At 38.2% G+C, this 288,358-nt stretch overlaps 3 protein-coding genes and 2 pseudogenes across 9 annotated transcripts; 4 read left to right on the forward strand and 1 right to left on the reverse strand.

Moving 5' to 3' along the window:
* The first annotated feature begins 5,075 nt into the window (after positions 1-5,075).
* NAT8 (N-acetyltransferase 8 (putative)) lies at positions 5,076-6,796 on the forward strand. Its single transcript, XM_007198681.2, is given in 6 exon segments — positions 5,076-5,393; positions 5,395-5,449; positions 5,452-5,560; positions 5,562-5,709; positions 5,711-5,730; positions 5,732-6,796. Coding segments are annotated over 6 exon segments (696 nt in total). The 5' UTR covers positions 5,076-5,249; the 3' UTR covers positions 5,952-6,796.
* Positions 6,797-6,902: 106 nt separating this feature from the next.
* On the reverse strand, positions 6,903-242,784 carry ALMS1 (ALMS1 centrosome and basal body associated protein). 7 transcript variants are annotated; one of them, XM_057558483.1, is made up of 24 exons: positions 242,438-242,779; positions 223,898-224,023; positions 215,900-216,095; positions 212,299-212,416; positions 209,398-211,172; positions 209,026-209,144; positions 208,770-208,919; positions 203,525-203,684; positions 175,547-180,031; positions 174,376-174,509; positions 124,776-126,619; positions 101,528-101,769; positions 95,654-95,779; positions 82,798-82,968; positions 74,442-74,579; positions 72,320-72,490; positions 53,800-54,962; positions 20,562-20,679; positions 18,620-18,823; positions 17,944-18,173; positions 16,701-16,884; positions 14,482-14,545; positions 8,398-8,497; positions 6,903-7,151 (listed from the first exon to the last, which is right to left on the reverse strand). In XM_057558483.1, exons 1-24 carry the CDS (start codon positions 242,735-242,737, stop codon positions 7,107-7,109), a joined length of 12,363 nt encoding a protein of 4,120 aa, XP_057414466.1. In that variant the 5' UTR covers positions 242,738-242,779; the 3' UTR covers positions 6,903-7,106. The 7 variants fall into 7 exon arrangements, 5 of the variants coding, with proteins under 5 accessions (XP_057414466.1, XP_057414465.1, XP_057414468.1 ...); XM_057558482.1 differs by lacking the exon at positions 6,903-7,151 and adding an exon at positions 7,160-7,604; XM_057558485.1 differs by lacking the exons at positions 6,903-7,151; positions 8,398-8,497 and adding an exon at positions 8,504-8,698.
* Positions 77,479-78,732, forward strand: LOC130709409 (eIF5-mimic protein 2-like; annotated as a pseudogene).
* On the forward strand, positions 88,889-89,401 carry LOC130709410 (mitochondrial import inner membrane translocase subunit Tim8 A-like). Its single transcript, XM_057558487.1, has one exon. The coding sequence runs from the start codon at positions 88,944-88,946 to the stop codon at positions 89,235-89,237; it is 294 nt and encodes a 97-aa protein (XP_057414470.1). The 5' UTR covers positions 88,889-88,943; the 3' UTR covers positions 89,238-89,401.
* On the forward strand, positions 144,919-148,606 carry LOC103019243 (charged multivesicular body protein 5-like; annotated as a pseudogene).
* Positions 242,785-288,358: the final 45,574 nt, after the last annotated feature.

Below are 288,358 nucleotides of genomic sequence, written 5' to 3' on the forward strand. Positions count from 1 at the left end.
GTTTTGATTTGCATTTCTCTAATGATTAATGATGTTGAGCATTCTTTCATGTGTCTGTTGGCAATCTGTATATCTTCTTTGGAGAAATGTCTATTTAGGTCTTCTGCCTATTTTTGGATTGGGTTGTTTGTTTTTTTGTTATTGAGCTGCATGAGCTGCTTGTAAATCTTGGAGATTAATCCTTTGTCAGTTGCTTCATTTGCAAATATTTTCTCCCATTCTGAGGGTTGTCTTTTGGTCTTGTTTATGGTTTCCTTTGCTGTGCAAAAGCTTTTAATTTTCATTAGGTCCCATTTATTTGTGTTTTTATTTCCATTTCTCTAGGAGCTGGGTCAAAAAGGATCTTGCTGTGATTTATGTCATAGAGTGTTCTGCCTATGTTTTCCTCTAAGAGTTTGATAGTGTCTGGCCTTACATTTAGGTCTTTAATCCATTTTGAGTTTATTTTTGTGTATGGTGTTAGGGAGTGTTCTAATTTCATACTTTTACATGTAGCTGTCCAGTTTTCCCAGCACCACTTATTGAAGAGGCTGTCTTTTCTCCACTGTATATGCTTGCCTCCTTTATCAAAGATAAGGTGACCATATGTGCGTGGTTTATCTCTGGGCTTTCTATCCTGTTCCATTGATCTATGTTTCTGTTTTTGTGCCAGTACCAAACTGTCTTGATTACTGTAGCTTTGTAGTATAGTCTGAAGTCAGGGAGCCTGATTCCCCCAGCTCCATTTTTCGTTCTCAAGATTGCTTTGGCTATTCGGGGTCTTTTGTGTTTCTATACAAATTGTGAAATTTTTTTGTTCTAGTTCTGTGAAAAATGCCAGTGGTAGTTTGATAGGGATTGCATTGAATCTGTAGATTGCTTTGGGTAGTAGAGTCATTTTCACAATGTTGATTCTTCCAATCCAAGAACATGGTATATCTCTCCATCTATTTGTATCATCTTTAATTTCTTTCATCAGTGTCTTATAATTTTCTGCATACAGGTCTTTTGTCTCTTTAGGTAGGTTTATTCCTAGATATTTTATTATTTTTGTTGCAATGGTAAACGGGAGTGTTTTCTTAATTTCACTTTCAGATTTTTCATCATTAGTGTATAGGAATGCAAGAGATTTCTGTGCATTAATTTTGTATCCTGCTACTTTACCAAATTCATTGATTAGCTCTAGTAGTTTTCTGGTAGCATCTTTAGGATCCTCTATGTATAGTATCATGTCATCTGCAAACAGTGACAGCTTTACTTCTTCTTTTCCGATTTGGATTCCTTTTATTTCTTTTTCTTCTCTGATTGCTGTGGCTAAAACTTCCAAAACTACGTTGAATAATAGTGGTGAGAGTGGGCAACCTTGTCTTGTTCCTGATCTTAGTGGAAATGGTTTCAGTTTTTCACCATTGAGGACGATGTTGGCTGTGGGTTTGTCATATATGGCCTTTATTATGTGGAGGAAAGTTCCCTCTATGCCTACTTTCTGCAGGGCTTTTATCATAAATGGGTGTTGAATTTTGTCAAAAGCTTTCTCTGCATCTATTGAGATGATCATATGGTTTTTCTCCTTCAATTTGTTAATATGGTGTATCATGTTTATTGATTTGCATATATTGAAGAATCCTTGCATTCCTGGAATAAACCCACTTGGTCATGGTATATGATCCTTTTAATGTGCTGTTGGATTCTGTTTGCTAGTATTTTGTTGAGGATTTTTGCATCTATGTTCATCAGTGATATTGGCCTGTAGTTTTCTTTCTTTGTGACATCTTTGTCTGGTTTTGGTATCAGGGTGATGGTGGCCTCATAGAATGAGCTGGGGAGTGTTCCTCCCTCTGTAATATTTTGGAAGAGTTTGAGAAGGATAGGTGTTAGCTCTTCTCTAAATGTTTGGTAGAATTCGCCTGTGAAGCCATCTGGTCCTGGGCTTTTGTTTGTTGGAAGATTTTTAATCACAGTTTCAATTTCAGTGCTTGTGATTGGTCTGTTCATATTTTCTATTTCTTCCTGGTTCAGTCTCGGCAGGTTGTGCATTTCTAAGAATCTGTCCATTTCTTCCAGATTGTCCATTTTATTGGCATAGAGTTGCTTGTAGTAATCTCTCATGATCGTTTGTATTTCTGCAGTGTCAGTGGTTACTTCTCGGTTTTCATTTCTAATTCTATTGATTTGAGTGTTCTCCCTTTTTTTCTTGATGAGTCTGGCTACTGGTTTATCAATTTTGTTTATCTTCTCAAAGAACCAGCTTTTAGTTTTATTGATCTTTGCTATTGTCTCCTTCATTTCTTTTTCATTTATTTCTGATCTGATCTTTATGATTTCTTTCCTTCTGTTAGCTTTGGGATTTTTTTGTTCTTTGTTCTCTAATTGCTTTAGGTGCAAGGTTAGGTTGTTTATTCGAGATGTTTCCTGTTTCTTGATGTAGGCCAAGCCTCAGTTTCATCATCTGCATGCAGGGCCAAGAGTCTGGAATGTGCTGAGACTTCCAGACTTCATTTCTTACACAGAGAATTACCCATAATTCCTCTATCCAGAGACAAATGCTGCCAATGTTTGGTGTAACCATTCAGACTTTTCTCTCTGCATGCTTGTGTGTATAAATTATTTTTGTTATATTTTTCCAAAAATGAATGAAAACATACTGTTTTATAACCTTTATAGCTTGGTGCTATATTTTTTTTTTTTTTTTTTTTAATGAGGATCTTGAATCAGATGCGTATGTTTTTGATTGATTGATTGATTGATTGATTTTGGCTGTGTTGGGTCTTCGTTTCTGTGCGAGGGCTTTCTCCAGTTGTGGCAAGCGGGGGCCACTCTTCATCGCGATGCGCGGGCCTCTCACCGCCGCGGCCTCTCTCGCCGCGGAGCACAGGCTCCAGACGCGCAGGCTCAGCAGTTGTGGCTCACGGGCCCAGCCGCTCCGCGGCATGTGGGATCTTCCCAGGCCAGGGCTCGAACCCGTGTCCCCTGCATTAGCAGGCAGACTCTCAACCACTGCGCCACCAGGGAAGCCCTGGTGCTATATTTTGACAATTATTTTTCATGTCAATAAATCCTCCTCATTATTCATGGCTATGAGGAAGGTTGAAAAGCCTGAATGTAAACCAAGGCCATTGGGTGTTGAGGAAGCCACAGAAGCCGGTGAGAATACAGGAAAGAGAGGGCAGGGACAGATCAAGGACCTCTGGCCCCTCAGCTTGACTATTAGGTTTCTGACTGGTTATTATTAGATAGACTCATTAGGGATACTCAGCTGTATTTTGGAGCCTTCTATTCTCTTTTGATTCTTAGTTCAAGTTTTGCTTAACATTTAAAAAAAAAAGTGTACTGAAAACAATGTAACATACCCATGGCTCACCACCCTGCCTTCATGTTAGTTAAACCCTTGTGGCCTTTTTGCGTGCCAAAGATCTGGAGCCTCAGCAGTCTCCATCACCAGCCCTGGATTCCAGCTGCCAGGATGGCACCTTTGGGGTGGTTATGATCTTTCTCTCCAAGTCTGGTCTCTCTCCAGCATCTTCCTAGATGCTCTTGCCAGAAATCTGGCTGTCATCGCTGACAACTTCTTCATCCTCAGATCATCAACTCCTGCCATTTCTGCCCCCAAGGTGCACCTCCAAGTGGGCCAGGTCACACCCATGGCCCAACTCTGCTCTAAGTCACTGCTTTCTCTCGTAGGACCCCTGCTAGCCTAGATGGCTCCTTTGTGAACATAGAACAAGGCACCCCCTTCACAAAGACACAACCTATTGGAAACACAGTTCAGTGAGCAGTGACACCTTTGACCAAATAAGAAAGAGGTGCCTTTTCTTTGGTCAGACGCAGCTCTGTGCCAGGGCTCATGGATTTTAGTTCCCACTAGCCTTCTTGGACGAGGTGCTCTTTTACAGTGAGCAGCCTGCATATCTGTATCTGGAGGCCCTTCTTTTGCCTGGACTGCTGTGCTAGCTTCTGGGGGCAGGGGGATATATGCTTCCATTCCTGGCTCTTCCAATCCATTTTCCACATGTAGCCAGAGTAATAGACACACACCACACACATACACACCCCCCACCTCTGGTTATGTTACTCCCCAGCTAAAAGCATAGCAATGGCCTCCTGGTGTTCTTGGAATAGAGTCCAAACTTCTTAACCTAGATGATAGGCCCTGCATGGCCAGGTCCCTGCTGCCCTCATCTGGCTGTGAAGCACCTCGTATGCTGAGCCAGGGGACTTGGACTCTGGTCTGTGATGACAGAGCACAGGGTGAGGGGCAAATTCCCCAGGGTCATAGCAGCTGTGTGGAGGGGCTGAGGGTGGACATCAGAGAGCACCAAGGTGCTTGGTGGACTGCCATGGTATGGGGTGTAGGCCGTCCACAAGGGCAAGGACTCCTGAGCTGTTCCAGACCCTGCGTACCCACTCCAGGCTAATTCCCCAGTGATCAGAGAATGGACTCCCTGCTCCATCATAGCCCAGCTACTTGAGCCTGGGATTTATGATTAACAATATCCAGGAGCTGGCCAATGAGGTGCCATCCAGGACCTGGTCCCTGGAAGTGGAGCATGCCCTTGCAGTCTCTCCTGGATGCCAGTTGGAGGCTGAGGGCAGAGGCTGCCCTGGACACTCAAGGCTCTTGTGATAGCAGCTGAGAGGCCATGGGTGGAAGGACAGTGTTCTTAGGTGTAGCCTGGAGCTCTGGACCCTCCTCTGGCTCTCAAGGCTGGTCTATTTTTGGTGTTTGGCTCTTATGCCACCTCAACAGCCTGAAAATTTGCAAGCTAGTGGGAAGAAGCCTTTGTTGAAACCTGTACTTGGAAACACAGGACTACTGCAGTGTATGGTCCCTGGGAGAGGGACACACGCTTGGCTGCTGCATGGTGCCACCCCAACGTATGGAGAAGCTGAGAGAGCCAGGGAAAGGGGAAAGAGGGGGAGGGGAGGGGGCTTATAACCAGAGATTTGTATGTGTTATTTTATTAAATCCTCTACACAACTTCAGAAGGCAGGCTCTTAGAGAAGATTATGTAGCATGCCCAAGGTCATGCATGGAGACAGGATCAAATGCAGACCTTTCTGACTCTACACCTTCTCCCAGTGGTTGTGGCCTATTTCCTCTTGGGTAGAAGCAGAAAGACACATCCTTGAGCAGGGTCATCCCCGGTTCTGGTGGGTGGGAGGATAAGCCACTCACATGGCCTCTTCTCTCTCCCCCAGGGCTGCCAGGAAGTCACACAGGGACTCCTACCTCTCTCTTGAACTTTGAGATCCAGACACAGAAGTCTTCCATGGCTCCTTATCAAATCCACAAATACCAGGAAAATTATTGCAAATGGGTCGTGGGCTTGTTCTCCAAGGTGATGACCGAGCACCTTCCCACCACCTTCCACCACATCCTAAAGCTGCCCTGAACCCTTGTGCGCTTGCTTGCGGGGGCCCCTTGCCCTATTCCTGGTCTCTGGCTCCTGGGTCCTGGCCTTCGTGGCCAGCCCCCCCTCCTTGCTGCCCTGAGGTTTCTTGCCAAATACCCCTGGATCCAGTTTGAGATCATGTCTTTGCACACAGACATGTCTGACATCACCAAATCCTACTTCAGTGAGTGGCTCCTGCTTCTGGGTGGTTGAGTCTGAGGGGCAGGTGATGGGTATGGTGGGAGCGCTGCCTGTTAAGAAGCCCGCCCTGTGGAACGAGCAGTTGCAGCTGCTTCACCTACGTGTGGCCTTGGAGCACCGTGGTCAGGGGATAAGTAAAAGCCCTGGTCAGGACTGTCCGAGTCTGCGTGGGACCAGGGCTACAGCGAAGTGGTCCTCAGCACCAGCACACTGCAGTACTCTGCCCTGGCCCTTTAAAAGCGCCTCGGCTTCTGGAAGATGGGCTAGTTTTTCTTCTCCACAAGCTATAGGCTAGTTGCTGTCCCTGCAATTCAATTTATCTACCGTCTCCCCTCTGCTCAGGTCTCTCAGGCACTGGAGCAAGGAGGGGGCCTATGATCCGTTTCGTTGTGGATTAGTTAGGAGGGATCGGCTCTGCTGCAGTAATAAGCAAACCCTGAAGTCTCACTGTGACAGCACAGTAAAAGCTTACTGCTTGTTCACATTGGAACCCAATGGCCTGGGTGGTGGGGGGGCTCTGCTCCATTCAGTTTTGGGGGTTGCTACTGTTTCATTTATCTAGTGCCACGAGAATGTTGCATAAAAAACCACCACAAAATAATGATAAACATTTTTTTAGCTCATGAGTCTGTGGGTCGGCAGCTTGGGCTGAGCTCGGCTGGGCCGCCCCTTAGATCTCCAGGTGTCATGCTCTGCCTCTTCAGTGAGAGGAAATGCAAAGTCATGTGGAAAGGGCGTGGAGAAGGAGTGTGAGAAGAATCCACGTGAGAAGGATCAGGGCCAATGATGCCATCAATCTGCTATGGCCCCCAAGGTCTCTCCTGAAGGGGAAGAAGGCAGCCAGGGACAGAGTGTGGGATTTGACATGGACTAGACCTAGAAGTGGCACAACCCACATCCCACTGGCCAGGGCCAGGTCATGATTTAAATCAAGCTTCTGTTGCCTCTTGAGTTGTGTCTACTAAAGGCTAATGGCTCCAAAGGAAGCTGGAATGAGGCTAGGAGGTAGCTCTGGACCCAAGGCACCTGTGTCTGCTGAGAGTCTCTGGGCCCACCTGATGGTTACCCTAACCAGACACTGTCTGACACCAAGTCAACAAAAGGGCTCTCACCGTGTTATGCTGCATTTCTTTTCCTTGATTGGTGCTTTTAGATGGAAGTTCCCCACACACCTCAGGGAGACACTGCATAGCTCCCTGCACCTCTACAGATGGGAAATAAATAACCCTCTGCTGCTTGCTTTACTATGAGTCAATCAGAAGTCATTTTCTATAAAAACACATACAAAAAGGGACTTACTCTTGCCTAGAATTAAGATAATACCATTGTAACAAACATCCCTGTGGGCAAGGCCACTGTGGAGAAAGTATTGCTCCTAATCATTCTACCCAAGACTCTTTAGAAGGTTACTACTTCTAAATTACACATGGACAACAAGGTAAGTTTTATTAAACCAGACTCATAAAAGTAAGGATTGTGCTCCTCCAGGCTGATAAAATATATTTCCAAGGCTCTGAGGAAAATACTCTTATGTCAGTTCCAAGGAACTTTTCTCCCCAAGAGTTGATTGGTCACTTTCTGTGGAAGAAAAGAAAGGCAGGAAAGAAGTTAGATACTCTTGCCACTAGAGGCAGACAGCCACTCCTCACCCCAGACATGCTGCTGAAGAGACCAGTGTTGTTCTCCCCAAATCTTGTTTATCTTCCCCAGCTACAGAAACTATGGTAATTATACAAAAAATACTTCCTTAAGTGTTTAGGGAAGATGATCTGTAGTCTATTATAGTCTATACAGAAATATAATATTAATATAATCCTAACAGACTAATCCATCCATCAGTTCACAAACACACAAGAACAATAAGAGGCCTGGCCTTGTGATGCTGACACACCAGACAGGTCATGTAGTGCCTGGGGCGTCCCCACTTGAGGGAGCCCAGCCTGAGCTGCGGTATGCGCTCCAGAAGCAGCTCTCCAATCCCACATCGGTCTGGTATGAACTCGTCTCTTGGTTTCTGACTTTCAGAGTCCTCTGGGGGTGAAGTGAGGGGGTTGGGAAAGAAATGAGAACACTGGAGGATCTGGACCTTCAGGCATAGTAGCCCATCTGCTTTCTCAAGGAATTAATTGGTAGCAAGTCCCCTGGCCTGTGAGGTTCTGGGACTTGCAGTACCACTGATTCTACTGGGGCTGTGGGCAGGAAATGGTACTGGCTTCAAGGCTCTGAGTACCCAAACTGCCAACTTGTATGCTACACTTGGACATTTTCCAATTTATTTAAAAAGTTCTAGTGGTATATGATTCACCCATAAGGGGCATAAAAGTATCATTTGGGACTCTGGATGAAAACTCATCAGTTCTGAAAGATGTGGGCATTTCCAGCATGGCATCTAAACTGACACCCAAGTATGAAATTTGGTTTCATTCCAAATGTATGCCTGGAAGGTGCCTTATTTATTTATTTATTAAACAATTTTAAAACATTAAAACAATTTTTTTTTTGGCCGTGCCGTGCGGCATGTGGGATCTTAGTTCTCTGGCCAGGGATCAAACCTGTGCCCCCTGCAGTGGAAGCATTGAGTCTTAACCACTGGACCACCACAGAAGTCCCTGGAAGATGCCTTTTTTAGATTTGCCTTTCTAGATTTTCAGATTTGAAGTCTAGTTACAGGTGCTTTTATCTTCTAAATTTTAGTAGTGGTACAATGCATTATGAGCTTAAGTTCACTCTCCAAATGTGGTTAATTCAAACAGGTCAGATGTGTTTTTCTCAATTTCTCTTTCCCCTGATAAATCTCATCAATCCTGCTCTAGGACTGACTGACCTTTTTATATAGCTGGGCTCGCAGCCGGTATGACTTATATTCCGATCTCCTCTTTTCCTCTTCTCTCTTTTTCTGTACCTCTGGAAGCTGTTCGTAAACCCTTAGAAATGGCACCGATGGAAAGACAGAAAGCAGTGAGGTCACCTGACCACAGAGGCACACGATCACTCCTCCCCACAGCTCCGTAAGCTCTACTGCTCTCCAGGCACTCAGTCCCTCAGATGGGCTGTGGGCCTGTTGTGTGCCCAGCTTCCTGTTAGACACTTAGACACAAAGAACCCTGGCCTGGAGTGCTCATGATCTGAAAAGGGATACAGATAAAAACATAACAAAATCCTGCTAATAGTGGTTACTTATGGGAAAGAAGTGGAATAAGGGGTGGAGATGAACTTCTTTTCACTCTATATGGAAAAATGTATGGTTTCAATATAAGATAATGACTTTGTATTACTACCATATTTTTAAGCATGAAAAATAATGCAAAAGAAAATAATCATCATATCTACAAAATGCTACATAGAGTTATAGGAAAAGAAACAAAACTTATTCTGATTGAAGGAGGTCAAGGAAGACCAGAGAGGAGACTAAGCTTGAGGTAGGTCTTGAAGAATAGTTAGGAGCAGAAAGGGGAGGTGGGGAGAAGGGAGTGTTGGTAAGAATGGAGTCAAGGCTTCACGGAGAGAGTGTAGGGGAACAGGAGGGAAGCAGATGGGGTGAAGGTCTCCTAGTCATGTGAAAACCTTGGGCTCTGTCCTATCGGGGACTGGATGCCACTGATTTTAAGTAGGGAGGAACATGATCAAACATGCATTTGATAAATACACTCGAACTGGAAATAATGTAAATCTCCAACAAAAAAAGGACAGTTAAATTATGGGCTATAATAAAATTATTACAAAGCATAAAATGTTTCAAATAGTTTTTATGCTATGGGAAAATGTTCACAATACAATGTTAAGCAAAATAAAGCAGGCTACAAACCTGTATATATAGTATGATAAACAATCTGGGGAGAAAGAAGTGTGTTAACACAGGTCTCTGCAAAATCCCCATAGAAACAGGACTAGGGTTAGTTATGTTTAGATGGAAGAATTATGAGTGACATTTGTTTTCTTCTTTCTAATTTTTTCTATATTTTCCGAAGTTTTCTATAATCTGAAAAAAAAAATCATTGCTAATGATGTAGAGGCTCTGTGGGAAAGAGATTAGAGAAGATAAAGAGCAGAAGTGGGAGAAGAGCAGTCCTCCGAGAGCAGAGGCCAAGCCCGCAGCAAGGCAGCGAGGAGAATGGGCTGCAGAGCAATCGTGAAGGCGAGTCTCCGGGATGCACTAGCCGGCTGCATGTGCAGTGTGGGGTCACGGAGCTGGAGGCAATAGCTCCCCAGCTTTTCTAGCGGGTGAGTGGGTGGCCCAAGTAAGTGTGGGAGAGGAAAATGGGTAGTTCCACTTTGGACACAGTGAGGATAATCACTAACTGAAAACACAAAAGTGGAGGTCAGGAAAGAGACCAAAGAAGAACAAACATATATTTTAAAAAGTCACTGTTGATGAAAACCACACTGAGATAGCACATCAAATCTATTAGAATGGCTATTATCAAAAAAATAAGAGATAACAAATGCTGGTGAGGAGGCGGAGAATGTGCTCTGTTGGGGGGAATGTAAACTGGTGCAGCCATTATGGAAAACAGTGTGGAGGTTCCTCAAAACATTAAAAATAGAACTGCTGTATGATCCAGCAATCCCACTGAAGGAGATGAAATCATGATCTCAAAAAGATATCTGCACCCCCACGTTCATTGCAGCACTATTTATAATAGTGAAGACATGGAAACAACATACGTGTCCATCGACGGATGAATGGATAAAGAAAATGTGATATATATATCTACATATAATGGAATACATATAATGGAAAATGTGATATATATACATATATATACATATAATGGAATCACCATAAAAAAAGAAAAAAATCCTGCCATTTGCAACAACATGTATGGACCGTGAAGGCAATGTGCTAAATGAAATAAGTCAGACAGAGAAAGACAAAACTGTATGATCTCACTTATACGTGGAATCTAAAAACATCAAACTCATAGAAACAGAGAACAGAATGGTGGTTGCCAGGAGCTGAGGGATGGGGGAGTGGAGAGATGCTGGTCAAAGAGTATAAACTTGCAGTTTTAGGATGAATAAGCTCTGGGGAGCGAATATGCAGCACAGTGACTGTAGTTAACAACACTGCATTGTATACTTGAAAGTTGCTATGACAGTAGAGCTTTAATGTTCTCACTATAACAACAACAAGAAAAATAAAATGGTAATTATGTGAGGTGAAGGATGTGCTAACTAACTTTATTGTGGTAAACATTTTGCAATACAAATGCATGTCAAATCATCACATTACATAGCTTAAACTTATACAATGTTAAATGTCAATTATATCACAGTAAAGCTGGAAAAAAAGTCACGGTTAGAGAAGGGATAACAAAGGCCATTGGAAAAAAGACGAGTTATCCCAAGGAGAACATGTGATGTGAAGAGAAAATCTGCTTGGGCCAGGAAATGTTGTATTCTAGGGCTGGAAAGCTGGGAGTCGGGCTAATCAGAGTAGCCAGAAATTGCATTTTGTAAATGGATCCTTGAAAGCAATTACTACATACTATTGGAACTGTCTGTCTGCTCATGGTCTGGAGTCAACTATCTTTCATTTGTAGTACCTAGTCACATACCCAAATATATGCATTAATAAGTTAGTGAAAACACTTCTATTAAAGGACACATTGGAAGAAACACTTCAAGTTACGAGAGTCAGGTTCTCTCTTCTCCAAATCTCTTCTCTTACCAGAAACGTTTAAACACCTTTGGTAGAGGTAGGTGATGGGAAAAGATGATGAGTAACACAGAGATCCAGAGCTCCAAGTCCTCCACATGATACAGTTGAAGGAGTGCTGGGTGGGGAGCCTGCTGCCGGACTCTAACCCCAGCTCTGGCCCTGACTTGCTGGCAACCTCTCTCTGGGTTACAGTTTCCTAAAAGTTAAAGGTAGACTAGATGATCTTTAAGATCCCATTCAACTCTATGATTCTCACATGGAAGTAGATGGCTTCTTTGAAAGGGGGCCATATCAGAAATAAAATGGAACAGAAGTACTCTAATGAAAATGTATCAATTTAAAACCTGTCTCTTCCTAGAAGATGGGTATTTAATCCACCCCTACAACTATACTTACATTTTAAAGCACAGATACCTTTCAGAAGATGCCCTACCTCTTGCAGGCGAGCTTCATAGTCCCATATAGCAAGGACTCCTCTTGCTGAGGTTAGAGTGCTATTAGCTGCCACACAATGAACACTATGTAACTGCCATTAATTAAATTTTGTGACATTCAGAATGAAGCAATAATTCTCAACGTTTTTGGACTTTCGACACCTTTATACTCCTAAAAATTGAGGGCAATTTTGGTGCGTGTGGATTTTATCTATTGATACTTACTGTATTAGAAATTAAAACATTTAAAAAGAATTTAAAAAATACTTATTTCACAACCTAAGTGTCCATCAACAGATAATGGATAAAGAAGGTGTGGTATGTATATACAATGGAATACTACTCAGCCATAAAAAGAATGAAATTCTGCCATTTGCAACAACATGGATGGACCTAGAAGGTATTATGCTTAGTGAAACAAGTCAGACAGAGAAAGACAAATACTGTATTACATCACTGATGTGTGGAGTCCAGAAAATAAAACAAATGAATGCATATAACAAACCAGAAACAGACTCACAGATACAGAGAACAAACCACTGGTTACTAGTGGGGAGAAGGAAGGAGGGAGGGGCAAAATAGGGGTATAGGATTAGGAGATACAAACTATGTATAAAATAAATAAGCAACAAGGATATATTGTATAGCACAGGGAAATATAGCCATTAGTTTGTAATAATTTTAAATGGAGTATAACCTATAAAAATATTGAATCACTATGTTTTATGCCTGAAACTAATATAATATTGTAAGTCAACTATACTTCAATAAAAAAAACTTGTTTCTTAATTTATTAAAAAAAATAAGCCTGTTACATGCTAACATATAAAATAAATATACTTTCCAAAACAAAAATAAGAAGAGTGGCATGTTATACATATTTTGCAAATCTCTTTAATGTCTGGTTTCATAGAAGACAGCTGAATTCTTATATTTGCTTCTGTATTAAGTTTGCTGTTATATGTTGTTCTGGTTAAAGGGTACATTAACAAAAATCCAGTTTACACACATATGTAATTGGAAAAGAAAAGAGTATTTTAATATTCTTTTCAGATAATTGCTGATTTTCTTTTTTTTTTGGCTGCTCAGCTTTCGGGATGCAGGATCTTAGTTTCCCAACCAGGGACTGAAACTGTGCCCTCAGCAGTGAAAGCGCCAAGTCTTAACCACTGGACCACCAGGGAATTCCCTGATTTTCTTGATACTATACCAAATCTTGACAAGTGGTAGTTTAAATGTTGACATATTTACTTATATAATATGAAAAATATTACAATTATTTATGTCACTGCTGATCTCATCAGAAAAGTCTAAGTACTGGGAGATAGTCAATCTCAGAGTGGTAGACACAAGTTTTCTAGAATTCTATTCTTTGCTTGAAAGCTCAAATTTTCTCTTTGGCAATAAATACTGTCAGCTGTTTTCCTGGAGAAGTGACAGATTCACTTCCTCATTTTCAAGAAAATATCTGTCATATACCCAATTTGGAATAATTAGTTTATCAGTCATTCTTTCAAGTAAAAGCTATGTTCCATGAAAAAGGTAGCTAGTTCAGCTCACTACACAAACCAAGGCTTTTCCTTGAACCAATCATCGTATCTTGATATGCAGCAGAAGTGCTTTATGTGTACTTCCATTACACTGCTGCCATGTGGCTGTGAAGAATAAAATGCCAACTAGACTAGCACAGTTTGGTCCACTGTCTCAAATAGTGCTAAGGCATCAGCAGTTTCAGTCCTCCCTTCATTACTTTTGCATCATCTGTACAAATGTCAATATAGATAAAAAGACACATAATATCCTAGTATTATTTCGAAATTTGTTTTGACCTGGCAAATCCCCTGAAAGGGTCTCAGCAGCTTCCAGAGGCCCACGGACCACACTTGGAGAACCACTTGATTAAAGCATCCCTTTGAAATACCTATAAGGAAATGGTTTACTAAATGGAGAGTAAAAAGATTTCAAGAGGAATGCTTTAATTACCTAAGATAAATTGTTTTCAAGCACTATGCCAACTATAAAACTGTTCTTATTAAAGGAAGTCTCCAGTGAACCCCTAAGAGGTAACCAACCATTAACTTAGTTATTCTATGGCAGTCTCATGAGCAATATATGCATATCTCTAATTAATTAATTGCTAATGAATGCAAAGGCACGAAATTTAAAAAGGTAAAAAATTAGTCTTTTTCCAACCTCTGTACCCCAGTCACTCAGTTCCTTGTCCCAAAGGCAACAACTATTACCAATTTTTTGTGTATCCTTCCAGAGATAGTCTATGCATGTACAAGTATATGCATCTATGTAAGCACAAATACTTTTTTATTAAAGACTATAAATGGTGGCAGTGTACACATGCTTCTGAAACTTGATTTTTTTTTTTTAAGCCTAATTTACTGTGTCTTGGAAACCATTCCCCTATCTCTCATTGTACTGGATACAATTCCTAGTAAAAGGATTGCCTAGATGTAAGGTCTCAGATATTTACTTTTATTTAAAAATATTTTTTATTTATATTTGTTTCTAACAAACACAAGCCTGATTAAGGCAAGCAAATTAGTGGCGATTCTTTGTATTTTTTATATATGAGGCATCCATACCATGATCTGCTATTTTTCATTTCATTTTTAGTGCCATAAGTGAGAAACTATTTTTATAACTAATTTTCTCATAATGTATTGTTTTTTGGTTTTTTTTTACCTCTCATAATGCTTTAACTAGAGCATAATGCCTTTATTCTGGGGCCAAGCTATAGCTCCTGACCATTTGGTGGCCTGATTTATACTTTTATAGTTACTTATTCTTTTGGCCTTACCATTTAGACCGCTGAATCATTTCCTTCTTTCCAACAGGCCTTTTCTTTTGGGCAACCAGGAAGCCTAAGCAAAAGAAGAACAGGTTTTTTTAATGGATTGTGTCTTTTTTTTTTTTTAATTGAGGTATAGTTGATTTACAATATTACATAAGTTTCAGGTGTACAACATAGTGATTCACAATTTTTAAAGGTTATACTCCATTTATAGTTATTATAAAATATTGGCTATACTCCCTATGCTGTACAATATGTCCTTGTAGCTTATTTATTTTATCTCTGAATCCCCTACCCCTATCTTAGCCCTCCCCCCTTCCCTCTCCCCATTGGTAACCACTAGTTTGTTCTCAATATCTGTGAGTCTATTTCTTTTTGTTATATTTACTGGTTTGTTGTATTTTTTAGATTCCACATGTAAGTGATATAATACAGTATTTGTCTTTCTCTGTCTGACTTATTTCACTAAGCATAATACCCTCCAGGTTAATCCATGCTGTTGCAAGTGGCAAAATTTCATTCTTTTTTATGGCTGAGTAGCAGTGGTGTCACCCATACCAGCCCCTAAAAACTGAAGGACCTGTGACTTGATTTCTCTCTCTGTTTCCATACCAGCCCCTGAGAGCTGAAGGACACTTGCCCTGATTTATCTTTGTGTTTGTTTCAAAAGTACCTGGCATTTGGGAGAGATGTTTTGCAGCTGTACTTTGAGAGATACATGCTTTGAGAGATATATAGTGGTGAACTCCCCCAAACCGGTTCTGACTTGACCATAAGAACAAGCGTGCACAGATGAAACCTGGAAGTGTCCAAAAGTTACCTTTGCTTCATTACCATGCTATGATCTCTGCTCAAAGGGGGCATTTGTACTCTGCTAGGCACAATCTGTGCCATGTGCGAAGGACCATGGAAGATTGTGCATGCCTTGGCTGCCCCCGGCTGCCCCTGAAAATCTCCACCCCTTTCCTTAAGCTCTAATGATCTATCTGCCTCCTAACCCTTAAAATCCCTTACTCTGCTCCCTTCAGGGAGAAAGTATCTTTAGAACATGAGCTCTCCTTTCTCCATTCCTTGATCAATGAATAAAGTCTATGCTCTGCTATGTTGAACCTGGTCTCATTCAATTGACATTTGTGACTCTAGGCAGAGGACCCATTGAGGGGTCCCCGACACTTAGGGGATCAGTAACGGGATAGTGTCTTAATAAGGAAGGGTGTGTTGCTCAAGAACTGTGAGAGGGAGCTGCTAGGACTTTGCGACCCTACCCTGAGCTGGCAGTGCTGGGTGGTGAGTAATGGCCAAGGCCAAGGCCAGGGTTAGACTATGATGACTATGATAGCAGCCTGAGGCTTCTGAAGACACAACACTGTGGCACAGACTAGACAGTGTGCATTGAAACACTGACCAGTTTACAGGTAAGGCTGTGATGAAAGCATTAGGTAGTACTTTATAGTTTTCACAGATTTCACATATTATTTTATTGAGATCTTACATCTAGCATAATTGTTAAGAGAACAGACTCTAGCGCCAGCCCACCAGGGTTCAAATCCCAGTTTAACAGGTGTGTAAATCTTGGGCAAGGTACTTAATCTCTCTTTGGCCCAGTTTTCTCATCTGTGAAACAGGGATATTAACAGTATCACCTCAGAGAGGTTCTGTAAGCATTAAACAAGAACAATGTCTGGGCAAAACATAAGGGCTATATAAGTATTTATTATTATTATTATTATTATTGCTACCCTATGAGGAAGGCAAGCCTGGAATCAGCCCCAAGCCCCTCAAAACATTGTACTTTTGGAACTAACTTGCTCATGGTGACAGAGCTGGTTTTTAAAAACACCATTCTTGGGAATTCCCTGGCGGTACAGTGGTTAGGATTCCGTGCTTTCACTGCTGAGGGCCCGGGTTCAATCCCTGGTCAGGGAACTAAGATTCCACAAGCCACGTGGCGCCCCCAAAACAAAAACAAACCCAAACACCATTCTCACTGCACACTCTCATTTTTAAAGTGTAGTGACAGGGCAAGAGTAACTGGGCTTATTTGGATTGTGAAGGTGCTGAGAGCTAAATTGGGCAGGTTCTGCTACCTAAGGAGATTTGAGTCTCAACAAGCAAAAGGTCACTTTCTGGCCTGTAACTAGCCTGGCACTGAGCGGTGCTGCCTTGCATGAAGCAGACCTTGCCCTCTCTACCAAGTAATAGGAAAGTGAACAGGAAGAGTATACCTCTCTTAGGGAGCAGGTGCGTGGCGTCCCGGTGGCCCTGCCATCCTCGCACAGTGTTGAACAGTGCCTCCCGTTCACTCTGTAACATGTTCTGCAGCTTCCTCTCCTGGACTATAAACTTCAGGCGCTTTATCCGTTCCCCAGAGCGGGAGATGAAGTCAGGTCTGTGAAGTTGCAGTGATTCCTGAGGAGGAGAAAAAGCCCCCAACCTCACATTAATGCCGTAGGCTTTTCTCCAAGGGCCTAGAAAAAACAGTACCTGCCTAACAGGTTTGGAAAGCCTGTTTGTAACTTATAGAAAATATCTAGAGTTGAAGAATTATCTAACAACTCCCTGTGTGGGAAAGCTCCAGTAGGAAAATCAGAGGGATCAAAGAAATGCCTTTGGAATAAGTCAAGAACTAAGACTGTGGCAATTACAGCTCTCCCCAGTGTTGATGGGATAAAGCTTGGCCCATTGTGCTATTTTTAATTTCCCTTCAAAGAAATACATCATTAAAAAAAAAATTTTCTGTACTTCCCTGGTGGCGCAGTGGTTAAGAATCCACCTGCCAATGCAGGGGACACAGGTTCGATCCCTGGTCTGGGAAGATCCTACAGGCCGCGGAGCCACTAAGCCCTCGTGCCACAACTACTGAAGCCTGCGCGCCTAGAGCCTGTGCTCCGCAACAAGAGAAGCCACCGTAATGAGAAGCCTGTGCACCACAAGGAAGAGTAGCCCCCACTCGCCGTAACTAGAGGAAGCCTGCGTGCAGCAATGAAGAACCAATGCGGCCAAAAATAAAATAAATAAATAAATAAATAAATTTAAAAAACAAAACAAAAACATTTTCTTTAGCTCCCCAGGTACTTATAAAGAAGAGAGCCGGTGCCTTTAAAACCCTGTGTTAAGCAGAAATAGGAGTTATGTAAATGCAGGAACAAATATAAGGCTGCCGCAAACATGAGGCCACTACTGCACTCCACGTGCTGGTATCTGTCTACAAACCCAATGAGCAGCTACACAACATCCTCCCCTCTGTTGCCTTGCCCCCAGATACTGAGGGTGATGCACGATTTATAACGGCTAACAGTAAGGCAGCCTTTGATTAATGAGTGTGAGAACAGATGAACTGTGGAGGTGCTAGAAACGAGGATCACTTGACTGCACTTCAGAAAGCCAAGTCACAGGTTTAACTCTTTTGTATCCTGCCCCTTCCTCCTCCTTAAACCTATGGCTAAAATTAACTCAATGTCATTGTACCTGTAGGGTTGCTCTCACAAATGGCTTCAGTGGATCTCTGCCTGGGCCTGCTAGTGAACTGCGGCTGTCCGTGTGCTGTCCTTGCCAGTTCTGTTCCTGTAGTGGCTCCCTCCCAGGTGTGGTGTTGGTTACTGGTGCAAAGCAGGAGGCACCAGGGCCATGAAACTCGGGCAGGTTTTCCTTCTTAGGACCAGACTTCACATTTTCCACAGGAACAAACCATGAAACGCCTATAGGAATTATTTTTAAGAAAAAAAAAAAGATTTTTCACTGTTTTCATCAGAGACGTGCATAATATAGGCTCTCAGGGACTCAGCTGTCAGAGGCCACCAGGATGCCCTGGAGTCTGCTTAACTGCAGGTGGGACTCAGTAATTGTAGTGTTGGATGCAGTCAGCCCTCTGTATCCATGTACACGGAATCCTTGGATTCAGGGGGCAGTACTGTGCCATTTTATATAAAGGACTTGAGCATCCATGGATTTTGGTATTCATGAGTGGTCCCGGAACCAATCCCCTGCAGATACGGAGGGATGACTGTACTTTGAAAATTTGCCAAGGTGGTGCTGGGGAAAGATAGGGTCAACATTAAGTCATTTAGAAGCAAAGAATCTTAGCTTTGCAAAAGACTTGAAATTCACTAGTTTTTCTACTAAGAAAGCAGAATTAGAAACTGACCTTCCCAGCAGCTCTGCTTATTCTTCCTTAACTTTCTGTCCCCAAGATAATTGGTAAGGAGTCTTTTCTCTTCTATCTTTTCTTCTGACCAAGAAGTCACATCACTGTCCTCTTCTACTCTAGCCTCGCTAGAACTTGGAGTTGGGAAAGTCATTCCAACATCTCGAGTGTGTTTTCTGACACCATTCACAATCTCCAAGGTACCTAAGGGGAAAGATCACAGCTATCTCTGGGAAGAGCCTTGAGACTTGGTTGGCAGGTATATTCAAGTCAGTAAATGAAAACAACTTAAAAAAAAAATTAATCATTTATTTTCTATTCTGCAAAGAAAAGGAATTGAGAAGATAATTTTCATATCTAAATCTGGTAAAATAGGGAATTCCTGGCTGTCCTGTGGTTAGGACTCCACACTTCCACTGCAGGGGGCACAGGTTCGATCCCTGGTTGGGGAACTAAGATCCCACGTGCCGCGCAGTGTGGCAAAAAAAAATAAGTAAATAAAATAAATAAATAAATCTGGTAAAATATTCAAAACAATCGAGACACATTTTTAACAAGTATCGTTATGTAAAAATATTTGTTGAAGATAGTGCTCTGAATGAATGCAAAAGACAATGCAAGCAGAGTTGAAAGGTGATATAAACTGTTTTGTAATCATATTATTGTACTTACTACATCAAGCCTCTTCAAAGTTTTATTGTAATTTCGGTATGTGAGATTTTATATTTCCTTATTTTTTAGAACAAGTTTGAGTTGTATTTTCTCTTATTGTCATCAGAAAGTATTCTAACTATGATAGGTAATATACATGTTTTTCTTATTATGATACCTGAATAAGGAAGGGTAGTTTCACTATTATCATTAGAGTTGGATTTTTTTATTCCACTTCAGTAAATGAAAAAAATTTAAGCCTTCAAAATCGCAGGCTACTGCTTCCTCTTGGGTGGGGTGAAGGGGTATGAGGGAGAGAGAAGAAGAGAGGGAAGACGAGGGTAGAGATAGAGAGATGGAGGGTGTGTGTGTCTGTGACAGAGAGAGAGAGGGAGAGAGCGTTTTCATTTGTCAGTTTAGATATTAGAGGGAAAGAACTACTAATATGGATTCAATGGGAAAAGGATTTCAGTTCTGGTCCCAAGTGAGAGGGACAGTAAGTGCTTATAGTCCTACTGGCAGTTACCCAGGTAAGGAAGAGGTTAACAGATGTAAAGACATGACTCGAAGGGAAAAATAATCAAGGGGCAAGTTTATTTCTGTGTTATAAAGTCAAAAGATATAGGAAGTCATAAAGTGAAAAGCCTCCTTCCCACTCTTGTTCTCCATTCATTAAGTTTATAACCCTGTGATTCCAGAGAATTTTTTGCACACATTCAAGCAATTCTCTTCCTCCCTTTATTTTTTAAATACATGTAGTAGCATGCTATACACTATTTTGTACCTTGCTTTTTCTTTTTAACTATATATCTTGGAGATCTTGACCTATTACTAGCAAGAGCTTCCTCATCCCATGTAGGCCTTCATTATATGGATATACAATAACTTATTTAACAATTTGGCTACTGATGGACATCTAAGTTGATTTTACTTTTCTGCTTATAATAAACAATACTCCAGTGGTTAATTTTGTACACTTGCCATTTTACACATATGCACTGTATATTTATAGGCTAAACTCCTAAAGTAAAAGTGCTGGGTCAAAGTAATTTTGATAGAAACTGCCAAATAGGGGTTGTACTCCCAACTTATATTCCTACTAGAATGTACCTATTTCCTTACAGGCTTGCCCACAAACTTACTATCAAACTTAGATTTTTGTCAATCTGATAGGTGACAAATGGCATTTAAGTATAGTTTTAATCTTCATTTCTTTTATTGTGAGGTTAAGTATCTTACCATAGTTTTAAGTGCTTCCTGTATTTCAATGGAAATGTTTAAATTAATTTACCTGCTTGTATGCCCTTATTTAACATATGTACATTTTGCTTGTTGCCAAGGGTAGAGCTCGAGCTCCAGAAACTGCTGGTAGAAGACGAAACAGAGTCAGAAGAAATATGGTCTGTCACCTGGAAAAACAAGAGATCCTGTCATCATTACCTGTAGTCAATGGCGCAGTTACCCAAAGGATAAGAAAATACTATCACCAAGATCCCTTTCTAATTCAGTTCAAACTGTTGAGATGAGGTTGCCAGGAAGCTTGTGGCAATGTGAACATGCTACTGCACACTTCGGGATGGGGAGGGGATGCTGCTGCAGTTGGACGCGGGCCTGAGCTGTTTTAAGAAGGCAGGACAGACTGGCTATGTTCCCAGGACTTGAAAAAACTCTGAAGAGGATGCGAGACAAAGATTAGCCTGGTGTGCCTTCACAGTGAAATTCTGAGTTGACACCAGCATAAAATTTTGATGAGAGATAAAGAAGGCAGGGGATAACTAAAGAGAGTGAGTGATGAACTGCAGAGAGTGCTTTCCAATAAGATCCGACTTAGAAACTTAAAGGGTAAATGCCAAAGACCTGAGAGGCGCCATGAGAAGTCCTGAATGAGTGGAATACTGCAAAAAGCACTTAAAGATTTGAGCCCAAAAGGTTGTTTTTAGCAAGTAGAGCAATAAAGGGAGTTGATGGTGGAGTGTTAGTGGATGACAAAAAGATTACCAAAATATAGTCGAACAAATATGATATAAAATAGTATTTCTTAAACTTGTTCATCAGAACAATCTCCTGAGGAAGGGTCCTAACCCAGAACAATGAATTGGAGTTTCTAGGTGAGGGCTCTGGGCATCTACATTTTGAATAAATGTCAGGTGCTTGTCTACTTAAGCACATTTGGTAGAGTAAATTGAAGCCCAAGTCAGGAAAGGAAACAGAGTATCTGCTTCCCTGAACTAGATAAACTATATTTCAGGGTCTTCAGGGAATTTGCAACAGATCCTGGAGGAGACGGGGCTGGCTAAGTTACATGTCTGGGGACAGGAAATACTTCAATTTTCAAAAAGATAAGCAATGCAAACTGTGGGGTTTAATAATGATGACCTGTAAAATTCTAGCATGGATCACAAATTTGATAATTTGCAAGCATTTGGAGGTTAAAGAAAAGATGAGAAAATTTTAGCCAAGGTTCATTAAGGCTGGCAGAACAAGCCCTGCCAGGTTAGCCTTGTTTTTCCTAGTAGACATGGTCACAACTAGATTTGAATAAAACAACAAACTTTCTCATTACATACTTGAGGGCAAGATGGAGGTATAGGGGTTGAAGGATAAGTTGGTGGAACCAGCTTTCCCATATAATGCACATCTGGGAGGGCCGAAAGGGCTGTCAAGATCCCAAATAATAACAGGAATGATAGGCCAAATCAAACAAGGGATAATTGTAAGGCCCTACACATCAGGCAGGAGGAATAGCAGCAACTCCGATGCAGTAGAAAAAGCTCTGAGTCGGGTGTCCAAAGACCTAAACCAGTCTCAGATCTCCCCTTTACTAGCTGTCTCTACTTGAGCAAACCATAATCTCTGTGCCAGTTTCCCCATCTAGAAAAGGGAACACCTAAATTTCTGAAATTATAGAACTGTTACAAAGAACAAATGATTTAGATTAAAAAATGTAAAAAGCTACTAATATAAAACTATGAGACTATGATGCTGTTAAATCAGTATGTATGAAAGGGTGGTGAGGAAGATCTGACTGGCAATATACTATAATTTTTCTGCAGCTGTTTTAAAAAAAAGAGAGAGAGAACACTTTATGCACTAAAATGGACTTTCAATATAGACTGTCAAGTACAAAAAACAAAGATTGCTGCCATTTTTGTGAAAAGGGAAGAAAACATATGCAGTTACTTTTTTATGTATAAAATATCTGTGAAAGAACAGAACCCAGATTGGAAAGGAAGAAGTAAAACTTTCTATTTGCAGATGACATGATGCTATCAGTAGAAAATACTAAGGAATCCGAAGTATTAGAACTAATAAATAAGTTTAGCCAGACTGGAGAATACAAGATCAACAAGATAAAAAATCAATTGTATTTCTATATTCTAGCAATGTGCAATCTGAAAATAAAATTAAGGAAACAAAATCAGGGAATAAATTTAACAACATAAGTGCAAGGCTTGCACACTGAAAATTATAAAACATTGGTGGGAGAAATTAAAGGTTTAAATAAATGGTGAGACATTCCACATATGTAATTTAAAAATGGACAAAAGATTTGAATAGACATTTCACCAAAGAAGATATAACAGTGGCCAATAAACATATGAAAAGATGTTCAACATTATCAGTCATTAGGGAAATACAAATTAAAATCACAATGAGATACTACTTAACACCCACTAGGATGGCTATAATAAGAAAGATGGGCAGTACTAAGTGTTGACAAGGAAGTGGAGAAACTGGAACCTTCACAAACTGCTGCTGAGAATGTAAAATGGTACAGCTACTTTGGAAAACACTTTGGCATTTTCTTAAAAGCTAAACATAAACTTACCATATGACCCAGCAATTCCAGTCCTACATATATATGCAAAAGAAATGAAAACATATGTCCACACAAAAACTTTTACAAAAATGTTCATAGCACCATGATTCACATTATCCGAAAAAATAAAAAAATCAAACAATCCAAATGTCCAACAACTGGCAACTGGATAAACAAAATGTGGTAGAGCCATACAATGGAATACTAACCAGCAATAAAAAGGAGTACTGGTACACACTATAACAAGGATGAATCTTGAAAACATCATGCTAAGAAGCTAGATGCAAAAGACTAGATATTATATAATTCTATTTACATGAAATGTGCAGAAAAGGAAAAAGGCAGATTGGAGGTTGTCTGGGGCTGGGAATGTGGATTGATTGCAAACAGGTATAAGGGACATTTCTGGGTAACAGAAGTGTTCTAAAACTGCATTATGGTGGTGATTGCACAGCTCTGTAAATTTACTAAAAATAATTGAATTGTATACTTAAAATGGATGTATTTTATGGTATGTAAATTAAACTTCTATAAAGTGTTTTAAAAATCTCTGTAAAGATATGCAAGAACAAGTCACACTGAGTAGCTCTGGAAAGGAAAGATGGGTGCCTGGGAAACGGGAGAGGGAAGACACTTTATCAAATACTCCCTTATATATTTTTAATTTTGTACCATGTATTATCAGTTTAAGAAATGAGAATAAACAAAACAAAAACTTATAAGGAAGAGTGTGGTAATAAAGGTTTAATGGCTTTGGTGAGTTCAATAGGAGTAAAACATATGTTAGGCCATAGAAATGTTCTAGCTTACAGAAAGGAAGATGATAAATCCTCTGTCACCACCTGAAGCACAACATGCTTAGTTCAAAGGGACATGCTTAAAAACAGGATGTCAACAAATAGGCCCAGAAGCTGTCAACTTAGGAAAGGGGAGTAGAAAGGATGACCTGTGAGAAATGGTTCAAAGAGTGAAGACCTGAGGGAAAATACTTCAGGGAAGGAAGTGGGGACCTGAGAGGTAGAAGATGAGGTCTCTTTTGTGCCTTCAGAGAGCAGAACTGGAAGCAGAGCCAGGAAATCTAGTACAGGCAGATTCTGGATCTTTTTAAGTTTTAAAACCTTTGCCAGCTGGAGCCTTAGACAAATGAAACAAGTTGCCAATGAGCGGCAAGTGAGTGGTGGAGCTGTTGAAGCAGAGGCTGGAGCACCCTGTGGAGCAGAGGCAGCGGAAGTGTTGACGGTCCCTTCCGAGAACGAGTCTGAGAACCTCTGGCACTTCCAGAGGACATGGTATGCACCGCTGGGTGTAAAGCACACACGTTTACATCTGATTAAATGAGGAGCCTTGGTGTGTGTGTTTCTGCTTCTAGTTTCAATCTTTCTGATTAAGTTCATTCCTGCCTATAAAACGGTAAACATTTAAAAATAGAAAATACTCTAAAAATAAATTCTTTCTCAACAAAATGTATCTAGTTAGCCCTCTAGAATGCTGAAAATCAAAAGGACAGACGACAACAAGTGTTTTCAAGGATGTGGAGAAATGGGAACCTTCACACATTGCTGCTAGGAATGCAAAATGGTAACAATACTTTGCATAACAGTCTGGTAGTTCCTCAAATGGTTAAATATAGAGTTAACCGTATTATCCAGAGTATATCCTTTTGTAGGCATATGCCCAAAAGAAATGTAAAATACGTCCACACAAAAACTTGTACATGGATGTTCACAGCAGCTTTGTTAATAGTAGCCAAGCAGTGGAAGAAATCCAAATGTCCAGTAACTGATGAATAGATAAGTGAAATACGTATATTCATACAATGGAATATTATTTGGCCATAAAAAGCAAAGAATACATGTTACAATGTAGATGAACTCTGAAAATATTAAGTGAAAGAAGCCAGTCACAAAAGATCACATATTGTATGACTCCATTTACATGAAATGTCCAGAATAAAGAAATCTATAGCGACAGAAAGCAGCTTAGTAACCACAGCCGGGGCAGGGGCTGGGGCAGGGGTGGGAGATTGGGAGAAATGAGTGACTGCTAATGTATATAGGGTGCTTATGGTAGGTGTTGAAAATGTCTTAAAATTAAATTGGGGTGATGGTTGCACAACTCTGTGAATATACCAAAACACACTTAACAGTACACTTTAAATAGGTGACTTTTATGGTATGTTAAAGATCTCAAGAAAGCTATAACAATGTGTTTATTCATGTACGCAAACTGAAATACATGTCGATTATGAAGACTTATTTGGAGAAAAAAGCTGCTCGTGCTCTCTGTTCTTATATCTTCTGTTACTGAATCAGGGGTACAAGAACAATGGAAGGTGATCAACAGCGTCATTTCCATTTAACAGTGGACAGTCCGAACAAAAATGTGGGCGCTGGGTATTGTACGTTTGGTGCAGCGCTACACACACTACGGCTAGCGCTAAGTGCAAACCGTCAGAACCGTGCCGTCACGCTACTTTGACTTCCACAGATTCAATCAATAACCACAATTCACAGGTCTGCACTGTGTGTGACAATTTGTGCTGAGGACCCACCATGGGATAGAACATAGAATTGTTGCTGAATTCATTTACAGATGCTGTCGGTAAACCACAACAATCCACTTTCCTTAGTCCGTGGGAGAGTCTCAGGCATTTCCTCTAATGATCTCATCATCCCTTAGCACCCGGATGTGAATCAACCCACTCAGTTCTCTGCAACTGGGCTTACACATAAAGATTGAAGTGACTACAAGTCAACTCACATTATCAGCTACCATGGTTTAAGCTTTCTGTTGCAGAGAGTCTTAAAAGGAGATACACACTGGCTGGCTTCTTCTGTTATAATTTCTATTATTGTGAGAGTAAACTCACCTGTTCTTGCCTTATTACAACTTGGGAAAAAGTAACTGCCACCATCTCAGAGATGTTTCAGGCTTTTTGTAGTACTTTTTAGTTTAATTAAAATCTAGGTGAAATTCATTCCCGTATTCATTGATCAGACAAACCATCATAGAGACCCAGGGGAAAAAAAAAAAAGCTTTTCAATTAAATAATGACTTCTTAGGTGGAAACTGAGCTTAGGAAAACATCTCTAATATAGGAAAAAGGCTGTATTTTCTTACATCACCTTATACAGCTATTCTTCATGTATGAAGATTGTTATTGCTGACCTTCTGCCGGCAAGGTGCCTGCTGAAAGATGCTTTTCTTTCAGAAAAATGGGTTTATGCTAATTTATTTATAACCACTAAAGTTTAGGACCAGAGATACACATTGATAAGACAGAGTCAAAATTAGAAATACAGTCGATGGCACCAAAAGACAGTCTTTTCTTGTGAAAAGTTTTTAGATACGCACAGTTCAAACTGGCAACTGGCGTTTCAGAACGAAAACTTACTAGCTCGTCTGCCCCCAAAATAACATTTTGACGTAGATTTAATTCTGAAAGGCAAGATTAGAACTTCTAAAAGCAGGAACTAAGGTGATAACTGTCTATTAGTCACCATCAGAAAATCAGAACTGGTCAATTATTTCCGCAAGTATGGTAGATGATAACTCTAATATATCCTCCCACTCAAATCAAAAATGCATTGCGCCTGCAGAATGGTCCTCAGAAAATTTCTTTTCATACATGAATGAGTAAAGATTGCAGAGACATAACGAATCTGAATAATGCCAAAATTCAAAGTATGGCCATGAGACTGTATAGTTAAAATGTAATGGAAGTACTTGTCATTAGAACCGAGGTCAAGAAACTAACAGGATGGTAAGGTTTCCCAGATAATGGCTGGGTTTGCGGTAGAAAAGAAAGAAAATCAAGAGCTAAAGTCCTCAATTAATATACAGGAAAAACTGGAAGGTTAGCAAATGATCATTAAAATCTTGTAGAGGGTCGTAGAGCTAGATGACATAAGTCCCAAAAGATTTTCTATCAGGTTTGAAAAATTATGGTGTGGAAGTGACCTCTCACTCTCTTTTCTTCTCTGCATTCTCTGAAATCTTTCCTCTTAGCTTTAGTATTTATGAGGATTATGATCACCTTTTTTACATGGATGGCTCTAAAATCTTTATTCCACTCATGACATACTCATGAGGTCATATGTATCTATGTTTTTAGATATTTTCACTTGGATGTTTTGATCTAATTTCAAGTTTAATAAATAAAACTCCTTCATATTTCAGTCAGAATTAGTTTCCTCTTCCAATCTCTCCATTTTGATAAGGTGTTTGCATAGTATTTTAGTTGCTTTGGGTAGAAATTTCAAAAGAACCACAGCTATTAATTACCAAGTCCAAGTGATGAGAGTCCAGCTTAGTTTCTTCTCATAAATTAATTGATGAATATCACTTTCTTATTTAAAAATCTCTACTGACAATTAGCTAAACATTTGGCAATAAAATTATATCTAGACACACAAAATAAATTCCATGTGGATTAAGTGTTTAAATGCATTGCCCTCCACCCTAAATAAGTATTAAAAAAAAAAAGAGAATACTTTTTTATAATCTTATGGTTGGGGACATCTTTCTTAGCGTGGAAAAAATAAATAAAGAAGTTGAATACACAACGCTATTACACTATTAATACAATATAAATAATGCTCAAGAATTAATAAGAAAAATTCTTCAGAGAAAAATGGGCAAAGGATATAAGCAGCTAATTCTCAAAACAAGAAATATAAAGAGCAATCTCTGAAACCTAATGTTTAAAAAATGCAATTTAAAGCAATGAGTTTTTTCACACATCAGAGTAGCAAATATTAAAAAGACTGATACTACCCATAGTTGGCAAAAGAATGAAGAAACACATCCTCTCATACTTTTGGTGGGCATATATATTTGTACAAAATTCCTGGAGGGCACATAGTTAGAGGTGGGGAGGTCTACAGATTACTGACACTCTCTTAAATTTCTATTATTAATGATCTACTTAGGATTTAAAACTTCTTGGTCAATTCTGTTAATTTATATTTTCTTAAAAAATCACCCATCTAATTTAGGTTTTAAAATATATCAGCCTAAAGTTGCATACAGTAATCTTTTTTTAAAAAAATCACTTTTTTGACTGTGGTTATACCCTTCCATACTATTAGTGTTGATCCTTTTCCTCATGGTCAGAATAACCAGAGATTTGGTCTATTTTTTTTTTTTTTGAAAGAACCAGATCTTGGTTAAATCGATCAATTCTGGGGACTGATTTATAGAATGCTTATTTCAATTATTTCCCAGTTGAGTTTGTTGAACTAAAATATCATTGAAGGCTATATATTTTCCTCTAAATATAGATTTAGTCACATCCCGTAAGTTTTGGATATGTGCTTTTACTGTCATTAATGAAAAAAAATTCTATAATCTCAATTTTGAGTTCTCCTATAGCCCAAAAGTTTAGAATGTTTTAAAATGTTTATTTCAGGAAAAAGTTATAGTTGTTAAATTCCAACGTTATTGTATTGTGGTTAGAGAATATAAGCTTAGTTAGAAATGTTCTACTTTGGGGATTTATCAACATTTTGCCTAAATGTACAGTTAATTTTTGTAAATATTCCATGGGCATTTGGAACAACTGTGGATGCTGTGTTTTGGGAATAAAGTTTAATATAGATACTTTAAATCAAACTTCTTAATATTGCTATTAAAATCTTCCATATCTTTTATATGTCAAAATCTGATAAAAACAATGAAAAGGGCTTCCCTGGTGGCGCAGTGGTTGAGAAGCTGCCTGCTAATGCAGGGGACACGGGTTCGAGCCCTGGTCTGGGAAGATCCCACATGCCACGGAGCAGCTGGGCCCGTGAGCCACAATTGCTGAGCCTGCGCGTCTGGAGCCTGTGCCCCGCGACGGGAGGGGCCGCGATAGAGAAAGGCCCGCGCACCGCGATGAAGAGCGGTCCCCGCACCGCGATGAAGAGTGGCCCCCGCTTGCCGCAATTGGAGAAAGCCCTCGCACGAACCGAAGACCCAACACAGCCAAAAATAAATAAATAAATAAATAAATAAATAAATAAGAAAAATCCTTTAAAAAAAAAAAACAATTAAAATATCCCATTCTTGTACTTTTGTCACGTTGTATATTGTAATTATGTCTGGATGAACATATGAATGCACTCTAGTTGAAAGCACAGCAGTAATTTTGGAAGTCTCTGAAAGACTCTTTCTTCCCTTGGAAATTGCAGAGTGGAGATAGGGTAGATTCTCAAGACAAGTAACATTTAATTAGAAATGACCCCAAAACCCTACCTTTCCATGGTATAGAAACTTGTATTTCTAATCTGGAAAAACTATAAATTATTGGCAGAAAGGTGGAAGTATAGGAATTTTCATGCATTGCAGGTAGGAATATAGACTGGAAATTAATTTGGTACTAATGTAGAAAATTAAGTATACATATAGCTTATGATCCAAGATTTCCACTTCTGGGTCTGTGCAACAAAGGTAGTCTCACAAGGTCCATAAGGCAATATGGACAAGGATGTGCACTGCTGGTGTTTTGCCTTGTTGGGAATTGACGGCGACCTGGGTGTCCATTACAGGGAAAGTGCACAGGTAAATTGGTAGATGCACTCCATGGAGTACTATGCAGTGATCAGAAAGCTGAATTAGATGTGTGTATAGCAATGTGATGAATCTTAAAAGTACAAGCTTAGTGAAAATAACAAAAATAATGATATACCTTTTATATAAGTTGAAAATACATGACAAACACAGAATACATATTTTGTAAGAACTCTTGTAAGCCAAAAGATATTTACATAACAAGGCCAGTTCCGATGGGAGGACAGGAATAAGGATGGGATATGGGAATAAAATTTTAAAAAGAGAGGCCATGGATGCCTTAGGGACCAGGAGAAGATGGTGGAAGAGTAAGATGCGGAGATCACCTTCCTCCCCACAGATACATCAGAAATACATCTACACGTGGAACTGCTCCTATAGAACACCTACTGAATGCTGGCAGAAGACCTCAAACCTCCCAAAAGGCAAGAAACTCCCCATGTACCTGGGTAGGGCAAAAGAAAAAAGAAAAAAAAGAGACAAAAGAATAGGGACGGGACCTGCACCAGTGGGAGGGAGCTGTGAAGGAGGAAAGGTCTCCACACACTAGGAAGCCCCTTCACGGGTGGAGACTGCAGGTGGCGGAGGGGGGAAGCTTCGGAGCCACGGAGGAGAGCGCAGCAACAGGGGTGTGGAGGGCAAAGCGGAGATTCCCGCACAGAGGATCGGTGCCGACCAGCACTCACCAGCCCGAGAGGCTTGTCTGCTCACCCGCCGGGAAGGGCGGTGGCTGGGAGCTGAGGCTCGGGCTTCAGTCGGTCGGATTGCAGGGAGAGGACTGGGGTTGGCAGCGTGAACACAGCCTGAAGGGGTTAGCGCACCACAGCTAGCTGAGAGGGAGTCTGGGAAAAAGTCTGGAGCTGCCGAAGAGACAAGAGACTTTTTCTTCCCTCTTTCTTTTCTGGTGCACAAGGAGAGGGGATTAAGAGCACTGCTTAAAGGAGCTCCAGAGACAGGCGCGAGCTGTGGCTATCAGCTCGGACCCCAGAGACGGGCATGAGACGCTAAGGCTGCTGCTGCCGCCACCAAGAAGCCTGTGTGCCAGCACAGGTCACTATCTACACCCCCCCCCTCCCGGAAGCCTGTGCAGCCCGCCACTGCCAGGATCCCGCGATCCAGGGACAACTTCCCTGGGAGAACACACGGCGCCTCAGACTGGTGCAACATCACACCGGCCTCTGCCGCCGCAGGCTCGCCCCGCATCCGTACCCCTCCCTCCCCACAGCATGAGTGAGCCAGAGCCCCTGAAGCAGCTGCTCCTTTAACCCCGTCCTGTCTGAGCGAAGAACAGACGGCCTCAGGCAACCTACACGCAGAGGCCGGTCCAAATCCAAAGCTGAAGCCCAGGAGCTGTGCGAACAAAGAAGAGAAAGGGAAATCTCTCCCAGCAGCCTCAGGAGCAGCGGATTAAATCTCCACAATCAACTTGATGTACCCTGCATCTGTGGAATACCTGAATAGACAACGAATCATCCCAAATTGAGGAGGTGAACTTTGGGAGCAAGATATATTATTTTTCCCCCTTTTCCTCTTTTTGTGAGTGTGTATGTGTATGCTTCTGTGTGAGATTTTGTCTGTATAGCTTTGCTTTCACCATTTGTCCTAGGATTCTGTCTGTCCATTCTTCTTTTCTTTTTACTTTAAAATTTTTTTTCATAATAATTATTTTTTATTTTATATTTTAATAACTATTTTATTTTATCCTACTTTGATTTGATTTTATTTTATCCTCTTTCTCTTTCTTTCTTTCTCCCTTCCTTCCTTCCTTTTTTCTTTCTTTTTCTCTTTCTTCCTTTCTTTCTCTCTTTCCTTTCTTTCTTTCTTTCTTTTTTTCTCTCTTTTATTCTGAGCCGTGTGGATGAAAGGCTCTTGCTGCTCCAGCCAGGAGTCAGTGCTGTGCCTCTGAGGTGGGAGAGCCAACTTCAGGACACTGGTACACAAGAGAACTCCCAGCTCCACATAATATCAAACGGCGAAAATCTCCCAGAGATCTCCATCTCAACACCAAGACCCAGCTTCATTCAACGACCAGCAAGCTACAGTGCAGGACACCCTATGCCAAACAACTAGCAAGACAGGAACACAGCCCCATCCATTAGCAGAGAGGCTGCCTAAAATCATAATAAGGCCACAGACACCCCAAAACACACCACCAGACGTGGACGTGCCCACCAGAAAGACAAGATCCAGCCTCATCCACCAGAACACAGGCACTAGTCCCCTCCACCAGGAAGCCTACACAACCCACTGAAGCAACCTTAGCCACTGGGGACAGACACCAAAAACAACGGGAACTACGAACCTGCAGCCTGCAAAAAGGAAACCTCAAACACAGTAAGATAAGTAAAATGAGAAGACAGAAAAACACACAGAAGATGAAGGAGCAGGGTAAAAACCCACCAGACGTAACAAATGAAGAGGAAATAGGCAGTCTACCTGAAAAAGAATTCAGAATAATGATAGTAAAGATGATCCAAAATCTTGGCAATAGAATAGAGAAAATGCAAGAAACGTTTAACAAGGACCTAGAAGAACTAAAGAGGAAACAAGCAATGATGAACACAATAAATGAAATTAAAAATACTCTAGGAGGGATCAATAGCAGAATAACTGAGGCAGAAGAACGGATAAGTGACCTGGAAGATAAAATAGTGGAAATAACTACTGCAGAGCAGAAAAAAGAAAAAAGGATGAAAAGAACTGAGGACAGTCTCAGAGACCTCTGGGACAACATTAAATGCACCAATATTCGAATTATAGGGGTCCCAGAAGAAGAAGAGAAAAAGAAAGGGACTGAGAAAATATTTGAAGAGATTATAGTTGAAAACTTCCCTAATATGGGAAAGGAAATAGTTAATCAAGTCCAGGAAGCACAGAGAATCCCATAGAGGATAAATCCAAGAAGAAACACGCCAAGACACATATTAATCAAACTAGCAAAAATTAAATACAAAGAAAACATATTAAAAGCAGCAAGGGAAAAACAACAAATAACACACAAGGGAATCCCCATAAGGTTAACAGCTGATCTTTCAGCAGAAACTCTGCAAGCCAGAAGGGAGTGGCAGGATATACTTAAAGTCATGAAGGAGAAAAACCTACAACCAAGGTTACTCTACCCAGCAAGGATCTCATTCAGATTTGATGGAGAAATTAAAACCTTTACAGAAAAGCAAAAGCTGAGAGAGTTCAGCACCACCAAACCAGCTTTACAACAAATGCTAAAGGAACTTCTCTAGGCAAAAAACACAAGAGAAGGAAAATACCTACAATAACAAACACAAAATATCTAAGAAAATGGGAATAGGAACATACATATCGATTATTACCTTAAATGTAAATGGATTAAATGCTCCCACCAAAAGACACAGACTGGCTGAATGGATACAAAAGCAAGATCCATATATATGCTGTCTACAAGAGACCCACTTCAGACCTAGAGACACATACAGACTGAAAGTGAGGGGATGGAAAAAGATATTCCATGCAAATGGAAATCAAAAGAAAGCTGGAGTAGCAATTCTCATATCAGACAAAATAGACTTTAAAATAAAGACTATTACAAGAGACAAAGAAGGACACTATATAATGATCAAGGGGTCGATCCAAGAGGAAAGTATAACAATTGTAAATATTTATGCACCCAACATAGGAGCACCTCAATACATAAGGCAAATACCAACAGCCATAAAAGGGGAAATAGACAGTAACACAACCATAGTAGGGGACTTTAACACCCCACTTTCACCAATGGACAGATCATCCAAAATGAAAATAAATAAGGAAACACGAGCTTTAAATGATACATTAAACAAGATGGACTTGATTGATATTTATAGGACATTCCACCCAAAAACAACAGAATACACATTTTTCTCAAGTGCTCATGGAACATTCTCCAGGATAGATCATATCTTGGGTCACAAATCAAGCCTTGGTAAATTTAAGAAAATTGAAATCGTATCAAGTATCTTTTCCGACCACAACGCTATGAGACTAGATATCAATTACAGGAAAAGATCTGTAAAAAATACAAACACATGGAGGCTACACAATACACTACTTAATAACGAAGTGATCACTGAAGAAATCAAAGAGGAAATCAAAAAATACCTAGAAACAAATGACAATGGAGACACGACGACCCAAAACCTATGGGATGCAGCAAAAGCAGTGCTAAGAGGGAAGTTTATAGCAATACAAGCCTACATCAAGAAACAGGAAACATCTCGAATAAACAACCTAACCTTGCATCTAAAGCAATTAGAGAAAGAAGAACAAAAAACCCCCAAAGCTAGCAGAAGGAAAGAAATCATAAAGATCAGATCAGAAATAAATGAAAAAGAAATGAAGGAAACAATAGCAAAAATCAATGAAACTAAAAGCTGGTTCTTCGAGAACATACACAAAATTGATAAACCATTAGCCAGACTCATCAAGAGAAAAAGGGAGAAGACTCAAATCAATAGAATTAGAAATGAAAAAGGAGAAGTAACCACTGACACTGCAGAAATACAAACGATCATGAGAGATTACTACAAGCAACTCTATGCCAATAAAATGGACAACCTGGAAGAAATGGACAGATTCTTAGAAATGCATAACCTACCGAGACTGAACCAGGAAGAAATAGAAAATATGAACAGACCAATCACAAGCACTGAAATTGAAACTGTGATTAAAAATCTTCCAACAAACAAAAGCCCAGGACCAGATGGCTTCACACGCGAATTCTATCAAACATTTAGAGAAGAGCTAACACCTATCCTTCTCAAACTCTTCCAAAATATTGCAGAGGGAGGAACACTCCCCAACTCATTCTACGAGGCCACCATCACCCTGATACCAAAACCAGACAAAGATGTCACAAAGAAAGAAAACTACAGGCCAATATCACTGATGAGCATAGATGCAAAATTCCTCAACAAAATACTAGCAAACAGAATCCAACAGCACATTAAAAGGATTATACACCATGATCAAGTGGGGTTTATTCCAGGAATGCAAGGATTCTTCAATATATGCAAATCAATCAACGTGATACATCATATTAACAAATTGAAGGAGAAAAACCATATGATCATCTCAATAGATGCAGAGAAAGCTTTCGACAAAATTCAACACCCATTTATGATAAAAGTCCTGCAGAAAGTAGGCATAGAGGGAACTTTCCTCAACATAATAAAGGCCATATATGACAAACCCACAGCCAACATTGTCCTCAATGGTGAAAAACTGAAACCATTTCCACTAAGATCAGGAACAAGACAAGGTTGCCCACTCTCACCACTATTATTCAACATAGTTTTGGAAGTGTTAGCCACAGCAATCAGAGAAGAAAAAGAAATAAAAGGAATCCAAATCGGAAAAGAAGAAGTAAAGCTGTCACTGTTTGCAGATGACATGATACTATACATAGAGAATCCTAAAACTGCCACCGGAAAACTACTAGAGCTAATCAATGAATTTGGTAAAGTAGCAGGATACAAAATTAATGCACAGAAATCTCTTGCATTCCTATACACTAATGATGAAAAATCTGAAAGTGAAATTAAGAAAACACTCCCGTTTACCATTGCAACAAAAAGAATAAAATATCTAGGAATAAACCTACCTAAGGAGATAAAAGACCTGTACGCAGAAAATTATAAGACACTGATGAAAGAAATTAAAGATGATACAAATAGATGGAGAGATATACCGTGTTCTTGGATTGGAAGAATCAACATTGTGAAAATGACTCTACTACCCAAAGCAATCTACAGATTCAATGCAATCCCTATCAAACTACCACTGGCATTTTTCACAGAACTAGAACAAAAAATTTCACAATTTGTATAGAAACACAAAAGACACCGAATAGCCAAAGCAATCTTGAGAATGAAAAATGGAGCTGGAGGAATCAGGCTCCCTAACTTCAGACTATACTACAAAGCTACAGTAATCAAGACAGTATGGTACTGGCACAAAAACAGAAATATAGATCAATGGAACAGGATAGAAAGCCCAGAGATAAACCCACGCACATATGGACACCTTATCTTTGATAAAGGAGGCAAAAATATATACAGTGGAGAAAAGACAGCCTCTTCAATAAGTGGTGCTGAGAAAACTGGACACGTATATGTAAAAGTATGAAATTAGAACACTCCCTGACACCATACACAAAAATAAACTCCAAATGGATTAAAGACCTAAATGTAAGGCCAGACACTATCAAACTCTTAGAGGAAAACATAGGCAGAACACTCTACAACATAAATCACAGCAAGATCCTTTTTGACCCAGCTCCTAGAGAAATGGAAATAAAAACACAAATAAACAAATGGGACCTAATGAAACTTAAAAGCTTTTGCACAGCAAAGGAAACCATAAACAAGACCAAAAGACAACCCTCAGAATGGGAGAAAATATTTGCAAATGAAGCAACTGACAGTGGATTAATCTCCAAGATTTACAAGCAGCTCATGCAGCTCAATAACAAAAAAACAAACAACCCAATCCAAAAATGGGCAGAAGACCTAAACAGACATTTCTCCAAAGAAGATATACAGATTGCCAACAAACACATGAAAGAATGCTCAACATCATTAATCATTAGAGAAATGCAAATCAAAACTACAATGAGATATCATCTCACACCAGTCGGAATGGCCATCAAAAAATGTAGAAACAATAAATGCTGGAGAGGGTGTGGTGAAAAGGGAACACTCTTGCACTGTTGGTGGGAATGCAAATTGATACAGCCGCTATGGAGAACAGTATGGAGGTTCCTTAAAAAACTAAAAATAGAATTACCATACGACCCAGCAATCCTACTACTGGGCATATACCCTGAGAAAACCATAATTCAAAAAAAGTCATGTACCAAAATGTTCATTGCAGCTCTATTTACAATAGCCAGGACATGGAAGCAACCTAAGTGTCCATCGACAGATGAATGGATAAAGAAGATGTGGCACATATATACAATGGAATATTACTCAGCCATAAAAAGAAACGAAATTGAGTTATTTGTAGTGAGGTGGATAGACCTACAGTCTGTCATACAGAGTGAAGTAAGTCAGAAAGAGAAAAACAAATACAGTATGTTAACACATATATATGGAATCTAAGAAAGAAAAAAAAAACGGTCATGAAGAACCTAGGGGTAAGACAGGAATAAATACACAGACCTACTAGAGAATGGACTTGAGGATATGGGGAGGGGGAAGGGTAAGCTGTGACAAAGTGAGAGAGTGGCATGGACATATATACATTACCAAACGTAAAATAGGTAGCTAGTGGGAAGCAGCCGCATAGCACAGGGAGATCAGCTCGGTGCTTTGTGACCACATAGAGGGGTGGGATAGGGAGGGTGGGAGGGAGGGAGACGCAAGAGGGAAGAGAAATGGGAACATATGTATATGTATAACTAATTCACTTTGTTATAAAGCAGAAACTAACACACCATTGTAAAGCAATTATACTCCAATAAAGATGTTAAAAAAATAAATAAATAAAAATAAAAAGAGTGGCCATGAACCTAGGAGTATACTTAACTCAACTCTTGGCAGCTGAAGTTTAAAAAATTTTTTTAACTTTATCTTGGCATAGAAACTGCATAGTAATTCTATTCTTTCACTCTGCTTCTAGAAGGATTTGTTATGACTAGTTTGGATGTTCAAACAGGTACTTTAGGCAGAAACTAGAACACAATGAAAAGCTTGAGAATTCTCTCTTCCAGCTCATAACTAACGTTGTATGTTTGATCAGTCTGGCTGAGGTCACTTTTTAATTAATGTCACAAAGAAATTTTTATGGTTTCATATTAGAAAAGATGTGCTTCTTGTTTTAAAAAAAACATGAAAAATTAAAAAGAAAAAATGTATAATCCCGTAATCTTCAAATAATCTGCTAATATTTAATTTTGTTCCAGTCATATAAATACATGTAAGTATTATATCTTGCTTTTTACCTCTTAGCATATAATGAAATTTATCCTTGGGTTCCAAGATACTGCTTTTGACCGTTGTTTGTCTCCATATATGTGTGATTGTGAAGAGTGATACGAAATTAGCCTGTTTTATAAAAATGTAAGAAACACTGGTAAACATTTAATTAAATATACTAAAGCTCTCATTTTATTCTCTCATGGAGGTCTCTTTGTTTCGTAGCTAGTTTGTGTTGTTCATTTGCCCCACTGCTGAAAACGTGGGCAACTGGAAATAATGAGAGGTCAAAAATACAGAGAAATCATTCATCTTCAGCTTTTTCTCCATAAACAAAAACTGATAAATATGACTTCTTTTGTACTGACAGTAGTAAAGTATCCCTTTTCTTTGATCCCAATATACACCCAGACATTGAGAGAAAAAGATGGGAAAGGGAGGGGAAAAGAAAGAAAAAACAGGGAGAGAGAGAAAGAGCACAGAGACAAACACAGCAAGAACATGAGAGAAAGAGAGGAGAAAAGGAGTAACCAGAAAAACAAGAGATACATAGCAGAGACAGTGAGACAAGAGACAGCATGGGGTGGGGTGGAGGAGAGCACAAGTGCACAGAATGCGGTTGCACAGAGGCAGAGAGAAAGAACACAGAAGCAGACAGGGTGCAAAGACACTGTAATAAGAGTAAAGCATGAACTATAGAGCCTGGGGACAGCCTGCATAGACACAGCAGAGAGAGGCACAGAAAGAATAAGGCAAAGAAAGAGTAGGTGTAATCAAAGGAAGAAGGGAAGAACAAGCAGGCAGTAGCACTTATTCCCTTATATTCACTCTAAACCCCTCAAATGTACATGACCTGGGTACACATGTTCAGGGAAAAAAAGCATTAGCATATCTAAGGAAACCTGGGTTAAAGATAAGATAGGCAGTTCAAAAAAGAAGAAATACGGTCAATAAACACACAAAAGAAACTAAAAACTCCGTGTGATTAAAGAAATATGGATCAGGATAGATACCACATTTCTGGCCTATGTGGCAAATATTAACAAGAATGCTATTGGCAGGTATTGACCAAAATATTATTACACATTACTGGTGAACAAATAATTGAATCAACATTTCAGAAGGACAATTTAGTAGTGTGGATTAAACATTTTTAATGTGCATACTTGGTAACCCAGAAATTCCGTGTTTAGAAATGTTTCTCAAGGAAATTGAAAAATTCAAAAAGATGTAACAAGACTACCCATCGAAGTGCAGACTATGATAAAGAAAAATTCAAAAAAAAACTTAAATATCTGTCATTAGGGACTAACTATTATATTTATACAATGGAACCCATAAAGCTATTAAAAATGACTACATAAATCTTTAATTACTGCATAGAAAGATGTCTATGATATACTAAGTGCAGAGCTTCAAAACAATATACATAGTATGATTTCATTTTTTTGGACTGTTGTTTCTCTCCATGTACGAACATGATTGTGAAGACTGATATGAAATCATCCTGTTTTATAAAAGTGTAGGAAACACTGGTAAACATTTAATTAAACATTAATAAAGCTTTCATTTTATGCTCTCATGGAGTTCTTCATTTGATATTTAGCTTCATTAGATTGCAGACCTAATAAAATATATCCAAGATAGGCAGTAGGTATGCGAATCATAAAATATAAACCTGGAAGCTTATCTATAATGTTAATCACGACTATTTCAGGATGGTGAGAATTATGGGTGATTTCCAAGGTCTTTATATTTTATGTATTATCTAAACTCTTTATATTTAGTTATCTTTTTACTTTTATACTCAAAAGTAGTAAAATATCTTTTTTGACAAAAGTATTTAGTAATAAAGAGAAGAGAGAGACGTAAAGTGGTAGAAGCATCAACCACAGGCAAGCCCTCCACTCCCCAGTCCGTGATAAGGAGAGACATAAGCATGGTTCTAGCTGAGAGGAAGGAGCCTACAGAAAAGGAAGAAATCGAATATAAAAGAGAGAGAAAACAAAACTGAGAAAACAGATAATGGATTTTAGAAAATATGACAGCACAGAGACCTTAATGAACCTTTTCTTTCATAACTGAAAGACACAAACAAAAAGCATCAAAAAGTAAAAAAACAGGGTTTCCCTGAAGGCGCAGTGGTTGAGAATCTGCCTGCCAAGACAGGGGACATGGCTTCGAGCCCTGGTCAGGGAAGATCCCACATGCCGTGGAGCAAATAATCCTGTGTGCCACAGCTACTGAGCCTGTGCTCTAGAGCCCACGAGCCATAACTACTGAGCCCATGTGCCACAACTACTGAAGCCCACATGCCTAGAGCCCGTGCTCTACAACGAGAAGCCACCACAATGAGAAGCCTGCGCACCACAACGAAGAGTAGCCCCCGCTCGCCACAACCAGAGAAAGCCCATGCACAAAGACCCAACGCAGCCAAAATAAATAAATAAATAAATAAACAAATTTATTTAAAAAGTAAAAAAATATTCAGAATCTAGGGAACAGACTCAACTCACACTACAAAATTCCAGAAATAATATCTAAAGAAACAACTGGGAATAAATATAAGGAGCCACCACAAAGCTCTCCCTACACAAAGGACCATACAGAAGGGTAAAAGGTGAGTCAACAATTCAAAATATCCCACTGGTATCTCAGAAAAGGGACTGAGGTAATAAGTGGCCCAGGAGAAAGATAAATGTCCCAATTGGAGACACGTTCCCTGTGAAAAAATAGCTCCTTATGTCCTTGCCAGAATGGTTTACTGTATGCCTGCTCTGGCCAGGAAGAAGTCAGAAAAAGGGATGGGAAATAACCTTTTAAGTCTAAATATCTTAGTTTTATTACTAATATTTGCTAGAAAAAAATAAGGCCTCAGCCATATCACTGCCCACACAACAATGCTATGAAAGCAGCTGCCAGGTGACTTTACAGTAGTGTAATAGCAAAACCCCAAGGGCATGTCCTATACAACAAGATACTTTCCTCACCTCCACACTTGATAAGGTGGCCATCAATTTATGAGTTTCAAAACAATGGCAGAGAAAAATGTCACCTACTGTAGCTGTCCAGAGTCCTAGAATCAATTACTATCTTTCTGCCTTTCCCAAACTCTGAGGGGCAAAAGAAATACAAGCCATACACAATGAGCCTTCAAGTTCATGTCCTAGGAAGGGGACTCAAGCAGTATCTTGTAAATAGGTAATAAGGTTGTCAAATGTGATCAAATAAATGGTTGTGATCAAATAAATGGTTTCCACAGAACTGTTTTGAGATAAAGGTCATCTGAAAACAAAAGAGAAGGCTTTATGAAAATATTCTATAGCATTAAAGTGGAAGAAAGGGGGCTTCCCTGGTGGCGCAGTGGTTAAGAATCCGCCTGCCAATGTAGGGAACACAGGTTCAAGCCCTGGTCCGGGAAGATCCCATATGCTGCAGGGCAACAAAGCCAGGGTGCCACAATTACTGAGCCTGTGCTCTAGAGCCCGCGATCCACAAGTACTGAGCTCACGCGCCACAACTACTGAAGCCTGCGTGCCTAGAGCCCATGCGCCACAACAAGAGGAGCCATGGCAATGAGAAGCTCACGCACCACAATGAAGAGTAGCCCCTGCTCACCGCAACTAGAGAAAGCCCGGGTGCAGCAATGAAGACCCAATGCAGCCAAAACTAAATAAATAAAATAAATAAATTTATAAAGAAAAAAGTGGAAGAAAGGAAGGAAAAAAAGAAGGGAAAGAATTTATTTTGCCAGAAGGTTTACCCATTTTAGTCAATAAAGAATTTGTACTCTCACTCTAGACAAAAATTTTAAAAGAACATGGACTTAATGAAATGGATCCAAGATAAGCTAGGACAATACAGGGAGACTAAAAGGTAGCTGACAAATTAACACACTTCATCCAAAAATTAGTGAATGTCTGCCATGTGTTGGAAAACCAAGGACAGGTACCAAAGGAAAAAAACTGACAGAAATGAAGGGAGACATAGACAATTCAATAGTAATAGCTGGAGACTGCAACAGTACACTTTCAAAATGGATAGAAAAACTCGACAGACCAATAAGGAAATAGAAGGCTTGAACAACACTATAATCCAACTAGACCTAAAGACGTATACATAATACTCCAACCAACAGAAGCAGAATACACATTCTTCTGAGGGCAAGTATAATGTTCTCCAGGAGAGACCATATGCTAGGCCATAAACCAAGTCACAATACATTTACAAATTATACAAAGTATGTTTTCTGACCACAATGGAATGAAACTAGAAATCAATAAGGAAATTTGGGATTTTAAAAAATACAGAGAAATTAAACGACACACTCTTAACTACCAATGTTCAAAGAAGAAATCACAAGGGCAATTAGAAAATACTTTGAGATGAATGAAAATGAAAGCAAAACATACCAAAACTTATGGGATGCAGTGAAGGCAGAGCTTACAGATATTTGTATCTGTAAATGTCCATATTAAAAGAAGAAAGATTTCTAAACTATAACCTCACCTTCAACCTTAAGAAACCAGAAAAAAGAAGACCAAATAAAACCCAAAGCAGGCAAAATGAAGGAAATTATATAGATTAGAATGAAAATAAATGAATCAGAGAATCAAAAAAAGCTAAAAATCAAAGAAATCAAAAGTTGGTTCTTTGAAACGGTCAACAAAAATGGACAAATCTTTAGCTAGAACTCACCAAAGGAAAAAAGGGGAAAACTCAAATCATTTACATTAAGAATGAACCAGGGGATGTTACTACCAATCACACAGAAATTAAAAAGGATCATAAGGGAATATTATGAAAAATCACATGTCAACAAATTAGGTAACCTAGATGAAATAGACAAATTCCTAGAAAAACAACCTAGCAAAACTGACTCAAGCAAAAATAGAAAATCTGAACAGACCTATAATAAGGACAGAGGCTGAGTTAGTAATCAGAAAACACCCCCCAAAGAAAAGCCCAGGCCCAAACTGGTGAATTCTAAAAAACATTTAAAGTAGAATTAACAACAACCATTCACAAACTCAAAAAACAACATCATCATCAAAACAAAATGAGAAGAAGGATCACTTCCCAATTCTTTGTATAAGGAGAGTATTACCCTGATAAAAAAGGCAAAGATACAGTAAAACTACAGACCAATACCCCTTATGAATATAGAAGGAAAATCCTCAACAAAATACTAGCAAACTGAATCCAGCAACACAGAAGAGGGATTATACATCAAAACCAAGAGGAATTTATCCCAGGAAGGCAAAGTTGGTTGAATATATGATTATCAATCAACGTAACACACCATCTTCATAAAGAAAACATAGGATCATTTCATTATACATAGAAAAAGCATATGGCAAAACCCAAAACCCTTCCATAATAAAAACACTCGGGCTTCCCTGGTGGCGCAGTGGTTGAGAATCTGCCTGCCAATGCAGGGGAAACGGGTTCGAGCCCTGGTCCGGGAAGATCCCACATGCCGCGGAGCAATTAAGCCCGTGCTCCACAACTACTGAGCCTGGGCTCTAGAGCCCGTGAGCCGCAACTATTGAGCCCACATGCCACAACTACTGAAGCCCACGTGCCTAGAGCCCGTGCTCCACAACAAGAGAAGCTGCCGCAATAAGAAGCCCACGCACCGCAAGGAGAAGTAGCCCCGCTCGCCACAACTAGAGAAAAGCCCGCGATCAGCAGCGAAGACCCAATGCAGCCAAAAATAAATAAATAAAATAAATAAATTTAAAAAAAAATAAATAAATAAAATAAAAACACTCAACAAAACAGGAATAGAAGAGAACTTCCTCAACCTGATAAAGGGCATTTATAAAAAAACTCACAGGGGCTTCCCTGGTGGCGCAGTGGTTGAGAATCTGCCTGCTAATGCAGAGGAAATGGGTTCGATCCCTGGTCTGGGAAGATCCCACATGCCGCGGAGCAACTGGGCCCGTGAGGCACAACTACTGAGCCTGCGCGTCTGGAGCCTGTGCTCCGCAACAAGAGAGGCCACGATAGTGAGAGGCCCGCGCACCGCGATGAAGAGTGGCCCCCGCTTGCCACAACTAGAGAAAGCCCTAGCACAGAAACAAAGACCCAACATAGGAATCAATCAATCAATCAATAAATAAATCTTAAAAAAAAAAAAAAAACTCACAGCTAACATCATGCTTAATGACCAGAAAGATTTCTCCTTAAAATCAGGAACAAGACAAGGATATTCATTCGTAACACTTCGATTCAACACAGTACTGGAGGTTCTAGCAAGGGCAACTAGGCAAGAAAAAGAGATAAATGACATGACATTGGAAAGAAGAAGGAAAACTATCTCTATTTGTAAATGACACAATATTTTATACAGAAAACACTAAGGAACACACAAACACAAATTACTCAAACTTATAAGCAAGTTCAGCAAAGTTGCAGGAACCAAAATAAATACAAAAATCAGTAATATTCCTGTACCACAAGGAAAATTCCCAAAATGAACTTAAGAAAACAATACTAGTTACAATGGTATCAAAAAGAATAAAATACTCAGGGATACTTTTAACAACAGAAGTGCCAACCTACAAAGAAGTGGAACCCATAAACATCGTTGAAGAAATTAAAGATGACCTAAATAAATGGAAAAACACCCCAGTTCATGGATTAGAAGATTTAATATCGTTATGACAGCAGTACTCCCTAAATTTTTCTACAGTTTCAATGCAATCCCTACCCAAGATTCAAGTTGTCTTTTCTTTTTTTTCTTTTTGGCAGAAATTGACAAGCTGATCTGAATATTCCTATGACCTGAGAATAGATAAAACAATCTTCAAAAAGAAAAAACAAAGTTGGAGGATTTACACTAATTAGACAGTGTGGTAGTGGCAGACAGACTGACATATAGATCCATAAAATAGGGTTTATAGTCTAGAATAAACCCTTACATTTATAATCAATTGCTTTTTTTTCATTTTTTAAATTTATTATTATTTTTCTGATTTTTATTTTCTTATGATCAATTGATTTTTGCCAAGGGTGCCCAGACAATTCAATGGAAGAAAGGGTAGTCTTTGCAACAAATGGTACTAAGACACTGGATATCTACAGGCAAAAGAATAAAACTGTACTACCTCAACGCCACATACAAAAGTTAACTAAAAAATGATCATAGAACTAAAAGTAAGAACTAAAATTATAAAACTTTTAGAAGAAAAAAAAGAGTCAATATTTTGTAACCTTGGGTTAGACAATAGTTTTAGATATGACATGAAAAGCACAAGTGACAAAAGAAGAAACAGACAAATTGTACTTTGTGAAAATTAAAACTTTTGTACCACAAATAAAATCATCAAGAAAGTGAAAAGAACGGCACAGAATGAAAGAACATGTTTGCAAAACATATCCTAATAAGGGACTTGTATTCAGAATAGACAAAGAAACACAATTCAGTAATAAAATGACAAATAAGCCAATTTTAAAATGGGCAAAGGATCGGAATAGACATTTCTCTAAAGGTAAACAAATGGCCAATAAGCATATGAAAAGATGTTCAACATCTTAGTCATTAGCGAAATGCAAATTAAAATCATTAAAAAGTGAGATACCTCTTCACACCCATTAAGATAGCTATTATCAAAAGACAGACAACAAGTGTTGATCAGGATGTAGACAAACTGAAATTTGATCCAGGTGGGAATATAAAATGGTGCAGCCACTTTGAAAAACACTTTGGCAGTTACTCAGAAGCTTAAACAGTTACCATATGATCCAGCAATTCTACTCCTAGGTATATACGTAAGAAAACTGAAGGAACATGTCCACACAAAAACCTGTACATTAATGTTTATAGCAGCATTTTTCATCATGGCCAAAAAAGCAAAACAATCCACATGTCCAACAACTCATGAATAAACATGTTGTATATGTATTTGAAATACTGTTTGTTACTGTTCATAACAAACAACAAGTACTGATTCCTGCTACAAAATGGATGAACCTTGAAAATATTAAGTAAAAGAAGCCAGACACAAAAGGCCACACATTGCATGATTTGCTTATATAAAATGTGCCCAATGGGCAAATCCATAGATACAGAAAGTAGATTAATGGTTGAAGGCTAGGAAATGACTGTGAAGGGGCACAGGGTTTCTTTTTGGTATGACAAAAAGTTCTGGAATTAGTGGTGACAGTTGTATAACCTCCTCTGAATATACTAAAAACCACGGAATTGTATACTTTACAAGAATGAATTGTAAGGTATGTAAATTTTATTTTTAAAAAATCAATAGAGATTGACCAACACTGAGACATACCCTGGGAAAGTAAGAAAACTTAGATTTTAAAAACCTAACAACAATCCAGGATCAAATAGGGAAAAATTATTAGGGTTGCCTCTGGCACAGAAATATTAAATGTATGTGCCCAGAAACAGGGAGCAAATCTGACTGAGTTTTGAATTAAAGATTATTATTCAAAAGTTTTATACCCAAACAAATTGTTATTCCTATACAAAGGTTACAGAATGATAATCTCAAATTTATAAGAACTGAAGAGATGCTCACTCCTGAACAACTGTTGAAAAATCTAGCTAAACAATAAAATTATTTAAATTAATAAACTCACAGTTACACTGAAAAGACTCATGATACTGACCCTCTTTAAAAAACACATAAAATGGTGATTTTGCTTATAACATGGAAGAAAAATGTTATACTTCTTAAAAATAAAGCTAATCAATACAGTAGTAATACTACCATAATGAACTGAGACAACATTCACAAAATATAATGAATATTGTTATTTTGGGGGAAGTGTGTGTAGGTGGGGAGTGGGGAGAAGTAGGGCAAGTGCAACCAGTTTCTTAATTTTTCATATAATGGAGTCAATAGATGCTATTTCATATCTGGGTGATACATTGAGACAGTGGCTTAAGCATATTTGTTAATTACATGGCTGTTAAGTTAGCAAAAAAACAACTCAAAGAAAATAATATAGCAATAAAAAAAATTGAAAACAATAAGAAATCATTAAAAATGATAAGAAACCCTGAAGAACCAAAATAATTTTGAAAAAGAACAACAAAGTTGGAGGATTCACACTTCCTGATTTCGAAACAGTAATACAATAATAGTGTGGAACTGGCATAAAGATAAATAGATCAATGGACTAGAACAGAGAGCCCAGAAATAAACCTTTGTGCCACATGGTCAAATGATCTCTGACCCTTGACAAGGGGCCAAGACCATTCAACAGGAAAACAGCAGTCTCCTTAACAAATGGTGCTGGGAAAACTGGACATCCACATGCTCTTAAGAAGAATGAAATGGGGGGGGAAAAAAAAGAATGAAGTTGGAGCCTTATCTTACATCATATACAAAAATTACCTCAAAATGGAATAAAGACTTAAAACCATAACATTCTTGGAAGAACACACAGGGGAAAAGCTTCATGGCATTGGACTTGGTAATGACTTCTTAGATATGACACCAAAAGCACAGGCAGCAAAAGTAAAACTCGACAATTGAGACTACATCAATATTAAAAATTTCTGGGCATCAAAGGACACAATCAACAAAGGTGAGAAGGCAGCCCACTGATTGGGAGAAAAATTTATAAATCATATATCTGATAAGACGTTAATACTCAGAATATGTAAAGAACTTCTACAACTCAATGACCAAAAAATAACGCGATTCAAGAATGGGCAAAGTGGGCTTCCCTGGTGGCGCAGTGGTTCAGAATCTGCATGCCAGCGCAGGGGACATGGGTTCAAGCCCTGGTCTGGGAAGGTCCCACATGCCACGGAGCAACTAGGCCCATGAGCCACAACTACTGAGCTTGCGCGTCTGGAGGCTGTGCTCCGCAAGAAAACAGGCCGTGATAGTGAGAGGCCCACGCACCGCGATGAAGAGTGGCCCCTGCTCGCTGCAACTAGAGAAAGCCCTCGCACAGAAACGAAGACCCAACACACCCAAAAATAAATAAGTAAATTAAATTTAAAAAAAAAAAAAAAAAAGGAATGGGCAAAGTACTTGAATAGACATTTTTCCAAAGATGATATACAAATGGCCAAGAAGTATATAAAAAGATGCTCAATATAATCATGAAAGAAATGCAAATCAAAAACATATCACTTCATACACATTAGGATGCCACTATAAAAAAAAACAGAAAATAACAAGTGTTGACAAAGATGTGGAAAAAGTGGAACCATTGTGTGCTGTTGGTGGGACTGTAAAATGGGCAGCTGCTGTGGAAAACAGTAGGGTGGTTCCTCAAATAATTAAAAATAGAACTACCATATAATCCAGCCTTTCCACTTCTCGATATGTAACCCCCAAAATTGAAAGCAGGATCTTGAATGGATATTTGTACACTCATGTTCATAGCAGCATTATTCACAATGGCCTAAAGGTGGAAGCAACACAAGTATCTATTAATGGATGGATGAATGAATGAACAAACAAAATGTGGTATATACATACAGTGCAGTATCATTCAGTCTTAAAAAAAAGACAATCCTGTCAGATGGTACAACACTGATGAGCCTTGAGGACATTATACTAAGTGAAATAAACTTGTTACTTAAAGACAAATACTGTATTCCACTTACATGAGGTACCTAGAGTAGTCAAATTCTCAGAATGGTGGTTGCTAGCGGCTTGAGCATAAGGTGGAATGGGGAGTTGCTATTTGAGTCAGTGTAGAAATTCAGTTTTGCAAGATGAAAAGAGTTCTAGAGATGGGTGACAATGATGTCTGCACAACAATATGAATGTATTTAATACCATTAAACTACACCATGCACAAAAATAAATTCAAAATGGATTAAAGACTTAAATGTAAGAACTGAAACCAACACCAAAAAAAAAGACAAAACTTCTTGAAGAAAACATAGGCACTAAGCTCTTTGACACTGATCTTAGTAATTTTTTTTTGGATATGGCTCCTCAGGCAAGGGAAACAGAACCAAAAATAAACAAATGGGACTACATCAAACTAAAGAGCTTTTCCATGGTGAAGTGAACTATCATCTACTGAATGGGAGAAGATATCTGCAAGCAATCTATCTGATAAGGGGTTAATACCCAGAATATACAAAGAACTCATACAACTCAACATCAGAAACCCAAACAACCTGATTTTAAACAATGGGCAAAGGATCTGAATAGACATTTTTGCAAAGAAGACATACAGATGGCCAAGAGGCACATGAAAAGATGCTCAACATCACTAATCATCAGGGAAATGAAAATCAAAACCACAATGAGAGGGGCTTCCCTGGTGGCGCAGTGGTTGAGAATCTGCCTGCCAATGCAGGGGACACGGGTTCGAGCCCTGGTCTGGGAAGATCCCACATACCGCGGAGCAACTGGGCCCGTGGGCCACAATTACTGAGCCTGTGCATCTGGAGCCTGTGCTCCGCAACAAGAGAGAATGCAATAGTGGGAGGCCCGTGCAACACGATGAAGAGTGGCCCCCGCTTCCCACAACTAGAGAAAGCCCTCGCACAGAAACGAAGACCCAACACAGCCATAAATAAATTAATTAATTAATTTTAAAAAAAAACAAAAAGAAAAACCACAATGAGATATCACCTCACACCTGTGAGAATGGCTATTAGCAAAATACAACAAGTACTGGCAAGGATGAAGAGAAAAGGAAACACTTGTGCACCGTTGGTGGGAATGTAAATTGGTGCAGCCACTATGGAAAACAGTTTGGAGGCTCCTCACAAAATAAAAAACAGAACTATCACATGATCCAACAATTAACATATGGGTATTTTTCTGAAGAAAACAAAAACACTAATTCGAAAAGATATATACACCCCTATGTTCACTGCAGCATTACTTACAATAGCCAAGATATGGAAGCAACCTAAATGCCCATGGATAAAGAAAATGTGGTGTATATATTTATGAAATGGAATATTGCTCAGCCATAAAAAGAATGAAATCTTGCCATTTGCAACAACATGGATGGACCTAGAGGGTATTATGCTAAGTGAAATCTAAAAACCAAAACAAACAAACATAACGAAACAGAAACAGAGTTACAGATAGAAAACAAACAGGTGGTTGTCAGAGGGGAGGTGGTGAAGGGAGGAAAGAAATAGGTGAGGGAGATTAAGAAGTACAAACTTCCAGTTGTAAAATAAATGAGTCACGGGTATTAAGTGTACAGTGTGGAGAATACAGTCAATAACTATGTAATATCTTTGCATAGTGACATATCGTAACTAGACTTACCGTGGTGTTTGAAATGTATAGAAATATCAAATCACTATTTTGTGCACAGGAACTAACATAATGTTATAGATTAATTATACTTCAGAAACAAAATAACAAACTCATAGAAAGAGATCAGATTTGTGGTTAACAGAGGCAATGGGTGGGGGGAGGGAGTGGGACTTGGTTGAGGGCAGTCAAACTTCCAGTTATAAGGTAAACAACTCTTAGGGATGTAATGTACAACACGATAAATAAAACTAACACTGCTGTATATTATATAAGAAAGTGATTAAGAGAGTAAATCCTAAGAGTTCTCATCACAAGGAAAATATTTTTTTCTATGTCTTTAATTTTGTATCTGTATGAGATAGATGTTCACTAAACTTACTGTGATAATCATTTCCTGATGTATGTAAGTCAAATCATTATGTTGTACTCAAACAAACAGTGTTGTATGTCAATTAAATCAATAAAACTGGAAGAAAGAGAAATAAACTAGAATTACAAAGAAAAAATGGTTAAGATGATAAATTTTTTATGCATATATTATCACAATTAAAAATAATAAAGAAAAAGAAAGAAAACACGAGAATCAAATACTTAGGAATAAATTTAGACAAGAAGGTATAACACTTGTACGTTGGCAACTACCAGGCCTTACTGGAAGAAATTAAAGACCTAAATAAATTGAAAAACATCCTGTGTTCATGGGCTGGAAGACAATGTTGTTAAGATGGCAATACACCCCAAAGCAAGCTACATATTCAATGCAATTAATATAAAATTCCCAACAACCTTTTCAGCAGAAATGAAAAAAAGCTGATCCTAAAATTCATATGGAGACACAAGGGCCCTGATTGGCCAAAACAGTCTTTAAAAAGAACAAAGTTGGAAGACTCATACTTCTCAATTTAAAAATTAGTACAAAGCTACAGTAACCAGATCAGTGCAGTAATGGCATATAGATCGGCATATAGATCAATGGGACAGAACTGAGAGCCTAGAAATAAACCCTCACATCTATGGTCAACTGATTTTTGACAAGGGTGCCAAGACCATTCAATGCAGAAAGAACAGTCTCAACAGCTGATTTTGGGACAATTCCATGTGGAAAGAATGTTTGACCCCTACCTCATACCATATAAATAAATTAACTCAATATATATCCAAGATGCAAATGAAAGAACTAAAAGTATAAAATTCTTGAAAGAAAATATATGGACAAATCTTCATGACTTTGGATTTGGCAATGGTTTCTTAAATATGACACCAAAAGCACAAGCAACAAAAGAAAAAATAGGTACACTGGGGCTTCATTGAAAGTAAACTGCTGTGCTTCAAAAAACAGTAGTAAGTGAGTGAAAACACAACCCAGAGAGTGGAAGCAAATATTTGCAAATTACACATCTGATAAGATTCCACAATCCAGAATATATAAAGAACTCTTACAACTCAAAAACAAAAAGGCCAAGCAACTTAATTAAAAAGTGGGCAGGGACTTCCCTGGTGGCGCAGTGGTTAAGAATCCACCTGACAACGCAGGGTTCAAGCCCTGGTCCAGGAAGATCCCACATGCCACGGAGCAACTAAGCCCAGGTGCCACACTACTGAGCCTGCGCTCTAGAGCCCACGAGCCACAACTACTGAGCCAGCAAGCCACAACTACTGAAGCCCATGCACCTAGGGCCCGAGCTCTGCAACGAGAGACGCCACTGCAATGAGAAGCCCACACGCCACAACGAAGAGTAGCCCCCGCTCACCACAACTAGAGAAAGCCTATGCACAGCAACGAAGACCAAATGCAGCCAAAAATTAATTAATTAATTAATTAATTAATTAAATTTTAAAAATGGCCAACAAGCACATAAAAAGATACTTAACATCATTAGTCATTATGCAAAGGGAAAGGCAAAACAAACCACAATCAAAATGACAATGAGTGTGAGATACCACTTTGTACCTACTGGGATGGCAAAAAAATTTTAAAAAGTAAATAGAGTGTTGGTGAATGTGGAGAAATTGGAACCCTTAGAAATTGTTGCTGGGAATGTAAAATGGTGTGGCCACTGTGAAAAACAGTTTGACGGTTCCTAAATAAGCTTAAAATAAAATTACCAAATGACCCAGCATTTTCAACTCTTAAATGTATACCCAAAAGAACTGTATGTAGGTGTTCAAATAAAAACTTGTACACAAATGTTCACATCAGGTCTATTCACAATAGCCAAAAGGTAGAAACAACCTAAATGTCCATGAATGGATGAACAGATAAATAAAATATGTCTAAACATATAATATTATTCAGCCATAAAAAGCAATGAAGTACTGACAGATGTTAGGACATGGATAAATCTCAGAAAGATTATTCTAGAGTCAAAGAAGACTGACACAAAGGCCACATATGATATGATTCTAATTAAATGAAATAACCAGAATAGGCAAGTTCACAGAGACAAAAAGTAGATTAGTGATTGACAGGGGTTGGTAGGAAGGAGGAATAGAGAGTAACTGCTTAATGGGTATGAGGTTTCCACTAGGGTGATGAAAAAGCACTGGAACTAGATAGTGGTGATAGTTGTAAAACACTGTGAATATACTCAGCGCCACTGAACTGCATACTTTAAAATGATAAAACTGTAAACTGTGTTATGAATATGTATTTTAGTACACACACCAAAAAACCCTCTATCTGCATCCTTTCCCCCTACCTCCTCTATGGAACAAAAAGCCTCAATCTGTGTCTGTCCCAATTTTTGGCTTACTTTAAAAAAGAGTCTTATTGTACTATTTATATGTGTAATTACTGTCATTTAATATCTACCAAAAACTCAATTGAGAAATAATATTTATGGTTAAATGTCTGAATGTTTTGTGCCTTCTTTCAGCTAAACTAGTGGTCTCCAAATTGTTTTGATCGTGGGGTCCCACTGATAAAATATTTTTGAGTACAAATTACTAAAGTAGATATTTATTTATAAATTATATATTATTGCTGTACTCATACACTGTAAAACATACACAAAAATATAAATTTTAAAAGGTTCATACTCCAATGAACCATTTTGCAAGTATCCCTATTTGGAGAGCACCTCTCCAAATCAATTTTATCTTGGGTTAAAGTAATGGTCTGCATTTACTGACCCCTTGAAATCTGCCTTTATGGAATTCCCTAAACTAAGGCCATATTAGCCTTATATGATTGTTGTTACTGAGAATGTACTGTAAGGACGCCGTTGAGGATTTTGTTACACCACAACGCCTTCTTTATGAGGACAGACGAGAGAAATTTAAGAAGTCTTAGTACCAGAAATATCTGTAATGCTTTTGAAAATTTCGCTTGCTTTTATATTAGAGTTACGTAAGTGATCACAAAATTCTAGCAACACTAATTGCTAGAAAACATAAAGCAAAATTTGTGGCTCATTTTTAGCAACCATATCCACAAGGTATCAACTTGCCTTCCCGTCACTCTTAATTCTTCATGTATTTATTTTTCAAATCATGTTGTAGCTCACCCCTCCCTGGCTTCAGTCTAATTTTCCATCATTCCAATTCTTCATTTACTTAAAAAACAATCATATCATATTACTTATATATGTATGTGTCTGTGTGTGTGTGTGTGTGTGTGTGTGCTTAAAAGCACCTCAAAATTTCTTAAAAGACAGGGAGAAATGAATAAACAAAAACCAAAAGGCAAAAAAAACAGGCAATATTGTTCAGAATGGAGGTCATTCTAAACTTGAAGCTCCCCTGTACCAAAGGTATAGACTTTGCAGATTTTGAAGCATTTAGCAGCAAAGCCTTTCATCCAAAGGGTAATTCGTAAATGAGTGTTGATGAAAAGAATGACAACTGAAACAGTACTGTACTACACTTTCTCACTCTTTTCCAGCTGGTAAGAAATGTTATAATGAGGAAAGGGCAACTGGCTTTTTTTCCCCTGTGTGCAAAGTTTAACTAAAAAGTCCATGAAAAATGCAGTCACATTGCCAGATGGAATTTGTAGCCATGTACCTGGATGTGTTTCCTTCTGGTGTGCTCTGAAGTAATTTGGGGATAACCTGTATTCAATGGTTTCTTGTTTTTCTCGCTCCGCTTCTCAAGGTATCTCCTCTGATGGTCGGTGATGCTGCTGTCTAGTTTAATTCGCCTGGGTGACAAACAAACTCTTTCATGGCCAAAAGCATGGATCAGTCGGGCAGTATCAATGGTGGAAATAGAGCTGCTCCTCTCATGCAGAGTCAGTTCCTTATCTGTTTGGGTCAATATATCTGATTCCACAGAAGTGGTGGTGGAAAGGATGTTGGTGGCAGTATCTGTGAGCAGCTCACTCTCCTCTGAGTGTCTAGAATCTGAAGAAGTGTTATTTATATAATGAAAACCTGGCTGTTTTCTCAGAATATATTTATCAAATTTAATCTGTTCAATTTTAATCTGATTGGACCTCCTAGCTTGATGAGTAGAAAGAACCTTGTTTTTTTTAAGATCGCCTGTGTTTTTATGGCATTTCTCCAGGCTTTTATACCGTTTCTTTTTCTGAAGCTTGTTGTTCTGCTGTTGCCGTCTACCACTCCATTCCTTAACATCTTGTTCCCCCTTGCTATCATCCTGTGTACTTTCTGAGGGCTGGAGAGAATGTGTGATGGGACGCTGAAGAAGTTTAGCCAAACGATCAAGTCGCTCCACCAAGGAAAGTTCCTTCTTGGCACTGAACTCAGGAGGTTTCTGTTGCCTCTGTCGCTCCTGATACCTGTTCCAGAGTTCATTTAAATTCACAGTGTGCTGAGTTGTTAACTCTGGGGTGGCCTTACGATCCCTTTTTAGGTCATTAACTTGTTTGTCATATTTTGGAAAATCTCTAGCCTGACTTTTAGTAGTATGCTGTACTTCTTTGTTTTCCAAGTTTACATTGATACTGAGGCTCTCTATTGTGGTATAATCTGACTTTGTCTTTGCCACATTTTGATAAGAGGAAGGAAGACAAGTGTGTTCTCTTTGTTTGTCTGGATGATGCTGAAAGGAATCTTTCCAAGAATGCCTCAGGAAAACTCTTCTTCCTAAGGATTCATGGCAAAAATCTTGATCACTTGGTAGGTGCACTGGATGATGAAAGTAAAACTTAGCTGACCTGAAGACAGAATGGGTGGTATTTTCAAATTCTGAATGACATCTGGACTCTGAAAAGGCGAAAAAAAAAAAAGATTTTGAAGGACTTTCAAAATATTTGTATTGCCTTTAGAAGTGGTATTCACATTTAATTCTTTAGATACAAAACAAAGACTGAAGAAAAGAATGGTCTATATAAAGATTCAGAAAATTCACTGCCTGGACAAAGGACTCATGCCTTGTGCCTAGTGGCCAGATTGGCATGGTAATAGTTTAAGAGACTCAGGATCAAAAGACCCAGATTCTGGGCTGGATTCTGCCACAGACTGGCTGTATGACCTTGAGGAGGGCATTTAGGTTCTTGGGATTGTAACAGCAGCTGCTATGTATTACTGCTTGCTATGTGTGGGGTATTATGATATATGCTCTATATCTGTTTTTTTCCCTTTTTGTGAACCATCTTCACACCACCTTAATTTTTGGTATTGTGGTAAAATACACCTAATATAAATTACCATCTTCCATCTTCACATTTTGACAGTCATTCTATATCAAAATAGGCATTTTAAGATGTAGAACATCTTAACAACTATAAACCGTAATTGTAAACATTAATTCAGTTTCCATATACATTTTTAGAATTCTAAGTCATGGAAGAAACAGACATACACATGAAACAAAGTATCACTTGTAACTACGGGATCCATTTTACCTTCTCTATAGATTATTGGTAATCAGAATTTTCACTAAATACTCTGGGAATCCCTAAGAAAATTTCCCCAAAATATAGTGGGATACATGGAATCTGCTTTTTTTTTTTAAATTAATTTTTTAATTTATTATTTATTTATTATTATTATTTTTGGCTGTGTTGGGTCTTCGTTTCTGTGTGAGGGCTTTCTCCAGTTGCAGCGAGTGGGGGCCACTCTTCATCGCGGTGCGCGGGCCTCTCACTATCGCGGCCTCTCTTGTTGCGGAGCACAGGCTCCAGATGTGCAGGCTCAGTAGTTGTGGCTCACGGGCCCAGTTGCTCCGCGGCATGTGGGATCTTCCCAGACCAGGGCTCGAACCCGTGTCCCCTGCATTGGCAGGCAGATTCTCAACCACTGTGCCACCAGGGAAGCCCTGGAATCTGCTTTTATATCTAAAGTATAAAAAGACTCTCAAACCTCCCAATGAACAAAAGTCCAGGACCAGGTGGCTTCACTGCTGAATTCTACCAAACATTTAAGGAAGAATTAATATGAAAGATTCTCAAACTCTTCCAATAAACAGAACAGGAGAGAACACTTCCAAACTTATTTTATAAGGCCCACATTACCCTGTTATCCAGACATTACCTAGATACCAAGTGTAGATACACTACAAGAAAATTACAAGCCAATATCCCTGATGAACATAGATGCAAAAATAAAAATCAAACAAAACATTAGCACACCAAATTCAATAATATATTAAAAGGATTATACAATATGATCAAGTGGGATTTATTCCAGGGATGCAAGGATGGTTCAACATCTACAAATCAATCAATGTGGTACATGACACTAACCAAATAAACAATAAAAATCATATAATCAATAGATGTAGAAAAAGCATTTGAGAAAACTCAAAATCCATTCATGATAAAAACTCTCAACAAAGTAGGTATACAGGAAACATAGCTCAACGACCATTTCTGACAAGACCAAAGCGAACATACTCAATGGTGAAAAATGGAAAGCATTTCCTCTAAGATCAGGAACAAGACAAGGATATCCACTGGCATCACGTTTATTGAACACAGTATTGGAAGTTCTAGCCAGAGCAATTAGGCAAGAAAAAGAAACAAAAGGCACCCAAATCAGAAGAGAAGCAAAATTGTCACTATGTGAAAATGACATGATTTTATACAGAGAAAATCCTAAAGCCTCCACCAAAAAAACTGTTACAACTAATACATTCAGTAAAGTTGCAGTATACAAAAGTATTTAACAGACAAAAATCTGTTGCATTTCTATACATTAATAATAAACTACCAGAAAAAGAATTTAAAACAATCCTGTTCATAATTGCATCAAAAGAATAAAAGGCCTAGGAATAAATTTAACCAAGGAGGTAAAAGACCTGTATACTGAAAACATTGATGAAAAAATCTGAAAAAGACATGAAAAAATGGGAAAATATTCTGTGCTCACAGATTGGAAGAACTAATATTGTTAAAATGTCCACACTACTCAAAACAATCTACAGATTCAATGCAATCCCTATCAAAATTCCAATGGCATTTTCCACAAAAATAGAACAATCCTATAATTTGTATGTAACCACAAAAGACTCCAAATAGCCAAAGCAATCTTAAAAAAGTAGAAGAAAACTGTAGGCATCACACTCCCTGATTTCAAACTATAATACAAAGCTACTGTAATCAAAATGGTATAGTACTGGCATAAAAACAGACATGTAGATCAATGGAACAGAATAGAGAGACCAGAAATAAACTCTCACATATAAGGCCAATTACCTTATGACAAAGCAGCCAAGAATATACGATGGGGAAAGGATAGTCTCTTCAATAATGGTAATGGGAAAACTCGATAGCCACATACAAAAGAATGAAACTGAAGCGTTATCTGACACCATACACAAAAATCAATTCTAAATGGATTGAAGATTTAAATGTAAGGTCTGAAACCATAAAATTCCTAGAAGAAAACATAGGCAGTAAGAGCTTTGACACTGTTGTTAGCAATAATTTTTTGAATTTGACACCAAAAGCAAAGACAACAAAAGCAAAAGTAAATAGTAGGAGTACATCCAACTGAAAGGCTTATGCACAGCAAAAGAAACCATCAGACTACTGAATGGAAGAAGATATTTGCAAATGATATATCTGACAAGGGGTTAACATTCAAAATAGACAAAGAATTCAACTCAAATAAAAACAAACAAACAACCCAATTAAAAAATGGGCACAGGATCTTAATAGACATTTTCGTAAAGAAGACATACGAATGGCTAACAAATACAGGAAAAGAAGCTCAGCATCAATAATCATCAGGGAAATGCAAACCAAAACCACAATAAGATATCACCTCACACCTGTTAGAATGGCTATCATCCAAAAGACAAGAAATAACAACCACTAATGAGGATATGGAGCTTAAGGTTCCTTTTTCTGTGCACTGTTAGTGAGAATGAATTGGTGTTGCCACTATGGAAATCAGTATGGAGGTTACCCAAAGAGTTAAAAATGGAACTACCATATGATCCAGCAATTCTGCTTCTGGGTCTATACAAAAAAACAATTGAAAGCTTGGTCTTGGAGAGATATTCGTACATCTGTGTTCACTGCAGCATTATTTAAAATAGCCAAGACATGGAAACAACCTAAGTGTCCACTGATGGATGAATAGATAAAGAAAATGTGGTATGGGGGGTGGGAGGAATTGGGAGATTGGGACTGACATATATACACTATTGATACTATGTATAAAATAGATAACTAATGAGAACCTACTGTATATAGTACAGGGAATTATACTCAATGCTCTGTGGTGACCTAAATGGGACGGAAATCCAAAAAAGAGGGGCTATATGTATACGTACAGCTGATTGTACACTTTGCTGTACAGTAGAAACTAATACAACACTGTAAAGCAACTATACTCCAATAAAAATTAAAACAAAACAAAAAGAAAATGTGGTATAGAGGAAAGTGGGCAAGATGGTAGAGTAAAAAGACCTTGAGCTCACCTCCTCTCACAAGCACACCAAAAACACAACTATCCGCAGAACAACCATTAGAAAACACACACACACACACACAAAACTGGAACCCACCAGAAAAGATCTCCTACACCAAAAGACATAAAGAAGGAACCGCAACAAAACTGGTAGTAGGGGCAGACTCACGATATAATCAAATCCCATAACCCCTATGTAGGCAACCTGAAAACTGGAGAGTAAATATATTACAGAGGTTCTCCCAGCCAAAAATCTATAACAGATACACACATACACAAACAAGGAATCTAAACATAATACTGAAGACAGTCATCAAATCACAAGAGAAGAGAACAAAAGAAGGGGGAAAAAAAGACCTACAGAAACAATCCAAAACAATTAACAAAATGACAGTAAGAACATACATATCGATAATTACCTTAAACATAAACAGACTGAATGCTCCAACCAAAAGACACAAACTGGCTGAATGGATACACAAACAAGACCCGTGTATATGCTGCCTACAAGAGACTCACTACAGATCTAGAGACACATACAGACTAAAAGTGAGGGGATGGAAAAGGTAGTCCACACAAATGAAAATCAAAAGAAAGCCAGAGTAGCAATATTTATATTAGATGAAATCAACTTTAAAATGAAAACTGTCACAGGAGACAAAGAAGGACACTACAGAATGATCAAGGGATCAATCCAAGAAGAAGATATAACAACTGTAAATATATATGCACCCAACATAGGAGCACCTGAATACATAAGGCAAAATATTAACAGACATAAAAGGAGAAATCAACAGCAGCACAATAATAGTAAGGGACTTTAACACCCGACTTAACGTCAATGGGCAGATCATCCAGAGAGAAAATCAATAGGGAAACACAGGCCTTAAATAACACATTAGACCAAAGGGACTTAACTGATATTTTTAGAGCATTCCACCCAAAAGCAGCAGAATACACATTCTTTTCAAGTGCACGTGGAACATTCTCCAGGATAGATCACATGTTAGGCCACAAAACAAGCCTTGGTAAATTTAAGAAAACTGAAATCATATCAAGCTTCTTTTCCAACCACAACTCTATGGAACTAGAAATCACCTACAAGAAAAAAACCCTGCAAAAACCACAAACACGTGGAGGCTAAACAATATGCTACTAAACAACCAATGGATCACTGAAGAAATCAAAGAGAAAATAAAAAACTACCTAGAGACAAATGAAAACGAAAGCACGATGACCCAAGACCTATGGGATACAGACAGAGCAGTTCTAAGAGGGAAGTTTATAGTGATACAGGCTTACCTCAGGAAACAAGAAAAATCTCAAATTAACAACCTAAACTTACATCTAAAGCAAGTAGAGAAAGAAGAATAAATAAAAACCAAAGTTAGTAGAAGGAAAGAAATCATAAATATCAGAGCAGAAATAAATGGAATAGAATAGGAAAGATCAATGAAACTAAAAGCTGGCTCTTTGAAAATATAAGCAAAATTGATAAACCTTTAGGAAGACTCAACAAGAAAAAAAGGGAGAGGGCCCCAATCAATAAAATCAGAAATGAAAAAGGAGAAGCTACAACCGACACCACAGAAATACAAAGGATCATAAGAGACTACTATGAGCAACTACACGCCAATAAAACGGACAACCTAGAAGGAATTGATGAATTCTTAAAAAGGTACAACCTCCCAAGACTGAATCAGGAAGACACAGAAAATATGAACAGACCAATTACCAGAACTGAAATTGAATCAGCAATTTAAAAATTCCCAACAAAGAAAAGTCCAGGACCAAATGGCTTCACAGGAGAATTTTACCAAACATTTAGAAGAGTTAACACCCATTCTTCTGAAACCGTCCCAAAAATTTGCAGAGGAAGGAACACTTCTGAACTCATTCTAGGAGGCCACCATCACCCTGATACCAAAACCAGACAAAGATATTACACAAAAGAAAACTACAGACCAATACCACTGATGAACATAGATGCAAAAATCCTCAACAAAATACTAGCAAACCGAATCCACTAATAAATTAACAGGATCATACACCATGATCACGTGGGATTCATCCCAGGGATGCAAGGATTTTTCAATATCTGCAAATCAATCAGTGTGATACACCACATTAACAAACTGAAGAATAAAAACCATATGATCGGGCTTCCCTGGTGGCACCGTGGTTAAGAATCCACCTGCCATTGCAGGGGACACGGATTCGAGCCCTGGTCTGGGAAGATCCCACATTCTGCGAAGCAACTAAGCCCGTGTGCCACAACTACTGAGCCTGTGCTCTAGAGCCTGTGAGCCACAACTACTGAGCCCGCGTGCTACAACTACTGAAGCCTGTGCGCCTAGAGCCCGTGCTCTGCAACAAAGAGAAGGCACCGCAACGAGAAGCCCACACACCGCAACAAAGAGTAGCTCCCGCTCGTTGCAACTAGAGAAAGCCCACGCGCAGTAATGAATACCCAACACAGTCAAAAATAAATAAATAAAATAAATTTATTTTAAAAAAAACCATATGATCCTCTCAATAGATGCAGAAAAAGCTTTTGACAAATTTCAACACATATTTATGATAAAAACTCTCTAGAAAGTGGGCACAGAGAGAACATACCTCAACACAATAAAGGCCATATATGACAAACCCACAGCTAACATTATACTCAATGGTGAAAAGCTGAAAGCATTTCCCCTAAGATCAGGAATAAGACAAGGATGTCCACTCTGGCCACTTTTATTCAACATAGTTTTGGAAGTCCTAGTCATGGCAAGCAGAGAAGAAAAAGAAATATAACGAATCCAAATTGGAAAAGCAGAAGTAAAACTGTCAGTTTTTACAGATGACACGATACTATAAAATCCTAAAGATGCTACCAGAGTACTACTAGAGCTCATCAGTGAATTCGCTAAAGTTTCAGGATATGAAATTAATACACAGAAATCTGCTGCATTTCTACATACTAACAACGAAAGATAAGAAAGACAAATTAGGGATTAACCAAGATGGCGGATAGAAGGACATGCTCTCACTCCCTCTTGCGAGAGCACCACAATCACAACTGGATGCTGGACAATCATCGACAGGAAGACACCGGACTTCACCAAGGAGGATACCCCACGTGCAAGGACAGAGGAGAAGCCACAGTGAGACGGTACGAGGGGCGCAATCAGAGTAAAATCAAATCCCATAACTGCTGGGTGGGTGACTCACAGATTGGCGAGCACTTATACCACAGAAGTCCACCCACTGGAGTGAACGTTCTGATCCCCACGTCAGGCTTCCCAACCTGGGGGTGCGGCAATGGGAGGAGGAATTACTAGAGAATCAGACTTTGAAGCCTAGTGGGAATTGACTGCAGGACTTCGACAGGACGGGGGGAAACAGAGACCCCACTCTTGGAGGGCACACACAAAATAGTGTGTGCATCGGGACCCAGGGGAAGGAGCAGTGACCCTGGGGGAGACTGAACCAGACATACCTGCTGGTGTTGGGGGGTCTCCTGCAGAGGTGGGGGCTGGCTCTGTTTCACCGTGGGGACAAGGACACTGGCAGCAGAGGTTCTGGGAAGTACTCCTTGGCGTGAGCCCTCCCAGAGTCTGCCATTAGCCCCACGAAAGAGCCCGGGTAGGCTCCAGTGTTGGGTTGCCTCAGGCAAAACAACCAACAGGGAGGGAACCCAGCCCCACCCATCAACAGTCAAGTGGATTAAAGTTTTATGGAGCTCTGACCGACACAGCAACAGTCAGCTCTACCCACCTCCAGAGCCTCCCATCAAGCCTCTTAGATAGCCTCAACCACCAGAGGGCAGACAGCAGAAGCAAGAAAAACTACAGTCCTTCAGCCTGTGGAACAGAAACCATATTTGCAGAAAGATAGACAAGATGAAAAGGCAGAGGGCTATATACCAGATGAAGGAACAAGAAAAAAACCCCAGAAAAACAACTAAATGAAGTGGAGATAGGCAACCTTTCAGAAAAAGAATTCAGAATAATGATAGTGAAGATGATCCAGGACCTCGGAATAAGAATGGAGGCAAAGATTGAGAAGATGCAAGAAATGATTAACAAAGACCTAGAAGAATTAAAGAACAAACAAACAGAGATGAACAATGCAATAACTGAAATGAAAACTACACTAGAAGGAATCAATAGTAGAATAACTGAGGCAGAAGAATGGATAAGTGACCTGGAAGACAGAATGGTGGAATTCACTGCTGCGGAACAGATTAAGAAAAAAGAATGAAAAAAATGAAGACAGCCTAAGAGACCTCTGGGACAACATTAAACGCAACAACATTCACATTATAGGGATCCCAGAAGGAGAAGAGAGAGAGAAAGGACCAGAGAAAATATCTGAAGAGATTATAGTCCAAAACTTCCCTAATATGGGAAAGGAAATAGCCACCCAAATCCAGGAAGCGCAGAGAGTCCCATACAGGATAAACCCAAAGAGAAGCATGCCGAGACACATAGTAATCAAAGTGGCAAAAATTAAAGACAAAGAAAAATTATTGAAAGCAGCAAGGGAAAAACGACAAATAACATACAAGGGAAATCCCATAAGGTTAACAGCGGATTTCTCAGCAGAAACTCTGCAAGCCAGAAGGGAGTGGCATGATATACTTAAAGTGATGAAAGGGAAGAACCTACAACCAAGATTACTCTACCCGGCAAGGATCTCATTTAGATTTGATGGAGAAATCAAAAGCTTTACAGACAAGCAAAAGCTAAGAGAATTCAGCACCACCAAACCAGCTCTACAACAAATGCTAAAGGAACTTCTCTAAGTGGGAAACACAAGAGAAGAAAAGGACCTACAAAAACAGACCCAAAACAATTAAGAAAATGGTCATAGGAACATACATATTGATAATTACCTTAAACGCGAATGGATTAAATGCTCCAGCCAAAAGACACAGGCTTGATGAATGGATACAAAAACAAGACCCATATATATGCTGTCTACAAGAGACCCACTTTAGACCTAGGGACACATACAGACTGAAAGTGAGGGGATGGAAAAAGATATTCCATGCAAATGGAAATCAAAAGAAAGCTGGAGTAGCTATACTCATATCAGATAAAATAGACTTTAAAATAAAGAATGTTACAAGAGACAAGGAAGGACACTACATAATGATCAAGGGATCAATCCAAGAAGAAGATAAAACAATTATAAATATATATGCACCCAACATAGGAGCACCTCAATACATAAGGCAACTGCTAACAGCTATAAAAGAGGAAATCGACAGTAACACAATAATAGTGGGGGACTCTAACACCTCACTTACACCAATCGACAGATCATCCAAAATGAAAATAAATAAGGAAACAGAAGCTTTAAATGACACAATAGACCAGATAGATTTAATTGATATTTATAGGACATTCCATCCAAAAACAGCAGATTACACGTTCTTCTCAAGTGCGCACAGAACATTCTCCCGGATAGATCACATCTTGGGTCACAAATCAAGACTCAGTAAATTTAAGAAAATTGAAATCATATCAAGCATCTTTTCTGACCACAACGCTATGAGATAAGAAATGAATTACAGGGGAAAAAACATAAAAAACACAAACACATGGAGGCTAAATAACCAAGCGATCACTGAAGAAATCAAAGAGGAAATCAAAAAATACTTAGAGACAAATAACAATGAAAACACGACGACCCAAAACCTATGGGATGCAGCAAAGGCAGTTCTAAGAGGGAAGTTTATAGCTATACAAGCCTACCTAAAGAAACAAGAAAAATCTCAAGTAAACAATCTAACCTTACACCTAAAATAAACTAGAGAAAGAAGAACAAACAAAACCCAAAGTTAGCAGAAGGAAAGAAATCATAAAGATCAGAGCAGAAATAAATGAAATAGAAACAAAGAAAACAATAGCAAAGATCAATAAAACTAAAAGCTGGTTCTTTGAGAAGATAAACAAAATTGATAAGCCATTAGCCAGACTCATCAAGAAAGAGAGAGAGAGGACTCAAATCAATAAAATCAGAAATGAAAAAGGAGAAGTTACAACAGACACCGCAGAAATACAAAGCATCCTAAGAGACTACTACAAGCAACTCTATGCCAATAAAATGGACAACCTGGGAGAAATGGACAAATTCTTAGAAAGGTATAACCTTCCAAGACTGAACCAGGAAGAAACAGAAAATATGAACAGACCAATCACAAGTAATGAAATTGAAACTGTGATTAAAAATCTTCCAACAAACAAAAGTCCAGGACCAGATGGCTTCACATGTGAATTCTATCAAACATTTAGAGAAGAGCTAACACCTCTCCTTCTCAAACTCTTCCAAAAAATTGCAGAGGAAGGAACACTCCAAAACTCATTCTATGAGGCCACCATCACCCTGATACCAAAACCAGACAAAGACACTACAAAAAAAGAAAATTACAGACCAATATCACTGATGAATATAGATGCAAAAATCCTCAACAAAATACTAGCAAACAGAATCCAACAACACATTAAAAGGATCATACACCATGATCAAGTGGGATTTATCCCAGGGATGCAAGGATTCTTCAATATACGCAAATCAATCAATGTGATACACCATATTAACAAATTGAAGAATAAAAACCATATGACCATCTCAGTAGATGCAGAAAAAGCTTTTGACAAAATTCAACACCCATTTATGATAAAAACTCTCCAGAAAGTGGGCATAGAGGGAACCTACCTCAACATGATAAAGGCCATATATGATAAACCCACAGCAAACATCATTCTCAATGGTGAAAAACTGAAAGCATTTCCTCTAAGATCAGGAACGAGACAAGGATGTCCACTCTCACCACTATTATTCAACATAGTTCTGGAAGTCCTAGCCATGGCAATCAGAGAAGAAAAAGAAATAAAAGGAATACAAATTGGAAAAGAAGAAGTAAAACTGTCACTGTTTGCAGAGGACATGATACTATACATAGAGAATCCTAAAACTGCCACCAGAAAACTTCTAAAGCTAATTAACGAATATGGTAAAGTTGCAGGATACAAAATTAATGCACAGAAACCTCTTGCATTCCTATACACTAATGATGAAAAATCTGAAAGAGAAATTATGCAAACACTCCCATTTACCACTGCAACAAAAAGAATAAAATACCTAGGAATAAACCTACCTAGGGAGACAAAAGACCTGTATGCAGAAAACTATAAGACACTGATGAAAGAAATTAAAGATGATACCAACAGATGGAGAGATATACCATGTTCTTGGATTGGAAGAATCAACATTGTGAAAATGAGTATACTACCCAAAGCAATCTACAGATTCAATGCAATCCCTATCAAATTACCAATGACATTTTTTACGGAGCTAGAACAAATCATCTTAAAATTTGTATGGAGACACAAACGACCCCGAATAGCCAGAGTAGTCTTGAGGAAAAAAAACGGAGCTGGAGGAATCAGACACCCTGACTTCAGACTATACTACAAAGCTACAGTAATCAAGACAATATGGTACTAGCACAAAAACAGAAACATAGATCAATGGAACAAGATAGAAAGCCCAGAGATAAACCCACCCACCTATGGTCAACTAATCTATGACAAAGGAGGCAAAGATATACAATGGAGAAAAGACAGTCTCTTCAGTAAGTAGTGCTGGGAAAACTGGACAGCTACACGCAAAAGAATGAAATTAGAATACTCCCTAACACCATACACAAAAATAAACTCAAAATGGATTAGAGACCTAAATGTAAGACTGGACACTATAAAACACTTAAGAGGAAAACATAGGAAGAACACTCTTTGACATAAATCACAGCAAGATCTTTTTTGATCCACCTCCTAGAGTAATGGAAATAAAAACAAAAATAAACAAATGGGACCTAATGAAACTTCAAAGCTTTTGCACAGCAAAGGAAACCATAAACAAGACGAAAAGACAACCCTCAGAATGGGAGAAAAAATTTGCAAACAAATCAACGGACAAAGGATTAATCTCCAAAATATATAAACAGCTCATGCAGCTCAATATTAAACAAACACCGCAATCCAAAAATGGGCAGAGGACCTAAACAGACATTTCTCCAAAGAAGACATACAGACGGCCACGAAGCACATGAAAAGATGCTCAACATCACTAATTATTAGAGAAATGCAAATCAAAACTACAATGAGGTATCACCTCACTCCTGTTAGAATGGGCATCATCAGAAAATCTACAAACAACAAATGCTGGAGAGGGTGTGGAGAAAAGGGAACCCTCTTGCACTGTTGGTGGGAATGTAAATTGATACAGCCACTATGGAGAACAATATGGAGGTTCCTTAAAAAACTAAAAATAGAATTACCATATGACTCAGCAATCCCACTACTGGGCATACACCCAGAGAAAACCGTAATTCAAAAAGACACATGCACCCGAATGTTCATTACAGCACTATTTACAATAGCCAGGTCATGGAAGCAACATAAATGCCCATCAACAGACGAATGGATAAAGAAGTTGTGGTACATATATACAATGGAATATTACTCAGCCATAAAAAGCAATGAAATTGAGTCATTTGTTGAGACGTGGATGGATCTAGAGACTGTCATACAGAGTGAAGTAAGTCAGAAAGGGAAAAACAAATATCATATATTAACGCATGTATGTGGAACCTAGAAAAATGGTACAGATGAGCCGGTTTGCAGGGCAGAAGTTGAGACACAGATGTAGAGAAAAGACATATGGACACCAAGGGGGGAAAACTGCAGTGGGGTGGGGATGGTGGTGTGCTGAATTGAGAGATTGGGATTGAAATGTATACACTGATGTGTATAAAATTGATGACTAATAAGAACCTGCAGTATAAACAAAGAAACAAACAAAACAACTAATACTAAACTTTCATTGGGTTATTTGTATGGAAATATGTTAATATAAATGTTTCAGACATTACATGAAATTTCTAAAAATCTTATATGTTCTGGTATAATGTTATGTCATAATCCTAGTTATTACTTTAAAATGTATATCTCAGAAATAACTAATTTTCTTGTCAACTGCATTATTATGAACTTTCATCAAATCTTTAACCGTGGTCATTTTTAAGTCTTTTGTCATTTACAGACAGTTCTGGGTGTACTCTGATGCTTTTGTAAATATGTTCCTATAAAAGGGTTTCATCTTCAGGAAATTCATGGAAAAGACTCTGACAAGTACAGGTTTCTGGTAACTGACTGTAATGCTGAACTGAATGAATAAGCATTTTTCAGAACTCTAATGAAAAACTGATGAGCTCATAAAAGTGCTAACAAAAGATCAAGATGAAAAAAAAAATTAATTACATGGGACTGAGTGAACTGATGAGGATGAGTATAATTTTTGTGACTTTCTGTTTGAATTTAAAAAAAGAAAAAATCCCACAAGGACTCAGAGGCAAAGAATATACAAATCAATTTTCACTGCAAAGTAAAGGAGCTGTTACAGTGGAGGATTACTGGACTGAATGTCAATATTATGACATAGTATGAGTGTGTTTCATGTTTGGTAATTGCAATCATTGTTGCTTTTGTTGTGGTCATCCATGTACAATGCTTGGTGTCAGTCTATTTATCTCTTGTAAAAATAAAATACAGTGTGTGTGTGAGTGAAAAAAAAAAAAAAAGAAAGACAAATTAAGCAAACAATCCCATTCACCATTTAGAACTAATAAACGAGTTCAGCATGGTGGCAGGATAAAAGTTAAATATTAAAAAAATCAATTGTATTACTATATACTTGCAATTAACAAACTGAAAATGAAATTAAGAAAACCATCCTGGGGGAATTCTCTGGCAGTCCAGTGGTTAGGACTCTGCAATTCCACTGCAAGGGGGCATAAGTTAGATCCCAGGTTGGGGAACTAAGATCCCTCAAGTCAAGCAGCACAGACAAAAACGAAAACAAAAACTAAAACAAAAGCAAAAGAAAACCATTCTGTTCACAACAGCCTCAAAAAAATTAAAATCTTAATGTAAATTTAACATAAGAGCAAAACTTCTACTCTGAAAGCTACAAAAAATTACTGCAAGAAATTAAAGAATATCTAAATAAATATCTAAATAAATAAATAAATATCTAAATAAATAAATATCTATCTAAATCAAACATCCCAAGTCCATGGACTTACTGTTAAGAAAGCAATTCTCACCAAACTGATAACAGATTCAACACAATCCCTATCAGAATCCTAGCTGATTTCTTAGTAGAAATTTTGAGTATATGGAATTGTCAAGGACCCAGAATAGCCAAGACAATCATGAAAAATAAGGTAATGTTGGAGGACTCATACTTCCCAATTTTAACTCACAGAATGGGAGAATATATCAAAATCAAAATTTTGATAAGAATGTGTATCTAGAATACATAGAACTCTTAAAACTCAATAAAAAAGAGACATAACCCAAATAAAAACCAGGCCAGGATCTGAATACACATTTCTCCAAGGATAACACACAACTGGCCAATAAGCACACAGAAAGATGTTCAACGTCATAATCATGAGGCAAATGCAAATCAAAAGCAAAATGAGATACAAATTCACATCCACTAGAATAGATCCAATGAAAAAGTCAGATAATAAGTGTTGCTGAGTTTGTAGAGAAATTGAAATCCTCATACATTGCTCCTGGGAATGTAAAATGGTGCAGCCACTTTGGCAAACAGTCTGACAACTCCTCAGATGATGAAATATAAAGTTATCACATGATCTAGGAACTCCATTCCTGGGTACATACCCAAGACAAATGAAAACATACTGTCCATATAAAAACCTGTACATGAAGAGAAAAGCATTTATATTTTATAAATATAAAATCATTATTTTATAAAAGCATTATTCATAGTAGCCAAAAGGTGGAAACAACCAAATATCCATCAACAAACAGATAAACAAAATGTGATACATACATACGATGAAATATTATTGAGCCATTAGAAGGAATAAAATAATGATACAAGCCCTAACTTGGATGAACCTGAAAACATCATGATGAGTTAAGAGAAGCCAGTCACAGAAGTCCAGACATTAAATGATTCCATTTGTATTAAGGTCTAGAATAGGAAAATTTATAATAGAGACAAAGTAGATCAGTGGTTGCCTTAGGGCTTGGGGGGAGGTGGGTGATGAGGAAATAGAGGGGTGATAGCTAAGGGGTATAGGGTTTCTTTCTGAGGTGATAAAAATGTTCTAAAGTCAACTGTGTTGATGGTTGCACGTATCTGTGAATAGGATAAAAATCATTAAATGGTACACTTTAAGTGGGAGAATTATATATGTGCATTACATATCAAAAAAGCTGTTTGAAAAAAAATGTTCTATGAGCATTTGAAAGGTTTTTTTTTAAAAGCATACAAACATTTATACACATCAACCTCATTATTTCCAGATGTTTCTCTAAATCTGCTTTTTTTTTTTCTACTTTCATTTCTATGGTCTGTCATGGGCTAAGTATGTGTGTTCAAGCTCTCTAGTGTTCTGTATTATCCATTTCTCCTTGAGGGTCCTCTAGGGCAGCAGTCCCCAACCTTTTTGCCACCAGGGACTGGTGTCATGGAAGACAATTTTTCCACAGACGGGGATGGGGGGTGGGGGGATGGTTCAGGCGGTAACGTGAGGAATTGGGAGCGATAGGGAGCTGCAGATGAAGTTTCTCTCGCTCGCCCGCCCGCCGCTCACCTCTGTGCGGCCTGGGCTAGAGTATGCTTCTGCAGGTTATATTTCCATCTTTCTTTTCTGAGCTATGTCTCCTAGACTACCCACTGCAGAGTTGCAATGTTGTTTTTTCACCTTACACATTCTTTTTTGTGTGTGATAAACACAGAAGGTTAAATTTACCATCTTAACCAATTTTTAAGCATACAGTTCAGCAGCGTTAAGTATGTTCACACTGTTGCACAACAGATCTCTAGAACATCTTCATCTTGCAACATTGAAACTCTATACCCAATAAACATTAATTCTCCCTCCTTTCTCTCCCAGGCCGTTGGCAGCCACTTTTCTACTTTGTTTCTATGATTTTCACTATTTCAGATACTTCATGCAGGTGGAATATACAGTATTTATCTTTTTGTGACTGGCTTACTTCACTCAGCACAAGGTCCTTGAGATTCATGTATATTATAGCATGTGACAGGATTTTCTTTTTTTAAGGCTGCATAACATTCTATTATATATATATCACATTATATTTATCCATTCATCTGCTGATGGACATATCTTGATTACTCTGAGTAATGCTGCAATGAACATGGGTGTGCAGATATCTCTGAGATCCTGCTTTGAATCCTTTGGATATACACCCAGAAGTGGGATTGCTGTATCATATCGTCATTCTATTTTTAATTTTTTAGGAACCTCCATACTGTTTTCCATAATGGCTGTGCCATTTTATATTTCCACCAGCAGTGCACAAGGGATCCAATTTCTCTGCATCCTTGCCAACAATTGTTATTTTCTGTTCTTTTGATACTACCCATCCTAATAGGTGTGCAGTAGTATCTCATTGTGGTTTTGATTTGCATTTCTCTGATGATTAGTGACATTAAGCATCTTTTCACATACTTGTTGGCCATTCATACATACTCCCTGGAGAATTGTCTATTCGAGTCCTTTACCCACTTTTAAATTGGGTTTCTTTGTTGTTAACTTTTAGAAGTTCCATATATAATCTGGATATTGATCACTTATCATGATTTGCAAATATTTTCTCCTATTCCACAGGTCGTCTTTTAACTCTGTTGATTGTGTCCTTTGAAGCAGAGTTTTAAATTCTGATATAGTATAATTTATTTATTTTTGCTTTTGTTGCCTATACTTTTGGTGTCATATCCAAGAAATCATTGCCAAATCCAATGTCATGAAGCTTTTCCCCCATGTTTTCTCCTAAGAGTTTTATAATTTTAGCTCTTCTGTTTGGATCTTTGATCCATTTTGAGTTAATTTTGTATATGGTAAAAGGTAATGGTCCAAATTAATTCTTCTGCATGTGGATATCGTTTTCCAACACCATTTGTTGAAGAGACTATTCTTTTCCCACTGTGTAGTCTTGGTGGCCTTATGGAAAATCATCCATCTAATAATACATTCTTGATGTAAGCAGCTGCACGAGGACTATTTTCAAAATACAGTATCGCTAGATTAGCTTCTTGACTCCTTTCTTTTCTTATCTGGATACTGTTCTATATTCCTCTAAGACATAAAGTTTGACAGCGAGGTAGTAACAGCTTGTGTCCTATACACTTTTCTTTTATGTTATTAGAAAAAGGGGGCCATGGGTAAACATAAATAGATTTGATCTTGGGTCTTTTTTATTGTAATTTTTAAAAGTTTGTATTGAGGTGCTTTCTGTCTTTGTCACAGTCATCTGGAATGCCTTAAGCTTTCCCCTGTTTCAGTGTTGAGACATGATACTTCACTTATAATACTATCAGCCTTGGGTATTTAATTGTAACTTGGTTTCTAAATTGCCAGTGTCTTTTCCCAGAAGTAACAATTATCTTAAAATAAATACATACATCCACACAAAGAAGCACTGAAGTGATATGCGTAAGAAAGTAAAAAATAAAAAAATGGAAATCTGTTTAAATTGTGAGACTATAGTCTCATCAGAATTAAGTGGAAACACGCAGACACAGGCGTTTGTGTGTGCATGCTCTCTCTCTCTCACACCCCCTACCCCACTCCCCATTACCTGCAATATCTATTTGCAAGGATTTCTTCTCTTCGGGCCAGGCTTCCTTAGGAACTGTCCTCTTACTGTGGATCTCCCCTTTCTGTTTAATGGCTTTAGTGTCTGCTAGATTATCAATCTTCGTGTCTTGTAGTTGAGCTGACTGCTCTGAAGCAGCAGCAGCCCTGGAACCTAAGAGAGGGAAATCAAGATTCAGACAGGAAGCTGACAAAAATTATTTTAAAATACCTCTCAAGCATCTACTAGTGTGAGAAGAGAGTTACACTGGATAAACAGTGAGATGGATGCAGGACAGGAATAAAGACGCAGACGTAGAGAACAGACGTGAGGACACGGGGAGGGGGAAGGGGAAGCTGGGACGAAGTGAGAGAGTGGCATGGACTCATATACTACCAAATGTAAAATAGATAGTTAGTGGGAAGCAGCCGCATAGCACAGGGAGATCAGCTCAGTGCGGTGTGACCACCTAGAGGGGTGGGATAGGGAGGGTGGGAGGGAGACGCAAGAGGGAGGAGATATGGGGATATATGTATATGTATAGCTGATTCACTTTGTTATAAAGCAGAAACTAACACACCATTGTCAAGCAATTATACTCCAATAAAGATGTTTAAAACAAACCAAAAAACTGAGATGGAAAGAGAAAAGCATTTTGGGCAAAGGTGAATACATATGAAAAAAATGGAATCAGGAAAGCAACGGAACATCTAAGAAACAGTGCAAGTATATAATTTATTAGATTATAGAATTTGTAAGGAAAAGAGAAAAATTAGCATTTGAAAGGTTCTTTGGGAGCCCATTCTACTGTTCTGAAAGACTAGGCTTAATAAGTTTAGTTTTCATTCTTTTTCTTTAATAAATGTATTTATTTATTTATTTATTTGGTTGCATTGGGTGCTCATTGCTGCGCGCGGGCTTTCTGTAGTTGCGGCGAGCGGGGCTACTCTTCATTGTGGTGCGCGGGCTTCTCACTGCGGTGGCTTCTCTTGCTGCGGAGCACAGGAGGGCTCGAACCCGTGTCCCCTGCATTGGCAGGCGGATTCTTAACCATTGCACCACCAGTGAAGTCCTAGGTTTTATTTTCAAGGGCAATGAAAACTTTCTGATGAGGAGATTAACATGATCAAAACTTTTTCTGAAGCATTCGTTTAAAAACAGCAAAAAAGCCGGTAAATTTTCGAATACAGTATTGCCCAGAATACAATATAACTTCTGAAAAAGAAGCAATACACAAAAAAAGAGAAGTGGCTAATTATAGTCCAAACTATGTTTTTATTTATACTTGTGGCAGACTACCAGCTGTCCTCCGAAATCCATTTTCCTTTTCCTCTAAAATAGAACCTGACTTAGCTGGGCATACCATCATAGAGATTACATTTCCCAGCCTCCCTGGCAACATAGGTTGGTGTGACCGTGTGAATAAGTCTGGCCAATAGGATGGAAGGGGAATGGTACATTTAACTTTTGAGAAGTATTTAAAGGAAGAAATACACTTTTTTCTTTTTCCTTTTTTTTCCTTTCTGCTGGCTGGAATACGTGTCTGATAACTACAGCATGAGAATGGAGGCTAAAATGTTGAAGCAACAGGAGAGAAAGAGCTTTGTTCCCTGATACTCTTTTCTGTCTTCTTTAAGCCAATGTCATTTTGTTTTTGTTTTCATCTCTCAGAGCCAAAACTATCCTAAACTAAACACACTTTTACAGGCATTTTTAATCAGCACGGTCATACCAAAGTAAATTAACTGGGTAGGTAGTTAGGAAGTAAACAAGCTAAATTCCTGAAGAACAAAGGCCTATGTAAAACAATTTTATTAGAGAATTAGCATCTCATGGCAACTAATATTTTTATCAGTAGAGTTTTAAAAAGTCCATTATGTGAATTTCTGGCAATGAGATTAATTTGTGTACAATATTCACAAAGTTCTCCAAAAATATCTCAAAGAGCTTTAAAAATGTTAGTTTTACCTGCCAGTGTATATCAAAAGTTGCAGCTAACATCCTATTTAACATATGAAGAAGATGGAGGGTTGAAGAGAGCAAGAATATATAATACTTTTCTATTTATATTCATTTTAGAAGGCCAGAATAGAACAATAGGCAGATAATTCTACAGTTCCACTACCTGTAGTGTCTTTCTGCAAGGATTCTTTTTCTTCAGATCGAGCAGCCTCGGTCACTGCCCTTTTACTGTAGATCTCCTTTTTCTGGTTTTTGTCTGAGAGGTCCTCATCCCCAGTGATGAGTACTTGAACTTGAGCATCTGGAATAATGATGTCATTTGATCCCAGGGAGAAGGAAAAGATAACACAAGCAAGTAATCCACCCACTCCACCCCAAACAAAAACAATCCACCCACTCCACCCCAAACAAAAACAAAAACAAAAACCTCTTTATATATTAGGAAAAAAAGCATCTCTTAGGCTCAACCATGTAAAAGCTGTGACAGTTTTAAGGACTTTATAACATATGACAGTTTTGGGGGGTTTGGAAAGTTTTCCATATTCTTCTGTGTACAATCACTTTAAACAAAATCTGTTCTTTGCTGATTTGATGCAACAGCTAAAAAAAAAAAAAATCCAGATCAGGTATCTTTCAAAGTAGTAAAGTACATCTGAACAAGCCTATTCAAAATTTTTGTCACTTAGGGGGCAAATTTTGATATTTCGTATAATCCTAGAAAAGCATCTATATCATCTAGATTTTATATATTATACTCATATAATTTTTAAAAATCTCCTGAGGTTAAATTTGTCAAATGCTTTCTATTTTCTTTCTGTTTTTCTTGGTCATACTTGCTAGAGATTTATCTACCTTATTGGTCTTTTAAAATCAGCTCTTTTCTTTTTTATTGTATGAGAAAACTCAAGTGCAAAATACTAATGTTGGTAAATAAATTAAAAATCACCAATACAACAACTAGGATACAGTTATCAAGCAGTTAATATGGTTATGTTTTTTACAATGGATTGACAAGAGATTCACTTCCTATCTCCAAGCATGAATATTTTTCAACAGAGCAGTCAGAAAGGCACTACAGATTACTAAAAACAACATAATGAACACCAATGTGTCTACTATAGAGCTTAAGAAATAAGATAAAACATTACAGATATAATGATAATGATACCCTGTGTAAAGCCTCAATGATACCATTCTCTCTTTTCAGCAGCAACCTTAAGCTCAATTTAGAGTTCGTCAATCTCAAGGATGTTCTTGAACTTTTTACTATACAGTGCTGCATGTATTAGTCAACAAGGTACTGGATTGTTTTGCATGTCTTTAAACTTTATATAAAGGGTATAATACTCTGTGTACCTTTAAGTAACTTGCCTTTTACACTCAGTATTACGATTGGGGGATTTACTCTTAGTGACTCTAATTAACTCATTCTCAGTGTTATGTAGAATTCTATGGAATTAATATATCAATTTTCACCTGTTGATAAACTTTAGGCTATTTCTAATTTTTTAATATTGAAAAGCATTACAATGAACATTACTATAAAATTTCTTGGTAGGCTGTATGAGTTTCAAATATCTTCTCTCAGTCTGTGTCTTGTCTTTGAATTATTTATGATGTCTTTCAGTGCACAAAATTTTTCATTTTAATAATGCCACTTATTTTCTTTTTCCTTCATGACCTGTGCTCTGTGTGTCTTCTTTAAGAAATCATTATTTCATGGTCAAAGGATAGTCATCTAAATTCTAAAAGCTTAAATACATTTAATATCATTTGGACTACTTTTTTGTTTAGTGTACAGCAGGGATCTATCTGATTTTATTTTTTCTTACATATATAATCAATGGCCCAAACACTATTGAATAGTTCATCCTTTCTCCAGGATTGTTATGTCATCTGTGTTATATATTAGTTTCCACATTCATGGGTGTGTTTCTGGGTCAACATGTTGTTCCACTTTTCTTTGTTTATTCCTTTGCAAGTGAGGTCTTAAATATATATATTTTATATATATATAAATTATATATATGTATATACATAAACACACACACACACATATAAGTCTTTTGACGTCCGGTATGGCAAGTTCTCTTACCTTATTCTTTAAATATACTTTTTTTTTTTTTTTTAATTTATTTATTATTTATTTTTGGCTGTGCTGGGTCTTCGTTTCTGTGCGAGGGCTTTCTCTAGTTGCAGCGAATGGGGGCCACTCTTCATCGCGATGCGCGGGCCTCTCACTATCGCGGCCTCTCTTGTTGCGGAGCACAGGCTCCAGACGCGCAGGCTCAGCAATTGTGGCTCACGGGCCCAGTCGCTCCGCGGCATGTGGGATCCTCCCAGACCAGGGCTCGAATCCGTGTCCCCTGCACTGGCAGGCAGACTCTCAACCACTGCGCCACCAGGGAAGCCCTAAATATACTTTTTGATTTTCCAAAAAATTTTGGAATCAGCCTGTCAAGTTCCATGAAAAATTCTACTGGAATTTTGAGTAGCGATTCATTGAATTTATTTAAGTCTTCCTTAATATATTTCAATGAAGCTTTATCATTTTCTCTACATTAGTTTTACATGTCATTTGTTAGATTCATTTCTAAGTACTTATTTTTTGTTGTTTTTCAAAAAAGTATCTTAAAAAAATCTTTTGCATTATGTATCAGAAGACATGTATCAAAAAATGCACAGAGAACTCAGTGAACTTTTCACTTTTGGTAAAAAGTGAACAGGTACCAGGTTAAAAAAAAAAAAATCTGCCTAGAACGCTACATGCTCTCCCCTCATTCTTTCAATCTCCCCCAGGCTGAGCATAACACCCCATTTTAAATGCAACAAATTACTTATATTTCTGAACTTTATATAAATGGAATAATACAGCACATAGCCTTTATGTCTTGCTTTCTTCTCTTACATTATATCTGTAAGATTCGTTAAGTGTTAAAACATATATTTGTCTTTTACTCAGTCTCATTTACTGGTTACTATTCAACAGTGTTAATATGCTACAATTCACTCATACTACTGGAAAAATAATGGCATAATAAATATAAAAATAATGGCATCTGGGTAATTGCCAGTTTGGAGCTATTACGAAAACTGCTGTAAAGAATATTCATGTGGCAGAGGAGACACCACCACCGCAGTTGCCGCCAACTCCGGGATTTCTGGCTCTTTTCTCTTCGCCTTAAATTCGGGTGTCTTTTATGAATAATCAAAAGCAGCAAAAGGCAACGCTATCAGGCCAGGGTTTTAAAACCAGAAAAAGAGATGAAAAAGAGGTTTGACTCTACTCAGTTTCAAGACTGCATTATTCAAGGCTTAACTGAAACTGGTACTGATTTGGAAGCAGTAGCAAAGTTTCTTGATGCTTCTGGAGCAAAACTTGATTACTGCCGATATGCAGAAACACTCTTTGACATTCTGGTGGCCGGTGGAATGCTGGCCCCAGGTGGTACACTGGCAGATGACATGATGCATACAGATGTCTGTGTGTTCGCAGCACAAGAAGACCTAGAGACCATGTAAGCATTTGCTCAGGTTTTTAACAAGTTAATCAGGTGCTACAAATACCTGGAGAAAGGTTTTGAAGATGAAGTTAAAAAGCTGCTGCTGTTCTTAAAGGGTTTTTCAGAGTCGGAGAGGAACAAGCTGGCTATGTTGACCAGTGTTCTTCTGGCTAATGGAACACTTAATGCATCCATTCTTAATAGCCTTTATAATGAGAATTTGGTTAAAGAAGGGGTTTCAGCAGCTTTTGCTGTAAAGCTCTTTAAATCATGGATAAATGAAAAAGATATCAATGCAGTAGCTCCAAGTCTTCGGAAAGTGAGCATGGATAACAGACTGATGGAACTTTTTCCTGCCAATAAACAAAGCATTGAACACTTCACAAAGTATTTTACTGAGGCAGGCTTGAAGGAGCTTTCACAGTATGTTTGGAATCAGCAAACCATAGGAGCTCGTAAGGAACTCCAGAAAGAACTTCGAGAACAGATGTCCCGTGGTGATCCATTTAAGGATAAAATTTTGTATGTCAAGGAGGAGATGAAAAAAACATCCCAGAACCAGTTGTCATCGGAATAGTATGGTCCAGTGTAATGAGCACCGTGGAATGGAACAAAAAAGAGGAGCTTGTAGCAGAGCAAGCCATCAAGCGCTTGAAGCAATACAGCCCTCTCCTTGCTGCCTTTACAACTCAAGGTCAGTCTGAGCTGACTCCGTTACTGAAGATTCAGGAGTATTGCTATGACAACATTCATTTCATGAAAGCCTTCCAGAAAATAGTGCTGCTTTTTTATAAAGCTGAAGTTCTGAGTGAAGAACCCATTCTGAAGTGGTATAAAGATGCACATGCTGCCAAGGGGAAACGTGTCTTCCTTGAGCAAATGAAAAAGTTTGGAGAGTGGCTCAAAAATGCTGAAGAAGAATCTGAGTCTGAAGCTGAAGAGGGTGACTGAATTTGAAACTACATCCTCAGTAAAGCAAACAGGAGTTGTAGATAAAATGTCATGTCTCATGTGTCCTGGTTCTTACATCTTCCTACCTCCCTATATCAAGCATGATATAAGGGCTTTCATGGCAAAGTTCATTTTAACTGTTTCTATGGTTACTGGAAATGTTGGATTTAGTTTCTAAAACCATGTTGTAGAACTAGTCTATCTGGGAGAATCCTTCTTTGTCTCTTCCAGCTTCTAGTGAACCCTAGTGCTCCCTGGCTTTGGACAGCATAACTCCAATCTCTGCTGTCTTCACATGGCCTCCTCTTCTCTCTTTTTTTTTTTTTAATTAATTAATTAATTAATTAATTTATTTATTTTTGGCTGTGTTGGGTCTTCATTTCTGTGCAAGGGCTTTCTCTAGTTGCGGTGAGTGGGGGCCACTCTTCATCGCGGTGCGCAGGCCTCTCACTGTCGCGGCCTCTCTTGTTGCGGAGCACAAGCTCCAGATGCGCAGGCTCAGTAGTTGTGGCTCACGGGCCCAGTTGCTCCGCGGCATGTGGGATCTTCCCAGACCAAGACTTGAACCCGTGTCCCCTGCATTGGCAGGCAGATTCTCAACCACCGCGCCAGCAGGGAAGCCCTCCTCTTTTTATAAGTACACTAAACATTGGATTTAAGGCCCACCCTAGGATGATGTAACCTAGAGATCTTTAACTAGTGACATCTGCAAAGACCCTATTTCCAAATAACATCACATTCTGAAGTTTCCTGTGGACATGAATTTTGGGGGGATTACTACTTAACCCATAAAACAGATTTTTGTTTCAGTTTGTTATTCCATGTTTTTATTGTTTTTATTGTTGAGTTCTAATTTAGCTACACTGTAGTCAAAGAAACTGTTCTGTTTGAACATCAATTCTTCAAAACCAACAGCTTCATCAATTTTTCTAAGTGTTCCGTGTGTTCTTTAAAACATGAAAAGTTCTCTGTAGTACGTCAAATTTTAAATTCCATTTTTAAATCTTGTCTACTTTAATTTTCTTTCCTGGTCTCTCAGTTTCTGATACATAGGTACTGTTGGGTTTACCTATATTTTCCATCATTTTTCCTGCATAGAAGTTTGAGTAAAAGAAAATAAAGTCAAATTTTATCTCATTGGTATATTTGAGCCTTTTGTTCTTACGTGGTAAACTCATAATATATATTAACATTTTTTGGCCTGGAATTTTATTTTGTCAATATTAACATTGCTCATGAGCTTTATTTTAGTTAGTATTTGCCAAATATATCATTTGCCATCTCTTCCATGTTTTGGGAGGTAAGGCAAAATAAACTATAATCTAATCAAAAAACAGTTCCAGTAAACTTGTAACAGAAATCAACAGTTTTCAAATACCACCAATTTATTTAGCCATTTTTTCTAGTATCACTATCCTTGTTTGCAAATAACATGCTTTACATTGCTGTATCCTTTTTAGTTCCAGAAATTATTTTTTGATTTCCTTCTATGATCAATATGGATTTACCTTTTATAGAACTTTCCTGTCACACCCATATTCCCTCAATCTATCTTCTGAAAAGTTTTAGCCCTATATTAATGTTCATTGTTTATACATTATGTAAATAGTAGTCATGATGATGAAATCAATATTCAGTGATTGTGTTATGTTTCTATTATTCACAGTTAAACCAACTAGTATACTGTAATCACATTTATTTTCTTTTACAAAGTTTTGCTTTTACTGAGGAGTTAATAATTGCCTATTTTTGCATGTGCTATCTTTCTATATACCAATCCCTACATCATCCTCATAAATGTAAAGAGAATTGAAAATCTCTTCTAAATACAGTCAACTACATAAGGTATTCTATCAACTTGACCTTTTTCTTGCAGTCCTCAATCTGAACTTGTTCTAGATCTTCTGTACCACCACTGCAATGGCAATTCCTTTCCCCTCTCTCTTATGTTGTCCCCATTTCCTCCATCCCATGTTTTCCTTTAACAAATATTAAATCTACTCCTTCGTTTTATTTAGTGAAATAGTTTTCCCTCAGAATTTCAAGGCATTACTCCTTTGGTTTCTAGTTCCATGTATTATTTTTGAAAAGCTTAATGTCAGTCTAATTTGCATTTCTTTATATGGTACCTGTTTTCTTCCTGGAAGCTTTCAGAATCTCTTTCCTTGCCAGTGTTTCAAAATTTCAAGGTCGTGTGCGTTCGTGTGGATTTTTACGTACATGACAGTTCCTATTAACGTGGAAATTCATATCCTTCAGTTTTGGAATTTATTCCTATATTAGTCCTTTGAGTCCTTCTTTTCTATCTTCTCTATTATCTCTATGGAACACCTGTTTTTTGATGTTGACCCTTTGGGGCCAATCTTGAATTTTTTTTCTTTTCCCTTCTTTTTATGTTCTGTTTCCTAACAGATTTTCCCACTTTTATATTCCAATCCTTCTACTGAGATTGTTACTTCTGATATATTTAATGGGCTCACTTAGCTATAATACAAAAGTCACTATTCAATTTTCCCCAGCAGGTATCTTCCCCCTATTCTTCTTAATCCTTTAAAGTGAGAGGCTCTGAGGCTGGGCTTCTCTGACGGTGAAATAGGAGGACTTTTCCTTAGGATGCAAAGTCTGGAAATAGACCAACAATAATAGTAGCAGTAGACCCCCATAACAAGTGGGAGGTTATAGGGGGCCCTCAGTTAACAAGGCCCAGCTTTATTTCACACACATCATCCTTACCAAATGCAAACTAGAGGTGAGTTATATTTGGTAAGTTCATTGTGCAGACTTCTGATGGAGTTCCCTTAGTCTATCACTTTGTTCCCTGTCAATTTTTCCATATCCACCTCCTTCTCAATTGTCTGACAGTGGGATCACAGGGTTATCTGTATGTACCAAATTGCCACTAGTATATGAGTTTTTATTTATGAACTATACTTTGCAAAAATATTTGCCTTTCTATTTACTTGGCAGCCTCCATGTTAACTGGCAGATGTGCTTCTTTTATCTTATTTCAAAAGACTTCAAAATGCTTTTCAGTGCAACAAAAAGTTATCTGGAAGAATAAATGTGTGCACTTTAGCAAGCAGCCTTTCATTCGGTTTCCTCATAAAAGCATTAACAACATCACATGAAGTCATTAACACTATGCCAAAACTGGAACATAGAGCCAGCCTATGTTTGAATACTGCCCCAGGATCAGTAGGTCCTATTTGCCTAATAGCTATGCGCAGGAATAAAAAAACTGTAAATGCAACAAAGCAACACACGCAAGTATACATGTAGAATTTTCAGTGGCTCCGGGAATTTTCATTTAATAAATACTACTGTGCATGAGTTAAAGAAGCACAATGTCAGGGATGCAAAGGGAAAAACAAATCATGCAGACTCCTAAAGATTAAAAGCTTTTATAAAACAGTGGGGCCTATATCTAGGGGCAAGGATGAAAACTCAAATACCCACAGTCACCAGACTGACAAGGTAGATGTATGAAGTGGATTGAGTCTGAGACTCGTGGGGACTGAAGCAAACAGGAGAATGTATGTCCTCTCTGCAGAGGACAACCATGCCTCAGGGTCAACGATAACTGCCATGGAGGAATACAAGTTGAGTGCAACTACATATTCTGACTTCTCAAGGGAAGCCCAAAATCTTAATTTAAGATGTTGGCAGCAAAAGTTTTAAAAATTTAAAACACCATGTGAGCCATACAGTTTACTGCAGAATCCAACCTATGAGATATTAGTTTGTACCATCTGACAGATAAATTCATGAGGCATTTTAATCCAGATTTTCTATGAATTTTAGTCTTTAAAACATACTTAAATGGATATTATTTCATTTCAAAAGTTGCAATATATTTCCCATAGTGAAAATAAAGTCTACAGTTTTCAAAAATCTAAAGCATTTTAAAAGATTTTATATTTTCCTTCTTGCACATATCCAATAAAACAGCTAGGAGAAAAGTTTGCATTAACAAAGCAGAAAAAAAAAGAAAGCCTGGACAATCCTCTCATTTAAGATGAACAGGAAAAAAAAAGGCCACAGAATACACAAAGCCAATCCAGTCACCTGCATTATCTTTCTGAAAGGGTTTTTTCCCCATTGACAAGGATGCCTTAGTTACCACCCTCTTACTGTAGATCCCCTCTTTATGTTTAATGTTAACAGTGTCTGCCACGTCCTCATCCCTTGTGCCTAGCACCTGAGCCGGGAAATCTGGAGCAATGGCATCATTGGATCCTACAGAAAAATGGAAAAGTAGTGCAGTTAACACAAGTACAGATTGAAGAAAGACGAAAACTTTACCTCTTAAACCACTTCTATAAAAAAGGCACTACCATGGGAGTGTTACAGGGTAATCAGAAGGAGACATGAGTCAAACTGAAGCTGTCAGAAATGTACAATATTGCAACAATATACTGGAGAAGCAAGTGACATAAGAGGAGACATATAAATTAGAAGGGAGACAATTTCCAGCTCAGGAACGTTTTCAGAGGAGGAGAAAATAGTTTGTACCTTGGAAAGTACGTAGGCTTTTTGAAATATGGAGAGGAAGAAACAAAGGCATTCTAGGTAGAGGTTACAGCATTAGCAAAGACCAGGAAGCAGGAAAACAGATTAAGCAAAACAATCAGACACTTCTGTGGTCAGACTGTATTATGTACTACATTAAAGAGAGTGGTAGGAGATATTAAAAAGGAATTGTTTGGGACAAAATTCAGCAGGGCATGGAATCCTAAGCTAAAGGGGTAAAGAGTGTAAATTTTACTGTACATGAAATGCAACATCATTAAGGATTTTTTAATAAAGGGAACTGCAATCAGTTACATTGTAGGAAGCTTAATCTGACAATAATACAAAAGACAAAACATTGTAAGGAAAATTTTATGTCATAAAGTAATACAAGATTTGAAAGTAACTTTATTTTCTTTAAAATATATTTCAATATTCTTAAATCCACTAATATAGGAACTGATAAGAGAAGTTTATCCATGTCACATATAAGAGGCAAAAGAATATCTCTGGACAAACAAGAGTTTATAGTAACTACAGAATTATCTTCTGCAAAGGTGCTTTTCTTTCTTAACTGGTACTCCATACTTCATGCATTTTCTAAGCACCTAAAATGTGTATGGCAATAAAAGCTGGGTAAGTATCAGTTCATTTGTACAGTATAAGTATAAATAAGTCATGAGTTCTATTTCAGGACAGATTGCAAGGATCCTATTAAGCCTTCTGGGTCATATGTACACTGAGCTTTTCTTTGCTTCCGTGGCATCACGTTCTTTTATTTGCTCCCTACCTCTCTGGTAGATCCTTAGTGTCCTTTCTTCTACCAAATCTCTCAATGCTGGAGTTCCTCAAGGTTTCAGAACTGGGTTCTCTTCTCTTCCTGGATGAACTCATTGATCATCAATGTATGGAACACTATATGTGGATGACCAAGAAATAGATATCTCTAGCTGGAACCTGTTTTCTGAGCTTCAGATTCTAGCATTCAGGACACAGCTAGCCTCTAAAGCATTTGGAGGAAAAATTAGAAAACGATGTCCCTTCCTCATAAAAAAAAAATTTGCTTTATATATTATGATACAACACAAACAACTATACGTGAGGATCTCTTCACCACCTCCCTTTATCCTCCAAGAGAGGTGATTATGTCAGGTTCAGAGTTAGGCAAGGAAGAATAATTAAGTTCCTGAGAGCAGTGCATGGATGTACAAGAGAATCGACCTCCTTGGAGCTGAGAGGCAGTTGAAAGAGAGTGTAGCCACACATATATGTCTATACCATTGAATGTATGTGTACTTATTTTCCTGCATCTGTGCACAGCTGCAGAACGTGTGCAGATTTACGTTTCGGGCAGGAAGAGAGTTAACGTTATTACTCCAGAACGCTAACAGGAGATTTGGAATCTTCACACCTGGGTGTTTTCATAAAAAATGGCATATGTTTATGACGTGAACAGAGCCACCTTCTAGATAGTGCCCTTGCATAAAACTTAACTGTAAACTGACTTTGTTTACATTCAACTGCAGCTTTAACATCTCCACATGGATGTAGAACAGAAATCTCATTTTTAACATGTCCAAAGTAGATATTTTGACCATCTTCTCCAAATCTGCTTCTTCCTCAGGTTTCTCCATCTCAGTAAATGGCACCTTTATTTACCCAGTTGCTTATTCTAGAAAACTAGAAATTGTTTTTTTTTCACCTCCTTCTCCCTCACTCTCCATATTCTATTACCAAGTCCAGGAAGAACTATTTCCTAAAAATAAGTTGAATGTGTCCACTTCTCTCCATCTCTGTCATCATCACTCTAATCCTAGGTGCTACCATCTCTGACACTAATTACTGCAACAGCCTTCAGCTAACTGGTATCCTCACTTCCACTTCTTGACCCTCCCTTCCTTCACCTGGGCTCCCTGCCTTTCCATCCACAAGCTATTCTCCATATAGCAGCCTGAAAAAAATGTACAAATGTAAATCAAACCACAGCTGCCTACTAGAAGAAAGTTCAAGTGCCTTAATATGGCTTACACAACCCTGGATGATCTTGAACCTATCTATCTTTAACCATATCTAGCCACAGCTCTGCTCTACCCACACTGCCTTCTTCTCACTTGGCAAATGCATCCAACTTTCCTGTTTCTGGAGCTCCTCCCATTCTGTTCCCTTCCGCCAGCACACTCTCACTCCCCACTCTCTGCCTGCCTAACTTACCTATATCCATCCTCTAGATCTCAGCTCAGAAGTTTCTTCTTTGGAAAGGCCTTCATGGGCTCCTAAAGCTAAACTGGATCCTTTTACTCTCTTAAAACTCTTCTTTATTTTCCTAACTCGTCATTTGTAATTATGTACTTATTTGTATCTATTTGTTAATATGTGTCTCCCCACTTGAACATGATCATAGGGGGCATGTTTATTTTATTTTGCACAGCCGTATAAATGTAGCACCTAGCATAGTATCTGCCAAAAACACAGTAAGAACTTTAATACTTTTTTGGTTGAAGAAAAAATGAACATAAGCTGAAAGTTTCTGTGACCTTAAAAAAAAAATAACCAGGTCATTGCAGAAAGTTCAGAAAAGTAAGCAGAAAACAAACCAAAAAACTCGAGCATACTTTGGTTATAGATCCTTCTAAATGAATATATAGTGGGATCAAAATGTATATAGTTTCAATATCTTTTTTTCCCACCCAAATAGAGATATATTTTGTTTAACTGGAATTTAAAGTCAGCATAAAAAGTGAAAAAACATGCAGGGTCAAAATCATCCTTGAAGGTTGAAATTGATATCCTGCCTGCTCAATAAATCCATCAGAGTCCACTTTTTCCCCCTGGCTTGTAACAGATCACTGTGCCTGCATCTAAGCACCTGATGAAGTACCTGACTTGCGTTTAGAGACCACATTGTACTAAAAACACTTAAACTCTAGAACCATACTCAGGGAAGCAAGTTAAAAGATGCTTAAACTATAAAAGTCAAATGAGGACACTGAACTTCGAGAACTGAGGTTTCCCACCTCTCATTTCAAACTCTCTCATGCTAATATGCTGATAAGAGTGTGGAGGGTACAACACACTTGTACTCTTAAGGTTCATTCTCCTCTTCTCTTTTTGTTAAATACATGTAATTGAACTTGTTTAAATGCATGTATGACACAATGCCAATGTACGCCAAAATTACTTATCATAAAGACATTTCATCGTAATCTATTCATCTGACTTATTTATGCTATCTTAAAGTTTCTTGTTTCCTGTTTGTTTGTTTGGTTTTTTTTTTGGCTGCGTTGGGTCTTCGTTGCTATGTGTGGGCTTTCTCTAGTTGCGGCAAGCCGCGGCTACTCTTCCTTGTGGTGCACGGGCTTCTCATTGCAGTGGCTTCTCTTGTTGCGGAGCATGGGCTCTAGGCTCGCGGGCTTCAGTAGTCGTGGCATGCGGGCTCCGTAGTTGTGGTGCATGGACTTAGCTCCTCCACGGCATGTGGGATCTTCCTGGACCAGGGCTTGAACCCGTGTCCCCTGCGACGGCAGGCAGATTCTTAACCACTGCGCCACCACGGAAGCCCCTCTTGTTTCCTGTTCTTGTTCTATGTTATTTTGCTTATTTTATATACTCAACAATAATTTGGAAGACAGATAATCTAGTTTTAAAATTCTTTTAGAGTTTTTTGTTTTGGTAGCTTTTTTCCATTGTGGTAAAATATACATAAAATTTACCATTTTAAACATTTTTAAGTATACAAGTTAAGGCATTAAGTATATTCACATTGTTGTGCAACTATCACACCATCCATCCCCAGAATTAACTCATTTTCCCAAATGGAAACTCTGTACCTATTAAACAATAGCTCCCTTTTCCTACTCCTCCAACCCTTTTGTGACTGGCTTGTATTACTTAGCACAATGCCTTCAAAGTCCATCCACAGTGTAGCATGTGTCAGAAATTCACTCCTTTTTAAGGCTGAATAATATTCTATTGTATGTATGTATCACATTGTATTGATCCATTCATCAGGTGGTAGACATCTGGATTGTTCTCACCCTTTGGCTATTGTTAATAATGCTGCTATGAACCTGGGTGTTCAAAATCTGTTCAAATCCCTGCTTTCGATTCTTTTGGGTATATACTTAGAAGAAGAATTGCTAGATCATAGAGTAATTCTATGTTTCATTTTTTGAGGAACCACTACACTGTTTTCCACGGTGGCTATACCGTTTTACATTCCCATCAGCAATACACAAGAGTTCCAATTTCACCATATCCCTGCCAACCCTTGCTCTTTTTTACTTCATAAAAGCCATCCTAATGGGTATGAAGTGGTATCTCTTTGTAGTTTTTATTTACATTTCCTTCATGACTAATGATGTAAAACATCTTTTCACGTTCTTTTTGGCCATCTGTATCTTTCCTGGAGAAATGTCTCTTCAGATTCTGGACTCATTTAAAAATTAGATTGCTTTTTGCTGTTGTTGACCTGTAAGAGTCCTTCATATATTATGGATAGTCATCTTTCATCAGATATATGAATTGCACATGTTTTTCCCAATTCTGTGTGCAACCTTTTTACTATGTTGATGGTGTTCTTTTTTTTGGTGCACACAAGTTTTAAATTTTAATCAAGTCAAATTTATTTTTTATGAAAACTTCTTTAACCTATCTGATCACCAAGTCATGAATAAAATGACACCTCTTTAGTCAAAAAGACAAAAAATACAATTGTTTTTTTCTTTTCATGCCTTTCATTCCAAAATTAACTTTTGGCATTTTTTTTTCCACCTTGTAACTAAATTTGCTATTTAGATGAGTGTTGTGTCAAACTGACTTCAAAGTTCACCACTGATCACTTTCAGCATTGCTTCATTTCTCTGTAATGAATTCTTCATTTTGATTCATCTCTTCAGCTGGGTGAGTCTTCAAGTGAATTTTTCAAGAAGGTACAGAGGTTGAATATACTTTCTAGCTGCTGTGTACTTGTGAAAATGTCTTTTCATTGTCATAGTGCTTAATGAAAATGCACTGGGTCCATAAATCCTTGAATTATATAATTTTCCCAATAAATACAGATTTGGTTCCATTATTTTTACATTTAGTATTTTAAATAAGCCTGATATCAGACTAAATTTTCTTCTCTTAACTTTTTTTTAAATTGTATATTTATGGGATTTTCTTCTATTTATTTTGACTCAAAAATCTTTTTCTGATATGTGTCTCAGTCTCTGATTTTTCCCTGGATTTTTATGGCAACTTTCAATCTGCATACAGTGTTCCCCTTTTCAGGAGAAGGATGTTTTATTCAATTAAGTGTTTGAATATTACTTTCTTCCTCAGCTACAGATATAATTCTTGGTTTGGTTTACTTAGCTATGTTTCTTATGTCTCTCATCATCTTTCACAGCATTTTCATTTTCTTCTTCTTTTTCCTCTGTAATTTTGCAGACTCTCAGATTTGTCCTCATCACTAATTTAACTTCCTTCATGTTAATTCCACCCTTTCTTGCCTGCAAAATGTATTTTAAATGTTACCAAATCTTTACAGTATTAGGTAGTCTTTTCCTTCATATGTTCATTCCTGCCCACCCCCCCCCACACACTTTTTTTCTAAATTGAGACAAAACATGAAATTCACCAATTAAGGGTTCCGCCGTGGAGACACGTGAAGGTCGGTGAGTTGGTGCGGAGTTTGTCTCGGCACGCGTGGCCGCGCTGGGATGGCGTCCTCCTCGTCTTCCTCCGCAGCGGGTTTGGGCTCGGTCGACCCGCAGCTGCAGCATTTCATCGAGGTAGAGACTCAGAAGCAGCGCTTCCAGCAGCTGGTGCACCAGATGACGGAACTTTGTTGGGAAAAGTGCATGGACAAGCCTGGGCCAAAGTTGGACAGTCGGGCTGAGGCCTGTTTTGTGAACTGCATTGAGTGCTTCATTGATACAAGCCAATTCATCTTGAATCGACTGGAACAGACCCAGAAATCCAAGCCAGTCTTCTCAGAAAGCCTTTCTGACTGACCTGAGTATTACCTCTCTGGAAAAGGAAGGTAGTTCAAGAAATGAAGAGCAGTTGATGGGATGGTTGAAGAAAAGGCTGTGGGGGGATCGGCTCCCACCTTTGTCACTCTTGGGACATCCTGTCATCTGAGAATGAACAAAGACCAATTTTTGTGTGTGGGGGTGGTTTGAGGGTCAAATGTGTTTGGGGTTGTGTTTTTTAATGCTAATCTTGGGAAAACAATTGACAGATGAATGGAAAACTCTATTAGGTGTATGTTGCTGTATGTGGGACGATGCTTTCCTCATAGTCCCATTAACTGCTTCCTATAATTTTAATAGTGGAACTGCTCTATAATTTGATATGTGGGACCACATAGGTAATAATCTGTTATTTGCGTGGATTCCTTTCAGATTTCTGGAGAGATCGATATACATCTTTGTGTCTCTCAGAAAGGGCAGCAGTGGGGGAAAGAGCAATTTGGTACTTGACTGTAGGCCTCCTTATCTAGTGTTTGATTATCAGTGCTGGAAAAAAAAGGTATGGAGTATTCATACAGTACATTTCACCTTTCTAGATTATCTCCCTCCCTTATACTGTGGTTCACTTAAATATCTATATATAAAGTACAGTCTTGAGCTACAGGTAGCCTGAGAGTCCAGAGGCCTTTAGTTAAAGGAATCTAGCCAGCGAACATAATTCTCATACTAAACTGCCACAAGAAAGAAGTTAACTTACCCTGTATGTCAGGGTCCAAAAAAATTTAAAGATGTGCCTAAATGAAAAAATAAGTTATAAAGATTTAGGCCAGTCAAAAACTAACAGCAGTTTCAGGTAGAGGTGCATGCCTAATGTAAACCAGCATAGTTTCCATTTACTGCATTCTTTTAATCACTGAAATAAAAACTCCTACAAGATTCAAAAAAAAAAAAATTCACTGATTAAAGTAAGTGTACAATTCACTAGTTCTTAGTATTTTCACAACCAATATTGCTATCTAATTCCAGAACATTTTTGTCATGCCCCCACAAAGAAATCTTGTATATGTTAGCTGTTACTCCCTATTTTCCCCTCCCCAACATCCCCTGGCATCCACTAATCTACTTTCTGTCTACATGGATTTGCTCATTCTGGACATTTCATATACATGGAATTATACAATATATGACCTTTTGCTATTGGCTTGAAATATTTCTCCCTTTAATAGTGTCAGTTTTTCGTACTTCCCTGGTGGTACAGTGGTTAAGAATCCGCCTGCCAATGCAGGGGGCACGGGCTCGAGCCCTGGTCTGGGAACATCCCACATGCCGCAGAGCAACTAAGCCCGTGTGCCAAAACTACTGAGCCTGCACTCTAGAGCCCAAGAGCCACAACTACTGAAGCCCATGCACTTAGAGCCCGTGCTCCTCAACAAGAGAAGCCACCACAATGAGAAGCCCGCGCACCACAACAGAGTAGCCCCTGCTCGCCACAGCTAGAGAAAACCCGCGCACGACAACGAAGACCCAACGCAGCCAAAAATACAAATACAAATAAATAAATAAATAAATTTATTTATTTAAAAAAATAGTGTCAGGTTTTTTCATTTTAATTCTGTTAGTTTTTCTTTATGTATTTGGGACTTGCTTATACTGCATTTGTCTTTTAAGTCATATAGGAGAAAAACTAAATTACAAACAAAAACACATTTATACTGTCTTTTGTATTTACTTATGTAGTTACCTTTAGTACTTTTTTCATGTGGATTTAAGTTACTGTCTGGTGTTCACCATTTCATCTTGAAAAAAATCTCTTTAGTATTTTCTGTGGGTCAGTTTGCTAGCAGTGGAGTCTTTCAACTGTTGTTTATCTGAGAATGTCTTCATCTCTCCTTCATTTCTGAAGGGTAGTTTTGCTAGGTACAGAATACTTGGTAGGCAGGTTTTTTTCCTCAGCTCTTTGCATATGTCATTGCAATGCCTTCTGGCCTCTATGGTTTCTGATGAAAAATCAGCAATTAGTCTTATTGAAGATTCTTTGTACATGATAACTCCGCTCTTGCTGCTTTAACACTGTCTTTGTCATTTGATGGTTTATGATGTATCTAGATGTGGCTCTCTTTGACTGTATCATGCTTGGACTTCCTTGAGCTTTTGGGATGTGCAGGTTAACAGCAGTCATCAAATTTGTGAAATTTTAGGCCATTATTTCTCCAAATACTCCTTCAGTCTCTTTTTCTGTCTCTTCATGTGGAACTCCCATTATGTGTATAATAGGATGCTTGAAGGTGTCCCATCGGACTCTGAGATTCTGTTAATTTCTCTTCATTCTTTTTTCTTTCTGTTTCTCACACTGGATAATCTCAATTGGCCTATCTTCAAGTTCACTGACTCATACTTCTGCCTGTTCAAATCTGATACTGAGCTGTCTCCAGTCAATTTTTTATTTCAGTTATTGTACTTTTCAACTACAGATCTTCTGTTTGGTTCTTTTTTGTAATTTCTCTATCGATATTCTCTATTTGGTAAGACACTGTTCTTATACTTCTTTAGACATGGTTTCATTTAGTTCTTTGAACATATTTTAAATAGCTATTTTAACATCTTCATTTACTAAGTCCAATGTCTGAGATTCCTCACAGACAGTTTCTAAACTATTTTTCTTTTGTATGGTCCATGTATTTTTTTTTTTACTTTGAATTTCCATATCTTGTAACTTTTTGTTGAAAACTGGACATCTTAAAAAATATAATGTGACAACCCTGGAAATCAGAGTCTACTACCTCCCTAGGGTTTCCTGCTGTTGCTTTATGTGGTTTTTTTAAAAGTAACTTTTCTGAACAAATTCTATAAAGTCTACTGAAGCTGCCACTCAACTAGCTTAGTGGTCAGCTAACGCCTAGATGGAGATATCCTTAAACATCTAGAAACAATAAATCTCCCACTCTTTGCCGAGGGACTATGTGCACATAGCCATCAACGCTGAGGGCAGGGAGTTATCAATTCTGCCTTAGCCTTCCCTTTCTTCTTGCCCAGAGCCTCAAGGGCAGCCAAAGGTAAAGGGTAGGCCCCTCTCAGATCTTTCCTGAGCATGCACTCAGGCCTGTGCACACTTGTGGTCTTCTAGAGTCCTAGGAATATATCAATGCTTTTCAAAATATCTATGGACATCTCATCCTCAGTTTTTCCGTTAAAGCTTTTGGTTAGTCTATTGTTTGTCTCAAGTGTTATCCACTGCCTCATGCATTGTGACATTAAAACACTTGCCTGGGGACTTCCCTGGTGGTCTAGGGGGTAAGACTCCGAGCTCCCAATGCAGGGGCCCCGGGATCGATCCCTGATCAGGGAACTAGGTCCTGCAACTAAGGAATCCACATGCCGCAACGAAGATCCTGAGTGGTGCACCTAAGACCCGGCGCAGCCAAAATAAATAAATTAAATAAATAAATATTTAAGAAACTAAAATAAAACACTTACCTGTAAGTGTTTTTTGACAAACACCTCACACATAGACACAGAGGCTCATACGCACTGGATAGCTCTGAGTAAGGTCAAATAAAGATAAGCCTTTTGAGTGGAGTCTTCCAGAGAGCCATCAGACAGGTCAAATACTGACAATTCTTTGGGAATGAAATTGTGAAAGAGGTCCAGCTCTGTTCTGCTCCCTCCAGTCCTGGGAATGCAGGCTGGTATTTTTCAAGGTTATCACTGAGCTGAGTGTGGCAATGAGAATAGGGCAAGGTAAAATGCCACAAGCTTACTATTCTTATCAAGGTTCAGCCATTTTTCTTGAATAAATGCTTACTACAAAAGCTACAAGCCTTTGGTTAATTTCCAGAGTTTTGGAAAAGTTTTCCATAAAGTTTTGCCAAAATTCTGTTGCTTTTATCACAGGGCAAAATGTTGGAGGTCTTTACTCCACCATTTTTTTCTGCTATTAACTCCTCAGTTTTTTTTAAAAATCCCAGCCAGTTCTCTCCCCATGGCTTTTTGCTCCTATTGACAGTAAGTATAAGTATATAAAGTATTTAAATGTCTTAAATGAATATCAAAATAACATCTATATTATATATTGGTATGAGATATAAAATGGCTTACAAAAAAAAAGACATAGTACCTATCTTCACAGAACTTACTGTCAGATATAAATGAAATCCTGTTACTACTTCAGAGTGTTAATTGACCTAATGCGTAAATCTCTAACATCTATCTCTTTCTTGGCGAGGTTACCTTTGCCTTGTTTTTTCGTTTTTGTTTTGTTTTTAATTTATTTATTTTTATTTTTGCCTGTGTAGGGTCTTCGGTGCTGTGCATGGGCTTTCTCTAGTTGCAGCGAGCGGGGGCTACTCTTCGTTGCAGTGCGCGGGCTTATCATTGCAGTGGCTTCTCTTTTTGCGGTGCACAGGCTCTAGACGTGCGTGCTCCAGTAGTTGTGGCTCGCAGGCTCTAAAGAGCAGGCTCAGTAGTTGTGACGCACGGGCTTAGTTGCTCTGTGGCATGTGGGATCTTCCCAGACCAGGGCTGGAACCCGTGTCCTCTGCATTGGCAGGCAGATTCTTAACCACTGCACCACCAGGGAAGTCCCTTTGTTTTTGTTTTTAAAAGAATTTTATGAGTGCAATTGTTGACTCATTCTCAACTGAGGAGAAATTATTTGGTCTAAATATCTGCAATGGTTTATGACTTTCCCTTGGCCCCAAACTCTAGTTGGATCTTTCTAATATCTATAGAATCACAACATACTAATAGACAATATCTATCAGAACAATTCCTAGACTTTCATCTAGATCAGCTGTACTGGTCTAAGAAACTATTATTTTCTACTGTCAACTCCCTCACTCTCAGAATAGATGCAGAACATGATAAATGACAACCTCAACTCTATATAGCTAACAGATCTCTTTTTGTCTAATTGATGCATTCAGTACTTTATTTATACGGACAGTATTTCTCAGGATACAATGTACCATCCCTGAGTCATTTCCTCTTCCCACTGCTGTCCAATTTTTCTCAAAGTTAATATCTCCAAAGGGAAGAGTTAGGATGTAAATGAATAGAAGTACACAGGAGGCCTCAAAAAATATTGGAACACCTGATTAGACTTCTATTGGTACATTCTGTCTTCTGAACTAGGGGGCTGAAAGTGAAACTGAGATAAAAGATTTTCCTACCTACAATCAATTAAGTAAGCTTGTTTTATGTCTGGTAGCCATTAAGTGTGTTTTTAAAATCATAGCCATGCGGGTAGTGAAAATTTCTTCCAGTTCCTGGTTATAGGCTTCATAATCAATCCTAACATATGAGCATTTTGTGGTTCTTCTTTTCAGTGACATCACAGTGGGAAATCAGGAGCAATTATAGCAGGGGCTTTAACTCAGTTACCATTAGATACTAGTTGGGTCCTCTTAAAATTAACAGAAAATCTGCGTAAGACCAGGGACAACTACTTTCTTTTCAATTTCTACACCTATAAAGATGTCTATTGACAAATCATGAACAATTTATATCTAAACTGAACCAAGTCAACTCCTGTGGACCAATCAATATGTTATCCCAACAATCAAAACCCCACACCATACCAACTCAATATCCTTATCTTATAATTTTCCACAGAAAATATTTATTCAGTTCCTCCACGGGATGCTATTCATTTTCTAAATCTGCAGTTCTATTGTAGTGATCTCACAGGGGTGCTGTGGGATATTTTAAAATTCTAGGGAAACAGTGATATGTAATATCTGGTGTACAGGACAAAAACTAATAGCTAAAGATAGTTTAAAGTTTCAACATTAGATACTGCTACATTCCTTTCAATGCTGCTGTCTGTATCTCTGCAGAGTTGGATTTTTGACAGTTTCTGTACCAAAAGCAATAAATGAGGGTGGTTGTGTCCAATTTCATCTCAAGGTTTGAGAAACTGTGCCCTAATAGCCACACATATCTCATTAGCAAGTAATTATGCATATTTATGAACAAAGTAAAATGTTTTCTTTCAAACACAAAACCAAAAATATTTTTGTTTATTAAGTTGTAAGATCAAAACAGTAAGTACTTTTATACCCTAATAACATAATAGCTTAGTATCTGAAAAAATACTTCATGTATTTATATGCTGCTGATGATTTATATCCCTATGATGATGAGAAAAGAAATCACCCAAACACTAGGGTGACCGTGAACAGAGAAAACTTGGAAACCTTTGTCCTAGATGGAGTCCACTAACCCAAACAAGTAACTGTTCATACAATTTTCTTCAAATATTTATCAAATGTTTGAGTGTACACAATACATCTGACCAAATAGCTCACCTATCTGAACCAGAGACTGAGTCATGAAAAGCTCCATGTTTCACTTAAAGATTAAATAGCACTGTGCTTTCAAATGTCACCCAGAATTAAACAGCCAATCCACAAATAAAATTTCAAAAAATAAAATTTTGAATAATTTCTGCATAATACCTGAGTGTGAGCTCTCAATGGTGGTGTCTGACTTGGAATCCAGAGATGAAGGAATTTGTCTTAATTGGGGAACATAGTACATCTTCGTACTACCAGAAGGCTTATATGGCAACAGTAAAGGCTGGCCTAAGGAGATAAAGATCAGAATAATTAATAAGAAAACATTGATTAATTAGCTGAACAAATATTAAGTACCATTAATGTGCCAAGCAGTGGTCAAGATTCTTGGAATATATCAGTAAACTAGCATTCTAAAAGAGGGAGATATACAGTAAACAATTAGCATACTAAATAAGTAAATCATCTAGTATTTTTATAAATTATTAGTGACATAAAAAATTAAGAAAATACTGGGACTTCCCTGGTGGTGCAGTGGGTTAAGAATCTGCCTGCCAATGCAGGGGACACGGGTTCGATACCTGGTCTGGGAAGATCTCACATGCTGTGGAGCAACTAAGCCTGTGCGCCACAACTACTGAGCCTGCGTGCCACAACTACCAAGCCCGTGTGCCACAACTACTGAAGCCCGTCCTCCCTAGAGCCTGAGCGTCACAACTACTGAGCCCATGTGCCGCAACTACTGAAGCCCACGCACTCTAGGGCCCTTGTGTTGCGACTACTGAGCCCTCGTGCTGCAAGTACTGAAAACCTGCGCACCTAGAGCCCGTGCTCCACAACAGGAGAAGCCACCACAATAAGCCCATGCACCACAACGAAGAGTAGCCCCCACTCGCCACAGCTAGAGAAAGCCCGCGTGCAGCAACAAAGACCGAAAACAGCCACTCCCCCCCGAAAAATCAGAAAATGCTGAGGAAGATTAGAAGTATTTGGGAAATTGCAGCAGGATGCAGTTTAAATAGAGTGGTAAGGGTAGGTAGGATTCACTGAGAAGACGACTTCTTAGCAATCTATTCCATATTTAGATGGCTCTAACTAAGAAACACTTTATCTTATATTGAACCCAAACCTGGTCGTTGTTAACCCCTACTACTGATCTTTGGAGGTTCTCCCGCCAGAGTCATAGAAAGTAAATCTAATTCTCTTCTATGTGGCAGATTTTCAAAATAAGTTTTCCATTATAAAAGTATAAATTCTCAATATTAAAAAAATACACAGAAATAAAAAAGACAAAGTCTTACCACTCAAAGATAACTATTATTAATATTTTAATGTATTTCTATGGGTCTTTCCTCTGTATTTCTTATTTGTTTACATAGTTGTGTATAGTATGTATAATGTGGAATTCAGTTTTTCTATTTTACATTGATAATAAAATATTCATTTTATTTCCTATCTTCACACTTTTTATCATTCTACTACACATTAAGTGTATTTAACCCTTCTCATAATGTTAAAAATTTAGGCTAAATTAAATTTTCAATAATAAAGAATTCTCTAAAGACTTCCTGTTTATAGCATACCCATTATCCTCTGCTGCCCCATCTCACATGAATTTTCTGATTTCAGAGTGAAAAATTGCCATTTATAGTTTCTTTTTTTTAAATACTAACTGCTAAAATTCTTTCTAAAATGTCTGTGACATAGTAGTAATTTGATTATTATAGAAAATGAAATCTTTTTCTTTTCCTTATTTTTTTTTTTGCTTCGTTGGGTCTTCATTGCTGCATGCGGGCTTTCTCTAGTTGCGGCGAGGGGGGCTACTCTTCATTGTGGTGTGCGAGCTTCTCACTCTTCTCACTGCAGTGGTTTCTCTTGTTGTGGAGCACAGGCCCTAGGCACGCAGGCTTCAGTAGTTGCGGTGCACGGGCTTAGTTGCTCTGAGGCATGTGGGATCTTCCCGGACCAGGGCTTGAACCCGTGTCCCCTGCACTGGCAGGCGGATTCTTAACCACTGTGCAACCAGGGAAGTCCCTGAAAGCTTTTTCTATATACTGTTTTCCTTCCATGATATGGCAGAAACTCTCTCTCTGTAACAGCATTTTGATATTTAGCTGGGTACACACTGCTCATCTGTACCCTGTATTTCCCAATCTCCCTTGCAGACACATATGGACATATGACTAAGTCTGGGCCCAAAGGTCAAGGGTGAGAATAATGTCTGCAACTTCCAGGCATCCCATTAAAACACTCCACTGGCTGCTGCTAAAATTTATCCTCCCCATTACTCTTCTTGTCCAGTATTTTCTTTATTATTCTTCCTGAAAAAATTTAAGATCAATTAAACAAGTTCAAAAGAACAATTCCATTAGAATTTTGAGTAGAATTACATTAGAGTTTAAATTCATTTGGGAATAAATGACATCTTCAAATATTCAATTTTCCCATTCAGAAATATCCCATCCCTCCTTTTAGTCTACTGTCCTTTTCTATGCCTACACAAAGGATTAGTATTGCCATCACATGAGTCTGATAAAATTCTTGTTTAGGTTACTCCTCAGTATTCATGGGGTTGTACTGCTCATTCAAATAGAATTTGGTAGATAGCTACCACTTCTCCTGATTAAACACAACAGCTTCTTCAGTTTATCCTTATGGACCATGGTCTTCTCTTGCATCCTGTAATCACCTCTAGATGGACTCCTAGTTGCCCATGTCTAGTTTATAAAAATCAAAATACTCTAGACAGAGTCTGATAGTCCCAGAGTCGAATGAGATCTCCTTCATTCTGGACGCATTAACAACTTTTATATTACTTAGAATTGTGTTACCATCCTTGACCACTCCATCATTCTGATGATTTGACATGGAATCCATATTACTAGTACCCTGCTTCCAACCAAGGAACTGACTTCATAGGGAAGGAAATGAGACAAAAGGCTGACGCCTAAAGGGAGTCACTGTTCTCCTCACAAGCCTGATCACCCACAGCTATCGTAAACTCAAAAAAAAAAAAGCGAGTGAACAATTTACTGATAACTGTCATGGCACAAGCTGGGAGGCATCACTTTCTGAGGCTGGAATGCTAGCTTACCGAATACAGCATGTGCTCAGAACCACATGTGGCACTTGCCTATCCCACAGACAGAATGCATGTATTTAGGAACAAAGGCAGAAGCCTTTAAAATCTTTTGCTTTCTATCTCTGTGACTCTGCTTTGTTTGATGGAAGATCTTAGAAATAAGGGAGGGGCACTTCTACCAGGAGACAGGAGCCATCTAGTCATTTTACATTCTTTATGTCACTGAAACAATACAGGGAATAGGATGCCACAGTGTTAACTAAAACTACAATTGACCTTAACTATCAGGGAGAAATAAGGTTACCTTAAAAGAAGAAAGTCAGTAGGAGTATGGCTTACACCTAGGGGACCACTTTACCAAGCCTGGTCATAGAAATTAACAAAAAATGACCTTAAACCTATGCAGGGCTAGCAAAGCCTTAGACTACTTAGGAATACTTGTACCAACCTATCAGGCAAAACCCCAGCCAATGAGAACCTGGCTGAATTCAAGGAGAATGAAGAAATGTATAGAGGCTGGAAGAATTTAAATAACAGGAAAAATAGGCTGTAGCCTCTACTTCTCTTTGGACGTTGCTGTAGTCATTATTGTTAGAATATTGACTTAGTAGTTTTCTTCCTCCACCAGTGTATATAAAGCTTGGTGGTGATGGTTAAATTTACCATTTAGTTCAAAGTTTGTAGAAAATGGACAACAACAATTGGGCAGAATTACAATGGACCCAGAGCAAGAATGGCTACCATGTGGAGATGGAGAATTCAGAGGCAAGATAAGTGGCTTTTTGAAATTCTCAACAACTTTATGTTTGGATGCAGAAGTCTTAGTTACTTTGGACTGCCTATCTCTGGGGGAAGAAGCGACTATTCAGCAAATAATGGTTGTTCCTGGGAGAGAAAAAAAGGACTGCAGAAGGGTAAAGAAGAAAGTCCAACCATAAAATTTATTTCTTCAAAAAACTTGCAAATGGAACTAAATATAAACATATAGCATATTACTCTTCATTTGTTAATTCAGAGCAGTGGACACATAGTCATAAATTCAACATGCTATTCTGTATACTTTTAAAATATTTTTTAAAATTTTACTTCTGAATCCACAGAGTTAAAAATATTTTATTATTAAACCAAATAATATTTATCTTTTAAAGGAGTCCTTTCTACCAAGTACCTGTATGTAAAGGTAAAACCATGAACTGTGGGCTCTATATAGACTGATCTACCATTGATGTCAGAAGAGGTATAGAATACTTTCACAGTTGGATTTCCTCTCCTGTGCTCTGCCACCAACATGAAAACAGCATAGCCCACAGTAGCCTGGGTTTCAGTACAAGGCATGTGGAACAGAACCAAACCATTTTTGCATCTTGATGCCAAACTCCAACTGACTCATAAGCCCATGAGTGAGGAAAGCAAATGTCTGTTGTTATAAAGCACTGAGATTTTCGAGGTTCTTATACAGTATCACGGTGGCAATAGGTAACTGACACATTAAAGGCGTTCTGTGTGATATTGATTAGACTATACATTTGGGGGGCATAATTTTATTTCACAATAAAAATGTATAAGAAATATAACCATCTCGGGCTTCCCTGATAGCGCAGTGGTTAAGAATCCACCTGCCAATGCAGGGGACACGGGTGCCAGCCCTGGTCCGGGAAGATCCTACATGCCACGGAGCAACTAAGCCCATGTGCCACAACTACTGAGCCTGCGCTCTAGAGCTCGCGAGCCACAACTACTGAGCCCATGCGCCACAACTACTGAAGCCCACACGCCTAGAGCCCGTGCTCCGCCACAAGAGAATCCGCTGCAATGAGGAGCCCGTGCACCGCAATGAAGAGTAGCCCCAGCTCGCCGCAACTAGAGAAAGGATGCGCGTAGCCATGAAGACCCAACACAGCCAAAAATAAAATAAATAAAATTTAAAAAAAAAAGGAAAAGAAATATAACCATTTCAACATATAAATGTATTTATTCAAATTAAATTCAGTGCAATTTAAATGTGGAACTAAGCAATTTTCTTTATACATTTAGGCATATTCCATTTATACCTACAGACAGATAAACTTTTTGCACAAGTAGGAAAACTTAAAATATATTTTGAATAGATTTGTACAAACTGTTGAATACTTTAAAATTAGTTATTTAAAGTTCCCACCCTCATTTGGAGGTAGAATGGGAACTTAACTTTCCAGTTACTGGTCTGAAAAAGAAAATATCTTGCTATAATTTTGAATGTTATATAGTATAAGCACAATAAAAATATCACTGTCATGATAGCATAGGAACACTCTAAATGTAGACCTTATGGTAGAGATTGCTAGCTGTTCACCAAAACTCATTTCTTCTTCATCCTGGAAAGCACAGCTAAACTATTCCTAGTCAGTGGAAAGTGATGTGGGCCACACCTAGGCCTAGTCCATAAAAGCCTCCCAACATGTGCTCCTCCATGCTTTTCGTCCCTTCCAGTTGACTATGATGATGAATCCAAGGTTCCATGTTTTAAAGAAAGCAGAGTCACAGTCAACCTGGGTCCCTGCTCAACGTTTCTTGAGCAAGAAATAGACTGGTATTGTGTTTGCTATCTGTTCATTGTATCATGCAAAACAATAGTAAAAGAAAACAATGCCAAATAATTATCTTCCTCCCTAAAATTGAACCTCTATAGTTTTCAAGTTTTCGTGAACTACTTGCATTCTTATGACAAGTATTATGAGTTGAAAATACATCAACCACAAGTAGCATGAGTTTCACATAGGTTGTTAACTTCACTAGAAATTGAAGTAAAAACATAATAAATTATATTCTTTTCATAGCTATGTAAATAAAAGATGATATAATCACGTACAACCTAATGCTTAAAATTAAAATTAGGTTTTCTAACTAGAAAGACCCAATCAAGAAATTTCTTAATTACACACAAAAGTTGGTAATATGACCTAAAATTCTCTTACCATCTGTGCCATGAAGAACAGTAATCTGTTGGACTGAAGATGATGAAGCAAACTTGACAGGAACTTTGCCCGACTTCTGTGTACTGAGCTCTGGAATATCATGTCCACGATCTTCAGCATTAACAAAAATCTCAGATGAAAACATGGCTTTTCCTGGACTTTCTGTTGTTATCTGAGTGACTGCATCAGATGATAATTTTCCAGAGAAGGGAGAAAACGGGGTCTTAATCTCCTTTGGTGATCTGAACAAAAAAGAGAAAGCACACAGCAGGTCATATCCTTGGCTTATCAAATACTGTAATTTCTTTCCAGTGGCTTCAATATTTTTTGGAGATACATCCAACTCAAATGGTTAAGTTATTTCTGCAGTACCCTTTGCTTTTTTACATACTTATTACAGGGTGATCATGCATGAGTTTACTTTTACTTATTTTAAAATCTACTTTTATTTTGGATTTAGAATGCTATTATATAAGGAAAGGGTACTTTTCAGTTGAAGTGGAAAGATATCCATTAAAAAATAATTACTGGAAGTCCACTATAAATTAGGGGACTATGCTAAATGCACAGAGTGTACAAAAATAAAAAAGACACAAAGACTTTCCTCAAGAAGTTTATATGTCAGTGGGGGAACCAGAGGTTTTTAAGGTTGTAATTATGTATATAGATTATAAAGAATCCATATTAAAATATAATGGAGTAAATAAATGAGTGTATAAATACATAAATAGGAGGGAGGGAGAAGACAAATCTTGCCAACAGAAGAATTCCATATGTAGGTAACCTCCCCCCCGGCATCCATCTCCTCCCCAAGGAGGTGGAGGTGAAGCTTAATCTTCCCCTTAAGTCCAGACCTGGGCTGGTCTTAATGATTGAATTCCAAAGAGAGTATAAAATGGGAGAAAAAGTAACTTTACAGTGGAGAAACCAAGCAAACACCATGTTATGCAAGTGATGATGTTTCACATCACCAGTGATGTCACGGAGACACTACATACTCTCTGTTATGATGTGATGAGAAGGTTACTTCGCTTCTGTGGTATTCTTTGCCAAAACCTATAACTCCAGTCTAATCATGAGAAAAACATCAGCCAAACCCAGACTGAGAACAATTCTACAAAATATCAGACAAATATTCCTCAAGACTGTCAAAATCATGAAAAACAAGGAAGGAATGAGGAATTGTCATAGACCAGAGAAGACTAAGGAGACATGACAACTAACTAAGTGGAATGTGATATACTGGATTGGGTCCTAGAACAGAAAAAGGTCATTAACGGGAAAACTGGTGAAATCCAAAAAAAGTCTGAAGTTTAGTTAATAGTAATGTATAAATGTTAGCAATAGGAAAAACTGGGAGAGAGGTAAAGGGAACTGTATTATGTTTATATCTTTTCTGCAGATTTGAAATTATTTGAAAATAAAAAAGGTCATTTTTAAAAAATGGAGTAATACTGTATTGTATTATATCATAGAAGAAGAAGACCTTTTAAAAGGTCTTTTAAACCTCCACCCTCTATATACTATTCACTAATTAAAAGGACAATTATGAGAAAAGACAATAGGCCCATCTCCCTTATGTATATAGAAGCAAAAATGATAAACAAAATGTTAGACAATCAAATGTAGCGTGTGTGAGTGTGTGTGTGTGTGTGTGTGAATTCCTACCAAGCTGTTTACTCCAGAAATGCAAGGGGAGTTAACATTCAAATATCAATAAATGTCATGTACCACATCAATAAAATAAAGGAGAAAATGTATATGATCATATCAGTATAGTCAGATAAAGCATTTGATAAAATTGAGTAATTATGTATGATTAAAAACTCATAGCAAAGGGAAACTACAAAAAACTTTAGAGCCACCATCCTATTTATAGTGAAATGTGGAGAATGTCCACTCTTAAGATTAGGAACAAAATAAGAATGCCAACTCTAACCTTTTCTATTCAACCTTTTAGTAAAAGTATTAAATGGCATTAGCAGTAAGGCAGGAAAAAGAAATCAGAAATATAAGGCTAAGAAAGGAAGAAATAATACTGTCACTTTCCATATTTGATATAATTAAGGATACAGAAAATCCAAAACCATCTACAGATAACTTATTAGAATATCAGTTAGTTTTTAGAAGAGTTGCCAGATAAGAGACCAAAGATTAAAAAATTCCACTAACATTTTTCTGTGTCTGAAAAGTTATAAAATTAAAAACTAAAAAATATGCCATCTACATTATCATCAAAACATCATATACCTAATAGTAAGTATAATAAAAAATGTAAGAACCCTAAACAGAAAACTATTAATATATCATAGAGAGAAATTAAAGGTGATCTAAATAGGATTTCTACTTTGAGGCAGGATGTATAGGCATACCTCACTTTATTGCACTTCACTTTATTGTACCTTGCAGATAATGCTTTTTTTTTTTTTTTTTTTTTTTTTTTTTACAAATTGAAGGTTTGTGGCAACCCTGTGTCAAGCAGGTCTACTGGTGGTGCCATTTTCCAACAGCATTTGCTCACTTCGTGTCTCTAGGTCACGTTTTGGTAAGTCTCACAATCTTTCAAACTTTTTCATTATTATACTTGTTACATGATCTGTGATCAGTGATCTTTGATGTTACTATTGCAAAAAGATTACAGCTTGCTGAAGGCTCAGATGATGGGTAGTATTTTTAAAGTCTATTTCCAAATTAAGATATGTACTTATTTTAGACATAATGCTATTGCACACTTAATAGACTACAGTATAGCATAAACATAACTTTTACATGCACTGGGAAACCAAACAACTCGTGTGACTTGCTTTCTTAGGATATTCTCCTTATTGTGGTGTCTGGGACCAAAGCCATATCTCCATAATAATATGCCTGCACTAGGTAGGCACAGGCCATCACTCCTGCTGCAACAAGCAAACAAACTTGAATAAAAGATCATCGAGCTAAGGAAGCAATCAAGAAACAATATCAACTAATATGCTAGAGAGGGACATTTAGAGATTTGGAGCAGGCGTTTGGTGTAGGGAGACATACTCCACTGGAAAAGAGAAATCACCATACCTTTTGATGAACTCATTTGCTGGCATGATGGAGTGAAATCTAGCAGAATGTCAAGCCGATTTCCCCCACAGGACATTTCCTTAGTGTCAGGGTGGTATAGGATGATGGGGGACTGAGCCAAGAAAGCAGAGTGAAATTTCCTGCACAGTCATGGCACTAACAAACCAAATCCCGCTAGATAAAGGGGCCTGTGACAATCATTAGGTCTCCTCTTCAAGACATTTGCCAGTTTTTGAACCTATATAAAGCAGGAAGCTAAATACCTAATGCCTGAGGGAGAGAACTTTCCAAAGTGAGGAATTAGAGACCTACCAGACTCACAGTAAAAACCCAGAAGTGCCATCCCCAAGAAGGGGGCTGAGTCAGAAAAAGTGAAATCATCTGCAATGTTTCAGTGTTTATGAGACAAATTTTCATCGAGGAAGTGTAATGGCAACAAATACATAGCTGGTCTCTCCTTACATTTGCCATACTCTGAAGCTGTGAGAACTGAGAGCCTAAAGAGCTGAATTCAAACATCTGAAAGACTGAAGTCAATAACTGACTGCATTTATTGAAGAATCAAAGACCTGTCAGGCTTACAGCAAAAATCCAGGGAGGCCACAAATTAGGAAATATCATAGGTAGGATGAGACAACTAAAGCTCCAACCCAGTTCTGACCTAGTAAAATTCCTGAAATGACTGAAATGATCAGCCACTCTGATTAACAGAGAAAGGGGTAAATCTTCTCTGGTGCAAAGTAATAGCATCTTCAGTCTCTATGAAGTTTTTATTCACCATGTCCAGCACACAATCAAAAATTATGAAATTCCTGAAGCAGGAAAAAGTGACTAAAAATTAAGACAAAAAAAAAAAACCAAGAAAAATTGATTTAGAGGGAATTCAGATTCTGGAGTTAGCACAGAACTTTAAAATGACTATATTGAGAGTAAAAGATGGGGATTAATAGATTAAAATATGGAGAATCTCAATAGAAAATTGGAATCAATTTTAAAAAATCAAATACAGATAAATGAAAAATAAGAAAACTGATCCCCAGCAGACCTTAGGGAATACTAGAAGAAATTCTTTTAGGTTGAAGTAAAATGGCCCAACATAGAACAGAACTGCAGGAAAGAACAAAGAGCACTTAAAGTGTGTGTGCGTGTTTAATATATACATGTACATATACCCAGGTACATACACCTTTATATTTATATGTTGTTTTACAAATAAATGACAATAATAATGTCTTGTAGGGATGTAGAACAGAAATATACAACAAAAGCACAAACAGCAGGAGGGGGCAAATGGAGTTAAACTGTTGTAAGATGCTTCATTTTTCATAAAGTGGTAAGAATACTAATTTAAGGTTAATTGTAAAGTCAAGAAGTATAATCTCTAGAATAATCACTAAAAGAATCATAGAGAAAAAGTATAACAAAAAAATCCAGTGAAGAAGATAACATGAAATCAAGATAATTGATTAAAATAATAAAGGACAAGAGTAATAGAAAACAGCAAAGTGGCAAAACTTAAAGTCAACCACCTCAATGATTACATTAAATATAAATGAACTAAATATCCCAATTAAAAGACAAAAGTGGACAAGATGAATAAGACCCAACTATATGCTATTCACAAGAGACACACTTTAACATAAGGTCATAGGTACACTAAGTTAAAAGAATGGAAAAAGATACCCCAAGCAAACACTAATCAAAAATAAGCTTCCCCTTATCTTTCTCTTCCTCCTGGCTTTTTATTCTCTCCTTTTACCTTTCCCTTCCTGAACAACTGAATCTTAAAACCATTAGGTGGACTTTCGTAGCAGGTGGGGCAACAGTGGCCCAGAGTAAGGTATAAAAGCCTCATCGGGGTGAGGAGGGTGCCCATGTGAAAGAGTAGCTTTAGCATGTAGTATCACAATCCAATCAGGGCAAAGAGAATCTGGGGAGGTGTGGCTTGTTATGCAATATCAGAGGAGGATGAGGAGGGTTTCCATGAAGAAGAAGGCCCAGCTTGGCATGTGAACTTACTGCCCAGCCAGAATGAGGAAGGTGTCTCTACAGTGGAGCAGCCTAACATAAAGTGGCAGAACTAAAACAGAGTAGAGAAAATAATCTTCACAGACAGGCAGCCTGGGCTGGTAAGTCAGATCCCCTGCAGAATGAGAAGGGTGTCATCCAGGGCTTGGGAGTAGCCCGGTTTGGTGAGTCAGAGCTCAAGCAAGGTAAGAGCAATATCTACCATACAGGATAAGGGGAGGTAATCTGACCTGAGATGTCACACACAGCCTGGGTGATGAGGGTGTCCAACAGGGTAGCGAGGCATCTTGAGTCAGATCCTAAACAGGATGAGGGCATCCAAGCAGAGAGGAGGCCCAATGTGAGATATCAAAAGCCTAAGCAGGATGAGGAAGATGCTCCTGTGAGGAAGTAGTCCATCTCGGGGAGTTAGAGTCTAAGTGAGGTGAGGAGGGTGCCCACGTACATGGGGTGAGCATTCTGATGGGAGGAAGTCAAAAACCAAGTTGGGGGATGTTATCTATGTTTAGGGGTAGTCTAGAATGGAGTGTCAAACCCCAGCAGGGTAAGAAGAACATCCACACAAAAAGGTACTCTGAATGGAGAGTCAGAATCCAAGTAGTGAGTGAGGGCAATCCGAGCTGGGGAGAGGATGGCAGGAATGACGGGAGATTAGTTACACAATGGCAGATTAAGCAAATAAATAAATATAAAAAGCACATAAGAAGTGAGGGTTCTCACTACTGGATAAGGGAGTTACAAACACAGAAAGAGAAAAAAAAGTATAATAAAACTGAATTAGAATTGTATACATGGGTGTGAGCTTATGGTTTTTAATATATAGAGACAGATACAGAAATAAATGTAAATGAGTGTGTATGTGTGTGTGTATTTATGTATGTATGTATATACGTATGTACATAAATCCACTAAGAAGGCTGGGAGCAGCCCGATAGCAATGCTCAAATCTTGGCTTCTAAATATCACTTTCCACTAAAAGAAAGCAGGTTCCTTGGAGAAATGGCGAATTTCAGAGCTGGGGAAGAAAAAGTTATGAGCCTGAAGTATCTTGTTGTGCCAGAAGGCAAAGACATGCGCAAAAGATGACAAGAACATGTAAAAATGATACAGAAACCAGCTTGAAGGAGCTGCCACCGGTCAGTGAATCAGTGACATTTTGAGCATGAAAACAAATTACAATAGTAACACTGAATATAAGAAAACATAACTTTGTATAAGATCTCATATCCAACAAAAAACTTTTATACAGAATAGATTAAAACTCTCTAAATTCAACAGTAAAAAAAAAAATGCAGTTAGAAAATAGCAAAACTTAAACACACACTTCATCAAAGATAATATACAGAGGACAAACACATGAAAAAATGTTCATCCTCATTAGTCATTTAGAGAAATGCAGATTCAAACAACAATGAGATATCCCTATATACTTATTAGGATGGCTAAAATAAAAAATACTGACAATAACAAAAGCTGACAAGGATGTGAAGAAACTGGATCTCTCATATATTGCCAGTAGAAATGCAAAATGGTACAACCACCCTGGAAAACAGTTTGGCAGATTCTTAAAAAATAAACATATACTTACTATACAGCCCAACAATCACACTCTTGGGCATTTATCCTAGAGCAGTTTCTCAACCTTGGCACTACTAAAATTGAACCAAATAATTCTTTGTTGTGGCGGACTGACTACTCTGTGCATTCCAAGGTATTCAGCAGCATCCCTGACGGCAACAGCAAAATTCCTTCCTAGTTGTGACAATCAAAAATGACTTCAGATGTTGCTACTGTCCCCAGGGGGCCAAACTCACCCCTGGTTGAGAATCACTGTCTGAGAGAAATAGAAACTTCATTTGTGTAAAAAAAAAAGTATATGAATGTTCACAGCGGCTTTATTAATAAAAGTCAAAAGTTGGAAACAACCCAAATGTCCTTCAACAGGGAAATGGTTAAATAAACTGGTATGTATCCATACAATGGAATGCTACTTAGCAATTAAAAAAAAAAAACTATTGATATACACAACAACTTGGATGGATCTCCAGGTCATCATGTTAAGTAAAAAGAGCTAATCTCAAAGGTTACATGTTATATGATTCAATTTACAAAACATTCACAAAATGACAAAACCATATAGTAGGAAAACAGATCACTAGTTTCCAGGATTTAAAGAATGCAGAGGGCAGGGGAGAGGAGTGTGACTACAGAGGGGCAGGCATAAGGGAATTTCTTTGTGGTGACAGAATATTTCTGTATCTTGATTATAGTAGTGGTTATGTGAAATCACAATGTGATTAAATTTCACAGAATTACACACACATGCATTCAAAAAAACCTGAGTGCATGCAAAACTTGGTGAAATCTGGTTAAGTTCTGTAGTTTAGTTAATTATATTGTGCCCATGTCAATTTCCTAATGTCATTTTGATAATGTACTACAGTTATATAAGACATTACCAATGGGAAAGCTGAGCGATAGATACCTGGGACTCTCTGGACTATTTTTGTAATCTCTTGTTAAGTCTATGTATTTTTAAAATAAAGAGTGAAGAAAAGATAGTAATAAATCATAACCCACTGAATGAAAGCATGATTCTGTACAGATATAAATAAACTAAAAGTCTGCTGAGGATTGAGATACTTACATAATTTCAAAGTTCCTCCCCATAAAACACTTAGTTACAAAGTGGAAAACAGTAACTTTCCAGTGGAGGAACCTAGCCCACAACCTTATTAAGTAGTTAAAGTGATCACTGCCAGCAGTGGGACAAATAGAAGTTGTATGACAGCTGCTAAGATGTTACAAGAAGAATTCAATGTCAATTCTGTGATACCCCTACCAAAAATATCTCACCTGAACTTAATCATGAAGAAACATCAGAGAAACCCAAACTGAAAAACACTCTACAAAGTAGCTGACCTGTAATCTTCAAAAGTGTCAAGGTAATGAAAGTGAAGGAAAGACTGAAGAACTGTTCCAGATTAAAGGAAATTAAAGAGTCATGACAACTAAAGCAACATGTGATTTTGAATTGCTCCTTTTTGTTCTAAAAAAATCTTACTGGGACAATTGGAAAAACCGGAATAGTGTCTATAACACAGTGATATTAATTTCCTGATTTTCACAGCTTTACTGGTTATGTAGGAGTATGTTTTTTTCATAGGAAACGATGAGAGTGATGGGGCAGTAAGTCAATAACTTACTACCACATAGCTAAGGAGAAAAAAGGAAGCATTAACATGCTGTTCTCAAACGCTGATTAAACAAGCAGACAAAAATTCAGTAAAAATGAAGATTTCAACATAACAGCTGACCAAATGGACCAAAGTAACATACACAGAATATCACAAGAAGCAATGGCAGAATACACATTTCTTTCAATTGCACACTGATCAAAATAAAAATATATCATATCATAAAGCAGTTCTAAAAAAATTTAAGTATACTGAAATCATTCAGAATATAATCTCAATGACCAAAAAGAATTAACTAACAATAAAAAATCATTTATATGTTCTTATATAATTGGAAATTAAGAAACACATCTCTACATAGCCATGGATCAAAGAAAAAGTTATGATATGAGAAAATATTTTGTACAAAGATGATGATGAAAAACTACATAAAAATCTGTGTACACTAGAAAAGCTAAAAATTAATGAATATGTAAAAAAAAGTATCCTCAGAAAGACAGAAAAAGTTAAGCTAAACTCCCAAAAAAAAAAAGATAAAGCAGCAATTAATGAAACAGAAAAAACACATCAGAGGATCATAAAAACCCAAACTGCTAAAGCCCTAGCAAGAGTGACCACATAAAAAAAGGATAAAACACAAATTACTAATATCAGACATAAGAAAGCTAATATCACTGGAGATTCAGAAATTGAAAGGATATGAGGATATTGTGAAAATAACTCATGCCAACAATTTCTGACAACTTATTTAACTGAAGAATACTTTCCAAACTGACACGAGAAAAAAAAAATCTGCACAGTCAAATCTACTAAAGAAATTGAATCTATAATAAAAACTCCAGGCCAAAATGGTGAATTCTACCAAATATCTAAGAAAGAAATAGTACCAATCTTATACAAACTCTTTCAGAGTGTCCCGATATACTTATGAGGTCAGCCCAATGCTCACACCAAACTCAGACAAAGATATTGCAAGAGAAGAAAATTTTAGGTGAATATACCCCATGAACACAAATGTACAATTCCTAACAAAATATTAATTAGGTAGATTGTATCTGGCAAGAAGGAAAATACATAAATTAGGAATACATATGATATTCCTATTCATATGATATCAATACATATGATATCCTATATCCTATTATTCTACAATAACTACTGCAATAGAGTCTGACACAATTTTTGATGTTTGATTACTGACTTCTTTTTAAGCCTCACCTTTTGCTCCACATCTGGAAAGGCTGATAAGAAAGCCTGAGTATGACTGCCTCCTCCTTTGGCACCAGCAGAAAATTTAAACTGCCCATATATAGACTTTTTTCTCAGTTCCACCCTACAAAGCCCTCTCTGCTGTGCCCAAGCCAGCCTGGACCTGCTTGTGCCCACCCAACTCTTCCCAGGGGTCCCCTGTGTGAGTAATAAACTTCCTCTCAAATTCTCTGGGTTTGAGGAGTGTCCTAAGCCTAGGTATCTGAACCAAATTTGGGGTGGGAGTCCATCCCACTTCTGCAGGATGGCCACAACCACTAAAAAATAAACAAAGATGTATATTAAAGCAGCCAGTAAGGAGAATAAAATGGAATAATAAAAGATAAATGATTAATACAAAAGAAGGCAAGAAAGAACAAAAACCATATGGTACTAATTGAAAGCAAAATGTAATATGGTAGATTTGAATCAAATAATACCATTCTGACACAAACTCAGAAAATGAGAAAGAGCTTTTTTTCTTAAGAGCCACTGTAACTCTGCTATCAGGACACTCCAAGAAGATTATAGACCAATATTAGCAAGTTGAATTCAGCAATAAATATAAAAAGGGACAATATATCATAATCAAGTGGGATTTATCCCAGTAAGAATAATATTTGAAATCTAATCAATATAATTCACATCAACAGAAAGGAGAAAACAAGTATGATCATAATACAGCAGGAAAAAGCATGTAGCAAAACTCAACACCCACTCACAGAACTCACAGCAAACTAAGAATATAAGAGGGCATCCTTAATCTCATAAAATACATCTAATAAAAATCTACAGCTAACATCAAATTTGATGAAACACTAAATCCACTCCCCCACCCACACAAAGATGGGGAATAAGGTAAGATGACTGCTCTTACTACTTCTGTTTAATATTATACTGAATGTCCTAACCAGTGCATTAGGCAAAAAAATAAAGACATGAAGATTGGAAAGGAAGAAGTAAAACTGCTGTTCATTCCCTGGCAACATGAGTGTCTATGAAGAATAGACATTAAAGTTGAGGATATCACCAAATTTAAACAAAGCACTCCCTAAATCTTAGGGAAGTTACTGGACACAAATTGAGGACAAATAGGTATGCCTCAACTTAACCACCAGAAGTATTACCTTGCCTAAATTCCCTATGGTCACTGCACACAAATTGCCTAAATTATCCTAGAGTAAGCAAGGAAGCTCTGACCCAGTGAGTAAGAAATTAAAATTAAAATTAACTTGTTGGCATTGATAAACTGGTTTGACAACAGCATTTGTATATACAAGCAACAAATAACTAGAAAATACAAAATCTAAAATACCATATACAAAAGTATCATAAAACAAAATAATGAGGAATAAATTTAATGAAAAATGTGCAAGCCTACACACTGAAAATTACAACATCTTACTGAGAGACATTACATAAGTTGGGGGAAAAAACATGTTCATTCATGGGGAGACTCCATATTACTAAGATGTCAATCATTCACAAAATGATCTATAGATTCAAAGCAACATTGAACAAAATCTCAGGAGGCTTTTTTGGAGAAACTGAGAAGACTATTCTAAAATTTATACGGAAATGCACAGAACCTAAAATAGAAAAAATATTGTTGAAAATAAAAACAAGGCTGGAGGACATAACCTGATTTCAAGACTTATTATAAAGCTAAAGCTATTATAAATCTACAGTAATCAAAACATCATGGTATGGGTGTAAAGACAGACAGTTCAAAGGAACAGAGTAGAAACTCTTAAAAATAAACCCACATGTAAAAGGCCGATTGATTTTCGACAAAGGTGCCAACTATGTTCAAAAAGGAACTAATCGGGGCTTCCCTGGTGGCGCAGTGGTTGGGAATCCGCCTGCCAATGCGGGGGACACAGGTTCGAGCCCTGGTCCGGGAGGATCCCACATGCCACGGAGCAATTAAGCCCGTGCGCCACGACTACTGAGCCTGTGCTCTAGAGTCTGCGAGCCACAACTACTGAGCCTGAGAGCCACAACGACTGAAGCCTGCATGCCTAGAGCCTGTGCTCCACAAGAGAAGCCACTGCAATGAATAGCCCTCACACCGCAACGAAGAGTAGCCCCCGCTCGCTGCAACTAGAGAAAACCAGCGCACAGCAACGGAAGACCCAACGCAGCCAATAAAATAAATAAATAAATAAATAAATAAATAAATAAATAAATAAACAAAAACAAACAAACAAAAAGGAACTAATCATTATTTCAAAGACGGTGCTGGAATATCCAGTGAAAGAAAATGATCCTAAACTGTGTAAATTACAGTATATACAGAAATTAATTTGATATAGATCACAGACTTAAAAAATAAAGCTAAAACTATAATTCAAGATGAAAATATAGGAGAAAATTTTCCTAACTCTGGGTTAGGCAATATTTTTAGACAAGACACAAAACAGTACTAACCATAAAAAAAAAATTTAGAATGTCCATCAACTGATGAACACACACACACACACACACACACACTATGAAATACTACTCAGCCATAAAAAAGAATGAAATTTTGCCATTTGCAACAAAATGGATGGACTTGGAGAGTGTCATGCTAAGTGAAATTTAAGTCAGAGAGAGAAAAACAAATCCTGTATGATATCAATTACATGTGGAATCTAAAAAATACAACAAACTACTGAATATAACAAAAAAGAAACAGAGTAACAGATACAGAGAACAACCTAGTGGTTACCAGTGGGGAGAGGGAAGGGGGAGGGGCAATATAGGGGTAGGGGATTAAGAGGTACAAACTATTATGCATAAATTAAGCTACATAAGCTGTATATATTGTACAACACAAGGAATATGGCCAATATTTTATAATAACTATAAATGGAGTATAACCTTTAAAAATTGTGAATCACTATATTGTACACTTGTAACCTATACAATATTGCACATCAACTATACTTCCAATAGAAAAATTAACAAACTGGATTTCATAAAAATTAAAACTTTTTCTTCATCAAAAGACACCAGTAAGAAAATGAAAATCAAACCACAGACTGTGAGAAAATATTTGCAATACACAGAGGATCTGTATCTTGAATATATTAAAAATTCTTAAAGTCATGAGACAATCCAATGGAAAAATTAAACAGACACTTCATAAAGACATAAAAATGGCCAAGAAGCACAGAAGCAATGCTCAGCATCATGAGTCATCAGGGAAAAACAAATTAAAACCACAATAACATACCATTTCACATCCACATTTAGAATGGCTAAAATTAAAAATAACTGGAGGGACTTCCCTGGTGGCGCAGTGGTTAAGAATCTGCCTGCCAATGTAGGGGACACAGGTTTGAGCCCTTTTCTGGGAAGATCCCACATGCTGTGAAGCAACTAAGCCCATGCGCCACAACTACTGAGCCTGTGCTCTATAGCCCACGAGCCACTACTGAGCCCACGTGCCACAATTACTGAGGCCCGCGCACTTAGAGCCCGTGCTCTGCAACTAGGGAAGCCACTGCAATGAGAAGTCCACGCACCACAACGAAGAGTAGCCCCCACTCGCCGCAACTAGAGAAAGCCCACGCACAGCAACAAAGACCCAATGCAGCCAAAAATTAATTAATTAATTAATTTTTAAAAAACCTTGGAAATACCAAGTGTTGCAATGGAACTTGCATATGCTGTTAATGAGAACGAAAAATGGTACATTCAGCTCCAGTTTGGGGTAATCAGTCATAACCCATTCTGTCTCTCCCGCTAAGTGCAGCTATAAAACCTAGACAAACTACATGGAGCAGCTATTAGAAGACTCTTGAAAAATAGGAGCAGGCAAATTGGTGAAGACCAGCAACATCTGAAGTACCATTAAATTGGTGATGAGTTAGTTTATCATTGTTTCCTTTAGTATCCAATGACCTGAACTCAATAATAGAGTCTGACACTTAGAAGTGGACATTAGCACGGACAGAAAGACCTCCAGAAGAAGCCCTCTATTCAGGCATGAGGAGTGGAAGCAGAAATAGTGTGAAAAATCCCTGTTTTTCTTTTCTCCCTTTCTAGTAATCTCAAGCAATCAAGTAATCTCATGGAGGCAGTGGTACAGCAGTAACAGGGACCAGAAGAAGTTTAAAATTCTGAGGGAGGGAAACCCTCCTCTTTTACCAGAGAAGGTGTGGTCTCAAGAGGGTGAGGTGAACCTGTGTTGATTTTTTTTTTTTCCTCTTTACTGAGCCACCTGGCACTGACAGAAAGTAGCCACAGGAAGCACATAAAAGAGAGGGGTAAATTAAGCCCTTGCCTTCTGTTCTGAGGACCAAAAAAGGGGAGCTCAAGGGGAAACATATAGAGGAAAGCACCTATTATAATGGTTAAAATATACTGACAATACCACAAGTTGGCAAGGATGGAGAGTAACTGAAACACCTGTACATTCCTAGTGGAAATACAAAGATACAGCCACCCTGGAAAAACAGTTTAGCATAGTTTAGTTCTAAACAGTTCTTGTAAAGTTAAACACACACATATACCACATGAAACAGCAGCTCTAACTGTAATCACCCCAAAGTGGAAACAACCCAAATATCCTTCAAAGAGTGAATGTATCGATAAACTGTACTTTTTAAAACTTTTTATTGCTTTATGCTTGTAATAAAGCATTAAAAAGTAAAAAACTGATTCATAAAATGAGATGGATAAATCTTAAATATACTTTGTAAAGTAAAAGAAGCCAAACCGGGCTTCCCTGGTGGCGCAGTGGTTGAGAGTCTGCCTGCCAATGCAGGGGACACAGGTTCGAGCCCTGGTCTGGGAAGATCCCACATGCTGCGGAGCAACTGGGCCCGTGAGCCACAATTACTGAGCCTGCACGTCTGGAGCCTGTGCTCCGCAACAAGAGAGGCCGCGATAGTGAGAGGTCCGAGGCCGTGCACCGCGATGAAGAGTGGCCCCCACTTGCCGCAACTAGAGAAAGCCCTCGCACAGAAACGAAGACCCAACACAGCCATAAATAAATAAATTAATTAATTAATTAAAAAAAAAAAAGAAGCCAAACCCAAAGGGCTAATATATATTTCATGACTTCATTTACATGACACTCTGGAAAGGTAAAACTTGGAAGAAAACAGACCAGGAATTACCAGGGGTCAGGTGAGGGACTGTCTATAAAGGGATGGCATGTGAGAATTTTTGGACTGACAGAAATGCTTTGTATGGAACTGTGATGTGGATTTATCAAAACTGATAGAACTATACACCACAAAAAGTAAATTTTACAGTATGTAAATTTTTAAAAAATTAACCAAGATATTGGGGCAAAATGGAATATAGGATGTAAGAAATGAATCTAACTGTATTATAAATGAATCACATCCTCATGCTGAAGGGTATAAGGAAGAAAAAAGCTAACCCAGGAAACAGCAACAATGTCTGGACTGGATACTGTACATAAAACCTGTACTCTAGTTGGAAAATTTGTTTCTCACCTGGGTATGGGATAAGAATTCTGAAACTTTATTTATATACTAGGGTAAATATACTGTAAATAGTGAGAGCCATGTTTATCACCATTGGAGAAAGAAGTTATAAATAAAGAAAGGGAAAAGGCTAGAATCAACCCTGTGGTTTTGGACTAGTTGGAGGTATCAACATCAACTTGTGGTTTAAAAAAAAAATACATACACATACATATATATACATATATACACACATAATAGAGATGGAAATGAATATAGGTGTACATATATGCATGAGTTAACACCTATAATCTTTAGTTTTATTCACTCAGAGGGGCAAGAAGCAGTGTCATCCTAGTAGCAATGAGCAAACCTCATTGGTTTCTAAACACCACTTTCCATTGTTGAAAGTGGGGTACTGAAGTCCTCGACTATTACTGTACTGTTGTTTACTTCTCCCTTTAGATGTTAGTATTTGCTTAATATATTTAAGTGCTTTGATGTTGGGGGTGTTTGTGTGTGTATGTGTACTGTGTGTGTATGTGTGTGTGTGTGTGTGTGTGTGTGTGTATGACTGCTATATCATCTTGATGAATTGACCCCTTTATTATTATATAATGACCTCCCCTTTGCCTATTGTTACTATTTTGTCTGCTACAAGTATAACCACCCCTGCTCTCTTTTGGTTTCTACTTGTAAAGAGTATCTTTTTTCCTTCACTTTGAGCTCATATGTCCTTAAAGCTAAAGTGAGTCTCCTGTAGGCAGCACATAGTTGGGTCTTGATTTTGTATCCATCAAGTCTTTTGATTGGAGAATTCAATTCATTTACATTTAGAGTAATTATTGATAGGTAAGGTCTTACTTATACCATCTTATTGTTTTCTGGCTGTTCTGTAGTTTTCTTGTTCTTTCTTCCTCTCTTGCTGCCTTCCTTTGTGAACTGGTGATTTTCCGTAGTAATATTTTCTGATTGCCTTCTCTTTGGTGAATCTACTATACATTTTTGCTTTGTGGTTACCCCAAGGCTCACATAAACATCTTACAGATAACAATATATTTTATAGTATAACAACTTAACTTCAATCACATACAAAATCACTACCCTTTTACGTTTTTAAACACCCCACTTTTCAACAATGGATAGATCACCCAGATAGCAAAATCAACAAGGAAACATTGGACTTGAAGCATACTTTAGACTAAATGGACTTAACAGACACATACAGAACATTCAGCAGCTGAATACATTCTTATCAAACATACACAGAACGTTCTCCAAGTTAGATCACATATAGGCTGCAAAACAAATCTTAGCAAATTTAACAAGATTTAAATCATACCAAGTACCTTTGCTGACCACAATGATATGAAACTAGAAATCAATACTGGGGGGAAGCAGGAAATTCTACAAATATGTGGAAATTAAACAACACAGTACTGAATACAACTATGTCTAAAAAAATCAAAAGGGAAAGCAAAAAATATCTTGAAACAAATGAAAATGTGAACACAACATATCAAAACCTATGAGACAAAAGCAGTTCTAAGAAGGACATTTATAGTGCTAAACGCCTTTATTAAGAAAAAAGAAAGGCCTCAGATAAATAACTTTACATCTCAAGGAATGAGAAAAACAACAGACTAGCCCAAAGTCAGCAGAAGAAAGGAAAATAACAAAGATCAGAGCAGAAATAAATGAAATAGAGACCAGAAAAATAGAAAAGGTCAATAAGATTAAGAACTAGATTTTTGAAGATAAACAAAATTGACAAACCTTTAGCTAGACTAAGAAAAAGAGAGAGGACTCAAATACATAAAATCAGAAATGAAAGAGAAGACAAAGCAACTGATACCACAAAAATATATAGGATCATAAGAGACTATTATGAACAATGATGTCAACAAATTGGATAACCTGGCAGAGATGGAAAAATTGCCAGAAACATACAACTTACCAAGACTGAATCATGAAGAAAGAGAAAATATAAACAGACCCATGGAGTAAGGAGATAGAATCGGTAATCAAATTTTCTCAACAGAGAAAAGTCCAGGGCCAGATGGTTTAAGTGGTGAATTCTAATAAACATTTCAAGAAGAATTAACACCAATCCTTCTCAAACTTGTCCAAAAATTGAAGAGGGAGGAACATTTGCAAACTCATTTTATGAGGTCATCATATTACCATGATGATCCAAAGCTAGATGAAGACACTACAAGAAAACTACAGACCAACAGATGATGAATACAGACATAAAATTTCTCAACAAAATATTAGCAAACCGAATTCAACAGCACATAGAAGAATTATACACCATGATCAATTGGGATTTATCCCTAGGATGTAAGGATAGTTCAACATATACGAATCAATAAATATGATATGCTTCTTTAATAGAATAAAAGATAAAAATCATATGATTATCTCAATAGATACAGAAAAAGCATTTGATAAAATACAACATCCTTCAATGATAAAAACTCTCAACAAATTGAGTATAGAAGAAACATCCCTCAACATAATAAAGGTCATGTATGACAAACCCTCAGCCAACATCACACTCAATGGTGAAAGGTTGACGATTTCCCTCTAATATCAGGAACAAGGTAAGAGTACCCACTGTCACCACTTTTACTCAACATAGGACTGGAAGTCATAAGCAGAGCAATCAGGCAAGAAAAAGAAATAAAAGGCATCCAATCAGAAAGGAAGAAGTAAGTTGTCTTTGTTTGTACATGATATGATCTAACATCTAATAGAAAATCCTAAAGATTCCACCAAAAACTGTTAGAAATAATCAATGAATTCAGTAAAGTTGCAGGATGCAAAAATCAACATACAAAAATCAGTTGTTTCTATACACTAACAACAAAATATCTGAAAAGAACTAAAGAAAACAATCCCATTCACAACAGCATCAAATCAATAAATACCTAGAAATAAATTTAACCAAGGAGCTAAAACATCTGTTCACTGAAAACTAAAAGACTTTGATGAAGGAAACTGAGGAAGATGCAAACAAATGGAAAGACACATGAAATGTGTTCATGAACCAGAAGAATAAATATTGTTTAAACATCCATACTACTCAAAGCCATTGATAGAGTCAATGCAATCCCTACCAAAATTCCAATGCCATTTTTCATAAAAAGAGGAAAAACAATTCTAAAATTTATATGGAACCACAAAAGACTCTGAATTGCCAAAGCAATTCTGAGAAAGAACAAAACTGGAGGCATCATACTTCCTGATTTCAAACTATACTACAAAGCTATAGTGATCAGAACAGTATGGTGCTGGCACAAAAATAGACACATAGATCAATGGAACAGAACAGAGAACCCAGAAATAACCCCCCACATATACAGTCAACTAATATTTTACAAGGGAGCCAAGAATACTCAGTAGGGGAAGGATAGTCTCTTCAATAAGAGGTGCTGGGGAAACTAGATAACCACATGCCAAAAAAATGAAATTGGACTCCTACTTTTACCACTCAAAAATTAATGCGAAATGGGTTAACAACTTAAACGTAAGACCTGAAGCCATAAGCTTCTAGGAAAAAACATAGGGAAAAACTCCTTGACATTGGTCTCACCAGTGATTTTTTTTGGATGTGACACCAAAAGCACAAGCTACAAAAGCAAAAATTACTAAGTAGGACTCCATCAAACCCCAAATTCTCTGTACAGCAAAACAGTCAACAAAATAAAAAGGTAACCTACAGAAGAGGAGAAAATATCTGCAAACCATATATCTGATAACTGATTAATATCCAAAATATATAAAGAACTCATAAAACTGAATAACAAAAAAACAATCTGATTTAAAAATGGGCAGAGGAACTAGAATTGAATAGACATTTTTCCAAAGAAGATATACAAATGACCAACAGGTAGATGAAAAGGTGCTCAACATCACTATTTATCAGGGAAATGCAAATCAAAACAGCAATGAGATCACCTCACACCTGTCAAAAAGTCTATTATCAAAAAGACAACAAATAACAAGTGTTGATAGGGATGTAGAGAAAACAGAACCCTTATGCACTGTTGATGGGAATATAAATTAGTGCTGCCACAATGGAAAACAGTAGGGAGGTTCTTTAAAAAATTAAAAATAGAACTACCATATAGTCCAGCAATCTCATCTCTGGGTATACATCCAAAGGAAATGGAAACAGGTATCTGCACTCCCATATTTGTTGCAGCATTATTTACAATAGCCATGGTATGGAAACAACCAGATCTTGTGTCCATCAATGGATAAATGGATAAAGAAGACATGGTGTAGGGACTTCCCTGGTGGTGCAGTCATTAAGACTCCACACTCCCAATGCAAGGGGCCCAAGTTCGATCCCTGGTCAGGGAACTAGATCCCACATGCATGACGCAACTAAGAGTTCGCATGCCACAACTAAGGAGCCCGTGAGCTGCAACTAAGACCCGGCGCAATAAAATGAAATGAAATGAAATGAAAGACATCGTGTATATATACACAAAGGGATATTATTTAGCTGTTAGAGAGAAGGAAATCCTGTCATTTACAACAACAACATAGATGGACCTTGAGATCATCATGCTAAGTGAAATAAACCAGACAGGGAAAGAGATATACTGTATGATACCATTTACATGTGGAACCTAAAAAAGCCAAACTTGTGGAAACAGAGTAGAATGTTGTTTACCAGGGGCTGGAGGGTGGGGGAAAAAGTGAGGTACTGGTCAAAGGGTACAAACTTCCAATTAGAAGATAAATAAGTTCTGGGGATCTATGCACAGCATTGTGATGACAGTTAACAATAATGTATTATATAGTTGAAAGTTGTTGAGAGTAGATATTAAATTTTCTTACCACAAAAACAGTAATGATAATTATGTGATGTGATGGAGGTGTTAGCTAATGCCATGATGGTAATTATTTTGCAATATAAGTGTATCAAATCAAAACACTGTAAACCTTAAACTTAAACAATGTTATGTCAATTTTATCTAATAAAGCTAGGGAAAAAAAATCTTATTCTCAAAAAAAAAAAAAAAAACGAGGGTTCTTTGGGGAAATAGTTGATTTCAGGGCTGTGGCAAGGTACAGGAGCCAACATGAAAGTGTTCTCAATAGCTAAAACTAAAACAATTTGAGTAGTATTGGATTGTAATCCAAAGAATGAAATAATTACCCCTGAGTTCATAGTAATGTACATGGAAAACTAAAGGAATAAATAAATGGGGGAGGAACAACAGCTCTTGCTTACAGAAGAATTCCAATTAATAAATGTAGAAGGAATAAAGGAAATATGAAAACTCCATTAGAATACCAGAGTAATAATTGCTACAAGCAAGATCCACTGAAGGATGCTTAAAATTAGTGGTCAAAGTTTAAGCAGAAACAGGACATTTGCATAGTCTATCAGTATCTCCCTTAAATATTTAGTATCAAAAAAAAATTTAGTATCTACAAAGGAAAAACATTAAGTTTACAGTGGAGAATCTTGGTAGATACTACTTTAGCCAAGTGATCAAGGTTAACATCACTAGTCATGCATATCAACTTAATGTGCTCCCTGATGAAATGCACTGAAAGTGTATAACCTCAATCTAATCTTGAGACAACATCAGACAAAGCCAAATGGAAAAGACTTTCTCCAAAATAACTAATTCTCTTCAAAGTGTGAAGGTTATGAAAAACAAGGAAAGTCTGAGAAACTGACACAGATTGGAGATTAAGGACACAACTACATGCAAGGTGAGATTATGGGATGGATCTGAAACAAAAAAGGTTCATTTGTGGAAAAACCAGGTGAAATCCAAACTGGTCTATACATTTAATTATAATTTTATATGAAGGAGAATTTCTTAGTTTTGGTAAATGTTTTATGGTTATGATATTAAGGTAAGATGTTAACATAAGGGGAAGCTTTAGCAAAGGGTATACTGGCAACCTCTAAAATATGCCCCCAATGGGACTTCCCTGGCAGTCCAGTGGTTAAGATTCCACGCTCCCAATGCAGGGGGCAAGGGTTCAATCCCTGCGGGGAACTAAGATCCCATCCCGCATGCCACACGGCGTGGCCAAAAAAAAAAAAAAAATCCCCCCAATGATCTCTGCCTCCTGGTATTCATGCACTTGTGTAATCCCTAACCCTTGAGGGTTGGCTGGAAATAGTGATTCATTTCTTTCTAGTAGAATGTGGCAGATGTGGTGAGATTCACTTCCAAGGTTAGGTTACAAAGTAAAGACTGTGGGTTTTGTCTTCAGCACCTTTTCCTGCACTCTCAATTGCTCACTCTGAGAAAAGCTTTGCTGTCATAGCTGCCATATGGAAAGAAGAAACTGATTATTTCTGGCCAATAACTGTGTGAGTGAGCTTGGAAGGACATTCTCTTAGTCAAGCCTTGAGATGGGACCACAGCTGTAGCCAATACCTAGTTTGCAACCTTGTGAGAGACCCTAAGCCAGAAGCACCCAGCTAAGCCATGCCTAGATCTCTGACCCACAGAAACTTTGGGATAATATTTATTGTTTTAAGCTGCTACATTTCAGGGTAATAGGTTACACTGCAATAAATAACACAGGAACTCTACTATTTTTTGCAGCTCCTCTGTAAGTCTAAAATTATCTCAAAATAAAAAAGTTTAATACATATATAAATGTTTTATGCATATATATATAGATAGATATAGATATATAGATAAGTGTGTATATGTATATACAGTTTGAATTATTTACGGACTCTGGAGTCAGACAAACCTAGGTTCAAATGCCACCTCCAACACTTAATGGCCATGTGATCTTGGGCAAAACATTTAATTTCTCTAAGTATTAGGTTTTTAAAATCTATAAATTGAGGTAATAATATCTACCTCTGGATGATTATACTAAGTATAAAATGATATACACATTGACTACAAGGCCTGGCATTTAGTACATTCTGAACAAACAGCATTATTATTAGTTCATATTTAAAATCATCTATAATTTTCTTCTCATTCAAGGAATTCAGCTCCAATAACTTGGCATTTTATCACTTAGAAGAGTTTAAGTATTGTATGTAAACTTGTCAATCTTTTAATTTCTAAACATTTTTCACACACAGTACTGATCTCTATAACACTCTACTATTTATAATAGTACTGAAATCAGAGATTGACCTTGTTTTTTCCTGCCCCAATCCAATTCTCAACCACTAATTTTTCAAGCTGTAATGGACCTTTAAGCTTTCCAACCCTTTCCTTCCATCAATCATCTATATATGAGTGCCAAAGATATTAAATGACTTGTCCAAGAGGACAGTTGATAGAATAGTTTAAGTAGGGTTTAGGATTTGGGAGAGATAGTACCACGTGGTGAACAAGCTCTTGCTTAGACTGAACATACTGCATTATTTGAGACAATGAGGTTTGCTGAAAAGGTAGCAATGTCAGTGTCTCAGTTTCCCAGAGGGCAAATAAGGATACCACCACCTACCTCATAGGGTTATCACAAGTATTAAATGAGATAACATATTTAAGTCCCTCACTGCCATGACTACCACATGCGGATGTCGATTAAACATTTTTTCCCTCTTTCTAAGGCCAGTGCTCTCCACTATGAAATACTACCTTCTCAACTGGTGGAAACATTAAACACAGACGGTAATTCGTTTAGCCATATGGTAAAAGACTCATTAATGTAAAACTGAATCAATGACAGTCTTAAAATCAATCTGAATAGTATAAATCTAATGCATTTATCCCTGAATTGGGTTTCCATTCCTACAATCATTGTGAAGTAATAAGGCATCACATCAGGAACCACATTAGGTTGATGTGCATTACTGGTGATGTTAACCTTGACAACTTGGCTGAAGTGATGTCTGCCAGGAAATTTCACTTTTTTTCATTCTAAGTACTAAATATTTGAGGGGAATCATGAAATGGAAACAAAGAGAGAGGGGGAGAGGGAGCAAAGCCTGGTCTTCAGCATATTTCCAATGTAATAAATAAGGAATTAGTAAATTGTACTATGTACTATGATTGTACAATGATCAAAGATTCTTCTTAGAGTAATTCAGTGTTTTAAAATACTTGATGTCAAGTCGTTTCCCAAAAGCTCTTTGAGAGTATAAATACATTACTCTCAGGTGTTTTCTCTTAGTTAGGTGTTTATTCCTTGAAAGAATTCTAGCTTAGGCAGATACAACCTCCCCTAAGAGAAATCATACTGCCTCTCCCCCAAGAACTTACATTTGCTTAAGTATTTTAAACCCTCTATCATAAATTCCATCAGCTTGCTTGTCATCACAATGAGACTCACCGAACTGCAGATACCGGAGTCCCTTCTGGATTGGAATATCCTTCCAAATCTGAAATGTTCACTTGTGTTTGCCTTGAGGTTACTATCTGGCTATTCTGAAAAGGTATGGTTTTCAAGTCCTGAGAAATAATATTACTATCTGGAAGAGGAGACTGTACGACTTGGAAGTCCAGTGAAGATTTAGGTCCTAGAAAACCTAAAGATTCTTGATCCTGTGCTACAGGTTTACTGGTCAATAATTTGGAGGTTGGTTCCAATGATTCTGAAGATACAGTCTGTAGGCCAGAGTTAAACTCACTATTCATCCTTGTTTTAGAGGCAGGATCCAATGAATGAAATCTTTTATCTAAGGTTCCACTGTCCAACCTGGAAGGAGTCTTGGGACAAAGAGTTATACGAACACAAGAAAGTGCTTTTGTATTTGAAGGTGGAGTAGATGCAGATGTTACTACTGTACATTGATTTCGGGCTGATGGGGAGGCCACATCACTGAATTTGGCTTCAACATTTATCATATCAGAAATGTGTAATTTAGGCTTATGTTCATTATTCTTTTCTACTATACAATCCTGACCTTGAGGAAGGGGAGAATGGTGTTTTCCCATGTGGTGATCTACATCTGGGGCTTTGCTTTGCTCAAAGAGCTGACGTTGTTCAAGAAAAATGGGAGAAGGAAGGTCTGAAGCTATATAATCCTGACTTTGAGGAAGGGGAGAGTGGTTTTCTCTCAACTGATTATCTTTATGTTGGGTCTTGCTTTGTTTAAAGAGTTCTCGTTTTTCAAGAAAAATACGACAAGGGAGATTTGGAGCTACATAATCCTGATGTTGAGGAGGGGGAGAATTGTGTTTTCTCACATGGTGATCTGCATGTGAGGCTTTGCTTTGTTCAAAGAGCTCTTGTTCAAGAAAAATGTTCAAAGGAAGATCTGGAGTTATAGTTACATTCTTCTCTTTTACTCCTAGTGTGGAACTTGGTCTGCCCATGCTAATGACAGTATCGTCATCAGAAAAATGAACTTCCTTGAAATTGCTATCATTTGCACTGGTACTGGGCTTAGAATGACTGCCTTTAAAATCTGATCTTTCTAAGGGTTTTTCTTCTTGGTGAGAATGTTCAACAGATAATTTTTGGCTTTCCCTACTATTTTCTGCTAAAATAGTCACAGCTTTATCTGGTGACTGACTAATGATTTTAAATGATGAAGGGGAAGAGGTTTTCTCTTTTAGATCTCTAGGAGGATTTTGCTCTTCAGTGATATGAGAATTAACTACCCCCACAGATGCTCCAGTACACTGGCTACCTTCAGTAACACCAACCTTAAGAAAAGAGGAATCTGAAAAGCATTTAGAATGTCGGTGAGATGAGAAAGTGATGGAGGTAGTAAACTTTTTCATGGGTTCTGGGGGCAGCATTTGTGATGAAGACTGACAATCCATTTCTTCAGGTGGCATACAAGCAGGTTCTACTAATTCTGACAGCCAAGGGTCCAACTTTTCACGGAATGGCATTCGAAGACCCTTGCTAATTTTCAAGTCATCACCTATAAAGTTTTGAAATGGGGAATGACTTTGTAACTGCAATGAATTCCAAACTTTGAAATGGGAGTTGTTCTGGTCCAGTGACTTGGCAAGGTTGATGTGCCTGGTTGTCCATGATGATGGGCTCCGTTGCCCTCTGATCATTTCTGAGGGTTCAGCAGATCTGAAAACACAAGGGTGGCTGTCCAATTGTGGAAGTTCAGCTGTTAGAGTCCTGAAACATCCTTTTTCATGGCTCTCAATAATAATGTGACTACATACAGCTTCTGGCTTGCATCCTATTCCCTGTGGACTCTGTAAACCCTAGAAGATATAAACAAGTTCTTACTTGACGTAGTCCAAATAGTTATATAAAAATTAGATTCCTATCTAGGCTAAGATCTGACCATGAAGGTGATGTTGATCTTTTATAATGAAACAGGTAAGAACACAACAAGAAAAAGACAGCTAACTATAGAATAAAATGGCTCATGATAAGTAAGACCACACAGTTAATTTCTTCTAAAAATTTTCACTGAAGCAACAAAAGCAAAGACTACTACTCACCTTTTTTGTTCTAGTAACAGAGGTCCCTTACCCCAACTTCTGCTGGTCACATGACTACCAGCAGAGGCATTTCCAGTTTCTTCTGCAGCCAGATGTGACCATGTGACTAGGTGTAGGCCAATGGGATGTGAGCAAAAGCAGTAAGTACAACTTCTGGTTCCTGTCCTTAAAAAAATCAAGTTCCTGACCTCTATGTTTCCCTACCACAACCATCATTACCATCACCATTACCTTTGCCAACTGAAAATGGTGATGTCTAGAACAACCTTGGGAAGCCAAATGTAAGGATGGCTCAGCTGCCCACCCAGTTTGGTTCCTCAGAAGACCTCAAGAAGCAGAGCTTTCTTTCCTACCCTGGATATGAGAGAAAAATACAGTTCTACCTTATTTGAGCCATTGTATTTGAGTCTCTTTGTTACAGAAGCTTGGCCTACAACCTAATATTTACCATTAACAATAGGAAAAAGAACTAGTACCTCTTTCTGGGGTATAGAATCAGTGCCTAACGATAAATATAACATTTCTTTGAGATTTCTGTGTTTTACCTATAAAGTTATAACCTGGCATTCTATTTAATTTTAGTGCCACATTTGATTTCATATAAAAATATTTTAAATTATGGTGCCATTTCTCACGTAATGGAGGAGATGTACTTTTCCCTATTCCTCCTGCTAAGCACAACTAAAAATCCTGGATATTATATATACAACAAACTTAAAAAGAATCTGAAAGGTGTAGAGAAAAAGGCAGACTGGCTAGGGACCTTGGGACCTGAGGAGTAACAAGGTAGTGAGATCCCTGGGTTTTCTTTTTACTTCAAATATCCCAGACTTGGAGGTGAAGACAGCAACCCATGAACAAAGAGCACAGAAGAGCACAAAGAGCACAAAAGCTCTAACAAAAACCTGCTCTCATGAGCTATAAAACAAGCAAAGGTAAAGTTTAGCAAGACACAAAACTTTTAGACAATAACCGCTCTCTTCCAGCCAAACATCACAGAAAAACACTGTGGCCTCACCCACACTCACACCAGCAAAAGCCAAGTGAGGAGCTTGAGATCTATCCTTTCAAAACTCTAATAAGGAACCCCAACATCCAGGCCAATGTGGAATTAGAGATGGTCAAGCAAGATCCTAGAACTATTTTCACCCCTGATGGCTAGTAATGAGCTACCCCTCCCTGTGATGTCAGTAGAGACGACATGGGGAGACAGCTTTCATTCCCACTTAGCAGTAATGAGGTGCCTCTCTCTCTCCCAGCTGCAGACTGGAAGAAAAGATTTGCAAATCTCATATCCAATAAAAAACTTACAAAGAACTCTCAAAATTGAGGAGTAAAAAAAAAAAAAAATTTTAAACAATCCAGTCCCCCAAAAGGGGCAAAAACATATACATTTCACTGAACAGGACAGAGATGGGAAATAAGGGCATGCAAAGATGTTCAACACCATTAATCATTAAGGAAATGGAAATTAAAACCACAATGAAATATCACAACACACCTATCAGAGAATGGCTAAAATAAAAAATAATGACAGGACTTCCCTGGTGGCGCAGTGATTAAGAATCCGCCTGCCAATGCAGGGGACACAGGTTCCAGCCCTGGTCTGGGAAGATCCCACATGCCGTGCAGCAGCTAAGCCCGTGCACCACAACTACTGAGCCTGTGCTCCACAGCCCATGAGCCTAGAGCCCACGCTCTGCAATGAGAAGCCACCACAATGAGAAGCCCACGCACCACAACGAAGAGTAGCCCCTGCTTGCTGCAACTAGAGAAAGCCTGTGCAGCAACAAAGAACGAACGCAGCCAAAACATAAATAATAAAAATAGAATAAATTAAAAAAAAATAATGACAACATCAAATGCTGGTGTGGCTGTGGAGTAATGAGATCACTCACACATTACCGGTGGGAATGTAAAATGGTACAAACGTCAAATGGTACAAATGGTGTGGAAGTTTCTCAAAAATTTAAAACATACAATTACCATATGACCCAGCAATAGTAATAAAGACCTATGTTCATCAAAAACCTGCAGAGGAATGTTTATAGCAGCTTTATTTGTAATAGCGAACAACTAGAAAACTACCAAGTTGTCATTCAACAGGTACATATTTAAACAAATTGTAGTACATCCATACCATGGAATACTACACATCAGTAAAAATGAACATACTGTTGATATTGAATATTCTGCAGAGAATTATGCTGAGTGAAAAAAAAGCCAATACTAAATGACTGCACACTGTATGATTTCACTTATACGAGTCTTAAAAATGACAAAATTATAGAAATAGAAACTAGATTAATGGTTGCCAGGGGTTAAAAAAGGAATGGGAATAAGAGAGAAGTGGATGTAGCTATTACAAGGCAACATAAGGGACCCTTGCAGTGGTGTAAACATTAAGTAGCCTGACCGTATCAATGTCATTATCCTGGTGTGATATATTGTTACAGATTTGCAAGATGTCATCATTGTTGGAAACTAGGTAAATGGGAAAAGCAATCTTTCTATATTATTTCTTACTACTTTATGAGAATCTACAATTACTTCAAAGTAAAATGTTTAAATTTTTAAAAAGCCAACAAACTAATTAAACACCACTGAACAAAAAACACTTTAAAAATGTGATATTTATTCCATGGCTTCTTATTACCCTGACACTGCCTGACATATCACTGGGAAATAAATATTTCAATTGGAAATAAATACTCCAATGACTACGAATCATAAACTTAGTCCAGCCTCTTAAAACAGGGCATGATTAGATTTATATTCACCCCAAAAGATGTTTCTTCCTCCTTTCCAATAATCCGTATCTTACAATTTTTGGAACACTCCAAACCCTACAGCCTTCCATCACCTCTTTCAAGCTTTATAATAATTATAAACAGCTTTCAAATAACTTTTCCATTTAAAAAATTCTTATAGCTTTGGTATTTGGCAAATAAATTTTAGTATTTTCATATAACCTTTTCCAGATAAGCCGTAAAAACTTATGTTATATACCAACAATGTATCACATGTTAAAAGCTACCATTTAGCTCAACAAAATCCAACACTCTTTAATGATAAACTCACTCAGTAAACTATAAATGAAAGGGACTTCCTCAAACAGATGAATGGCATTTACAAAAGATGCACAGCTAACATTATACTAAATAGTGAAAGATCAGATGCTTTTTCCTTAGGATAAGACCAACACAAGTATGTCCATACTTCCTCTTATCATCTGGAGGTTCTAGCCAGGGCAATCTAGAAAGCAATTTAAAGAAATCCAGAAAGGAGAGGAAGAAGTATCTCTATTTGCAGATGACATGATCTTCTACACAGAAAATAGCAAGGAAATCATACAAGAACCAACTAGGACTAATAACCAAGTTCATTAAAGTTTAGGATGTGAGCTCAACAGACAAAAATCAACTGCATTTCCATACACAGTGAACAAACCAAAAATGAAATAGAACAATTCCATTCACAATAGCATAAAAAAGAATAAAATACTTAAGAATATATTAATCAAAATAAATAAATAAAACTAGTACACCACAAAACATTATTGAAAGAAATTATAGAAGATCAGAATAAATGGAAAACTGGCCCAATGGATTGGAAGACTTAATATTGTTAAGATGGCAATATTCCCGTATTGATCTACAGATTCAAGGCAATTCCTAACAAAATGCCAACTGGCTTTTTTTCTTTGCAAAAATTGACAAGCAGATCCCAAAGTTCATACAGAAATTCAAGGGACCCACTGTAGCCAAACCCATCTGGAAAATGATGAACAAAGCTGGAGGATTCAAGTTCTGATTTCAAAACTTATCACACAGCTACAGTAATCAAAACAGGGTGGTACTGGCACAGGAACAGATATATAGATCAAGAGAATAGAACTGACAGTCCAGAAATAAACACTAACATTTATGATGAATTGACAAAAAGGCCAAGAAAATTCATAGGGAAAGAATAGTCTTTTCAGCAAACATTGCTGGGACAACTAAACAACCATGTGTAAAAGAATGAATCTGCACTCCATACATTAATAAATGCCTCTAAGGGGACAGGCAACAAAAATAAAAATATATACATGTAGTTGTCCAGTTTTCCCAGCACGACTTATTGAAGAGACTGCCTTTTCTCCATTGTATATGTTTGCCTCCTTTGTCATAGATTAGGTGGCCATAGCTGCATGGGTTTATTTCTGGACTTTCTAGAAAATCAATAATTCCACTGACCTATATTTCTGTTTTTGTGCCAGTACCATACTGTTTTGATTACTGTAGCTCTGTTGTATAGTCTGAAGTCAGGGAGCCTAATTCCTCTAGCTCTGTTCTTCTTTCTCAAGATTGCTTCCGCTATTTGGGGTCTTTTGTGTTTCCACAAAAAGTGTAAAATTTTTTGTTCTAATTCTGTGAAAAATGTCCCTGGTAATTTGATAGGGATTGCATTGAATCAGAACACTCCCTAACACCATACACAAAAATAAACTCAAAATACTTATTTGCAAAGCAGAAATAGAGTCACAGATGTAGACAACAAACATATAGCTACCAAGGAGGGAAGGGGGAGGTGGGATGAACTGGGAGATTGGGACTGACATAAAAACACTACTATGTATAAAACTGATAACTAATGAGAACCTACTGTATAGCACAGGGAACTCTACTCAATGCTCTGTGGTCACCTAAATGGGACGGAAATCTAAAAATGAGTGGATATATGTATACGTATAGCTGATTCACTTTGCTGTACAACAAGAAACTAACACAACATTGTAAAGCAGCTATACTCCAATAAAAATTAATTAAAAAAAACCATACAGGTGCATATAATCAGTGAAAGACCCTTCTCCTCAAAGAAAACTAATGTTAATACTTCATTGTTTTCGTTTTTTTTAAAATTTTATTTATTTATGGCTGTGCTGGGTCTTCGTTTCTGTGCGAGGGCTTTCTCTAGTTGCGGGAAGTGGGGGCCACTCTTCATCGCGGTGCGCGGGCCTCTCACTATCGCGGCCTCTCTTGTTGTGGAGCACAGGCTCCAGATGCGCAGGCTCAGCAATTGTGGCTCACGGGCCTAGCCGCTCTGCAGCATGTGGGATCTTCCCAGACCAGGGCTCGAACCCGTGTCCACTGCATTGGCAGGCAGATTCTCAACCACTGTGCCACCAGGGAAGCCCGCTTTTGTTGTTTTTTTAAAGAGAGAAATCCTAATTACATAAGCACTGGTTTGGTTATTTTTCAGTAAATTTGAAATATTGAAGATCTCTAGATTGAAATAAAGAGAGGTAAAATTTGAATCTTTCATATATAATTATTTTAGTTTTAACAAGGAAATTTACAAATTTGAGCTTAAATTGATCACAGCATTCAATGGTAAAGGGTTTCACAGGAACTCAGATTAACTCTTTTGATTCACTTCAGTAGGAAAAATAAAAACTGGAAAATAAAAAAATAAATTAAAAAAAGTAAAAATATATAAATTAGACATCAAAACTTAAAACTCTGTATCAAAATACACAACCAAGAGAGCTAAAAGGCAACCTACAGAATGGGGGAAAGTATGTGCAAATCATATATCTGATAAAGGGTTAATATCTAGAATATGTAAAGAATTCTTACAACTCAAACAAAAAAACAACCCAATTCAAAAATGGGTAGAGGTCTTGAATAGACATTTTTCCAAAGAAGATATACACCTGGTCAACAAGTCCATGAAGAGATGTTCAAATCAATAATCATCAGCAAAATGCAAATCAAAAGCACAATAAGTTGTCACTTCATACCTGGCATAGCCATTATTAAAAAAAAACACACACACAGAAAATATTAAGTGTTGGTGAGAATGTGAAAAAATTTAAATCCTTATGCACTATTTATTGATGGTAATGTAAAATGGTATGGCTGCTATCAAAAACTGTATGGCAGTTCCACAAAAACATAAAAATAGAATGACCACATGATCTAGCAATTCCACTTCTGGGTCTATACCAAAAGAATTTAAAAGCAGGATCTCAAGGAGATATATTTATATGCTCATATTCACAGCAGCACTATTCACAATAGCCAAAAGGTGGAAGCAACTCAAGTGGCACTGATGGATGAACGGATAAACAAATGTGGTACATACATATGATGGAATATTATTCAGCCTTAAAAAGGAAACTCTAACACATGCTACAACATGGATGAACTTTGAGGACACAATTTAAGCAAAATAAGTCGGTCACAAAAAGAAAAATACTGTATGATCCCACTTTTATGGAGCTACCTAAAGGAGTCAAATTCAGAGACAAATTACAATGGTGGTTGCTAGGGGTTGGAGAAGAGGGGGGGATAGGAGATTGTGGTTTAATGGATATAGAGTTTCAGTTTAATAAAAAAAGAGTCCTGAAGATTGGATGACAACAATGTTAATACAGTTAACACCATTCAACTGCAGAGCTAAAAATGGTTAAGATGATAAATTTTGTTATGTATTATTTTAGCACAATTTTTAAAAACAAAAATAAAAATAATTTAAAATTGCCTCAAAGGGGATCACAGACCTAGATATAAGAACTAAAACTAAATCTCTTTGAAGATAATGATAAATTTTTGTGACTCTGGGTTATGCCATGATTTCTTAATATGACACCAAAAGCACAAGCAATAAAAGAGAAGTATAATTTGGACTTTGTCAAAATAAAAAGCTTGTGGGACTTCCCTGGTGGCGCAGTGGTTAAGAATCCGCCTGCCAATGTAGGGGACACAGGTTCGAGCCCTGGTCCTGGAAGATTCCACATGCCGTGGAGCAACTAAGCTCGTGCGCCACAACTACTGAGCCTGAGCTCTAAAGCCCGTGAGCCACAACTACTGAGCCTGCGTACCACAACTACTGAAGTCTGCCCACCACAACTACTGAAGTCTGCGCACCTAGAGGCTGTGCTCCACAACAAGAGAAGCCATCGCAATGAGAAGCCCGCACCTTGCAAAGAAGAGTAGCCTCCATTTGCCGCAACTAGAGAAAGCCCGCGTGCAGCAATGAAGACCCAACACAGCCAAAGATAAATAAATAAATTTATAAAAAAATTAAAAACTTGTGCTTCAAAGGTCACCATCAAGAAAGTGAAATGACAGTATAAAGAATCAGAGAAAATACGTACAAGTAATATATCTGATAAGAATCTAATATTCAGAATATACAAAGAAGTCTTACAATTCAACAGTAAAAAGACAATTAAATTTTAAAATGGGCAAAAGCTCTGAATAGAGGTGTTTCTGCAAAGAAGATAAATGACAAATAACCACATGAAAAGACATTCAGTATCATTAATCATTAGGAAAATAAATTAAAAACAAGATGAGACACTACTTCAAACCCATCAGAATAACTATAATCAAAAAGGTAGAAAATAGTGACATTGAAAAGGTTTTCTAGTATGAGAAACTACAACCCTCATAACTGTTGGTGGGAATGTAAAATGGTACAGTTACTTTTGAAAAACAGTTTGGCAGTTCCTTAAGATGTTAAACACAGAGTTATCGTATGTCCTAGCAATTCCACTTCTAGGTATATATAGCCAAGAGATAGGAAAACATGTCCATTCAAAAACTTGTACACTTATGTTTATAGCAGCACTATTCACAATGGCCAAAAAGTGGAACAACATGTCTATCAACTGGTGAATGGATAAATAAAATACAATATATCTATACAATGGTATATTATTTGGCAATCAAAAGTACTGAAGTACTGATTCATGCTACTATGCAACATGGATGAATCTTGAAAATATTATGCTAAGTAACAAAGAAGGCAGTCACAAAAGATCACATATTAAATGATTCCATTTATATGAAACGTCCAGAATAGGCAAATCCATAAGGAGAGAAAGTAGATTATTCGTTGTCTAGGGCTAAGGGAATGGAGGTGGAGGGGTAGAATGGTAAAAATGTTCTAAAATTTAGTTATTGGCCAATTCTGTAAATAAAGTAAAAATGATTGAATTATATATTTTAAATGGGTGAATGTTACTGTATATAAATTGTAGTGAGATAAAGCTGTTACAAAAGTACTTTTAGCTGATATGTCCTTTATGAATTTCCAGACTATTTCTTAATTAAAATTTTCACCTAACAGAGCTACTTGAGTTTTGTCAGATTATTCACTCATTGCTCAGCTTAATATCACAAGTCACAGACCTCATGTAACAAACCAGAAAGGAAATAATAGTTCCTCCTTGTCACATAAAACAAACAAAACACACACATGCACATGTGCACGCACACACACAGCCACACATACACAGTCATCTAGCACTAAAAGTAAAAATCTACTCTCTACAAAGAAATGAAACATGGATTACTATTTCATGCAAAACTCCCTTGAGGTAATACCCTCGCAGTCCAGTGGTTAGGACTCCGTGCTCTCACTGCTGAGGGCCCTGGTTCAATCACTGCTCGGGGAGCTGAGATCCCACAAGCCACACGGTGCAGACAAATTAATTAATTAATTAATTAATTAATAAGGAAGTAAGTAAAGCTTTTAAAAAAATTAAAATTATTTTAAAAACTCCCTTGAAAATCAATAAATTTATGGAAACAAATGTTTTAAAAATAAATAAGGGTTATTATAAGCTTGAATGTAAAATTTTAGAAAAATCTATAAACTATCACGTAATTACTTGACAGGATTAATTTTCTAGATTGTTCATAATTTTATATGTTAGGACTTCAAAGTCAAAACTTAAAAAAAAAACAAAAACTACAACAGTTAAAGCAATTTCTACTTGCATTAGAACCAATGAGTATGCTAAGTCTTCTTTTAAAATGTTTTCTGGAAAAACTTGAAAATCTTGCTATACATTTAAAATCAACCCTAAACCTACTGGGATGAGAACTTCATTATTTATATTCAAAACAACAGTAAGTCTAAGCAACAATACTTTGTATGCGTGTGGATATTTTACAGCTCTGTAAAATACATTCTTCCGGAAGAATGTTTAATGTAAAAACAAGCACAACATACACAAAAGATCAGAGACAATATAAAAATATATTAGTCAACTTATATGCAAATGTTTTATAGAGGTAAAATTCACATAACATGAAGCTAACCATTTTAACGCGTATAACTTGTTAGCATTTAGACCACCTCTATCCAGTACATAACCATCACCTCTATCTAGTTCCAAAAGTTTTATCAACCCAAAATGAAACCCATATCCATTATGCAGCTACCCCTTCTCCCCTCTCTGCTCAACATTTGCCAACTATTAATAAGCTTTCTGTTTCTGTTAATTTAACTATTCTGGATATTTCATATAAATGGAATAATATGTGACCTTTCATATCTGGATTCTTTCACTCAGCATAATGCTTTCAAGGTTCACCTATACTATAGCATGTATCAGAAATTCATTGCTATTTATGGCTGAATAATATTCCATTGTATTGGATATACCACACATTCTTTATCTATTCATTAATTGATGGACATTTAGCTATTTCCAACTTTTGGCTTTTATGAACAGTGCTATTATGAAAACTTATGTACAATTTTTTGTTTGAACACCTGTTTTCAAATCTTTTGGGTATACACCTAGTAGTGGAATTACTGGGTCATTATTATTATTATTCCACACTATTATTATTTGTTACTCTACGTTTAACTATTTGAGGAGCCGCAAAACACAGTGACTGCACTATTTTACACCCCCACCAGCAATGCACAAGGGTTCCAATTTCTCCATATCCTTGCCAAGACTTTTTATTTTCCATTTTTAAAATGGAAACAGGTGGAGAGATATACCATGTTCTTGGATTGGAAGAATCAATATTGTGAAAATGACTATACTACCCAAAGCAATCTACAGATTCAATGCAATCCCTACCAAATTACCAATGGTATTTTTTACGGAACTAGAACAAATCATCTTAAAATTTGTATGGAGACACAAAAGACCCCGAATAGCCAAACCAGTCTTGGGGGAAAAAAAACGGAGCTGGAGGAATCAGACACCCTGACTTCAGACTATACTACAAAGCTACAGTAATCAAGACAATATGGTACTGGCACAAAAACAGAAACATAGATCAATGGAACAAGATAGAAAGCCCAGAGATTAACCCATGCACCTATGGTCAACTAATCTATGACAAAGGAGGCAAAGATATACAATGGAGAAAAGACAGTCTCTTCAATAAGTGGTGCTGGGAAAACTGGACAGCTACATGTAAAAGAATGAAATCAGAACACTCCCTAACACCATACACAAAAATAAACTCAAAATGGATGGGCAGAAGACCTAAATAGACATTTCTCCAAAGAAGACATACAGATGGCCAACAAGCACATGAAAAGATGCTCAACATCACTAATTATTAGAGAATGCAAGTCAAAACTACAATGAGGTATCACCTCACTCCTGTTAGAATGGGCATCATCAGAAAATCTACAAACAACAAATGCTGGAGAGGGTGTGGAGAAAAGGGAACCCTCTTGCACTGTTGGTGGGAATGTAAATTGATACAGCCACTATGGAGAACAGTATGGAGGCTCCTTAAAAAACTAAAAATAGATTTATCATATGATCCAGCAATCCCACTACTGGGCATATACCCAGAGAAAACCATAATTCAAAAAGATACATGCACCCCAATGTTCATTGCAGCACTATTTACAATAGCCAGGTCATGGAAGCAACCTAAATGCCCATCGACAGAAGAATGGTTAAAGAAGCTGTGGTACATATATACAATGGAATATTACTCAGCCATAAAAAGGAACGAAATTGAGTCATTTGCTGAGACGTGGATGGATCTAGAGACTGTCATACAGAGTGAAGTAAGTCAGAAAGAGAAAAACAAATATCGTATATTAACGCATGTATGTGGAACCTAGAAAAATGGTACAGATGAGCCGGTTTGCAGGGCAGAAGTTGAGACACAGATGTAGAGAACAGACATATGGACACCAAGGGGGGAAAACTGCGGTGAGGTGGGGATGGTGGTGTGCTGAATTGGGCGATTGGGATTGACATGTATACACTGATGTGTATAAAATTGATGACTAATAAGAACCTGCAGTATAGAACAAACAAACAAACAAACAAAACAACTAATACAAAAAAATAATAATAATAAAGCTATCCTAGTAGGTTTGAAGTGGTACCACTGTTCTTTATTTCTTCACATGGCTTTGAGTTGCTGTCTAGTGTCCTTTCATTTCACCTGGATGACTGACTTCCTGTAGCATTTTTTGCATGCCAAACTTCCTAAGTTAACATTTATCTGGTCTTAAATTCTCATATATATTTTTTTTTAATTGGAAATACATTTTTTAATTAATTTATTTTTGGCTGCGTTGGGTCTTCGTTGCTGTGCGTGGCCTTTCTTTTTAGTTGCAGTGAGCAGGGGCTACTCTTCATTGCCGTGTGCGGGCCTCTCATTGTGGTGGCCTCTCTCGTCTTGGAGCACCGGCTCTAGGTGCGCAGGCTCTAGAGCGCAGGCTCAGTAGTTGTGGCGCATGGGCCTAGCTGCTCTGCAGCATGTGGGATCTTCCTGAACCAGGGCTCGAACCCATGTCCCCTGCATCAGCAGGCGGATTCCTAACCACTGTGCCACCAGGGAAGCCCCTCTCATATATTTTTAAAGATAGTTTTGCCAGATGTAGAATTCTTGGTTGGCAGTTTTTTCCTTCAGCACTTTAAATATATCATCCCACTTCCTTTAGTTCTCTTAGGTTTCTTAAGAGAAGTTGACTGCTAATCTTATTGAAGATCCCTTGTAAGTGATGAGTTGCTTCTCTATTGTTTCTTTCAAGATTTCCTGTCTTTGGTTTTCAACAATTTGACTATTCACTTGACCCCTGAACAACACGAGTCTTGAACTATGCAGGTCCACTCATACATGGATTTTTTTTTCAATAAATATGTACTACAGCACTAAACGATCTGCAGTTGGTTAAATTGGAGGATACAGAACCATGGATATGGAGGGATGACTGTAAAGTTATATGTGAATTTTCAGCTGCACTGGCAGGGGTTGGGGGAGGGGGGGTCAGAGTCCCTAACCTCCGCATTGTTCAAGGACCAACTGTAATGTGTCTCAGTGTGGAACTCTTTCAGTTTTTCCTGCCTGAAGTTCATTAAGCTTCTTGGATGTATATATGCATGTTTTCCATCAAATTTGGAAAGTTTTCAACAATTACTTCATCAAGTATTATTTCTGTCCATTTCTCTTTTCTCTCACCCTAGGACTTCCATTATACACATGTTGGTATGCTGGTGGTACCTCATGGCTCTGTTAATTTTTCTTCATTCTTTTCTCCTTCTGGGCTTTCAAACTTGACAATCTCAACTGACCTATTTTCAAGTTCACTGATTCTTTGTTTGACCTGCTCAAATGTGTCCTTCTAGTTGGACTTTTCATTTCAGTTATTGTACTTTCAGCTCCAGAATTTGAATTTGGATCTTTTTTCTAATTGCTATCCCTTTTTTGACATCTCTATTTGGTGAGACATCCTTTCCTTGGTTTTCTTTAGATTGTTGACCATGGCTTTCTTTAGCTCTTTGAGAACATTTAAGACAGCTGATCTAAAATCTTTTTCTTATTATTCCTGGGCTTCCTCACGGGCAGTTTATTAATTACAGTTGACCTTTGAACAACTTGGATTTGAACTGTGAGGGTCCACTTGTATGTGGATATTTTGCAATAGTAAATACTACAGTACATCGTGGTTTGTGGTTGGTTGAATCCACATAACGGGGAAAAAATATCACAGAAATGGAGAACCGAATACGTTATATGTGACTTAATCCCTGTGTAGTGTTACTGTAAACTGTATTTCTCCTCCTGACAAGAGCCATATCTTGTTTCTTTAAGTGTTTCATAATTTGTTGAAAACTGGACATATCAAATATAGTCTGGCAACTCTGGATACCAGATTCTGCCCCCTACCTGGAGTTTGGTGTTGCTGCTTGTTGTGGGTTATTGTTTGGCTCTTTGATACTTTTCTAAACTACTTTTGTAAAAAGTTTGTATTCTTTGTTGTGCGTGGCACTGAAGTCTGTGTTCTCTTAGCTTAACTGTCAGCTCTTATTTTGACAGTTTCCTTAAACACCTGCAGCCAAAAAAGTAAAAGAAAACAGAAAACAACCTCTCCCAATCTGTTCTGATTTTCTCTATGTTGAAGCATTCCAACACTTAGTTTAGCCAGGTCCTTCAACCTTCACTTACAGCTTGTGCAATGCAAAGCCTGAAAGGTCGGCCAGAGGTGAAAGCTTAAGGTCTTCTTAGGCCTTTGCTGAGAATAAGTCGAGCTCTGGGCATGCACATGGCCTCCTCAATTCCCCAGTATAAGCAGGACCTTTAAAAAGTCCTATTCCCCATGTATCTCCTTTCTCAGCTGCTTCCTTCCCAAGCTTTTCAGTGTGCCTATTGTTTATCCTGACTGTTATCCCTAGACCCAGGCTGCTGCAGCCGATGCTTTGGCCATTAAATGCTTTTGTCAAACACTGGCAGGGAAGCTGCCTCAGCCTTGGGAAAGCTTTTAGTTGAGTAAAGCAAAGGGAAGTTCCTGCACTAGTCCTTCAGGGAGCTGTCAGACAGGTTGAAACACTCAATAACAATTTTTTAAGAATAAGGTTTGTATTGTGCCCTCTCTAACTATTAACCTGCGTTAGGAGTGTGGTCTGTCATCATTGAAGCTACGGTTTAAGATACCTCAGCCAATGCTCTCCTACTATAGTACAACAGCTCTTTACTTTAGTAATCATTCCCTATTTTTTTTTTTTTAAGTTCTGACCAGATTCCAGAGATCTACAAAAGTTGGTTCTAACAGATTTTGCCAGCTTATTAGTTCTTTTTGTGCAGAAATGGAGCCCTGGAGTTCCCTACTCGACCGTTTATGGTAACATCACTCACAAATGTTTTATATGTATAAAAAAAGTATATGACTTTTGACTATGCTGATTGCTAATTTCAATACATATTCTTTATTATACTGAGGCATTATTGCTCTACTCTAATTTAGAGAAGTATTTTTAATTGGGAACAGATTTTTACTTTTTATTTTTATTCCCAAATACCTTTTTGGAACCTACTGAAATAACTACAGTTTTCCTGCTAATGTAAAATGTATGTTTATAAATTACCTAAGACTGAACTATCTGCTTTGCTGGCTTATGCTCTACCTGTTCATGATACATTATTTTAAAAAATATGATACTGAATACCAAATACTAATATTTATTTAAACATTTTTCATCTATTTGACACATTACATTCTTTTTTTAATATGTATATTGTGTTAAGAACACTTAATATGAGATCTGTCCTGTTGACAAAGGGTCTACTTTTTTAAGTGCATCACGTTGGGGAATAGGTCTCTCTCTAGGATTTATTTATCTTACATAACTGAAACTGTACACTAATTTCCTACTTCCTACTCATCACAGCCCTGGCAATCACCATTCTACTCTGTTTTTATGAATTTGGCTATTTTAGAAACCCCATATAAGTAGAATCATGCAGTTGTCCTTCTGTAACTGGCTTACTTCACTTAGCATAACATCCTCCATATTAATCCATGTTGTTGCATATGGCAGGATTTTCTTCTTTTTAAAGGCTGACTAATATTCCATTATACATATTTACCACATTTTCTTCATCTACGCATCCATCAATAAACATATAGGTTATTTCCATATCTTGACTATTGCGAAATCTTGACTACTGTGAATAATGTTGCAAAGAACAAGGGAGTGCAGATATCTCTTCGAGATCCTGATTTCAATTCTTTTAGATATCTACCCAGAAGTAGGATTATTATATGATATAGTAATTCTATTTGTAACTTTTTGAAAAACCTCCATACTGTTTTCTATAGTGGCTGCACAATTTTACATTTCTTTCAACAATGTACAAGGGTTTCAACTTCTCCACATCCTCTCCAACCCTTGTTATCTTTTGGTTTTTTTTTTTTAAACAAATTTATTTTATTTATTTATTTTTGTCTGTGCTGAGTCTTGGTTGCTGTGCACGGGCTTTCTCTAGTTGTGGTGAGGGGGGGTACTCTTCATTGCGATGCATGGGCTTCTCATTGTGGTGGCTTCTCTTGTTGCGGAGCATGGGCTCTAGGCACGCGGGCTTCAGTAGTTGTGGAACGTGGGCTCAGTAGTTGTGGCTCACAGGCTCTAGAGTGCAGGCTCAGTAGTTGTGGCACATGGGCTTAGTTGCTCCACAGCATGTGGGATCTTCCCGGACCAGGGCTCGAACCCATGTTCCCTGCATTGGCAGGCAGATTCTTAACCACTGTGCCTCCAGGGAAGCCCTCTTTTGGCTTTTTGATAGTAGCCATCTTGATGCATCTGAGGTGATATCTCCTTGTGGTTTTCATTTGCATTTCCCTTTTGATTAGCGATGTTGAGTATATTTTTATGTACTTGCTGGAGAGCTGGATATCTTTGGAGAAATGTCCATTCAAGTCCTTTGCCCATTTTTTAATCAGGTTGGGTTTTTTTTTTTTTGGCTATTGTGGTATAGGAGTTCCCTGTGGATTTTGGGTATTAACCTCTTTATCAGATACATGGTTTGCAAATATTTTCTCCCATTTCATAGTTTGCCTATTCAGTCTATTGATTGTTTCTTTGCTGTGCAAAAGCTTTTCAATTTGATATAGTCCCAGCTGTCCATTATTGCTTTTGTTGTCTATGCTATACCCATAACATGTTTTATGTAGTCTCATGATAGCCACAAAGAAAATACCACAAAAGATAAGAAGAGAAACAAAGAAAACAGTCTAAGCATATCCCTACAAAAAAATTTTACAAATCACAAAGGAAGACAGATTGTTATCATGGGGAAATCTGATGCTTTCATCTCACAGGACAATATAATTTACATTTTCCCCAACATTTTTGAGTCCCCTTACAGATTTTAAAATGTCAATCATCTTGCCTTCCAATACTCACCTGCAACCTGATTGGGGATGGGTGGTTAGCTATGACCCACCCTGGTCAGAGATAGTCCTGGCCCATTAGAGGAACACAGACCCACTAGATTACTGCTGGACCACACTTATCCACTTGATATGCAAATTCTGCTGAAATTCCAATGTACAGTGAGTGCCTTTAGTGGATGGCTCCTTTCTCCTAACTATACCTCCCCACAGGAAGTAGAAATAACTAACCTTGGACCCAGTGAAAGAATGGTGTGGATGGAACTTCAAAAGGGGGGAAAAGGCACTCAGGTTGACACCAGCAACGTTAGAAGATGACATCATAGTGATACAATCACAGCACCTGGCCCTACCTCACTGTGGACGAGGCTGCCAATGAGATATTGACCTACGAGAGCCCAATAACAAATCATCACATGGGGCACACAGCAGGCAGGCACAAAACTATAAAATGTAGATGCCTGCTACTGTTGTCCCTACTCTGTGCCATCTGGGTCATGGGGCTTTCTCCATGACCCCAAAGAGGCAACACCAGAAAGTTACTGGAAGACCACAGCACTCACCCACAACTGAACCCCAGGATGGGGGGATGGTGTATGTTGGAAGTCAGCCCTAGAGGGGCTGGGCCCAAAATGTCACCAGGTATAGATATTAGCTGGACAATTCAAGCCCTCTATCTTAAATGGGACCAAGAGCACAAATGCTTAATTGCCACCAGCCATTACACTGCCCTAATTTCAACCCTAATTGGCTGATAAGATTATGCAGTTCAGACCCATCTCTGGTAATACAAGACTAAACATTAAATTGTCATGAACATATAACTAAATATTCTTGGGCCTCTAATCTTTACTATTTATGATGGAGATTTCCTATGCCTATGAGAACGGCACTGCTTAATCACTTGCGAGGGGCACACCCAAAGACCCTTAAAGTTTACTGAGAATTTGAGATACCAACAGACACTCCCAATGGTGCAAGCAAACCTTAATCAGAGCATCCCAAATCCATGCAACGCTATTAGACCCCTTGGCCCCTCAGTTCCCCTCCTGGGTGGCTGGAGAGCCACCCACTCTAGAATGGCTCCCTTCACCTGCAACAACACTGCTGGTGACAATGCCCCAGCCCATGACAGCACGGGACACAACTTCATCACGAATGCCACCTCCGCAACCTTCCACTATAGAAGAGGTGACACCCAGGAAGACATGGCAGCTGATGATGGCAAGCATTCCCCAGGACTTGGTTGCTGAATGGAATGCTTATCTAAATTCCCTGCTGATGACCCACTTCAGTGGCATTTTGTAGAGTTAAATATTATTTACCCCAAGGTCCCCTTGCTTATTATTATTATGCTTGCTGCTCAAGTGTCCGGTAGCACTATGACTGCCAGGCTGCTCTCCACTGCACCTTTAAATTTTGGTAGGCCAAGGTACGTGTTGAGTCTCATAACCTTACAGAGGTCTGATTAAATGCTTCATTTAATTGCCTGCCCTCACTACACACACTAGATTGTTCCACATTATGTGACCTACTGAGGGTTAGTGAATTTAAATTCTGTTGGGAGGACCCCTCCCTGGCTACAGATGCTACAACCACCAGAGGACCTCCCCAACCCCCCCCACACATACACCCTCCACAACTGCAGCCAGAGCCATCTCCCTACACCACCCCGAGGGAGTCCCTTCCCACTGTCAGCACTCAGGGCTCCACAATCTTCTCATTCAAACCCTCCCACAGTCTTAGTATTTTTATGCAATGGGCAGAAACCAGTGCTCATTTTTTGGGCTGCTGTAATTGCTGAACATATTATCAAACTCAACAAAGGCTTCTTCCTGAGTTAGTGGCCTACCTGGCTAATTTCTTGACTCTGCCCCCATTTGCCCAACAGAGGTATCCCATGCATCCCTGTGGCTTACCCAGCTACTCTCTACAGTGCTCAACAGCTCCCATGCAACACTTTGCAATACCATATGTAGCATCTGGCAGGAGCCCCCACATGCCCATATGCCCTTTATAATCTCCCATATCTGTCCAGGCACTAACACACTCCACCTGTGACACCACATGGATGAATACGACCTATACCTCTCATCCCAAGAAGCACAATCCCCATGGTCTTAGACATCCCCAATCCAACAGTCAGTGTCCGCTGTGGGTCTAGTACCCAAGAGCCAGCATATATACATGATTCCCCATATATGCACTTCTCCTTTCCTCAGCCTCCAATGCATTTGCCTCCTCCTGTCTGTTCATACCAAGGTACTTTAGTCTCGCTGGGACTACCCTTACAAATCACTGAATAGGATCCCCAAACTGTATCTCTTTATGCCACCTCATGTAAAAAATGTGCAGTACTCATCCCCAATATGTTGGGAGTAGGGCTGCGACGATCCTGCATGGGACTGGGTTAGGCACCACCACAATAGGCATGCAACAACAAATTATTAAGGCAAACATAAAACTGTCAGCTACCCTGGCTAAACACACTGGGCTGTTACATGAAAGCCCAGCCTTAATGCAACAACAACATGATTCTTTAGTGCAGATGGTTTTGGATAACCATTTAGGTTACTAATGGCCAAGGAAGGGGGAACTGTAAAGGGTACCTCTTGCCGCATGTATATTAATAATTCTGGACAAATTCTGGTAATTTACAAAAGATGGCCCAACAGGTACAAGTATTCCATAATCTCACCCAAGTTTTAAATCAAATACCTACCTTAATCTTATCCATGGGCTTTCATTTATTTTCTTGTCTGGACCCCCAAAAATGAGAGGAGATGGTTACAGACAGGATTTCAAACTACCATTTGCCTATTGATATTGCTGAGTGGCATTTTTGCTTTGTTCAGATGTTTCATGTGCTGGGTGACCAAAATCCCGCCAGTGGCTTTTAAAATCTCCACCATCTAAACAGTGCCCATGACTTTCCCTAAAGACTAATGCCTAGGCATCACAGAGTCAATTGTGATGAGAAAACAGCTACTCTGAGTTGTTACCTAAGCATTTTACAGTATGACAACCCTGCTCACACCCAGAGTCTAGATAGTTAGATAAGGACCTGAGCTTAGGATTCCTGCCACAAGCTCCTGCTTGCTTTTTCTCAGGGAACCTTTTAAAATAACCACTTAGAGTTGAATTTCGAAGAAGGTAGCAAAATCTGCCCCAAACACTTTACAAGTAATAGGTGCTTGCTACTCTGCTCTCTATCTCCTGTTCACTTGTGACCTGGGACGGAGGACTGCCCTTCCCAGGCTCTTGCACACCCCACCCCCACTTCTGGGATCGTAAGTAATAAATCTTGTGACTTTCCTTCCTTGTGTGAGTGTACTGACATTGTGCCTTCAATCAAAATGACCCAGTGTTTGCACTTCCCCAAAGTGAAAGCTCAGATGCTAAGAGAACAGTATGCCAACCCCATGTGGATGGCTTGTGCCTACTCATTCAGCAAGTCATAATGTTCTTAATATTAAGAATATTCTTAATTTAATATACAAGCTACAGGCCCCACAACACAACATACTTACAAAGCAAAAAAACTACCTGAAGAGAAAAGCAAGCACCGAAACCAGATATGGCAAAGATGCTGGAATTATAAAATAGGAATATAAAACAACTATGATTAATGTGCTAAGGGCTCTAATGGATAAAGTGGAAAGCATGCAAGAACAAAGGGACAACGTAAGCAGAGAGATGAAAACCCTAAAAAACAACAAACAACAGATGGTAGAGATCAAAAACACTGTAACAGAAATGAAGAATGCCTTTGATGGGCTTATTAGTAGACTGGACATGGTCAAGACAAGAAACTTTAAGCTAAAGATATCTCAATAGAAACCTCTGAAACTGAAAAGCAAAAAGAACAAGGACTGGAGGAAAAAAAAAAAGCAGAACAGAACATCAAACAACTCTGGGAAAGCTCCAAAAGGTGTAATATATGAGAATGAAAATACCAGAGAAAGAAAAGGACAGAAGAAATATCTGAAGCAATCATGACTAAGAATTTTCCCGAAATTAATGTCAGACAACAAACTGCAGATTCAGGAAGTTCAGAGAACATCAAAGTAGAATAAATGTCAAGGAAAAAACACTATGCCTAAGTATAACATTTTCAAAGTACAAAAAATCAAAGATTAAGAAGAGATCCTGGGGCTTCCCTGGTGGCGCAGTGGTTGAGAATCTGCCTGCCAATGCAGGAGACACGGGTTCGAGCCCTGGTCTGGGAGGATCCCACATGCCGCAGAGCAACTGGGCCCGTGAGCCACAATTGCTGAGCCTGCGCGTCTGGAGCCTGTGCTCCGCAACGGGAGAGGCCGCAACAGTGAGATGTCTGCGCACCGCGATGAAGAGTGGCCCCCGCTCACCGCAACTAGGGGGAGCCCTGGCACACAAACGAAGACCCAACACAGCCAAAAATAAATAAATAAATAAATATAAAAAAAAAAAAAAGAAGAGATCCTGGTTCCATTTCTGGTTTTGCTCCAGTGTTTGGGTTGTCTTCGTGGCCGCCCAAGATAAACCGATTCTTCGGGAAAGCGAAACCCAAGGCTCCGCCGCCCAGCTTGACTGACTGCATTGGCACACAGGGCAGAATCTATTGACAAGAAGATGCTTTCTCGGCTGGATGCTGAACTAGTGAAGTATAAGGATCAGACCAAGAAGATGAGAGAGGGTCCTGCAAAGAATATGGTCAAGCAGAAAGCCTTGCGGGTTCTAAAGCAAAACCGGATGTATGAGCAGCAGTGGGACAATCTTGCCCAACAGTCATTTAACATGGAACAAGCCAATTACACCATCCAGTCATTGAAGGACACCGAGACCACGGTTGATGCTATGAAACTGGGTGTAAAGGAAATGAAGAAAGCATACAAGCAAGTGAAAATCGACCAGATTGAGGATCTACAAGACCAGCTAGAAGATATGATGGAAGATGCAAATGAAATCCAAGAAGCACTGAGTCGTAGTTACGGCACCCCAGAAATAGATGAAGATGACCTAGAAGCAGAGTTGGATGCACTGGGCGATGAGCTTCTGGCTGATGAAGACAGTTCTTATTTGGATGAAGCAGCAGCTGCACCTGCAATTCCAGAAGGTGTTCCCACTGACACAAAGAATAAGGATGGAGTCTTGGTGGATGAATTCGGATTGCCACAGTTCCCTGCTTCATAGACTTGCATCATTCAAGTACATCATGTAAAATAAACACATATTCTGGGACTAGGAAATATTTATCTTTCCAAGTTTGCCATAACAGATCTAGGTTTCTTTCCTTTCTTTGGAGGAAAAGTTAATTACATTGCTTTCATTTTTTTTCCGTTAAGAGACTCATTGCTTGAAGGAAGCTTTCTTCATACTAAATTTTTATTCCTTTTCTCTTATGAAAGACTAACTTACTTAAAATTATCATTGGGTATGTATAATTTCATTCCTTAATAATAATTTTGAGATAAAACCAAGGAAATGGGAATCTTTAAGTTCTATGACAGCATATCTCCACAATCTCAAATTGACCCGATAAATTGATGACAAAGACGAGATTAGTGGGACTGTCCATATTATGATTCAAAACCATTTTCTCTTGTGGTATTATAGGTTGGTTAAAGTGATGGTCTTTTTTGGTGAGTTTTGTTGTGTCTTGTGAGTAAATCTTTACTGTGTCCAATATTGGGATGGAATTATCACTACTGTATCATGGGTGGCTATTTTGATTCTGTGGTTCATTCAGTATTACAGTGGACTTGTAATCAATAATGAATATTTCTTGATATTTAATGTATAGGACATTTATTTATACTCAATAAATATTTCTCAAAAGGGAAAAAAAAAAAGTCCTGAAAAAAGCCAGAGGGAAAAAAAAATCTAAAGAGAAACAGACAATTGCTTCCAACTTCTCCACAGAAACCATACAAGCAAGAAGAAATAGAGTGAAATACTTAAAGTGTTGAGAGAAAAATCCCTCCAAATTAGAATTCTATACCCTACCTATGAAATTATCTTTTAAACTGATAAAGAAACACATTCTCAGACAAACAAAAATTGAGGGAATTTGTTACCAGTTGGTCTGCCATGCAATAAATGTTAACAGAAGCACTCTAGAGGAGAAAATATAGTTCAGAAACTCAGATCTACATAATGATAGGGAGAGCATCAAAGAAGAAACAAGTGAAGGTTAAAAAAAAAAACAACACTTTTTTACCCTTATCTCTAATTGGTCTTAATAGTTTTTTCAACAAATTTCTCACGCATCTTTTCTGACCACAATGGCATGAAACCAGGAATCAACCACAGAAAAAAAAAACAAGAAAAAAACAATTACATGGAGACTAAAAAAATATGCTGCTAAAAAAACAATGGGTCGGGCTTCCCAGGTGGCGCAGTGGTTAAGAATCTGCCTGCCAATGCAGGGGACACGGGTTCGAGCCCTGGTCTGGGAAGATCCCACATGCCACGGAGCAACGGGGCCCGTGAGCCACAACTACTGAGCCTGCGCGTCTGGAGCCTGTGCTCCGCAATAAGAGAGGCCGCGATAGTGAGAGGCCCGTGCACCGCGATGAAGAGTGGCCCCCACTTGCCACAACTTGAGAAAGCCCTCGCACAGAAACGAAGACCCAGCACAGCCAAAAATAAATAAAATAAAATTTAAAAAAAAAAAAAAACAAAAAACAATGGGTCAACAATGAAATCAAAGAGGAAATCAAAAATACCTCAAGACAAATGACCATGAAAACACAACTATACAAAATCTATGGTATGCAGCAAAAGTAGTCCGAAGAGGGAAGTTCATAGCGATACAGGCCTTACTCAAAAAACAAGAAAAATCTCAAATAAAAAACCTAAAATTTAGAAAAAGAAAAACATGGACTTCCCTGGTGGTCCAGTGGGTAAGACTCATTGCTCCCAACGCAGGGGGCCCGGGTTCGATACTTGCTTGGGGAACTAGATCCTGCATTCATGCCACAACTAAGAGTTTGCATGCTGCAGCTAAGAAGTCCGCATGTCACAACTAAGAGTCTGCATGCCGAAACGAAGATCCTGCAAGCCGCAAATAAGACCTGGTGCAGCCAAAATAAATTAATTAATTAATAAATATTAACAAAAAAGAAAAGAAAATCATCATTTTTTTAAAAAAAGAACAAACAAAACCTAAAGTCAGCAGAAGGAAGCAAATGATAAAGATCAGAAGGCAATAAATAAAATAAAGATTTTAAAATATATTAAAGAATCAATAAAAGCAACAGCTGGGTTTTTGAAAGGATAAACAAAATCAATAAACCTCTAGCCAGGCTCACCAAGAAGAAAAGAGGACCCAAATAAACAAAATAAGAAATGAAAGAGGAGAAAAAAACAACCAACATCACAGAAATACAAAATATCATAAGAAAATACCATGAACAGTTATATGACAAGATGGACAACCTAGAAGAAGTGGAAAAGTTTCTAGAAACATACAGACTGCCAAAACTGAATCAAGAAGAAACAGATAATTTGAACAGAACAATCACTAAAAGTGAAATACAATCTGTAATTTAAAAAAAAATCCCTACAAACAAAAGTTAAGGACCAAATGCCTTCAGTGGGGAATTCTACCAAACATACAAAGAAGAACTTACACCTATACTTCTCAAACTCTTCCAAAAGATCGAAGAGGAGGGAATACTCCCAAAGTCACTCTGTGAAGCCATCATCACCCTGACAACCAAAACCAGTCAAAGACACTACCAAAAAAGAAAACTACAGGCCAATATCTTTGATAAATATAGATGCGAAAATCCTCAACAAAATATTAGCAAACCAAATTCAACAACACATAAAAAGAATCATACACCATGATCAAGTCGGATTCATCCCAGGGTCACAAGGATGGTTCAACATACACAAATCAATCAATGTGATACACCATATCAACAAAAGAAAAGACAAAAACCACATGATCATCTAAACAGATGCAGAAATAGCATTTGATAAAATTCAACATCCATTCATGATAAAAAACTCTCACCAAAGTCGGTATAAAGGGAACAAATCTCAACATAATAAAAGCCATTTATGACAAACCCACAGCCAATATATATAATACTCAACGGTGAAAACCTGAAAGCCTTCCTGCTAAATTCTGGAACAAAACAAAGATGCCTACTCTCACCACTTCTATTCAACATTAATATTGGAAGCCCTAACTCCAGCAATCGGACAAGAAAAAGAAATTAAAAGTTTCCAAATTGAAAGGGAAGAGGTAAAATTGTCATTGAATGCAGATGAAATGATAGTCTATACAGAAAACCCTAACGATTCCACATGAAAACTATTAACTATTAGAACTAATAAAGGAATTCAGCAAGGCAGCAGGATACAAGATTAATATATAGAAATCTGTTGCATTTCTTTAGCTAAGAAATAACAAAAAGAGAAAGTTAAAAAAGCAATCACATTTAAAACTGTATCAAACAAAGAAACAAAAAAACCTAGTAATAAAATGTAACCAAGGAGATGACAGACCTATATGTTGAGAACTATAAAACACTGATAAAGATAATAGAAGATGATTCAAAGAAATGAAATATCTCATAGTCTTTAATTGGAAGAATTAATACTGTTAAAATGGCCATATAACCCAAAGCAATCTATAGATTTAATGTGATCCCTATCAAATTACCTGACATTTTTCACAGAACTAGGACAAATTATCCTAAGATTTATATGGAATCACAAAAGATCTAGAATTGCCAAAGTAATGCTGAGGAAAAAGAACAAAGTTGGAGGCATAATCCTCCCAACTTCAGACAAAACTACAAAGCTACAGTAATCAAAACATATATATCAACAGAACAGAACAGAGAGCCCATAAATAAGCCCAGGAACCTACAGTCAATTAATCTTCGACAATGGAGGCAAGAATATACAATGGGGAAAAGACAGTCTCTTCAGCAAGTGGTGCGGGGAAAGCTGGATAGCCTCATATTAGTCAATAAAGTTAGAACACTCCCTCACACCATATACAAAAATAAACTCAAAATGACTTAAAGACTTAAATATAACACATGACACCATTAAACTAGAAGAGAACATAGTCAAAACATTCCCTGACATAAATCACAGAAATATTTTCTTAGATCAGGCTCCCAAGGCAAAAGAAATAAAAGCAAATGCAAACAAGTGGGACCTAATGAAACTTAGAAGCTTTCGCACAGCAAAGGAAACCATAACAAAACAAAGACAACCTACAGACTGGGAGAAAATATTTGTAAATGATGAGACCAACAAGGGATTAATTTCCAAAACATACAAACAACCAATAAAACTCAATATCAAACAAACAAACAACCCAATCAAAAACTGTGTAGAAGACCTAAATAGACATTTCTACAAAGAAGACATATAGATAGCCAACAGGCACATGAAAAGATACTCAACATCACTATCATTAGAGAAATGCAAATCAAAACTACAATGAGGGCTTCCCTGGTGGCGCAGTGGTCAAGAATCTGCCTTGCCAATGCAGGGGACATGGGTTCGAGCCCTGGTCCGGGAAGATTCCCACATGCTGCAGGTTCGAGCCATGGTCCAGGAAGATTCCCACATGCCACAGAGCAACTAAGCCTGTGCACCACAACTACTGAGCCTGTGCTCTAGAGCCCGCGAGCCACAATTACTGAGCCCATGCACCACAAATACTGAAGCCCGTGCACCTAGAGCCCGTGGTCTGCAACAAGAGAAGCCACTCCAATGAGAAGCCCGTGCGCTGCAACGAAGAGTAGCCCCCACTCGCCGCAACTACAGAAAGCCCACGTGCAGCAACAAAGACCCAATGTAGCCAAAAATAAATTTAAAAAAATAAAGATTCTCTACCATTAAAAAAAACAAAGAAACAAAAAACTACAATGACCTCACACCAGTCAGAATGGCCATCATCAAAAAATCTACAAATAATAAATGCTGGAGAGGGTGTAGAGAAAAGGAAACCCTCCTACACTGCTGGTGGGAATTTAAATTGGTGCAGCCACTATGGAAAACAGTATGGACATTACTTTAAAAATAGAGTTACCGGGGCTTCCCTGGTGGCGCAGTGGTTAGGAATCCACCTGCCAAGGCAGGGGACATGGGTTCAAGCCCTGATCTGGGAAGATCCCACATGCTGCGGAGCAACTAAGCCCGTGCACCACAACCACTGAGCCTGTGCTATACAGCCTGCAAGCCACAACTACTGAGCTTGTGCGCCACAACTACTGAAGTCCATGTGCCTAGAGCTTGTGCTCTGCACGCAACAAGAGAAGCCACTGCAATGAGAAGCCCGCGCACCGCAATGAAGAGTAGCCCCCGCTCACCGCAGCTGGAGAGAGCCCGTGTGCAGCAACGAAGACCCAATGCAGCCAAAAATAAATAAATTAAATAAATTAATTTAAAAATAAATAAGTAAATAAAAAATAAATTTAAAAAATAAAATAGAGTTACCACATGATCCAAAAATCCCACTCCTGGGCATATATCTAGGAAAGACAAAAATTCTAATTCAAAAAGATACATGCACCCCAACGTTCATAGCAGCACTATTTACAATAGCCAAGACATGGAAGCAACCTAAATGTCCATCAACAGACGAAAGGATACAGAAGATGTGGCATATACATACAATGGAACACTACTCAGCTATAAAAAGAAAAATGAAATAATGCCATTTGCAGCAACATGGATGGACCTAGAGATTATCATACTAAGTGAAATCAGACACAGAAAGACAAATATTATGACATCACTTACATGTGGAATCTAAACAATAATACACATGAACTTATTTACAAAACAGAAACAGACTCACAAATGTAGAAAACAAACTTATGGTTTCCAAAGGGGAAAGGAAGGGAGGAGGGATAAATTAGGAGAATAGGATTAACAGATACACACCACTTAAACTGATACAGCCACTATGGAGAACAGTGTGGAGGTTCCTTAAGAAACTAAAAACAGAACTACCATATGACCCAGCAATCCCACTACTGGGCATATACCCTGAGAAAACCATAATTCAAAAAGAGTCATGTACCAAAATGTTCATTGCAGCTCTACTTACAATAGCCAGGACATGGAAGCAACCTAAGTGTCCATCAACAGATGAATGGATAAAGAAGATGTGGCACATATATACAATGGAATATTACTCAGCCATTAAAAGGAACGAAACTGAGTTATTTGTAGTGAGGTGGATGGACCTAGAGACTGTCATACAGAGTGAAGTAAGTCAGAAAGAGAAAAACAAATACCGCATGCTAACACATATATATGGAATCTAAAAAAAAGAAAAAAAAAAGATCAGAAGAACCTAGGGGCAAGACGGGAGTAAAGATGCAGATCTACTAGAGAATGGACTTGAGGATATGGGGAGGGGGAAGGGTAAGCTGGGACAAAGTGAGACAGTGGCATGGACATACATACACTACCAAATGTAAAATAGCTAGCTAGTGGGAAGCAGACGCATAGCACAGGGAGATCAGCTTGGTGCTTTGTGACCATCTAGAGGGGTGGGATAGGGAGGGTGGGAGGGAGGAAGATGCAAGAGGGAAGAGATATGGGAACATATGTATATGTATAACTGATTCACTTTGTTATAAAGCAGAAACTAACACACCATTGTAAAGCAATTATACTCCAATAAAGAGGTTAAAAAAAATTTCAAAAAATAAAAATAATAATAATAAAAAGATACACACCACTATATATAAAATAGATAAACAACAAGGGTTTACTGTATATAGCACAGGGAATTATATTCAATATCTTATAATAACCCATAATGAGAAAGATTCTGAAAAATAATCTATAATGGGAAAGAATTATGAATATGTATGAATTACTTTGCTGTATACCTAAAACTAACACAATATTGTAAATCAACGATTATAAAAAAATTTTTTTGGAACTATCGTTCCAGTCTACTGCCTGTTTATTTTTTCCTGCTTTTGTCAATAAAGTTTTATAACAAAACAGCCACATTAAAAAAAAAATAAATTGACGTCTTCATTATATACTACTCAAAAATGATTAAGTGACCTTTAAAATTCTTTTGTAGCTGGGAGAAAAAAAGATATATATATACAGGTTGTGCATGTGTATGTGTATGTATGAAATGAATGGCAGCAATGATATAAGAAATAGGAAGGAAGAATTGGGATTATTTTGGTATTAGAAGGTGCTCAATACTATCTGTGAAGTGGTGTAGTGTTATTTGAAAGTAGACCTAGATTGGGTGCAAATGTATTTTACAAATTCTAGAGATTGGTTCAAGATGGTGGAGTAGAAGGACGTGCACTCACCTCCTCTTTCGAGAGCACAGAAATCACAACTAGCTGCTGAACGGCCATTGACAGGAAGACGCTGGAACCCACCAAGGAGGATACCCCATATCCAAAGACAAAGGAAAAGCCGCAATGAGACAGTAGGAGTGGCGCAATCACGATAAAATCAAATCCAATACCCACAGGGTGGTCAACCCACAAACTGGAGAACCATTATACCACAGAAGTCCGCCCACTAGAGTGAAGGTTCTGAGCCCCATGTCCAGATTCCCAGCCTGGGGGTCCGGCAACAGGACTGGGAATCCCCAGGGAATATGGTTTTGAAGGCCAGCGAGATTTGACTGCAGGACTTCCACAGGACTGGGGGAAACAGAGACTCCACTCCTAGAGGGCACACACAGAGTCCTGTGCGCACCAGGACCCAGGGGAAAGGAGCAGTGACCCCACAGGAGTTGGAACCAAACCTACCTGCTAGTGTTGGAGGGTCTCTTGCAGAGGCAGGGGGCAGCTGTGGCTCACCATGGGGACAGGAGCATTGGCAGCAGTGGTTCTGGGAAGCACCCATTGGCATGAGCCCTCCTGGAGGCTGCCATTGGTCCCACCATACAGCCTGTAGGCTCCAGTGCTGGGTCACCTCAGCCAACAACTAAGAGTAAGGGAACACAGCCCCACCCATCAGCAGACGACCAGGTTAAAGTTTTACTGAGAATGGCTCTCCCCACCAGAGCAAGACCCAGTTCAATCACCAGTCCCTCCCAACAGGAAGCTTGCACAAGCCTCTTAGATAGCCTCATCCACCAGAGGTCACACAGCAGAAGCAAGAAGAACTACAGTCCTGCAGCCTGCAGAATGAAAACCGCAATCACAGAAAGTTAGACGAAATGAAAATGCAGAGGATTATGTTGCAGATGAAGGAACAAGATAAAACCCCAGAAATATAACTAAATGAACTGGAGATAAGCAACCTTCCAGAAAAAAGAATTCAGAATAATGATAGTGAAGATGATCCAGGATCTCGGAAAACAAATTCTAGGACAAATACTAAAAAAAATTTAAAAAGAGAAAAAACTATAACATATATGCTAAGAAATGAGAGAAAATGTAATCACATAAATACTCAACAAAAACCATAAAAGGCATCCACCAGAGGGCAGATAGCAGAAGCAAGAACTACAATCCTGCAGCCTGTGGAATGGAAACAACAATCACAGAAAGTTAGTCAAAATGAGACGGCAGAGGAATTTGTGAAAGGACAAGATGAAACCCCAGAAGAAAAACTAAGTGAAGTGGAGATAGCCAACCTACCAGAAAAAGAATTTAGAATAATGATAGTGAAGATGATCCAAGATATGGGAAAAAGAATGGAGGCAAGGATAGAGAAGATGCAAGAAATGTTTAATAGAGACCTAGAAAAACTAAAGAACAAACAGGGATTAATAATACGAGAACTGAAATGAAAAATACAGAAGGATTCAATAGCAGAATTAAGTGAGGAGAAGAACGGATAAGTGACCTAGAAGATAGAATGGTGGAAATCACTGCCACGGAAAAGAATAAAGAAAAAAGAATGAAAAGAAATGAAGACAGTCTAAGAGACCTCTGGGACCAACATTAAACACACCAACATTCGCATTATAGGGGTCCCAGAAGGAGAAGAAAGGGAGAAGGGCCCTGAGAAAACACTTGAAGAGATAATAGCTGAAAACTTCCCTAACATGGGAAAGGAAACAGTCACCCAAGTTCAGGAAGTGCAGAGAGTCCCAGGTAGGATACACCCAAGGAGGAACACACCGAGACACATAGTAATCAAATAGACAAAAATTAAAGACAAAGTTATTAAAAGCAACAAGAGAAAACTGACAAATAACATACAAGGGAACTCCCAAAAGGTTATCAGCTGATTTCTCAGCTGAAACTCTGCTGGCCAGAAGGGAGTAGCACGATATATTTAAAGTGATGAAAAGGAAGAACCTACACCAAGAATACTCTACCCAGTGAGGCTCTCATTGGGATTTCATGGAGACATCAAAAGCATTACAGACAAGCAAAAGCTAAGAGAATTCAGCACCACCAGACCAGCTTCGCAACAAATGCTAAAGGAACTTCTGTAGGCGAGAAAGAGAGCAGCAACTTAAAACAATCTTGTACATATACAGACGCCTATATCAAAACCCCATGGGAACAGCAAACCCAAAAACTACAATAGATACACACAAAAAAGAAAAAACAACTCAAACACAACACTAAAGATGGTCATCAAACAAGAAGACAAGGGAAGAAAAAAGACCTCCAGAAACAAGCACAAAACAATTAACAAAATGGCAATAGGAACATGCATATTCATAATTACCTTACATGTAAATGGATTAAATCCTCCAACCAAAAGACACAGACCTGCTAAATGGATACAAAAACAAGACCCGTATATTTGCTGTCTACAAGAGACCAACTTCAGACCTAGGGACACATACACATTGAAAGTGAGGGGATGGAAAAAGGTATTCCACGCAAATGGAAATCAAAAGAAAGCTGGAATGGCAATACTCATATCAGACAAAATAGACTTGAAAACAAAGACTGTTATAAGAGACAAAGAAGGACACTACATAATGATCAAGGGATCAACCCAAGAAGAAGAAGATATAACAACTGTAAATATAAATGCACCCAACATAGGAGCCCCTCAATATATTGAATATAAGGCAAATACTAACAGCCATAAAGGGAGACATCGACAGTAACACAATAATAGTGTGGGACTTTAACACCCCACTTTCATCAATGGACAGATCATCCAGACAGAAAATCAATAAGGAAACACAGGCCTTAAATGACACATTAGATCAGATGGACTTAATTGATATTTATAGAGCATTCCAGCCCAAACCAGCAGAATAAACATTCTTCTCATGTGCACACAGAACATACTCCAGGATTGACCACATGCTGGGCCACAAAGCAAGCCTCGGTAAATGTAAGAAAACTGAAATCATATCAAGCATCTTTTCTGACCACAACACTATAAGATTAGAAATAAACCACAAGAAAAAAAAAGCTGTAAAAAACACAAACACATGGAGGCTGAACAATATGCTATACTAAACAACCAATGGATCACTGAAGAAATCTAAGAGGAAATCAAAAAATACCTGGAGAAAAATGAAAACAAAAGCACAATGATCCAAAATCTATGGAATGTAGCAAAAGCAGTTCTAAGAGAAAAGTTTATAGCAAAACAATCTTACCTCAGGAAACAAGAAAAATGTAAAATAAACGACCTAACCTTACACCTAAAGCAACTAGAGAAAGAAGAACAAAGAAAACCTAAGTCAGTAGAAGGATATCATAAAGATCAGAGCAGAAATAAATGAAATAGAGATGAAGAAAACAATAGCAAAGATCAATGAAACTAAAAGCTGGCTCTTTGAAAAGATAAACAAAATTGATAAACCTATAGCCAGACTCATTAAGAAAAAAAGGGAGAGAAGCAAGAAAAACTACAATCCTGCAGCCTGTGGACCAAAAACCACAGTTACAGAAAGATAGACAAGATGAAAAGGCAGAGGGCTATGTACCAGATGAAGGAACAAGAAAAAAACCCAGAAAAACAACTAAATGAAGTGGAGATAGGCCACCTTCCAGAAAAAGAATTCAGAATAATGATAGTGAAGATGATCCAGGACCTCGGAATAAGAATGGAGGCAAAGATTGAGAAGATGCAAGAAATGATTAACAAAGACCTAGAAGAATTAAAGAACAAACAGAGATGACCAATACAATAACTGAAATGAAAACTACACTAGAAGGAATCAATAGCACAATAACTGAGGCAGAAGAACGGATAAGTGACCTGGAAGACAGAATGGTGGAATTCACTGCTGCGGAACAGACTAAAGAAAAAAGAATGAAAAGAAATGAAGACAGCCTAAGAGACCTCTGGGACAACATTAAACGCAACAACATTCGCATTATAGGGGTCCCAGAAGGAGAAGAGAGAGAGAAAGGACCCGAGAAAATATTTGAAGAGATTATAGTCGAAAACTTCCCTAACATGGGAAAGGAAATAGCCACCCAAGTCCAGGAAGCGCAGAGAGTCCCATACAGGATAAACCCAAGGAGAAACACGCCGAGACACATAGTAATCAAAATGGCAAAAATTAAAGACAAAGAAAAATTATTGAAAGCAGCAAGGGAAAAACGACAAATAACATACAAGGGAACTCCCATAAGGTTAACAGCGGATTTCTCAGCAGAAACTCTGCAAGCCAGAAGGGAGTGGCATGATATACTTAAAGTGATGAAAGGGAAGAACCTACAACCAAGATTACTCTACCCGGCAAGGATCTCATTTAGATTTGATGGAGAAATCAAAAGCTTTAGAGACAAGCAAAAGCTAAGAGAATTCAGCACCACCAAACCAGCTCTACAACAAATGCTAAAGGAACTTCTCTAAGTGGGAAACACAAGAGAAGAAAAGGACCTACAAAAACAAACCCAAAACAATTAAGAAAATGGTCATAGGAACATACGTATCGATAATTACCTTAAATGTGAATGGATTAAATGCCCCAACCAAAAGACATAGACTGGCTGAATGGATACAAAAACAAGACCCATATATATGCTGTCTACAAGAGACCCACTTTAGACCTAGGGACACATACAGACTGAAAGTGAGGGGATGGAAAAAGATATTCCATGCAAATGGAAATCAAAAGAAAGCTGGAGTAGCTATACTCATATCAGATAAAATAGACTTTAAAATAAAGAATGTTACAAGAGACAAGGAAGGACACTACATAATGATCAAGGGATCAATCCAAGAAGATATAACAATTATAAATATATATGCACCCAACATAGGAGCACCTCAATACATAAGGCAACTGCTAACAGCTATAAAAGAGGAAATTGACAGTAACACAATAATAGTGGGGGACTTTAACACCTCACTTACACCAATGGACAGATCATCCAAAATGAAAATAAATAAGGAAACAGGAGCTTTAAATGATACAATAGACCAGATAGATTTAATTGATATTTATAGGACATTCCATCCAAAAACAGCAGATTACATGTTCTTCTCAAGTGCGCACGGAACATTCTCCAGGATAGATCACATCTTGGGTCACAAATCAAGCCTCAGTAAATTTAAGAAAATTGAAATCATATCAAGCATCTTTTCTGACCACAACGCTATGAGATTAGAAATGAATTACAGGGAAAAAAACGTAAAAAAGACAAACACATGGAGGCTAAACAATACGTTACTAAATAACCAAGAGATCACTGAAGAAATCAAAGAGGAAATAAAAAAATACCTAGAGACAAATGACAATGAAAACACGACGACCCAAAACCTATGGGATGCAGCGAAAGCAGTTCTAAGAGGGAAGTTTATAGCTATACAAGCCTACCTAAATAAACAAGAAAAATCTCAAGTAAACAATCTAACCTTACACCTAAAGAAACTAGAGAAAGAAGAACAAACAAAACCCAAAGTTAGCGGAAGGAAAGAAATCATAAAGATCAGAGCAGAAATAAATGAAATAGAAACAAAGAAAACAGTAGCAAAGATCAATAAAACTAAAAGTTGGTTCTTTGAGAAGATAAACAAAATTGATAAGCCATTAGCCAGACTCATCAAGAAAAAGAGGGAGAGGACTCAAATCAATAAAATCAGAAATGAAAAAGGAGAAGTTACAACAGACACCGCAGAAATACAAAGCATCCTAACAGACTACTACAAGCAACTTTATGCCAATAAAATGGACAACCTGGAAGAAATGGACAAATTTTTAGAAAGGTATAACCTTCCAAGACTGAACCAGGAAGAAACAGAAAATATGAACAGACCAATCACAAGTAATGAAATTGAAACTGTGATTAAAAATCTTCCAACAAACAAAAGTCCAGGACCAGATGGCTTCACAGGTGAATTCTATCAAACATTTAGAGAAGAGCTAACACCTATCCTTCTCAAACTCTTCCAAAAAATTGCAGAGGAAGGAACACTCCCAAACTCGTTCTATGAGGCCACCATCACCCTGATACCAAAACCAGACAAAGATACTACACAAAAAGAAAATTGCAGACCAATATCACTGATGAACATAGATGCAAAAATCCTCAACTACTAGCAAACAGAATCCAACAACACATTAAAAGGATCATACACCACGATCAAGTGGGATTTATCCCAGGGATGCAAGGATTCTTCAATATATGGAAATCAGTCAATGGGATACACCATATTAACAAATTGAAGAATAAAAACCATATGATCATCTCAATAGATGCAGAAAAAGCTTTTGACAAAATTCAACACCCATTTCTGATAAAAACTCTCCAGAAAGTTGGCATAGAGGGAACCTACCTCAACATAATAAAGGCCATATATGACAAACCCACAGCAAACATCATTCTCAATGGTGAAAAACTGAAAGCATTTCCTCTAAGATCAGGAATGAGACAAGGATGTCCACTCTCACCACTATTATTCAACATAGTTCTGGAAGTCCTAGCCACGGCAATCAGAGAAGAAAAAGAAATAAAAGGAATACAAATTGGAAAAGAAGAAGTAAAACGGTCACTGTTTGCGGATGACATGATACTATACATAGAGAATCCTAAAACTGCCACCAGAAAACTGCTAGAGCTAATTAATGAATATGGTAAAGTTGCAGGATACAAAATGAATGCACAGAAATCTCTTGCATTCCTATACACTAATGATGAAAAATCTGAAAGTGAAATTAAGAAAACACTCCCGTTTACCATTGCAACAAAAAGAATAAAATATCTAGGAATAAACCTACCTAAGGAGATAAAAGACCTGTACACAGAAAATTATAAGACACTGATGAAAGAAATTAAAGATGATACCAACAGATGGAGAGATATACCATGTTCTTGGATTCGAAGAATCAACATTGTGAAAATGAGTATACTACCCAAAGCAATCTACAGATTCAATGCAATCCCTATCAAATTACCAATGACATTTTTTACGGAGCTAGAACAAATCATCTTAAAATTTGTATGGAGACACAAAAGACCCCGAATAGCCAAAGCAGTCTTGAGGGAAAAAAATGGAGCTGGAGGAATCAGACTCCCTGACTTCAGACTATACTACAAAGCTACAGTAATCAAGACAATATGGTACTGGCACAAAAACAGAAACATAGATCAATGGAACAAGATAGAAAGCCCAGAGATTAACCCACACGCCTATGGTCAACTAATCTATGACAAAGGAGGCAAAGATATACAATGGAGAAAAGACAGTCTCTTCAGTAAGTGGTGCTGGGAAAACTGGACAGCTACATGCAAAAGAATGAAATTAGAACACTCCCTAACACCATACACAAAAATAAACTCAAAATGGATTAGACCTAAATGTAAGACTGGACACTATAAAACTCTTAGAGGAAAACATAGGAAGAACACTCTGACATAAATCACAGCAAGATCTTTTTTGATCCACCTCCTAGAGTAATGGAAATAAAAACAAAAATAAACAAATGGGACCTAATGAAACTTCAAAGCTTTTGCACAGCAAAGGAAACCATAAACAAGACGAAAAGACAACCCTCGGAATGGGAGAAAATATTTGCAAACGAATCAACGGACAAAGGATTAATCTCCAAAATATATAAACAGCTCATTCAGCTCAATATTAAAGAAACAAACACCCCAATCCAAAAATGGGCAGAAGACCTAAATAGACATTTCTCCAAAGAAGACATACAGATGGCCACGAAGCACATGAAAAGATGCTCAACATCACTAATTATTAGAGAAATGCAAATCAAAACTACAATGAGGTATCACCTCACTCCTGTTAGAATGGGCATCATCAGAAAATCTACAAACAACAAATGCTGGAGAGGGTGTGGAGAAAAGGGAACCCTCTTGCACTGTTGGTGGGCATGTAAATTGATACAGCCACTATGGAGAACAGTATGGAGGTTCCTTAAAAAACTAAAAATAGAATTACCATATGACCCAGCAATCCCACTACTGGGCATATACCCAGAGAAAACCATAATTCAAAAAGACACATGCACCCGAATGTTCATTGCAGCACTATTTACAATAGCCAGGTCATGGAAGCAACATAAATGCCCATCGATAGACGAATGGGTAAAGAAGTTGTGGTACATATATACAATGGAATATTACTCAGCCATAAAAAGGAACGAAATTGAGTCATTTGTTTAGAAGTGGATGGATCTAGAGACTGTCATACAGTGAAGTAAGTCAGAAAGAGAAAAACAAATATCGTATATTAATGCATGTATGTGGAACCTAGAAAAATGGTACAGATGAGCCGGTTTGCAGGGCAGAAGTTGAGACACAGATGTAGAGAATGGACATATGGACACCAAGGGGGGAAAACTGCGGTGGGGTGGGGATGGTGGTGTGCTGAATTGGGGGATTGGGATTGACATGTATACACTGATGTGTATAAAAGTGATGCCTAATAAGAACCTGCAGTATAAAAAAACAAACAAACAAAACAACTAATACTAAACTTTCACTGGGTTATTTGTATGGAAATATGTTAATATAAATGTTTCAGACTTTAAAAAAAAAAAGGAAAAAAGGGAGAGGACACAAATCAATACAATTAGAAATGAAAAAGGAGAAGTTACAACTGACACCACAGAAATACAAAGGATCATAAGAGATTATTACAAGCAACTGTATGCCAATAAAATGCACAACCTGGAAGAAATGGACAAATTCTTAGAAAGATACAATCTCCCAAGACTGAACCAGGAAGAAATAGAAAATATGAACAGACCAATCACAAGTACTGAAATTGAAACTGTGATTTAAAAACTCCCAAAAAAACAAATGTCCAAGACCAAATGGCTTCAAAAGCGAATTCTATCAAACATTTAGAGAAGAGCTAACACCTATCCTTTTGAAACTGTTCCAAAAATTTGCAGAGGAAGGAAAACTCCCAAACTCATTCTATGAGGTCACCATCACCATGATACCAAAACCAAAGATACCACAAAAAAAGAAAATTACAGGCCAATATCACGGGTGAACACCAGAGGCAAAACTCCTCAACAAAATACTAGCAATCCAAATCCAGTAATACATTAAAAGGATCATACATCATGATCAAGTGGGATTTATCCCAGAGATGCAAGGATTTTTCAATATTACAAATTAATCAGTATGGCACACCACATCAACAAATTGAAGAATAAAAGCCATATGATCATCTCAATAGATGCAGAAAAAGCTTTTGACAAAATTCAACACCGATTTATGATAAAAGCTCTCCTGAAAGTGAGCATAGAGGGAATCTACCTCAACATAATAAGGGCTATATACGACAAATCTACAGCTAACATCATACTCAATGGTGTAAAGCTGAAAGCATTTCCTCTAAGATCAGGAAAAAGACAAGGATGTCCACTCTTGCCACTTTTATTCAACATCGTTTTGGAAGTCCTAGTTACAGCAATCAGAGAAAACAAAGAAATAAAAGGAATCCAATTGGAAAAGAAGTTGTTAAACCGTCACTGTTTGCAGATGACATGATACTATACATAGAAAATCCTAAAGACGCTACCAGAAAACTACTAGAGCTCATCAATGAATTTGGTAAAGCTGCAGGTCACAAAATTAATGCACAGAAATCTGTTGCATTTCTATACACTAATAATGAAAGATCAGAAAGAGAAATTAAAGAAACAATCCCATTTACCATCGCATCAAAAAGAATGAAATACCTAGGAATAAACCTACCTAGGGAGACAAAAGACCTGTACTCCAAAAACTATAAGACACTGATGAAAGAAATCAGACACAACACAAACAGGTTGAAAGATACACCATGTTCTTGGATTGGAAGAATCAATATTGTCAAAATGACTATACTACCCAAGGTGGTCTACAGATTCAATGCAACCCCTATCAAATTACCAATGGTCATTTTCACAGAACTAGAACAAAAAATCTTAAAATTTGTATGGAGACACAAAAGACCCCAAATAGCCAAATCAATCTTGTGAAAGAAAAATGGAGCTAGAGGAATCAGGCTCCCTGACTTCAGACTACACTACAAAGCTATAGTCACCAAAACAGTATGGGACTGTCACAAAAATAGGAATATAGATCAATGAAACAGTATAGAAAGCCCAGAAATAAACCGACGCACCTATGGTCAATTAATCTATGACAACGGAGGCAAGACTATAAAATGGAGGAAAGACAGTCTCTTCAATAAATGGTGCTGGGAAAACTGGACAGCTGCATGTAAAGAAAAATGAAATTAGAAAATTCTTTAACACCATACACAACTCTTAGAGGAAAACATAGGCAGAACACTCTCTGACATAAATCACAGCTATATCTTTTTCAATAAATCACAGCAATATCTTTTTCAATCTGTCTCCCAGAGTAATGGAAATAAAAACAAAAATAAACAAATGAGACCTAATTAAACTCAAAAGCTTTTGCACAGCAAAGGAAACCATAAACAAAACGAAAACACAACCCACAGAATGGGAGAAAGTACTTCCAAAAGATGCAACCAACAAGGGATTAGTCTCCAAAATTTACAAACAGCTCATGCGGCTTAATAACATAAAAACAAACAACCCAATCAAAAAATCGGCAGAAGACCTAATAGACATTTCTCCAAAGAATACATACAGATGACCAAGAGGCACATGAAAATTGGTCAACATCGGTAATTATTAGAGAAATGCAAATCAAAACCATTGATGCAATGAGATATCACCTCACACCAGTCAGAGTGGCTATCATCAAAAAATCCACAAACAATAAATGCTGGAGAGGGTGTGAAGAGAAAGGAACCCTCCTACACTGTTGGTGGAAATGTAAATTGGTACAGCTACTGTGGAGAACAGTATGGAGGTTCCTTAAAAAGCTAAAAGTAGAGCTATCGTATGATCCTGCAATCCCACTCCTGGGCATATATTCAGAGAAAAGCATGATCCGAAAGGATACATGCATCCCAATGTTCACTGCAGCGCCGTTCACAATAGCCAAGACATGGAAGCAACCTAAATGTCCATCGACGAATGGATAAAGAAGATGTGGTACACATATACAATGGAATATTACTCAGCCATAAAAAGAATGAAATAATGCCATTTGCAGCAACATGGATGGACCTAGAGATTGTCATACTGAGTGAAATCACACTGAAATCACACAGAGAAAGACAAATATCGTATGATCTCACTTATATGCGGAATGTAAAAACAAATACACACACACACACACACACAAACACACACACACAAATGAACTAAGTTACAAACCAGAAACAGACTCACAGACTTAGAGTACAAACTTATGGTTACCAGAGGGGAAGGGCGGGGGGGAGGGATAGTTAGGCAGTTTGGGATTGACAGGTACACACTGCTATATTTAAAATAGATAACAAGGACCTACTATATAACACAGGGAACTCTGCTCAATATTATGTAACAACCTAAATGGTGAAAGAATTTGAAAAACAGATACATGTATATGTATAACTGAATCACTTTGCTGTACACCTGAAACTAACACAACATTGTTAATCAACTATACTCCAGTATAAAACAAAAAGTTAATAAAATACATACATACAAAATCATAAAAGGCAGTATTACTGAATCACTTTGCTGTATAGCAGAAATTAACACAACATTGTAAATCAACTATACTTCAATAAAATAAATTTTAAATAAATAAATCCTCCATTTTATATATACACACAAAATAAAACACAAACAGCAGAAAAGAGTGGAAGACAAAAATATCAACAAAGAACAAGGGCAACGATAGAAAATAGTAATAAATATGATAGATATCAATCCAACTATATTAATAATCACTTTGAAAGCCAATGGTCTAAGTATAATAATTAAAAGACAGAGATTGCCAGAGTGGATCAAAAAACAAGACCCAACTATATGTTATCTACAAGAAAGCCACTTTAAATATAAAAACACATGTAGATGAAAAGTAAATGAATGGAGAAAAATATACCATGCTAATACTAATCAAAAGAAAGTAGAAGTGCTATATTAATTTCAGACAGAACAGACTTCAAAGGAAGGAAAGTTATCAAGGATAAAGAAGGGCATAACATAATGATAAAGGGGTCAATTCTCCAAGAAGATGAAACAATGTATACGCAGCTAACAAGACTGTCGAACTACATGAGACAAAAAATGATAGAACTGCAAAGAGAAATAGATGAATCCACTATAATACTTGGAGACTTTAACACCCCTCCATCAGAAATGAACAAATCCCTCAGGCAGCAAATCAGTAAGAACATACTTGACCTCAAAAACATCAATAAACTGGATAGAAATGCACATCTATAAATTACTTCAGTCAAAAAGAGCAGACTACACATCCTTCTCAAGCTCACATGGAACATTAACCACAATACGCCATGTTCTGGGCCATAAAACTCACCTTAACAAATTTTTAAAAATAGTAACCATACAATGTCTGCTCTTAGACCAAAATAAAGTTAAACTAGAAATGACACAAAGACAGTTGGAAAACCCCCAAATATGTGGAGATTAAACAACATACTTCTAAAAATATATAAATCAAGGAAGAAATATGTTAACCTAAATGAAAATGAAAAGACAACTTGTGAAAATTTGTGGAATGCAGTGAAAGCAGTGCATAGAAAATTTACAGCACTGAATGCATATATTAGAAAAGAAAGATCTAAAATCCATAGTCTAAATTTCTACCTTAGGAAACTACAAAAAGAAGAGCAAATTAAGTCCAAAGTAAGCAAAACAAACAAATAAATAAATAAATAAATAAACATCAATAAGCCAAGCAAACTAAGAAAGAGCAGACACAAATTACTAATATCTAAAATGCAAGCGGGACATCAGTACAGATCCTATGAACATTAAAAGGAAAACAAAGGAATATTAGGAACAAACCATATGCCCACAAATTCGACAACCTAGATGGAATGGACCAATTCCTTAAAAGATACAATGTGCCAAAACTCACATAAGAAGAAAAAGACATGCTGAATAGGCACCAATTTATTTAAGAAATTGAATCAGTAACTTAATAACCTTTTAAAAAAAGAAAGCACTAGGCCCAAGTGGCTTCACTGGTGAATTCTACCAGACATTTAAGGAAGAAATTATACCAATTCCCTCCAATCTCTTTCAGAGACAGAAGCAGAAGAAATACTTCTTCCTAATCCATTCTATGAAGCCAGCATTACCCTAATAAAACAACCAGACAAGGACACTTCAAGGGGAAAAAAACCAAAAAACCAAAAAAACACTACAGACCAATATCTCTTCTCATGAATATAGTTGCAAAAATCCTCAATAAAGTGTTAACAAATCAAATCCAACAAAGTATAATTATATGCAGTGACCAAGTGGGATTTATCCCAGGTATGCAAGACTGGTTCATCATTCAAAAATCAATTAATGTAATCCATCACATCAAAAGCCTAAAAAAGAAAAATCACACAATTATATCAATAAATGCAAAAAGCATATTTGAAAAAATTCAACACCCATTCATGAGAAAACTATCAGTAAACCAGGAATAGAGGAAAACTTCCTCACCATATTTCATGGTGAGAAACTAGCTTTCCCACAAGGATCAGAAACTCATTAAGGATGCCCATCTCACCCCTCTTTTTCAACATCACACTGGAATTCCTAGCTAATGCTTTAAGACAAGAAAAGGAAATAAAAAGTATACAGCTGGAGAAGGAAGAAATAAAACTGTGTTTGCAGATGACATGGTGATCTGTAGAAAATCTGAAAGACTCAACAAAAAAACTCTTGGAACTAATAAGCAATTACACTAAGTTGCCAAATACAAGGTTAATATACAAGTCAACTGCTCGCCTATGTATCATTTATGAACAAACGAAATTTGAAATTAAAACCACAATACCATTTATATTAGCATCCTACAAAAATGAAATGTTTACATATAAATCTAACAAAATATACACAAGATCTATATGAGGAAAATTATAAATTCTTGATGAAAGAAATTAAAGAAGAATTAAATAAATGGAGACAGAGTCCATGTTTATCGACAGGAAGACTCAATATTTTCAGGATCCTCAGTTCCTCCTATACTGTTGTATAGATTCAGTGCAAGTCCAATCATAATGCCAGTAAGTGATTTTGTGGATATTGAAAGACTGATTCCAAAGTTTATATGGAGAGGCAAAAGACCCAGAAGAGCCAACACAATAATGAAGGAGAAGAACCAAGTAGGAAAACTGACACTTTCTGAATTCAAGACTTACTATAAAGCTACAGTAATCAACACAGTGTCGTACTGGTGAAACAGACAAATAGATCACCGTAACAGAACAGAGCCCAGAAATAGACCCATGTAAATATAGTCAACTGATCTTTGACAAGGCACAAAGGCAATATAACAGAGTAAAAGTAGCATTTTCAACAAATGGTGCTTGAATAACTGGACATCCATGTAGAAAAAAATTAATCTAGACACAGACTTTAAACCCTTCACAGAAATTAAATCAAAATGGATCGTAGACCTAAATGTAAAATGCAAAACTCCTAGAAAACAACATAGGAAAAAACCTATATGACCTCGGATATGGTGATGAATTTCAAGATACAACATCAGAGATACAATCCTTGAAAGAAATAACTGATAAGCTGGACACACTAAAATTTAAAATTTCTGTTCTGTGAAAAACAATGTCAAGAGAATGAGACTGGGAGAAAGATACTTGCAAAAGGCACATCTGATAAAAAACTATTATCCAAAATATACAAAGAACTCTTAAAAGTCAACAATAACAAAATAACCCAATATAAAACTGGGCCAAAGACATTAACAGATACCTCAGCAAAAAAGATATACAACTGGAAAATACGTATATGAAAAGATGCCCCACATCACGTCACCAGGGAAGTGAAAACTAAAACAACAATAAGACACTACTTACACACCTATTAGAATAGCCAAAATTGAGAAAACTGAAAATAACAAATGCTGGCGAGCATGTGGAGCCACAGAAACTCTCATTCATTGTTGGTAGGAATGTGAACTGAAACAGTCACTTTATAAGATGGTTTGGCAGTTTCTTATGAAACTAAGCATACTCTTACCATACGATCTAGCATTTGTGCTCCTTGATATTTACCCAACAGAGCTGAAAACTTATGTCCACAAAGAAACCTGCATCTGATGTTTATAGCAGATTTATTAATAATTGTCAAAACCTAGAAGGAACCAAGATGTCCTTCAGATGTAGGGATAAATTCTATTAAGTAGATGAATGGATAAACTGTGGTACATCCAGACAATGGAATATTATTCATTGCTAAAAAGAAATGAGCTATCAGGCCATAACAAAACATGGAAGAACCTTAATGCATATTACTAATCGAGAGAGCCAATCTGAACAGGCTACAAAATGTATGATTCCAACTATAAGACAATGTGGAAAATGGTAAAGTATGGAGACAGTAAAAGATCAGCGGTTGCAGTGTGGGTGGTAGACTTGAATAGATGGAATACAGAGGAATTTTAGGGTGGTGACAGTACTCTGTATATTATAATGATGGATACATGCCATTATATACACTATCCAAAAATACAGAATGTACAACACCAGGAGTGAACCCTAATGTAAACTGTGGACTCAGGGTGCTTAAGACATGTCAATGTAGGTTCATCCATTGTAAAAAATGTACCACTCTGGTGGGGGATGTTGATAATGGCAGAGGAAATGCATGTGATGGGGGCAGGGGGTATATGGGAAATCTCTGTATCTTCCTCGCAATTTTGCTACGAACCTAAAACAGCTCTAAAAGATATAATCTTTTAAACAAAAGTTGATAGAATGTTAAAAAAAATAAACATTTGAATTTGAACACAAAATCCAAAGATATACCTTGCTCATGGACTGGAAGATTAATATTGTTAAAGTGACCATACTCCCCTAGGCAATCTACAAATTCAGTGCAATCCCTACCAAAATACCAGTGGCATTTTTCACAAAACAAGAAAACATAAATCTAAAATTTGTATGGAAACACAAAAGACCCCAAATGACTTAAACAGCCTTGAGAAAGAAGAATAAAGCTGGAGGTATTACTATCCTTGATTTCAAACTATACCGTAAAGCTACAGATGTCAAAACAGTATGGTACTGGCACAAAAACAGACATATAGAACAATGGAACAGAATAAAGACCCCAGAAACTTACATGGTCAACTAATCTATGACCAAAGGGGCAAAAATAAACAATAGGGAAAAGATATCCTCTTCAATAAATGGTATTGGGGAATCTGGACAGCTACATGCAAAAGAAGCAACCTGGACTACCTTCTTACACCATATGCAAAAATAAACTCAAAATGAATTAAAGACTTAAATGGAAGACCTGAAACCATAAAACTCCTAAAAGAAAATATTGGCAGTACACTCTGAGATCAGTCTTAGCAATATTTTTTTGAATATATCTCCTTAGGCAAGGGAAACAAAAGCAAAAATAAACAAATGGACTACATCAAACTAAACAGCTACTGTACAGCAAAGGGAACTATCAATGAAACGAAATGGCAGCCTACTGAATGGAAGAAGATATTTGCAAATGATATATCTGACAAGGGATTAATATCCGAAATATACAAAAAATTCATACAACTTAAATAAAAAAAAAACAAACAACCCAATTAAAAAATGGTCAGAGGATCTGAATAGACATTTTTGTAAAAGACATACAGATGGCTAACAGATACACAAAAAGATGCTCAACATGACTATCATCAGGGAAATGCAAATAAAAACCTCAATGAGATATCACCTCACACTTGTTAGAATGGTTATTATCAAAAAGACAGCAAGTAAGTGTTCGTAAGGATGTGAAGAAAAGGGAACACTTGTGCACTGTTGGTGGGAATGTAAATTGGTGCAACCACTATAGAAAACAATATGGAGGTTCCTCACAAAATTAAAAATAGGACTACCACATGATCCATCAATTAACTTATGGGTATTTTTCCAAAGAAAACAAAAACACTAATTCAAAAAGATACATGCACCCCTATATCGAGTGCATCATTACTTACAATAGTCAAGATACGGAAGTAACCTAAGTGTCTACCAACAGATGAATGGATAAAGATATATATATATAGACACACACATATATACACACATACCCCATATGGTTAATAGACCATGATATATATATATCATGGTCTATTAACCATAGTTTATGGTTAATAGATTATGGTTAATAGATTGCCTTTTTTTTTTTTTCTTCCTTTGTGGCATCTTTATTTTCTACCTGGTATGAAATCTTGCCATTTGCAACAACATGGATGGACCTAGAGGGTATTATGGTAAATGAAATATATCAGACAAAGAGAGACAAATACTGTATGATTTCACTTACACGTGGAGTCTAAAAACAAAACAAATGGATAAACATAACAAAACAGAAGTATTCTCATAGATACAGAGAACAAACAGGTGATTGCCAGAGGGGAGGGGGATGGGAGGGAAGAGTAAAATAGGTGAGGAAGACTAAGATAAACAAAAAAAAATGAGTCATGGGGATGAAATGTACAACATGGGGGAATACAGTCAATACTAGTGTAAAAACTTTGTATCGTGACAGATGGTAACTAGACTTATCTTGGTGATCATTTTGTAACGTTAGAAATATCAAACCACTAAGCTAAGCTGAAACTAACACAGTCAATTATACTTGTACTTCAACTTTTAAAAAGGTAATTTAATATATCCACTTGTACATTTCATTCTGAGGAAAATGAATAGCAAATAGCTTAATAGTCAGAAAAAACAATTTGACTTTTGTTATGTGTTCACGGAAGAACATTTAGAAAAATTACCAGCAGAGTCAAAAAATCTGCTATACAACATTAACTATAAAACCTATAGTTAATGCTGTATTCTGCATTTAAGAGTTTGTTAAGAGTGTAGATCCCATGTTATCTTACCATAATAAAAAACTCCGGAAGGAAGGAAGGAAGGAAGGAAGGAAGGCAGGCAGGCAGGCAAATCACTGGGGAAAACATGTGCTTTTAAAAAAAGGGTGCTAGAACAACTACTTATCCATTTTATTATCTGTTAATTTTGTTTTTCACAAGCATATACATAAAACTAAAATCCAATCTAATTTATACTTTCAAAAGACTTTTCCAAAATTGATAAGTCAAATAAGTATGTTATATCACTGACAATTTTCTAAGAAACTGTATGAATTAGGCCATTAAGTGTACATACCTGATATCTATATCAATTTTTATGGAATTAATAGTAACAGCTGCCAATTATTGAGCAATATCACATACCCTAATAAGCATTTTATAGGCATTATCTCATGTAAGCCATAGCAAAATCCTGTAAGATAGGTATCATTATACCCCATTATTATTCATAATAGCAGACCAAATGCCCCATGACAAGAGAATGGATAAACAATGATATATTCATACACTGGAATACTTACAGCAATAAAAAGAAATAAATTAAAACTATGTATATCTATCTAAAAGAACCTCAGAAGCCAAAGACTGTGTGAAAATTGCAATTCTCAGAAGAATATATAACATCTTAATATATAACATCTTTATTCCATCTGTTATATAGTTCAAAACCATACTGAGCAGCAAGAAAACCAATACACGTCAGAATAGGAAGTAAGAGTGATATAACTGGGGAAGAGAACACAGTCATTCAGTGATATTTGGTAACATTCTACTTCTCAAGCTGGATGGCCAATAAACAGGAATTATTTCTACTTTTTCTTTATACACGCTTCATATATATTCTTTTCTATGCATGAAATAGTTCACTATAGATGGAAAATGAGTACTATTAAAAAGAAAGTCATTTATACATAAGCTATTATAGCTGTGTGTTCTTAAGCAGAGAATATACATCTGAAAATAGCTGGACTGCATCTGCATCTCAAGATACCACCCTCAAGAGAAAATAAAAGTGATAAGAATACATTGATAAAACAAGCAAATCCATTCTTATTTTTCTAAGACAAAAATTTTTAACAGATTAATTTGGAATTAATCAAAACCTATAGAACCTAATCCTTAAATCTTAACTTTTGAAGACTTAAGACTCCTAACACTTTAGCCAAAGACTATCAGTGACTCAGCCGGAGTCATCAATGCCCAGGTAAGAGATCCAAATTCCACACCCTTTCTGTCACATTTTCTCTCTTAATTTCTAGATTTCTTTTATACCTTGGGCAAGTCAGTTGTTCTCCCATGACCAAACAACTTTGCTTTGATCTCTTCTACTTTTCTCCTGTCATCTTCATTTAATTCTGAAATGGAGTAGCCACACTCATGAGCCATATTAAACTTCAGATTCCAGGCTAGAGAGAAAAGCATAAAAACATTCAAGATCATACAATGCAAAAGTATCAGTGATTATAAGAGCACAGAAGAGCATCAATATATGCAATTTAATGCCCTACCACAGTGCTTAGTAAACAGTGTGTACTCTCAATTTTATGACAAACTATCAGAAGTTCTTGAGAGACATAATTTCACTGAAAAGTCAGATTTTTTAAAAAAACATTCTACAGACATTTCTCCAAAGAGACCACTTTAAATATGGTATTCAGCCATTTTATCTTTATCTTCCTTCCAATCAAAAGAGTCCCTATGTCTCCCCAATTAGTTCCTGCTACAGTCACTGCCACTTCCAAGATAGTTAATATTTTAAAATAATAAATAAAACTTGAAGTTTTTGGAGACTCAAAATATGCATAAGTGATAGAAGGAATGGTGTAGGAAGTTAATCTCAAGAGAAGATTTCCAAGTAGGCCTGAACTGCTTGTAAGTTGCCTTCCAAAACATATTTATTCGCCATGTTGTCTTAAAGACTTTTTCTTTTTTTTTAATGGAATTCTACAATTAGAGATTAATGGAATTTAACTCTAACCCAAGTTTTAGTGTGAAATACCTTGATTTGGTTTTTTCTGACGTCTAAGATCTGCTTTAAGAATTTTATTAGAAAAGTGGATAGAAAGTATATGCAGTTTGATGATACAGAGTGACTTAGAGAAGCACAAATTGAAGTTTTTTACTGCCTCCAAAATAAGGACAGTGCAATGAAAAGATCAGGAAAACATCCAAGCTTTAGGAGTTTGGAAACCCAAGTTTTATCTCCCCTTTTCTTCAGACATCAGAACTTACTTTTCCTTAAGACCTTAAACTAGCACTATTAATACTGTGACTTCATTATTGGTTAAATGACTTTATTCTGGGTTGCCGGTAGAAAATGTAATCATCTAACAGTTCTACAAGAAAATTAATTTAGAGCTCCAAACACTTAACTTTAAGCGAATTATTAAACTATAATGTTTATGAGTTTAACCTGACTTTATAACAAATTATCTTTTCCTACCTCGTGCCCGTACCCGAGATTCCTCCTCCTCTGCATTTCTGAGTATTTGTTTAGCACGGTTCAATGAGGATTCACATTTCAGAAGGTTTTTCACATGTGCAGCCAGTGAATCTACACTGCTACCACCACCATCGTCACTCTCTAACACACCCTCTTCCTCTCTGCTATCTGTCATGCTTGTCTTGGGTGAAGAATTTGGAAAGAAGTTTAGAAGCACATCAGAAACTGACTCCAAGGAATTACTGTCCCATGAGCAGGAACTTGCATCACTACTTGAATCACTTTTAATGACAGTCATCATAGGAATAACAATCTTATTCTCAATGGTTCTACTATACCCTTCAGGGTCAGATCTCATTACAGATCTGGCTGCTTTACATTGCCTAAGGGTTTCGTCTAATGCCACTCTGGCTTTGCTTTCTGCTTCCTGTAAAGGACTTCTAACTGTAGTTGAACTAATAAACTCCCAATTTTCAGTGCCTCTCTGGCATTTCAGATTCGTCTGTGTGCTAATATCCTTCTGTATGCACTTGTTGCTTGGGCTTTCTTCTGTGAATGGCTGTCTCTGAGACAAATCACCATTAGATGCATCAGCTGTGGGGGGTTCTTTGCAGCAAACCACCTTCTTAGATTGTATAAATGAGATATCACTAACATCTCTGAAAGGGACAAGGGGAACAGGAAAATTGCATCGTCTCAGTGCTATATTTTCTGCTTCCATTAAAAGTGTCTGAACCTCTTTAAGAGTTTTGGAACTGTTTTCCGTATCCTGGATTTCCTTAGAGCCAACATCTTCAAAACCTGAAGATTCTGGCTTATTTATTACAACTGTACCATCAGCCTGAGAATTCAAAGGCATATTGTTTGAGATAACACTGGCGTTAGAAGAATCCAAATTATCTATCAGCCTTTGGACATGGTCTGAAACAAGTTTGTGCTTCTCACTATGTGAATAAGTACTAGGAGGAACTGTTGATAACCCAGTAATCTGACCAGCTTGCCCAAGACTACTTGAGAACTTCAGGTTATTTTCAGTTAGATGTCTTTCTGGCAAATCCTGTTGGTAGAAAAGAATTGGTTTCTCTCTAAGTGAAAAGGAACTAGGAGGAACTGCTGGTAACACAGTTTTTTGGTCAGCTGGTCCAGGAACTGTTGAAACCTTCAGTGAATCTTCAGTGAGATGTTTGTCTGGCAATTCCTCTGGGTAGAAAATATTAGATTTCTCTCTCTGTGAATAGGAACTAGAAAGAGGTATTTGTATCCAAGAATTCACATCAGTTGGTTCAGGAACAGGTGAAATCTTAAGAATATCTCCACTTTGATGTCCATCTGGCAACTGCTGTTTAAAGAAAATACTGGGCTTTACTCTCTGAGAATAAGAATTAGGAAAACCTGTCAGTAATGGAGTCTTCTGGTCGTCTGGTCCAATCACAGTTGAAGTCTTAGGCTTTTCTCTATGTGAGTAGGAACTAAGGGGAGCTGATAGTAACTCAGCCTTCTGGTCATCTGGTAAAATCTTGAGTTTCTCTTTATGTGAGTAAGAACTAGAAGGCCCTGTTGGTATCTCAGCATTCTGGTCAGCTGGTCCAGGAAGAGCAAAAACTTTTAAAGTTTCTTCAGTAAGATCTGGCAACTCCTGCTGGTAAAAAACATCGGCCTTCTCTCTATATGAGTAGGAACTAGAGGGGACTGTTTGTATCCCAATCTTCTGGTCAGCTGGTCCAGGAACAGCTGAAACTTTCAAAGTTTCTTCAGTAATATCTGGCAACTCCTTCTGGTAAGAAAAGATGGGGCTCTCTCTATGTGAATAGGAAGTAGGGGGCACAGTTCGCATACCAGTGGTCTGGTCTGCTTGTCCAGGAAGCTCTAAATGTTTTAAAGCATCTTCATTAGGATCTGGCAACTCTTGCTGGTAAGAAATGATGGGCTTCTCTCCATATGAGGAAGAAGTAGAGATTATTGATGGTATCCCAATCTTCTGGTCAGCTGGTCCAGGAACCTCTAAAACTTTTAAAGCCACTTGAGTAAGATCTGGCAACTCTTGCTGGTAAGAAATGATGGGCTTCTCTCTATATGAATAGGAACTAGATGGTACTGCAGGTATCCCAGCCTTCTGGTCAGCTGGTCCGGGAGCAGCTGAAACATTCAGAGCTTCTTCAGTAAGATATCTATCTGGTAAGGCCTGCTGGTAGAAAATAATGGGCTTCTCTTTATGTAAGTAAGAATTAGAGGTTAATATAGGTATCCCAGTCTTCTGGTCACCTGTTCCAGTAACACCTGAAACTTTCTGAGCCTCTCCAGTTAGATGACTATCTGGCAACTCCTGTTGGTAGAAAACACTGGATTTCTCTCTATGTGAGTAAGAACCAGAAGATTCGGATGTCCCAGTCTTCTGATCAGCTAGTCCAGAAATAGCTGAATCTTTCAGAGCCTCTTCAGATAGATGACTGCCGGGCAAGGTTTGTGGGTAGAAAATACTGTGCTTCTCTCTATGTGAGTAGGAACTAGCAGGTACTGAGAGTATACCAGTCTTCTGGTCACTTGGTCTAGACACAGGTGAAACTTTCAGAGCCTCTTCACTTAGATTACTATCTGGTAACACCTGCTGGTAGAAAAAACCACCTGGCTTCTCTCCAAATGAGTAGGACCTAGACGACCCTGTTGGTATCCCAGTGTTCTGGTCAGCTGTTCTAGGAAAAGCTGAAACTTTTACAGCCTCTTCAGTTAGAAGACTGTCTGGCAACTCCTGCCTGTAAAAAATAATGGGCTTCTCCCTCTGTGAGTAGGAACCAGAGGGTACTGTCTGTATCCCAGTGTTCTGGTCAACTGGCCCAGGAATAGCTGAAATTTTCTGAGTCTGATCACTTAGATGACTGTCTGGCAACTCCTGCTGATACATAACACTGGTCTTCCCTCTATGTGCGTAGAAAGCAGGGGGTGCTATTGGTGTCCCACTCTTCTGGTGAGCTAGTCCTGGAAGAGCTGGAACCTTCTGAGCCTTTTTAGTTAGATGACTATCTGGCAAATTCTGTTGGTAGAAAATACTGGGCTTCTCTCTATGTGAGTAAGAAGTAGAAGTTACTATAGGAATCCCAGTTTTCTGCTCAGGGGGTCCAGGAGCAGGTGAAACTTTCTGAGCCTGTTCAGTTAGATGACTGTCTGGCAACTCTTGCTGGTACAAAATACTGGGCTTCTCTCTATGTGAGTAAGAAGTAGAAGTTACTATAGGAATCCCAGTCTTCTGCTCAGCCAATCCAGGAGCAGCTGAAACTTGTTGAACCTCTTGAATTACATGACTGTCTGGCAACTCTTGCTGGTACAGAATAGTGGGCTTCTCTCTATGTGAATAGGAAGTAGAGGGTACTGTCAATATCCCAGTCTTCTGCTCAGCCAATCCAGGAGCAGCTGAAACTTGCTGAACCTGCTGAATTAGATGATTGTCTGGTAACTCCTGCTGGTACACAATACTGGGCTTCTCTCTATGTAAATAGGAAGTAGAGTGTACGGTAGGAATCCCAGTCTTCTGCTCAGCCAATCCAGGAGCAGCTGAAACTTTCTGAGCCTGTTCAGTTAGATGACTGTCTGGCAACTCTTGCTGACACAAAATACTAAGCTTCTCGCTATGTGAGTAAGAAGTAGAAGTTACTATAGGAATCCCAGTCTTCTGTTCAGGGGGTCCAGAAGCAGCTGAAACTTTCAGAGCCTGTTCAGTTAGATGACTTTCTGGCAATGTCTGTTGATAGAAAATACGAGGCTTCTCTCCATGTGAGTAAGAGGTAGAGGATGCAGTAGGCAACCCAGTCTTTTTATCAACTGGTCTAGGAGAAGGTGAAACTTTCAGAGCCTCTTCTGGTAGATGACTGCCTGGCAAGGCCTGTTGGTAGAAAATACCAGGCTCCTCTCCAACTGAGTAGGAACTAGCCGGTACTGTTGGTTTTCCAGTCTTTAGATCAGCTAGTCCAAGAAGAACTGAAACATTCAGACCCTCTTCAGTTTGATGACCATCTGGCAATGCCTGTGGGTAGAAAATACTGTGCTTCTCTCCAAGTGAGTAGGAACTTGGAGGGACTGTAGATATACTTGTCTTCTGGTCACCAAGTCCAGGAACAGCTGCAACTTTTAGAGCCTCTTCAGTTAGATGACCGTCTGGCAAGCCCTGTGGGTAGAAAATATTTGGCTTCCCTCTTTGTGAGTAGGAACTAGAGGGCACTGTTGCTATCCCAGTCTTCTGGTCTGCTAGCCCAGGAACAGCTGAAACTTTTAGAGCCTCTTCAGTTAGATGACTGTCTGCTAATGTCTGTTGGTTGGGAGTATCAGTATGTTGACCAATATTCTTCACTTGAGGAGACCTTCCAGCCAACTGAGGAAAGTCCTCAGGGGACAAGGATAAATGAGATACAGTGTCTGAATCTTCAGGAGTGGTAGTGATGCCTGGTTTCAAGGTGGATTGAGGAATTTCAGCTATGTCTCCTTTGGACGTATCCCCTAAAGAAAAAGAGATTTGTTAATACTGTTGATATTATATATATATATTGAATTAAAAAGATTCCTTTTATGCACTAAAAGAAATAAAGCAAGCTTTCCTTCCTTTGGCCTTTATGCTTCCAGAAAGGATTCCTAAAGAAATACTCATCAGAAGAAATAAAGATTTATATATAAAGATATTAATTACAAAGTGATTTATAAGAGCAGACTAATGTGGAAATAATTAAATATTCAACGAGAGTAATTTTTTTAAATAGCAGTATATATATTTTATGGAATATTATGTGGATCTTAAAATTTAGATTTTAAAGAATTTTCAATGTGATGGAAAAATCCTATCTACTATGGGATTTGATTTCCCCCTAAGCTAATAAGTTAGCCTGTTATTGTGTTATGTATGTTGTCAGAAGACGTAAGACTCCTCAATCAGAGACAAAATACTTTACTCCAAGGCATAGCAAAGGATCATCAGCTTATTTTCATGAAACCCCCTTTCCCCTAAGTCATATGAGGGCAAAGCAATATAGCCCAGATGGATGCTATGCATGCAGTGGATTTAACTGACTCTCCTAATAAACACACCCTGAAAAAAATATGTATTTTTAATTAAATGAAACTGTAAAGACTCTAAAGGTTACACTACGGAGTTTGAAATTAATTCTACATGGCATGGGGAGTTGTTGACAGATTTGATCAGAACTGTACTGCAGAAATACAGATTCTCTTGAATCTGGGTGGAAGGGAATGCAAAAGCGTGGTAAGCAGTACTATCTAAAAGAACTTTCTGCAACAATGGAAACGTTCTATATTTGTACTATCTAATACTAAATGAAAGTAGCTCTAAATAGCAGTGAAAAGTAAATGACTGAAATCAAAATTACAAGATTTGACATTCATTTGCTGATTCAAAAAAATGAATGTTTACTATGTGCTAGTCACTGTTCTAGATATAGAAAATAGAGCAATAAACAAACAGACAAAACTTACATTCTAATTCTCCCTCACAGAGCTTACATTCTAATAGGACGAAGCAGACAATAAACAAATTACTAAAACATACACTATGTCAGACAGTGATAAGATGATTATATATACAGCAAGTATTATCTCTACATTACATTAAGTTTCAAAGATGATGATATAACAGTGCTTCTCTTTGTGGAGATCTTGTTAACTTGCAGATTCTGAGTGAGTAAGTAGGTCTGGGGTGGGATCTGAAATTCTGCATTTCTAACAAGCTCCCTGATAATGCCCAATACTACTGATCCTCAGACTACATTTTGAGTAGTAAAAATATATAATTTTTCTAGAGTTGTATGTTGAGTAAGTGACAAAAACAGGCACTTTATATTAACCTTTTAATCCTAACTCCAAATTTTGAACTCTTTTCACTACAACTAACTGCCGTTCTAAATCCACTAATGAGCTTCAAAAAAGTAGCTGAATGTATGATGAAACAGCTTGAATAATGATTGTAAAGTAAAGAAGTAAAGTACCAAGTACTAACTCTTCAAAAAAACTAAACGACAAGGAACAATGTAACCTGCATAGTAACTTGAGAAGGAAAATGGGATATAGAAATTTTTGTGAGAAAAAAACAGCTCAGAAAATTAATAAATCAACAAAGACTGACAAACTGAACAACCAACAGGTCAAAGAAGAAATCAAAAAGGAAATAAAAAATACCTGGAGACAAGTGAAAATGGAAATACAACATACTAAAACTTACGGGATACAGCAAAAAGTTCAAAGAGGGAAGTTTATAGTGATAAATGCCCACATCAAGAAACAACAAAAAGGGCTTCCCTGGTGGCGCAGTGGTTGAGAGTCTGCCTGCTAATGCAGGGGACACGGGTTCGAGCCCTGGTCTGGGAAGATCCCACATGCCACGGAGCAGCTGGGCCCGTGAGCCACAATTGCTGAGCCTGCGCGTCTGGAGCCTGTGCCCCGCGACGGGAGGGGCCGCGATAGAGAAAGGCCCGCGCACCGCGATGAAGAGCGGTCCCCGCACCGCGATGAAGAGTGGCCCCCGCTTGCCGCAACTGGAGAAAGCCCTCGCACGAACCGAAGACCCAACACAGCCAAAAATAAATAAATAAATAAATAAATAAATAAATAAGAAAATCCTTTAAAAAAAAAAAAAAAAAAAAAAAAAAGAAACAACAAAAATGTAAAATAAACAACCTAACTTTACACCTCAAAGAACTAGAAAGAGAAAAACAAAGCACCAAGTTAGTAAGGAAGGAAATAACAAAGATTGGACTTGAAATAAATGAAATAGAGACTAAACAGATAATGTAAAAGATCAATGAAACTAAGAGCTGGTTCTTTAAAAAAGATAAACTAACACTCCTTTAGCTAGACAGAGGAAGAAAAAGGACTCAAATAAATAAACTGAGAAATGAAAAAGGAGACTTCCAAATAATAGCACAGAAATAACAAGGGTAAGAGACTGCTATGAACAATTTTAGGCCAACAAATTTGACAACCTAGAAGAAATGGATAAATTCCTAGAAAAGTACAATCTACCAAGTCTCAATCATGAAGAAATAGGAAATCTGAACAGCCTAGTAAGGAGATTGAATCAGCACTCAAAGTGTCCCAAAAGGGACTTCTCTGGTGGCACAGTGGTTAAGAATCCACCTGGCAATGCAGGGCACACAGGTTCAAGCCCTGGTCCAGGAGGATCCCACATGCCAGAGAGCAACTAAGCCCATGCGACACAACTACTGAGCCTGCAAGCCACAAACTACAGAGCCCAGGTGCCACAACTACTGAAGCCTGCATGCCTAGAGCCCGTGCTCCACAACAAGAGAAGCCACCACATTGAGAAGCCCACACACCACAACGAAGAGTAGCCCCCACTTGCCACAACTAGAGAAAGCCTGCGTGCAGCAACAAAGACCCAATACAGCCAAAACTAAACAAATAAATAAATAAATAAATAAAACAAAGCAATGAGATATTAAAAAAAAAAAAAGTGTCGCAACAAACAAAAGTCCAAGACCAGATAATTTCACTGTTTTATTCTATGAAACATTCAGAGAATTAAGACCAATCCTTATCAAACTTTTCTAAAAAATACAAGAGGAGAGAACACTTCCAAACTCATTTTACGAAGCCAGCATTACCCTGATACCAAAACCAGACAAGGACATTACACGAAAAGGAAATTACAGGCCAGTATACCTGATGAATTCAGATGTAAAAATCCTCAACAAAATATTAGCAAACCAAATTCAACAATACAGGAAAGGGGTGATATGCCATGATCAAGTGGGAATTACTCTAGGGATGCAAGGATGGTTCAACATCCACAAGTCAATCAATGACATACACTTTGTTAACAAAATGAAGAATAAAAATTATGATCATCTCAATATATGCAATATATTGGGATTGATATATATACACTGATATGTATAAAATGGATAACTAATAAGAACCTGCTGTATAAAAAAGTAAATTCAAAAAAAAAAAGCCTCCTATGAAGGGTAATAGGTCAGGAAGCAGAACTTGTTTCTATCTCTACATCAGTCCTTATCTTCCTGAGTGACTATATCTGAATTACTTCTATAGCCTTCAGTTTCCTCATTTACCTTACATAGACTTGGAATTTATAACCTCATAACATTGTATAAATCTCTCAAATTTGAGTGGCTCCCTTGGCCTAACAACTGATTCATTTTTGCCCCATTAAACAAACCAGTGTTTTGGAAAAAAATGACCAAATGCATCCAAGGCCATGCTGGGTAAGTAACTGACCTGGACTCAGAAACCTCGGTTTTTGGTAATCATTCTGTAATCAACTTCCTTTATGGCCTTAGGAATTTTGCTTGGTCTCTGTGAACTTAGATTTTCTCATCTGTAATAGGGAAGTATATGAAAACCAAGACCCCTATCCACTACTCTTATTTTTTTCCTACAACAAACTATATCATTTTATAATGTAGAATTTCCTCAGCTTAAAGTACATTATTTCTAGTGTAAAAAAATAAATGATTTTCCTTAAAAAAAAAAAGGCATTTGACAAGATTCACTACCCCTTTATGATAAAAACTATCAACAAAAGGGATACAGAAGGAATGTACCTCAACATAATAAAGGCCATATACAACCAGCCCACAGCCAACATCATACTCAGTGACTCAATGGTGAAAAGGTAAAAGCTTTCCCTCTTAAGATCAGGAGCAAGACAAGGATGCCCACTCTCATCACTTTTACTCAACATAGTACTGGAAGTCCTAGTTGGAGCAATTAGGCAAGAAATAGAAATAAAAGGTATCCAAGTCAGAAAGGAAGAAGTAAAACTGTCTCTATTTGCAGATAACATGATGCTATATATAGAAAATCCTAAAGACTCCAACAAAAAACGATTTCAGTAAAGTTGCAGAATACAAAATCGCTATACAAAAAACAGCTGCATTTCTATGCACTAATAATGAATGATCAGAAAAAGAAATTAAGGAAACAATCCCATTTACAACTGCATCAAAAAGAATAAAATACCTAGGAATAAATTTAACCAAGGAGGTGAAAGAGCTATACACTGAAAATTATAAGACACAGTTGAAAGAAATGGAAGAAGACTCAAAGAAATGGAAAGATAGTCTGTACTTATGGACTGGAAGAATTAACATTGTTAAAATGTCCATATTACCTAAAGTAATCTATAGATTCAATGGAATCTCTATAAAAATACTAATTGCATTTTTCACTGAAATAGAAGAAGCAATGCTAAAACTTATATGAAAGCACAAAAGACCCAAATGCTCAAAGCAATCTTCAGAAAAAGGAACAAAGCTGGAGGTATCACACTCCCTAATTTCAAATTTTACTACAAGTCTATAGTAATCAAAACAGCATGGTATTGGCAGAAAAATAGATATAAAGATCAATGCAACAAAACTGAGAGCCGAGAAATAAACCCACACAAATATGAACAATTAATTTATGACAATGGAGCAAAAAACATACCATGGAGAAAAAACAATCTCCTCCATAAATGGTGTTGGAAAACCACCACCGCACGGGAAAAGCACCTGCAAAGGAATGAAACTAGACCAGCATCTTACACCATACACAAAAAGTAACTCAACATGGACTAAAGACTTGAACGTAAGACCTGAAACTATAAAACTCCTCGAGAAAACATATGCAGTACACTCTTTGACATTGGTCTTAGCAGTATCTTTCCTGATATGTCTCCTCAGGCAATGGAAACAAAAGCAACTACATCAAACTAAAGCTTCTGCACAGCAAAGGAAACCATCAACAAAATGAAAAGATCACCTACCAAATAGGAGAAGCTACTTGCAAATCATATATCCAATATGGGGTTAATATCCAAAATATGTAAAGAACCTATACAACTCAACAACAACAACAACAACAAAACAACCTGATTAAAAATGGGCAAAGAACCTGAATAGACGTTTCTCCAAAGAAGACATATAGACAGCCAACAGACACAGGAAAAGATGTTAAACATCACTAGTCATTAGGGAAATACAAATCAAAATCATATGAAACTATCACCTCACATCTGTTAAAATGGTTATTAATAAAAAGACAAGAAATAAAAAGTATTGGCGAGGATGTGGAAAAAAAGGGACTCCTGTGCACAGTTGGTGGGAATGTAAATTGGTGTAGCCACTATGGAAAACAGTATGCAGGTTCTTCAAAAAATTAAGAATAGGGACTTCCCTGGTGGTCCAGTGGTTAAAAAATCCGCCTTCCAATGCAGGAGACGTGGGTTCGATCCCTGGGCAGGGAACTAAGATGCCACATGCCTCAGGGCAACTAAGCCCGTGTGCTGCAACCACAGAGCCCACACGCCACAACCAGAGAGAAGCCCATGCGCTGCAATGAAGAGCCTGCATGCCACAATGAAAGATCCCGTGTGCCACAACTAAGACCCGACACAGCCATAAATAAATAGATAGATAGATAGATAAATAAATAAATAAATAATAAAAGAAAGAATCAAGGAGAAATACATAAAGAGACCCCTTCAAGGGTGTGGACTAATGAATACTAAAAAATAGGATGGAACTACCATATGATCTGGTTATTCCACTTCTGTGTATTTATCTGAAGAATATGAAAACACTAATTATAACACCCATAATTGCAGCATTATTTACAACAGACAAGGTATGGAAACAACCTAAGTGCCCATCGACGGATGAATGGATAAATAAGATGTGGTACATACAGTTGACGCTTGAACACTGTGGGTTTGAACTTTGCAGATCCACTTACAAGTGGATATTTTTCTACAGTAAACACTAGAGTATGACACAGTCTGTGATTGATTGAATCCGCAGTTATATGTAGACTACCCCCACGCTGTACAAGGGGTCAACTGTACATACAATGAAATACTACTCAGCCATTAAAAAAAGATGAAATCTTGCCATTTGCAACAACACAGATAGACCCTGAGGTTATTATGCTAAGTGAAATAAGTCATAAAGACAACACTGCATGATTTCACTCATATAAATAAAAAAATAAATAATAAATACCCAAACAAACAAACCAAACTAAAAAAAACACACAGATACAGAGAATAGAGTAGTGGTTACCAGAGGGAAAGGAGGGTGGGAGGTGGCTGAAATGGGTAAAGGGGGTCAACTGTATGGTGACAGAGGGAAACTACACTTTTGGTGATGAACATGCTGTAGTGCATACAGATGTCGAAACATAATGTTGTACATGTGAAACATATTTAAAAATGAAAAATAAACAGATTAAAGAACAAACACTTGTTCCAAATTATTTTCTAATTTTTCAAAGTTTTTACATGTATTGATCATTACAAATTAATAGTGACATCTAGTACCTAGAAGGGAACAAATGAGATAACAACCAAGGAGTTAAGATATAGAGCCCAGATCCTTGAAAGATGTGTTACACAAAATAATGAGTCCTTACTTAAGAAGACCTCAGCAGGAAGGAAAAGATAAGTAAAGGAAACTAAAAGAACTACTGCAAGTTAAGCTGCAAAAAGTGTAGGAGGAGACTTGTGGTGTTCACGAAGAAATTTCTGGCAGTTCCATATAAGCTTAAGGACATACACTTCAAACTGTCAGAAGCAATGTTGATCATAAACCCACTATCATTTCTGAAATATGTTTGCATACATAAGGAATACATGATGATGGATGGCATAGTTGTAGAGTACTACTCTCTCAGCCCTTGAAACAGGAATAAATACACTGACTGTGAACGTTACAATATTACTATATATCTATTGAATTCTTCAAAGTCCATTTTTAGGGGTAGGGTTGAAGAGAAAAGTCTGGACATGACGAAAAAGAGAACTGCCCAGAAAAAGACTATAATATTCCAAAAGTTTATACTGATGCCTTTTAGAGACAGACTAACAACCTGGTTAGGATTTGCTGAAGAACTCTTTACCCACTGGAGCCAAATGCTTATTAACATAGAGGGTTTCTTTGGGAGACAAAGAGAGCATAGTTTTATTTCTCAAAGTATAATCTGAAATCCTCTATGACCTCATTTAATAAGAACAACAAGCAAGTACTTTATTTCTCACAAACAAAATGAGATGCAATTCCAGTTTTGTTTTACATACAACTAAGGGCTTCTTATTAGTAATCATTCCAAGTGAATTACTATGGATTATTAATATTAGCACACAAAAATAAATTAGCATATTTCTGGATTTCAAGACTTCCAATTCAGTCACCACTAACAGGTCTGGCTGTCCTGAAAAGAATCTATTTTGTCTGCACAGCAAGTACACTGAAATTCCTGCAGTTTTAAAAAGGATACTATTTTAAGGTAATATTTTAAGTTGGTCTTTGTTTTCATTGCTGTTATTCTTGCTCTCTAATTATGAACTACTGTAACTTTACTGTTTTTACAATTTCCTAATTAGTAATTACTGATAACTAGATAAGTATAATTTTTTGTGGGTTATTTGGTTAATCCTTGAGTAAACTGATAGATGTTTGCATCAACATTAACCTAAGTCTTCTCAAAACTAGACTATAATACATGTATATATTATAGTTCAAACAGAAATTCTTGATACCATTATTGACAAAGCAGATGTAAATATAACCCTTCCAAAGTGCCTATAGGGACTTCCCTGGTGGTCCAATGGTTGAGAATCCGCCTTCCAATGCAGGCGATGTGAGTTCAATCCCTGGTCGGGGAACTAAGATCCCATATGCCGTGGGGCAACTAAGCCCACAAACCACAACTACAGAGCCCGTGCGTCGCAATGAACAGCCTGCATGCCACAGCGAAAAATCCTGTGTGCCACAACAAAATATCCTGCGTGCCACAGCTAAGACTTGACACAGACATACATACATACATATATAAATAAATAAATATTTTTTAAGAAAACAAAGTGCCTATATAGTGTGATACTTTATGGATGTTGTCTTGTTGACAAATGTATGTCATCTGAATAACTTGCAACACAATATCAAGTTAAATGTAAGAAAACTGCTGAGTTTATAGGGCACTGTTTTGTAACATGAAAATCACATATACAAGCTCATTAGATAGCCTCACTTTTTTGTTGCTATCACTAAGTTCTTTTTCTATGTGAAAGTGGTATTTGGTAAGGTAACTGGGCTATAGACTCCTCTGCACTCCTAAAAGGGCAGCAGTTCCTAAAAGCTAAAGAACTACTGGTCTTGTGTAAAGTTCATGAACCCTGCACTCAGACACAGGTTCAAATCCAATGTTTACTATTTCCTAATAGAATAACCAGAAAGTCAGTTCCCTCATCATACCACCCTCATAGAGTTGTGAAGGTTAAATGAGATAAGTATGTAATATACCTGGCAAACAGTAAGTGCACCCTTATAGAAGGGAAGGCAGGCGGAAGATGGTATTTTGGGTCTTGCTTCCAGGCCCTTCATCTTTCAGAGAATGCTCCCAACGTCCTGCCCCAAACCAAAGTCACATCTCTGAGAGAGACACCAAACAAATAATGTGAAGTAGGCTAAACCAAAGACGTGACTTTAATTGTAAATTACGGCAAGAAAACTAATGGATAATTAAACCAATTAAGTTTGTAGTCAGGGATCACAAACCCCAATAACAACCAAACAACATAAAAAAAGGCATATATGCATACAAGTCATAGAGATGGCCCCATATTAATGAGATCAATAAAAGCTTTTAATACAAGAAACAAATCCACAAGCCTTCATAATAACAACTGAAATAAAGTTGTTTATATGACTTTTATTTTCATTTGACCCACTTTCTTGAGAACTGATCTCCCCAAAAAGGACAAAGCCTACCTCCTTATTTCACCCATCTCTTACTGAAGTCTACCCAAACATCTAATTCATTTAATATTCAATAATTCACTAAGTCCTTCAATATGTACTATTTACTAAGCACCTCTCATGGCCAGAAGTAAATAAAATATTAACAAAGCCCCAGCACTACCCTCAAAGAGTTTAAAGTCTAGTGGGAAACAGAAATAAGTAAACAAGCAATTACTATACTATGTGTTCAGAGCAGTGATGAATGTGAGTGTTTATAGAATACCATGAGAACACATATACAAGGAGTACTGACTCTTTCTCAAGGACGCATGGTGAATCGTGGAAACCAGGAAATATTTCCTAGAAGACATCTAAGCTGAGAATGAAACGATGAAGAGTTGGGCAAAGATGGGGCACAAGGAGTAGAGGAAGAAAGTCATCCAAGCAAAGAAAACAGCATCTGTAAGATCAAGGAGACTAGAGGACCTAGCATAATGAATGAATAGCAGTAGTTCAATATGATCAAAGAGGCAAGTGTGAGGCTAAAGAGGTGAGCAGGACCTCCTATGACATACTAAGGAGTTTGGAATTTATCCTGAAGGTAACAATGGAAAGCAGGGGTTTCAAACTAGAAGTGATATTATAAAGTATGTCATGAAAAAAGACTATTCTGGCTTAATACAAAGAATGGATAGGAAGGCAGAAAAGATGACGAGTTTCCTATTACTAATGCAATAATCCAAAAAGTCGAAAATAGTAGTTTGAGAATCATAATCAAAAGGACTGTGTAAATGGACAGGGGTGAGAGCAAGAGAGAGAAGTTTCTAGCTTGGCAACTAAGTAGATGCCCATTCACTAAGAAGAAAGAGTACGTTTGAAAAGATGATGATCAGTTCCTTGGAGTTCTGGGGCTACAGTGCCATGGGATATATAAACGAAGATTTTCTATAGGTAGTTAGCCACAAACATCTAGAGTATGAGACACATCTGGATAGAGTGCTACATTTGGAAGTCATCAGCCACAGAAAGTAAATGAAGCACTGGGAGCAGATATCATCTCAGAAGAACTTAAGATCGTTTATTGCGCAAAGCATTGTTTCCTACCATGTTTCTGCCTGCTGCTGTAAACAAGCTGAGGACAGCCAGTACTGTTCCACTGACTGATACTCTTAAGTTAGGAAACAACCATCAAGATTTTTCCATGCCTTTATTATGTGCCAATATTTGTGTTAGGCATTGGACAGAAATAAAATGTGGTGCCCTTTATACATGAGAATTTTAATAAACTGTAGGTGTGCTATTATGGTGAGGTTACATAGGCATTTAACATTCAAAAAAAAAAAAAAGGAAGAACAGTATGGAATGAAGTAATCAAAAATCCTCTTAGAAAAAGTGGGGCTTGAGCTAGGCCTTAAATTATAAGTAGAATGTAGAGATATAAAGAAAGGAACTGGCATTCCAGGGAAGGGAAAATGTATAAGTAAAATACCAGGGTAAGGAATGAACATGACTTTAGAGGTAGAAAAGTAAACAAAAATAACAATAAAATAGTTTGCCTGGAAGGACTAAAATGTACAAACTTAAAGCTGGACAAATACAATTTAGAAGGTCTTAATCAGCCAGAAGAGTTTAGATTTGATAGACAAGAAAAATACATTATTACCAATGTTTAAGAAGAATAAAAGAGTTGGGTTTAGGTAAGATAAAAGGTGGAATAATGTAGTGATTAAGAATGCAGGCTCTGGAGGATATTACCTGGGTTCACAACTGGCACTCCACCAATTTACCAGCTATGGGGCAAGTAATTTAACCTCTCTAAGCTTCATTTTGCTCAGTTATCAAATAGGATAATAGTAGTACCTAACATCATAAGTTAGGTATAGATATAAAATAATATGATCTATGGAAATGCTTAACAAACTAAGCAAGGAATGAATGTTAGCTATTATTTTTAGTCCATGATGGGGCAGATTTTAGAAAACCTAGGGAAAGTTCACGGCATAGGTGTCCCTACCTTCTGTGGCTAGAGATCCCTGAACTTAATCAATATTGCCTGAGAAAGATCTTTACTTCACTTACCACCGTGACTCCCTCATTTGATGATTTCTACCAACAGCCCAAAGACAATAATGCCTCCAAAGTTTTCACATATTCAAAATTCCAGTTGTCTTCTAGTCCCCAGACAAAAATAGTATAAACTCACCTTTCTCTGCTCCTCCCTGTAAACAATTCAACAGAAAATCATAAAAAGACTCTGAAAGGTTGGAAAGTGGAAGGCCAAATGGCTAGGGACCACACTTGAGGAACTTGAGGAACACACAACACTGAGTTCCCTGGATTTTCTTTTTAATTCTCATATATCCTGAATGGACCCAGGAGAGGCTAGTATCCTGGAACCTGCACCAAGATGGGGAAGGAGGAAGAGAAGGCCTGGATGGAATCTCCTAACCCTCTGGCCAGCAACTGATTCCAAATCTCCTGATTTCCAACCCAGTGACAGAAGGCAACCCAGGTAGGTGCTTTCCTCCCCAACAGTACTGGCAGAAACTTAGAGAGAAGCCCACCAGCACTAAGAGGCCCAGAGAGCTGGCCCAGGAAAAGTCTGTATCCTAGAAGCCCAGAATTCCTACATCCCCCACCTAAATGCACCAGGAGGCCTAGAAAAGCACTTTTTGCCCCCACTGATGGCAGGAGCAAGAATCAAGTGGGAGATCCACTGGCATCAGGTGCCCAGGGAGCAGGCCCAGGAAAGCATCCTCCACCCTATGGGCCAATATCTCCCACTTTCCACTCAACAGCAGTAGGCCTAAGGAAGAGCATTCCACCCGCATGAGCAGCACCAGCAGAGATCAAGCATGAGCCTCAGCAGCAACACTGAGCAAAGTAGACTATAATGCAAGTCTACTTTGTTCAGTGAAAACTGAAAACTAAACAGTCTCTGAAACCACAGCCCATACAAGTAGGCCAGGACCTATATGTTACATATAAATAGGACAACTGAATGCTAAAACAGAGATTAAACAGGATCCAATCTCTTACTGTAACATTCAAAATGTACAAAACACAATTAAAAATCATTCACAAGGGCTTCCCTGGTGGTGCAGTGGTTGAGAATCTGCCTGCCAATGCAGGGGACACGGGTTCAAGCCCTGGTCTGGGAAGATCCCACATGCCGCGGAGCAACTGGGCCCGTGAGCCACAACTACTGAGCCTGCGCGTCTGGAGCTTGTGCTCCGCAACAAAAGAGGCCGCAACAGTGAGCCTGCGCACCGCGATGAAGAGTGGCCCCCACTTGCCACAACTAGAGAAAGCCCTCGCACAGAAACGAAGACCCAACACAGCCATAAATAAATAAATAAATAAATAATTTAAAAAAAAATCATTCACAATATCAAGAACCAGGAACATCACAGCTTGAATGAGAAAGATAATCAGATGATTCCAACATCAAGGTGAAACAGATGATGGAATTATCTGACAAGGATTTAAAAGCAACCATCTTGGGCTTCCCTGGTGGCGCAGTGGTTGAGAATCTGCCTGCCAATGCAGGGGATACGGGTTCAAGCCCTGGTCTGGGAAGATCCCACATGCCACGGAGCAACTGGGCCTGTGAGCCACAACTACTGAGCCTGCGTGTCTGGAGCCTGTGCTACACAACAAGAGAGGCTGCGACGGTGAGAGGCCCGTGCACCGCGATGAAGAGTGGCGCCCGCTTGCCGCAACTGGAGAAGGCCCTCGCACAGAAACGAAGATCCAGCACAGCCATAAATCAATTAATTAATTAATTTTAAAAAATAGTATAGATAGATCAAAATGTTCCTGTAACCCACAGTAAGTCAAGAAAAGAGAAACAGAGGAACAAAGAGAAAACAAGTACAATGGCGGACTTTAAGCCCAGTATATCAATAATGGTTTTAATGCAAATAGTCTAGTACACCAACTAAAATACAGGCGTTAACACAGTGTTTAAAATAAACACAACTATACGCCCATTGTGTTTGAAGAAAATCCCTTCAAACACAATGACATAAGAAGGTTGAAGTAAAAAGACAGAAAAAGAAATACTGTACAATTTTTTAAAAGCAGTAATGGCTATAATAGCAGATAAAGTAATCTCCAGAATAAAAATAATTACTCAAAACAAAGAGCATTACCACATAATGATAAAAGGATAAATCCACCAAGAAGACATAGCAATCTTACACGTGTATGCAACCAAATCCAGTGTGATGTGACAAAGGCAGTAAGAAATGGGAATGAAAACTGAAAGAGTAAAAACTAAATCTGATTAATAAATTAAACAAAATATCTGTTCCTTTTCTGTATTCTCTATTGGCTCCCCTTTCTCCTACTATATTCTATAAAGTTTTATCCTTGGAATTTTGCTGTTCTCTATACTCAGGCTCCCCCAGAGAGATTAACTATTCTTACAGCATAATTTAATCATGGGTTGTTGAAGTCTTTCAAATTTATCTTTCTCATTTCCCATTTTTTCAACTGTTTCAGATGTCAAGGCAGCTGAATCTAATTTCAGGCTTTTCACCAACTACTATCATTCAGGAGCTCAGGGTCTTACTGGGAGGAATGAGACACAACCAAATGGTACAATTGGGTGCATCAACAGAAATAATGCATAAGGTAAAGAGGCTGAACAGAGAAGATGTCTTGGAAGAGAGGCTGCAAAAGAAGAGCACAAAGAGTGCTCTACCTCTACCTAGTTCCCCACTTTTAGAGATTTACCCCAGACACAGCAGGCTGAGAATACTGGGCTGCGGCCCCACCCGACCTTACTCGTAGGGTGGAGGTTCCACTCCAGAAGAGGCAATCCAAGAAGACCAGAGAATACCATCCACACCCAACACAATTCTTATAAAGAAGGGACTTGTTACTCCAATATAAGTGGGTCACTGTTCCAACTCCCAGAGCAATGTCACAAAGCTTTTTCCCAGGAGAGGCAAGCCATAAGAACAGAGAGCTCCACACATCTCCATAAGCAGACTGACTTCATTTGGAATAGAACACAGAGAAGTTCAAGCCTAAGAACGCCAGCAAAACCAGTGCTGATCACAGTGGTAAGCAATTAAGAGGAAGCTGCTAGCTACATGATACGAAAAAGGCATACAGTAGACAAGCTAGAAGTTTAAAAGAAAGCCTCAAAGACTGACCTAAAAGACTACCTCTAAGAAAGGGCTTTACAGTAACTGAATCAGACCACGGAGCAATTTATGCCTCAAGGCATTGCTGAAAACAATACAGCAATCAGCTTAGCTGAGGCTAACAGCTGATACCAATATTGCAAGACAAACAAGAAGATTAACAAGGAGATGAAAGAGACAGTAAAAGAGAACTGAGTTAAAGCCATAGTCAAAGGAGGAGGGAATGGATGGAGACCACAGTCAGGGAGGTTGTACATATACCAAAGACTCTGCTTTTGGGACTTCCCTGGTGGCACAGTGGTTAAGACTCCATGCTCCCAATGCAGGGGGCCTGGGTTCAATCCCTGGTCAGGGAGCTAGATCCCACACGCATGCCACAACTAAAGAGCCTGTCTGCTGCAACTGACAGGGCACAACCAAATAAATAAAATATTTTTTTAATTAAATGTAAATCCAATTAAAAAAAAAAAAGACTCTGCTTTCCAGTGAGGAAATTCAGAAGGTGCATACTGAAGGGGAAACAGACTTCACTTCCAAACTAGTCACTAAATAACCAGACAAGCAAAACAATAACAAATATTCTCAGCCCAGAGAGGGAAACAGTATCCAGAGCTGCAACAATATATTATCTAAAATGTCCAGTTTATAACAAAAAGTTGTGACACACACAAAGAAAAAGAAAAGTGACCCATTCACAGGAAAAATACAAGCAAGCAATAGAAACTGCCTTTAAGGAGACCCCCATTTTGGATTTAGCCAGCAAAGACTTCAAAGCAGTCATTATAAATATGTTCAAAGAAGAAAAGGAAATCATGCTTTAAAAATTAAAAGAAGCTTCAATGAAATCCTAATCAAACTACCAATGGCAGTTTTCACAGAACTAAAACGAAAAATTGAACAATTTGTATGGAAACACAAAAGACCCTGAAGAGCCAAAGCAATCTTGAGAAAGAAAAACGGAGCTGGAGGAATCAGGCTCCCAGACTTCAGACTATACTACAAAGCTACAGTAATCAAGACAATATGGTACTGGCACAAAAACAGAAATAAAAATCAATGGAACAGGATAGAAAGCCCAGAGATAAACCCACACACATATGGTCACCTTATCTTTGACAAAGGAGGCAAAGATATACAATGGAGAAAAGACAGTCTCTTCAGTAAGTGGTGCTGGGAAAACTGGACAGCTACATGCAAAAGAATGAAATTAGAACACTCCCTAACACCATACACAAAAATAAACTCAAAATGGATTCGAGACCTAAATGTAAGACCGGACACTATAAAACTCTTAGAGGAAAACATAGGAAGAACACTCTTTGACATAAATCACAGCAAGATCTTTTTTGATCCACCTCCTAGAGTAATGGAAATAAAAACAAAAATAAACAAATGGGACCTAATGAAACTTCAAAAGCTTTTGCACAGCAAAGGAAACCATAAACAAGATGAAAAGACAACCCTCAGAATAGGAGAAAATATTTGCAAACGAATCAACGGACAAAGGATTAATCTCCAAAATATATAAACAGCTCATTCAGCTCAATATTAAAGAAACAAACAACCCAATTCAAAAATGGGCAGAAGACCTAAATAGACATTTCTCCAAAGAAGACATACAGATGGCCAAGAAGCACATGAAAAGATGCTCAACATCACTAATTATTAGAGAAATGCAAATCAAAACTACAATGAGGGGGCTTCCCTGGTGGCGCAGTGGTTGAGAGTCTGCCTGCTAGTGCAGGGGACACGGGTTCGAGCCCTGGTCTGGGAAGGTCCCACGTGCCGCGGAGCGGCTGGGCCCGTGAGCCACAATTGCTGAGCCTGCGCGTCTGGAGCCTGTGCCCCGCAGCGGGAGGGGCCGCGATAGAGAAAGGCCCGCGCACCGCGATGAAGAGCGGTCCCCGCACCGCGATGAGGAGTGGCCCCCGCTTGCCGCAACTGGAGAAGGCCCTCGCATGAACCGAAGACCCAACACAGCCAAAAATAAATAAATAAATAAATAAAATAAATAAATAAATAAATAAAAGAAAATCCTTTCAAAAAAAAAAAAAAACTACAATGAGGTATCACCTCACACCAGTTAGAATGGGCATCATCAGAAAATCTACAAACAACAAATGCTGGAGAGGGTGTGGAGAAAAGGGAACCCTCTTGCACTGTTGGTGGGAATGTAAATTGATACAGCCACTATGGAGAACAGTATGGAGGTTCCTTAAAAAACTAAAAATAGATTTACCATATGATCCAGCAATCCCACTACTGGGCATATACCCAGAGAAAACCATAATTCAAAAAGACACACGCGGGCTTCCCTGGTGGCGCAGTGGTTGAGAATCTGCCTGCCAATGCAGGGCACACGGGTTCGAGCCCTGGTCTGGGAAGATCCCACATACCACGGAGCAACTGGGCCCGTGAGCCACAATTACTGAGCCTGCGCGTCTGGAGCCTGTGCTCCGCAACAAGAGAGGCTGTGATAGTGAGAAGCCCGCGCACCGCGATGAAGAGATGGCCCCCACTTGCCACAACTAGAGAAAGCCCTCGCACAGAAACGAAGACCCAACACAGCCATAAATAAATAAGTAAATAAATAAATAAATAAATAAATAAAAAAAAAAAAAAAAAAAAGACACACGCACCCCAATGTTCATTGCAGCACTATTTACAATAGCCAGGACATGGAAGCAACCTAAATGCCCATCGACAGACGAATGGATAAAGAAGTTGTGGTACATATATACAATGGAATATTACTCAGCCATAAAAAGGAACGAAATTGAGTCATTTGTTGAGACGTGGATGGATCTAGAGACTGTCATACAGAGTGAAGTAAGTCAAAAAGAGAAAAACAAATATCGTATATTAACGCATATATGTGGAAACTAGAAAAATGGTACAGATGAGCCGGTTTGCAGGGCAGAAGTTGAGATACAGATGTAGAGAACAGACATATGGACACCAAGGGGGGAAAACTGCGGTGGGGTGGGGATGGTGGTGTGCTGAATTGGGCGATTGGGATTGACATGTATACACTGATGTGTATAAAATTGATGACTAATAAGAACATGCAGTATAAAAAAACAAACAAACAAAACAACTAATACTAAACTTTCATTGGGTTATTTGTATGGAAATATGTTAATATAAATGTTTCAGACATTACATGAAATTTCTAAAAATCTTATATGTTCTGGTATAATGCTATAAGTCATAATTCTAGTTATTACTTTAAAATGTATATCTCAGAAATAACTAAATTTCCTTGTCAATTGCACTATTATGAACTTTCATCAAATCTTTAACTGTGGTCATTTTTAAGTCTTTTGTCATTTACAGACAGTTCTGGGTGTACTCTGATGCTTTTGCAAATATGTTCCTATAAAAGGGGTTCATCTTCAAGGAATGCATAGAAAAGACTCTGACAAGTACAGGTTTCTGGTAACTGTACTGCTGAACTGAATGAATAAGCATTTTCAGAACTCTAATGAAACACTGACGAACTCATAAAAGTGCTAACAAAAGATCAAGATAAAAAAAAATTAATTACATGGGACTGAGTGAACTGATGAGGATGATTATAATTTTTGTGACTTTCTGTTTGAATTAAAAAAAAAAATCCCACAAGGACTCAGAGGCAAAGAATATACAAATCAGTTTTCACTGCAAAGTAAAGGAGCTGTTACAGTGGAGGATTACTGGACTGAATGTCAATATTATGACATAGTATGAGTGTGTTTCATGTTTGGTAACTGTAATCATTGTTGCTTTTGTTGTGGTCATCCATTTACAATGCTTGGTGTCAGTCTTTATCTCTTGTAAAAATAAAATACAGTGTGTGTGTGTGAAAAAACAAAAACAAACAAACAAAAAAAAAACTACAATGAGGTATCACCTCACACCAGTCAGAATGGCCATCATCAAAAAATCTACAAACAATAAATGCTGGAGAGGGTGTGGAGAAAAAGGAACCCTGTTGCACTGTTGGTGGGAATGTAAATTGATACAGCCACTATGGAGAACAGTATGGAGGTTCCTTAAAAAACTAAAAATAGAACTACCATACGACCCAGCAATCCCACTACTGGGCATATACCCTGAGAAAGCCATAATTCAAAAAGTCATGTACCACAATGTTCATTGCAGCCCTATTTACAATAGCCAGGACATGGAAGCAACCTAAATGTCCATCGACAGATGAATGGATAAAGAAGATGTGGCACATATATACAGTGGAATACTACTGAGCCACAAAAAGAAATGAAACTGAGTTATTTATTTATAGTGAGGTAGATGGACCTAGAGACTGTTCATACAGAGTGAAGTAAGTCAGAAAGAGAAAAACAAATACTGTATGCTAACAAATATATTTGGAATCTTAAAAAGAGAAAAAACCAAATTGGTTCTGAAGGACCGTGGGGCAGGACAGGAATAAAGATGCAGACATAGAGAATGGACTTGAGGACACGGGGACAGGGAAGGGTAAGCTGGGATGAAGTGAGAGAGTGGCATGGACATATATACACTACCAAATGTAAAACAGATAGCTAGTGGGAAGCAGTCGCATAGCACAGGGAGATCAGCTCGGTGCTTTGTGTCCAACTAGAGGGGTGGGATAGGGAGGGTGGGAGGGAGAGGCAAGAAGGAGGAGATATGGGGATATATGTACACATATAGCTGATTCACTTTGTTATACAGCAGAAACTAACACAGCATTGTAAAGCAATTATACTCCAAGAAAGATGTTAAGGAAACATTAAAAAATAAAATTAAAAGAAGGTAATGGCAATGTCTCATCAAATAGAAAATAAGCTAATAGAACTTACAAAAGAAGCAAATGGAAGTTCTGGGGTTGGAAAGTACAACTAAAATGAAAAATTTCCTAGAGGCTCAACAGTAAATAGGGACAGACAGAAGAATCAGTGAATATGATGATAACAGAGACTATGCAAGCTGAAGGACAGCAAAAAAATAATAAATAAAAATGAACAAAGGCTCAGAGAGCTATTCGACAAGACTAAGTGCACTAACATATGTATAATGGGGGATATCTGAGACAGAAAAGAACAGAAAAAAATAATGGCTGAAAACTTCCCAAATTTGATGAAAAACATTATCCTACACATCTGAGAATCCCAATGAACTCAATGATAAACAGAGAGATCCATACCAACACATCATAATCAAAATCAAAATGCTGAAAGACGAAGAGAATATCCTGAAAGCAGCAAGAAAGAAACAAATCACATACAATGGAACACTAATAAGAATAGCTGATTTCTCATCAGAAACAATAAAGGCAGAATACAGTGGAAAGACATATTCAAAGTGCTGGGAAAAAAAACTGTCAACCAAGAATTCAAAACCCAGCAAAACTACCTTTCGAAAAGATAAAATAAAAACATTCCCAGATATACAAAAACTGAGAGAATTTGTTGGTGGCCAGCCCATCTTACAAAAAATACTAAAGGAAGTTCTTCAGGCTGAAAGCAAGTGACACCAAACAGTAATTTGAATTTACAGAACAAAACAAATAGTGCCAGTAAAGATAATTATGTTAGGTAATTACAAAAAGACAGGACACTTGCATATTTTCCTTTCTTCTAACAGATTTTAAAAGCAAGCTTACATAAAACAACACATATATAATTGTATTATTGGGGCTATAACATATAGAAATGTAACGTATTCAACAATAACATCAAAAGGAGGTACATGGGAGCAAAGTTAGAGTACAGCAAGGAAATGACACTGGGTGATAATAAATCCACAGGAACAAATAAAGAGAATAAGAAAGAGAATAAGAAATAAGAATAAATTCAAATAATAATGTAACAAGCTCTATAAATATAAATATTTGCTCTCTCTACTTCTCTGAGCTTCTTTAAAATACATAAAATTATATAAATAATTATGACAATGTAACAATCTACTCTTGGGTTTGTAACATATAGGTATATTATGTATTAATAATAATAGCAAATACAAAGAAGAGGGAATAGATTTATATAGGAGAAACATCTCTGTATCACACTAAAATTTAGTTAGTATAAATTGGGAGTATATTCTGGTAAGTTAAGATAAATTTTATAATAGGGCAACCACTAATAATATAACTTTAAAAATTAGCTAGGACTTCCCTGGTGGCACAGTGCTTGAGAACCCACCTGCCAATGCAGGGAACATGAGTTCGAGCCCTGGTCCAGGAAGATACCACATGCCGCAGAGAAACTAAGCCCGTGTGCCACAACTAATGAGCCTGTGAGCCACAACTACTGAAGCCCACATGCCACAACTACTGAAGCCCACATGCCACAACTACTGAAGCCCGCGCACCTAGAGCTGTGCTCCGCAACAAGAGAAGCCATCGCAATGAGAAGCCCACACCACAACAAAGAGTAGCCCCCGCTCGCTGCAACTAGGGAAAGCCCGCATGCAGCAACGAAGACCCAATGCAGCCAAAAATAAAATAAATAAAAATAAATTAATTAATTAATTTAAAAAAATAAAAATTAGCTACAAAATTATTAAAGAAATTAAAATACTGGAAAATATTCACTTAATGCAATAAAAAGCAGTAAAGGAAGAACAGAAGAACAAAAGAGTCATGAGGCATATGGAAAAGAAAAAGTAAACCAGCAAGTGTAAATCCAATGTTATCAATAATTACATTAAATGTGAATGGATTAAACAATCACATCAAAGGCAAAGACTGTCAGTCTGGAATTAAGAAATAAAAAAGATACAACTATAAGCTATTTACAAGAGATACACTTCAGCTTCAAAAACATAAATAGGTTGAAAGTAAAGGGATGAAAAAAGATACGACATTCAAGCAGCAACCATAAGAACTGGAAAGTCCACACAGACATAATACAAAATAGACTTTAAAACAAAAAAATATGTTGCTAGAATTAAAGAGGGACAACAGCAAAAAGGTCAATTCATCAGGAATATGTAACAATTATAAACATAAATGCACTTAATATCAAAGTCTCAAAATATATGAAACAATTCTGACAGAAAAGGGGAAAACAGACAAACAATAATAATTGGAGACTTCAATACCCTACTTTCAAAAATGGAGAAAACTAGCAGAAGATCAACAAGGATCAGAAGACTTGAATGCTATAAACCCACTAGAACTAAGAGACATGTATAGAACACACCACCTAACAACAGCAGAATGCACATTCTTCTCAAGCGCGAACCATACATTCTACAGGATAAACATTATGGTAGGACATAAAACATCCCTCAGTAAAATTTAAAAGCACAAAAATCCTATAAAGTATATTAGGAAATAGTTTAGATTAATTAAAACAAAAACACAACAAACCAAAACTTAAGGCACACAGCTAAAGTAGTGTTTAGAAATCTATCAATGTAAATACCTACATTAAAAAGAAACATCTCGGGCTTCCCTGGTGGCGCAGTGGTTGAGAATCTGCCTGCTAATGCAGGGGACACGGGTTCGCGCCCTGGTCTGGGAGGATCCCACATGCCGCGGAGCAACTAGACCCGTGAGCCACAACTACTGAGCCTGCGCATCTGGAGCCTGTGCTCCGCAACAAGAGAGGCCACGATAGTGAGAGGCCCGCGCACCGCGATGAAGAGTGGCCCCCGCTTGCCGCAACTAGAGAAAGCCCTCGCACAGAAACGAAGACCCAACATAGCAATCAAGCAATCAATCAATAAATAAAACTTTAAAAAAAAAAAAACAAAGAAACATCTCAAATCAATAATGTAACATTTAGGGAAACGTAAACCAAAACCACAAGATACCACTTCACAGCCACCAGAATGGCTATAATCAAAAAGACAGAAAATCAAGTGTTGTTGAGGGTGTGGAGAAACTGGAAACCTCATAATGCTGGTGGGAATGTAATATGGTGCATATTCTTTGGAAAACAGTTTAGCAGTTATTCAAAATGTTAAACACTGTTACCATGAACGAGAAATTCCCACTCCTAGATATATACCAAAGAGAAATAAAAATAACAAATACACAAACCTGTACGTCAATGTTCATAACAGCATTATTCATGAAAAAGTGGAAAACAACCCAAGTGTCCATCAACTGATGAACAGGTAAACAATATGTGACATATCCATACTATGGACTATTATTTGGCAATAAAAAGGAATGAGTACCGATATACACTATAACATGGATAAATCTTGAAAACGTACTCAGTAAAAGAAGCCAGCCACAAAAGATCTCATATTGTATGATTTCACTTACATGAAAATGTCCAGGATAGGCATCTCCAACCTCAGCTGACTTCTCAGAACTACCTGCCAATCCATCTGCTTATCCTTAGTCAGCTCCATCCCCTATTCACTTCAACATAAATTCTAAGTCTTCATCAAGCCACTCTCCTCAAATCCCTTACCCCACCTCCACAACTCTCAACCTCCCTCAGCAGACAATCTTGCTTTCTACCTCAAAACTAATCTCTCAGTTTCCTCTCTGTAAACTTGTATCTGTTCTTATGCTCATTTAATTCCCTTTTCCCTTCAAGTCACAGAAAGGAATATAGAAACAAACTGACTCTAATATCAGACTCCTCCATGTAATTCAGTTCTAAACACTGTCATGAAGAATGCAATGAAAATCAAATGCTTCATCTAATAAAAGATCTGAGGATTTATAAATATACCTAATCCAAAGTTAACATTATTGCAGGAGTTCAAAAGTAAAAAATTAGGCACAGCAAGATATTTTTAACAAGCTAGTCATAGGACACTTAATATCTCCTTCTCGGGCTTCCCTGGTGGTGCAGTGGTTGAGAATCCGCCTGCCAATGCAGGGGACTCGGGTTCGAGCCCTGGTCTGGGAAGATCCCACATGCCGCGGAGCAACTGGGCCCGTGAGCCACAACTACTGAGCCTGCGCGTCTGGAGCCTGTGCTCCACAACAAGAGAGGCCGCGATAGTGAGAGTCCCGTGCACCGCGATGAAGAGTGGCCCCCACTTGCCACAACTAGAGAAAGCCCTCGCACAGAAACAAAGACCCAACATAGCCATAAATAAATTAATTAATTAAAAAAAAAATCTCCTTCTCTACGTACCTGTTGAATGTTTGAGAGTCCCTGGCACAGTGTCAGGAGATACCCTCAACATTCTGAGATCTGAAGAGTGATACTCCAACTCTCTAGTTGGCTCATGAGGAACAAATAGAGGCAATACAGATGAAAAAGACTGATTAATGTCCATATTAGAAGGATATACCTATGAAAAGAGATAAAAAACGAAGAAAATAAGATTAATTTTAGACTTCATCTTCTAAAAAATAACCTCATTTTTATGAAAATGAATGCTAAGCAGCTATACCAGTTCCTCAAGATCATATTCTCAACCCTCCTGAATTCATATATAGGTCATATCTTGTTTGGTTAATTCCAGGAAGGCTCTACAAATTATTTGAGGGTTTGGGAGTCTACCTGTATAGAATATTACAGATAGGAGACCTAGAAGTGTTCTATTACTCAGAAGTTTGCTACTTAACAATAGTATGATCTGAACTATGGTAATATTCTTGACAAGCTCAAGGACATTTTTTTTTAAGAAGGAGAGGTATGTTAGGGAAAGGAAAGAGGAAAGGAGGGAAGAGAGAACAGAAATATTTTCAAGAAATCCACAAATGTTTAGAAGAAAAATAAACGCATCAAAGAACTGCATCTGTGATCAGTTACCAAAAAACATAAGTTCTCAAATTTTTTGAAACAAAAGTAGTGGGAAAAAAAAAAAAAAAGTAGTGGGAAATATAAACTGATGAAGTAAAGGTTAAATGCTGAAAAAGAAGTTCCTGAAGTTTCATGACATTCCAGCAAGTCCTTGTTAAAAAGGAAATCAGAGGGGACTTCCCGGGCAGTCCAGTGGTTAAGACTTTGCCTTCCAATGCAGGGGGTGTGGGTTCGATCCCTGGTTGGGGAGCTAAGATCCCACATGCCTCATAGCCAAAAAAACACAAAACATAAAACAGAAGCAATATTGTAACAAATTCAACAGACTTTAAAAATGGTCCATATCAAAAAAAAAAATCTTTAAAAAAAAAAGAAAAAAGAAATTAGAAACTATTAGTACTGATGTTGGTACATAAACATTACACAACTTTTCACCAAATTCACAGTATACTCTCATATAAAAACAACATACCACTTTTATTTTCCTAAAAAGTTATTCCAGTGCTGCCCTCTCAGGAGGGAGTCTAAAAATGTACATAAGCATGAATTTTTCTATCCTCTTTTATGAAGGGTTTTTCAGTGTGTAGTAACAAACATTCTTAAGAAGCTGGCAGAATGTGGAAATAAATAATTCTACTTCTTCTGCCCATATAGTTTCTCTAGACCCATGGTTCTCAAATGGGGAAGATTTTGCACTCCCCCACCTCCCCCCACCAAGGAACATGTGGCAATACCTGGAGACATTTTTCACTGTCATAACTTTAGTGGGGGTAATGTTACTGACATCTAGTAAGTAGAGGCCAGGGATGTTGATAAACATCCTAAAATACACAGAACAGCCCCCCACAACAAAGAATTATCCAATCCCAAAGCAATAATGCAGAGGAACCTTGCTCTAAACATAGCACGAAGTTCTTAGTTTTCAATTATCCTACTGCCAAAGGAGACATGCAGCTCATTAATAGCATGGGTTTGAACTGCACTGGTTCGCTTATACATGGATTTTTTTTTTCCAATAGTAAATACTACAGTACTACACATGATCCAAGATTGGTTGAATCTGTGGATGTGGAAGAACCATGAATATGGCGGAATTAGGGATACAGGGGGCCAACTGTGGATTTTCAACTTCGCAGAGGGTCAGTGCCCCTAAATCCCACATTGTTCCCAGTCAACTGTATATATCACATATATGATAGATAAGTACTTGTGTGTGCTCATGCATGCACTGTGTTTAATAGAAGTTTTCCCCTAAAGCTTCCAAACGTAGGGAAAAAATTTTCTATTCCAATCTTGACTTCGATAACATTTCAAAGCTTTGAAATATATAGATTATTAGAGCAGTTAATAAAAAAGAAAATGCAGAATGAAAAAGATGAGACGTATTTGTTTAAGAGATCAACAGATGTTTATCACTAAAAATTAAAGGAGTCAGGAGGGAAAACAAAATCAAGATTGGTTTATCTCCTAGTTTTTATCAATAATGAAGACAGAATCAAAGACAATGAAGAAACCAAGAAATGCTAACACCTCTATAAGAACTGAGAAAATCTGTAAGTCACTCTGATTTTAGGAAAAAAAATGAGTCATTCTGATCTAAGCAAGGTGAATGAGATGTTGGGACGATTCACAGGAAAATTTCATGCAAGATAGAATATGGGTCTACCTAGGAGAAATAATACTAGGGTCTTAAAATAGAGATGATAACCATCCACACAGAGAAAAGCATTTAAACCTTGAGAGGAAACAAATTCTTTGGGATGGAGGGGGGACCAACAAAAACACGAAAGAAATCTAAGGAGTCAACCTTAAATAATATTTAAGAGTTACGTGGCCAAAATAAGGGATACTAAAACAGTATTTTATTATAGAGGCTAAAAGAATGTAATATGCTGCTGCCAGGAACAAGGAGAGAGAAGGAACAGAATAACGAATTAGCGTAGGAAAGCCCTGGTAAGAGTCTAATGGTCTAGTTTCAGTAAAGGGAACTAACAGCCAGGCACTAACCATGTAAGTGCTACATACCTTACACCCCATTTAACATAACAACATTTGAGGTTGATTATTATTGTTCCTATTCTTTATGTAGACAAGGAAGGAGAGTGATCCTCGAAACTCATTTGCCCAAGGCACAAGGCTAACAAAGTAACTGAACAGGGTTTTGACTCCAATTCTCCACAGTCTCTTCATAGCCCCAACCTACATCATACATAAGTGGATCCTCAAATAATCATTTAGAGAATGACAGATACGTATCAAAGTGAGGCAAACAAGTATGAATGCCTCTTTTGAGACACAGATGAGAATAAGGAAGAAACCAAAGAGTAGGCAAACCCCCTGAGAGCAAGCTGGGCCATGCAGGAAAATTATCACCATGTCTGGCTCATTGTTTCCCTCATATTAGCATTACGTAACTCCCAGACTACAGAAGAGAGCTAAGAGTGAAAGACAATATAGAGAACAGCATCCTCCCTGGACTAAAAACCTACAGTTAAGGGCAAATAAAATTTGAAATTGGGGCTTCCCTGGTGGCGCAGTGGTTGAGAATCTGCCTGCCAATGCAGTGGACACGGGTTCGAGCCCTGGTTTGGGAAGATCCCACATGCCGCAGAGCAACTAGGCCCGTGAGCCACAATTACTGAGCCTGCGCGTCTGGAGCCTGTGCTCCGCAACAAGAGAGGCCGCAATAATGAGAGGCCCGCGCACCACGATGAAGAGTGGCCCCCACTTGCCGCAACTAGAGAAAGCCCTCGCACAGAAACAAAGACCCAACACAGCCATAAATAAATAAATAAATAAATAACCCCCCCCAAAAAAATTGAAATTGTGTAAGAGTTAATCTCAGCACATCACTGTTAACTGAAAATACATCTTCATGTCTTTAAATATATTTTATCTACATGAAAAGTTGACATAAATTACAAAAGTAGCACTATAAAAAAAATCAGAAACTCTCAGTTTAAATATAATTAACACTGCTGTATATTATATATGAAAGTTGTTAAAAGTAAATCCTAAGAGTTTTCATCATCAGGAAAAAAATTTTTTTCTATTTCTTTAATTTTGTATCCATATGAGACGATGGATGTTCACTAACTTTATTGTGGTCATGTGAGTCAAGTCATTACGCTGTATCCCTTAAACTTATACTGTGTTGTATGTCAATTATATCTCAATAAAACTGGAAGAAAAAGGAAAAAAGAAACTAAGTTTAAAATTGATATTTTGTTTCTCATTCTTATTAAAACTAACTTTGACCTTCACTCTTGCCAAAATGATGCAAAATCTTGGCTTTGGTTTCACTGAAGAACAGTTTATGGTATAGTGGTTAAGTATATTGACAAGGTTAGTTTCAAATACTAGTTCCCCTACTTGCAAGTTCCTTAACCCTCTAAATATCAATTGTAAAATGGGGATGATAATAATCCCCAACAATCCTCCCTGGTAGGATTGACCAAAGGCCTAAATGAATTGAGGCATGTAAGTAAATCTCTTAGCATATTATTTGAGCACAGCGTGTAAGCTATCATTTTCATCCCCATCGTTATTAAATTGAAAATTAGAATTAAACAATGTCTAGAATGTTGAAGAAAATAAAACTAACCTAACAGTTCTCTATATTAAAATTTTTAAATAAATTCAATAAATTGTAAATAAAAGGAAAAGTTCATCACAAAATCTTTGTTCAGTTTCTCTTTTCAACTACCTGAACCTAAAGGTCAAAATATAATTGCAGGGACTTCCCTGGTGGTCCAGTGGTTGAAACTCTGTGCTCTTAACACAGGGGGCCAGGGTTCGATCCCTGGTCAGGGAATTAGATACCGCATGCCGCAAGTAAGACCCAGCGCAGCAAAATAAATAAATAAATAAATAAATATTTTAAAATATAATTGCAACTCAAACTAGCAGCTTTTCAATGACATACTAATCTTATACATGGGAAAATAGGAAAAGGAAGGTAACATTAAGTATACCACATATATGACCTAACTGTCTTTAATGACTGACAGAATGTAAGAATATATTATCAGGAAGTGGGACCCAGATTGGAGCTGACCGTATCAGACAAAACCAGATGGGCAATGGGACCAGAGAAACATTAAAGCCAAAAGATCCAAGGATCCAGGTAAATGAAGCCTTGTATGTAAAAGAAAATTTTGACTTCAAGATACCTCTGAAGTTAAAATCTTTCAGGGGTTTCTAAACAAATACTTGAATATGTCAGGGCCTATATACCAAGGCCCGTACATTGAAGGCCAGAGGGGGAAAAAAGCACAACTGAATATCTCCATGAATGAGTCTAATCTTAACACCATCCCAAAGGTTCTTGCTGGCACAATTTGGAAGAGTTAAGATGCCTCAAGATGAAAGGCCTGCAAGCTCCAAAGGATGGCCTTTTCCAAAACACCACAGAAGTCACTAAGTCTCATGGTCTACGAAGCACAAATATTTCTTTTATGCCAACCTCTAACAAATTAATGCAGCATATTCCTGGATATCAAATGAAAACCAGATTAGACATCATAATTTGGTATTAGAGGATATAAACGGCCCTTTACTTTCATCCTCATTTTTCAAATAAAATATTTCTTTCCCTACCGCATAAGAAATGTCAAACAGAAAAACTTACAGGCTCTTCAAAACTGCTCTCTTCCTTAGATGGCAGCTGTACAGTAGATTGCCAGTGCAGGGAGCTGTCACAAATCTCTAGATCATCAAGCAAATTTTCTAAACCTGCTAGCTTAATGCACTCACCAGTCAAGTCACCTTGGTCACGTATCTGGGAAACAGTAAAGAGTAAAAGTAAAAACAAATAACAATACCATTTCCTGAAACAATACTGGAAAAGACCATGTCTCTCCCCAACAATCATTTTATTGTCTCACCTCTCTTTGTAGTTCAACAACTCTTTTCCTGCATACAACAGCATTTTCATCTAGGCTACAGCATTCAGTATCATCATCCACAGTATAGATGTCAGATTCAGCCTTCCCCTGCAGGCCCTCTACAAAATAGGAGTCATTTTGCATAATTGTATAGACAGTAAAACTGGACTTGGCTCCCACAGGCCGAGGAATTTCACCTTGGTCTGTATCAGCTTTCAGCAATGTCTCTTGGCCAACTGCAATTAATGATGCATCACTGATCACTGGCAAAGCACCTTGTGACTGCATCACATGCCACCAAGTTTGCTGAAAAGCTGCTTCCTACAGCTGCAGATGGACCTTCAATGACGTTACTAGAGTTTCCATTCTTACCCAAAATACAGTTTGAGGAATCTGCAACTTCTTCAAAGGTGTGCTGCTTTAAATCTTGTAAAACCAAAGAATCTGAAGTCCATATTTTCATTGGATAAATAATGTTTGAAGATCCTAACTTCTCTGCAAGGTCAAGAGCAGAAACAGACTTTATCTTCCCAATGGGAAGAAACGGTTCATTGTCTGTATCATACTGAAATAAAGCCGACTGTGTTTTGCCAAGACCAACAGCCTGTCTGAGAGATTTTTCACTTAAAGAAGATGACGACTTAAGCTCTGGACTAAGAGAAAGTGGCGTAATGAGTATTTCCTGAGGAGCACTGGGGAGTGATTTTAAATTAGGATGCCAGTACAGGGAGCTATCACCATCATCTTTTTTATACAACAATGGTTTTGAAGCTGCTGATTCAAACACCCCAGGAGTAGATTGATAGGGTGGATGATTAAGTTTATCAAAGAAAAAGTTTTCATAATAATTTAATAAGGAAAGATCTGGATTTTTTGGTTCACTTTCTTGGCTGTCATTTGTTAAAGATTTATTGATGTCAGTTTGGATTTCATTTACTGTACTCTCTTTCTCAGAAGGTTCAATAGAGGCAATAACTGCCTGAAAGGCTACATTTTCAGTAGCATCAACATTTTTCCCACCAAAAGCAGAAGGTGGCTTTTGGTTTCTTTCTTCTTGAAAACACAGCTGTTCTGATGTCTCATCTGAGCTGGATTTAATAGTGTGAAGAGGACCACCAGAAACCTCCATCTTAGAGGTATCATGCCCCCTGGAGAGTATATGTGCTTCTGGCACTTCTACAGAATTATCAGTAACTACAACATTCTCAATATACTGTATTTCTGAAGATCTGGGATGCACCTCTGAAAATCCTAAAGTATTTCTATTCTCCTTTAGTTCAAAACATTGAGATAATTCTTTCCCCAGATCTTCTTCATTTCTTTTATAACCCTCCAAAGAATCCATCTTTTGTTTCATCTCATTCTCAGCAGGAGCCCTTAAATAAACACTCTCAAAATAATGACTATCAGCTGTCAAGGGAACCTCTCTTCCTCCTCTTTCCAACAAACAATGCAAAAAACAATGTGGCATTTTACTATAAAAACGAGGAGCAACTTCACGTGGAAAAGAAACACAGTCCTTACTGATTAGACATATTTCTGGATGGTGTGAAGCTCCCTGTTTGCTCCATGGCATATCTGAAAAAGGGGCACTAAAATTGTCACTTTCCTTAGGAATTTTATTTTTATCAATTGTGTCAGATGAATCTGAATAAGAATCACGGTCCTTACTGGTTAAATATTTTTCTAACTGTTGTAAAGCTTCCTGTTTCCCATATTGCACATATGAACAAGAAGCATCAAAACTGTCACTTCCTTTAGGAGTTACGTATTCATCACTTGTATCAGATGCAGTTGAAAAAGAAACTTGATCTTTATCAGCTAAATTGGTTTCTGGCTCCTGTATAACTTCTTGTGTCTTCCATGACATATATGAATAAAGAGCATCATAACTATCAGAGTCTTTGGGGGTTTTCAGATCCTCAAGTGTGTCAGGTGAAACAGTCTCTTCTTCAGTCCCTTGTTCAAGAGTTAATAAAGAGCGCTGAGACTCAATAGCTGTACTACCTATAAGTGGGTGCTGAGATACACTAAAGCAACTGTTAACTAAGTTTGAAGCTACCTCTGAGGCTGCCTGGAATAAAGCTTCACTAACTTCCGACGGTCGAGAAAACCATTCAGTGTCTTCAGACTTACCAGGAATTCCCCTGAAAATATACAGTTAAAAATAAATAAATAACACATTAAAAACATTTATTTTTTAAAATACTAACATGAAAAAATACAAAACTGATATGTCACTGAAATCGAGGTTATTTGAAAGTATACTGAAAAACAAAGTCCTAATTTCAAATTCCTTTAGGGTGGCTAATGATTGAACAAAGCAAATTTTTTTAAAACAGAAGGTAAACTACCATCCTATGACCCTGATATTTTCTCAGGCTTCCCTCAAAACAATATTGCCCCAAAAAGTGATTCTTTAAATGAAAATTTCAAACTTTACTATTTAAAATCTGTAATTTATCACCTACCATAATTTAATATTCATTTAACCTGCATTAATTCTTCTACTACTCATTTATTATGCTCTTGAAAACCAATTAAGTGAGCTACTCCCCAAACAAAAGAGTAACCTAATCATTGGTTGACTATTGCATATAGAACACTTTTCATAAAAGTAATTTTAAAGTAATACATAGCACAGGGCAGAGGTTTTTACTCCGTTAACATTTATACTTTTAATTTAAGGCATCTTTTTTATTTCTAAAAGAAGAAAACATATTCTTGGATAACTCCAAATATGCTTTGGAGAATTCGACTTGTCTCTCATTATGACTAAAGGGCATTAATTTGGAGTAACTGTTAATTTCGATGTGTCTATTAGAAAAATCGTGTTAGCTCATATTCGCACCTCCTACGAAGGAGAGATAGCTAGGTTCATTCAATATTGGCTGACAAAAATGACAGTGCCAAACAAGCTAGTGACCATGAAATGAATGCTTTTTACAGAATGGGTGTGGGCTTATGGGCAGCAAAAGGGGAGATTTATAAGGAAGAAAATTAGTGTGCCTTCTAAAATATGCCTAATATACTAGAATACATTAGAAATTATTTTTAAAGAAACTGAAGTCCCCTGGCTCATTTTTACACATATTACTATGCCAAATTAACATGTATCATGCCTTAATTTAGGGCCTTGTTATCTTCAGTGTGTACTGAGAATATCTAGCTCCCAACCCAAAGTCTCACCTGAAGTCATTAATATTAGTAACAACTTAGAAGAAAAGAAAGAGTAGAAAGGTTACATGCAAACAGAAAAATAAATCATCCTACCTCAGAGGTGCAAAATCTAGTTCACTTCGGTGAAACAAGGAATCAGGCCCAAACTCTTGATCTTTTGTCAAACATGTCAGCAAAGGCAAATCAGGAGAAGCGAAATTGTCTTGTATGACTGCAAAGTTTCAAATATAAAGATGTTGGGAATGCTGAAAATTAATTGTTTAGCTTATATAATATTTTAAAGAACCTAAATATGCTGCCATCTAGAAGTTTCTACAAGCATTAGTATGATAATATAACAGCAGCAGCAGCAAATACCATTTATTAATAGCCTGACAAGATCCAGGCACTTAACATACACTATTTTATTTAATCCTCATAACAACCTTGAAGTATAGGTATTTTTATACCCATCTGATAGATGAGGAAACATGATCATAAATCTTAAAGAATACTAAGTAATTTGTCCACATTCAAATAGCTTAAGTGCCAGAGTGCAATCTGAACCTAAACACTCTACTTTTTAGCAAGTGCTCCTAACCATTATGAGTGTTTCTTCCTATCTTACATCAAAGTGTGGTCCACAGGCTCCCAGGCATCCCTAAGACACTCTCAGAAGATGCCTGGGGTCAAAATTATATTCAAAGTAATATTAACATATCATTTGCCTTATTCACTCTCATTCCCTCATAAGGATACACTGGAATTTTCCAGAAGCTACATTACCTATGATAAAGCAACATCCTGAATGCAGAAGCAGATTATCAGAACCCACCTGTCTTCTATTAAGTCAGACATTACAGGTTTTTCTTTTTTAAGTAAAACAACGCTAGTCTTCTAAATATTTTTGGTTTGGAAAATAGTTATTTTTCTAAAAAACTAGATAATTTATGTTAACATGCAATGGAGTTGTTACTTTTTAATGAGTTGATAAATATTTTTTAAATTTCTCAGTTTTAATAATTTCTAATATGGGAAAATATCAATAATCCACATCAACAAAAGCTCTCAGTAATTTTAAAGTGTGTCAAGGAAATCCTGTGAACAAAAAGTTTGAGAACTGCTAATTTAAAGGAAAAAAAATTCTTCTGAATTCCTGATGCCACCTTAAGTAAGGTTTATTATAATGTCCTTAAATATGTACAACTAGGTATAAACTCCTTATTCCTTATAGTATTTCTACAACTATAAAACAAAAAATTAAATTTTAATAGAAACAAAACTATAAAACCAACAGCATTCTATTTCATATTAATTTAACTAGATTGGTGATGTTTTGTTAAAACTGAATTGTTCTTTCAATATGAAGGTAATACTGTTGCTACAGTATACTTTCTTGATTTCAAGAAATCTATAATCTATAATCTATAATAAATAATAATAAATATATATAATAAAATATATATATATATATAAAATAAATAAATCTATAATAAATACTGCATACCTTCCCTATCATAACTGTCACACTCTTGTTTTAATCTTTGGTCTGTCTGCTTCCCACCTAGATTATCAACTCCGTGTCTGCATTATTCACAGCTGTACCCTCAATGCCTAGCAAAGTACCAGCTACACTTAGTAGGCACTCAAAATACAATTATTTATTTACTGAATGGATTAATTAAAAATGAGAAACTGAAAGATAACGATAACCTTTACCACCAAGGACTAATCGGTATGGTTCCTCTTTGGCTACAGACTCAGTCTTAAACCTTCATAACAGAAATCTTTACCCCTCTAAGAATCATGAAGATTTTTTAACAAAGACCCCACATTTCCTCACATTTGGGCAACTGCTGATGGCCTGGATCACTCTTTTTTGAGATACCTAACTGTTCTGGCACCAGTCATCATCATGACATTTGCCATTGGTGAGATACACCCTACAATGACTGGATTCAAGCATAACAAAAAAGCAATGATGAAATTTCCTCTGGCCATCAGATTCTGGGATCTGATCTAATGATTAAAATGTTCTACTTTATCTATGGTAAATGAGAAGCTGGAGTTATAAAACTTTACATTAGAAAATACTTTAGAAGCCATGTAGCACGATGATTCTCCAACCCAATGCTGAAACTATTCTATTAGAGAACTTTGCTTGACATTTTGCTATGACATAATGCTCACTTTTTTGTTGTTATATAGCCTTTCCATTATTAAATGGCTCTATTAGAAAGTTCTTTCTTGTATCAAGTTGAAAACAGCCTCCCTATAAGCTATGTAGTCTCATTTTAACCTCTACACTAGGAATTAGCAAACATTTTCTATAAAAGGTCAGCTAGTAAATATTTTAGGCTTTGTTGATCACACATGGTATCTCTATCCCATATACTTCTTTTGTTTTTACAATCCTTTAAAAATGCTAAAACCTTTTCTAGCTCACAAAATCAGGCCTTAGGCTATGGCTAGTAGTTTGCAGACTCCTGCTCTAGACCACTATCCAACTCATCCCATGTTACTATTATTTTCTTTTTACTGTATTGTCTTCCCAAAAGAGGAAGTAGCTTTCATCTATATATCCCTAGCGTCCAACACACAATAGGCACTTAGATATTTGTTAAGTAAATGAATAAATGAAAAATACGTTGCTTCCTCTTTAGCATGACAGCCCTTCAAATACCTGATCATAGCAAAGTCTTCCCTTTCATCTACTATCATAGTAATCTCCTCCCACAAGGGAACTCTAATGTTAACATCTTTCTTAAAATATAAAACTAAAATTGACTTTGATGATCTACATCACTGAATATATTGGCCCTAGTATTTTTACTTGGATAGTATTTGCTTGTATTTGAAAGGAACTTGTTGAATTAACTCCTAATTCTTGCTCCTCTACAAAACTCTGATAAGACAGCTCCATGGTTGAATCCCACTCCCCTGACAAAAGTTAATTGTAAAATATGTGGTTGTTGCATTTTCTTCAATTTTTGAAAATAAAAATCTGAAGAAAATGGAAGGAAAAACCAAAGAATATTTGTCTGAATTATGATTTAGGCATGAAAAAACTGAAATTACCATATTGGCTAAGCATTCTTATATATGTGCAACAATCCAAAGTAGTGATAATAGAATTCTACCTCCTACCTTGATGATTTGAAAAGTACTTAAAGTTCATCTTTTGTAAAGAGCTAATAAATCAGTTCCATATTAAACAGAGGAAAGCAGGAAGCTCTACCTCAGACAAGTCATTTAACCTCTTTATCTCAATGTTTGGGTCTGAAAACTTAGGATAATAATATATGTCTTAACTAATTTTAAGAATCTAATGAGCTTAAGCATGAACATTTGTTTTTTGTTTTTTATACATCATGGAGCCTCCACTGCTGAGAGAAGTAGTCAAAGGATAATATATGGTTTACCCCAAGAAAAACTCCACAAATTCAGGACTAAGGAGGCATACCCACTAGAGGAAGTTACCACCTTTTTGCCTTCTGAGAGCAACAGAGGGAGATAAAATGAGGAGCAACTGCACATTTAAATATAACTAGACCAGCTGGCCAGTGTGGAAAACCAGAAATAAGCTAATACCTTTGAGTACAGTTCTACAGAGCTCCTCAACTCAAGAAAGGATTTAGATGCAAGATTTGCAGTCTCCCATAAGTATTTTACAAATGTGAGGTATTACTACGAGTTAAAAATAAAGAGGCATTACCTAGCAATGGAGAACATAAGAGATCTCTGTTCGACTCCTTTACTTGATTTTCTGATTGGATCAATATACCTTCCTCCAGAGAGGGGAAGTCTGTCACTTCAGTCCCTTTCTCTCTCACATTAAACCTGGTCTGGGTTGTATCCAACGTGTGGGAAGAGTCCATTTCTTGAGGAAGATAATGCCAAGATTCTGTTCTCTAAAACAATAATTTTGAAGGAAAATATGCTAAATCATTAACTGAGTTACCATACATATTAACATTTAGATTAAAACGTCCATTCACGTAGCATGCAGCTTCTTATTTCACAACATTCCCATCAAAATTTGAAAAAAGTAAAGCTGTTCTTTCTGTGTTTTTCACAATATTAATAACATTTTTATCTTTTCCCATTATTACCCATCTTTTAACGTGTTGAATCACTGGCATTTCTGCTATTCTTTAATAGTTACTTCTCATCATTAAAACAATAAATTTGGTTCTTCATGATGAAATCTTACAATTTGATAATAATAAAACTGAAAAAAAACTTCCAAACCTAAAACTACGATATTCTCTACATGTGACCACTTTACTGAATTCTTACTTGCTATACTAGTTTCTAGCGGACTTCTCGGTGCAAAACATCATATGGTTCATGCGTAGTGAGTGGTTCATTTGTCTCTTTCAAATATTTACTCTTATATTAGTGGCATGATTCAGAAAAATGTTTCTCAAAGTATCTATAGGAAGGATCAGTTTTTCCTACTTCCAATTCATTACAGACTGACATTTTATTAAAACACTAATAAAAATTAACAGGTAACAAGTAAAGAAAAATAATAAACTAATTTTAGAAACTAGTAAAAATAACTAGGAAAATGAAATTGAAAAGATATATAAGCCCAAAATACAAAACACAAGTCTAAGTATCTGATTTCTAGTTCTAAAGAACATCAAATTGCTATAAAAGTTTCTAAACACTTCTTCTTAATTCTTGTACTTATCTCTTGACAGTAACAAGCAATTCATGTCCTGGCACCAATCCACAGACCACACTAGGTAGCAATGTTGAAATAAAGTTGAATTAAATACTAATGGTAAGCAGTTTTTAAACACATTTTCTTTTTAAATTTGGTATTACTTAATAGTTAAGAATATTCATCCTATCATGCTATTAAAGTATTCTTTTATTTTCATTTTAAATTAATTTGATTAGGAATGAGTACTAAATTTGATCAAACTACATTATAGCATCTTTTTTTCCCCAATTACATCTGATAAAATACAGCAATAAATTTCTTCATATTGCAACAACTTCACATTTCTTACTTGGTAGTGGTAGATTAGACCTTAATCATATTTGCTAGCACAGTCTTTAACATTTTCACTCATAAGATTAATCAGTATTGTAGAATGCTTCTTTTGTTTTCTAACCTTGTTCTATATTTTTTTAATACAAGGAAATTTGATTTTCCTTAAAAATATAAAAGATTTCACTAGTGAATCCATTAGATCCAGAAACCTTTTTGATAGCTGGTACTATTATAACATTCTTGATTTCTTCCTAGTTCTAATCCAACTCTATAAGCTTTGATAGGTTTGTATTAAGTCTATTTCATTAAGGTTTTTTTTTTTTCTTGACTGGATCTACTAGGAATGCACATATTTTGCCTTGAATTTAACAATTCTATTTTCTAACTTAATTATTTCTGTTTTTCTCTTTGCCATGTTTCCTCTACTTGCAGTTTTTCATTATTTATATAAAATTTTTTGTTAAATAATGAATTCATTTGATTTACATTTATTTGTTTAAATAAAAAGATGAGACATTATATTGATGGCAATCAACATGCTTAGATATATAATGTACTGATTTTCATCTTGTGATTTAAAAAAAGTCTTACTACCTATCAAAGACCTTCCCATCTCATTCCATTTATTTTCAATGATTTCTTTCCTATATGTGATTCTCCCATTTTCCTTCATGCATTTTCCCTTTCTACTGAATCATTCCTCTCTCCATGTAAACATGCTCTTATAATTTCCCCTCATAAAATAAAATTTTAAAAAATCTGTTGACCATTCTTTTCTTTCTGCTTATTTTGTTGCTATGATTCTGAGTGTTATACTTTTTCAACCAATATAAAAAGGGCCTCAAATCTCTAAATATTTTTTGACAGATGTGAAGAGGGATGACAAATAAACAACAGAATAAATACAAACAAATTTTGAGGGAGAAGTAAAGGTTGGAGATACAAACTTGGGATTTTTAAGTACACAGGCATATTTAAAGCCCTAGATCGAGATGAGAACCAAAACATTCCAACATTTCAAGCAGAAGTTAAAAACTCAAATGTGTGTAGGTACAGGGAGGTGAAAGAAATGAGTAAACCTGCCTGATATTAGAGAGTAATGGGACCTGTGGCCAACTATGCACTGCATGCACACTTTAAAGTATTCTGTTTAAAAATTTTTAAAACACTGTGCCCCCCCATTTTTTTTTTCCTGCAAACCACATTTGAGCCATATGCAGGTCCACAGCTTGCAACCTCTGATTTTAAGGTTTAACAGGGGGCGATAAAGCAGCAAAGGAAACTGAGAAAGAATAGCCAGAGGAGTAGAAAGAAAACCAGAAGAAGCCGAGAAAGGAAATAATTTTAAGAAGTTAAGCATTGGTTAAGAATATGAAATGCTATTTATTGCATCTAAGATGAGGACAGAAAAGTGCTTACTGTATTCAGCTACACAAATTTGTTCGTGACACTTGCTTTCACAGAAGTGAGGTCAGAACGCAAGAAGATCAAATAGAAGAATAAGTAGATCCTAGCCAGTAGATAAGGCATATATATCAAAAAGGAAAAAGGAAAAAAAAAATACAATGGATATGATTGTCTATACATTAAAAAGCCCTAAAGAATCTACAAAAGAACTATACTAGAACTAGTAAATGAGATTAGCAAGGTCATAGGATACAAGGTCAATATAGAAAGTCAATTATATTCCTATATAATTGTGATGAACAGTAGGAATTGAAATTTTTTTAACATTTCAGTAAGTCTAATACAAACATGTATTAAGTTTGGTACACTGAAGGCAACAAAACACTGATGAAGAAATTAGCGATCTAAATAAAACTGTAAGAACTATTGTGTCTATGGATTAGAGAACTCAATATTGTTAAGATGTCAATTCTCTTCAAATTCATTTATAGACTCAAGGCAATTTGAATCAAAATTCCAGCAGACTTTTTAAATAGAAATTGACAAACTGTTTCTAAAATTTACATGGAAATTCAAAGAATCTAGCATAAACAAAACCATTTTTAAAAAGAAAAACAAAGTGGGAGAACTCACACTATCTGATTTCAAGACAGTACAGTAATTAAAAGCACAGTATTAGCATGATGATAGAGATATAAATCAATGGAATAGAGTCCAGAAATAGACCCACACAAAGATGCCAAGGGAAAAGGGAGTATTTTCAGCAAATGGTGTTGGAATAACAATTAGATATTCATATGTAAGAAAAAGAAGCTGGACCCCTACTTCACACCATAATCAAAAACCAACTCAAAACAGATTTAGATATGTGAAACTTAAAACTATAAAACTTCAAAAACTCGTTCTCAACTGGGCAAGATTTTGACACCCTCCTCTCCCCTCAACCATGATACATTTGGCAATGTTTGGAGACATTTTTGACGCTTACCAACATGGGGCAGTATTATTGACATCTAGTGGGAAGAGGCCAAGGATGCTGCTAAACATCTTACAATACACAGGACAGTCCTGTAAAATAAAGAATTATCTAGTCCAAATATCAAAAGCACCAAGGCTGAGAAACCCTGTTCTGGAAAAAAAATAGGAGAAAATCTTTGTGATCTAGGATTAGGTCAAAATTTACCAGGTTAGACATAAGAAGTAAAAACCATAAAAAAAAAAAAATCAATAAACCAACTTCAACTTCATCAAAATTAAAACTTCTACTCTTCAAAAAACAAATAGGACAATTCAAAGAAAAACCATAGACTGGGAGAAAATATTTGCAAAACACATAAAGGACTTACATCTAGAATATATAAAGAACTCTCAAAACTCAACAAATGGAACAAATCACCCATAAAAAATGGGGAAGAGATTTAAACCAACCCCTTCACTAAAGAAGAAACATGGATGGCAAATAAGTACACAAAAAGATGCACATTATCATTAGGAAAATGCATATTAAAACCACAATGAGACACCACAACATACCTAGAATGACTAAAAATTTTAAAACAAAAACAAAAAAAACCTGACAATACCAAGAGCTGACAAGGATGCAAAGCAACTAGAACTCCTATACATTGTGGGGAATGCAAAATGGTACAGGCACTTCGGAAAACAGTTTGGCACTTTCTTATAATGTTAAACGTACAGTTACCGTATCAGCCAGCAATCCCATTCCTAGGTATTTACCCAAGAGAAGTGAAACCAGCTGTCTACCTAAAAACCTGTACATAAGTGGAATACTACTCTGAAATAAATTTTAAAGAGCTACTGATTTATGCAACAACATGGATGAACCTCAAAAGCATGTGCCAAGTGAAAGAAGCCAGATTCAAAAATCTACACATGGGACTTCCCTGGTGGCGCAGTGGTTAAGAACCCGCCTGCCGCTGCAGTGGGCGCGGGTTTGAGCCCTGGTCCGGGAAGATCCCACATGTCACACAGCAACAAAGCCCATGCGCCACAACTACCAAGCCTGCACTCTAGAGCCCGCGTGCCACAACTACTGAAGCCCGCACGCCTAGAGCCCGTGCTCCACAACAAGAGAAGACACCACAAGGAGAAGCCCACGCACCGCACAGAAGAGTAGCCCCCACTTGCCGCAACTAGAGAAAGCCCGCGTGCAGCAACAAAGACCCAATGCAGCCAAAAATAAATTAATTAATTAATTTTTTAAAAATCTACACACAATTCTGAAAGGCAAAACTATAGAGACAGAAATGAGATTAGCGGTTGCCAGGGACTAAGCAGGGGGTTCAGTCATCTCACTGACTGCAAAGGGGCACAAGGAAACTTTTTGGGGGTGATGGCAATCAAATGTGTAGTAGTTATATAACTGTATATATTTGTCAAAGCTCATCAAACTGTACACCTAGAAGAGTTAATTTTGCTGTATTTAAATTATACCTCAATAAACCTGACTTTTTAAAAAATGAGGATAAGATATCAGAAAATAGAGACCAAAAACTCTTGAAAATTTCACTTAACAGGGAGCAGAAATATTAAATGGGGCAGTAGCTGGAGGGAAGAAAGGATGAGACATTTGTACTTAAGTTGCTGGAGCTGATAAGGTCTAGACTGTGACCACAGGGTAAGTAGGGATAGGAGAAGGTTGGGAGGAGTGGAGGAAAAAAATCTCTGCACATTAGATCAAAGATCCAAGAGTTTCAGACACTGGATGGGTAATGTAAGCTGAAGTGAAAGAAACTAAAAGAAGACAGTGTAGCAAGAGCTATAGTTTTCAATGAATAAAAAAAGTTAACTTGGATGACAGCAACAAGGATGAATGAGCAGAATAACCAGAAGGAGAAAAGAGGGGAGAGAATTAGGAAGTGGTATAATCCTCCAGTTCTTCTGAGGAACCCAGGAACCCAGGCATAAAGGCAGAAATGAAGAGCTACAGGATCTATCCATGGTTTATATTTTATAAAACAAGGACCAAAAAAAGGGAAGATATCCATTTTTGGACTGTGCTCTACCATAAACATGCCCTCAGAGAATATTAAACTATTTAGGAATATACCTCTGTATTCGTTTCCTAAAGCTGCCATAATGAACTTACACAAAGTGGAGGGCTTAAAACAACAGAAATGTATTCTCTCACAGTTCTGGAGGCTAGAAGTCTGAAATCAAGGTGTTGACAGGGCCATGCTCCATCCAAAGCCTCTAGGGGAGGATCCTTCTTACCTCTTCCTCCTTCTCGCAGCCCCAGGCATTTCTTGGCTTATGGCAGCATAACTCCGTCTCTGCCTCTGTCTTCACATGGCAGACCTCTTCCTGTGTGTCTCTCTCTTACAAGGACACCAGTCATATTGGATTAAGGGCCCACCCTAAATCCAGTATGATCTCTTCTTAACTTAAATAGTTCTATCTGCCATCACTATATTTCCAAATAAGGTCACATTCTGAGGTACTGCAGATTGGGACTTCAACACATCATTTTGGGGGACACAATTCAACCCATAACAATCCCCCTTCCATTTAATGATCACAGAGTACCGTGCTTTTTCTGGTCAGGGTTTCTCTTAACCCTTTTCACTTGGCGACAGTAAATCTCCTTCCTCCATACCTTGCATTTAATGGATAATAAATGCAACTTAGGGGAAATTGAAGGTACTAGAAGAAATCTGATACCCAAGTTATTAGACAATCAACCTTAAATATTTAATCATTATGAGTAAGGACACATTTTTTTCTCCAACAAACATATATGAGGCTTTTTCCTATCTGCTCACAATTTTTTCCATTTCTAAGTTTATTACTATGTTCTAGATCAGTGGTTCCCAAAGTGTGGTCCAAAGATCCCTGGGGGTCACTGACACCCTTTCAGGGAACTTAAGTGGGCCTCCCTTTTCTAACTACATATCTATGTAAGGTCAGATTTTCTTCACATAATTCAACCAAAACAATATATCCCAATGGACTAAATGCAGAAGCAAATCTGAGAATTCAGTTATGATGGTTAACTTTATGTGTCAACTTGGCTGTGTCACAGGGTGCCCAGATATTTGGTTAAACATCTGGGTGTGTCTGTGAGGGTGTGTCTGGATGAGATTAACATCTGATCCACAGACTTAGTGAAGGAGACTGCCCTCCTTAAGGTGGGCAGGCCTCATCCAACCCACTGAAGGCCTGAATAGAACAAAAGGCTGAGCAAAAGATAATTCGCCCTCTCTGCCTGATGGTCTTCAAGCTGGGACATCAGTCTTCTGCTTCGGACTTGGACCTGGAGTGGAACTTACACCATCAGCTCCCCTGGTCCTCGGACCTCTAGGCTTGGGCTAGAACACACACCATCAGTCAGCTCCTGGTTCTCAGGCCTTCAGGTTCAGACTGGAACTATACTATCAGCTCTCCTGGATCCCCAGGTTACAGATCTTGGGAATTCTCAGCCTCCATAATCACATGAACCAATTCCTTATTTTACATACATATATATATATGTATTTGTATATACCTATTTATGTACGTATATGTTTCCTATTTCTGGAGAACCCTGCCTAATACACCAACTGTCTTCTAGTAAGCCTGACATTAAAGAGATATGCAAAACTGTAAAACAATGCCACCCTTTCAACTAATTTTTTTTTTGTTTTGGAAAATAGCCATTTTTCATTTTAAAATATATTTGTATGTTAATATGTAATGGGTTTGTTATTTTTTTTAAATTAATTAATTTATTTATTTATTTATTTTTGGCTGTGCTGGGTCTTCGTTTCTGTGAGAGGGCTTTCTCCAGTTGCGGCAAGCGGGGGCCACTCTTCATCGCGGTGCGCGGGCCTCTCACTGTCGCGGCCTCTCTTGTTGCAGGGCACAGGCACCAGACGCGCAGGCTCAGTAGTTGTGGCTCACGGGCCTAGCCGCTCTGCGGCATGTGGGATCTTCCCGGACCGGGGCACGAACCCGTGTCCCCTGCATTGGCAGGCAGATTCTTAACCACTGCGCCACCAGGGAAGCCCGGTTTGTTATTTTTAAATAAATATTTTTTAAATGTTTTAATTTTTTTGTAACCTAAATACTGATACAGATAACCCTTATAAACAAAAGCTCTTTAAAATACTTCTGAAGAATGTGAAGGAGTCCTGAGACCAAAAAAAAAAGTAAACTGATGTTCTACATAATTAAGGCTGCCAAAGATCTATCAGAAAAATGGAATATTAAAGTAATTCACCTCTTTCCATTCTTCATAGCTAAATCAGAATTTCTCATGCTGCTTACCAAAAGATAGTTTGCCAGTTACACAAGACATACCTGATCATCCCCAGAACCCCATTGAGCTGTTTTTTCCAAAGAGACCACATTAGTATCAGGAATCTGTATTCCACTATTGTTTTGATATAATGGCTGTTGCCATACATGACAGGTCAATGGAACAACCTGAAAATCAAAAGATTTAAATAGAATAATAACACAATCCTTATGACTAAACAATAATAAAGTCTAACATTTAGATTATGCTTCTCCGTTTATAAAGCAGTTTCACAAATATAGTAACATTTGGGCTTCACAACCACTGTCCAAATTATCTTCACTTAAAAATAAGGAAACAGGGATTTAAGGTTACCCAGTAAGGACTCAACATATTCCAACAAACCACAGCAGTTCTTTAACCTCCTATATTTGTAGCAGTAAAAGAAGCAAGCAGAAACAAGCCAGTTATCTATTTTACAATCTTACTATTTGAGACACCTAAGAAATTAACTCTAATAATAGGAACTAAAATCATCTTATAGCGTGGAAAGTGGGGACAAAGTTAGGCTCATTTTGTGAAATCAGGAGTTGAAGCAGGGCTCTCCCATCTGTGAAAGAAGGCAATAAAAGCTGTGACTACTGCCCAAGGCTGAAGCAATGCACATGGAAAAGATCAGAGGTAATTAAACAAAAGTGACCTCAGTCAAGTCACCTGCTGGTTCAGGGACTGGTTATTGAGATTTTTCCCCTATATTCCTGGAGAGTAAGAACCCAAAGCTTCCAATACAAACTTTCCTTATAAAGAAGGAGCCACAAGGGGCAAGGCATAGACAACCAAAAAAACACCAGGTAGAGAAGGATGCACCAAAAGACAAAACAAAATAACACTCCTGCTAAAAATGAGATTACAAACTATACTTTCAAAAGACTTTAAAATGAGAATATCTCAGACCCTTAAAGAGACTTTTTAAAAAGACACAATGTCCATAAAAAAAAGAAGAGGTTATTAAAAGTAAAACAGGCAGTTATGAGTCAAGAAAAGATGACTGCTAACACAACCACAAATGTGAAAGAGCCTCTGAAGGAAGAAACCCAAGGTCATAAGATTTTTTCCCCCCAGAATTAAAAGTTACTACACTAACAAAACATTTTTACAGAGCGCTTACAACAATGTGCTTTTGATCATAGAAAAGCAAGCTTAACTTAAAATCTATTCAATTACTAAAGAGATTTCTATGGTAACAACTCTTCCAAGAGGTTTTTCTCAAAAGGTAGAACACCATGGGGCACACCCACCTTGCTTCCATGGCATTTTTTAAGGGATAAAGAATAAAAAGCAAAGAAAGGCATTTTGCAAATTCATTTTGGCAATTTGAAATCCCTAAATAAATAACAATATAGCCAATGTTTTGGCACAGTCTTCTTTGAGCCCTCGAGGAAAGAATGCCAAAATGAATGTTCAAAATGGCTATTCACTGCAACTAAATAATGCTGGGTGTAGAGCACAGGGTGTTGCCTTTGAAAATAGCTGATTCACATTAGCTTACAAAAAGAGAGTTTGATTCATTAGGATATTTATAGAACACTAATGATACAATATTAAGAAACCAGCACTTTGACAACTAACCTAACGTGTGAGAAAAAAGAACTCTCGCTCTCACTTTTATCAGCTAAAAAAAAAAACCTCAAAAGTTAAAATTAAATATTAAAAGTTCTTATTAAAAAATACATTTCCCAGAACTGACTTTTATTACCTACTTGATGGTTTACAGACTTCATTAAGGAAATTAATTTCTAATAATTTCCATATGTTTGATCAGTTTTCCCACACTTGCCTCTGGATAGTGGTATAACCCAAATACTTGAAAGAGAATTCTTAAGATGAATGCTTCAAAACTTAAGCAGGTGTCATCAGCAACTCTCTGATCTGAGATTAAATGTCTTTTGGTATAAATAAACAGTTTCAGAGTCTTTCCCTGAGTCATTTTTTAATATTAAAAGTTAGCAGTCTGGGTCTTCCCTGGTGGCCCAGTGGCTAAGACTCTGCACTCCCAATGCAGGGGGCCCAGGTTCGATCCCTGGTTGGGGATATAGATCCCTCATGCATGCCACAACTAAAGATCCCACGTGCCACAATGAAAATCCTGTGTGACACAACTAAGACCCAGTGCAGCCAAAATAAATAAATAAATATTTTTTAAAAAATTAGTGGTCGGGCTTCCCTGGTGGCACACTGGTTGAGAATCTGCCTGCCAATGCAGGGGACACAGGTTCGAGCCCTGGTCTGGGAAGATCCCACATGCCGCGGAGCAACTGGGCCCGTGAGCCACAATTGCTGAGCCTGCGCGTCTGGAGCCTGTGCTCCGCAGCAAGAGAGGCCGCGATAGTGAGAGGCCCGCGCACCGCAATGAAGAGTGGTCCCCGCTCGCCGCAACTAGAGAAAGCCCTCACACAGAAACAAAGACCCAACACAGCCAAAAATAAATAATAAATAAATAATAAATAAATTAAAAAAAAAAAGTTTTAAAAAAAAATTAGTGGTCTTTAGTGGTCTTCCAACTACATGTTGTCTATCAAAGAAACATTTTAGATGTAAGGATACATATCAATTCCAAGTAAAAGGATGAAAAAAGAGAGTTCATGCAAATAGTAACCAAAAGAGCACAGGAGTGGCTATATTAATTTCAGACAAAATAGACTTTAAGTCAAAAACCGTTACAAGAGACAAAGAAGTACATCATATAATGATAAAAGGGTCAATTCAGGGCTTCCCTGGTGGCACAGTGCTTAAGAATCCACCTGCCAATGCAGGGGACACAGGTTCGAGCCCTGGTCCGGGAAGATCCCACATGCCGCGGAGCAACTAAGCCCATGAGCCACAACTACTGAGCCTGCGCTCTAGAGCCTACGAGCCACAACTACTGAAGGCCGCATACCACAACTACTGAAGCCCATGCACCTAGAGCCCGTGCTCTGCAACAACAGAAGCAACTGCAATGAGAAGCCTGCAACTAGAGAAAACCCACATAAAGCAACGAAGACCCAATGCAGCCATAAATAAATAAATAAATAAATTTTATTTTTAAAAAAAGGGGTCAAGGGCTTCCCTGGTGGTGCAGTGGTTGAGAATCTGCCTGCCAATGCAGGGGACACGGGTTCGAGCCCTGGTCTTGGAAGATCCCACATGCTGCGGAGCAACTAGGCCCGTGAGCCACAATTACTGAGCCTGCGCGTCTGGAGCCTGTGCTCCGCAACGAGAGGCCACGATAGTGAGAGGCCCGCGCACTGCGATGAAGAGTGGCCCCCACCTGCCGCAACTAGAGAAAGCCCTCGCACAGAAATGAAGACCCAACACAGCCATAAAATAAAAATAAATAAATAAGTAAATAAAAAATTTAAAAAAACAAAACAAAACAGTAAAGGTTCCTATGAGAGCCTGGGATGTTTAAAAAAACAAAAAAAAGGGGTCAATTCACCAAGAAGATTTATAAGTATTTATGCACCAAACCTCAGAGCTCCTAAATTAATGAGGCAGATGCTGAAAGAATTGAAGGGAGAAATACACAGCAACATAATAATATTAAGAGGCTTCAACACCCACTTTCAATAATGAACAGAACAACCATACAGAAAAATAAGGAAATACAGAAATTGAACAACACTATAGACCAATCAGACGTAACAGATATATATACAGAACACTCCACCCAACAACAGCAGAACACATTTTCTCAAGTACACATGCAACATTCTTCAGGATAGAACACATGTCTAGCCACAAAGCAAGTCTTAATAAATTCAAGAAGACTGAAATCATAATACACGGTATCTTTTCCAATCACAATGGAATGAAACTAGAAACAAATAGCACAAGAAAAACTGGAAATATTACAATATGTGGAAATTAAACACTACACTCTTACAAAACCAATGGGTCAAACAAGAAGTCACAAAGAAAATTAGAAAATACCTGGACACAAATGAAAACACAAAATGCCAAAAAACTTATGGACGCAGCAAAAGAAGTACTAAGAAGGAAGTTTATAGCCGTAAATGCATATATTAAAAAAAGGCAAGACCTCAAGTAAACAATCTAACTTGTACCTCAAGGAACTAAAAGCAGAACTAAACCTAAAGCAGGCAGAAGGAAGGAAATAATAAAGATTAGAGCACAGATAAATGAAATAGTCAACAGGAAAAAAAAATCATGAAACTAAAAGTGTTTTTTTCAGAAGATCAACAAAATTGATAACCTCTTAGCCAGACTGACTAAGGAAAAAAAGAAGACTCAAATAATAAAATCAGAAATGAAAGAGGGAATATTACAAGAAATGCCACAGAAATAAGGATTATAAGAGAATAGATACTATGAACAACTGTATACCAACAAATTGGATAGCCAAGAAGACAAACATAAATCCCTAGAAAGACACAACCTACCAAGACTGAATCATGAAAAAATAGAAAATCTGAACAAACATATAACTAGCAAGAAGATTCAATCAGTAATCAAAAACCTGCCAACACAGAAAAGCCAAGGACCAGATGGCTTCGATCATCCTCAACAAAATACTAGCACACAGAATTCACAACACATTAAAAGAAGTATGTATACACCATGATCAAGTGGGAATTAACCATGGAATGTAAGGATAATTCAACACATAAAAATCAACCAATATAATACTTCACATTAACAGAATGACGGACAAAACCACACGATTATCTTGACTGCTACAGAAAAAGCAGCTGACAATACTCAACACCCTTTCATGAAAAAGCACTCAACAAATCAGGAATGGAAGGAAACTAATCAATATAATAAAGGCTATTTATGAGGGCCCACAACTAACTCACACCACACTCAACAGTGTAAAACTGAAAGCTTTTCCTCTAAGACCAGGAACAAGGCAAGAATGCCCACTCTTGCCACTTCCATTCAACACATTATTGGAAGTCCCAGCTAGATCAAAGAGACCCCAGGAATAAACTCTCACATACATGGGCAAATGATTTTCAGCAAAGGTATCAAGACCATTCAATGGGAAAAGGATAGTCTTTCCAACAAATGTTGCTCGAAAAACTGGATATCCACGTGCAAAAGAAGGAAGTTACACTCTCACCTAGCAACATATACAAAACTCAACTCTAAATGGACCAAAGACTTAAATGTTAAGACCTAAAACTATAAAACTCTTAGAAGAAAACTCAGAGCAAAAGTTGCACAACAGTAGATTTGGCAATGATTTCCTGGATATGATACCAAAGGCACAAGCAACAAAAGAAACAACAGACAAACTGGACTTCATGAAAATTTTAAAATTCTGTATATCAGAAGACACCATCAACAGAGTAAAAAGGAAACCTGCTGTATAGCACAGGGAACTCTACTCAATGCTCTGTGGTGACCTAACTGGGAAGGAAATCCAAAAAAGAGGGGATATATGTATACATATAGCTGATTCACTTCACTGTACAGCAGAAACTAACACAACATTGTAAAGCAACTACACCCCAATTTAAAAAAAAAGAGTAAAGAGGCAACCCACAGAATGGGGGAAAATATTTGCAAATCACATATCTGATATGGGATTAATATCCGTAATATATAAAGAACTCAAACTCAAAAACAAAAACAAAACACCCAATTAACCAATTATCAAATGGGCAAAAAACTTGCAGAGCCAGTTCTCCAAACATATACGAATGGCCAATAAGCACATGAAAAGATGCTCAACATCACTAATCATTAGAAAAATGCAAATCAGAACTACAATGAGGGACTTCCCTGGTGGCCCAGTGGTTAAAACTCTGTGCTCCCAATGCAGGGGGCCCAGGTTCGATCCCTGGTCAGGGAACTAGATCCCACATGCCACAACTAAGAGTTTGCAAGCCACAACTAAAAGATCCCACATGCCGCAACTAAGACCCAGTGCAGCCAAATAAATAAATAAATATTTTAAAAATAAATTAATAAAATAAAATAGATAACCAACAAGGACCTACTGTAAAAACAATAAAAAAAAAAACTACAATGAGACATCACCTCACAGTCATCAGGATGGCTGCTATCAAAAACAAAAAAAAAAAGAGAGAAAATAACAAATGTTGGTGAAGATGTGGAGAAACTGGGACCCTTGTGTCGTGTTGGGAGGAATATAAAATGGTGCAACCACTGTGGAAAACAGGAGGGAGGTTCCTCAGAAAACTAAACAGAACTACCACATGATCTGGCAATCCCACTTCTGAGTATATATCCAAAAGAACTGAAGGCACTGTCTCAAAGAGATATTTACAAACCCATGTTCACAGCAGCACTACTCACAATAGCCAACAGGCAGAAACAATCCAAGTGTCTTATTAACTGACAAAGGGATAAACAAAATGTGATACATAAGTACAAGAGAATATTATTCAGCCTTAAAAGGAAGTTAATCTGGTCACATGCTACAACACGCATGAACCTTGAGGACATTAAGCTAAGTGAAATAAGCCAGTCACAAAAGACAAATACTGTATGATTCCTCTTAAATGAGGTATCCAAAGTAATCAAATTCACAGAAACACAAAGTAGAATGGTTGTTACTAGGGGCTGGGGTGAGAGGGAAAGCGGAGCTGGTTGTTTACAGGTGCAGAGTTTCAGTTTAAGAGTTCAGGACATTGGTTGCACAACAATGTTAACATATTTAACATTACTGAACTGTACACTTTAAAATGGTTAACATGGTTAAGATGTTATGTGTATTTTACCACATAAAATTTAAAAAGAAATTTTCAATCCGCAGATAAACCAAAACAGAAAATTTCTTTATTTCTTTTACAAGAAATACTAAGGGAAGTGCCTAAGGGACATTTCAGAAATGATAAAAGGGTCAATCCACCAAGAATACCTAATAATTAAAAATATATATGCACCTAGCATCAGAGCTCTGAAACACCTTAAGTAAAAACTAACAGAACTGGGAACTGCCCTGGTGGTGCAGTGGTTAAGAATCCACCTGCTGGGCTTCCCTGGTGGCGCAGTGGTTGAGAATCTGCCTGCCAATGCAGGGGACACGGGTTCAAGCCCTGGTCTGGGAAGATCCCACATGCCACGGAGCAACTAGGCCCGTGAGCCACAACTACTGAGCCTGCGCGTCTGGAGCCTGTGCTCCGCAGCAAGAGAGGCCGCGATAGTGAGAGGCCCGCGCACCGCGATGAAGAGTGGCCCCCGCTCGCCGCAACTAGAGAAAGCCCTCGCACAGAAACGAAGACCCAACACAGCCAAAAATAAATATAAAAATAAATAAATTAATTAACTTAAAAAAAAAAAAAAAAAAAAAAAAAGAATCCACCTGCCAATTCAGGGGACATGGGTTTGAGCCCTGCTCCAGGAAGATCCCACATGCCACGGAGCAGCTAAGCCCACGTGCCACAACTACTGAGCCTGCGTTCTCGAGCCCACAAGCCACAGCTACTGAGCCCATGTACCGCAACTGCTGAAGCCAGCATGCCCAAAGCCCATGTTCCACAACAGGAGAGGCCACCGCAATGAGAAGCCTGGGCACCGCAGTGAAGAGTAGCCCCTGCTTGCACAACTAGGGAAAAAGCAAGCACACAGCAACGAAGACCCAACGCAGCCAAAAATAAAAAAATAAATAAGGTTATTAAAAAAAAAAAAACTAACAGACCTGAAGGAAATAAGAGACAATCCAACAATAATTAGACCTCAATACTCCAGTTCCCAAAAGCAGTGGATGGATAGAGATTCTGTACATGATTCTTGAACATTAAAAAAAAAAAAAAAAAACCAGAGCAAATGTCAATGGCTTTCCTATATACCAGCAATAAACAATTGGAATTTGAAATTAAAAACACAATACCATTGGGGTTTCCCCGGCGGTCCAGTGGTTAAGACTCCACACTTCTACCGCAGGGGGTGCGGGTTTCATCCCTGGTCAGGAAACTAAGATCCCACATGCCATATGGCATGGCCAAAAAAAACACCACAATACCATTTACATTAGCACCCCAAAAATTAAATACTTAGGTATAAATCTAACCAAATATATACAAGATCTATATGAGGGAAACTATAAAACTCTGGCAAAAGAAATCAAAAAGGAACTAATTAAATGGATAGATAGTCCATGTTCATGGTTAGAAAGACTCAATACTGTCAACGTCAGTTCCTCCCAACCTGGTGTATAGATTCAATACAATTCCAATCAAAATCCAAGCAAATTATTTTGTGGATATTGACAAACTGGTTCTAAAGTTTATATGAAGAGTCAAAGTACCCAGCATAGCCAGCACAAAATTGAAGAAGCCAAAGTGGGAGGACTGATACTACTTGACTGAAAGACTTACTATAAAGCTACAGCAATCAAGATTGTGGTATTGGTGAAAGACTAGACAAACAGATCACTGTAACACAACAGAGTCCAGAAATAGACCCACATAAAGACAACTGATAATTGACAAAGGAACAAAGGCAACGTAATGGAGCAAAGACAGTCTTTTCAACAAATTATGCTGGAATAACTGGACATCCACGTGAAAAAAGTGAATCTAGACACAGATCTTACCCCTTTCACAAAACTTAACTCAAAATGGATGATAGATGTAAATGTAGAATGCAAAACTATAAAAACTATAAAACACCTAGAAGATAATATAGGAGAAAACTTAGATCACCTTGGCTAGTGTGATCACTTTTTAGGTACAACACGAAAGGCAAAATCCCTGAAATAACTGATAAGCTGCACTCATCAAAATTAAAAACCTTTCTTCTGTGAAAGACAATGTCAAGAGAATGAGAAAACAAGCCACAGACTGGGAGAAGATATTTCTAATAGACATACCTGATAAGGACTGTTAACCAAAACATACAAAGAACTCTTAAAACTCAACAATATGAAAACAAACAACTTGGTTAGAAAATGGGCAACAGACCACCAAAGAAGAAATACAACTGGAATAAGCATATGAAAAGATGCTGAGTATCATTTATCATTAGGGAACTGTAAAGTAAAACAATGAGACACTACTACCTACCTACTAGAATAGCCAAAATCCAAAACACTGACAACAAATGCTGCCGAGGATATGGAACAACAGGAACTCTCATTCACTGCTGAATGATGTTGGGAAAGCAAAATGGTACAGTCACTTTGTAAGACAATTTGGCAGTTTCTTATAAAACTAAACATATTATTAGCATACAATCTAGTAATCAAACTCCTTGGTACTGGCCCAAATGGATTGAAAAGATATGTCTACACAAAAATCTGCACATGGATGTTTAGAGCAGCTTTACTCATAACTGCCAAAACTTGAAAGCAACTAAAATATCCTTTAGTAGGTGAATGGATAAGATAAACTGTGGTACATCTAGACAACGTAGTATTATTCAGCACTAAAAAGCAATGAGCTACCAAGTCATGAAAAGACACAGAGAAACTATATTGTATTATAATGGTGGATACATGCCATTATACATTTGTCAAAAACCATAGAATGTACAATACCAAAAGTGAGCCCTAATGTAAACTCTGGCTTTGGATGTCAATGTAGATTCATTGTAACAAACATACTACACTCTGATGTGGGATACTGACAGTGGAGAAGGCTGTGCATGTGTGGGGGCAGGAGGTGGATGGGAAATCTCTGTACTATCTGATCAATTTTTCTTTGAACCTACAACTGCTCTAAAAAATGGTCTGTTGAGGGAATTCCCCAGGGTGGTCCAGTGGTTAGGATTCCGTGCTTTCACTGCCAAAGGCACGGGTTCGATCCCTGGTTGGGGAACAAAGATCCCACAAGCTGCGGGGTGCAGCAAAAGAAAAAACAAACAAACAACAACAACATAGTCTATTGAAAAACAACCAAAACAAAAAAAGCTCTGGTCCAGCATGCAAGGAGTCAGGAAGTCATCACTCCCATCCCCACAAAAAGAAAAACAGCTGAACAAATTGAAAATCAACAACTCTTCTTACATCCGCCAGAGAACTGAAATGAAGGGCAAACTACACAGTCCCCCAAATTAGAAAGACAAACAGATACAGAGAATCACAACTTAATGGAACAGAATCCCAGAGCAGACACCACCATGTGGACCTGTACTAGGGTAGGAAAGCCTAAATTGTAATTGACAAATTGCTAGAGGCTCAGGGTAGACAACCCTGAGATTTAAAAACTCCTGGGAAACAATCTTAGAGGGGCTCCCACACTTTATGAGTTTTACCTCCAGGAACTGTACCAGGTTCCACAGTTAAGATCAGAGAAAAATCTCCTCTTGCTCTGGCAGGGGGAGGGCAAAAGTCGCCATTTTGAAATAAGCCTAGAGCATTCTGTTTTTAACAAGACCTGCCCTCAAAAGAAACTATTTTACCAGAGCCCGGGGTTTTACCAGAGACTAAGTGATGTAGGGGAAGGGAAATACCCAACTCCAGCCCCCTTCTAGCTTTCCTGTCTCACCTAAGGGGAAAACAATGAGAAACCCTAGTGAAGATCACAGCCCAGGGAAAGTCCTAATAATAGGACTATAGAACACTTACCCTCCACCCACACCTTACCACGACATCAACAGGGCTCCTGATAATGATGGTATATGAATGAAAGAACAGCACAACTCATACCTTACTTAAGAAGTCCTTAGAGGGACTTCCCTGGTGGCACAGTGGTTAAGAATCCGCCTGCCAACACAGAGGACACAGGTTCAAGCCCTGATCCAGGAAGATTCCACATGCCACGGAGCAACAAAACCCATGCACCACAACTACTGAGCCTGTGCTCTGGAGTCTGCAAGCCGCAACTGCTGAGTCCATGTGCCACAACTAATGAAGCCCGCGTGCCTGGAGCCACCCCAACAAGAAGCCTGCGCACCACAACAAAGAGCAGCCCCCACTTGCCGCAACTAGAGAAAGCCCGTGCACAGCAACAAAGACCCAACACAGCCAAAAATAAATAAATAAATTTATTTTTAAATTCCATACTAAAAAAAAAAAAAAAAGAAGTCCTTAGAGAAATCCAAAGACAACAGGGGGAACAAAAACAAGGTCACCAGAGGAAATTTTAGCCTTTGACACCTACAGCTACAGCAAACAATAAACACAAAACGACCTCTAACCAGATAAACTTAAAAAACTTCACATTAAAGGTCTATTTACTTCAGTTCCTTTCATATCATATTCATTCAGTACATGCCTGGCTTTCAACAAAAAAAACTACGACATACAAGACAAAAACAAAACTAGTTTGAAGACACAGAGCAAGCATCAGAACCAGAATCAGATAAGGCAGACATATTCGAGTTTCAGTTTGTAAAGATGAAGACGTTTTGGAGATGGATGGTAGTGAAGATTACAAAACAGTGTGAATGTACTTAATGCCACATAAAAATGGTTAAAATGGAGAAATTCCCTGGTGGTCCAGTGGTTAGGACTCAGTGCTTTCACTGCTGGGGCCATGGCTTCAATCCCTGGTCGAGGAACTGAGATCCTGCAAGCCACGCAGCATGGCCAAAATAAATAATTTTTTAAAAAGGTTAAAATGGTAAATTTTATGTTATGTATATTTTACCACAATTTTTAAAAAAAGAAAAAGAAATCAAGTTGGAAAAAAAGAAATGAGCTACCAAACCATGAAAACACATGGAGGAACCTTAAATGCATACTGCTAAGTGAAAGAAGCCATTCTAAAAAGGCTACATAGGGACTTTCCTGGTGGCACAGTGGTTAAGAATCCGCCTGCCAATGCAGGGGACACAGGTTCAAGCCCTGGTCTGGGAAGATCCCATATGCCGCAGAGCAACTAAGCCTGTGCGCCACAACTACTGAGCCTGGGCTCTACAGCCCACAAGCTACAACTACTGAGCCTGTGTGCTGCAATTACTGAAGCCCACGCACCTAGAGCCCATGCTCCGCAATAAGAGAAGCCACCGCAATGAGAAGCTCGCACACCACAACGAAGAGTAGCCCCAGCTCACCGCAAGCAGAGAAAAAGCCCACGCGCAGCAACAAAGACACAACACAGTCAAAAATAAATTTATTTTAAAAATAAATAAATAATAAAAAAATAAAAAGGCTACATACTGTATGATTCTAACTATATGACTTTCTGGAAAAGGCAAAACTATGGAGACAGTAAAAATATCAGCAGCTGCCAGGGTTTCAGAGGAAGAAAGGGAGGGATAAACAGGTAGAGCACAGGGATTTTTTTAGACAGTGAAACTGTTCTGTGTGATACTGTAATAGTGGATATATGTCATTATACATTTGTCAAAACCCACAGAATGTACGAAAAGTGGACTCTGATAAAAACATGCACTTTAATTAATAATGTATCAATATCGGCTTACCGATTGTAACAAATGTGCCACCCTAATACAAGATGCTAATAATAGAGAAAACAGGGGAGGAAAAAGAGGTACATGAGAATTCTGTACTTTCTGCTAAACATAAATCTGCTCCCAAAAAAGTCTATTAATTAAAATGAAAAAAAAAGGATAGCTACCTGTGACAAGACCAACAAGGAAATGTAATATGTGAATACTCTGTAAACAAACTACATCTATGGATATTATAGAACACTCCATCTTAGAGTAGCAGAATACACCTTCTCAGCATACATGGAACAACTCCAGGACAGACCACATGTTAGGCCACAAAACAAGCCTCAAATTTTTTTTTTAATTTTATTTTATTGAAGTATAGGTGATTTACAATGTTGTGTTAATTTCTGCTGTACAGCACAGTGACTCAGTTATAAACATAAGCCTCAAATTTTTTAAATAATTGAAATCATGGAAAGTATATTCTCCAACCAAAATGGAATGAAATTAGAAATCAATAACAGAAGGAAATTGAGGAAATGCACAAATACGTGGAAATCAAGCAACAGACTCCTAAATAACCAACGGGTCAAAAAAAGAAATCACAAAGAGAATTTTCAAACATTTTGAGATAGACAACAGGCAGAAAACAACCCAAATGTCCATCAATTGATGAATGGATAAAAAAATGTAGTATATCCATACAATGGACTATTATTAAGTCATAGAAAGGAATGAAAAATTGATGTTATATACATGGATATTTCCTAAAAACATTATGCTAAGTGAGAGTCCAGTCATAAGACCACATATTGGAATTCACTGGTGGTCCAGTGGTTAGGACTCGGTGCTCTCATTGCCAGGGCCCTAGGTTCGATCACTGCTGGGGGAACTAAGATCCTGAAAGCTGTACGGCATGCACCACATATTATATGATTCCATTTATATTAAAGGCCCAGAATAGGCAAATCTAAAGAGAGAGAAAGTAGATTAATGGTTGCTTAGCAGAATGGAAGCTAGAGGGGTGACAGCTAAAGTATACAGGGTTTCTTTTTGAGGTAATGAAAAAATTGTTCTAAAATTGTGGTGATGGCTGCACATATCCATTAATTTACTGAAACTACTGAATTGTGCATTAAAATTCAGGGTAAATTGTATTGCATTTGAATTATATCTCAACAAAACTGTTAAAAATGTTTTTAAATAAGCCAGGTAAGCATTCAGCACATTAAGTAAAATTAAATAAAATAAATCTAGGGAAATAGTAAAAGATGAGAACTGAAATTAATGAATTAAATGATGAAAAGCAATAGAATTAAACTTAGATTTAAGAGCTGTTTCCTTGGATGAAAACAATTAACAAAACAAATCCATAGCTAGTCGGATCAAGAGAAGAATAAAACATAATTATATAAAATCAGGAATGAGAAATGGAAATAACCACAGATGCAATAGAAAAAAATAAAGAATACTATGTAACACTCCATTATAATTAACTAGAAACCCTTGCTGAAATGATTTTCTAGAAAAATCATAAATTACAAAATTAACCCAAGAAAAGTGAGAGAGTATATACAGATTATAACCCTGAAAGGAATCCAGAGGCACAGTAGTTTCACAAGTGATTATTTTTCAAACATGCAAGAAAATCTTACATTATTTAAACTGTTCCAAGGCACAGAAAAATAAAAATCTTCCCAGTACCTTGCAGAAAAACGGCATAATTCTGATTCCAAACTTGACAAAGAAAGGTCAAGAAAACACTTTTTAAAAAACTTAAACCATTATCATTTATCAAATATCTCCAAATAAAATCCAGCACTTCCTTAAGAGAAAAACACACAATAACTGATAGTTTTTATCCTAGGAGCACAAGAAAGGATTAATACTAAGAATAAAATCTGTATTAACAGGTCAAAAAAGATTAAGAATTGTACAGTGTAGATAAATTTGGAGATAGGGAGCAGGAAGGTGTAGGGGTTCAGGCCTGTGTTCTCTCCTTCTATGAAATGGTAACCTGTTGATAGGAGAATGCTGAACATTGGGTGAAATCTAGAGGATAAGAGTGAAAAAGCCAAAGAAGCTGAAGGAGGAAACATATAAAGATTTCCAAGCACTGTTGATGACCCATTTAAGCTGGAGACCAGACTTCCCTGGTGGTGCAGTGGTTAAGAATCTGCCTGCCAACGCAGGGGACGCAGGTTCGATCCCTGGTCCAGGAAGATCCCACATGCCATGGAGCAACTAAGCTCATGCACCACAACTACTGAGCCTACATGCTGCAACTACTGAAGCCCATGCACTCTAGGGCCTGCGTGCCACAACCACTGAGCCCATGTGCTGCAACTACTGAAGCACGTGCGCCTAGAGCCCAGTGCTCCACAACAAGAGAAGCCACCGCAATGAGAAGCCCTCTCACTGCAATGAAGAGTAGCTCCCACTCGCCGCAACTAGAGAAAGCCTGCACACAGCAATGAAGACTCAACGCAGCCAAAAAAAAAAAAAAGTTGGAGTCCAAGTGGTTAAAAGGTACAAACTTCCAGTTATAAGATAAGTAAGTACTAGGGATGCAATGCACAACATGATAAATATAATTAACACTGCTGTATGTTATATACGAAAATTGTTAAGAGTAAATCCTAAGAGTTCTCAACACCAGAAAAAAATATTTTTTCTATTTCTTTAATTTTCTAGCTATATGAGATGACTTATTGTGATAACCGTTTCATGATGTATATAAGTCAAATCATTATGCTGTATACCTTAAACTTATACAGTGCTTTATGTCAATTATACTCAATAAAACTGGAAGAAAAGAAAATAAACAATAAAACTAAAAAAAAAAAAAAAAAAAAAAAGTTGAAGACCAAGAATTTCCATGATACCAATCCACAGAATTGAATTATTTTCCCTAGCACAGTTCAGAAATTGAGGTTTAGGAATTACAAGTAGAGGTGTTTGAAATGGTCCATGTTGAATGGTCTGCAGAACCAGCATAAGACCAATAAAACAAAGGCTCACTTCCCTGAACTCAAAAATACTTGGTTGTAAGGCTGGTCATATTTTGCATTGAACTTAGAACAGTTCCACGCCTTAGCTCAGCTTCATTAATAGGACTTGCAAACTTAATCAACACCTTACAGATCCCCACTAGAACATCCTAATTGCGTACTAAGAGAGATACATGAGAGTGAATCAAATATTACAATTTTGTCATTTAACTTGAGACTAGACTGAATGAAATTAATGTTTCCTATCCTTTGGTGTCTTCCTTTGAATACACTGAATTAAATACTACACAACAAACTCATCTTCAAAAATTTTATAGTTCAGGGCTTCCCTGGTGGCGCAGTGGTTAGGAATCTGCCTGCCAACACAAGGGACACGGGTTCGAGCCCTGGCCCGGGAAGATCCCACATGCCGCGGAGCAACTAAGCCCGTGCGCCACAACGACTGAGCCTGAACTCTAGAGCCCGCAAGCCACAACAACTGAGCCCATGTGCCACAACTACTGAAGCCTGTGCGCTTACAGCCCATGCTTCGCAACAAGAGAAGCCACCGCAAAGAGAAGCCGGCGCACCGCAACGAAGAGTAGCCCCCGCTCACCGCAACTAGAGAAAGCCCATGTACAGCAACGAAGACCCAACACAGCCAAAAATAAATTAATTACTTAATTTAAAAAAAATTTTATAGTTCATCAATTTCTAGCAAGAAATATTAAAGTTTCTCCTTTAAACATTTTCCAGCTTACACCAGTAAATCTTAATATGTTAGTGAACAAAAAATTATCTTAATACTCTTTATATCATCTTAAAACTGCCTTTAATACAGCACATCACCCACACCTTCATATACCCTCCAAGGTAAATAGGACAATATCTGATTTCTCTCAAAAACAGAAACAAAACACCTCTACGGAAAAAACACTCTGGGCTCTAAGAAGCGATATCTTCTATTACACACAGATAGATCACTGTTAGACAGGATAATAATTTTTTCACACTGGCTGTAATAAGAGGTAAAGTGGTTTAATTAAAATCTTCTAGGAATATTAAATTTATATATTAATAGTTATTCAAACAAGAAGTCATGGAACAAAATTAAAGTTAGGAGACCTCATCCACAAGTGTGGCTTTAATTATGGTCCATATGTAGATAACTTACAACTTGAAATGTCCAGCCCAGACCCCTCCTCTGATCTCTAAAACCAAACCCATAATCTTAACATCCATCCCAACCATCCCATCACCCCACCCCATGGCCACCACCCCTACCATAAACCTGGCCATATTTCAACCATTTATCCAATAACCTGACACCTTCTTGCCCTAGTGTTCCACATCTAATCCATTATTAGTGTAATAATAATGTAAAATTAGTGTATCAGTGTGATTACTTTACCTCTTAAATCTCTCTCGAATCAGTCTACGTTTTTCTATATCCACCAACACTTCCCTATTCCAAAACATCATCATCATCATTTGCCTGGCAATACTGCAATGACCTCCTAATTAGCATCCCTGACTTATTATTGCAGCTCCCCACCCCACCCTGCTGTCAAAGCTATTCTCTACTGTGCTACAAAGTGATCTTTCTGAAACACAAATCTTATCCTATACCCCTTTGTTTAAAACATTTTCAATGACTTCCCGGGATAAAGCTTCCAAATTCCTTGCATAGCACACAAAGCCTTGAAGTGTCTGCTCAACCCATATTGGCTTTTGGTTCCTTGAAAATGCCACGCTCCCTCTCACCGACAGTACCTTTCCATGTGCCTTTCCCTCAGCTGCAAAGCTCCTTCCTTTTCCCTTCACCTAGTTAACTGTAACCTGTCTTCAGATCTCAGCTTGTCATAACTTCCTCAGGGAAGCTTTCCCCAGCTTCACTGACAAGATCAGATTCCCTTACTGAATGTTTTCAAAGCATGTTAGCACATATCAATTTTACTTTTATTTTTGTGACCCAACTGATTTTTGTCTGCCTCCCTCTCTAGACTGCGTACACTAGAAACGCAGAGACAACAAATGTTTGGGTTCACCAAGGTTCCATAGCATCCAGCACAATGTGTCGCCCATGAAGAATGCTCAATAATATATGTTCAATGAATTCAGCACCGATTGGAATATTTACCAGGCAAAACAACAACTACTACTCCTTAATGATCAACAGTCTACAGCATCAATGTCCAGCAGAACTTTCTGTAGTGATGAAATTATTCTATATCTGCACTGTCCAATTACATAGCCACTAGTCAAGTGTGACTACTGAGCATTGTTCGTACAACAGAGGCACTGAATTTTTAATTTTATTTAATTTTAACAAATTAATATGTAAGGAGCCACACGCTGCTATGACTACTGTATTGACGGCACAGGTCTATATAGTCTTTCCTCTGTCTTTTCAATTGTTGTACCTTGTTGTTTTACTCTGCACAGTTGACATCTTGTCTAAGGAGCAGTCCTAGACAATAAACCTTAGGTTTCTTTTTGTCCCCACAATGTACCTTTCACAGAATAGAAATTTAATAAATGTCTGATGACTAGATACCCGAATTGTATAGCAAACCTTTCCTTTGTCCCTGAAAAGGAATCAACTAAATGCAGTTATTTTCAAAATGATCTTCAGGAGCCAACCATAAAATCAGCTCTTTCTAGTTTTCCAGACTGTTGGGAGCTGCAGCATAAGCCTCCTGCGTTTCTAAGCCCCTCCTACCGGCTGGGGACCCCTTTATTGCTACAAACGAGAAGTCAGAGAAGCACAATTGGCAAGAAGCCTCTAGAGACTAACTACTCAAAGGGTGCACAGAATCCACTCTGCTCCCTCAAGGGGAGTCCCGCCCTTTAGGCAAACTAATCTCCTAATTGTCTCCCCCACAAGATAGTCCCTGGGCAACCACTGTCTCCACTCCTACAACGCCCTTTTCCCTTCCCTCAGGGTATAAGGCCCACCTCCTCCCAAAAGCGTTTCTTAACCACAATATTGGCTCCTCTGAACATCTGGAGTAATTTTAAAAGCCCAGGGGAGAGAGGGAGGGTGGGGAGGAAACAAGAGAGATCTTTGCCTGAAAGAACAGGAGACTTGGAGTAGTCGGCCGGAAGCCTGGGCAAGAGTCGGAGCCTAAGAGACGAAATGGCCCTACAAGCCTTTAAAAGCACGCGTACTATTTGTCAGGCACCGTGACAGGCAGAGAGCAAGAGGCAGCCCGCAAGGGAGAGGAGGCAAAGCGCTCAGGGACCACCCGTCACCCTGCCCGACGACGGCCCATACCCCTCCCCGACCCGGCTCACCTTCCCCGGGGTGGTCAGCTCGCCCACCGAGTAGCGGTGCCTCGGGAGCGACGGCTGAGGCAAAGTCCCGGCGGGGTGCGCCTGCAGCCAGGCCTTGGCCTCCTCATCCTCCTCGTCGTCCGTACTCTCCCGACGCTGGCTCTCGTAGTTAAAATCCGCGTCCGGCTCCCGCCCCTCCTCTTCCTCCATCTCCTCCACCATCACCACCTCGTACTCGTCCAAGTTCTCCGCCGCCTCCTCCTCCTCCTCCTCCACCTCCTCCTCGAGCTCTCCTGGCCAAGGCATGTCCTCTGGCTCCATATTGGCTTCTAGTTCTAGGAGGCTGAAGAGGAGGAAAGGGGAGGGGGGAGGGAAGGGAGGGGAAGAGAGCCTACTGGCGGTTGTGGCCGCGCGCAGGCGCGGAGACCGCCGACGCCTCGCGCCGGCGTAGCGCGGACTGCTCGGGGCGGGGAGTGTGCGCGCGTGTTGCTAAGGATGCCCGGCGGCGGCAGCGGGAAGGCCAGAGGGGCGGAGCTGCTGACAGGCGACGCCGACGCCTCGCCCCTGTCACGAGATGGGATCTTGCTCACAGTACTGTAAGCTCACAATAAACCCGGACTGGGCCCCTGTCGGAAGCGGGGAGAATTTATAGTCCTCGGCTGGGCCGGGCCAAAATTGAATTTTGTCCCTGCACAGAGGGACGATCAGACCCTCGGACAAACCCAAAATAATCAAACCTGCAAATTATAAATTTTTAAACGTTGAGTGCCTAATGTATGACAGGCTGTATCATGGGCACTTGAACCTAACAGTGGAAAAGCGTCAGAGGCAGTAGAGGGTTCAGTAAGAACTGGGCTCTGGTATCAGAAAGATGGGACTTTGAATCCAAACATGGCCACTTAACAGCAGTGAGACTAAGCCTCTATGAAATGCGGTAATAGGCCCTCGCATAGGATGGTTGTGATAATTAAGGGAGATAACCAATATGAAGAACTCAGTGGTAGGTATTATTTGTTGATTATTGTACAGTAACATTAAATGCTTACAGTTCTGTGAGACAAGTATTATTACCATTTTGTATTTGAAGAATCTAAGGCTCAGAAAAATAACTTGCCCAATGTCTCTTACCTCGTAAGGGGCTGGCAATGCCATCCCAGGCCTTCTGTAAGTCCAGTAGTTGCCCTCGCCCAGACCTATCAGCTAATAAAGGATAAAAGAGCAAATATTTATACTGATAGTACCTACATTTGGGGGTTAGTCAATGATTTCAAAATGCTTTAAAAACAAAGATTTCCCTATCACCTAAGAACCCCTATGAAATGAATGGCAAATTAAAGAACCTTGAGATCCTTTGCTATTATCTAAGGAGATAGCCACAATTAAAGTGGAGTCCAGCAAAAAATTCTTCACGGTATTACCCACAAAAGCAGAGATAAATTGGCAACCAACATTGGTGGCATAAATTAGGGGTATTGCCAAGGATGTAGGTCCTATCTGCCAATGACTCAATCCTGGCAAAACTATAAAGATAGAATATGGACTGGAGCCCAAAGCCTCAGTGCTCCTTTGAACACCTCGAAATGAACTATGAGTACATACAAATACAATTCTTTTTTATGGTAGATTGAAGATTTTCCCTGCTGGAGAGCTATGGCTGTAATGGTGGGGAAAAAATTGCTTGATTTTATATTTCTGACTTGAGAAATTCCAATGTACCTCTCCAGTAACAGGGTCACACATTTCACTGACACTATCATTAAGTAATTCTGTAAAGCTTTACCATTTACTTAGAAACCCCACTGTCCTTATCATCCACAAATGTCAGGAAAAATAAAGGGAACTAATGGAATTATAAAACTAATTATCAAAGCTCTCAGAAACCCTCAAACTTCCAAGGCCCAAAGAACTTCTATTTACCTTGATAGCAATAACATGAACCATTCTAGGATATACATATCTCCTTCTGAGTTAATAATAGGCTGCCTCATGTATTTGGGAATTACTTCCAATACTAGATTCTATCTTGATGCAAGCTAATATGACTAATTACTGCAAGGGGCCCACACAATAACTACTGCTTTATGAACAATAGGTAGGGGCTGCATTTCCAAAGCACCCACCTAAGCAACCTTTGCATGACCTCAAAGCTGGAGATTTGATCTTTCTGAAAAAACATCAGAAGAAAACTTCCCATGAACCTCAATGGAAAAGACCTTATTAGGCACTGCTAACAACTGACTCAGCAGTAAAATTCCAAGGCATTGATCTTGGGTTCACGTTTCCCAGCCAAAAATACATGCATCATTTTTGCCTGACTACTGGACGTCCATTCCTTTGGAAGACTGAAGATCCTTGGGAATTCTCCAGAAGCTGCTGATTATAGAAATGGACAGCTTGTGCCCATGACAACAGAAAAAGATTAATTTTCTGATTCTTCAGCATCCTTTACCCTACCACTAATCTTGCCTATTATTGTACTTTCACAACTAACAAAATGATTTCTCAGTATGATCTCCCTTATCTTCATCCTGTTACGTTTGACTCCCTGTGCTCTTCTGCTGCTTAAGAAAAATAAGCCTCGTGGTGTATTTTTCTCAAACCATAACTACTGCTCTTAATTAAACTATTGACAAAATTCAGTAGCTGCACTTTTAAACACTTCATAATGTAGATTTTCATCTATAGGTCCCTTCTGGTTCTTAAGCTTTTCTCACGTGATTAATCCCAAACTTCAGTCTTACAGAAATTGGACCTTGATCCACACCTCAACAAAATGTTTCTCTGAGGGTATCACAACCTTATCAGAAAAACCTAGCCCTTCAGGAATAGCAACTAATATTGGGGCTATCCTTGCTCCAATAGTCAGTTTGTTCTCTACAGAAACACTGCAGCCTACTTTGCAGAAGCCTATTTTACTTAAACAAGAAATCTGCCCATCTTGAGGACAAAATACTGGCTTGCTCCTGATATACTTAATAATACTTATACTCCCAGTATAGTCTGTACCCCACTAGAGTACTACTTCTTACATAAACATCAGGCTTACACCCTCCTACTAACTTACCCTGTATATTGAATCTAATTGTTAGAGGTTTTCAGGAGCTTAAAATTACCACTCCTCCAGTGGCTCATATTTCTCTGAGAACAATACCCACAAACCAAGAAAATGAGGCAAGCACAGACTCACAGACTACTTGGGAGAACTCCCAGGAGGGATAACTGACTTTCTCTGCATATGCACTCTGAATGAAATTCAGTCCCACAACAAAAGTAACACAACTGAAAAAGACGCTCCAAACTCTTTTCTCTGACTTTAGCAAACATAATAAATATCACAACTGGGCTTCCCTGGTGGCGCAGTGGTTGAGAATCTGCCTGCCAATGCAGGGGACACGGGTTCGAGCCCTTGTCTGGGAAGATCCCACATGCCGCGGAGCAACTGGGCCCGTGAGCCACAACTACTGAGCCTGCGCATCTGGAGCCTGTGCTCCGCAACAAGAGAGGCCACGATAGTGAGAGGCCTGCGCACCGCGGTGAAGAGGGGCCCCCACCTGCCGCAACTGGAGAAAGCCCTCGCACAGAAACGAAGACCCAACACAGCCATAAATAAATAATTTTAAAAAAAAAAAAGATCCTGTTCCTAAATTTAAAAATAAATAAATAAATAAATAAATATCACAACTTCTGCTTTAGAAGCTCAGCCAATTAAATTTGAGTTCATTAGCCAGAGTTTTCATGAACGATCACATAGGCCTTGATTTCTGTTTAGCTAGCCACAGGGGAGTTTGTGTTTAGCAATACTTATTGCTGCATCTGTATCCTTCAGGGTAGTAGAACATGAGTAGGCTAAAAGATGATAAAACCACCTAGCTTTCTAAATCAGACCCAGCTGGATTATTCTGGGGTATTTTTTCATTGCAGGGTTTTATAATCTGGGCCCCTGGCTTCCAGACGTACTGCAAAGGTGAATAATCATTTTGTTTCTGGTAATTGTTTTTTTGGCAGTTGGTCACTGTACCCTGTCCAGAGTACTAAATGTTACTACACAGTCATTGTCGTGGCGTATGATTCAACAACTTATCCTACAGCTGGAGGACAAGGAAAGATTAACCCTAGTCCAACTACAGTCCATTCTCTGAGTCAGCAGGAACCCAGCAATAGTAAAAAAAAAAAAAAAAAAAAAAATCTGAATATCATGGATTAACATTCCATGGCCTAACTTTGCCTTTGACCAAAAGTGTTGGGGTTGGGGGACTAAGAAAATAAACCTCTGGCATCTGGAAACGGGCCTGACACTAAGAACTAAGCCTCAGTGTTGCTAGGAGCTGGCCTGGCAGTCGGAGCTATGCCATGATATTTTCCTATCGAGCATAAGCAATCTCATAGAACACCAGCATCACACAAGGTCACTCTGTGACTGTGATGAATGGAGACAAAAAACAAGACCGCTTCATAGTCTTGTCTAAGCACAGACAGAAACAGTGTTACTGTGCAAACCATAAGCATACTAAACATCTCCCTCTTCCAACTAATTTGAGCGACTGCTGCCGCTTTATCAGTTATAGCTCTAGCATCGCTCTGTTCTTCCCTTCTTCTAGATAAGATTCATTAAGGTACTCAATCATAGAATTATCCCCCTTGATATCATCCAACTCAGTAAAGCCCTGCTTCTCTGAACCTTCCTCAAAATCACTTAACACAAGCCCAAATTCTGTAAGTCCTAACAACATCCTCTTACTGAGATACTCCACAATTTCCCATTATGTGTGCTCTCCCTTGTTGCAACAAATAATAAATCCAACTTTGCTTAACTATAGGAATGTTCCCAGTAATCACTGGCTGGAGAGCATTGACATATTAAACTAAAGGAACTATGTAAGTTCTTTGCTAGTTTTAAATTTACTGTGAGTGGAGTGCATTCTCAGTTACTAGAATTCTGGTTTCTGCTCTGAAGCACAATACCTCCTGATCAAAGACTGATTGCTTTGTAGGTTCAAGGCACTGTGCTAGGAAGTAGGAATGCCATCTCCTGGCACCAATCTTTCTATGGCTGAGCAAGCGCCCCTGTTGATATTTCCTTCTAGCAGTAGTAGTAGCTGGTGTTAAAGACGGCGCTGCCACAAGAGGACAGGACAGAAGCTGAGGATCCTTTCTCCCTGAGAGCACGGAGAAACCTGGCCACCCACTATAGTAAGATTAAACCCAGGCCTCATCATTCAGACTCTTCCTATTCCCTGGGTTCTCCATACTATTTCCCTGCTGTTATCTCTTTGGGGAGTTCAGCTTTTGCCCAAATCAGGATTCAGGCCTTCCTGTTTCTCTAGGAAGGAAGAAACTGGGCAAGGATGCACTCAATGCAGGAACAGAGAGCTTTAGTCACCAAAAGAGAGTGGTGATTCTGAGTACACTGCGCTTGGAGACATCAAAAACCACACACACATACACTTTTACCACCCATAATACATTGTAGTGGCTCCAGCTCTGGCAAAGAGTGCTGTGCAAATGTTGTTTACGGATTTATGTATGTATTTATTTATTTAATTTTTTTTTGGCTGTGTTGGGTCTTCGTTGCTGTGCACGGGCTTTCTCTAGCTGTGGCGAGCGGCGGCTACTCTTTGTTGTGGCGCGCGGGCTTCTCATTGCAGTGGCTTCTTTTGTTGTGGAGCATGGGCTCTTGGCATGCGGGCTCGGTCGTTGTGGCTCATGGGCTCTAGAGCATAGGCTTCAGTACTTGTGGCGCACGGGTTTAGTTGCTCCACGGTATGTGGGATCTTCCCGGACCAGGGCTCGACCCCGTGTCCCCTGCATTGGCAGGCGGATTCTTAACCACTTAACCCTGTTTATAGGTTAAGTTCATAGATACATCAATGAATAATAAGTTTACCTTGCATACTGCCTGAGATTATGGCAAAGGGTCCTAGCTAAAAACGTTAAGCATAAATTAGGTACTGATACTGCACTCAGAAGAAAAAATTACTATTATCTGTGATAGCCATCTATTGAGGCAGGGGCCCAAAGGATGGGAAAAGACAGGTGGAGAACGATGGGGAGGATGAGACCTACCCATACACCTTGAACAGAGGGTCTGACGACTGAGACTTACAGTGAAGTTTCCTGGCTATCCCTTCCTATAGCAGGACTACACCTAAATGAGTGCATAAAAAGTTGAAGTTTGCCAATTCAAAATGGTATAGATTCCCATACCACATATCTAATGTGCCCACAGAACTGAGAGGCTGCTCAGACTAGACCTGCCCACTCATGGGGCATGCCCACTCCTTCATCTAGGAGCCAGGAGGCAGTGAAACAGGGGTAAGAGCTTCACGCCCTCCGTTCCCCCTCCCACATCCATTGTCGTTGCCTCACCCTCCTCCACCTCCTTTCTTCTTCCCCCTCTCCTTTTCTGGATAAACAGAGATGAGGAAAGCAAAAAGCTGTCTATTAGGAAGGAAAGAAATCTTAATTGGGTTTTTGAAGTTCAAATGTAGAGCAAAAGGCAGATTTCAGTAAAAAGTGAAGGATCTGATCCACTAAAACCATAAAACACTAGATCACATGAAAACTACTACAAGGTCTTTGCACTTGCTGTCCCCCCAGATAACCCCTGTTGCTCACTCTTTTACTTTATTAAGGTTTCTGATCAAACGTCAGAGGTCTTCTCTGATCACCTGGTCCAAGACGGCATCCCTATCCCCCGCCTCCTCCTTCATTCTCTAACCCATCACTCTGCTTCATTTTTCTTCATACATTTATCATTAGCTGACATTGTATGTTTGTTTATTTTCTATTTCTACCCACTAGAATATAAACTTCATGAAAGCAGAGACCCTATCTTTTTCACAACTTTAACACCTGGAATTATGCCTGCTATATAGTTGCCCTCAATATTTGTCCAGTGAATGAATAAATGAATGCTATTTTGGTAATCCTCTCACAAAAGGAATTTAAAAGGAGCAAGAGGCATTCTCACCCATTCTACCATAGATGTCTGGAAAATCAGATGTGAGGGCTTCCAGACTTTGGTGGTGAGGTCCAGAGATGCCCAAGGCAGCTTTGATGCCCACTGAAGACCACAGGGCCTATCAGGCAATAGCAGAAGCAATTATAGAGTCTAGTGGAGGAACTAGTGCTCCAGAGATGAACAACCTAGGAGAAACTACAGCTGTTTCCAGATGAGGCCAGTGTGACCATGGGAGAAGCTGTCCACTGTTGGAGTGGCAACAATGCCACCCATCACATGACAGCTAGCTGGGCTTCTTGGGAAAGTCATGAATGACAGACTGACAACTTCCAGAAAAATCTGGAGGCAGGGCCGATACTCATCTGATGTGCACAGGTACAGCCATATTGGCTGTTAAAATATTGAGATATTTCCATATTCATTGGTAATTAGCCAATGCCTCAAGCACCCTTCCCGTCTCCACTCCCATTACTTTCTGGTACCCCAGACCTACCTCCCTAGGATAGAAAAACTAAAGGGTTAATGCCTGTTATAGCTTGAGCCTCTGGTTTGATTGGCCTATGCCCTTGCCATTCCAGTTGTTAAATATTTTAATATCACCACTACCTGGAGGCAAGGGGGAGATGAGGCACTATTTGAAGAAAGAACAGAACCAATGAATTGGGAGATTACTATTAACTTGGGACTTATCTGAAGCCAGAGACTGGTGAAGTTTTAGTTTGGAAAAACATTATGAATCTCCAGCTTGCCAGAGCTGTGCTAAGGGAAATCCATGGAAAAAGTCTCCGACGACTTTTGAGCCAGAACATGTGAAGCATGTGGGCCCTGTATGGCAGTGACAGGAGTCATTAAATTGAGCCTACTGCCTGTGAAAGATGAAACTCAGGGGGCTACTTCAAATTGCAGGGTCAGCTGGCTTTCTCCCGTCAAAAGATTCACTTTTCAAACTGAAGCCTTTAAAGGTTCAGGCTTTTGTTTTTAAATGGGAAAAGAGTGTACATAGGCAGATTACCCCAGATAGTCAGGTTACAACCAGCTAATCAAGTTACATCCCTCTTTATCTACCTGTCAGGCCTGAGGCTGTGCCTTGTCACCTTGGCATCTCTGGGTCAGCCCCAAGTCTCCAATGGCATTTACTCAACAAATATTTATTGACCAACTACTAAATGCCAGTCACTTTGCCAGATACTAGAGCAACAGAGATTGAATGACACTTTCTCTGCCTTCAGAAGAGTTACAATCTATGGGGCGACGTAGCCAGGCTTGACCCTTAGAAATCAATGTCCAGTCTTGCTTGTATCTCATTTCCAAAGCATCACTGGACTCCACCATGGTGATATTTTTCATGAAGCCAGTAATAAAATTATGAATTGAGGAACTTCAGTAATCCTTGTAATAGAGTTAACCATAATATACTGTATACTTGAAAATTTGAGAGGGTAGAATTTATGTTATGTGGTTCTTACCACAATTTTTTTTTAGAGTCATTTTTTTTGTTTGTTTTGTTTTTGTTTTTTTTTTAATTAATTTATTTATTTTGGGCTGTGTTGGGTGTTCGTTTCTGTGCGAGGGCTTTCTCTAGTTGCGGCGAGTGGGGGCCACTCTTCATCGCGGTGCGCGGGCCTTTCACTGTCGCGGCCTCTCTTGTTGCAGGGCACAGGCTCCAGACGCGCAGGCTCAGTAGTTGTGGCTCACGGGCCTAGTTGCTCCGCGGCATGTGGGATCTTCCCAGACCAGGGCTCGAACCCGTGTCCCCTGCATTGGCAGGCAGATTCTCAACCACTGCGCCACCAGGGAAGCCCTAGAGTCATTTTAATTGCTGTTGCTCTCAGTAGTGTATGAACCAAGGCTGGGACTGGTCAATATGGCAGAGCTCTCATTGAGTCCTTCTACTGTGATTGCATACTGTGACTTTCTCCAAAGATGACTCTTCAAGAATGTATAAAGTTAGGTATAAGTGAGGAAGTAATTAGATCTATCAGCTGGTGGCAAGCTATCCCAGTGTCTACATCTGAAATGTTTAAGCCTGTCCAGCAGCTTTCACATTCCAAGCGGACAGTCTGAAAGACAAACTGATGTCACCTGAGTCTGAGCTTTTTAGAGAACAAACTGGAATCATCCTTCAACTACAGCACCCTTTAAACAAATGGTTGCATCCTTGAGTTATACAAATATGTCCCTATATCTTTTCACCCATTGTCCTTAGAAATAAAAACATATGATGTTGTGGAGGAGAGCCCTGGTAGAAAAAAGGAGATCCCCTAAGGAAGTTACAACAGTACTTCAGATGATGACTGAAAGAACGGAGGAGAGGAGAGAACAGATGCAAAAGCTATGTAGGGAGTGACATCAGTAGTACCTGGTGACTGGATGTGGGGAAGAGTGGTGGAAAGGAAAGAGTAAAGCTAAATCCCAGGTTTTGGTTTGGGCAACTGAGTTGATGATAGAAATATAGAAGTAGGAAGATGCAGGTCTGAAGGGAAAAGTCATGTGTTTAATTATGAGCACATTGAGTTTTAGTTGCCTGAGAGATACCCAGGAAGGATGTTCAGTTAGCAGCTGTATATACAGATCTAGGACTCAGGAAAGAGGGAGGTGTGGGTTGCTGACAAAGAGCATATATGTGTTAGAGGAAGTCATAACTCAGTACATGTGCCAAGGATGGAACCCTGAATAATACACACATCCCAAAAGAGGAAGAGGTGAACACAGACTAAGAAAGAACTACCAGAGAGATAGGAAGAAAACACAAAAAGAGTGGTATCATAGAATACGGGAAATCAAAGAGTTTCAAGGTGGGAGAAGCCAACAGGATCAAATGCTGCAGAAAGATAAAATAAGACTGAAAAGTGTCTATTGAATTTGGCATTAAGAAATTTATTGGTGGGCTTCCCTGGTGGCGCAGTGGTTGAGAATCTGCCTGCTAATGCAGGGGACACAGGTTCGAGCCCTGGTCTGGGAAGATCCCACATGCCACGGAGCAGCTGGGCCCGTGAGCCACAACTACTGAGCCTGCGCGTCTGGAGCCTGTGCCCCGCAATGGGAGGGGCCGCGATAGTGAGAGGCCCGCGCACCGCGATGAAGAGTGGTCCCTGCACCGCGATGAAGAGTGGCCCCCACTTGCCGTAACTAGAGAAAGCCCTCGCACGAACCGAAGACCCAACACAGCCAAAAATAAAGAAATAAATAAAGTAGCTATAAAATTAAAAAAAAAAAAAAAAAGATGAGTAGAGGGAAAAGATTTAAAAAAAAAAAAAAAAGAAATTTATTGGTAACTTGCATAAGAAATTATTTTGATGGGATAGTGAGTGGAAACTTGTCCAGCAGTTGAGAAATGATTGGGGGTGAGGAAGGTGAGACATTGAGTATAGAAAGGAGGAAGTTGGCCATGAAAAGAAAGGAAATTGATTAGGTAGTAGCTAGAGCAGGAAAGGAACTATTGGAGTTTGGGTTTTTTTTAATATTGGTATGCTGAGATGACTGACCCAAAGGAAAGAAAGACATTGAAGCTAGAACACAAAAAGGAAATTGATAAAAGCAGAGAGAATTTTGGGTGATTCAGGTGGAGGAATTACCCTCAGACAAGAGAAGTATGTGGCTTTCTCAGCCACATACAGAAGAAGAAAGATAGGTGCCAATAAATATCATTTACTCAGGAGAGTGGGGCAAGAAGTTTATTGAATTCATGTTTCCTGGTTTTTATTCATGTTAACCAAAGTGTGATCCACAGGCTACCTTCATCAGAATTACCTGAGGTATATATTTTATGAAGAATCCCAGCTCCCATCATGCAGAGAATAAGATTCAGGGAGTCTGGATTGGTGCTCAGGATCTGATCTTTAAACTATCACACATACCACCCCCAGGTAATGCTGATGCACGGTCATGGTAGAGAATCACTCCTTTCTTTTCTCAAGGACAATACTCCCCACCCACTAGAGAAAGCCATCCCTCTCCCTGCCACCCAGCAGCCAGGGAATGGACATGTGACCTAGATTCACACATTTGGTTGCTCTCATCTGTGACTTTGACTCTTAAGGGGGTAAGGCAGAAACAGTTCAGAACTTTACTACTCGAAGTATAGTCTGGGGACCAGTAGCATCACCCAGAGCTTGTTAGAAATGCAGAATCTCAGACCCCATCCAGACCTACTGAATCTGCATTTTAACCCAAGAGACCCAAGTGATTCGTAGGCACATTAAAGTTTGAAGAGCACTGGCTTGGAAGTAGTAGTAGTGAAGTCGAGAGTTCAGCAGTAGCAACAACCAATGGAACAAGCAGAGATATCCTCACCAACTTGTTCTTCTGGCATGACCTTAGTCATGGGTTCTACTCCCCTGCCTTCCTTGGTTCATGCCTTTCTTGGTCAGCTATTCACACAATGCTGTGTAACAAACACAAGAGCTTAGTGACCTATAATAAAAAGCACTGTTTCTTGCTTGTGTACCAAATGGTTGCCTGGGGATATCTGTGTCTTCAGTGAATGACTTGGCTGAGGTGACTTTTCTCCACAAGTTTTTCATTTTTCTGGGACTATCAGGTTACCCAATGCATGCTCCTTCCATGACGGAGGAAGGAAGCTCTTAGAGGTAAGTGGAAACACGAATCCTTTTTAAGGCTGCAGGCATTCCTCCCACACTTCATTGGCCAAAGTGAATCACGTGGGCCCATCCAACTTCATGCTTCTCCCATGGAGGCTGATGGAGGAGAAGTAATAAATATTTACTGAATGATAAACCTAACATATGATACCACCCCTTTTCTAAGCCTGGCTTCCAGCTTTCCCACTGGTTCTAGGATCCCTGCAAAATCTCTCCAGGAGGTTCCTTTTCTGCTGCAGCTAGCCAGAGCCAGCTTCTGTTGCCTGAAACCAAAAACCCTCACTGACTGATCCACAGGAGGAAGTCTAAGCCAAATGGGGGAGAAGGTGGAGACCCAGGATGCAGCTGTCAGACTTGGAGAAGAAGCACTTGGAGACTAAGTGCACACGATGGTGAGATGGCATGAAGGGGTGAGTGGAGAAATAGGAAGTTTTGACTGGAGACCAAGTTATTGGTGTTTAGAAGGTCCAGGGTGTGGCTACAGGAGTTTAAAAGGCCTCAGGTGTGGCTACAGGAGTGAGTTCCTAAAACAGGTCTCCTTATGCGCTTACTAAAAACTCCTAGGATGGAGACAAAAGCTGAATTAGAGAGAAGGTGGGCCAGATGCCACATTCTCCCTGCACACTAACCAGATGAGTGACAAGGAGGGCAATATGGACATCAAAGGGACGGGGGAAGGGAAGTCGATGGTTTTCTGAGTGCCAAGCACTGTGATGGGTATTTTACAATCATTGCCTCCTCTAATCTTCACAACAATTTGACAAAGCATTTTACAGATGAGGAATCCAAGGTCAATAAGTTAAATAATTTGCCCAAAATAACCCAGCCAGTAAGAGTGGGTGATGTATGGCTCCAAGCCCAGTCTGACTACACAGTCTATGCCCCTTCCTGTTTAACCATGTGGTGTAGAAGCTTCCAGTGGGGCAGTAGGAGCAAGCACAGCCCAACTCCTAGTCCAGTTGCAAGTGGAACATGGGAAACTGTCAACCTTCCCTGCAGAGGCTACAAGGACATCCATGTCCTCAGGAGAAAACTGGGTATCAGTTAAGGGCGGAATGAGGTGAGTGGCTGTGGGGACGAGGGAAGGCTTTCAACAGTTGTGGGATAGGTTTTGGGGAAGGAGGTCAGCAGGAAGAAGAGCTAAAGAAGACTTGCAGAAATATGCAGAGGAAAGCCCTGCAGCAACAGGAAATGGGAGGAGCTTACCTGTGTGGATGTGGCTGAAATGAAGAAACTTAGAAGTATGGAACTAGTTTCCATCAAAGAAAATTTTCTATAGGGAAACAAGAGGGATCTAGTTAAATCTTTAATCTGAGCGTTTCATGTCTCTACTCAAAACCTCACAAGGGCTTTCAACATCACTCAGAATAAAATCCAAAGTCCTAACCAGGGCCTACAAGAGCCTACATGATCTGGCTCCTACCCGGATACCTCCAGATCTAAACTTCTGCCCATTCTTCTTGCTTACCCCACTCCAGCCACGCTGGCCTCCTCACTGTTCCACAATATGCAAAGCCCACTCCCACTTCAGGGCCCTTGCACCTGCTGTTCCCACTGCTGGAACACACTACCACAGAGTCTCTGCTCATTTTATCAGACAGGCCTTCTTTAGTAACCCAATACACCCACACCCTTACCTATGCTTTATTTTTCTTCTTAGCACTTATCACTACCCAAAATTTGTTTGTTATTGTCTTGTTTATTCCCCACCCCACCCCCCATTAGGATGCAAGCTCCATGAGAGAAGGAATTTTTTTGTCTGTTTTGCATGCCACTGTATGCCTAGTGCCTAAAACAGTCTGGCACAAAAAATGTGCTTGGTAAACATTGTTGAATGAAATGAATGGAGATTGAATTGAATTAGCCAGTCAAAAGTTTCTGAATAGAACCTCAGAATAAGTTTGGTTTCACTGAAGCTGATAAAGATGTCTGCCTACTAGGGAACCTTTAATTTCCTCTCCCACCTGGCTCCTGGGGGTATTAGGTGAGCAGAAAGTAAGGTGCATCTCAGGTGCTTGAGTGGGTGGAGGGGAAGCTGATTACAACCTGCGGTTGACTCCTGGTGGCAAACTCTCCCTTAGGAGGAGTCATTTCCACTGATGGCTAAGTTAATCCATTAATAGCTTCATTTTTATAATGCCTTTATAATCAGAAAAAGAAATTATAAAAGTTAATATATGGCATATGTAGAGAGAAATTTTGTTTTATACATGTATACGTGTGTCTGTGTGTATATATATATATATAATAATTTTAGTAGATGATAAATCAGTAAGGACAACATAGACTATGCAAAAAGTTTCTATTCCTGTAAGTGCAAAATTACTGTCTCAACTCACTGATCCCCTTGAGGGTTGCTACCACATTACTGGATCACAACTAGTTGTTACTATCAGCATTTGGGTAGGTAACAGTGGTGGTAGGCAGATCAAATTTAGTGAAGAGAAGTACATATTGTTGAGTTCATACATAGTATCCATCCCCACCACTAGGACCACTTTGTTCAGGTGTGCATATGAGCACGCTCTGGACTGCCTTCTAGGCACCTGCTACCCATAGAAATTTTCTGTTTCTCCACTGAGTTCCATGAGCTACTACTTTCCTCTCCCCCAATATTAATTGAAATCTTACTGCCTTTTGCCTTATCTTGGTCTGATGATCAATTCCAAATACCCCATATTTTTTCAAGGGCCTTTTGCTTGGGACACACTCTCAGGTAACAATTTCTGTTCCAATTGGTGTTCTTTGATTATAAGCAATAGAAATGACTCTGGTCAACTTAATTAAAAGAGAAATTTATTGAAAAGATATAGTCTAGCTCACATACTACGTGAATCAGAACTACCCAGTCAACTCACAGAATCGTGAAAGGTAATAAATCGTTGTTTTAAGCCATTAAATTTTGAGGTGGTTTGTTACCCAGCATCAGATAACAAAGCATCCACCTTATATAAAATAGTAGAAGAAAGATACAGGGAAAATTAAGATGTATAGTTCTAAATAGATATTTATTCACATATATAATTACATATGTATATGCATAATGTGAGGAAAATAAGATGACTCCTAGTGTCCTCATTTCTGTAGCTGGGCACAAGTTACACAGCACTACTATGATTCTATAATGTCTATTTCATGTTCCCTTTCAGCAGACATCTCAACCAGCTGGGCTTTTTTACTCTTGGGGTGACCCAAACCACAATTTCTGAGGGGTCCTTCCCATATAGGGTTGCTGTAATCTTTCACTGACTTTTATTACAGCATATGTCATTGTTAGGATGCGTTCCAGAGGATCACTTGTGTTCCAGACATATTCTTCTCTCACTCAATGTTGTGGCAGTGTTCCTATTTCTCTTTGATAAAAGTATTTCCCTTTGGAAATCCCCAGCCAAACAGTTACCTCCTTTTTGTCCTGTTAATCCAGGTGCATAAGGAGCACAAAATGGTCAGGTGACAGTTTCGACTTTCGGTTCGGTGGAACCCTTGTTTTGTCCAGTGGTGGAAACACTAATTTCTTGGGTACTAAGACCTCTAAACCAACAGGGCCAAAAATTGAAGGAACAAGAAGCAAACATTTAGATTTAATATTGAAAAGTAACACTACCACTTTCACCCCTTTGGCTCTCAGATCCATGTATTCTGACTGTAGGGGAAAGAGCACTGTATATTAGTTATTAGTTCAGAGCATGTATAGCACCCACCCCTTTCCCCTGACTGCCCCAGTTTTTTGCCTGCTGGTTCAATAACTGAGTCTTAATTGGCCAGTTAACCATTCTATAAGCTCAGCTGTTTCTGGTGGTGAGGTACATGATAAGACCACAAATTTCTGTATGTACTAGCCCATTGCCTTCTCTGCTAGCTAGAAACAATGTTGTGCAGAATACCATGACCAGGAATAAGGCATCCAGTAATTTCAAGGATGGTGTTTGTAGCAGAAGCATGAGGCTAGACGTGTGGGTTGAGCGATAGTTGGGTGTAAAATGCAAGTAGAGAACTAGATGAACTACTTCGAAACACATCAAAAAAAATTGGTGGATACATAGAGGAATGGACAGATAATGTGAAATAAAGCAAATATAGCAAATGTTAATTGTAGGATCTAGGTGGTGTGTATATGCATGCTCGCTGTACAAATCTTTCAATTTTTCTATATGTTTGAAAATTTTTATAAAATGTTGAAAAACAATAGTTTTGCCTGGAATACTGGCCCTGATTTATTTCACTGAATTCTGCCTCCCAGAGCTGTTAGAGCCCAATTTTGTACATATTACTTCTGCTTGATGATGAAGTACTGTTAGGCATACCCTACTGCAGGGCATGATATAACCAAATAACACTCGGTTCATGATGATAATTCAGCTTCCATGGTCATTTGGTGTACTATAGTCAATTTAATCTCTATCACCCTCTAGCAACCTACAGTCTCAAAAAGAAAATAGTGATTTTCCCAGCAGGATTTTCTTTTGCTCCAAAATCTTAAGGGGCTACACTGTGATTCTTATATCTAGACTTTCACAAGTTTTACACAGTGTCTCAATCTGCCACAAATACTTCAAGCACCTTTAGATATTTTGGGTCAAAACAGCTGGATGCCAGAGTAGCTTAGACAAGCTGAAGTTTTCTCTTACTCTGGATTTGATCCAAATCAAGTAACCCTTCCAAGTCATTTAGTCAGTGGGTTGGAGTATGGATTACTCAGTAAATGTGGTATATGTTGCCTCAAAAACCCAGAATGATGCTATATATTGAATCTTAAAGGTAGGGATGCAAGGTGTTTTTTTATTTTGCAATTTATTTTTTAATTTGAAGATGACCTCTCAACATTCCCTGGGCCACTGGAGTCCCAGATTCCTTGAGTCTTTCCTTGAGGTGACACCTTGGAATTTTCTGTAGGATTTCCCAGCCACTCCCTAGTATGCATATATCTTATCAGGGAATTGAGGATACCTGCTTACTGCTCTGTAGTCTTATCAGAATGAATGTCATCAATGTATTGAATCAATGCAATATCCAATAGGATGGTGAGATAATCATGTCCATATAGTCCAAATTATGACCCAATGCTGAACCGAAGTAGCTCTGAACCAAGTGAAGAGAGGTATACAACTGACCTTCCAGGTGAAAGCAATTGCTTCTCCTGTTCTCTGCTCTTCCAGAGATAGAAAAAAGGCAATTTCAAGATCAATAGCAGCCTACCAGATACCAGGGGCTGTACTGATTTTTCTATGATAAAGAGATCACATTTGAATCAGCAGTTACAATCAAATTTATCATCTGATTAAGCTTATGGTAATCCAATAAAAATATCAAACACATCAAACAGGTGAGTGAAATGGAGATGTGATAAGAATCACCAATTATAAGTATTCCAAGTCTTTGATGGTGCCTAGTCACCTAAATTCCCCCAAGGGACTTGATATTGTCTTTAGTTTATAATTTTGGTAGGGAAGTAACTCTTAAGAACTTCCATTTGGGACTCCCCTGGTGGCGCAGTGGTTAAGAATCCGCCTGCCAATGCAGGGGACACGGGTTTGATCCCTGGTCCGAAAAGATCCCACATGCCGCGGAACAACTAAGCCCGTGCGCCACAACTACTGAGCCTGTGCTCTAGAGCCCGCAAGCCACAACTACTGAGCCCACATGCCACAACTACTGAAGCCCATGTGCCTAGAGCCTGTGCTCCACAACAAGAGAAGCCACCACAATGAGAAGCCCGCGACTGCAACAAATAGTAGCCCCCACTCACCACAACTAGAGAAAGCCTGCACGCAGCAACAAAGACCCAACCCAGGCAAAAATAATAAATTTAAAAAAAATTGTTTTTAAGGGACGTTCCATTTGGTTCTTTCTACCATAATAGACGTTATTTCATGGGTCAGAGAGCAAAGTATATTTTTTTATCTGGAGCTAAATATCTCTACTCCAACTATAAACTCAAGAACTGGGAAAATAAACACAGATGGATTTGAAGACCCATTGGGCCCTTGTGAGAAGAATGATAACCAAACTCCATCACATAGCTCTCATAAGCCCCACATTGACTGGCAGACCACAGTGGAACTCAAGTTCCTTAAGGGATTAACTCTGGCTCTGAGCTAGTAACTAATAATTCCTGAGAGGTCTGGGTGTTTCTCTTTCCCTAGCTTCAGTTGCCACAGTAAGTAGGCATGAGTCCCTTTGGGAAAGACTAAGAAAAAGAGTTTTGTAGGTATCTAAGTTATCACATGGTACTTCCACAAGGGTTCCTGATCTCTCCTTCATTCAAGGGGTCCTAGGACATTGAAATGATTCAGAAACGGAAAGGAGGTAAGAGGCCATGACTCTTCACTGCGATGGCTTATGTCAGGACTCTTTTCATACACCTAAAGTGTTTTTCCTGTTATTGCAATTTTAGTAGAACCTCAGTGGGCTCTTTGTTTTGGACCTAAATACCCCATGTTAGGCATTATCAAAGTTTTCTGTGGGTCAAATTATCCTGATTACCACTCTAGCCTTGCTGCCTATTGTGGTAGCCATGCTCACCTTTTTCCGTTGGTTAAGTGCCAGGCTATAGCCTCTGCCATTCTGAGATATGATTATCTCCACTGAAATCAAGGAATGCATTTCAATAGCAGAATATCTCACCTCATCCACAGCTTACAGAGGACAGCTACTATGGTTCCTTTTAGAGATATGGGGCTCTCCACAACAGTGTATTTTTCTATGCCATAATGAAGGGGATGTTCTCTGAGACTTCTTAAGTGATTTAATTAGGAGAGGGGTGAGTGAATGATAAATCCACATTTAATAAATCCACTCCAGAATACCAAAATACCAAAGTCTTCGGATTTCTCTATGTCATACTGAAGAGCTTCTGGTATCTAAACAACTTCATGTAGCATAAGCCACACCAGGTTTCAATCAACCAACTAAGCCGTTAGAGCCTCTAAAATTAATTTAGACCAACAGAATCATGTCCCTAATCTCTTGAACTCCATGTTCACATATATTATACATTTTGTGTTGAAATAAATTAGCAAAATTTTGCAATTCTCTTGCTAAGTGATTTTTGACTTTGTAATTGGTCCCCTGGGACATGGGACAATATGACATATGTCTGAATGTAATGAGAGGGGATAGGAGGGGTGTGAAGAGAATGGGCATTCACTTGCAAGGAAACTATCTCAGGTAAAGTCATAAGGAAGGCTTTTCAACCAGGGAAGGAATAGGCACATCAGACAAAGGCAGGGAAGGGGGGCTTCTTCTGCTATGAAGAGAAGCTCAGTGGGGTTTAAGGTACTTGGTATCAGCCAGATCCTCCAGCTTTCCCATTCCAATCTCATAGTACCACCCTTTCGCAACTGATGCCCTAACTTTTGCCTAAAAGATTAGATAAGACTAAGGGTTCAGTTTATGTTAATCCAGAAACCCACTCAGCCATGTGGGACTACAGTGAAGAGATTCTTTTAGAGCAGTCAGTAAGAACTCTTTGATTCTCTAACTATGCCTCGAGGCAAGAATTTAACACCCATAGGCTTTCATTTTCTTTCTTTAAGCAGAGTTAGAAATAGCCAGTCCAAGCCACAACCTTTATATTTCTCTGCTCTTCACATGGTCTATCACAGCAACCACTTTGATCATTAAGGTATTGTCTTTTTTTAAAAAAATATTTATTTATTTATTTAGGCTGCACCGGGTCTTAGTTGTGGCACGCGGAATCCTTTAGTTATGGCATGCAGCCTTCATAGTTGCAGCATGCATGTGGGATCTAGTTCCCCTACCAGGGATCAAACCTGGGCCCCCTGCATTGGGAGCGCAGAGCCTTACCCACTGGACCACCAGGGAACTCCCAAAGTATTGTGTTCAATATGTACTTTTCACTCCAGACAACCACAGATGATAGTTGAAGTAATTGTTCACCACTGTGTATGATGCAACATTCTAGCAACCCATTCTCTGATGTGAAACACCCAGGTCAAATGACCAATCCCACTTTCCCATTTCACGGAGGTAGTATTGTCTGCAGTCACAGCTGCCATTGGTCAGGATTATTTGCTTTAGCCAGCAGAATCTACTCTAGCATGTTTTAATAAAGAGAGATTTGCTATATAATATTGTCTTAAGAATTTCCAGGAAATTGGGGGTGATAACGCAGCCAGGAGAAACACCCAACCTCACCGTGGAAGGTCCCAGTGGACATTCCACTGCTACCACTACCTTTTATAGACATGTACGAGGCTGGAGAAAGACAGTAGAAAGGAACTCCAACACAGTTTCCCCCAAAAGAATCAAATGCTTCCACCACATGATATGCATAACCACTTTCACATAGCTCACTTCTAGCAACTAATCCTGCACAGGTGTATTAACTTGGATGAACTAATTGGAGTCTGGGATTTTGTTTTAGTTTTCCATCCCTGCTTCTATGGGAAAGCATGCTAGAAGAGGGATGCAACGGATATTGAATGACCCAATCTTCATTCCTGCAGCAATGAGAAACACCTTCTGCCCAGTAAATATACTCCTGATAGTCTACCTCATGGAAACAAAAGAACTCACATGTAAGGATTTACGTAAGGGTGTCTATTACAGATGCTTTTGTAGCAGCAAAAATCCATAAACAAAGTGAAGGCCCAACACTAAGAACATGGTTGAATTATTTACAGTCCATGCGCATCTCTGAATGCTATAATTAAAAGGAAGGAAATAGAGTTCTATAAGGTGACTTGGAGCAATTTCCTTAGGATGTTGACAAAAAAGCAAGATAAAAAAAAAGTACATATGATCTTGTTTCTGTCAAAAAAAATTAAAAGGAAACCATATATAATGCTTAATGTACATGATTATATGAATATAATAAAAACTGTAGAAAAACAGGCAGTGAGTTTAGAACATGCTTTATCAGAGGAGATATGGGGTGATATATGTGTGAGGGAAGGGAAGACTATACCAAGGAAGAAAGAAGAAAGGAAAGGAGACTACGTTTGAAAATTACATGATGGATTCCTGGAAGGTGGCAGTAGTAGCATCAGCATAGTTTTTCAACCTCTACAAATCTCCACATAACAACAGCAGAACAACTAGATAGCAAAACCAACATACATGAAAAATATTTACAACTAGGATTGCCAGATTTAACAAATAAAAATACAGGCTGCCCAGTTAAATTCAAATTTTGGTAAACAATAAATAATTTTTTAGTATAAGTATGTCCCAAATATTGCATGGAAATAGAAACTCTAGATCTAAATGGGGGAGGGGAACAGAACCAGAAAACCCCAGAAAGCAAACCACCGTATTTCTGAACACTACACAGAAACAACAGAAGAGGGAGCTCTATGAAATTAGAAAAACTTTCCTGAACTCCATCTTATTTCTTTATAAGTTCAGGAAAACTAATTTCACACAAAAATAAGAAACAGAATACGTAGTTTCAAAGTCAAATCTCACACAAAATTATTATAAGAAAAAAGGGAATAAGAAGCATAAAACATCCCAAAGACAACAAAAGCATGCCAAAAAGACATGCCCACAAAAGTTGTAACATACTATTTCAAAATAAATATTAAGAAAATTATAGAAAACACAGAAAACTACATAAATCAGAAAAACTCAGAAATGAGGTGACCAAACTCAAGGAAGAATAAGAATCAAAAGGAAAAAAATCATTTCATAAATGAAGACTAAACAAGAAAGAACACAAGAGCAAGTAAATACAAGATAATATCTGAAGAGAAATAGAAAGTGAAAAAGAGGAAAAAATTTTTTAAATAAAAAAGAAATGAAGAGAGAGAAAGGTAAAGGAGATCAAACACACAGGGAATAGGAATTCCTAAAGGAGAAAACCAAAGCAAGGACATAGAACAAGTGCTACAACTTATAAATTAAAAAATAAAACAAATAACAACAACAACAACTCTTTCCTGAATATAGAAAAGATTTGAAACTGCACATGCAAAAGAGCATACCATGCAGTTGAGGTTATTGACCCAGAGCAAACAGTACCACACATTATTTTAAATTATTGGACTTTAAAGAAAAAGAGAAAGTCTCAATGTCTAGAAAAAAGAGCATATGATTTTTAAGGAAAAGGAAATTAGATTATCATCAGAATTTTTTTAGAAATACAATTTTTTTTAATTAATTAATTAATTAATTTATGGCTGTGTTGGGTCTTCGTTTCTGTGCGATGGCTTTCTCCAGTTGTGGCAAGCGGGGGCCACTCCTCATTGCAGTGTGCGGGCCTCTCGCTATCGCGGCCTCTCTTGTTGCGGAGCACAGGCTCCAGACGCGCAGGCTCAGTAGTTGTGGCTCACGGGCCCAGTTGCTCCGCGGCATGTGGGATCTTCCCAGACCAGGGCTCGAACACGTGTCCCCTGCATTGGCAGGCACATTCTCAACCACTGCGCCACCAGGGAAGCCCCAGAATTTTTTAACAATGCTTTACACCAGGAAAAAGAAAGAGAGAAAGAGAAAAGGAGTAACATAAGATACTCAAGGAAAGAAAATGTGAAACAAGGGTTTTATATCCCCCCCAAATTACTTCCAGATATAAAGGACATAGGGAAACTATTATCAACATGTGAAGACCAGGGAATATTATTCTTATGAGCCCTTCCTGGAAAAATCTATCAGAGAAAGAGCTTCAGACCACCAAAATAACTAGAGAGTCACTGATATAAGGGCACATGTTAGGCACTCAATATATAATTACCTGTAGAACTATGAATAAATGAGAGTTAAAAGATAGAGTATCATATATAATGAATATGTACTCTGACAATGTAAATATGTCAGTGTCTTCTTTATTTTTAATTTTTAAAAATAGCTTTATTGAGTTATAATTCATATGCTCTACAGTTCATCCATTTAAAGTATACAATTTAATGACTTTTAACATATTTACAGAGTTGTGCAACCATCACCACAATCAAATTTAGAACATTTTCATTATCCCCAAAAGAAATCCCATACCTCTTGACTGTTATTTCCTAAACCTCCCAGCCAAACCCCCTAGCCCCAGGTAACTACTAATGTGCTTTCTGACTCTATAGGTTTGTCTACTCTGGACATTTCATATAAATGGAATCATACATCATGTGATCCTTTGTGACTGACTACTTTGTAGTCAGATTGTACAGTTCACTCTTGAACAACGCAGGTTTGAACTGTTTGAACTGTCCTCGGGTCCGCTTATATGTGGATTTTTTTTCAATAAATACTACGTAGTATTACTTGATCTGCAGTTGGTTGAATCCCCAGATGGTTGAATCCTCTGGAGCCGCAGGTCCGGAAGGCAGATTATGAAGTTATATATGGATTTTCTACTGCTGGGGGTTCGGCACCCCAACCCCAGCAGTTGTTCAAGGGTCAACTATACAAGTTTTTGTGTGCACACTTTTTTGTGTGTCCTCATTTCTCTTAGGTAGATTCCTAGGAATGGAATTGCTGGGTCATATGGCAACTCTATGTTTAACGTTTTGAGGAACTGCCAGACTATTTTTCAAAGCAGTTTACACCATTTTATATTTCCATCAGCAATGTATAAGGATGCTGACTTCTCATCTTTTTGGATAATAGCCATCCCAGTAGGTGTGTAGTGATGTCTCGTTGTGGTTCTCATTTACATTTCTCCAATGGTTAATGATGCTGAACATTTATTCATGTTCTTATTGTCCATTTGTACATCTTCCTTGGAGAAATGTCTATTCATATCCAATGCTTATTTTTAAATTGGATTATTTGTCCTTTTCATTATTGGATTGTAATAGTTCTTTATAAATTCTAACTACAAGTCCCTTATCAGATACATGATTTGCAAATATTTTCTCCCATTCTGTAAGTTGTCTTTTCACTTTCTTGATGGCATCCTTTGAAGTACAAAAGTTTTTAGTTTTTTTTAATATAAATGTATTTATTTACTTAATTTTGGCTGCGTTGGGTATTCATTGCTGCACGTGGGCTTTCTCTAGTTATGGTAAGCGGGGGCTACTCTTCGTTGTGGTGCGCGGGCTTCTTTCTCATTGAGGTGGCTTCTCTTGTTGCAGAGCATGGGCTCTAGGTGTGCGGGCTTCAGTAGTTGTGGTGCAAGCGCTCAGTAGTTGTGGCTCACGGGCTTAGTTGCTCCACGGCATGTGGAATAGTCCCAGACCAGGGCTTGAACCTGTGACCCCTGCATTGGCAGGCAGATTCTTAACCACTGTGCCATCAGGGAAGTTCCCAAAAGTTTTTAGTTTTAATGATGTCAGTTTACCTATTTTTTCTTGCTTGTTCTCTTGATGTCATATCTAAGAAACTGTTGACTAATCCAAGGTCATAAAGATTTGCACCTATGTTATCTTTTGAGTTTGTTTTACCATTTTAGCTCTTACATTTTTATCTTTGATCCATGTTAATTTTTTTCTATGGCATAAAGAGGTTCAATTTCATTCTTTTGAATGTGGGATCCAGTTGTCCTGGTAGAACAACTCTTTTTTTTAATGGTGAGAGAGAACAGAGAAGGATTATGCAAATTTTAAGTGTTTTCAGCAATTATATTGGTGGTAGTAGTAGAATTGTTATTCTGACAGTCATATGTGTAATATGGGATAAAAATAATGAGTAATTTGTCATCCCCTATATCCTTGAGAACCAGGATTCTCAGCATAAAAGAAAGAAGGCTATCATAATAGAGAAGAGGTTAAACAAGTTCTATAGTCTTTCATTGGAATTATAAATATTAATATGAATTCATGAATTATTTAGCTCTGTCTGCTGAAAAAGCCTAAAGATAATAAGCAACTATGTAACAAGGAGCATCCCTTAGTGTCTAGACTCTAGTCTTGAAATATCATTTCTCACTAAAAAAAATAAGGACTTCTGGGGAGTTCCCTGACGGTCCAGTAGTTAAGACGCGGTGCTTTCACTGCTGTGGCCTGGGTTCAATCCCTGGTTGGGGAAGTAAGATCCCAGAAGCCACAAGGTGGGGGGAAAAAAAAAACAAATCAGGACTTCTGAAGAAATATCTCATCTCAAGTCTGGGGCAAGTAAATGTATAAGATGAACCTGGAGCATCTTGTAATACCAGATTGCAAGGAAGCTACTGAAGACTATTAGGATTATGTCAAAAGGACTCAAGAGCCAATCTGAGGAGGTTCTCACTGGCCATAAGACTATTTGAGCTTCAATAATGATAATAATTGCAATGGATTGAAATTCATCAAATATGTCTAAATCTACGCGTTCATAATGATACTTTTAAAAACAAGAATTGGTCACCTTCAGAGAATAATAGGGAACCGATTTATTATCTTGAAACTGGTAAATAAAAGGAATAGGGCTTCCCTGGTGGCGCAGTGGTTGAGAGTCTGCCTGCCAATGCAGGGGACACGTGTTCGAGCCCTGGTCTGGGAGGATCCCACATGCCGCGGAGCAACTCGGCCTGTGAGCCACAATTACTGAGCCTGCGCGTCTGGAGCCTGTGCTCGGCAACGAGAGGCCGCGATAGTGGGAGGCCCGCGCACCGCGATGAGGAGTGGCCTCCGCTTGCCACAACTAGAGAAAGCCCTCGCACAGAAACGAAGACCCAACACAGCCATACATACATACATACATACATACATAAAAAGAATGTAAGCAGACAAGAATATCATTAAAAAATAAATAAAAAATTAAAAAATTAAAAAATAAAAGGAATAAATATAACAATTATCCTACCTTTTCTATATGAATTTTACTACTGTATAACAAAAGAGTGGATGAGGGAAAGTGTGTTTTTATAGGAGTATTCCAATAAAAAATGAAACGACATTATAGCATCAGAATATCAACATTTGGCAAGCCTCCCCCAGTGAATAATAGATATAGGCATTATGCATCTGCTAAAAATCACAGAAAATGCCAACCAGACACCATGTGCCTCCTATAGTATTACCATATAATACTTGCAGTTTTGTCAAAGATATCAAACCTGTATCTCTGCATCCTCTCGACCAGCTGTCTATCTGTAGGAAATTCAGAGGACAGAGGAACACACTGAACTGCACCAAGAGTATTCAAGTAACAAACTCCAGACCCGGGGAGACTCTACAGATCAAAAGGCCTGAAAGCAAAAGAAAAGATCGAAGAGGAACCTACAGATTAAAAGATACTTAACATTATATAATTTTTTTTTCTTTTTTTTGGCCACACCACGTGGCTTGCAGGATCTTAGTTTTCCAACCAGGGATTGAACCCGGGCCCTGGGCAGTGAAAGTGCCAAGTCCTAACCCTGGACCACCAGGGAATTCCTTTTTTCTTTTTTTTTTTTTTGAATATGTTTTTTTAAATGGGCAAGAGTAAACTGTGGTATCTAGGAATGCACATTTGGGTGATAAAATTATAAAAAAGGAAAACTCAGTGAAGTGATACTATAAAAGTCAGGATAGTGGTTACTTATGGGAGGAAGGAATGTGTGATTGGGATGGGGTACATGGAAGGAGCTTCTGGAATGCCTGGCAAAGTTCTACTTTTTTTTGTCTGGATAGTGTTCACCTTAAAATAATTCATTAAGCCACACGTTTTATTTGTGTGGTGTTCTGTAATGGTGTTTTATTTTATAACAAAAAATATATATATTTAAACTTCCTATACCCCAGTCACACCCCAGCCAATTATATTAAGTTCTCTGGAGGCGAGACCCAGGCATGAATATTCTTTAAAGCTCCCAGATGATCCAAAGTGCAGCCAAGTTTAAGAACCATTGTGTAAGAGGAATGGTATTTCACTGGCTCAGTATCAGGGGCCTGGGTTCAAGTCTTCACATAGCCACCAATACAGCTGTGTGACCTGAAGTAAGGGTTTTAACCTCTCTGGGTCACAGTGACACATATGTCACATGGTGAAAACAGTTTATCTGCCCAAAGTTGGGATTGGCTAGGTTGAGTTTTTAAGTTTCTCTTAGTTCTAGAATCTGATAATCTAAAAAAAAAAAAAAAAGAAGAAGAAATAAAATAGAGATTGTATTAGAACAGTTTAATTGTATAAAACTTTTAACAGTTGCATACATGATATGATCACATTTATGCATCCATATGAAAAGTTTGTGTGTGTATGTATGTTGTCCAGTGTCCTGGCAAGAAAAATAATTCATCATATATGATTTAATAAAAAGATGTAATGAAGGAGCTAGATACAGACATGTGGGCAGGATTACTGTACTTACAGACTCACAACAGTGAGAAGCTGTTACACCTCCAAAGCCTGAAGACAAGAGGAGATGTCTTACAGGAGCCCTGAAGACAAGAGGAGATGTCTTACAGGAGCCCTGAAGACAAGAGGAGATGTCTTACAGGAGCCCTGAAGACAAGAGGAGATGTCTTACAGGAGCCCATCAAGAGCTGGGGGATGGAGGAGCCACCTGACAGGAGCTATAGTTGTAGAAGGACACAGTCACACCCTGGATCCATTCATTTGTATGGCTATGTAGATGACTATACCACAATGCATTCATCCGTTCAACTGTTGATGGACATTTGGGTTATTTGCAGATTTTTATTCTCATAAATAATGTTTCTAAGAATATTCTTGTACATACTTTCTTAGTGAACTTCTGCATACATTTCTGTTGGGTATATACATAGGAATGGAATTGCAAGGTCATAACATATATGAATCTTCAGCATGTATTGCCAAACTGTTTTTCAAAGTGCATGTACCAGTTTACATTCTCTAACAGTATAGAAGACTTCCTCTTGCTCCATGGTCTCATCTACAGTTGCTGAAGGAGACAAAGTGAGAGGACCTACACAAACAGATATGAACACTTACTATAAAACTAAGTAATTAAGACTGTGTGGTCCGGGTAAAAAGATGGATAAATGGAGAACACTAGAGTCCAGGAACAGTTCTACACATACATGGACACTGAATTAATGACAAAGGTAGCATTGTAGAGCAGAAAAGAAAAAAAAAAAAAGATAGTCCTTTCAGTAGATGGTATTGAGTCGATGGAATATACCTACCTAAAAAATCAGACTTGACCACACCTCACACCATACCCAAGAATCATTCCCAGGTGGATTGCAGATCTAAACGCAAAAGGTGAAACAATAAAGATTTAGAAGAAAACATGGGAGAATATCTTCATGACCTTGAGGTAGGGCAAAAATTTCTTAAACAGGACACAAAGTGCTTAGCTAAGAAGGAAACGATTAATAAATTTGATTCCATTAAGATCAGGTACTGTTGCTCACCAAAGGACATCATGAAGAATACAGAGTAGAGGGCGGAGTCAAAATGGCGTACTAGGAGGATACTGAATTTGCATCTCCTCACATCTAGGACACCTACCAGGCACCGATGGGGGACCACGGACACCTAAGGGGACAGGAGGAAACCCCAGTGACTGGGTAGGACGTGGGGCGTGAGGGGAGTGAAGGGGGAGGAGATGTGTAGGTGGGACGGGATTGGCACCCCTGAGGGGAGGCTGGGGGAGGGGAAGGGATCCCACGTCCGAAGGGGGAAATTGGGGAACCACTGGGAGGGCAGAGGATCAAAAGGGAGCATGGCCACGTTTCCCCTGCTCACTTGGGTCCCCCAGGAACCTGCTGAGATCCTGGGCCTGATCCTCTGCCCACTGAGGGCCCCTCCAGCAGCGTGGGTCCTGAGGGAGTGGGAGGGAGGGAAGGGTGAGCAAAAGTAAAGGCTGGACATCTGGGCCGGCACCTCTGAGGGGTGGCTGAGGGAGGGAAGGAGTTCCTATACCCAGTGGGACCCATCCACAGTTAGGGATCCAGCAGAAATGGCGGGAGAGACCCTGGGGGAGATGGTGGTTTAGGGGCGCAAAGGAACAGAAGGGAATGGGGCCAGTGCTTTCCCTGTCCACTTAGGCACTGATAAGCCTTTTCAGCTCTGCCCTCAGAACCTCCCTCCTGCAGCACAGAGCCCAAGCCCTGCGCCTACATGCCCACCCAGGGTTCTACCTCTACACTCGGGCATCCCCTCCAACGAACTGGGCCTAAACCCCACCCACACACCCTCACTCAGGGCCCTACCGACAGACTCCGGAATCCCACACTCCAGAGGCCCTCCTTTCCACTTGCTGCCTCTCCCCTTCTGTGCAGGTCCTAAGCAGAGGCCCTGCCCCATGCTTGAAAGTTGCCCCGCATAGGCCCCACCCCACACTCAAATGTCACCCCCCCACCCGCCTAGGTCCTGCCCCACCCTAAACCCTGCCCCTGCCTAAGTTCCACCTCACCTAAACTCTGCCCCCATAGCCAAGGCTATTTGTTTTTTTCCTTTTCTTTTTTCCTCTTTTAGATTGGGGTTCCTTGTTGATTCATTGTTGTTGATTCTTTTATATTTTTATTTTTCCTAATAAATCTTTTATTTTTCTAATTTTATTTTATTCTTTATACTTTGTTAGTGATCTCTCCTTTCGGCTTGTTGCCACCCCCCCCCCCACCTTTTTTTTTTTCTTTTTTCTTCTGTGGTTTTATTTTACCTTGTTGCAGTTGTTTCAATTATAGCTTTATTTTTCCTAATCTATTTTTTATCTTTCTAATTTTATTTGTTTTTTATTCTTTGATATTGTACTGCTCCTTTTTTCTTTCTTTCTACCTTTTTTTTTTTTTTTTTAACTGCACCACGAAGCTTGCGGGATATTGGTTCCCAGGCCAGAGGTCAGGCCTGAGCTCCTGTGGTGGGAGGTCCAAGTCCAAACTGCTGGACTAACAGAGAACCTCAGACCCCAGGGAATATCAATCAGAGTGAGGCCTCCCAGAGGTCCTCATCTCAGCACCAAGACCCAGCTCTATCTAACTTCTTGCAAACTCCAGTGCTGGATGTCTCAGGCCAAACATCAGTAAGACAGGAATACAGCACCACCCATCAAAAAAAAAAAAAAAAAAAAGAAACGACAAAAAAATACGTTACAGACAAAGGAGCAAGGTAAAAACCTACAAGACCAAATAAATGAAGATGAAATAAGCAACCTACCTCAAAAAGAATTCACAGTACTGATAGTAAAGATGATCCAAAATCTCGGAAACAGAATGGAGAAAATACAAGAAACATTTAACAAGGATCTAGAAGAACTAAAGAGCAAACAAACAGTGATGAACAGCACAATTACTGAAAGTAAAAATACTCTAGAAGGAATCAATAACAGAATAACTGAGGCAGAAGAATGGATAAGTGAGCTGGAAGATAAAATGGTGGAAATAACTGCCAGGGAGCAGAATAAAGAAAAAAGAATGAAAAGAATTGAGGACAGTTTCAGAGACCTCTGGGACAACATTAAATGCACCAACATTCGAATTATAGGGGTCCCAGAAGAAGAAGAGAAAAAGAAAGGGTCTGAGAAAATATTTGAAGAGATTATAGTTGAAAACTTCCCTAACATGGGAAAGGAAATAGTCAATCAAGTCCAGGAAGCACAGAGAGTACCATACAGGATAAACCCAAAGAGAAACATGCTGAGACACATATTAATCAAACTATCAAAAATTAAATACAAAGAAAAAATATTAAAAGCAGCAAGGGAAAAGCAACAAATAACATACAAGGGAATCCCCATAAGGTTAACAGCTGATTTTTCAGCAGAAACTCTGCAAGCCAGAAGGGAGTGGCAGGACATATTTACAGTAATGAAAGGGAAAAAGCTACAACAAAGATTACTCTACCTGGCAAGGATCTCATTCAGATTCGATGGAGAAATTAAAACCTTTACAGATAAGCAAAAGTTAAGAGAATTCAGCACCACCAAACCAGCTTGACAACAAACGCTAAAGGAACTTCTCTAGGCAGGAAACACAAGAGAAGGAAAAGACCTACAAAAAACAAACTGAAAACAATATGAAAAATGGTAATCGGAGCATACATATCAATAATTACCTTAAATGTAAATGGATTAAATGCTCCAACCAAAAGACATGGCTGAATGGTTATAAAAACAAGACCTGTACATATGCTGTCTACAAGAGACCCACTTCAGACCCAGGGACACATACAGACTGAAAGTGAGGAGATGGAAAAACATATTCCATGCAAATGGAAATCAAAAGAAAGCTGAAGTAGCAATTCTCATATCAGACAAAATAGACTTTAAAATAAAGACTATTATAAGAGACAAAGAAGGACACTATATAATGATCAAGGGATCAATCCAAGAAGAAGATATAACAGTTGTAAATATTTATGCACCCAACATAGGAGCACCTCGATACATAAGGCAAATGTTAACAGCCATGAAAGGGGAAATTGACAGTAACACAATAATAGTAGGGGACTTTAACACCCCACTTTCACCAATGGACAAATCATCCAAAATGAAAATAAATAAAGAAACACAAGCTTTAAATGACACATTAAACAAGATGGACTTAATTGATATTTATAGGGCATTCCATCCAAAAACAACAGAATACACATTCTTCACAAGTGCTCATAGAACATTCTCCAGGATAGATCATATCTTGGGTCATGAATCAAGCCTTGGTAAATTTAAGAAAATTGAAATCGTATCAAGTATCTTTTCTGATGACAATGCTATGAGACTAGATATCAATTACAGGAAAAAATCTGTAAAAAATACAAACATGGATGTATGGAGGCTAAACAATACACTGCTAAATAACCAAGAGATCACTGAAGAAATCAAAGAGGAAATCAAAAAATACCTAGAAACAAATGACAATGAAAACACGATGACCCAAAACCTATGGAATGCAGCAAAAGCAGTTGTAAGAGGGAAGTTTATAGCAATACAATCCTACCTCAAGAAACAAGAAACATCTCAAATAAACAACCTAAGCTTACACTTAAAGCAATTAGAGAAAGAACAAAAAAAACCCAAAATTAGCAGAAGGAAAGAAATCATAAAGATCAGATCAGAAATAAATGGGACAAAAATGAAGGAAACAATAGCAAAGATCAATAAAACTAAAAGCTGGTTCTTTGAGAAGATAAACAAAATTGATAAACCATTAGCCAGACTCATCAAGAAAAAAAGGGAGAAGACGCAAATCAATAGAATTAGAAATGAAAAAGGAGAAGTAGCCACTGACACTGCATACAAAGGATCGTGAGAGATTACTACAAGCAACTCTATGCCAATAAAATGGACAACCTGGGAGAAATGGACCAATTCTTAGAAAAGCATAACCTTCCAAGACTGAACCAGGATGAAATAGAAAATATAAACAGATGAATCACAAGCACTGAAATTGAAACTGTAATTAAAAATCTTCCAACAAACAAAAGCCCAGGACCAGATGGCTTCACAGACGAATTGTATCAAACATTTAGAGAAGAGCTAACACCTATCCTTCTCAAACTCTCCCAAAATATAGCAGAGGAAGGAACACTCCCAAACTCATTCTACGAGGCCACAATCACCCTGATAGCAAAACCAGACAAAGATGCCACAAAAAAAGAAAACTACAGGCCAATATCTCTGATGAACATAGATGCAAAAATCCTCAACAAAACACTAGCAAACAGAACCCAACAGCACATTAAAAGGATCATACACCATGATCAAGTGGGGTTTATCCCAGGAATGCAGGGATTCTTCAATATATGCAAATCAATCAATGTGATACACCATATTAACAAACTGAAGGATAAAAACCATATGATCATCTCAATAGATGCAGAAAAAACTTTCGACAGAATTCAACACCAATTTATGAGAAAAAATCTCCAGAAAGCAGGCATAGAGGGAAACTACCTCAACATAATAAAGGCCATATATGACAAACCCACAGCCAACATTGTTCTCAATGGTGAAAAAACTGAAACCATTTCCTCTAAGATAAGGAAAAAGACAAGGTTGCCCACTCTCACCACTATTATTCAACTTTTGGAAGTTTTAGCCATGGCAATCAGAGAAGAAAAAGAAATAAAAGGAATCCAAATCAGAAAAGAAGAAGTAAAACTGTCACTGTTTGCAGAGGACATGATACTATACGTAGAGAATCCTTAAGATGCTACCAGAAAACTACTAGAGTTAATCAATTAATTTGGTAGAGTAGCAGTATACAAAATTAATGCACAGAAATCTCTTGCATTCCTATACACTAATGATGAAAAATCTGAAAGAGAAATTAAGGAAACACTCCCATTTACCATTGCAACAAAAGGTATAAAATACCTAGGAATAAACCTACCTAAGGAGACAAAAGACCTGTATGCAGAAAACTATAAGACACTGAAGAAAGAAATTAAAGATGATACAAACAGATGGAGAGATATACTATGTTCTTGGATTGGAAGAATCAACATTGTGAAAATGATTATACTACCCAAAGCAATCTTCAGATTCAATGCAATCCCTATCAAACTACCAATGGCATTTTTCACAGAACTAGAACAAAAAATTTCACAATTCGTATGGAAACACATAAGACCCCGAATAGCCAAAGCAATCTTGAGAAAGAAAAATGGAGCTGCAGGAATCAGTCTCCTGGACTTCAGACTATACTACAAAGCTACGGTAATCAAGACAGTATGGTACTGGCACAAAAACAGAAATATAGATCAATGGAACAGGATAGAAAGCCCAGAGATAAACCCACACACATATGGTCACCTTATCTTTGATAAAGGAAGCAAGAATATACAATGGAGAAAAGACAGTCTCTTCAATAATTGGTGCTGGGAAAACTGGACAGCTACATGGAAAAGAATGATATTAGAACACTCCCTAACACCATACACAAAAATAAACTCAAAATGGATTAAAGACCTAAATGTAAGGCCAGACACTATAAAACTCTTAGAGGAAAACATGGGCAGAACACTCTACCATATAAATCACAGCAAGATCCTTTTTGACCCACCTCCTAGAGAAATGGAAATAAAAACAAAAATAAACAAGTGGGACCTAATGAAACTAAAAGCTTTTCACAGCAAAGGAAACCATAAACGAGACGAAAAGACAACCCTCAGAATGGGAGAAAATATTTGCAAATGAAGCAACTGACAAAGGATTAATCTCCAAAATTTACAAGCAGCTCATGCAGCTCAATATCAAAAAAACAAACAACCCAATCCAAAAATAGGCAGAAGACCTAAATAGACATTTCTCCAAAGAACATATACAGATTGCCAACAAACACATGAAAGAATGCTCAACATCATTAATCATTAGAGAAATGCAAATCAAAACTACAATGATGTATCACCTCACACAAGTCAGAATGGCCATCATCAAAAAATCTACAAACAATAAATGCTGGAGAGGGTGTGGAGAAAAGGGAACACTCCTGCACTGTTGGTGGGAATGTAAATTGATACAGCCACTATGGAGAACAGTATGGAGGTTCCTTAAAAAACTAAAAATAGAACTACCATACAACCCAGCAATCCCACTACTGGGCATATATCCTGAGAAAACCATAACTCAAAAAGAGTCATGTACCAAGATGTTCATAGCAGCTCTATTTACAATAGCCAGGACATGGAAGCAACCTAAGTGTCCATCATCGGATGAATGGATAAAGAAGATGTGGCACATATATACAATGGAATATTACTCAGCCATAAAAAGAAACGAAATGGAGGTATTTGTAGTGAGGTGGATGGAGGTAGAGCCTGTCATACAGAGTGAAGTAAGTCAGAAAGAGAAAAACAAATACAGTATGCTAACACATATATATGGAATCTAAGAGAAAAAAAAGAGGTCATGAAGAACCTAGTGGCAAGACAGGAATAAAGACACAGACCTACTAGAGAATGGACTTGAGGATATGGGGAGGGGGAGGGGTAAGATGTGACAGGGTGAGAGAGCGGCATGGACATATATACACTACCAAATGTAAAATAGATAGCTAGTGGGTAGCAGCCGCATAGCACAGGGAGATCAGCTCGGTGCTTTGTGACCACCTACAGGGGTGGGATAGGGAGGGTGGGAGGGAGGGAGACGCAAGAAGGAAGAGATATGGGAACATATGTATATGTATAACTGATTCACCTTGTTATAAAGCAGAAACTAACACACCATTGTAAAGCAATTATACTCCAATAAAGATGTTAAAAAAAAAAAGAGTTAAGCAAGACTCATGTTTTAGCAAAAAAAAAAATAAAATCTACAAACAATAAATGCTGGAGAGGGTGTGGAGGAAAGGGAACCCTCTTGCACTGTTGGTGGGAATGTAAATTGATACAGCCACTATGGAGAACAGTATGGAGGTTCCTTAAAAAACTAAAAATAGAATTACCATATGACCCAGCAATCCCACTACTGGGCATATACCCTGAGAAAACCATAATCCAAAAAGACACATGCACCCCAATGTTCACTGCAGCACTATTTACAATAGCCAGGACATGGAAGCAACCTAAGTGTCCATCAACAGATGATTGGATAAAGAAGATGTGGCACATATATACAATGGAATATTACTCAGCCACAAAAAGAAACAAAATTGAGTTATTTGTAGTGAGGTGGATGGACCTAGAGTCTGTCATACAGAGTGAAGTAAGTCAGAAAGAGAAAAACAAATACCATATGCTAACACATATATATATGGAATCTAAAAAAAAAGGAAATGGTTCTGATGAACCTAGGGGCAGGACAGCAATAAAGACACAGACATAGAGAATGGACTTGAGGACATGGGGTGGGGGAAGGGTAAGCTGGGACAAAGTGAGAGAGTGGCATGGACATATATACACTACCAAATGTAAAACAGATAGCTAGTGGGAAGCAGCTTCATGGCACAGCGAGATCAGCTCGGTGCTTTGTGACCACCTAGAGGGGTGGGATAAGGAGTGTGGGAGGGAAATGCAAGAGGGAGGAGATACGGGGATATACGTATGCATATAGCTGATTCACTTTGTTATACAGCAGAAACTAACACAACACTGTAAAACAATTATACTCCAATAAAGATGTTAAAAAAATAAGAGTATAAGCCACATACTAACAAAGATATTTGTAACACATTGTCTTAGTTCAAGCTGCTATAACAAAAATACCACAGACTGGTGACAAACAATAAACATTTATTTCTCAGTCTGGAGAGTGGGAAGTCTACGATCAAGGCACCTGCAGATTCATTGTCTGGTGATGGTCTGCTGTATGGTTCATGTAGAGTCATCTCCTTTCTGTGTCCTCACATGGAAGAAGGGTGAGAGATCTCTCTGGGGTCTCTTTTATAGGGTACTAATCCCACTCATGACAGCTCTACCCTCATGACCTAATCACATCCCAGATGCCCTCCCTCCTAATACCATCACACTGTGGGCTAGGACTTTAACACGTGGATTTGGGGGGGACAAAAACATTCAGGCCATAGCACACATATAACTGACAAATGGCTCTTTTCCAGACTGCAGAAAGAACTCTTAGAATGAAAAAGTTAGCAGCCAAATGGAAAAATCATCAAAAGACTTGAATGGACATTTCACAAAAGAGAATATCCAAATAGTCAATAAACATATTAAAAAGGGCACAACCTCATGCAAAATATTACAACAATGAGATATTACCTACCAGCATGGTTAAAATTAAAATAACTGACAATATAGTGTTGGAGAGAATATGGAGCAATGGGCTCTCACACATATAAATTGATGCAATCCCTTTGGAAGTGAAAATAAATTGAAGTTGAAAATATACTATGATTCAGCAATTCTACTCCTACTCCTATACTCCAGAAATATATACATTTGTGTTCCAAAAGACATGTAGAAGAACATTTATGAACAATATTTTTCTTAATAGACAAGAATGGAAATAACCCAAGTGTCCATTAACAATAATATCAATCAATAAATTATGATGGGGAATTCCCTGGCGGCCAGTGGTTAGAACTCTGTGCTTTCACTGCTGAGGGTCCGGGTTCTATCCCTGGTCAGGGAATGAAGATCCCACAAGCCACAGGGAGGGGCCAAAAACAAACATACAAACAAATAAATACATAAATAAAGGTATACTCATGCAATGGAATAGTATAGAGCAATGAATATGAACAAACCAATGCTAAATCAATCTCATAACATCGAGTGAAAGAAGCCATACACAAAATAATATATATTGTAGGATTCCATGTATATAAAATGCAAAAGCAGGCAATAATAATCTATGGAACTTGAAATCAAAATAATGGTTAAGATTGAGGAATGGGAACAGGGTAGTGATTAGGAGGGACACAATGGGGGACTTCTGGGATGCTGGTATATTTCTATTTCTTGAGCTGGGAGGAGTTTCCTGGGTATATTTATTTTTCAATGGTTTATCAAGCTATGCACATATAATTCCTGCATTTTTGTATGTATGTTATACCTCAATTATCATTTTATTAATGAAAAATACATATATACAACAATGTTCCTCATTGCATTATCTATAATGTCATTGGATTCATCAGTTATGGTATTAGTTAAATAAATTGAGGTACATCCACGTAATTAAATACTTCGTTGTCATTTAAAATAACGCCTATGGAAAACTTTCATAACATTTTACGAAGTGGAGAAAGCAGATTACAAAATAGTATATCCAGTGCAAGTCCATTTGTTTTTTAAAAATATATGTGGTGGGAATTCCCTGGTGGTGCAGTGGTTAAGACTCTGCGCTCCCAATGCAGGGGGCCCAGGTTCGATCCCTGGCCAGGGAAATAGATCCCACATGCATGCTGCTACTAAGAGTTCGCATGCCACAACTAAGAAGCCCGCCTCCTGCAACTAAGATCCAGTGCAACCAAATAAATAAATAAATATTTTAAAAATATATATATATGTGGCATGTGTTTCTGGTTTGTGTGTGTGTGTGTGTGTGTGTTCATAAATTAAGTGGAAGGATTCACTCCAAAACATTAACTGGTGATTACAGGTTTCTTTCTTTTTTTGCCTTTCTGAATTATTTGATTTTTCTATCATAAACATGTTCTACTTATATTTTGTTAAATGTTGAAAAAAAAGAAGGAGAGGGAAAATCTATTCAGAACTTTGTTGGCAATCCACTAAATACTCTTTTATATATCCCCTGATTCTATCAAAGTAGTCTTTTATTCTCCCCATGGTATCTGAATCAGGCAGAAAGCAAAATTAACCCACTATACAAATCATTAAACTAAAAATCTGAAATGGCTTCAGTTAGAGCTTTCCTGTTGTGTGATCTTGTTTCTCTCATTTGATCTCTTTGAACCTAATATTCTGTTCCCAGTGTCCTGCTGGAACTTGGATTTAAAGTCATTCTGTTTCTCTGTATATTTTCTCAGTGTTTGGATTTTTTTTCTGTCTACAAGAGACACAGCCCCAAAATCTCCAGACATAAACCATGGTAGGTGGCTTATTAAAAAAAAAAAGTAATAATACTCATACTAAACCCCATATATGAAATGCCTATTATTGTCAGACACAGTGCTAAAAGCTTAACATTAATTAATCCTCACAACCCTAAAACGTAGTATCTTTATATCTATCTTACAGATGAAGAAACTAAAGCTCAAACAGGTTAAACAACTTGGCCAAGGTCACCTGGTTAGTAAAGGGCAAAGCCAGGATTCAAAAGCAGGGAAGAGCCATGGAGGAGGACAGACCCATAAAAGTGTCCAGGAGAGAGACTTGTGTAATAGGCACCTTGGCTGTACAAATCTTCATCACCCAAGCGTTCCTTCCTATGGAAGTCTGATATTGGAACAATGAGGGTGAAAATGTCAGGAACGAATTATCAGGAGAATCTGGCAATCTCACGAGACTCTGGTTGTCTGACAGCAGAGGCCCCACTCCACATCAAAGGCCTCTTTTTGGTAAGTGTGCCCACCTCTTGGCTGGATAGAACAAGACCCTGGAAACTCTACCTTGAACTACCAGGCCCCCACTTCCCCAGATTTTTCCAGGGGAAGCACTTAGCAGACAGCGAGGACTGCGTAGAATACATGACTACTGAGATGTCAGTTTGGGGAATGCATCAGGGTATTATCCAGAGTTCTGTGGACATTCAAACTGAGAGTCATACAAGTTCAAACACATTCTAAAAGATCTATATTTTTATATTCCCCTCCCCCACATTTTGTGATTTTGAGGTCCTATTTTACATCTTCATGCTTATCCTTTTGCTGTTAATTGTAGTCACAATCACTTTTACAAAAAATTTTAATTGTTTTTTAATCTATGTACTGCCTTATTTAAGTGATCGTCAATCCCTTTATATATTTGCCTTTCCTACTGTGATTTTCCCTTCCCTATAAATTCTTGCTCCTTTTCACTATGGACACTCAAGATGCTGACTATTAAGTTCCAAAAAATTTTCAAAGTTCTGCCCAAACATACAGGCATCATGGCAAAGCCAAAATGGCTAAGGTCATCTTCCAATCGTTGCTTTCCCAGCTATTAGTTGGAAATACCCCCAGAGATGTAACCACATAAATGAAGACATTTTAATTGGGGTGGAAAGCTGGGAGTCAGAGGCCTAAGGTAGTGATTCTCAAACTTGAGCTTGTTTCAGAAGCACCTGGAGGGCTTGTTAAAACACAGTTTGCTGGAATCCATCTGCACAGTTTCTGATTCAGTAAATCTGGGGCAGGGCCCAATAATTTACATTTTTAACAAGTTCCCAGGTGATGCTGAGGCAGCTGGTCTAGGACCACACTTTGAGAACCACTGGCCTAAGGACTGGTACAATAGATCATAGCTGTATAGATTTTTAGATTGTAATGGCAGCCCTTTCCTTCATGGCCAGAGTGAGGAGGGAGATTTTAGGGGTGCTAAGCTGGTTCACACAAGGTAGAGGAAAACCAGGACAGTGTGGTATCACAGAAACCAAGTAACAAGAGAATTTCAAAGAGGAATAAAGTGAGAAGTTACATAAGATAAGGAAACGCAAGGGTCCGTTGGGTTTGGCATTCAGGAAGTCATCAGTGACCTCAGGGAACAGAGTTTCACTGGAGTGGTGGGGACAGAAGCATGGCTGCGGTGGTTTTGAGTGAAATAATTAACAACAGTACTTGTAGATGACTCTTTCAAATATCCTGGCTGTGAAATGATGAAGAGTTATAGGATAGTAAGATAGGGAGGATTTGACTTGAGCAAGTGCTTAAGGAAAAGCACCGTGAGTGAAGAAGAGGTTGAAGATACAGGGGAGAGAGTTGTAGGTCAGTGAACAAATTCCTGAGAAGTGAGAGAGATTCCAAGCCTGGTGGAGGGAGAAACCACTTTCCCTGAGGCAAGAGGGAAGGAGACAGGGACAGGTCAAGAGAGGCTTTAATTTGTAGGTGATTGGGAAAGAAGTTGAGAGAGTTCTTGCCTAATGGCCTCAATTTTCCCAATGGAATAGGCAAGTCCTTAGCTGAGAAGATAATGGGGAAAGAGATTTGAGGAAAGAGCAAAGAGGTTGAATTAAGTGCTGGAGAGATGAAAAGGGGCATAACTTCTAATACAGAGAGGGATTGATGAGCAGGTATAAAGACCCAGATGAAATTGGAGACTTTGATTGGAAAGCACTCTTGTGTAAATTTCTTCAGCAGCAATATACTGAGTAATTGAATGCTTGGATTAACTGAGGTTTGGGGTTCTGTAGGTCAAGTACACTGGCGTGTCAAAGGTCAAAAAGATCTAGGGAAATAGAAAGGATAAAAGGTTATAGATTCAATAAGAAACAAGTGATGGCATGAGGATGCTGATTTCACTGGGAAAAAATGGAGTGGACAAGGGACCTACTGTCAGATTGTGGCCAAAATGGGAATATAGGGAGTCGCATCACAGAAGGAACCAGATTCTAAAGGCAGCACTTGGGGCATAAATTTCATGAGGTCAAACTTCCCCTTGGAAATTCCTTAAATTAGCCTTAAAGTATAGTTTGCACTGACAACCTGACATACTGTTTTTCAGTAAGTCAGCACTGGCCTAGAACTCTGTCTTTGGTTGAGCAGCATGTGAGTAGTTGGCATGTGTTCAGAGGCCATACTGACAAAAATAAGGAGTGTTTCTTTAACCCCTAGAATCACAGTGAGGGCAAGGAGATGCTCCCACAATAAGAGGTACAAGGGAACTGAGGTTAACCTACAAAACAGCAGTCATGGCTCTCACCTCATCCTCACTCTTCAACACACACTCATTGAAAGAAAAGGCCATGAAACAACTATGCTATTTATTTATTTATTTTTAAAAATTATTTATTTTGGCTGCACCAGTCTTAATTGTGGCACGTGGGATCTTCGTCGCGGCATGTTTTAGTTGCAGCATGCATGCGGGATCTAGTTCCACGACCAGGAATCGAACCCCGGCCCCCTGCATTGGGAGCTCAGAGTCTTACCCACTGGACCACCAGTGAAGTCCCACAACTGTGCTATTTAAATTGTTCTTTCTTTCTTTTTCTCATTTTTTTCCCAGGCTGTAGAACCAAATTTAAATTAGTTTAAAACATGAATGATGTGATTTCACTATTTTAGGAATAAGAGAAAGAGTGAGGTTAAATAATTAGAGACTGTGGTCTGTGTGAATCATGAAAGTAGGATTTCAAGGGTTCAGATGGTTGATAAAAGCAAAGGACAAGTATCTAAATAGCTATCATTATCAATCAATATGCTGCCTCCAAAAATTTCAGTTTCAAGCATCTCTCTGACCACCACCCAAACTTCCAGTCTGCTAATTCTAGTACCCCACACTAGGCAATTCTGCATTCCAGTGACTCTGCCTTTTCTCATTCTCCCTTCCCCTCTCTTAGTATCCTCTGTACCCAGACCCTTCCTAATGGTCTTTCACTACACACACTTATTTGCAAACAATCTTAATTCCTTGACCCTCTCTTCTTCCAACGCACTTGGCTGGTCAAGCTCAACAATCTGCCTATGTACGTACCTGAAGAGTTGAACAATACTGTTTCTCCCCAGTATTTCCTGTATTACTATCTGGACTGGTTTCACTTTATTTTTTTAAATTATTTTTAATTGAGGTACAGTTGATGTACAATATTATATGTTTCAAGTGTACAACAAAGTAACAATTATTAAAGGTTATGTTCCATTTATAGTTATAAAATATTGGCCATATTCCTTGTGTTGTACTATATATCCTTGTAGCTTATTTTTTTATACATAGTAGTTTGTACCTCTTAAGCCCTTACCCCATCTTGCCCCTCCCCACTCCTTTCTCCCCACCAGTAACCACTAGTTTGTTCTCTATATCTGAGAATCTGTTTCTTTTTTTGTTGTTGCTATATTCTCTACTTTGTTTTATTTTTTAGATGCCACATATGTGATATCATACAGTATTTGTCTTTCTCTGTCTGACTTATTTCACTTAGCATAATATCCTCCAATTTAAAGTGGTTTCACTCTAAAGTCATGATTGAAAATTTAAAGTGGGATCGCAAATCCATACTGCTTGGCAGTCCTACATTTCTCTACTGAGATGAATTTGCAAGAGAAGTCTGTTTTAAAGCTTCTCCTATCTCTCCTCAAACCTCCAACACCCTTTCCACCCCCTTTCTCAGCTGAAGCCCTCATGTCAAATGTCACTAATCACAGTGACAGCCAGATAGGAACAGTCTCACCTTTCCGCCACCGGATCTGCTGCCTCTATCTATATCCATGCACTGTCTTTCTTCCTCTCACAGCGGATGGATTCCCAACCCTATCTAAGTTCAGTCCTTCCATTAATGCTTTGAATCCCATTGCCTTTTGCCTTAAGATCTTGTACCTGCAACCATTCCCTTGTTCTCTTCCATTATTAATTTCTCCCTCTCTATTGTATTATTCCCATTGATTATAAGCATGTCCTAGGATCACCCATCATTGGAAAACCCACTTTTATCCATACATCTTCCTCCAAATATTGTCCCATATCTCTGTCTCTCTTTACAACAAAACTTAGCAATTTGCCTATGCTCACACTTCCTGGCCCTTCACCTTCTATTCCCTCCTCATCCCTCTTATTTCATTCCTACATTCCACTAAAACTGATTTTATCAAGGTCACCAGTGACCTCCATGCAGCTAAATGCAATGGCCACTTCTTTATTCTCATCTTATTCAACCTCTTAGCAACACTCAACACGTATAATCATTCCTTCCTTCTTGGTATCAGGATTCCACACTCTCCTAGTTTCTCTTTAACTTCTCTACTTTTTCTCTCTCCCTTGATTTCTCCTCATCCTCCTCTGTCCAACAGCTAAGTGTTGGTATATTTCAGTGATCAATCTGGACCCTCTTCTCATTTTTCTCTTCACTTTCTCTGTAGAGAGCTCACCCAGTTTCATGACTTTAATGTCATCTTCTGATGACTCCCCAAATTATATTATGATTCTGGCTCTTCTTTAAGTTCCAGGCTTATATGTCTAATTGCCTGCTTAACATTTCACTCTGATATCTAATAGGAAACTTAAATTTAACATGGCTGAAACATAACTTTTAAGACATGACTATGTCTCCAATCTCTTTCTTCCCAGTGCTTTCAGTTTCCAAAAATGCACCACCATCCCCAGTGTATTAGTTTTCTATTGCTACGTAACATATTACCACAAACGTACTGGCTTAAAACAATACACATTTATGATAAAAACTCTCCAGAAAACAGGCATAGAGGGAACATAGCTCACCATAATAAAGGTCATATATGACAAACTCACAGCTAACATCATACTCAACAGTGAAAGGCTGAAAGCATTTCATCTAAGATCAGGAACAAGACAAGGATGCCCAGTCTTGCACTTTTATTTAATACAGTTTTGGAAGTCCCAGTCACAGCAACCAGAGAAGAAAAAGAAATAAAAGGAATCTAAATTGAAAAGGAAGAAGTAAAACTGTCACTGCTTACAGATGACATGATACTATACATAGAAAATCCTAAAGACACTACCAGAAAACTATTAGAGCTTATCAATGAATTTGGTAAATTTGCAGGATACAAAATTAATATATAGAAATCTGTTGCATTTCTATACACTAACAACGAAATACCAAAAGGAGAAGTTAAGAGAACAATCCCATTAATCATCACATCAAAAAGAATAAAATACCTAGGAATAAACCTACATAAGGGGGCAAAAGACCTATACTCTGAAAACTCTAAGACACTGATGAAAGAAACTGATGACAATACAAACAGATGGAAAGATATACCATGTTCTTGGGTGGAAAAATCAATATTGTTCAAATGACCCAAGACAATCTACAGATTCAGTGCAATCCCTATCAAAATACGAATGACATTTTTCACAGAACAAGAACAAATAATTTTAAAATTTGTATGGAAACACAAAAGACCCCAAATAGCCAAAATAATCTTGAGAAAGAACAGAGCTGGAGGAATCATGTTCCCCAACTTCAGACTATACTACAAAGCTACAGTAATCAAAATGGTATGGTACTGGCACAAAAACAGACACATAGATCAATGGAAGAGGATAGAAAGCCCAGAAATAAGCCCACACACTTATGGTCAATTAATCTATGACAAAGGAGGCAAGAATATAAAATGGAGAAAAGACAGTCTCTCAATAAGTGCTGGAAAACTGGACAACTACATGTAAAAGAATGAAATTAGAACATTCTCTAACACCATATACAAAAATAAACTCTACATGGATTAAAGATCTAAATGTAGGACTGGATACTATAAAACTCCTAGAGGAAAACACAGGCAGAACACTCTCTGACATAAATCACAGTAATATTTTTTGGATCTGTCTCCTAAAGCAAAGGAAACAAAAGCAAAAATAAACAAAAGGGACCTAATTAAACTTAAAAGCTTTTGCACAGCAAAGGAAATCATCAACAAACTAAAAGACAACATACTGAGAAAATGATTGGATCAATAAGAGATTAATATCCAACATATGTAAACAGCTCATACAACTCAACATCCAAAAAACAAACAACCCAATTAAAAAATGGGCTGAAGAACTAAATAGGTACTTTTCCAAAGAGGAAATGCAGATGTCCAACAGGCACATGAAAAGATGCTTGACATCGCTAATCATCAGGGAAATGCAAATCAGAACCACAATGAGATATCACCTCACACCTGTCTGAATGGCTATCCTCAAAAAGAACACAAATAACCAATATTGGTGAGGATGTGGAGCAAAGGGAATCCTTGTACACTATTGGTGGGAATGTAAATTGATGCAGACACTCTGGAAAACAATATGGATGTTTCTCAAAAAAGTAAAAATAGAACTACCATATGACCCAGCAATTCCACTCCTGGGTATATATCCGAAAAAAGCAAAATCACTAATTTGAATCCCAATGTTCATAGCAGCATTATTTACAATTGCCAAGACATGTAGACAACCTAAGTGTCCATCAACAGATGAATCAATGAAGAAGATGTGGCATATACATACAATGGAACACTATTCAGCCATAAAAAAATAATGAAAATTTGTCATTTGCAGCAACATGGATGGGCTTGGAGGGCATTCTACTAAGTGAAATAAGTCAGACAGAGAAAGACAAATAGTGTATGATATCATTTATATGTGGAATCTTAAAAATACTAAAAAAAAAAAAACTACTGAATATAACAAAAAAGAAGCAGGCTCACAGACGTAGAGAACAAACTAGTGATTACTAGTGGGGAGACAGAGGTAGGAAACATAGAGAGGTGGTGGAGTGGGAGATACAAACTATTGGGTGTAAGATAGGCTCAAGAATGTATTGTAGGGACTTCCCTGGTGGCGCAGTGATTAAGAATCCGCCTGCCAGTGCAGGGGACATGGGTTCGAGCCCTGGTCCGGGAAGATCCCACATGCCACAGAGCAACTAAGCCCATGTGCCACAACTATTTGAGCCTGGGCTCTAGCTCCCGTGAGCCACAACTACTGAAGCCCATGCACCTACAGCCCATGCTCTGCCACAAGAGAAGCCACTGCAATGAGAAGTCCATGCACTGCAATGAAGAGTACCCCCCGCTTGCCACAACTAGAGAAAGCCCGCGCACAGCAACGAAGACCCAATGCAGCCAAAAAATAAATAAACAAATGAATAAAAATTTTTAAAAAAGAATGTATTGTACATCATGGGGAATATAGCCAATATTTTGTAATATATGTAGATGGAAACTAACCTTTAAAAATTGTATAAATTTTTTCTTTAATTTTTAAAAAACACATTTATTACCACACATTTTCTGTAGCTCAGAAGTCTGGGCACACTTAGCTGGGTTCTCTGCCTCAAGGCCTCATCAGGCTACAATCCATGAGTCAGTTGAGGCTGTGGTCTCATTAGAGGTTTGACTGGGAAGGAATCCACTGCCAAGCTCCCTTAGATTGTTGGAAGAATTCATTTCCTTGCAGTTCCAAGAGGCCACCCACCGTCCCTTGCTATGTGGGCTTCTCCAGCACAGCCACTTATTCCATGGCAGCTGGCTTCTTCAAAGCCAGTGTGTGTGTGTGTGTGTGTGTGTGTGTGTGTGTGTGTGATTCAGTTAGCAAAATGGAACTTCACACTAGATTATATATTATATTACGCTATATTATGTAATTGCAAGT

Source organism: Balaenoptera acutorostrata, chromosome 12, assembly GCF_949987535.1.
Source record: "Balaenoptera acutorostrata chromosome 12, mBalAcu1.1, whole genome shotgun sequence".
Taxonomy (NCBI): domain Eukaryota; kingdom Metazoa; phylum Chordata; class Mammalia; order Artiodactyla; family Balaenopteridae; genus Balaenoptera; species Balaenoptera acutorostrata.

Excerpts from the sequence above, each read along its gene's own strand:
- LOC130709410 (XM_057558487.1), top strand. The coding sequence starts at position 88,944 with ATGGCGTCCTCCTCGTCTTCCTCCGCAGCGGGTTTGGGCTCGGTCGAC.
- ALMS1 (XM_057558482.1), bottom strand. The coding sequence starts at position 242,737 with ATGGAGCCAGAGGACATGCCTTGGCCAGGAGAGCTCGAGGAGGAGGTG. Across the intron at positions 216,096-223,897 it reads GGGGTTCTGGGGATGATCAG|AGAACAGAATCTTGGCATTA; the intron begins GTATGTCTTGTG and ends TTATTGTTTTAG. Across the intron at positions 72,491-74,441 it reads CTTGCAGAAAGACACTACAG|GTTCCAGGGCTGCTGCTGCT; the intron begins GTAGTGGAACTG and ends TCCCTCTCTTAG.